We start from the raw sequence: 285,002 nt of genomic DNA on the forward strand, positions 1-285,002 counted from the left end.
GGAAAAATGGTGGAACAGCTTAATTAATCTGAAAAACTGAACACAAGAGTACATTTTATGTGCATCACAGTGTATAATCTCTTTCTAGCTGTAAAATACAACCGCTCTTAAACATAAATAACACATCTCTGTGCTGAAACAAGGACTGAAGTTTGGTCTGGTACCTTGAGTTGGGAACAATCCTCGGAAACAAACTGTTCAAAGCTGGATCCATGACAGTGGGAGGTTTGCCTTGCAGCACCCAATAACAAGCTAGTCCTTCAGTCTAGTCGAGGATTCATTTAAATTACATTAAAATACACATCTGTAAACAAAGGTCGCGTGATTGGATTCACATGTGTCCTTGATGTGTTATGGGTGAATTCACACCTGTATTTAACCTATACACACTTGGGTGCCGGTGTAAGGGAGGCCATGCTATATCAATACCATGTGTGAAAACAGTTGTATCGCAAATATAAAACTTAAAAGAAGCTGCACAAAGCAACTATAAAAGGTTTTTACAAACAGCATGGTTCAGGTTATACGGGACTTTGAAGACTGACACTCAGTGCGTCTGCATGTAAAGTGCTGACAACATGTCATTTAATGCCAGAACAGCATTTTGTTCTCCTTAATGGAAAACTATGGTTTAGTATCTCGGTTTTATCTTAGCTCAGGCCTCTCAGAGGGCAGCAGCAGCTGCTACCAACATCACGGATTTGCTCACTTTTAATTTATTCATTTATTGTTTTGTTTTGTTTTGTTTTTGGAATGTTAGCCTCTCTCTGACACTTGACAGTGTAGAGGCAGACAGGAAGTGAGGGTAAAGGGGATTTACATGAACCAAAGGCACCTGGCCAGATTCGCACTGATTTGTGGTTATATGGTATGTGCCTTAAATATCTGGGCACCCACAGCTGTGCTTACTTTTGGTTTACTTCCAAATGAAGTGGTTTTGAAATTTGACTAAACAGTTTGTTATGAAAAGAAACTATTGGCTATAAAAATGATTGTATTAAACTATGCTTTTCCTTTATTTTCTATCATTTGCACAACAAACATCAATCCTGCAAAAATCCAAGTTTGCTGAAGTCAGATTCAGAAACCAAGGTACAAGGAATTTGGGATCTTGAAGGCTGACACAGATCTTTTGGGGCTTGGCTTTTAATTTTATTATATCATGATATAGATAGATATATTCTATTGATCCCCTAAGGGAAATTATTAACAGAGTAACCACCCAAACAGGGACTTGAACCCTGGACCCTCAGATTAAAAGTCTGATGCTCTACCGACTGAGCTATCCGGGCTCTGTAGTTCAGGTTGACTTTTCGTAACATCACTCGGATTAAATTGAAGTTAAAGCTGAATTAATCCTTCTTTTTTTTTTTTTTTGGCCACTTAAGGATAGATTTTACGTCCTCACAAATCTGAAATGGCTAATACTTTTTTTTACGCTTTCAGCAGGCAAAGCAAAATTAATGATTACTTGGAGCCAGTATTCTCTGTCATTCTAGCTCTGTTCTGGCCTCCATCAACTCTTAAGAAAAATAGCTCCTAAACACTCACTGCTCACTCTGGCCATTCAGACTGTGGTGTTTGTCTTTTCTATGCTGCAATGAGGTAGGTCCATGAGGAAGGACATTTTGTTTCCCTGTGTATATGTGAAGTATTTGTATGGAAATGACAATAAACCTTTTTTTTTTTTGCCCTATTTTTTCCATGTCCAGATGAGATGAAATTGTATTGAAAAGAAAGCATTGCCATTCGTTGCTCATTGCCAAACAAGGTGGCTGTGTGGGAAGGAGAGATGAGAGGTGACAGATGCTCACAGAGGAGGATCACTTCAGAAACTCATTAAAATGAATGAAGGACAATAGATTGAGTCAAATGTCTTTATGCGTATCCAGTTGGAATTTCAAATTGAACATGCTCACAGAACAGGAGCTTCAAATGAAAATTATTGGCATTCTGTGATTCTGATAGACACCTCACTTCTGACTTTGCTGACAATAGAAATTCCATTTTCATTCATAGATATTAGGCTCTTTGTTGCTTATTCTTGAAATGAAAAACCGAAAGGGCAGAATTCAATCATGCTCCAGCTGAACACATCGATTTAGGCATGGACGGATAATGAGACAGTGGGCATCTGGGCACCAGACATTTAACAGGCTTCCCTCCAGGAGCAAGACCCACGGACTGAGACACACTCTTTGGAGCTGTTTTGTGTCTGTTTGTGGTCGTTTAGCATCTTCTTGTGTTTTGTTGTTAAATTTTACTTGTTTTTATGTTGCATGTCTTTGTAGGCATTTTGTGTACACCCATTTTGTACACTCATACACTCGTTTTGTGTCTTTTTCAGAACTTTTGCATCTTTTTGTGCATGTTTTGTATCTCTTTCAGTTGTTGAGGGCAGGAGAAAAGACACGTGATGGTGATTCATAAAAAACTAGCACCTCCTTTTTTTCCCTTTTGTCTCTACCTGTCAAGTTCTGACACACAGCTTCAACTCATGTCCTCATAAGATTTATAACTGCTCTCAATCATTCCCATTAAATATGACTAATGGAAGACAACTTAAGGTAATCATTCATCTGTCCATTAAACCACCTATACTTCCATCAGTCACATTCCGTGATTGCATTTGTTACCATGGCATTAACCTTCAATGTGCATATCAAATCCTAACAGTCTTCTTTTCAGATTTACTCAGAACCTACATTGCAAATATAGCGATATAGTTTGAAATCCACATGCTATATACAGCACTCAACAAAGAAAAACATACCTGAAAAGAATTGTTGTGATGTGGGGGGTTGATCTGTTCATTAACATTGCAAATGAAAGTGAATTTTGTCTAAATATAGTAAGGTAGATATTTTTTTTTTTCCAAATTTAGGTTACTGGGACACAGGAAACTGTCTTGTCTTTAGCTGTAGTCCCTGAGGGTTTGTATTCTCTACATCAAAGCATTGCTACTTGGAGCTTCAGAAGAGAACGCACAGTTTTCTTAAACACAGACTTGGTTTTTGGCTTCATTTCCAGGCTAGCTATATCCAGCAGGCAATTATAATTCAAAGAAAACATGGATGTTAGTATGTAATGTGTGCATTAGCCACTAAGATTCCAAAAGATGTGTTGATGGTTTAGATTTATATATATTTGCATGCAATATGTGATTTGACAGTGTCAAATATCAAAGATCAAAAGTCAAACAGTAAAATAGTAAAAAAAAACAAAAAACAAGAATCACATAAAATACATAATGCTGTTCTCTATTGCTCTCAATCATATAATTATACAGAACATAACATTCCTCATCACTGATGTGGGTATATTTATGCTCTCCAGATTTACAAAACCAGTGTTATGCGCAGTCAAAGAGGTTTTCTTGTACTATGACAACTGGATTACTCAGCGAGATCAGATGGTGTAAGACGACCTCCTGCAAAGTCCATCAAAACACAGAAAAACAAAAGTGTCATTGTCATGGAGACAGTGTCAGACTGGGGAATTAGGTCAGACTTTCAGAATGATAAATCCATCTAGGTTTGTTTGTCCTGTATTCAGTCTTTCAGCAGGTAATACGATGCTCGAGCTTCTCATCTGCTTGGTCAGAGTTGCCTGATACACTCACCACAGCAGCTCTGTTCTTATTCAGCACTTAGATAGTGTGATTCAAATGTGATCACTACATAGTCTAACCACCAACCACAGCTCATATTTGCAGAGTCGTTCGTGCTTTTTCCAACTGAGACTGTGAACACTAAAACTTTTCTCTGTAAAGACCAACTGAATAAATGCCTTTGTCTAAAAATATATTTGCATGTCATAAACTTGTAAGGAGTGCATGACATGTTTCTCCCAGACCTTAAAGCAAAGAAAATTTATGTCTTCCAACTTTTCCAGCTTTTGTTTTTTCCCCCAAGGCTGCACAGCGCTCCAAATTTCTTCAAAATCTCAGAAAACATTTCTTGGTTGATCACACTCAAGTGATTTTTTTCTCTCTGTGTTTTGTCTGTAAAATTGAAACTTTGGTGAATATCTAAACTTCAATGGCATTAATTCATGTTGGCATGTGCTGTATTTCATTTTCAGGTTGTGAAAACATAAGACAGTCAGTCTTCAGCTGGTTGACTACGGAGATGTTGATTATGAACAACAAGGTCACAGGTTCAACTTGAGTGTCACTTGTTCACTTTATCCCTTGACTTCTGCTGCTGTCAACAGGATGTTAGAGGCACAAGGAGCTGCTAAAATAATTCACCATTTTCCAAACCTGCTATGACACTGATCATCGTAGCAAAAATTCATCTTGGTTAAGTTTTCAGGTAAGTGGTTAATTTACTCTCTATGACTTCAATGCAGCTCTTTGCATTTTCCTGTTTCAGAACTTCCCTGAGGCCAACTGAAGGTCCTCCTCCAGAGCCTCCACGAACTCGTCCACCCAGGTTTTTGTATCTGTGACTGCCACAGCCATAGCCCTTCTGACCTGCCAGTACCCATCTGTATGACCAACTGGCTCAAGAGGCCTCCTTCTCCAGCTTGATGGCCTCCCTCACCCCTGGTGTCCATTAGCGGGTTCTCAGGTTGCCACCATAACAGGCAACTACAACCTTCTTACCACTTCCACCTGAATTCCAACAGGGACATGTGAGTGGATGACCTTGAGAGTTGAAGACCTTGCTGACAGGGTTCACCCTCATGTTTACATGTTGGGATGTTTATATGTTTACCAGGTCCATCCAGCACCCTATCCTATCCCTGTAGGTGGCAGGCCCACAGGGTGGTGGCCCCATGAAATTTTGGAAATAGGTGAGAAGTTAAAGGATCACCGGGTTACTACAATTCATCCTGAGGGGAACACAGGCCAACCTCATCATGACGCTACAGGAAAAGTTAGGGGAACACCAAAGTCAGCAGGATTCATCCTCTGATTATTCAAATTAGTATTCTGATTTGTAATTTCCACCTCTAGGCCACACCTTACAGAATTTGACAACCATTTACAGGAACCATTAACAGTGCAGCAATTACAACCTGACACTTCTCGCTACAGCGCTGACACACTCATGCTAATTGGATCTCCACCTTATTAGATCTAATCTTCATGTATGTGTTTGTTAATTAGTTTTCCCCAGCAGAAACCTTATACAGTTTGTGTTTCAGGGGTTTTACATATGACCACATGGTGCACCATGACACACATCACCCCTCTGGTCCTGTAACCATGGAGTAGCCATATTATTTCTGTCAACAAATGACTTAACTCTAAGCATTCATAAAAGCAAGAAGCACTTGTTAATAGAATTGTTGATGTACCACTGGTAATAATTACTTCAGGTTTTTTTGTGTTACCAGAGAAGCCCCCCTGTTTAAACCCCACGGTACTGTTTCCTTGTCTACCTAATGTCTGTCTCTGTGCCAGATGGTTTTCTCATTCACTGCGCCCACCTGCCTGAGAGTGCAAAAAGAAGACTTCACCCATCAAGCCAGAGCGGAAAGCCCAAGGAAGGAGTGGGCTACTGAGGCCCTGGGGAGGCCATCGTCCTCAGGTTACCAGGCAGAACATAACTCTCAGTTTGGACACAGAGAGGCTGATTGAAGCCAGAGACAGAGGAAGCTGTTTTGGTTCACTGTAGCTCTCCACAACGGGAGCTAAACGACATGGAACCTAGAGCCTCCCATAAGCTGAACTGTGAAGAATCTGTAAGGCTTTGGTTTTAGGTTTTTCCTTGTGTTTTACAGCCAACTTTGATACATCACTGCAATGGCAACACGCTTCAGATATACACCATTAAAAAGCTGACACTGGTCAATCAAATGTCATAATTTTTATGGACTGTTTAGTAGGTAAGTGCACTGGTGGGATAATTATTATGGGAAAAGCATTAAAGCATCAATAGATGGAAATTTTCCAGGGATGCACTCCCAAATTCTGCATAGGACAGTGGAAAAACAGGCAATACCCATGACAGTTGCTACATGTTAAGTTACAGATCATTATGTTTCCATAGTGGAGAAGACACATGGTATCTCATTACTCTCATCAGCCTGGTTTCCAGCAGCAGCAGACAGCTATATTCAGCAAGAAAAGGTCTGATAAACCCACTGTCCAACACGACACACAAAGTTAGAGAGAAGCTGGTGAACATAGTGGAGAATTCAGCAGCTAGTGAGCCAAATGATTCCTTCTATTAACATTTAATCAAAAGAACGATCTTTCCCTAACCTGATGTTACAGAGACTGTATTATATGAATGATACAACCTGTAAAAGAGTCTTTTCCACTGACAAACTGAGAGCAAGCTGGGGTTTTGTCTGGCCAGCTCTGCATGGTGCCTCATAGAACAGAAACTTGCTGATCCAGTCCTTGTCATTTCTTCTCCGTCTGTCTCAGCTCTCCCTCTGAGTAGATGACGGCATGTTTTTTTTTCTGCAGGGTGTCTAGAGAAAATATAAAGGAGGTTTCCATTCTGAGTTTGTAATCCTTGACCTCTGTCTCAGGAGACCAGGCGTTTTACGACTTGCGTCTCACCTGGCCTCACTATTCATCTAACATGTGACTGTAACTAATTTGTGACCTCAGCCTTTCCAAATTGAAAGAGGATGTAGAGGATGTACTTGTGCCTCAAAGAACTTAGTGTTTTTCTATTGTGTGATAAATGACAGGAGTTGTGTGTAACATCTGGCATGAGGACAAGAAACTGGGGGAGACCTGGAGGAACTGGGTCAAATAGTAGCTGCAAATCATTGTGTTTGTTTTAATCTGGGTTCACCGCCAGATGGTTGGGCTTTACTTCAGCTCAGACAGTGGTAGGTAAGTTTTCAGTCAGAGAACAGCACACTAAAGAGACATGCCTCTTATTACACACATTCCCTGCACTTATACTATGTTACACATGGCCTGAAATCCCTAAAAAGTATGACTTGGCTGAATAAAACGTCAATCAAATTACCACAATAGACCGAGTGGATACTGTTTTCTACTGGAAACTGATTAAATATTTCCTATTTTCTACTCAGTCATGATGGTCTAACATCTGTTTGGTGTAACTGTATAATACCCATTCACCTGGTCTCTATACATATTGGATGTGTGGGTTATTTAGTTTCATGTAGAAGATTCAGGTCCCAGTCTATAGTATTTATAACAACAGCAGTTCAGATCTGTAAAGGCTGCCTTCTACTCCACAGCTCTGAGGTATGGCTCTGAGCTGCAGTTACACAAGAGTGAAATGCGAGACACTGGTGTAGACAGCTATATTGATTAAAACGGATACATATGTGACGTACGGCTGAGAAATCCTGCTGAAACATGTCCGGTGAAGACAGGAAGGAAGACAGAGGGACACGGGGCAACGATCTGTGCTGTGTGGGGGCTGGTCATGGGGGTGGGTCAGTATGTGAAGGACACATGTTCAAACTAAAACAAGATGGTTAGTATCCTTCAAAGTTTAGTTTGAAGGGTAAACTTTTGATTGATTGTATTGATGTTTACCCTTGACATAGCATTTAAACTTCCCTGCCTGCATGTTTTTTGGAGATCATTTTCCTCAAATACACATTCCTGTTATAAATCAAATATTATAGATACCCATTCACCTCCAGTAGCAAAATCCCAGTTATATTTTAAATATATATAAACCCAGCAGCCTTGGCTTTCCATATATGAGTAACGTGAATATCATAGGACCATTTTTATTTCTCCTGGATTTGATTCACTAGCCTATAATCACACATGTTTCACTGAAGTAGAAGAACTGCTTATTCTGCAAAGCTGCATCAGAGGCACATGGGCACATAGGATGTCCCTTGGGAGAGCAATTTGAGTTTCCACTCTAGAGAAAAAAATGGCAAACTTCAACATAAATGTCTTTCCATACATCCTGTATGCCTTAAATAGTATTTTAAACAACTAGTACTGCTAGTCAAATCCATACCTCACCTCCGAGTCATTTATGTAACAACAAAGTCAGTCAAAGGCACGTCTTTTTTGTCTTTTCCCCCCATTAAGTTTTTCCATCCATGTTCCTCTGGTGTCAGTGTTTTTATATAATAGTCTTTATGAGACTACGGTGATATCCACATTTGCAGATACTGTATCCCTGCTCTCAAAACGTCTGATTCGTGAAAGTCATCTAATCCTTCAGATCGGTGAATTTCAAAGCTTTGTCATTCAGCTAAGCTTTCATTTAGCATTCTGATACACTTGTGAAGGGATGGATTAGCATAACCCGATTACTGACTTGTCCTGCATCTCTGAGAAAGCTATTTATAATGTATACAAGGCAAAGTCTCTCACATTCTTTAGAGGTTACTATGCTGTTATTAACACCAAAGCAAATGTTAAAGCTCACATCTGTGATTATACTCTCACCAAAACATGGCTAAAATAAAGTAATGATCACATTATATGGTGAGGCAAAAGCCTTCTGAGTTGCTGTTATGCTCTCTTTGAAAGATGCAAACAAAACGTAATGTAAACATTGAATTTGCTGGTGTAAAGATTTATGGAATAAATTCACCTTCAATGTCTTAGAAAATTAGACCCAAAGCAGCAACAAAAAAACAAAAACAACCAAACGGTTAAAAGGTTATTAAGTGGGATGTGTGGATGTGGATATAACGTTATTGTGACTTTGGGTTGGTAGACTTTCATGTATGCAAAAAGAATTACACTGTTTTAAAAGAATGGTCAGATGTATTTGCGTTCTTACTCAGAATTAGATGAGAAGAAGAACCACTATTATGATTGTGCATGTAATGTGGAGCTAGAACCAGGACAGAATTAGTGTAGCTTAGCATAAATACTGGAAAAAGGGGAAACAGCTAGCCTGGATCTGTCATGAGAGTCATGATCACTATTGTTATTTTACTTTTGCTCAGAAAAGGTAAAAGGCCTATAACAAACCATACTAACAATAATTAAACGAATAAGAAATAGAAAATAATAATAATACACATTTTCTTCAGTGGACTACCATTAAAACAAAATCAGGTGCCAAAATGAACACTGGAGTTTAGTGTGGCAAGATACAGCAGTGCAGCGTAGCCTGTAATGCACAGAGCAAAAACTGAGTGCTCTGAGAAAATATCAGTATGCTATGACTTTTGGTGCCTGCAGAGCATGCTTGCCATGCTGAAATTCTTTATGAGGTTTCCATGAAAAATCTATAATAGCACAAGGTCAGCAAGTAAAGAGAGGGCCATGCACAGAATCGTTATGATGGAGGGATGGAGCAAAAGAAAGACAAATGTGCTGCCTCTCTCCTCACTCAAAGCTTGAGTCAAGAAAACTATATCACAGATGTGGTGAAAGACATAAACCATGTAAAGAATCAATGGGCATGTGTCACAAAAATTGACTAATTGAGCAAATGAAGACACACTTATGGAGAAAACATGGCTGTAGGCATCTAAACGTACTGGTCACTGCTCATTAAGCTGTACTGTTTATCGTGTGGGAGAAAACGGTTGATAACTCTACACAGTCAACTTCCTGGAATGGCTGAAAGAAAGAGACTGTTGCTATGGTGATCAGTGTGTAGCATCCAAAAGGAGCTGAAGTACTCAAACTGGAAGAAAAAAAAATCATAATAAATACAGCACAAAAGATTTTGTAATTTCCTTTGGGCTCTGACCTGTTAGGCAGTTGAACATTCTCCCAAAGAAAACTGCTGAGTAAAATATGACCCTTTAAACTGTCTCTGGTGTGCGCTCAGCGGGGACGCGCAAGAGAATTTCAATAGAGACGTGTCTTGTGTGGGTTTGCAGCGGTGGCATCAGGAAAGTAGGGGGCCGGCCCAGTTTTTGGCATTTTCTTCTAATCATCTATTGAACTTGCCTCGGGTAATGACCTAATTCTCATTGAGCTTCCCAGTGTGCCACTGTGCCTCCGTCTCCAGCCGCTGCCTCCTGCTTCCCTTCACTCATCGCTGCATTCATTGACTTCCAAAAAGATGCAAACATGTAAGCGAGCAGGAGGAGCCTTCAGCTCGATAATGGCATGAGAGGATTCACGTGAGAGAGGGGTCAGTTAAGTCCATCACGCCTGGCTTCATCATCATAGGTCTGCCCAGCTGTAAGGAATTCATTGTGAAAATCAAGTCCAAACGGGGGCAGGAGGCACGACCTTCAGCTAATGTAAGTTAGAGGACACCGTGTGATTGAGTGGGTTCTATCTCTGTGAGTACGTCTACACACACTCACACGTTATCATCGCATCTAATCCTGGCCTGTCATGCGCTGTAATATGAAGTGATTTAATGAAGAAAAAGACTTCATACAAGTGAAGTGTATGAGTGCCTTTAGTTGTTCGAAAGCCTCATCATTCCTCAGTCATATAGCAATGTTCATGATGAAGCACCCTGTTAATCTTGAGCTGAGGACTGGATGGGTAAAGAAATAAATTGTCCAGTCTGCAGGCGACCCCCTGCCTGTCCCACTGCCTGTCATTTGGACTAATCCCCTGTCATTGTCGGGAAAGTGTAATGGACGGCAATCCTCCGAAGCGTCCCACAAAGCAATACTCTCAGTGATGAGACTATCTTCAAAGAGAAGAAAAACTCTGACACCTCAAATCCCCTTACTTTTCTCCACATTAATCATATTATGTTCCGTATATTGTAGTTTAGATTTTTTTTTTTTTTCAGGGGAGCTGGGGAGGCACATCATCAACTGCTGCTGACAACGTGTGTGTCAAATTGATAAAGAATGAACGTAAAATGGCAGCGCTGGTGTACAAAGGGAGCAAGATCATCATAATCCTCTGATAGCTGGAATCCCATTAGCTATGGGTCTGTGACTTACAATAAAGAAGGGTCAAATTATTGCAGGATTCAGCACCATAAACTGTTGACACCACACCGCTGCAGATCTTGCTGCCCTCTGCTGCACCACCCGCACCGGTGTGGAAATCTGCGGCAGATTACGGCAGGTTCTGTGAGATTTATCAACGATGTGAGGGAGAAGAGCCATACGTTCTGATCAACGAGCACATAACTATCAACATTTATTATGTACCGGCAAGGACGGAGCATCACAGCTGGCTGATGAAAGGGGCCAACAACAATGAATACAGCTGACGTTATATATAGCAAACTTCCATCATGCATGACAGCACCACTGTATACCTCCTCATTAGAACAGTCCTTGAGAAACTAATGTTTAGTACACTAAGTAAACTAGTACACTAACGCTTGAGGTTGGCTTTTTTTGTCATTGACACTCCCTCTTTCGTTATAATGACACTTTAATTGAAAGGATGAATCATATTCACATTATCTTCTCCATGTTTAGAAAGTGATTATGCATGGGTTTGTTTTTACAGCAACAGCACCACAGAGCTCAGGAACACTCTCTCTCTCATTTCAGAGTCTCTCATTAGCACATGAATGTACCATATGTTAAAGAACTTGCAAATGATCTGCCAATGGTGGTGTGCGGTGTGCTGTAATCAATATTTTTACTCTAACAATGTACAGACAGGTGACAAATTAAAGGAGGAATCTGAATAAGTGAGTGGAGAAACATAACAAATGCAGGTGCTTCCACACAGGTGCACTGCGTGGTACAGTGAGGCAGTTAACATCCCATCATGCTCTGTGGCATCTATGAAAATGCTGATCAGGCCCAGTTGATTCTGATTTTGTTTCAGGATTGAAAGAGGAAAAGATCTCCATCACTTTGAAAGAGGGTTCATGTTGAACTGGCTGCTGTTTCAGTAGGAGCAATGACTAAAGGGACATCTGCATTTAGATCAATGGGACAGACGTCAGTCAACAGGGTCAGAAACTGAGCAGTCCGTCCACAGTTACACAGAGAGGCCTGTTATAGTGGTGTTACAGTGCATAAACCCCTCATTACAAAGATGAAAGGACATCTGAGAATTCAGTGGTGCAGAAACCACAGAGATGTGGTCAGATGAGTCATCCTTCACCATATTCTCCACAAGTGGATGAGTTCATGTGTCAAGAGAACAGTACAGGCCTGAATGGTGGACCCCTACAGTGAGGAGATCCAGTGGCTCTGTTGTGATGTGGGGAGCATTTTGCTGACATGGTTTGGGCCCACTTTAGGAGAGATTCACTGAAAATCATTACATAGTTGTTAGTGATCTGAGTGATCCCCTTTATGTCACAGCACCTTACTAAGATACTTAATGTTGGTTTTTCCTTTAATTTGTGACCCCACTGTATCAAATAAAAATGTGAAATCAGTGTGACAATGTGAAAGGGGTCAGTGTCAATCACAGTGATGAACCTTCAGAGAATTATCACCTGAATCTGCTGTTAGACAAAAAGTTCTAGCCTCTAAAGGTTCATTGCTTACTGCAGCAGCTGCAGCAGATAGCAGCAGATAGCAGCAAGACCAGAAGCTAAAGAGCTAAGGGGGGGTGGGGAGGTGGGGAGGCGGGGAGGCAATCCCAACACTGATACAAGAGGCAGATCACACCCTGGACAGGTCACCAGTCTATCACAGATCTATCTGTCTAAGCCAAAATAGCGGACAGATTGGAATTTGGACCTGATGATGACACTGGAGGATGAGTCTGTGGACCATGAATGTCACATGGAAATAAATAAAATCTAAATATATATACATATATAGAGAGAGAAAATTTCCACATGAGGGCTATAGCAGAATGCATGTTTGTTCTGTACAGCTGGACAATTACCTCTCTGAAATTACATTTCTAATTGTATAGTTGTACACACTTTTCCATCTGTGCAGGGCTGACTGTTGCCAGTTCTACGTCTGCAGGTACAAAGAATATAAATGTCTGTTCCATGTGGATTTACAATTCCCTTACATTCAGTACTCTTAGAAAAGGTCTTACGTAACAGTGGCGACTCCCTTGACAGCTGTCCCACACTTTTGCCTCTTCCGCAGCTCAGACATGCATGGAGGACTGCAAGTCTGGTAGCAGGAACTGGTCTCTGGAGGAGAAGCAGGGGAAACGATTTACAGCACTCTGTTCTCTCTGCCAGGATAATAACTGAACCAGACTTCTGGCAGGACAAAAGCCAACAATGTCTCGCTGGACCAAGAGTAGAGCCAGAGGGCTGGATGCTGAGGTGCACTAGTATACAGGATCAAGAACAGTTGGTTCACAGAAATAAATTATCGACTCATATCAGACTGGGACCAGTAAGATTTTATGGATCCAAGGACAGCACTATGTTAGAAAACTAAAAATGAAACCCAAAGTTTCATAAGGTAAAATAGAATGTTTTTGCAAATATGAGCTGTGGCTGACTTCCCTGATTCCTCCCACTCTCCCACTCTCTGCATTGTTTAAGCACCAGTCAAATTCAAGGTCCTGTCAGGTACAGAGCACACAGCAGATAACACATAGCAGAATAACTGTACTTTCCTGTAGTCCCATTAGAATACTACCAGGTTTCAGGTTTGGCCTCAGCCAAATAAGTGTGTGGTAATTCAATTAAACTAAGCACATCCCTGCAGCCAAGGGTGAGTAAAGGGAGACCCTTTACTCACCCTTGGCTGCAGGGATGTGCGTCTGAACGGAGCACAGGTACACTGCAGGGGACCTTTCCTCTTTATCCTGTACACCTCTGACTTTTACTACAACTCTGAGTCCTGTTATCTGCAGAAGGCTTCAGATGACTGTGCGTGGGGTGTGTTAGCAGTCGACAGGAGGCAGGGAAGAGAGACCTGGTGGACCACTTTGTGGTGTGGTGCTGTAGAACGTACCACCTGCTCTAGAATGCAGTAGAGATCAAGAAAATGGTTCAGGACCAGGACTGCTGCACAAACAGCTGAACATCATGGAGAACATCTCACATCACCTCCACCAAGCAAACCGTGGTCCAGTATGTAACATTTTGTGCACTAGGAACATTTAGATTTAGGAAGAACTCCTGTGTGCAACAGCTGATTTGTGAAGAAATGCACAAACTGAAACAGAGTCAGAACGTGTGTCACTGAGGTGTCAGGGTTCGCCTAACAAACAACACAGTATTAAAATGACCTAGAATCTCATTTAATCCCCAATAATGTAGACAACTGTGCAAATCCCTGCACAATACTCTTAAAGGAACACATGGAAATCTAGAAGTGGGCACCAGGCCGAAGAGAAGTGAGTCAGCTTCCTTTACTGCCACAGTCATTTTAAATGAGGATGATGAGTTTGTGGCAGATAGACCAAAGACTGAGACGGTCCAATCTCAGTAATCCTGTTCATACTAGCTGTGGGGAGTTGAGAGCAGGTCTGGGTACAGTGGCAAGGAGACAATAGTGGCACTGTGAGACAGACAGCTGGGTTTCCACCCCCCTCCTCCTCCTCCCCCGCCAGCCCCCACCAACGTGGCTTTGTTCCACAAGCTTAGACTGTGACAGACCCAGGGCTTCCCCAAACCCTCTGACATCACTGCCCAGCTGATAGGAAGCACAAAGGATCCTGCGAGAAAAGGATGCCTTCTATTTATAATCCATGAATGAGCACCGTGATTCAACTGCCTCAGTCAATTTGTGTTGGACCTTCGGGCCAAAGACTGTATTGCAAAACATAGAAAAGGAGCAAAAATTGGCAAAAAGAAAAAAAAAAAAAAAGCTTTGCTGATCCCTGAAGGGAATACTGTCTTATTGAAAACATCTGCAGCCTGAAGGGAAATTCTTAAATTGTAGAAGACACACATGTGGACCAGTGTGATGTCCAAAGACTGTTTAAGCATTTACTCATGTAGAGGTGCTTTTTTAAAGTATTTATCTTTGATATAGTCCAAGCAGGGCTGTAGTGGAGGGTGGTGCATGCAAATGATGTTTACACAGCCCAGGAGTCAGGTGAGGAGATTTTGTACCAATCTCAGTAGACAGGACAAGATTGGAACCTGCTCTAAAATGACTGACAGATACCTTAACACTGACTTTTCCTTAACACCACCACGTCACGGTTTTCTCTTAGCCAGACTTTAAATTTGGTACACAAGTTCAGGTTCCGGGTTACTACAACCTATGTACACTAGCCCCAAAAAGCTTTTTATTCCCCACTCACAATCATTAGAAAAGGAGCAACTATAAAATGGTGAATAGATGAATTAATTACGTTTTAGTACCAGAATTTGATTCATTTGATTCTATAACATTTGGAAAGTCAAGAAGAATCAAATGATTTATTTATTTTATCCCATTCATGTGTGCAAGCAGCCAACAGGAAGTCAGACGGCTCAGCCAGCCAAAGTCTTGGAAGCACATGCTCTCAGCTCTGAAGAAGGACTTGGAAGCATGAGGAAGCCCACAGAGACATTGTGGACGCTTTACAGAATAAGCGCCAAACGAGCTATGAACTTTGAAAGGAATGAATGCGGTACAATCTTCAAACGCAGTATCAAGTTCTTTTTACTACATCCATGGAGCTCTGAAGCTGCTGCTGCAGCACTGCTGATGTGCTGCTCATGCTACAACTCCTGAGAGATCACAGTGTTAGTCTTGTAACCAATTCATCCCTGCACTCAAGTAAACAGTAAACTAGATCTCTCTCAAGTAAGCGATTAGGATTTGGTGCCTGAGCTCTCCCTTGGAGAAAATAATGAATGAATTAATGAAAGGTGAAGTTAAGGCAAATTAAGTTTTATTAAAAACGCCAGATCTCCAGATACTCACTAATTACTTTCCTAAAAGTAGGACTAACTGTCTCTCAGCATAACAACACAGGTTTGCAGACTGGAATATTTCACAGCACTTTCAGACACTTTGAATGAGGTTGGATGGTTCAGTCCTGTGAGGTTAGACTCAGGGTTTTGTGGCGAGGCCAGATGACAATGAATTAACAAAACCAGCTGTAGGGTTGTGTGAGCTCCAGAGCCTGTATAAAAGGCTATGCCCGAAGATAGTCGTCTCTCTCCAAAATACAGCATGAGAGGGTTAAATCTAAGGCTGGTTGAAGAGAAAGTCCTGCTCATCAACAAGGGGTGAGGAGAAGTCTGATCGATAAATCTCATATCCTATTTCTTCGATGCACAGCGAGTGGGTCCTCTAATGATCTATCCTGGGATTTCCACCCACTTCATCCTCAGTCAGTAGTCATCCACATCCATTTTTATATTGACAGATGCAATATCCTGTCAAGCCCAGCAGACGTATTTGATGAAGCCTGGCGGTCACACATGACTGTTTAATTCAAGTGCTCGCCATCTAAATATTGACATCTATAAATGACGGCAGCACAAGGAATAATTATGAATCTGAGAACATGCGGCAGTGATTGTGCTTAAACATCATCTCTTTCGGAACAACCGGTGTGACTGCTCCACTATCCTCAAGACTAATTAGAGTAATTTCTCTAAGGCAGGAATGGGAAATGAGATCAGGGATAACTTGTCATTTCCACGTGAACTTCCGAATGATCCAATAATCTACGCTTGGAGAGAGAAAATGGTCCCTTGAGTCATTAAAAACCAGACCTGATCTGGTCTGATCTTTAATGACCAAAAGAAAACTTTTATCACCATTATTACCATCATTAGTTCAAACTAAATGTTGTGGGCTTATGTGAAGTGAGCTCACCTTAAAAAGATGATCATTAGGTAGGATGATCATTCAGTTGTAGCTGGGAGTACATGCTGGTATGTAGTAAGTTCCATATTACTGTCATGTACAAATACATTAAAATGTAAATGCCATTCAAATATTTTGCCATCAATAGACTGTTTAAACAAGCCCTGCGATTGACTGGCGACCGGTCCAGGGTGGACCCCGCCTCTCGCCCGCAGTCAGCTGGGATAGGCTCCAGCTCCCCCACGACCCTGACGGATCAAGCGGTATAGAAAACGGATGGACTGTTTAAACAGGCCAACATTTTGGAACAAACTCTTGTTGGTACGTTCTCTGAGTCTACAGCTATGTTAGAGGCTGTACTTTGGCACAGTGCACTAAGCATTATCATTATGGGCATGTTGGCATGCTGGTGTGAGAACTTAGCTCAAGTACAGGCCCACATAGGTGTAGCCTGGAAAGCAAAGGTGGAAGTAGCATGATATTGTTTCAGAGTCACAGAAAGTCTTTGGGATGATGTTGGCATGAATGCTAAGAAATATACCTCATTATTCACAGGGAATTATGTCCAGCTCACAATCACAATGTGTTATCACAGCAATGATGCAGTTTGTTATTAACACACAAAACCAGCTCATTTTAAAGAGTAGAGTTGGTCTAGAGTTGATAGTCAAACAGCTGATTGACAAAAAATTAATCTGCAGCTACTTGGACAATAGATTAATAATAAAAAAGCCAAATTTGCTAGTTCCAATAGTTTTAGTTACTTAGACTTAACCAGCCCATTATAACAGATCAGAAAACAGTTGTATGGGTCGTTCTGGGAGGTACTGACAAAGGACAGTTTTGGCATTTAGGTATGAGGATTTGTGGGACTATGTATGTCAGCAGATAGATTACGTTAGATTTCATAATTCAGCATTGGTTCTGCTACATAGGATCATGGCCCTGCCTCTGATATGCAACAGGAGTCTAAGACAACCAGCAACATACACACAACTTCTTCCAGTTTGCCACAAAACATCTCAAAACTTCATGGGTTCCAGACTTAAACAAATTCACTCACTAGAAGTTGGCTATAGATTTATTTCTATTTCACAATGCTTTGAATCTCAGTTTTAGATGTGGGGAGACAGAAGGGCCATGAGGTTGGATTGCAGACCCAGACAGGACATCCAGTCGTTCAGCGGTGCAGGGGGGGAGATTTAATTTTGATTAATGATGGCAATTAAACAGATGAAAAAAAGCAGATGCCTAATGAATCTATCAGCACTTTAGGAGTATGGGGGGGGGGGGGGGGGTGGAACCAGTCCCATTCTCTGACAGTCCTAATTTGATAACATAAATCACTGCAAAGGCTTAAGTTAGGATTTAGTCCTGTTAAAGCCAATTCAACACTAATGGCCAACAGAGAATGCCATCAGACCTGCCCAATTATCCTGACCAATGGGAAATACTAATCGGTAATAACTGCCATATGTTGCCTTAATTGAGCCTGATGAGAAATTAATTAGTCTGCAAAGAAAAATCTATTTAATAGCTGACAGTAAAGGTGATATCATGGGGAAAATACACAGTGGTTTCAGTGTATAACTGAATGTCACTGGCAATGACTCAGTGGCTCTTTGAACTGAAAAGTAGCGGAAACAGAGAAAACCAGAGTCGTATCAATCATCAGAGAGGATTAACCCTTCCTCCAGGGATCCTCCACGCTGTGGGAAAATATCCCTACGTTAAGACGACCAGATACAAATCAGTCATCATGTTGCTCTGTGTGTCTGCTTTTACTGCATGCGATTTCCTCCCCCCCACACAGACTCCAGGCCGAGTTACAGGTCACCACAGACGGCCTTAGCTGGAGGAAACAAGATGCCAGAAGTTACCTCAGCTCCTTCTGAATCAGCCTCCCAGAAGCACTTCATCACCAGGGTCATCAGCGTAGCTAAACAGAGATGTCAGCTGAACAGCTACCAAAGTTTACACTGGTCAGATACGTCATTTTGTTCCACAGAAGGTCCAGACTACTCAAATAATCAAATCAGCTTCATTTTCATGTGTTTCTTTTGTCAGAAATGTTGACTTTAATGCACCAAACTGTCTTTCAATTACAATTAGTTTCAAATATTTTACAATTTTTGAATTTTTGAATTTAAAGAATTTTAAAGAAGTCAAACTTAGAAATTGTCACAAGTCATTGCAAATTTTTTAACAGACTATGTACAATTAAAATATTTCAAACCAGCCACCAAAGCAGTTTATTGCGAACTATAAAATCATAAAATGCCTCTAACTCATCACGTTGGACTCCTTCATCTGTATGACTTTATACAGGCTGCTCCTGAGGAAAGACACAGGTGAAATAAATTCAGATTCTGCTGTCGCCACTGTGTCTGTGCATATTATCTGCCTCCTGCACTGTGGAGTGGTCTGCAGTAAAGTACATCACTATAATCTTTGTCATTTGAGGCCTTGTCAAGAAGTCTGTCATAGCAAAAGCTATTAGAGAGTTTCTGTTCTGAGGCACACAGCGGTCGCTCACTGTTACTATCTCAGCATCTCAGCAACCTGGATGTTGATAGTGTACAACATGTTCTACTATATTCATCACTGCACTTGAAATATCATTTGCCCCCTCCCTGGCATCGCCTTCTTAGTTTGTGAACTGTGAACAGTATAAATACACATTAAGTTTTCGCTTGTAGAAAAATAAACTAATTTCTGCTTGTGAGTATGAACTATGATTCTGTGGGTCAAAACTGACTGCCCCCTCTTTGTCTTTGTCCTCCATGTCTTTATGGCACTCTTGATTGGTTGCTGTCTTGTCAGCCCCACATGTTTAGTTTGTATGTATTCCTCAGCTTGGCTCACCAAGTTTGGCTTTACAGCTGTCTCATATGCTTCACACCGATCGCACCCACTGTTTCTATGGGCATGAAAGCTTAGGTTCAACTCTGTGTCAGATATGAATCAGTGATAAGATGCTCTCACAGGTGTATTTCCATCCTGACTCCAGTGTAAAATCTTACACTGAGTCAGATCAAATATGTGGACGATGATTCCTAAGACAACAGCAACAACATTTCCACTCTCACTGCCCGTAAGTCTGTAGAGATCATACATCCTTGAAACTCTGAGGGTTGACTCAGTGTTTCAAGGATGTATGATGATGATGATAATGATGCTCTTTCTGTTCTGGCACAACAGTAATGTGACTCAACTACAGGAAAAGAACTGATATGTGCTTTAACTTGCTCTTTCTGATTTACAGCTATGTATTTTTTTTTTACATGCTTCCCCTTGGTTTTGGTCTACAAGAAGCTTAGAGACTCACTTTTTCACCCTCTCTGCTCTTTCTTTGTGGTTCATCATAGGTTTGTCTTTCGTTTGTCCCGCAGTCTGTAGTCATGGTTACATAGTCATATTTCCTGTGTTGACTCAGCTGGTAGAACTGTGTAAAGCATTTCTGCTTTCAGCTGGGGTTACTTTCTGTCAGCATATGTATTTACATGACGTGGTACGGTTCTTCAAAGCTCACATTTGCTTGGCTGGAACCATTTGATTTGCAGAGTTGATATATTAAAAATATATAGTGGTTCCTCATTTTAACAGGCATTTCAACCATTTACTCAAACAGAATTGAAAGAAAATCATTTCAGCTTTCATTAAAAGTTCATCAGAAGTTTGATGGATGGAATTAATGTTAGCTGATGTTGATATTGACGTAATCAAAGAACCACTGTGCTGAGTAAAGATTTTGTAGTAATGACAATGACAATGATACAACTCAGAAAAAAAAAAAAACACCTGTGATCTCACTGGTGAGTGTCGCCATGCTTAGTGTGAGAAAAGGCATGTGTGGCATGAGATCTGTCAGTTGTGAGAGTCTTAAGCTCAATGCGTGAGATTTGGCAGCTCTGGCTAAGACAATAATCAGTCTAAAAAAAAAAAGCAGCTGATTGGTAGCGTGCAGTTACTAATTATCTTTTATTTTACAAAGCAATACGGGGGGAGGTGGTTGGGATGGATGGAGGACATACAAAGGACGTGACTGTCACAGCAGGGAAAGGGGTTCACATCCAGATTTTTTTCACTGGTTTAGGAAACAAAAGCTCTTTGGTTAGTGAAAGATGGTGGTTTTGGTTAAATAAGCAGATTATATTATACTACAAGTGGATGTTGTTCTGCAAGATCAGACATTTTAATGGGAAATAAAATGTCTGTGAACATTTTACTTGTACGTTAGTATCAACACAGTTGCGACTTGCTAAACACATTAATTGATAGCATGTCCTCATTATGTTAATAAAAACCATTGTTAGGTCCTACAGAACAGTATTTGCTGCTGTGGTTTAGTTGTATAGATACCTCATGTTTTTGGACACAGGGTTAACACAACTTTCCACTACAGCCACACTTCTTCTTCTCCTGATCAAGGAGCATCTACAGCAGAGCGTTTGAGGGTCAGGTTACATACTGAAGTGCACCTCACCACAAGTTGTTGAGGAGAGGGAAAATGTTAGTCACTTCCCCCACCCAGTCCAATGACTCGCCTATGCAAACCCCCCATCTGCTTGTTCATGCCTTCCCACTGGACTGCATGCTTCTTCTTGGACAGTTTATTATCATGACTGCCTCCCACGCTTTATTTGTAGCACTCGCCCTCGAGTTTTGCCCTCTAGATCTCAAAAGAGCCATTTTGTCAGGAAGGTAATACATCCCTGAGGAGAGTTTGCTCGGTATTATGTGGTTTAAAGGTTCAATTACCAAACGTGACGTGTAGAAAGCTAAGGCCCCAAGCCGGGGCCAAACCAGAGGGTCCCTGAGCATCCAGCAGTCGGAGTGTTGGGCCTGTGGAGGTCATTCTTGGTTGACAGGATAGAAGATGTGAGAGAACAGAGAGCCTTTGTGCTCAAGCCACAGCGCTGAACTGCTGGTTCTGTGGTGAGCCACAGAAATGAAGGAAATCACGTAGCATTAACATGAGGTGAGTTCAGCCCCGCTGCCACTCACTGTATGTTTATGGAAAGCAATGTGCCATGTCACCGCTTGTTAGTTCCATTTAAAACCATAAATCATGGATCTGTGGGTGCTTCTCTCATCTCTGGCGCTGTGTACATTAAAGCTGATAACACCACTATTGGACTCATGCTGTGAATATTAGTCATTTTCTGCCAACAACTTATTGTTTTTCTATTTACACTCCACAACACCTGATGTATTCCTTGTTTTTACCCAGTTATCTTTTGACAAGAGTGGAAAACTTCTTTCCATTAAAAAACTAATTCACTTCTTTCGTGTGGAGCAGAGCCTCCTCTGAGCTAGCTGTTTTAACTTGTTTACCTTTGCTTTAATTAAACCTGTTATAATCAGTACTTTTATATGAACAATGAATTAAACCACTGTGTGTAGTGTGAAAGGAATCGTTTCCTACTGATGAACCCGCTGAGTATTATCACCCAACTCTGCAGTTGTTTCTTAAAGTCTGATCTTTGATCTGAAATGATTTACTAGAGCAAATGTACACAGGAAGAGAATTAGTCTTCTAATTTCCATTAAAAAATTGTCTTATTTAACTATCCATCTTTCTCACTTTTAACTGCTTTTCTACAAATTTATTTAAGAGCATGCATCATCCCAAAAATATAAATTCTAAGTAATAATTTTTTTTTAAATTAACAAACTTTAACCCAAGATCCTGAAATAACACAGCTATTGTGTTGAGGTTTCTGTCATTTCAGCTTATGTTGATCTTTAGTGGTGCATGCAGTATTACCAAGAAAAATTTTAATACATTTAAAATTTTAAAAATCTAATTTCTACAAGCAAATTTCCATGACGTGAAGCTGGTGTCTTTGGGCCTGAAGGGTCTGGGGCCCTTGTCTGGTTAGTTATGCAGCTTTGCTGTTATGTCCCTCTGCTGTCACTGCTGTGTGTGCTGTTTCTCCTCCCCACCACCAGCATCAAGGCCCCATCTGAGGCTCCCCTGGGGATCTCAAGAATGACTGCAATTTATGGGGTCTCACCCCTGTAAATTGATTTCACCGATGGGGTCAATGTCAAAGATGTTTTAATTACTGAAATAAACATCTGTGGTGTCACCGACTGAAATATGTTCCTCTGCACTGGTTACACAGGTAAAAGCAGCAGCAATACAGCAGCAATAAAAAGCATCCGGACGGGCCTCAATTACAAAACTGCCAAACACTTAGAGGAGAAAAACAACTTAGTCCGAGTTGAGATTTTAGCTTGGTTAGTTCACTGAATCTCTACCAGTATCTATACCATCTTTTGATACATGCGCACTGAGAAAGGTCAGCCACAATACAAGGTTTTACAGTATAAAGGCAAAAGAAAAAAACAGGCTGAGCTCCTAAGTTTGTGTAAATAGCCGTAGATTTAAAGGTCATATGTAACATCAACAGTCTGATGTATGGCTGAAATTTCTTTGATAACTAAAATGCATTGTAAATAAACAGCTTATACATCTTTACACCTTCTTCTTAATCTCTTGGTGAATCCTCTCCACCATTTCTGTTCCTGCAACCTAATGGTCATGTTCAGATGTCCCATTCCACGTTAACACCCACCTTTCAAACAGCAGTAAATGGAAATAATAACTGTTATTATCATTTCTGCCACACAGTTTCACCTTATAAACCATGAGGAAGATCCAGGTGCTTGCAGAGCCCCAGTCTTTGAACGTGAACGATCAAAGCCTGTGGGGAGGGCTTGAAGTGCACAAACACTGTCCTTTATATTGTAAGCAGCACCAGAGAAGACTGCACATTTGGCCCTGTGCATCATTGAAAACAGTACCTGTGACACTGAGAGGTAAAAGTTAGCTGGTGGCACGTCTAATGAATGGCTACTTAAAGCTAGCTGTAAGGCCACAGTTTATGCAGGCATCTTTAGAAAAGCTGTTAGCATCATGACAGTGATTTAGAGGCAGGGTGCTGAAAGTGAACCCGCCTTTTCAAATTTATAGCTTTTCACTCTATCATTCACCTTCTTCCACTACGTATCCCAGCATGCTACCTGTCTCCAAGCTTTTGTCTGGAGAACCCGCCTGTGTCAAGAATCCTTTCATAAAGGTCAACGCTCTCCTTCTAAGGACCTGTCATGGACAGGAAGAAAATGCTTGTCATTTTTTCCACAATCCGGTCACTGCCCACATCTTAACAGAAGGCAGAGTAAATACACTGAAATGTGCCATTTTAAGTAAGGCTGTGAGATAATCCAAGGTGGACTAGAAATCGAGAGAAACTAAGAGTCTCTGTCCAAAGGTAACAAAGTCTGCCCACCAGCACCTCTGAAGCTCAGCAGTGGCATCATGGGTAAAGTCAAAAAACGATGGTCAAACGGTGGTTACATTTCCCTCTACTCAGACAAACTCACAAGGGATTTCCATGGCTTGTTGACTCACACTAAGACACACACTCTGACTAAGGAGCAGGTCATCCACTTATCGCAGGTCGGTGGTTTGACTGATTCTCAATCCTGCTGTCTTTTCAGGAGAACAATAAGCGCAGATACAACTTCTACTGGAAAAATGGAAGCTGCAACTGCCTTTTCCAGCAGGAAGTACCAGTAAGATACAGCAGTGTGTGTGTAGTCTAAGAGACGAAAGCCAGGAGTCCAAAAAAAGGACTCACACTGCTGCTTGTTCAACTCAGCTGAACTGTTACCAAAACACTACAGCTACTTTTATAATTTAATTCTGGACAGATATCAAGCTGCAGCATTTTTCATTTAGTAATTATTGGTTTGAAACAGAGAGTAGCAGGAGTGAATGCACAGTTGTGTTAGATATATTATGGAATTTTCAATTTTACCTCTGCTGATGTGCACAGTGTGGACTGTTGTGAAAATTATTACTCCATCAAGCAGACATGAATGTTTAATGTTGGGATGCACAATTTAACATTTAAATTAAATAGATTTAATTGTATTAGATATATGAAATAAATTTGATATTGTTATTATATATTTTTAAAGGGAAACATGGGGATCATCAAAAAAGGCAGTTGCAGCCTGAACAGGAGCAAAAGAAGACGTGGAGACAGGGTGGAACAGTTTGTGACCTATTTTCCTGCTTCAATGGAGACATGTATCTTAATTTTTAAAATGGGTTACACACATCTGCAGGATATTAAACTCACAGCCGTGCCACTGGAGGGCCACAGTTAGAAGGCTAAACCTAAATTAGATGACTTGAGCCGAACATGATTTACATCCCTCTACGTTAAATACAATAGGCATTCATTTCATAAAACAGAAACATCTGTGCAGCAGTCCGTTCGGCGCTAAGCTGGGCTCATAAATTGAAGGTTCAGCGCAGAAGGTGTGATAATGAGAACCATACAGGGGTTTTCTTCTTCGATAAGGGATTTTTTTGTTTTGCTCCACAAATGTCACTCAGTGGGGAAACTCTTCCCCTCATGCTACGGCAACTCCAGCCACCGGCAAGGAAAACTTAACCCCGGTGAGAGGCCCCCAGTGCCGCAGAGGATACCGCTTCCAGCAATGAAATAAAACCTCCCGCAAGTCCAGACCATCTAGAGACAGACAAACAGACCAGAGCCTCCTGGAAGCCAAGGAAATCTGAAAGGGATGAATGTTCTGATGGTTATAAAACCGTCCAAAGAATAGAGACTTTGTAAGAACATCAGTGCCAGTGCACCACCAGCACGCTGAGAATGCACATCATGGGTTTAAAAACATAACTGTGGAACAGTAGAGGGGTTCAGAAGGAATAAAAATGTTCCTGCAGGCACACGGCCAGTACCAGGGCAAACGCAGCTTAAATGAAATTTTCAGTGTTTTCCTACTCTGAGGATTCACTGAAGTCAGCACATAGAGGTTCCCACTCATTTCAAGACATCATTTTCCAGGACATTCTCTATGGCACAAGGCTGGTGTGTCAGCTAGGGATCACTGCCCAGACTAACAAGTTCCTCTCTGTGGAAGTCTCCTTTAAAATCTGCGTGTTAAGCCATGGCTCTGTAATTAGAGGACAACAACAGCTATAACTCTAACCTGAAGCTTCTTCCTTCTAAGCCACACTGACCTTTCTGTTACTGTGGCAGCTGCAGAGGGCTGATCTCTGAAAACACAAACAGTGCAGACAAACTTGATGCTGATGTTAACTTCTGATATGCAGCTTCAGATTTAGCAGTTAAGGGTAAGGTAATGGAAAATGTAATCATATTAAAAACAATGAATCTAACTGACAGGCTGTTAGACATTTTACACTATAAATATTCTTTGGTATAAATACCAGTTACAGGCTGTTAATCTGTGATTCATTACAAAGAGAGAACATTCTGCTTTTCTTTTGCACTGTAAAACCTCACAATTAGTTATATTACATAAACATTTCTGTGTGATCAGATAAGTTTGTCAGCTTCAAGTTTTAATTGTTTAACTGTCACTTTCAGGGCTAATAATCATGATTTCAGCTGATGGATTGTTTAAGGTAATTTATGTAAGAGTGTGTCCATTTTCACACAGTATGGATTCAGAGATTAAGCCACAAGAAATACTATGAAAACTACATCTTATTTAAAAGGAGAAAAAGATGCTCAAACCCACACAGCTCCCATTCTTGAAGGTCCACCTCTCAGTAACAATACACAACACACAGTTCAAATCGCAAACCTCACACTTAGTAACATCCTATCCAAATGCAAAATGTTAGCTAGCAAAGCACTTAATACTATTAATATGTTGTTGTATAGGACAAACTATAGCTGTGAAAATGAAAATTGTGCAAGTGGTAGAGTGTTGAATTATAAATTATAAGCTCATTACCAGCCACGTTACCAATGTTTGCACTGAAGGGTTAATTCTCTCTGATTTCTTTATTGTCTGGCCACATTTCATTGGTGATTCAATCCAACTTTTTTATTTATTTATTTATTTTTAATTCAGAAAGTGCACACTTTCTTCACTAAATCTGATGTGAGTCAGGCTGCAGGACTTTTCAAAACATGACCCAAGAGCAGCCTATATACTGTCATATACTCTCACCTCTGCTAAGTCTAACTTCACCTGGTCACTGAACACAGTCCTAATTTCAGATGCCAGCTGTTGCAGAAATCTGAAATCATCAGACGTAAAAGATAGAAATGTTAAAGTTGTTACAGAATCATTACAGAAAAGAAAAGAACATTTCTATTTTCTATTTCGCTAAGGAACATTTGTTTTCTTTATCTAAGACCAGTTCCCATTTTAAAGATCTCCTTAACTAATCTCTTCTTTTAATTCATCCTTCTCCTGATGTATAAAAAAAGTTGATATTTTCAGATCTCATGATCTCAAAGCCGCCTGTGTAAATGTAATATTTGAGGAATATAATTGCATTTCTAACAAAATACTCTAAGTTTCAAGCCATCAGTGCCAACTCTGTGGAGAACGTTCCTTGTTATAAATGAAAAATTGCTTCCACTGAGTGTCTTCAGACAGCTGCTTTATCATCTCAGTTCCCCAGAGATGCCATGTCTGTATCCAACTCTAACCAATTCCCATTTCTGAAACTCCTCCGTTCACCATCACAGCGTTGCCCGAAACAATCCAGCCTACAGAAACAATGACTTGTGGAAAGCTGTGATACCACTCAGGGTTTCTTACTCATGCTTCTGTGCAGTAAAATGTGATAGTTGTGTTCTTTGGGCAGTCACCAGGCCCTGGCAGAGATATTTCACAGTTTCTCCCTGTCCATGGAGGTGAACCCTAACATGACCCTAACTCTCCACCATATGCTTCAACAAGCCCGCCACATGCTTCCATCCTGAGGTGATCACATGCTGACTTTGCACGAAGCAGGCCATTGACATCTGAAGTTTTGGTAGATGGATTTATCTAAATTTTTTTTTTTTTTTTTGCATCAGGGTGGCCCAGACAGGAAATTCTGTAGTGCTACAGTGATGCCATACCACAATGAGGCACACAAGACCACATGAACATCCAGGACCGAGAGGGAAAGAAGTCATGGAAACATGAGGAAAACCTAAATAAATAAAGAACAGCACCCCCCACCTCAGCTGCAGGAGCTGTTCAGCCATGGGCCTCATGTTAATGATGGGTTAAAGAGTGCTGACAGATGATACATGAACATGGCAAACCAGCTTCTGTTCATTTCACTGAACGTCTGAAAAAAACGAATTCTGTTACTGCAGATAAGTGCGAGGCGAGGATCATTAGTGAGAAAATTTTCTCTGCCACTTCATCTGAAAGATGAAAATGTCAGGGTGCAGAGGCTGACCCCACTGTACATGAAGGTCCGCTTCAAAGTAAGAGCCAATGGGGGGGGGGGGGGGAGTGTTCAGAAGCAGCCCTGCCGCTCAGTAGGCAACTCTTTACCGTAATGATGAACAGCACAGCAGGTAGAAGCCCTGAGAGCCCAGAGGCATCTCCTGAATGCCATTCACTGTTTCCACTGAGGAGTAAAACAGCTGCTGGCCCACAGACAAATAGACCAGAGAACACACAGTGTGGTGTATTTTCTCAAGGGCCCATATAAGCAATAACAATAAGTGATTGTTTGGTGCAGAGTGATCTAAGACAAACATAAGGACCGAGTATAGTCCAGTATTTCTCTGCCAAGACAGATACCAAGGGCGACGAGATAGTAAAACTAAATATATGTAGCCTCTAAAAGAAAATAAGAACTTCTGTCCCAAAAAACTTAATACTACAACTTTTCAAAGAGGTAATAGAAAAACTCTCGCGGCACATAAAGAGATCAAATTTATTGATACTTTTCAGAGCAGGTATATTTATCATTACTGCTGGTTCCAGGATAGAGCTGTTCTCTACTGAGAGTGCTACTATTCTTTCCCCTGGGGACCTCAGCCTATTGATTTGTTTCCTGAGAATGAGAAGGTAAATTTCAAGGAAAGAAAGAGTAACAAAATATCACGCTTTAAAAAGTGCAATGGACTGCTTTTTTTGTTTTTTGGGGGGATTTTTTTTGGTATCAAAATCAATACAGCTGAGCCAGAGATATCATCTGTTCTATTCAACACATTTTTCTTCCTTGTCAAAAGTCAGCACTTCATTTAGTCCTCAGGCCCAACCAGCGCTGACTCAAGTGACATCACTTGAGTCCATTTATTATATTTCCCACAGCTCGCGTGATGTGAATGAGCTTCTAACTTTAAGAGTAAATGTAACTGAAATTTCCAGCACAACTGTTTTCTTTAACTTCTGCATGTGGGGATTCTGGTTATAAAATGAGGATTTTAGCAGCAGCAGCTTGGAAATGTCTCGAAGTGTCTGCTGGTCAACATGGATCTGAATGAGCCACGTTTCAGTCTCTGTTTCTTACTTGTTCCGTAAGATCGTCAGAAACATGTCATTGAGAACAGCTTTACATTTACATTTGAGCATCTAACAGTTAGTTAACCCAACTTTTTTTTCTCATGCATGTGAGGTTTTGATTTAAATCCTACCTATGATTGACACATCATGATATTTATGGCAAGCCTTCAAAATGTATACTCTCTAACCGATGAAATAGAATACTTGAATAAAAATTGCTTATGCAAAAGCAACGTTAAATTGAGAATAAGGTAGAAGTATGCAGTAACAGGAGTTGCAGTGCCATTCACTAGTGGCCGTATTTCTTCCCTGCACAGAGGATACCATCACATCCCTGTGCCGCAGTGTAAATGAACTCAGCAGGGAGATTCCTCAGACCACCCACTGTTTACTTTGAGACTGGATCTTGTGTGTCTAACAGAGGAAACACAAAAGTTCTCCATGTCGACATCCTCACCAGCAATGGGCTCTGACCATGGTTTGGAAATTACACACGATGCGAGGGGAAGTGGTTAAAATGATATCATCGAGGGGAAAAAGGATGAAGGCTGCTACCCAACAATGCCTTTTCATGATGGGGTATGGTGATCATGCTGAGGAGGTGACTGGAGGGAGGGCAGGAGAGGAGGATGGATAGATGGATAGATGGATGTATGGGAGAAAATGTGTGTCAGACAACATTAATCATTCCCTTCACCTGTCAGCAGTCCACTGGGTTATCTCTCCCCTCTATAGCTCAGACAATACACACACAGGGGGATTGTGAATCACATATTTAGATAGTGAGTGTTTCAACCAGTAAAAATACCCTGGAACAACAACAGCTCTGTTGATCATACACGAGGTAGGATGGTGGTTTACAGGATTAAAAAAAAAAAAAGACACAAGAAAATAAACTATATTAAGTTCACTCATATTTGTGTTGGTTTTGGCAAAAATTGAGACAAGCCTGCCCTCTACTGAGCAACAAAGTGCAGAGACATGCTGTACAAAATGTATTCAGGAGTTAAAGACTGAAAACCTTTTATCCATTAATTAACAGCTATGTTCATTATCTTGTCTTTCGTCTGAGTTAGGATAGATATTTTGAGGAAATAGTCTTTTGAAACTCTCACCACTGGAGCAGAGCAGTTTGCTCAAAGTGTATGTCTGTGTTCTGGTGCCATGCCTGGTGAAAATAAACACATAACAACTAAACCATCTCCATTCAGAAACAGCAAGATCCCCCGTGTACTGAGAGATGAGAATCACACAGCTGCAGTGAGTCTGCACTACTGTCCTGATTCTGATCAGATTTTCAGAGGATACAGTGCATGTGCTGGTAATGTAAACACCATAACCTGGTTTCAGAAACATGGATATGCTAGCTGCAAGACTCCAAATATAAACTGTGATACTGTGGCTACTGTGTAAAAAACGTATCTAGGTTTTCGATTATTGTCATCAGCTACCTGTCAGTGAAACAATAAATATGATGGTAAATAATGTAATATAATATAATGATGATTAAGAAAGCTTCATAAAAAAAAAAAAAAAAAAGCAATCTCAGGCAATCGATAGCATGAATTGTATTATTGCCAACAAATTCTCTAACCTAAACAATCATATAGGTTTGTCTGTTCTTACCCTTGAATACAAACAGCAGGCGGACTTTACCTTCATTGTCATGGTTACAATAATAAACATGGAACAGAGAGGTTTGGTTCAGTCAGCACCTGATTCACTCAAATTATGGTATATCCCACAAATTTGCTTTAGACAACATGGTGGAGACCTCCCGACAGCAACACAATCTGTTGATTTTAGCAAACTAACGTTCTATATATTTGATATCTCGCCATTGATTTGTTGAGCCTCGTTATTACCTTCTTCACTTGCATGGTCACCTCTTTACTCCTCATTTTGACTCCACCTTCATTTAAACGACAGCTCTCAACTCTCCATCAGCTCTGAACCACGTATGAGCTCTTCTGTGTATGAATTAAAGTTGAAATGACAAACAGCTGCTAAAGAAACATTTAGAAGCTAAGTGTCCAATTGCATTTGAGCCCCTGCAATTTGGGTCCTATGTGTTAAAAGGGCTACATGTCCCACACAGTTCTTTCAACACTGATGAAAACCTGCTCTAATTAAAGCCAAGACTTAGAACTTTAATGTAGCATCCATTATTTTATTTCTGATTGAATGTACTGAAGCAGTTCTGTAAAAAATGTGAGACTGTCCAAATACTTAGGTCTGGACTGTATAGCCCAGAATTACACTGAATCCACATTTCAGCAACTGGCAATTCATTCTTTCAATGCGGTCTGCACACTAGGAAAGTCATCCTCACTTCTCTGTCCAGCTTGTTTAGTTTAAGGCAGTGTACTAACCTGGATCAGTGGAGAACTGGAGGGCACGTCTCACAAAGATCTGCCTGTATGAACAACCACAGCCTCATTCATAGAAAGGGCAGGTAATGTTTCCCCATCCTTGAGACGAACTCACCGTACTCCTGAGGGCCTGTCACTGGTCATTTCCTCGATCCCAGTGGTGCCGGCTACTTCACATGATCTCTGTCTTTGAAGCTGTGCATTCAGCAGAGTTTCCAACCTGGCCAAGAAGAAACCCAAAAAAAAATGGTTCTTGAAGAAAAGCTTGAAGAACAAAATTATTTCTTATTTCTTAAAACAGTAAAACTTTAAAGTTTTTGATTCAACAGCAACAATAAGTTACTTTTCACTTTTAATGTAAGGAGAAGATCCACATATATAAACCATTCAGCATATTCATTGTTAATGGATGTCGTTTCCATTCATGCTCACTGCCACAGGATCTGATTTACAGCCTGATCTTCAATCATACACACAGGAGGAAGTCTGTCAGTGGGACACAGGGAGATCTTTACCAGATGTGTGTGTGTAAGACATTAACATGCTGGAGATCCAGGGGACTGTCTAAAAACCACAGCTAGCAGGATGACATAATAAGGTCTCAGGGATGCAGAGCCATTACTACTGACTGACTGATGTTAGTCCTCAAACATCTTGGATGAGACCTAGAGGAGCTTCTCTGTATGAGGATTAGGTTGTGTTACCATTTTGGTATTCTCCTTGAGAAGGCAGCAAAATTAACATGGACTTAGACACACAGTGAGTGACCCCCCCTACTGTGTCCTTATAAAATACATTAGTTGAACAATATGAATCTTTTCTTGACATTTGTTATAAAAATTCAATCTTTTTATTCCTGAATGTGAGATGTCCCTTAATGTCACCAAGCACAGCCCAGTGTTACTAACACAACCATCCACAATGAGCTGTGGATGGTACTGTACTAAACATCCAGCAGTACACGAGAGTAAAGACAACACAAGTATAGTCCACTGTTTCTACTTCTGTAGGATGGTAAGTTCTTTTACAGTATGTGTGAAACAGTACGATTATACACTACACAGGAAAGGGTTTGAACCATAGCAACAGTGAGAAAGAAAAGAGAACTGAATAAAATAAAATGAAAAATTGATCAGTTAATTAATTGCGCTGAAAAGAAGCAAATAAAATAAAATTACAATAAAGACAAAAAGAAAGAAAGAGAGAAAACGTCAAATACCCCTGCCCGTAAAAAGAAGGGATAACGTTGGTGTAAGTGTAATGTGATGTTGGAGTCATGCGTCCTTCTCTTAGTTTGTATGTGTGGTGGCTGCTGCCTTTATCTGTATTTATGAAGATGAAGAACACGTTGGAAGACAAAATGGGAATTTGAGAAGTACAGTCATTTATATTATTTTCATTTACAACTACAGAAAAATCACTGAAACCCAATATACACACATCCATATACACACACCAGGGGAGATGGATAATAGTAACCAAAAGCAGTTCATCTTAACCACACAGTGAGGACACAAAGCGTCAGTACACATCATCTACATGTGAAAGTATTAATAGGATTTAAAATAAATCTGTGTATGAATACAAACTCTATCTAATCCACATTCTGCAGAAAAGATCTCACATCTTTCTCTGTGCGGTCCTCTCATCTGGCTGACATTTATCACAGAAACAAGGACAACATTCACGTCACATGACCTTAGAGTAACCTGAATTAACCTTAATCTTTCCTGCCAATGATAGAGGAAGATGAGACTTGATCTCTGCAGATCCTGTTTGTTTTTGGTCATCTAGTCACAATAATTACATAGTTTTTTTCTGTTGTACTGAAACAAAGCAGTGTGCCTGTAGTTTTTCTGAGGGGGAATCTGTTCCTTCACTTGTAGACAGTAGTTTTCTCCCTGTGCATCAAGAACACAGCTATTACATCAGAGCTGTGCTTCCTCACTTGTATTTAATGGCCTATTTTAAAGTTTAAGTTTTAACAAACCTACGATATTGTTGTGTGTTTTCCTCGTGCCCTTGACTAAACGTTTTCCCCTGTGGTCAGGATTCCCTGTCCCCTCGTCTGCCCACACCACTTCAGCCTGCCAGTCCGCTCCCTCATCTATCTCCCTGCCTGCCCTGTGCTTCAGCCAGCTCACTCCATCATCTGCCTGCCTGTCCTTTACCATCATAACCAGTTCCCTAAATTCCATAATAAATCCACCATCCTCTTGTGTCCGCATTTGGGTCCAGATTCTAACAAGCTGCAAAGGTAACAAACAGTTTCCTTTATTTTCCTTTTGAGAAAAGAAAATCGATGTTAGTCGTATAGAATCTGTATCATAAGTAAACAGAAAAGGTTGGGGATCAGTCTCCCATTTCAAATTACCCTTGTTGTGTAGGTCTCGGCTTCTACTTCACTCCTGCAGGCAGTGTCTCTGTCAAAAAGCAGAGTGATGCAGAGGCATGGATTAAGGGTCTTTGGAGACAAGACACCCAATTATGGAAGTCAGAAATATGACTTGTTAGTCAAACATGACAACAAAGCCCCAGAAGCTGGTCAGTAGTGAAGGAAACAGGTGTATATGAGCAGGTATCATGCTCCCATGCTATAAAAACTTCAGGTCCATCTGCTGTCACACACTACAGCTTTCCTCCACAGTATTCATCAAACGTCTGAGTTACATACATATGCTACACATGCTCTCAATAGGCAGCTTAGAAATAAAAATGTTCTCTCTTGGAATGTGAAGAGAGAACCGTATTTGCACCGTATAAATACTTTACCTAAGACAAAATTTTCACTTCTAGCAGCTGGATGAATATGGACCACGACCTGAAAAGACCAGGTAAAAATGGAAGTTGTGTGATAGGACACTCTTCTTTTCCACTCAGGTGTTAACGAGGCTATAACTGCTCCATTCATAATGCTGAACTGCTCCATTAATGTTTCCTTTAGGCCTTTTTCACAACAGAAATCCAGCAGATAAACCTACAAAACTGAGGAACTCTGTCATGTTTCCTTTAGATCCACTAATCAATCAACCAACAACTGTTTCTGCTCAAACTGATAAATAGAATTCAGCCGTCACTCATTTTATCACACATGGAAAAATATTCTCCATGTGAAAGCCCTCTCCTCTGAAAAGACAACACTGAGATGCTGCTGCTCTGTGTATGTGTTTGCATTTTGTGCCCCCATGTGGTAAAACCAAGTTACACAGAGCTCCAGTCTGCTGAAGTTACAGCAGATGGTGCATAAACATTGAACTTCTTTGCATAGAGGGAATATTTAAACTTATATTAATAAAAGACAACTAAATGCAAATATGGAATACATTTCGGGAAGTACAAAGAGTTCAGCACATGTGAGTCCATACCACGTGAACAAAGAGAACAGCAAATAGGACTGCTGTTTGATGTCACTGCGGCAGAAATGACATCAGTAAAACAAATCAAACATAAAACTTCTGATGTGGAGAATGACATAATCACAGCTCCAAGCAAAAGTCTGGGCATATCTGGGAAAACTCCATATTATGGTGAAAAATAATAAATGCAACATACAGATATGAAAAATTACATTTACAGCACCCTTCTTCTTGTAAAACACTCAGGCTTTCATTAACTCGTCAGGCCTTAATTAAATCATTAGGCTTTATAAGGCAGGTTATCAGCTGATGATAAACTGACTGACTCTCCAACTGACTCAGCAACTATGGGCTCCTCTAAGAAATTGACCGAGGATTTGAAAGTGAAGCTAACTGATGTCTACAGGGCAGGACAGGCTGTAGAGAGACTACAACATGACTGTGAAGGAGCTGCAGGAAAAATATACACATGCTTTTTCAGACTTCTTTAAGAGTTTAATTTAAAGTTTAATTTAAAGCAACAAATGATTCCAGTGAAAATCAAGATTAATCTTCTCATTCAAAGGTCAGTTCCACCTCAAGATTTGCAAGTCACGTGATCTTGTGACGTATTGTTTTGCACATGTTGTACCCTGATCAGCTGAAAGGAAAACCTGCTGCACAAGAACACAGAGAAGACGAGTCAAGGAAAATAAAAAAACCTGATTTGTCTCATCCAGGCCCACCTAAAGCCAGATAAGTCACCGTTAAACTCCTGAATGATCTGTTAAATCACTTCAGACACAGCACATTTAAATTAAATAATAACTCAGCTTAGATCTGTTTCAGTAGCTGTTCCTCATTGTGTGCGGTCTTTTGGTGAACCAGGCCAAAGACTAACATTGCTGTGTCTAACAGGCTAATGATGTTGCATAGTTGGTGTGTGCAATGTAATAAATGTGTGCCAATCAGGTTTAAATGGAAGGTAAGATAACTTTACTGCAGTGCCACCTGCTTTTTCCACAGGGAGCTGCAGGCTGTCATGGCACCACTGACTAACATCACATTAATATTAATAATGTTGTTGATGTTCTGTTCTCTTGAAAGGAAGTGAGAGAGTGGTAGTGGCAGTTTTTCTGTTGTGCTTAAAGTAACTACTGAGTGAGCTTCTCATCTTCTCTGTGTAAAAGATAAGTAAATGTTGATACTGTCACTGGTTATGGATAAAGCTGTAGACCACTAAGGAGCATTAATAAGGATGGTAGTATCGATAAAACACCACTGTTAGTATAAATGAGTCTATTACAGTACCATCACTTCTTCAAAGACATGGTTAAGAAAAGTCCTCAGTGTTAATCATGGCAGAAGTTTAAAGGATTAGTTCCCAGTTTTTCAAACTCTCTCTGTGATCACAAATTTTAAATGCCAACAAACCTGATCAGCAAAAGGGGTAAAAGCTGAGAGAGGTTAAAAAAAAAACCTGACCTTCACATCCCACAATTATGGTTTGGTTTTTAAAATGTTTTTTTTTTTTATTTGAAATAAAAAGAAACAGGGCATTACCATTTGAAGAAAGGCTTGTTTTAATGTCTGTTTGCTGCAGGGGTTGTGTTTACTTCTTCTCACTTCAAAAATCAACAAAATATGGAATTTGCCAATGGCTACTCAAACTTTTGCATACAACTGTACATCACATTCACATCTTGTTTATTCTGTTGCAATAATAGCGAGGCACAGAGTGGAATTTCCTACAAGTCAATATCACTGATACAGCAATCAATCAACTCAAATGTGACACTGTTCCCCAGCTGGAGTCTGGACAAGGTTTCCGTCCACGAAACAGTTCAAGCTACAAGGGGAGAAAAACAGACAAATGTGTACGTTTGTCTGTGTGTGACACTTAACACATGGTAATGAACTGTGAGGCTCTTTTGTTACGTTCACCAGCAATGAATACATCTGAAATCCCAGCACACGTCACATTTTACAAGAAACATTAAAGAGAACCATCAGCACAGTGCTGCCAGGCTGCGTCTACAGGCATAAATCAGCACATAGGCCTGAACTAATGTGGCAGCTTTTTTATTTGAGGCCACAGTCATACATTGTAGTCTGTGTAATGTGCAACCATAACAACATATCCTAAAGGGAAAAAAATTAAGATTTATGTTTCTGTAGTAATGAGAAAATAAAAATCACCAACATAAGCCGCAACCTAAAGAGATCAGGCTGCAGATGCATCTCGTCCTTCTTCCTCCCAAACGAACCAACACATGCTTTTAAACTCTCATCTCTCATCATACAGTAGAACTCCTTCTCTTCAATAAATTGAATGTATATATGTATATGTTTAACTTCCTCACAGCAGAAACCAAAATGATCTCACGCACACTCACTCATATGCTGTGTATATTGATCATGAAATCATACAAATAAAATAAACTAGCACTTGGTTTTGTACTGAAACATCTCATGCACAGAGAGGCTTCAGTGTATGTTGAGAGCTTTCTAAACACGCTGGATATGTTTGGGTAAAGATGCCAAAAGCTTTGCGTTGATATACAGACCTCATTTCGTGTATGATTCAACAAACTAATGCTGTAACATTCACAAGTTTCATGTATGAAAAGGGACAATGGAAACATTCTTAGTCACTTAGATTTTATCACATCAAAGGGTCCAGTAAAGAGGGTGGGAGGCTTCACACAGGACAACAATTAAAAATAAATAAATAAATAAAAAAAGAGAGAGAGAAATGAAGAACATCAAAACATTCGCATTTTGGTAGGTGGAAAGTCGCAGGAAAGCACATTCACATCTCTGTGGGCTCAAAAAAGTAACAAAAAAAAAAGGTACAGGCACTTCTTTTTCTGTAAAAAGTAGGTCACTTCAAAGCTGTAAGGAGAGCCAAAAATAAAGGCAAATATTACAATAACATCAACCATTTCCTCTTTTAGTAGCTTCCATCCTCAGGCCTTTACATCTCAGCTTCAGCCTCCACATGTCTGTGCGTCTAAGCTCTACCAAAGGCTACACCCAGATGGAAATATAACTCAGTGTCCTCACAAAGTGTTCCACAACCCTGATTTTCTGCATTGCATATGGTTAGTCTTGGTTAGATATTCACACACAGGCAACAAATTCTATTTAAGGTTGTGAAGTAACGTGGATGGAGGTGTGTGTGACTCAGGACGTCTCCAAATATAATGACTTGAACATGATTATAGAGAAAAAACACATCTGTGATGGACACATGTTATCTGACTGACAGATATCAGCACCTGTCACAACAGAAACACGACCTATGGAAAGTGGCTCACAGTTCAATTGTAAGATGAGGTAAAGGTTAAAAGAAGTGAGGAACATACTGGATAAATGTGACTAGACTCTAATTTAAAGCTCTGATTCCTGACAATAATAAACAGCACATTGTTAACAGTTACACTGTTTACTCAGTTTAATAAAGGAATGCCAAATAAATATTCTAATATGAAATATTCTATACCAATAAATAACTGCTTGTAACTGCAAACAGCCTATCGTCATGGAACAGGCTATGATACAATGGGCCCCTAGGACCAAGACACTCAAAATGAAAGACACAAAACGACTACACACAATGCAGCTACATCGTTTGTAGTCATTTTGTGTGTCTTTGTGGTTGTCTTGAGTCTCTTTGCAGTTGTCTTGCATCTCTTAGTAGTCATTACACTACACTTAACTTATACTGATGAGCCACATATATGTAGATATACAGATTCCCTCCCTGTGGCTGTGAGTTTGTTGGCTCTTCTTTGCACAAAGCCTGTGAAAAATCATCTCATCAAACCTGTACATCTCTCAGCTTATCCTAACATGTTAGGCATTTCTGAACATTTTTGGATAGATTTCCTGTTCTTTGGAAATCGATAAATACGGCCCCAAATGTGTCAAAGAGCACTGCTCACAGGGATTTTTTATAGCCCAATGCTTTTACTATGTGCTGTTTGCATTCTGTTTTGTACAAACAAGTCTGGGAAACTAAATTTAGGCAACACCAAAAAACTGTAAAAATTAAAATACTTTGTGAGGACACTGCAGTGGACATATTTGTGATATGTCTCTCATGTTGCATAATCATATTATAATATTTTATTATATTCAATATTCAATTTTGGCCATTTCAATATTTGTACATATGCATGTTATTGAATATTCTAAATTGCTAAAATGAAACTGGTAAGGTGGAAAAATAAACTGTAAATATGCAGACAACAAATATTGAAAAAAAGCCAAAGTTCATATCAAAGGTTATTTATTAAATTTATTAGAACTCGTATGCAAAGATATGTTTCATTTGTAATAAAATATGTCATATTTCCATTTGGGTAAATCAGCTTGATCACCATCGCTGCTGAGGTTTCTTAGACAAACAACCCAGAAACTGTTGTAAGCTACAGTGTATCTTCCACAGATCCAACACGAAACTAAAACTGCAAACCACAGCAAAGGGATGAGACAGTACACACACACATACACACACACACAAACACACACACACACACATGCACGCACACGCCAACAACATTCACACCTGAAATACTGCACTCAGAATTCATGGAATTCAAACAATGTCCACCACCACAAATGATTACCAATGAATACAGGACGTGAGAGTTAGAGGCATAGATGTTAGGAAACCATAAACAAGTTCAAAAATTCCAACTGCACTACAAACTGTGTGCAAAGCTGAGCGACACTCTGAAGGCTACATGGGCGTCACACTGGAACTCCACATCTCTAAATGCCAAAAAAAAAGCAATTAACAAAAATAATCAGTTAATCAAATGTCAGGCAGTACACACCAACCGCGAGCACAACCGCCTAGACCTGCTTGATCTATCGCTGCGCTCGTTGGCCGTTTGATCTACATATTATTTTCATGGCTCAGTATTTTCAGTTTTTAATTAAAAAAATAATAATAATGGAAATGTATTGGTGTTTGAAATTTCCAAACTTTAAAAATACAAAAATACAATTAAAGCTGCAAGCAGCGATGACGGGCCCTCGCACCCCTTGCGACCCGCGGGAGTCGCAGCCGGTGCAGCCAAGAGTACCAGAGTCCTCCTATGTCCTCTCCTCTTCTCCCCAGTACACGTCATAGTACAAACAGGTTATTTCCTGTTACCAGCAGGGGGCGCCACGAGTAAGGCGGGAGTTTGACATATGGAGGCGTTCAGGGCAGAGCCCTCATCATGCTCATGAAGTTTGACGATGTTTGGATAAAGTATGTGGATGTGAGAGCCATTCAAAATGTCATGGCAAATTCACCAAACGCCATCGAACTTTGGCGAGCCACAGAGGCCACGCCCTTTAACTTAGAGAAAAGTCTCTTATAACTTTTGATCATCATGGTCTTGAGGTGAGGTCCACCAGATATGAAATCGATCGGGTGAAATCCCTAGCACGAGTTCATCCGCATACCAATGGTGGAAAGCACTCAAATTTGGCCGCCAAAAACAAAATGGCTGACTTCCTGCTGGGTTGAGGTCATGGTGTCAAGAGACTTTTTTGTGCGTCCCGAAGTGTTCTTTATGTGTACCGATTTTCATCTTTGTATTCCAAAAAAACCCATATGGAGAGGGGTATTTTAAATCTTCAAGGGGGCGCCGTTGAGCCATTTTGCCCCGCCCAATTACAAAAACCCCATCAGAGTCTAGGACCAGCCCCCAAGAACGTGTGTATGAATTTTTAGGATCATAGGAGGTGGTTAAGGTCATTACAAATCCAAACGTAATTTCACGGCGAGGGATCGTCAGTTGCCGCGCCGCCACACAGATGCCATTGCACCCAGCTTCACGGCCTTTATAATGTAGCTTCACCAAGTAGTTGGGAAGGTTGTAGAGCAGAAACCAAGCCGATGGTGTCAACTATTAAGGAGCAGTACACTTCAGAGTAAAAATAGGTCATTTCCTGTTACCAGCAGGGGACGCCACGAGCAAGGCGGGAGTTTGACATATGGAGGCGTTCAGGGCAGAGCCCTGATCATGCTCATAAAGTTTGAAGATGTTTGGATAAAGTATGTGGACGTGAGAGCCATTCAAAATGTCATGGCAAATTCACCAAACGCCAGCAAACTTTGGCGGGCCACAGAGGCCACGCCCTTTAACTTAGAGAAAACTCTGTGATAACTTTTGATCATCATGGTCTTGAGGTGAGGTCCACCAAATATGAAGTGGATCGGGTGAAATCCCTAGCACGAGTTCGTCCGCATACCAATGGTGTAATTCGCCAAAATCGCCAACTTCCGACCACAATGGCGGACTTCCTGTTGGGTTGAGGTCATGGTGTCAAGAGACTTTTTGGTGTGTCTCGGTATGATCAACATGTGTACCAATTTTCATGCACCTATGACAAACTAAGCCCAATGGGAGGGGGGTTTTGAAAATTTCAAGGGGGCGCTGCAGAGCCATTTTGCCCCCCCCATTTACAACGACCACAAAATATCAAATTTTTCACCAGACCTGATGAGTGTGCAAAATTTCAGGCGTTTTAGAGCATGGGAAGGGGTTGAAAAATGCAGTTGTTTGGGAGGACAAATAATAATAATAATAATAAACATTAGAATTACAATAGGGCCTTCGCACCACTCGGTGCTCGGGCCCTAATAATAATAAACATTACAAAAACAATAGGGCCTTCGCACCACTCGGTGCTCGGGCCCTAATAATTAAAGCTGCAAGCAGCGATGACGGGCCCTCGCACCCCTTGCGACCCGCGGGAGTCGCAGCCGGCGCAGCCAAGAGTACCAGAGTCCTCCTATGTCCTCTCCTCTTCTCCCCAGTACACGTCATAGTACAAACAGGTTATTTCCTGTTACCAGCAGGGGGCGCCACGAGTAAGGCGGGAGTTTGACATATGGAGCCGTTCAGGGCAGAGCCCTCATCATGCTCATGAAGTTTGAAGATGTTTGGATAAAGTATGTGGACGTGAGAGCCATTCAAAATGTCATGGCAAATTCACCAAACGCCACCGAACTTTGGCGAGCCACAGAGGCCACGCCCTTTAACTTAGAGAAAAGCCTTTGATAACTTTTGATCATCATGGTCTTGAGGTGAGGTCCACCAGATATGAAGTTGATCGGGTGAAATCCCTAGCACGAGTTCGTCCGCATACCAATGGTGGAAAGCACTGAAATTTGGCCGCCAAAAACAAAATGGCCGACTTCCTGCTAGGTTGAGGTCATGGTGTCAAGAGACTTTTTTGTGCGTCAGGAAGTGTTCTTTATGTGTACCGATTTTCATCTTCGTACTCCAAAAAAACCCATATGGAGAGGGGTATTTTAAATCTTCAAGGGGGCGCCGTTGAGCCATTTTGCCCCGCCCAATTACAAAAACCCCATCAGAGTCTAGGACCAGCCCCCAAGAACGTGTGTATGAATTTTTAGGATCATAGGAGGTGGTTAAGGTCATTACAAATCCAAACGTAATTTCACGGCGAGGGATCGTCAGTTGCCGCGCCGCCACACAGATGCCATTGCACCCAGCTTCACGGCCTTTATAATGTAGCTTCACCAAGTAGTTGGGAAGGTTGTAGAGCAGAAACGAAGCCGATGGTGTCAACTATTAAGGAGCAGTACACTTCAGAGTAAAAATAGGTCATTTCCTGTTACCAGCAGGGGACGCCACGAGTAAGGCGGGAGTTTGACATATGGAGGCGTTCAGGGCAGAGCCCTGATCATGCTCATGAAGTTTGAAGATGTTTGGATAAAGTATGTGGACGTGAGAGCCATTCAAAATGTCATGGCAAATTCACCAAACGCCACCAAACTTTGGCGGGCCACAGAGGCCACGCCCTTTAACTTAGAGAAAACTCTGTGATAACTTTTGATCATCATGGTCTTGAGGTGAGGTCCACCAAATATGAAGTGGATCGGGTGAAATCCCTAGCACGAGTTCGTCCGCATACCAATGGTGTAATTCGCCAAAATCGCCAACTTCCGACCACAATGGCGGTCTTCCTGTTGGGTTGAGGTCATGGTGTCAAGAGACTTTTTGGTGTGTCTCGGTATGATCAACATGTGTACCAATTTTCATGCACCTATGACAAACTAAGCCCAATGGGAGGGGGGTTTTGAAAATTTCAAGGGGGCGCTGCGGAGCCATTTTGCCCCCCCCATTTACAAGGACCACAAAATATCAAATTTTTCACCAGACCTGATGAGTGTGCAAAATTTCAGGCGTTTTAGAGCATGGGAAGGGGTTGAAAAATGCAGTTGTTTGGGAGGAAAAATAATAATAATAATAATAATAATTAAAGCTGCAAGCAGCGATGACGGGCCCTCGCACCCCTTGCGACCCGCGGGAGTCGCAGCCGGCGCAGCCAAGAGTACCAGAGTCCCCCTATGTCCTCTCCTCTTCTCCCCAGTACACGTCATAGTACAAACACGTTATTTCCTGTTACCAGCAGGGGGCGCCACGAGTAAGGCGGGAGTTTGACATATGGAGCCGTTCAGGGCAGAGCCCTCATCATGCTCATGAAGTTTGAAGATGTTTGGATAAAGTATGTGGACGTGAGAGCCATTCAAAATGTCATGGCAAATTCACCAAACGCCACCGAACTTTGGCGAGCCACAGAGGCCACGCCCTTTAACTTAGAGAAAAGCCTTTGATAACTTTTGATCATCATGGTCTTGAGGTGAGGTCCACCAGATATGAAGTTGATCGGGTGAAATCCCTAGCACGAGTTCGTCCGCATACCAATGGTGGAAAGCACTGAAATTTTGCCGCCAAAAACAAAATGGCCGACTTCCTGCTAGGTTGAGGTCATGGTGTCAAGAGACTTTTTTGTGCGTCAGGAAGTGTTCTTTATGTGTACCGATTTTCATCTTCGTACTCCAAAAAAACCCATATGGAGAGGGGTATTTTAAATCTTCAAGGGGGCGCCGTTGAGCCATTTTGCCCCGCCCAATTACAAAAACCCCATCAGAGTCTAGGACCAGCCCCCAAGAACGTGTGTATGAATTTTTAGGATCATAGGAGGTGGTTAAGGTCATTACAAATCCAAACGTAATTTCACGGCGAGGGATCGTCAGTTGCCGCGCCGCCACACAGATGCCATTGCACCCAGCTTCACGGCCTTTATAATGTAGCTTCACCAAGTAGTTGGGAAGGTTGTAGAGCAGAAAACAAGCCGATGGTGTCAACTATTAAGGAGCAGTACACTTCAGAGTAAAAATAGGTCATTTCCTGTTACCAGCAGGGGACGCCACGAGTAAGGCGGGAGTTTGACATATGGAGGCGTTCAGGGCAGAGCCCTGATCAAGCTCATGAAGTTTGAAGATGTTTGGATAAAGTATGTGGACGTGAGAGCCATTCAAAATGTCATGGCAAATTCACCAAACGCCACCAAACTTTGGCGGGCCACAGAGGCCACGCCCTTTAACTTAGAGAAAAGCCTTTGATAACTTTTGATCATCATGGTCTTGAGATGAGGTCCACCAAGTATGAAGTGGATCAGGTGAAATCCCTAGCACGAGTTCGTCCGCATACCAATGGTGTATTTCGCCAAAATCGCCAACTTCCGACCACAATGGCGGACTTCCTGTTGGGTTGAGGTCATGGTGTCAAGAGACTTTTTGGTGTGTCTCGGTATGATCAACATGTGTACCAATTTTCATGCACCTATGACAAACTAAGCCCAATGGGAGGGGGGTTTTGAAAATTTCAAGGGGGCGCTGCGGAGCCATTTGGCCCCCCCCATTTACAACGACCACAAAATATCAAATTTTTCACCAGACCTGATGAGTGTGCAAAATTTCAGGCGTTTTAGAGCATGGGAAGGGGTTGAAAAATGCAGTTGTTTGGGAGGAATAATAATAATAATAATAATAATAATAAACATTAGAAAAACAATAGGGCCTTCGCACCACTCGGTGCTCGGGCCCTAATAAACATTAGAATTACAATAGGGCCTTCGCACCACTCGGTGCTCGGGCCCTAATTAAAAAAACCCAGGTGAAAACTGGATAACAGAAAAACAACTTGCATCACAGGCAATATGCAGTTTGACAGATGTTTTTTTTTTTTTTTTTTTAAAGCTGCACTATCAGTATTCTTATAGTAACAATAGGCCAAAAAACTACATGTTCCGCTCACGTTTGTGTTTTGATCTGTGTTTTGATCTGATCAACACACCACAGGAGTTGGTGGAGACCAAAACAGAGCTAACCAGGAGAGTGAATATTAGATTTTGTTGTGATTTCTGTGGCTGCCAGAGACGGAACTCGGTGTTGGCCATATCAGCTTTTCAGTGCCATAGTTGTCAAATGTAATTTTTAGCTTGGTGTGGAGTTCAGCTCCAAGCCACCAGCTTTAATTATTTTATGTGACTCAGGATACGGTAGTTATGCTCGCTACTAGTTAAAGCTCAGTTATTTTGGGCCTTAACTTGAAACTAGCAGCAATAAATGACTTTCATCACAGGAGAATCTTATTTACTTGCAGCAAGAAACAACATTTAAATGTGAAGGGACATAAAATTCTTGCAAAATCAGTTAAACCTCTCAGTTTAAACCTAAAAAAAAAAATAATAAGTGATCTTTCTGTGTAAAACTGAACATGGTGAGCCTCGTCTATGGTATAAGAAGCCATAGGATTACCACTATTAGATTAGAGACAATGGCACTGTTTTCTAGTTATTTCACTAATATAATATTCTACCTATGCTTGTCTTGGAATGCTTCTATCTGTTCAAATGCTGTGTGTCTTCTGCAGGGTGGGAGACACCTGTCACCAGCCACATGTGAGTATATATATGTATATATATACTGTATTGTATAAACTCCAGTGTAGGTAATCGTTGTTTTTAACAAATGAAAACTCTGTTTTCTTGGTAAAACAGTTGCAATGCTCTCGCATATTGCCGCCAACGATCCATACTAAAACTAAAGGAACCAGACAGACCCCGAAGAGAAATGCCAGTTACTGGTGATACAAAAGCCTGTTCATTTGAAAAGGGTACTAGCAACAAAAGGCAGGGTTGGATTTATGCCCTCATCTTTTGCCTAGAGTCCAGTGAGGTCTACAATGGCCTTGATGAAGATGGTGTCGTCGCGTATGTAAGAGTTTTTAGAGTCCAGTTTGGAAAGTGAACAGAAGAGCGGACAGCCGCTGGCGATGTTCATGTCACTGACGGGCCTCTGGAAGGACGAGGAGGAGATGTCGGGCCGGAAGGCATCGATTATGTGCTCCCTGTTGTTCTGGTCGAGCAGCATTAGGGTGACCTGGGTACAGATGTTACGAGTCTAACCTTACATCTGCTCTGACAGAAACACTGGAGCTGACCCAATAATGCAGGTCCAGTTTTAGCATGGTGACACACTTAAAGGGGCGGGTTATGATGTGAAAAACAACGTTTTCAAAATTAATCATGAAACGTGGAAAAAGTAAATAAAATGAATAAATAAATATTGGTTTAACAATCCACTAAAAAGCTAAATCTGAATCCAAACACAAAAATAACATCAAAGCAAGACAACATGGTGTTTGTGGATGTAAAGCCACTTAAAAAGTACCAATGAAAGTACCAACAGGCCAAAAAAAAAAAAAAGCAAATGTCTGAAGTGTCCATAAATTACTGTGCATGTTATTCATTTATTTGCTTTCTTCTAGAGAATTAGATGAGATGAGAAGATAACAATCTCACAATTTCTTTGCATTAAAGTTGGAAGCTGGAACCAGAATGTGGTTAGCCTAGCCTAGCTCAGCCCAAAAATATAATTTTAAGTATCTTTAAATAAGTAATTGGGCTTTTTTTTTGAGGGAAAACCATTTCAGACACAAGTTATTATTCAGAGTAGAGTATTTGTATTTGTCTTAAGGTCCCTGAAAACATGGTTTCAAATTTTTCACATTTCTCTGTAGTATCAAACACTTGTAAATTGAGCAACGACTCGCAACGAAGTTAAGGTTTGGGGGGAAAAAAACATCCTTGGGTTTTATTTCATGAGAGTTTAACACTCAAACTCAGCTAATCTGCCTAAGGTTGTCGGTGTTGTTTAACAGTGGCCTGGCAACAAACAAGCCCAGATGTCCTCGGATTTTCATTCAAATGCCACTAAATCCTACTGGTGCACAGAAACCATGACTTCACATTTTTCAGACTATGTCCGTTCCAATTCAAACCACTGAGTAGAGCTTGGACAAAAATAAAAGACACCGAAAATCTGTCTAATTCAATCACGGAAAGTGTTTGAACTTTGGCAGAAAATAGTGTATTTATCAGAGATCATTGAAGAATGAGTTTTTAGGGCTTTTAAAACATGTGGAGGAAGTATTCAAACATTTTTTAATTACATTAAACTATTCTGAATAATAAACCTTTTGGTTTTCCCACATTAGTTTTATTACCGTACCCATTTCAAAATAAGTGCACTCGTACAGTAACATTATCTTAGTCTGATTCTAATGAGTTACCTTCTGATTAAAAGGCCACTTGAGGAGTGCGTCGCTGTGTCCTCTCATCACCACAAAGAACAGAGACAAGTGGGTGCCGCGGCCCGTCCCATCACCATTCAGGTAGATCCGCAAGCACATCTTGTAGCCGTATTTACTGGTATAAAAGGCTGGAAAACAAAATGCAGCAATTAAGTGTGATCGTGTCAGTTATTCGGTGCTAAGCAAACAGATGCCTCGTCATTGCCTGGACAGATGTTAGTCATCATACGAAGTTGTTACCAGGTGAGAACATAGCAGGGGCACGGCCGGCCACAGCGTCCTGCCTCTTCTTGGTGAAATCTGAGATCTTCCAGACAAAGATGCCGTCATACGTGGCTGCAGACATCTCCCTCATTTTCCCCTCCATCTCCACGATGGACAGGTCTCTGAGACTCACAGTCCTCTCCAGCTGACGAACCTGCAGCACAGCAACACATGAACAGGAACACTTCATTTAACTCAAAGTCTCTAGGGTTACTGGCTATTTTATTTCTGATGTCGTAACAATATGCAGCTCATGGATTCAGTTAAGGTACTTTAAGTTGTAAAATGAGCCCAGGAGCACCACAGCTTGGACCTACAGGAGCTAAACCAATGCACTGGCAGTTTGGTAAAGCATTCCCAGCTCCAGTGTGTGATGTGTTTGTAGAGGAACACAAACACAGTCAGTTTTGTCTGAGTTGGTCCCACAGTGTCAGTCCTGCTGTGATTTTCATTATATCAAAGGGTTTTCAGAGGTCGTGTGTCGTTTTGTCACCTTGTTGTTGAGAATCTCAATCTTGTCCTGGTCCAGTCGGTGTTGGCGGTTGTAGGCCTCCATGGTGGTGCAGGAGCGCTCCATCTCTCGGTTGAGGACACAGACGATGTTCTCGAACGTGCTCACTTTGAGCTCCAGCTCCTGGCAGCGCCGACTCAGCTCCGCCACCTTGGTCTTTTCGCTCTGGAGCTGCAGTTCCAGGGCAGCACCCACAGCGCTGGGCAGCGGGGTGAAGGAGGTGGCCAGGGTCGGTGCGCACGCACCCTGTACGGGAGCTGCGGCACCACCCCCACCCAGCTGGCTCATCTTCTGCTCCAGGTCCCTGAGGGACTGGTGGAGCTCCTGCAGCTTGTGGCTGGCCACCTCCAGGCTCTGGGGCTGCAGGCTCTCCAGGCTCACCTTGATGCCCATGATGAAATGCAGGAGCAAGTTGAGGTGTTCATAGGAACACTGCCGCTCATGGTCATGAATCTTCTCTTTCTCCACCTTGGATCAAAGAAAGATACAAGCAGCAACACATAAGGATACAGAACACAGAAATAACAGTACACAACCATCACATACATACATACAGCAGAAATGATATTTTAATGATGTGTGTGAAACTGTGCTGCAGCAGAAGGAAACAGTAAAAACCCACAGCAAAGAAATAATGAAACTAATAACAGATAATTACTCATTACAAATTATTCATCACTGCAGTTTTCATGCTTTACTGTTTAACCACACTGATACAGAAAAATGACTTCATATCAAAGTGAAAATAGATGTCACAAATTAAGTACAAATATAAACCATAAGCATTCAAACACTTTACTGTGACATGTTTTAGAAAATCCCAAATCAAATTCAACTGAGGCTGTTCCCAAATATACAATATAATACCTATACAATTCAACAGAGCATTAAAGCTCATTCCTGACTTTGGAAAGAGTAATTTGATGAAAAGAAAGGGAAAGAAAACCTCAAGGTCCAATTAAAAGCTTCTTCTGGGGCTTTTAACCACATCTAATGGTTTCCCCATGTTTTATTGTTATCAACTAGACAGTCTGAGCAGTTTCAGAAAGAAGACAAGAGGGAAAGTAGCAGATGTTTGAAGCTGGTACAGACCTATTTACATCAGTCTTAAAGGGGAACATCATCAATTTTTCACATCAAAGTCTGTCTCCAGGTGTTGGGTAATGCTACTGCATGTGAAAAAAGTTGTATAAAGCCTCTTGTGTCTGAGTGAAATCTGATAAACTGCCTCAAGGGATGTCACTTGAGTCAGCGTCAGTTCAGTCTGAAGACTAAAGGTTTGAAAAGTAACACAATCTGGGGTGTGGCGTTAGAAGGAAGTGAGCTAACCAGACCTCTGCAGCCTGCTGCTCATCTCTGCTGCAGGCTGCAGAGGTCCAGGCAACATTAACCGCTACTAACGACACACAACCAGAACTCTGACCAAAACTGCAGACTGTCAGATTTAGGTTTCATATTTGTACTCAAGTTTTCACAAACTGATCTAAATTGTTTTCACTTTTTTTGTTCATCAGTGTCAAAAAGCTTGAACACACTCATGTCAAGTGTTATTGTAACACACAGGCATTGTGTCTATATACACAAACATGAATTTCATACTGAACAACACAAGAGCCATGTATTTACGTGGCAACCAATTCTACAAAAGCTGTTGAATAATATAATATACCATGCCAATGATCCTCTAAATGTTTCAAAAAGAAAAAAAAATAATTTATATAAATTTATGTTATGTGTACATTTTTCCTTTTTAGTTAAAATATCAGTCTGAGAATTTAATTGCTGTATGATCCAGTAGTTATTACATTAACCAGTGTTACATACATAACAAATGATGACAAAAATGTCTACTTACAGACGTATCGCAGCCAACAACATGAAATCTGCATGGAGCTTTAAATTTACTGCAGAACTTAATATGGTCCACATACTGCAAAACAAAAAAAAAAAATACAGAAGGAAGCTACTGATCTACAGAACACGTTGTAGTATTTGATCCTTGAGATCAATCTAACAGAACAAGAACATTCACTTGAAATGAATATTTGGGATACCTTCTCTCTGGGGATCTTTTTCTTGGCACAACCTTCACAAATCATCGGGTACTTTGGACAAATTTCATCATGAGCCTAAAAAAAAAAAATAAAAAATAGAAAAGTAAACAAAGTTAGTTCACAATAAAAACTGTATCTTCTCTACTCAGCCTCCTTCACTGTTACAGCTTTTTTTCTTGTGCTACAAACAAATTCAGTTCTAAATATAAAAAGCTGTTTTAAGACATCAGAGGAAGCTGTCTGTATGAGAACATTTTTCCCAAACACACGCTGAGCTATAAAGTTTTCAGCAAGGTTTTGCTTACATGAAATCATGTTTCAAAGTCTGAGAACTACAGTTTAAAGGCAGACCGATACATTGGCCAGTTTAAGTTTATTGCAGATAAATTGGCAGCAATGTTTTTAACAACAGACATAAAAAGAAATTAAAATTATGGACAGCCAAAGATGGGGGACTGAGCTCTTTTATTACCAGAGTGACTATTGTATAATCTGTCCATTAGAGAGCACTGTGACTCCACTGTTGGCAGCATGGCAACACAACAGCGGAGTTCCTGTAAATCAACTACAGTTCTCACATGTCAGTACAGTTTTTGACTTGTTTCTGCAGTGTTTACTCTCTGTATCAGTTTCCTGTATCATTAAAAATGATACAGTTTTAAACCACAACATAAATAATGACTGGAAAAATAACATTGTTCTATATTTTGTTATATGATTTTTAAAAAAAGCTCAAATATCTATACTGGCATCTACCTTAAAAGTCCTCTCTTATCACAAACCAGTTAGCTCACCCTAAAGACAGACAGTGTTTGATTACAGTAAAGCAGAGAAGTCTGACCTTGATGTTCTTCAACAAGAAGGGCTCTTTGCAGTATTTGCAGTTGAGTGTCCTTTCTGGACACTCTCTCTCGTTGTGGCGTTCCTGTTCATTGGCTCTCATCAGCTCTTTACAGGAAGGACACAGGATGATCATGAAGTCACAGTTGCCCTCATGGCTAGCCTTCAGATGACCGACAAAAAAACATTTTCAGCATTTTTTTCCGATGTTCACTTATTGTTTGGTGAACTTGGATGTACCCTTGACTGGATGATGTCCCTGACTGCAGACTGCCACCAGGTGGCGTATGTACATATCAGGATGTGTGTGACATTTGGGGTTAAACGTTCCTTAAAAACAGTGTGTGTTGCGTGCTCTTGGCTGGCTGATGTGGCAAACGTCAGCCACAGGCACATGTACATTCAGGACTCACCTCTTTTTTTAGACTTGGAGTAACTGAGTATTTAGTAAAGTGATGTTTTTTTTTCAGTGAGTAATGTGTAATGAGTAATCGATTGCATTTTTCAATTTACTGTTCACCTGATGATCTTTATGCAAATTTATAAAGACTTAATATCAAAAACATTTATAAGAACACTTGCTCAAAAAGATAGACTCGTTCTTCCCATATACTATCAAAATGAGATCACTGGCACAGACATTATTTGTGATGGGAGCGGGTGTTAATTTCCCAGCCTGCTTTGCATTAGTATGCACCTCAAATTCTTTGATAGTCCCCGTCCACGTGCATCCCTCGTTGGGACAGACGGCTGCCAGAGCCTCAACTTCTCTCCGAGCTGCATTGTCTGGGAAAGCCTGGATGGAAAAGCAGAGGTTGTTGTCAGTGTTGTCTAGTTTGTGTCTTCAGTTACAGTCTGAAGGGTTGTGTTACCAACACTCTGTGTCAGTTTACTGAGGGTCAGGATACTTGGAGCTCACTTTTCCCTCCTGGCTCTAATTTCTTCAGCGCATATGGTCTTTCTAGGGACACAGGACTACAGTCGCTCCATCTATTGTCTGTGCTGCCAAGACTTACAGAGCAGTCACAAAGTTTCAGTGCTGGGACAGTTTTTGTTGTGTCAGCTCTGTACTCCAGCACAGTGGATCTGAAAACAAACAATAACTGTGACGTTGCAGTGCTGACTCTCAGGATTATTTTAAGGGACTCGAAGTCCAGAAAAACTTTGGCTTCCATTATGTGCAACCCAAAAACACCAAACCTGGCTGAATTCTGCTTCCAATCACAGACACTTTGTTATGCTAATGAACGAGGGAACATCAGCGCATACCAATGCTGAGTTTAATGTAACCTCTGAAAACACAAAAAGCAATGTAAGGCAGAGATATACTTACACCACCCTGCTTGAGAACAGAGGTGGGTTCCTCAAATAAGTCTTCTTTGATGCAAGCACTGCAATTCTGTGGTCCAGAACTTGAAAGGAGGAAAAAACAAATCAGACAATACACATACTACATACTAACATCACTATTATCCAAACACTGTTAAAGGTCACTAAGGTCACTCTTGGCCCTGTGATCAGTGAGTATGACAATATAAACTCAACTCAAGGAATTGTCTCAGCTTTCATCCACATCTCATGGTCTTCAAGTGAATGAAAGACCAAAACCGGTCAGAGCTCCATTTTCTGATGAAGACCTTGTGATACGGTTAAAAGCTCCATTAAAGCTGGTAAGTAGACTTTAAATTGAGAGCACACATACAGAGCTGAAACAATTCACGGATTAAGTGATTAACTGATCAATTAAACAACAGTTACTCTGGTTAACTATTAATCAGTTTAATAATTTGTCCAGTAAAAATGTCAGATGTATTTGTGCTTCTAAAATGTAAAGATTTAGAGAACTGAATTTCTCTGGGTTTTGCACTGTTGGTGGAATAAAACTAGTCATGTGAATATGTAAGTTTCAGATGATGAAACAGTGAGTAAATTAATAAAGTGTGATGCTTAACTCACAAAGTTTCTTCTACACTGGTGAGTAATCAGCTGTTGTGTTTACATGATGTTTAGATGTTTTTAGAAACTTTTGCAAATGTATTAAAAGTCAAAAACTGAAATCTCTCACTGACAAATGTTTTCAGAGCTTTAATTCACTCTTTTGTAGAAGCCTCTTTGAATCTTCTCGGTTAAGTCTCTACAAGCTCTGCACACCTGGATAAACTGTCCAGTTTATCTCATTCTTCCTGTCAGATCCTCACAGGCTCCATCAGACTGAACGGGAAGTGTCTGTGAAATGTCGTCTTCAGGTCTCTCCACATGTTCTGTGGGCTTTAGCCTGGACTTTATCTGGGCCACTAAAGGACAGTCCTGGAGTCACTCCAGCCTTACATTTGCTGTTTGCTTCAGGTCATTGTTGTGCTGAAAGGTGAACCATCGATCCTGTCTCAGGTCATGTGAATTCTGTTTTTCTTCAAAGATCTCTCTGTATTTGGCTGCATTCATCCATAACTCAACTCTGACCAGTCTCTCTGTCCCTGCTAAAGAGAACCCCCCCACAGCATGATGCTGCCATCACCATGCTTCACCATAAGTACAGTATTATCAGCAGGTTGTCACATTTCTGCAGAGGACTTAAGTGACTGTTGGGTTTTGGTCATCTTACTGACCAAGGTCCCTCATGCCCAGTTATGTGCCCTGCTCTCTGGCTTGTCTTGCATGTAGTGTGAATTGCAGTACCTTGCAGTAAATACACAGCTGTATATTTTTGCTGAACTATGTCACATTAGTTCACTCTAGCAAAGGTGGACTCCAGTCAAGATCTAGGCACATTTCAATGATTCAGTGAATTAAAGCAAAGAGGATGCACCTGACCACAGCGGGGCTTTTTGCATAAGGGTGTTTAAAGGTTTAACCTTTGATTTTTTTTTTTTTTAATTCAAGTGTCCATCGACCGTATATAACATACGGTCTATGGTCCATCACACACATGCGCACTGTAAGAAAGAAAAAAAAAAAATCAATGATCTCATTCCAAGCTTGTCTTTTCACTGGGCCGTCAGTGCAGACACAAAAAAAATAATCATGTGTGGGATTTTTTTATGTGTTCGTTTCTGCATTATGACAAAAAAAATGAAATAGGTCCGTCATATTAATATGTCATATCATTTTAATATAGAAATACTATCAAAAGTTAAATGTAGTCAATGAATCGACTGTTTATTTCCAGCTCATGTCCTCTCACACACGGATCTAAAAGTCATCCTAAACTTCCATCAAAAAATGCTCGATTTAATGTTTACTCGCTCACCGACAAAGAAGCCAACTGAGTGGGATTTTATTGTAAACACTTTCACAGCTATCGGTCACTGTAGTGAAACTGCACACATACCGATCTGTTATTATCTTAATACAACACAGTGTCATGTTGAACTTCTGAAAATTTACCCTGCCTGCTCCGGTCAGTTTCAACAGAGGTTAGCGGAACTCGTCTGAGCACACAGCTGGCTAACCATCACACAAGTTGAGATTTTACTGGGATAAAGTGGTGGTCGGTGGATTAAACATACGCCGAATTATGCAGCGGGTCTGTGGGATATATATCCTGTTACTTGTCTTTTTAGTTGTACATAGCCTCGCCTATGACAATAAGCAGGGTACCATTAAATTGGGAGATATTTGAAGGATGGCTGGTAACAAGCTCTGATTGCTCATATGGGCTACACACCTAGCTAGCTGGCTAGCAACCATGACACTACTCACCTTACAATTTTGTTGAAACAGAAGGAACAAAAGCGGTGACCACATTGGGCTTGCAGGGGCCTTCTCAGGATTTTCTGGCATGAATTGCACAGATGCTTGTCTTCGAGGTTGTTGGCCAAAATTTTCTTTGGGAAGCCCGGTTTGTTACCTTCCAGGGAAGATGGTGGAGACGGTTCCTGTGCAGCCATTATTTCCCCTGAACAATATCGGGGTACTCAGTGGGGTGTGTTCAGGATAGCAAACAGTGCTCACTGTGATTTTAGAATTAATCGCCGGCAGCGACTCATCGCATTTTTTTTTTTATTGCTCAGTTTATGAGGGTATTCAGGCTTATGTCAAGACCTCATAACGATATTTGATGTTCATATGCACAGACAACAAAGACCAGGCGTTTGTGTGTGATGTGATATTAGTGACAGCTGAGGATGCTATGTTCGGCTGTAACTTACTATGTCTACCACCAGGCGGCGCATGTCCGGCAGAGGACCGTCTGCTGATTTCCTGTTGCCTGTGGATTTTGGAGACACCGGCGGTTGATTGTTGCACAACTTTTAGTGTTGATAAATGTTTTTTCCTTTTGATTTAATTTCTTTTAATCATTTCTTATTCTTGCTAGTCATTATACAACATACATACGTGTTGACAGAGTTGATTTAATATAAAAAAAAATACACTACACAAAATACACAGCTTAATATGTTTCGGAGGATAATGACTCATATTGTGTCATTTCCACTGCACGCTGTCATATCATGTTAGTGTGACCTGCACTCTTGGTCTGAGAGGAGCACAATACCCAATACTGGACAACTGAAAATGCAGTATGCATTCAGAGGTCTGCACCCGGAAAATACCGAGCGACACTCGAACATCCCCGCACTGCTAATTTAAACTGGTCAATTTGTGTGTAGTTTCATTATGCAAACACTGAGGCAGACTGACAGGATCATCCCATTCAAAGCACGTGTGATACAAGTGTGACACTACGAGGCCTCATTAGGGATGGTCACGTGATTTTTCGTGGAGTGAACACAAGTTTTAAAAAGGAAGGATTACAATTTTATTTACTGCTCAGCAGTCAGATAGGTTTTCAGAGACCACCGAACTGATACGGTTTATGTACATTTGTATTATTATATTTGATGCGGGTTTATTTTTATTTCTATACTAATTAGGCCTGAGTGGAGGAAACCTTTGTGTAGCTCTGGGATGATGTAACTGACTTGTTCACTTTTTGCAGGAGCCTCTGTACCTACAGGAACATCATGTCGTCTCATCGCGCCTCATGCCGCCTGCCATAGCTCCTCCTACAGAGGCAGACCCAACTCTAACTTATCAATACTTACAAAAATACACACTAACAATTATTTTTTCTGTCTTTGTCAATAAATAGACTGATAGGAACAGATGTGTTCTTAATGAATGTATAAAACAACTGTAATTTCACCAGTGTCTTAGCACAACAACAGGGTAAGGCAAGGAAGGTTTATTTGGATAGAGCTGTTCAGCATGAATTCAATACAGGGGGCCGCAGCTTTGCTGCTTTATTTAGCCTCATCGGATCACTTGTTGTGCTCATTTGATTGTCTGACAACAGAAACTGAAAAATAATTAAATGAGAGCAGTTAAGCAGTGTGTGTGTGTGTGCATTGAAACACTGGTGATGGAGATCAGGAGGGGACTGAACGGAGGCTTAACCACCAGCTGCTCAACATGTTGGCTGTCATCAACAGGTTATTGATGTGTGAACTAAGGACGGGCATGAATAGATATAGCCATTTCCACTGCGTTTCAGTGGGGACGAAGTTCTTTACCAAAATAGTGTTAAACACTAAACACCGTTTCCAGATTTAGCTGGTTTAGTGAGGATGTACCTACAGTCTGTGGAATATAGCCAACAAGCTAGCAAACCGGCTAACAGCCACTACAGAGAACTACAGACCTTCAGGAGGTCTGATGTCAGCAGTAAGGTTTTAATGAATCAATGACTGAAATTCAATGTCTTCAATTTCAACTTTCAGGAAGTACTACAGCCCAAACACTAACCCCGTCAGAGGTCTCACTTCCCAGACTTCCTTGCAGGATACGACTGACCAATAGGAGATCAGTACAGAGAATTCCCCTCCCCTGTACGTTTCACCATTTACCGTAATGACCAAACTCTTAAAAACAAAGAAGCGCATAAATAATTTGAGAAGCGCAAATGAAAAACTACGACCTGTAAATCAAAAATAAGACACGCCAGCCCAAACACAGGCAATACAAGCTAGGACTCTAGATGCAAATCACATGTCTTTGCATTTCACATTTCAGCGCTTTGTTATATTTTTTGAATGATAGTAATTTTGGGCTGCAATTTGTGTTGGATGGTAATTTCACATTTTTTTTATTTTTATTAACAGTCAAATTTAACCTGATATGTATCATCAAGAAGCAGGCTACGTTGGATAGGACAACATGACTGGACCACTAGAGCTGCGGCAAGTTAGCTACATTAGTCAGTATAATCTAGGAATTGTTGTGATTTTGCTTTCAAAATAAAAGCTAAATATTGGTACAGTGGTGGAAAAAAGTTTTCGGACACCCTTCAAATTTTACACAATCTCAAATATTATCATGAAATATTTGCAGAAAAATCTTTTTTGTATTTCACAAGGTGTGGCTGCATCAGACAAACAAAACAAATTATTTCTTTTGTTTATTGTTATCAAGAAAAAAATAGCAAAACTAAATTCTTGATGGTGTCAGCATGTCAGTTCTCAACATTGTCGGTATCAAAGCTAACAAATAGCAAAGAATGTGAAACCATCACATAACAAAATGAATATTTAGTACTCCTGCCATTAGCACGCAGTAGCGCTTTAATCCTGGCTGGCATGTTCTCCATGAGCCTTCCACACTGTTGAGGGGTAATCTTTTCCCATTCTTCTTGAATTACTGTTTTTAATTCTTCCAAATTCTTTGGTTTCCGCATTGAAACAGACTTTTTGATAATCCACCAAAGATTTTCAATGGGGCTCATGTCCAGGGATTTAGCTGGCCACTCTAAGACCTGGATATTGTGCTCCTGCAGTCAAGGTCTACTTGACCTGGATGCGTATCAAGGGGCATTATCTTGCTTAAACATCCAGTTTGGACATGCATGTGCAGAAGGGTGCGTGTGGGTTTCGAGAATAGCACAATACTTAGCAGAGTTCAATGTGCCATCACAGACAGTGATATGCAGAACATAAAGAAGAAATTCATTTTGCGCTCATGGTCATTCTAAAGATGTCTGAAATTCCTTAGAGCAGTTTCATTTGATTGTAAACATTAGCAAATCTTTTGGCAGTAAACTTGAGCAGATGTGAGGCCCTTAAGCAAGCTTAGATGTAGCAGTAGGGGTACTCAGTGTCAAACAGTAGACTATGTTAGAATTTGACAGCTCCCACTAAATTACAAAAACATGTTTTGGCACCAGTACTATGGATGGTGCAGTATTATGTGCCCAGGTTTTCAGTTATCTCCCTAATATCTCTGGGATTATTGCTGCCTTTCACAAAATCTTCACACTGATGTCTGGATAACATGGACATTGCTTTCTTGGAAAATGTTGTATGTTGCTGCTGAATTACTCAAAAGTAGAAGAAATAATCACACCACAATGTTCAGTCAGAAGCAGTTCTGAAGCTTTTAAATATATTAATATATTCGCCTCACCAGCAGATGGAGATCCAGCTATAGTTTTTTTTTTTTTTACTTTTATGATTTCTCATCCATGTTAGCTCGACAGCTGAGGTTAAAGGTTAATTCTTGTGGCATGTCTTTGTCTGACCGGAGAAGAGTGCTGCTGGCGTTGGGATGAACTCGGTAGCGCTGAAACATACTTTTTATTTTGAAAGTTTTAACGGAAGTCGACTGTTTTGTGTGACGCCTCACTCTGGGTCGGTCGCTGCTTCTTTTTGCAAAGGAATGTCGCTGCTTTATCTCTGTTGGGATGGAGGTCTGACAGATGTTTTGAGAAAAAGATGTCGGGACTGCAGTTTCTTATGTCATTAAATAACCGTGAGTATTTGTAGCTGGTGCCACCTGGAAGAAGACATCCAGTCTAGCTGCCGTTTAATGCCACTGAGCGTAGAGAGGGACAAGCTAGGCTACTATCGGATGGATAGCTAGCTAAAACAGAGGAAAAGGATAACGTTACCTTTTAAACAGGGTAGGTAGCAAAGCGGGCTGCCTCATCCCTGTTAGAAGCCTGTGTTGACCTTGACAGTTGTGGGCTTTAACATTTTTAGCCAATATTGCTTCAAAAAATTCGACAAAGCTCTGTCTTAACAGGCGCTCATAGCCTGTGAAGCTAATGCTAACTGGACAACGTTAAAGGGAAAAATCACTGTTATCATTGTAATATTGCACAGCTCGGGTTTGAATTTTAGCTGGTTGCTCCTTCAGCTGAACACAGACACACTCTGTACTGATTATGTTAACTGGTGACAAATCCGGCAGCTGATCTTAATAGTGAATAATGTAACACCTCCTGGGACACTGTGACAGCTCCCAGTGAGGGTTTTACAGGGACATGGAAACGGCTCTGATATACAGCTCTTAGCCCATCTTTCATGTGTCACTACTATGTCTCTAATATTTCACTTATAAATATATGAACCAGTTACTAATTCGCTTGTTAGTGGATCTACTGCATAAAGTGTCACCTGACCACATCATCAAGTGTAGTCCCAGTGTGTGCCTCTCATGTTGCATGTTGCCATTACAGTTCAATGTAGGGCTCCATCTACCAGTTATTTTTATTACCAGTTAATCTGCAGATTATTTTATTGATTAATGTCTTAGTCTGTGAATTGTTGGAAAATAGCAAATATCATCATCTATCACCATTTCCCAGAGCCAGTGGTGATCTCTCCTGATGCCTTGTTTTGTTGGACCAATGTTCCAAATCCAAATATACTTTTTTCATTATGAGTTTTTTTTTTTTTTTTTGTGCAGAAGAGAGAATATAGTTTCAACACTGTGGCTCGAAGTGTCTTTGAGGTATCTGGAAATATATTCAGAATCAGGAACAGCAGGAGAAATAACCTTCTGGGTTTTTTAGTGATCATCAGGTAATTATTTTGCAGAAAAATAGTTTCTTAACTCTGTGACTCAAAACACGAGTGGCACAACCTGGGGCTACATGAAATCAAGTCTTATTGGTGTGGTTTCCATCTGATGGAAACAGTTTGTGTTTCTTGATATTCATCAGTTGAAATAACCAGCATATTTTGTGTATGGCTGTATTTCCTTTGGCATTACCAGATCTGAAAGTACAGTTCTGTCTGGCTTTGTGATGAAGATGTGATATTGAATTGGCTTATGTGTTTTAGACTAACCTGTGTTTTTATCATTCCTTCACTCTGGGCAGGAGTGACAGTTAATTCTCAACCTTAATTTCTGTATTTCTCTGGTTTTTCACAGATGATGCTCAAAAACAACATGGTAGTTACCTCCACCACTGACTGGCGAGCAAGAACATTCAGTCAGATTTAAGACAACAGCTGCTCAATTCAAAGTCAGTATTTGGTACTTTGGCATCATATTTGCTTCTAAGCATGGAGCCTTAAATTCCTCATCCATAGGGATACACTATTACTCTTTACCTCCAGTTGTTGTGTGACGAATTGTCAGGGGAGATCCACTGTACTACCGCTTGTTTCTATACAAACTCACGAAGCCTCGTCAAGATGTTTTCAGCGCTGAAGAAGCTGGTGGGATCTGAGCCAGGGCAGCTCAGGGATAAGAATATTCCAGCTGGCCTGCAGTCCATGAACCAAAGTTTGCAGAGACGCTTCGCCAAAGGGGTTCAGTATAATAGTAAGTAATCCAGCCAATCAGGTGAACAGGCCAAACATGTCTGTCCCCTTCATAAATTTCAGATGTTGCTTCTAAGTGAAATTGTTAAGCTGTTTTCTGACTAAATTAATGTACCATATCTTTCCCTCTGTAGTGAAAATAGTCATCCGGGGAGACAGAAACACTGGAAAGAGTACTTTATGGCATCGACTGCAGGGCAAGAAGTTTGTGGAGGAGTACATACCCACTCAGGAGATCCAAGCCACAAGTATCCATTGGAATTACAAAAGTGAGTTATAACACATTCAGCATGTTGGCTTGTTTTCTCTTGTCACCACTGCTTTGGTCATGTTTCTATTCTGGTTTGTATTTGACATCTGCTGTTTGTGCCTTCATGGTTTATTTCAGTGGCTCCATATCAAGGTAAAAACAGACAGCGCATTTGGATTTAGCTTCAGCTAACCGATGTGTAGCGTAGGTGTCCTGTATTTGTGTTAGTGCTGCCATACCAAGCAAACCAAACCAGATCCATATTAGAGTCACGTAACAGCCTCTGCATTTTAATTCATTTTACTCTGTGGCCCGAGAACATGAATAATGAAAACACCCGTTCTGTTTTCTCTCAGCTACTGACGATGTGGTCAAGGTAGAGGTTTGGGACGTGGTAGACAAAGGTGAGTGTTGACACACATGCCAGTCACAGACTCTCGACCGAGGCTGTCCTCGCCCTGAGAAGTTCCACCTTTTTCTTGTCGATCTGTTAAAGTATTTCATGACATCAAATAGATGCATGGTTGCTTGTTTGTTTTTCTGTCCTCAGTGTTGATGTTGTCTTTTTTGCACCTCTCTCGCAATCATCTCAGGCCAAAAATATCCTCTTCCTGAAGGTGTAGGTGAGCGCCACTATAGTGTGTAGACATTAAACTGGATGGTGTGCCGTGGGTTTGCCCTGCCTCATTCCACTCTTATCTGAATGTCAATATTTATAAGGTTTGGCACTTTCCAGGTTTGCTGTGTGGCTACGTGTCACTGTTTGAGTTTTTTTTGTTTTGTTGTGTTTTGGGTTTTTTTGCGCTGTTTACAGGCAGAGCCTGAGTGTTTGCAGTGTGAGCCATGACTTAATGCCAGCAGCGAGTATCCAAAGGATAAAGTGTGTTAAAATTAATCTGCAATATGCTTTTCCATAAGAGGAGCACCTGTGCTGCGCTGCTTGCTTTACTCATCATAAAGTAACAAAACTAAGCTGCTGATCGTGATGTGTTTTTGTTCTTTCGGCTCATTTAAATTTTACATTTCTGATTTCTTGTTCTTTCAGGCAAAGGCAAAAGGCGTGGAGACAATTTGAAACTGGAGAATGAGCCCCAAGAGGTGACTATCACATGACTGTCATGTGCTGAGAGAAAAAAAGGCCTGCTTATAGTATGTGGGTCAATAATAGAAAAAAACCACAAAGGTTTTATAGTGTGTATATAATTAGAATTATAAAACAAATTATAGTTTTAAAACCATAAAACTCATAATAAAAGGATAGTGTTTGTGTTTTTAAATATTGTTTGATTAATCCAGTTGTTTAATGAGAATGTGTGTGTGTGTTGTAGTCAGATGAGGTGGCCCTGGATGCAGAGTTCCTGGATGTGTACAAGAACTGCAATGGAGTCATCATGATGTTTGACATTACCAAACAGTGGTAAGACTCCTCTGTCTACACTGTTGTCCTCGCACTGTCTCATCAGTGAACTCGAATGCTACAATATGCATGGACAGATTAGGTTTCAGTCAGTCTGCGTGTGGCTGTGAGGCTGAGAGCTTCCAGTGGTGGATTTTGTTCAGGTTCAAAGGCAAAATACTTAAAAGACATTTCAGATTTCTATTTTGAGCACCCTGAGCAAGCGGGTCGAGATTTTTAAAAAAAAATATTAGCATGTCTTGCCACAAGGGGAATGCATCAATAGCTATTTAAATGTACTGGTGTCAATTTCAGTGCATATTCATGCCAATCTCTCAGACGTACATTAGATACATTTTTCTAGTTCAGCAAGTCCATGAAATATTTGCTGCTTTTAACACTTTAAGCATTAAAATATACTACAAGTCGAAAGTTTCAGAACAGCTTATTTTTCCAGTTTTGATTGAAATTTCAGTTCAGGTCCGGTGAATAATCTGAAGCTACTAAAAACTTTTAGGTCACCAAAAGTTGAAAAATCAAGTAAATTTTAGAGTTGGAACGTTCTCAGGGTTCAAGTGAAGGTTAATAACCTACTGCTCCTCTGCTGCAGTGGAAGTCAGTGAAACCTTGAAAATGGATGTAGAGTTGGTGACTTGCAAACCTTCTGTCTGTACAAAGGCAATGATGGAACAAACTGTGTTACTACACCTCTGATGCTTTATCATCAGACGACACTGTGCTGCAGGAAGTAGATCTGTATCTTGCTGAATCAGCATGGAGAGAAAAAGTAACAGAGGAAGTCAGACTGGTTGGTCAGAGCTTCATCCTACAGCAAGATAATGACCCAAAACATTAGAAGAACAGAACCAGACAGAGGCTTCACTCGATGAAGACCAGAAAAGTCTGTAGACCTAAACCACATGGAGCTGGTTTGGGATGAACTGGACTGAAGGTGAAAGCAAAGCAACCGGCAAGTCTTTTTATTTCTTCACCAGATCCCACAAAAAGGCTCAAATCAGCTGTCAGTTAATCTTACTATCACACACTGTGTGTATCAAAGCCTGATCCATCTTATTCCTGTGTGCCGCAGAGCTCCACTGTTAAAACACGTCAGTGAGTCTCACTAGTGCACTGGGTGACATGTTCCTTCATTACCATGAACACACTCATTGTAGTTTATTTTGATTTAATCCCACATGCACCGTCCTGCCGCCGCTGCTGCTGCTGGAAATATCCATTAAAGCACCAAACGTAGATTAATCTGCAGTTAAAAATAGAGCAGATCAAATGCACTGTTTCCTCCAGTTTGAGTAATGTTTGTTAAAAACTACAGTGTACAGCTGATTCAGGAAATTATTCAGTCTTATTTAAAAATGAAAGAATACTTCATTTTTAGCCGTTTTAAAACATTTAGGTCTTCGGTTGGAACCAGTGAGAGCCACAGGCAGGGTAGCGAAGTCAGACAGCACTGAAAGACACATAGCCAGCCTTATACTGTAAATGTTGTAATTACAGACCTTTGTGTCTTACAGGCTCTGATGTGAAACTTGGCACTGATATGTACAGACCACTGATATGTACCAGTAAAACCAGTATAGTCTGCCTTCACTTACTTTAAGGTCCCAGCATTCAGAAACAAGATCATGTGCTGTCATTTTTTTTTTTTTTTTGCTCAAAATTCTGCACAAAATGTGAAACTGCTCAGACTGGCTTGTAATCTCTCAGAGAACTCGGCGCACTACTAAACCTTTTCTCTTTTACTCGGCTGAGGTGTGCCTGATGTTCTCTGTTCTGAGCTGATTTGTCCAAGGGTTTCTTCACCCACTCACAGATCCGTTTTGTGATTTTTGTCACTTGCAGGACATTTAACTACATCCTGAGGGAACTGCCCAAAGTACCCACCCATGTGCCGGTGTGTGTGTTGGGAAACCACAGGGACATGGGCGAGCACCGCGTCATCCTCCCTGATGATATAAGAGACCTGATTGCTGGACTGAACAGGTAGAGATCAGCACTCAGCTAAGCATCACTGTGGTGGTTAGCACGGGTGTTGTGTTAATAAGTCACTTCTCAGACCTGGTTCAGAGGCGGAACTTGATTTTAAGATGGGCTATGAATTTGAAAGTGATCATGGTGAAGTACAGTTCCCTTTTTATATGTCATACATAGCAGTTCTGGTATTGACAGGCAGAGATGGTAGAAACCAAAATCTAACAAGTATGAGAAATGGAAAAGTAACAGTTTGAAACAATGAGCTTTTGCGGAAAAACAGAAACAGCTTTCATTCTGTGACACTGGTTTAGGTGTCCTCTACTCATCTAAATTATTCAAATGAATAGGTTGATCATTTCCAGGTTTTTGTCCTTATCCACTCAGCATTCCTTCTGATACAGATCCTTTGTACCACAAATCAGTATTGTGTTTCAGAGCGTATGGTTCACTCCCTCAGATGAATAATTTGTTTCCTCAAATTAGTAGAAAAATAAATTTAAAAATGTCTCACCCGAAAGTGACAAACCAACAGAGATTTATCATCCAAGTACAACCGCACATGTCAAGGCCTTTGACTGTGAACAGTGCTTCTGTAACCAACATGTTGGACGCAGGAGAAATGGGCAGGTTTAAAGACCTGAGCCACTTTGATAAGGGCCAAATCATTATGGCCTGTTGACTGAATCAAAGCATCTCTGAAACAGCGAGGCTTGTGAGGTGAGCCTGGTCAACGGTGAAGAGTAACTACACACAGAGGTCTGAGCATTAGCGTCTGTGCAAGGGCAATGAAGGTTGTCCCCTCTGGTCCAAAACTACAGACAGGTCACAGAGTGATGCTGATTGGAGGACCGTGTCGCAGCACAGTGCGTCACACCCTCCTGCCTATGAGGCTGCAGACTGGTCATAATGTTTAGGTTCTGGTCATAATGTGTAGTTTCTCTCAGCTTCACGGAGCCATTTAGCTTCTTTTAGCTCACTGCTTTGTGATCTGTTACAACTTAAGGTGGTACAATGTCAGGTGATGTTTTAAAGCATGCTCTGCTTCCCCCAAGTGGCCAGAAAAAGGTAATGCAGCTTTAAGATGTTCACTGTCACGACATTTATGCAACATATTGTACAAATATACTGCACATGGTAGAAACTGTCCAGGGGGAAATCACACTTAGTTTTCAAAGCTCTGTGAACTTTGACCTTGAGTTTACTAGTGTTACTTGTTTTCACAGACCAATGGGATCATCTTACATCCACTATGCTGAGTCCTCCATGAAGAACGGCTTTGGTTTGAAATATCTGCACAGATTTTTCAACATCCCCTTCTTGCAGCTACAGGTTATTTTTTATCTCCTTGTATCATGATCATTTTGTTTTTATCTTTTTTTTCTCCAGGCTTTGCTGATTTAAATGGATGATTGATATACCTATGTGTTCAGGACTGTCTATATTCTTTAACCTGCTTCGCGTACAGTGGGAATATGAAGGCTTTCTCTCAACCCTGTGATCAGTTATTCATGTCAGGTGTGTGTGTGTGTATGTGTGTGCAGAGAGAGACTCTCCTGAGGCAGCTGGAGACCAACCAGCTGGACATGGACGCCACCCTGGAGGAGCTCTGTGTCCAGCAGGAGACTGAAGATCAGAACTATGAAATGTACTGTGTTTAGCTTTATCTTTCACATGTTTCTGCTGCTCACCAGATAGTAAATCGTGTGCCCCTGGTTCTTTATGGTGAGCGCCTTTGCACATGTCCACTGGGGGGCTCCATAATGCAGGGAACACATTATAGACTAACTTGTATCTGGATTCTAAACGTTTTTATGTTTCTTAAGAATCCGTTATTGTTGTGCAGTTATTGTTCCTGACTCTCAGCTAATTTTGACTCAAGTCAGACATGTAAAGGCTGGAAGTGGATATAGTTACTGTCAGCATTTTAAAAAAGGACACATCCACATTTGTCTGGGCAGTCAATGCTGAGTCTGCGAAATAATTTAACCAAAAAAGACAACTGCCATTACAAGTTATTTGCAAATTTCTTGCAAAGGCAAAGTTCCTCTAGTCAGACGGGACATTTGTGAAGTTGTATTCCACGTGCTGTGTATTTTTTGAGGGATTAACTAGCTTTGTAGCACAGGACAGTGTCAAAACATCATCAGGACAATTGAAATATTCATGTTTACTGTATCAGAACTGAATCAGGAGTGACAGTTACACTCTACAGTGGTGCCCTGTATCCTAGCCTCAGATATTACTGCAGGTGAATCATAGTTTATTAACCAGTCCCGTTCTGATTTCCGCAGTTTCCTTGAGAACTTGGAGTCTCGCAGTAAGAGCTACGGCTCTCCTGGTCCAGCCAACGGTCAGAGCTCCTCCTCAGGCTCCCAGTCCCCCATCGTCCCTCCCAGTGGGGCCTCCACGGGCAGCTCCAGCCCCAGCACTCCTCAGCCCCCCATCCCACAGTCACCATCTGTGTCTGCGTCCTCCCCTCCACCTCCCACGGCAACGGTTAGCGGGGCAGCTTCACCTATTGCTGAGTCAAAGCCACCTGCCCAGTCTCCCGAACACAGTCAGTCCTCAGCAGCATCTGGAGCGTTAGCCACTCAAAAACGCAGCTTCATCTCCCGCTGGTTTGGTTCATCACCTGCTGCTGATGCTCCTGTTCCTGCACCAGGTGAGTCTCCTCTTTACATTACTTAAGCAGTAATTTGTTGACCAGCCAACTAAGCAGAGAACCCAAGGAGACTTGTGCTGCTATTTAAATACTTAAGAAATGCCATTAGTTCCTCTTTTGTACCATCACATTCCTGAGCATGTGGAACACAGGTATATATATTCTTTTGTCAGATCTCAGAAAAAATGGCTGCTGCTGACTGAAGTTTTAAGATGAAAGTCTACAAATCTGCAAAGTGGTTCTGTTATAGTGTCCACCAGAGACAATGGGTCTAAAAAGAAGATTATTGGGAGACATATTATTACATGAAATATAGGATATGGAACTTGCTTGTTGTTCTTGTTACCCTGTTACAGTCTAATGCATGTTGAACCATGTTGTGTATCTCTGACTTGTATGTCAGTGCAGTGTCGTCTTTGAGGAGACTGTAGGAGCTGTTACCGAGGTGTTTTATAGTTATCAGGGGGCAGCGTGGCTCCGGAGGTAGAGCAGTCCTCTGGTAATCAGAAGGTTCCGGTAACAAAGTTAGATATGCAAAGAAATTAGATACATGTCTTATACGCATGATTACGGTCACTGGTACCTCCCACATGGGCCTTCATTTCCTGTGCTCAAAGAAAATAAAGTCAGTTCAGTAACTGATGAAAATCAAAGAGCTAATTTTGCTGGAGATATCTACTCATGACAGATGAGTCATAAAAGTCCCTTCATGAAAATAAATACACTTTAACAAATAAAATAACCAAATTAGGAGGCATCCAGAAAAGGAAAGATTTAGGTTTGGTTAAAGATTCGTACAGTGTGTAAAGAGACTTTAGTCATCCCCAACTGCTGTGGTGAAAATGAATGGCAGTCTCTCTGATCTTATAGTTGTATTTGCACAACAAGGATGGAGGAGGAGGACCCTCTTTAACTTTTTTTGCCCCAAGTGAAGGAAGTAAATAAATAAGAAAATAATAAAAATGACTGCACATAGTAATGATATTAAATTCACAATAAATGCATAGAAAATCTTCAAATACCAATGCAACTGTCCACGCTGCTGTTTGTAATTAATATTTAATATTAATTCACTATTAAAAATAAACATTTCTGAAAATGAGGAGCTGTGATAGGAGCTCTTTAACTGTTAAAGCTTAGATTTGAATTAAGTGGAGTTGTTTGATTATTACACTTGTGCATTTGGCTCTGTGTTCTCCTCAGAGGACCCTGCAGCACCAGTGTGTCCTGCTAAGGTCCAGAGCGTGGATGATTTTGTGCCAGATGAGAGACTGGACAAGAGTTTCCTGGAGGACAGCCTGCCCTCAAAGACCAAGGTGCCTCAGCCTGCACCTGCTCCAGCTGTGGACAGTGACAGGTGAGATGTGTGTGAGGTTTTTTGAGATAGTCTGTTAATCTTAAGGAAGCAAGTTGTTCTATTTGTTTGTCATGTTTGTTATATAAACCTTGAAATTAGATTCAAATGCAGATTGCAGATTCAACAGCTGAAACTTCAGTGTTGTATTTGCAGTTAATTCCACATTTATCAGAGTTTTGAACATTTAGAAAGGTGCACTTTTGCTTTGGATGATGTCTTGGAGGTTCTAGCTTCAGCTACAGTGTACAGTGGGCCACAACAGTAAATCCTGTCTATATGATTAAAAGTAAAACAGTAGTTTTTCTTTTCTTTCTCTGGTCCAGTGATGGTGAAGACAGAGGAAACCCCATGGTGTCTGGTTTCCAGGATGAGCTCGATCCCGATGACACTGAGCCCAGTCTTCCCCAAACTAAGACCCTGCAACCCAGTAAAGACATCACTCTAACCAGTGACGAGGAGGAGGGAGTACCAGTGGCCCACACCATCACACAGGACCAAGACCTGGACAGTGAACCTGAGCTGAAAGCGTAAGTCTTTTCTCAGAACAATTTGAAACCACCAGAACTTAGAAGTTCATGGAATCTAATGGAAGTGATTTCCATGTTGGAACCTGGCAGGGGTTTAGATCAGGTTTGTCACGGGGAGCGAGAGTCAAAGTTAACAAAGAGCACCCAGGAGGTTACTGACATCTGGAACGTGTTGTGTCAACAGATTTTGTTGCTTTCCTTTGAAATTCACTCCTTCTTCATTCTGTCTCAGTTTACTGTAAAACTGAGCTGATCTGTGAATCATCTAGATCTGTTGTGACCAGAGGATTTACGTAATTGCACTGTAAAGGCCAATGTAACCATGATGGCTGCTGAGTTCCAGTGGTTTCTGTGGTTTCTTTTTTTTTTGATAAGAAGCTTGAATGTACACTACTGCTGCAAGAGTGTATGGATAAGAATCAGAAATTTGAAGTGGAAGTTAACAAGTGAGGAACGTTAATACATAAATGAAAGAACTGTAAATGTGTATACAATCTATACTGCATGAAATACTTCTATATTTTATTACTATATTATTGTCACCCTGTTTCAGGCCTGTGATTCACATCACAAAACCAAACGTGGCATCTAAAGCACCAGAGCCCAGAGGCCAGAGCGCAGCGCCCATCTCCCTCACTTTAATTCCAGCAGCAGAACAGCCGGCCCGACACCAAGCCAAGAAGAAGGGAAACACACCCAAGGCTGAGGACTCTGATACCGACCCCGAGGCCCCTGTAGCCCAGCAACTGCTCTCTTTTGTCATGGATGACCCCGACTTTGAGTCTGAAGCATCAGACACACCAAAAATAGCGAAGGTAAAGTAGAACCAATTCACCATGACAGCAGATTGGCTCAGAGAGTGAACTCACTTCAGCTCTTGTTACTGCTGAAAGCCTCAGCTGTGTGTTGCCATCTGACTGGTACAAGTAAAGAGATTTTAATTGCATTTTATTTAGTTTTATTTATTCATTTATTTAGTATTTCTTCTTGTGACAGTTTATTTTTTGGCTGCCCAATTTCTTCCCAGGATGCATTTCCAGTCAGGGACGAGCTTCTGTCCGATCTCTCTGACGATGACATGCAGTTAGCCAAAGTGCCAGAACCTCTGAAGCCCACTGTGATCTCCTTCAAACAAAAGGACGATACCGACCTGTTTGGCCTCGGCATCCAGGAAGAGGCTCCCGCAGCCAAGGACAGCAGCGAGGAGCAGGAAGGCAAGTCATGAAAGATCTCTCTGTGATTTTCAAGCTCAGTTCACACTTTGGTCAGGATTCATACCAATATCTGCTTGTTGCTGTTGCTATTAGTTTGTTAGTTAATTCTATGTATGAGTGGGAATCATTGGTAAACACAGGATTTGGTGTGATTCTAGCTCTTGGTGTCATCGCTCTTGATTCAGAACTGATTCTTTGTGGGCAGTATTTTTAGGTAATTGGTCTTGAGCGTCTGAAACAGGAAAAGAGCAGAGGAAAGTATGTAGGAGAACAGCTTTCTATTTACAGAAGGGTGTAAAGAATAAAGTGTGACGTACTGACCGTCACCACTGCTTCAATGACTTTTGTAGAAACTCAAGTTGTTGGTTTAGATGTTCTGTGGTAGCGCTCTGTCCACTGCGTTGTTAACTTTCTGGCTCTAACAGAGCAGTGAAACTATCACTATCTTCCACAATGTACAGATCTGCTGATCAGAGTTGGCTGGAAGCTTGTTCATTAGTGATGGAGCTCAGTGCTTCTCTGGGTGATGGCTCGCACAGCTGCTTTAAAATCTGTAGGATGATTCAGTAGTTGATAAGAGTTGTCATATATGAATCGTGAATAGTTTTTTTTGTTTGCATCATATACAGTCACTCTGTACTGCTCACTGACTCCAGTCCCAGTCTCTGGTCTCAGTGATTATGCCTTTAGGTCATACACACATCAGGAGGTCATCCAGAATTAACTGAACTACAGTTACGTTTCTCTTTCAGAGAAAGAAAGCAAACACTCCTCTAAAGAAAAGAAGAAAAAGAAGAAGAAAAGCAAAGAGGTAAAGCAGTAGTTGTTCATATTCCATACTATAAGTAGTAATGCGTGTACAGGTTGTTAATGTCAGTGCACTAAACTCTGTCCTTTCAGGAGGATGACAAAAGCAAGAAGAAACACAAACACAAGAAAAAGGAAAAAGACGACGCTGCTGCGGGTGACGACAAGGAAAAAAAGAAAAAGAAATCCCGGACCAAGAAAACGGAAGTGGATGAACTGGAGGACTTTCTGGGCGGGGGAGCAGGGTCGATCAAAAGAGATGACGGCGACTATGAAGAACTATAAAAGCTCCCGTTTTATTTGGAAGTGGAGCCACCGAACAGCAGCGAGGCACATGCTCCTTCAAAAACTTCTGGTTCCTTGACTTGTATGTGCATAAAGCAGCATCTCCAAGCCATACGCAATACGCAAGGCTACCGACAACACCCAGGTAAAATAACCAAGGACTCTGGTACCCGTATGTTCCTTCTGATTGATTTCCCCATCTGCACTACTGCTGTCACTTCCATTTCAAGCGGTAAGAAAAGGCAAGGACACCCACATGTACTGTAGTGAGCTAGGACAGAAAATTTGGTGGCTGTTGTAGCCGCAGATTGGCTCTTTGTACTTTGACACGATTGAATATGTTGGCTTAGTGTTTTCTTTGATTTGATACACACTCTGCAAGTGGTCCACTCTAAATCAGCTGCTGTAAATAGGGTAATCATTTTGTCTGAATGTTTGTGTGGTTGGTGTAATAATCGAGAGCATGCTCAAAGTGACGACTGACTCTTTAGAGACTCCACAGTGTTCTTTTCTTCTTTTTTTTTCCCTCTTTCTTTTGCGTTGGCTAAAATGGGTTAAAGCAGATCTTTGTCCAGATTTATTCTTGTGTGTCTAATCATGAGCAATGAAGAAGATATTCAGAGCGAGTTGATTTAAGAACTAAATTTAAGAAACTCACCAACAAAGGAAATGACTTCCCCTCGTCTCACTCTTGGAGCATGTCCACACTAAGCCAGCTAATTCTTTAAAATGCATCGTTTTTCTGTCTTTTGTCCCTTTGTCCTCACTAAGCCTGCGTTGTTTTAATCTAAGAAAAGCTTTTTGAAAACACTCTCTGAGTCTGATAAACCTTTAAGCATCTGAGCTTTTGAAAAACTGTGTTTTAAGCCTAATAGGTGGCTCCAGCTATGTTAGTGATCATTTTTTTGAACTGATATAGCCACACAACGCAGGGGTTGTAATGAGCCTGTATTTATGCTGGTTTTGGTCTGACCTTCTCATGCAGAGCAGGAAGTACCATTCTGTAGTTTTTACAAATTATGATCAAATCACTTTGGCATTATCATAGATATCCTGTCTGGATGTGGTAATGCAGATGCACAGAATTCAGTTGTAGTTGTACCGGCCACACTGCACCTGGAGGTGGTCGGGCTGGGATTGCTTCTGGGTCTCAGCCCGTCATAAATAACCTCTGTGCAGTGTGACCACATTCTGCTGAAAGAAAATCACCCAGGAAGTTCAGAAATCTCCCGACTCTGGCTCTTCCTGCAGTAGCCAGAAAGTCTTCCCTTGGAGGAAGTGGTTTAAAAAGTGACTGTGTCTGTTGACCTGGGACGCTCCCTGTTTGCTGGCAGAGCCGCAAAACACGTTGAACTAATTTTCAGGTGAGCTAGCTAACATTATGTGTTTGGATTGGATGCCATTCTTGCTTTGTGAGAGGTTTGAATGTGTGTTCAGACTCACCGCTGAGTATCACAGATAAACTCCTATCCATTTACTGACGACACTGGAGTTTTTAGTTAAGGGAAACTTACATGACAGTGCTTTGCAGCACTTGTTGTGAAAGGGTGTTTGAAACCCACCTTCTGATCTGTGAAATCTCTAGATCTCTGGAGTCTACATGTTGATCACATCAACACAGCAGCCTTGTGTCACAGTAAAATGTCCTGGAAAATGATGTGTTGAAATGAGTGGGATGCTTTCTTACTTTAGTGACGCTGGTATCGCTTGAATCCCACCCACACACAGACTGTGGAAGAGAAGAGACAGCCTGCCCTCACTGCTCCGTGACCATGTCTCGTTCCAGGTTCATTTTTCAAACCTAAAGCCGTGTTTACATCGTGTAAACATTTGTTGTTGGTTCTGTCCGGTGGGAAAGCGCAGCCGCTCCCTGGCACCTCCCTGATGTAAAATAATACTGTAGATCATACTCTGCCGTGTCTTTTGGCCGAGTCACAGGAAGAATCCGTTGTGTGATTGTGTAACCGTTTGAAAGACAAAAATGTTGTGTAATCTCTTCCCAGCGTTACCTGTTTTCCTGGCGCTTCAGTGTGGATGGAGATCTCTATGAAAACTCTAACATGGATGCGTGTTTGTTTCTCAGCACGTTAGAAGTGAGCTGGCTTAGTGTGGATGTTGTCGTGGTGTGAAACTAACAGCTCGCCCAGCGTTGGCTTTCATCAGCCGGTGAAGCGGCGTTGGCAGGGAACAAATCATCCCCTTTGATTTTAGAATTTCATTCACTGGTACAAATGATGTCCCTGCTCCGTGCGCTCAAACAATTTAAAGACTCTCTCCTGCCCCTCCCCCACCACATCCTACAGGCTACATGCAAGTTCTCTTCATGTTTTCTGCAATTGCCTTAATGGAGGTTTCAACAAGGGAATCATGTGCCGCTGTCCTCATGAACCATCATTAAGTGTTCTTAATGTAAACCGTTTGTTAGCTCAGTAGGGTTAAAGAATGTCGTCCTAGCCTTTTATTGGTGAAACAGAATCTGTCATCCTCGAAGCCCATTGTAAGATTGCAGTGAACCAATACATTTGTTTGTCTGCTGTTTTTTTTTTTGTTTGATTCTCATTGGACAGAAAAACACCTTTAAAAAAAAAAAAAAAGGAGTATTATGGAATTGTGTTTCTCTGTAAGTGCAACATATCCAAAAATGTCTCATTGTTTTATTCTTGTGTTATTTATTTGTCATTTGCTTTTTTTCTGTTTTGTTTTGTTCCTAAATGTCAGAGTTCTGTTTGTGTGATTTGTGCTGAAACTGTCCTCATCAGTCCAACACATCATGCAGCTTTTTACGGCTTATTGTTGTTCACGTTCACATGAACTCTCTCCTGTAAAATGGTTTATTTCCACCGCTTTTAAGCGAAATGTACGTGGTGACTTATGTGCTGCTCCACTTTTCTCTTGTTCTTTCTTTTGTCCAAATGCCTCAAATTGCCTGCTCATGATAGACGGAGATGACACTCAGTATCTTCCATCACCAAAATGTTTCAGACGAGCGATGCATCTCAGATAATGTGTATTTTTAGACATGTTTTGACAAGTTACAGGTTTCATACATTTTCCATCTCCCACACACGGTTACACTGTTTGGTTTACAAAGAAATTATGTTTGATATTCCAAAGTTGAAACTATGCAGCATTGATCCTGAATACTGTATGCTGTTTTGTTTTTTTTTTTGTTTTTGTTTTTGTCTTTTGTCATGTGATTGAGGATAAATGCTGAAAGCAGTTTCAAGCAAAAGCATGAGACTTAAATGTACAGTAAAAAGAGAATGTATAAAGTATACAAATAAATATATATATTTGAGGAGCTTTGTTCCAAAATGACATATACACCATGTGGAAACACTGTCACTGAAGTCCTATGAAATGATCTTAACAGGGAGGCGTTTCTGTGAACGGCTATGCATTTATATCATACACTCAGCCGGCAGTTTATTAGGTTCACCTGGTTAAAGCTAATGTCCTGCGGTACAGCCTAACTTCATGTTCAGAGGTGCTGATCCAGGTGCTGGATCATTCTGGAAGCTGCAGTTTGTGGCGCTGTTGAACTGTTTTACGTTATGTTGACAGGTGTTTCTGTTATTTTGTCCTCCCCATTCAAATGAGGCTCAATAACAGAAACACATCTTTGTATAACATAATACACTTGAACATAATAGAGTTCACCATCATCACAGGCTACAGCCTGATGATCCTACGCCTGAGTCAGCACCTCTGAACAGTATAACCCTCATGAAGGTAGGATGAACTGCATGTAGGCCTAATCAGTTTTATCTAGGTGTTCCTAATAAACTGAGAGCTGAGAGCATATAAGAAATACTTTATGTGTGATGTTTTTTTTCTACATGGATGTATGACATTTTGGAATGAAACCCTTCATTTATTTTTCACCCCATGACATGTTCCATCTTTACACTGTGTGTGAGTTTGCCTACATTTGGTTTGTCCAATAAAATGCAAACTTATTTCTTCATAAAGGGCATTTCAGGTGTTACTTTTTGAGAGAATTTCACCCTCAGAACATTATTCAGCAGAACAACAGTGAGGTAAGTCAGACCTGGACCTCCGTGCTGCAGGAACGAGGCCAGGAAAACACTGAATATGACACACAGCATCTGAACGTTTCCCTCACTGTTCCAGCTCACAGGAAGACGCTACATTCTCATACTGTAGATCAGTCAGAGTTCTGCTCACAGCAATATCACCATGTGGCTCCTCTGCTTTCTGAAGAAAGAAAAGAAAAATATGTCACGCCAGTTAGTCCTCAAGCAGTCCATGATGTTTGAATTCTGTTTTAAATTTAAAAACTTTGAATGGTTTCATAGCATGGAGAGTGTTTTACCTTACAACTGTGTTTTGTTGTTTCTGTGAAAGAAGAATTAGAGAGTTTAGTTCATGCTTTAATCCTGTGAACTGGTCATTTATACCATAATCTACTACATTAAAGTTAAATTGTGTCAGTTTAATATTTGACAGCCTTTATTTTTTCCTCCTCCAGTATTTTAGTTATCCAAACACTACTCACTGCCTCTTTTGTGTTTGCTTTGATCACTGTGCTCCTAGCTGCTGGCCGTCTATAATTTTTTTCCCTTCTGACTGCCTGAAATAAAATGTAAATGTCGGTCTTTGTGGAGCAGCACAGTGACTTACGTCTGATGGAAACACTGGTGAATATGGTCACTATGGGAAGCACAGCAAGCAGAATCCAGCGGATGTAACTCCAGAAATAGGCAATGGAGGCTGCAGGGGAGTGAAAAAAAAAAAAACTGTAATATTTCAACAGGCTAAAATCTACTATTTGCAGGTTATTAAAGCTGCACTGATCAATATTTTCACAGTTACAGTGGATTAAATTACTAAACGTGTCATTCACAGTGATGAATCCACAAATAATTATCTCCCAACCTAGACCTGCTCTATATGAAAGGGATAACTTTATATATGCAAGAAAAAGTATGTGAACCTTTTGGAATTTCATGATTTTCTGCATTTATTTGCCATAAAATGTGATCTGATCTTCATCTAAGTCAAGAGTATTGGCAAATATAATGTGCCTAAAATAATAACACCAAAAAAAATTCTGATCTTGCATGCAAAAACCTCATAGTGCTAGTGGAACACTACTTAATGCTCCACTATGTTTGTTGTATAACTAGCATTCGGTGAAGGGCAGTCCATGATGTTTGAATTCTGATTAAAGTTTAAAACCTTCTGATGGTTTCATAGCATGAAGAGTGTTTTACCTTACAGATAGCATATAGCAGTTTGTCAGAGCATTTGCAAATGGAAATGAAGAAAAACAAAACACAAAGTGCTAACCACAGGGAAAAAAAAACAAACTCCAGAGCAGAAAGGCCAGATTAGACTCTGTCAGTGAACATCTGAAAAAGCCTTCTCAGTTCTGGAGCAGGAGTCTTTGAACAGATGAGACCAAGATGAACTTGTACCACAATAATGGGAAGAGAAGAGTATGGAGAAGGAAAGGGCTCATGGTCCAAAGCACATGGCTGCCAGTGGAAGTGGGTCACTGGTGTTTTGTATTGATGAATTCTGTGTACAGGACTGATCTACTCCAAAACTGATAGGGGAGTACAGTTACAGTACAGATAATAATCCAAAACATACTGCGAAAGCAACCCAAGAGCTTCTCAAGGCATAGAAATGGAATATTCTCCAAAGGCCAAGTCAGTCGCCTGACCTCGACCCAGTTGAGGATGCTTGCACACACAACCTATGGTCTGATTTCGACTCTTTTTCTTAAACTTCAAAATATTTTCTTCTACTTACAGCTGTAAATGTAGCTTTCAGCCAGCTTGATGAGGGTGTCATTTCTGTTGAGCACACCACACCAGTACACTCCCTCTCCCTGGCTTGGCTCCATCACTGCCACCGTGAAGACGTTCAAGTCCTGGGTCACCCTCAGTTTACCTCCATCCACTAAGTGGTCACTCTGGCTGAAGATGAGGCCAGTGCAGCACTCAGTGGTGCTGTGCCTGCACCAAACCCTCCTCAGGCTCTTATGCTCTGGTTCATATGGACATGTCAGCTTCTGCCAATACACTGCTTCACAGGCACCTACACACAGCCATGTAGTGGTAAATAAAACAGTTGGTAGATTTTATAACTTTCCAGCAAAAAAAAAATGCAAAAGTAACCTAATCATCCTGAGAACTTTTGGCATCTTTAAAGCTGCAATCTGATTACCTTGTTCCACACACTCATTTAATACCAGCAGCGACTGCATGGCTGGTGTTTCGTGAATATGTTTGAATTGGTGAATGTGGTTTTGTCGTGATAAGCACTTTGAGTGGTCAACAAAAGCTCTTTACAAATACAATCTATGCATTGTGAATCTCTGTGAGTGTGTGTGTGTGTGTGTGTGTGGACAGAGTTTGGTACCACAATAGCATCACAACTGTGCAAGATGCTGTCACAAAACTTTACAGGTGTGCAGCTGAGATCAAACTGAATTCAAAGATGGGTGCGGGTGCATCACAGCTGGTGTGATCCCATCGCTAAAATGGCTCTAGTATAACTGTGTGACCGTATCTCAAGTATCAGGTGATGTGGTAATAAATATTCTACCACAAAAATACCTCAGGTCAGAGACTACAACATAAATCACATGATGGTAGCTGACATTTACTGTACCTTTAACGGATACTTGTATTTTCAGAAAACAATTTCACCCTTCCTGCCAAATGGCTTTGTTTTAATATAAATCCATTTCTGCTCTGGATGTCAGACACCTGCAACCCATTTCAAATCAGTTTCAGCTGGTGGTACTAATCAGGTTTTTAAACCCTGTAAGAAAAGCTCAGAATCTAGTCTAGTTTAATATTCTTTACCATGGTAAAGGTGTGTACTTACCTAAAGCCAAAAGCAATACCAGGGTTATCAGATGCATGATTCCAGTACCGAAACAGGCTATGGTCAGATTGTAAAGTAAAGATGAAGAGAAGCTAGGACAGGAAATGAACTTCAGGAAATGTCTACCCACACTGATGATGCTATCTGTCCTCTTACTGGTGACAGAAACATATTATCCTATCAAGTAAAGAACTGGTTTAATCACGTGAAATAGTCTTAAATGAACTGTTCTTAATAATAACCTGTTGGAAACATAGATTTATTTATTTTTGTTTATTACATAAACAATTTCTGTTGCCAGTCTGAAGCCTGGACTGTTCAGCACTGATGGTAAACACGGATTTTTTTGTGCAAAGTCCACGAAGCTCGGGCTTTTATTTTGAAACGCTCTGCAGTCAGCATCGAGCTCTCTCATTTGCTGCTCTGTTAGCGAATGACAGAAACCGTTATAGGCATGTCTTCCTGTTCACGTGTGAGTGGTGCTTGCTTGCCAACTGCTAGCTAAAGAGAAAAAATCATGGTAAGTTAAAACTGATTTTAAAAATTTATAGTAAAGTCTGTTTAAAAGCTTAGTGTGAAATCTACCGTGGCGAAGAGCGATGTTTCGTTAGCAGCTAGCTAACGCTACTTTTACTAACGTAAATTCATGTTTGCCTGAGATCTACATTGATGCTAACATCACATTGCAGCCCACAACTTGTGTATGGTCATTGTTGTTGGATTGTGTGTTATTTATTTACACCACAAATCCAGCTGGTCATTATGTCTGTCGTGTAAAACAACTGTTCGTTTTGTGATTGGCACAGAACAAATGTTAATAACATTTAATCGAATGTCTTGAAACTCAGTGTAGATTGAGTTCAGCTTTCTGACAATGCCACCTAATCTATTATATTCTTAAAAATATAATATAGATGTATGGATACTTTATTGATCCCTCGGGAAATTTCGTCATCCAGGAAGCTCAGTGCGACAAACATTAAAAAATCAGCCTGTATAAAGTAACGGCTCTAAACATAGAAATAAGATGTCAAAAATCTGTAGGACCACACGGTCCTACAGATGAGTCTGTTGATGCAGTAGGTAAATAGTTTCGCAGTGCAAACAGTGACTGTCACTGTCAGTTTGCACAGGGTCCCCCTCTCTTCCTGACCAGCTTGTCCTACCCCATCGTGTCCCTCTTCTTATTGCTGAGAACTTGCTTGAGATAATTTGGTGCAATGGTCTTGATGTATCGTTAACAGCTTCGTCGGGAGGTGAGACTGAGGAGGGAGTACCTGTACAGGAAGGCACAAGAGGACAGGCTCCGAACAATAGAGGAGAAAAAACAGAAGCTGAAGGGAGCACTTGATGGTAGGATGGCATGTTCTTTAGATTCTGTTTTGCCTCCTGCATTTTGCCCGACAAGCTGTCCACAGTCTAAACAATCCCACTCACATCCTTGTACAACGAAAGCTGTTTTTTTTCTGTCCAGAAAATGTTCTTCTTCCAACTGAGGTTCGCAAAGAAGCTCTGCAGCTACAGAAACTACTGGAGTATGACGATGAAGGGGCAGAAGGTTGGTTTTATTATTTCTTGCTGTTATCAACAGTATCCTACCTGATGTATTAGCCAGTTTATCAGTGTTCATCCCTTTTTATTTAATCATTGTTATATTATTTTGTCTGTGCAGGTGTCAGCTCTCACATGGATGATGAGTATAAATGGGCTGGAGTGGAAGATCCTAAAGTCATGGTCACTACCTCCAGGGACCCTAGCTCCAGACTCAAGATGTTTGCCAAGGTCAGGCCAGTTTCTCTGTAGTGAATTACTCAGTTAGGACAGCAGACTGAGGCTGGCCGATTACAGGAAATTGCAAGTGTGATGCATGGACGGATGTAAACAAGCTTCTTAATGCTCAATGTATCACTCAGTGCTCATTGTTGAAGTGTCTCTGAGTGGGGTACTGAAACTTGTGGACAACTTTTCACTCTGATCCCCATGATGCCATGTGGTTGGATATCTAGAGGAGCTGTGATGAAGGTTGAATATTGACTATAGCACTTTGTGCTTCACAGTGAACATCAGACATCTTTTTCCTCTTTTTTATAACCCCATTCTTCTGAGTTTTACTGAGTTCATAAATTCCCCTGATCTACATGCCACAGAAAAAAAGCCACATACACCTGCTTTTTAAATTTTCCTTATTTAACAATCAATCCTTGTAGAGAAACAGGAAAAGTTTGTAAAGAGAGTGGAGAATAATGTGATGTGCTGTGTGGATCTTGCTACAGGAGGTAAAGCTGATGTTCCCTGGAGCCCAGCGCATGAACAGAGGAAACCATGAGATTAATGCTCTTGTGCGAGCCTGCAAAGCCAACAACGTTACAGACCTCGTCATCGTGCATGAAACAAGAGGACAGCCGGGTACGTTTCTTTACTACAATCTAAAACAACAATCAGTAACACTACAGCTGTGCCCCATGGAAGTTTATACCTACACTACCAGCCTCATGATTTTGTAATGCTTCTCACACAACAGAAATCAGAACAGTTGGATGGATGAAAACTGGACAGGCACATTTGCTCTTATTAGGTTTGCACCAGATGTACTTCCAGCTCATTTTTAGCCTCACTAGCAGCTTTAGGGATGATTTCTTTGATCTTTTTATCCCCCACTTTGGCCTGACTGAAATATCTTAAAAACAGTGGATGGTTTACCATGACATTTTATACAGACACTGATCCACAGGATGTTTCCTAATGACTTTAATGATCCTCGACTTTTCCTCTAGCTCTGCTGTGAGGTTTACAGTTTTGGCGTAGAGTGAAAGTTGTTGACAGTCGTTGGATTGCCCATGAAATTTGGTACAGTGATGTTTCTAACTAGTAAACTAGGGTTGGGCCAATGGCTGACAGTCATCATGGGTTTATGCTACCACCACTGTGGCTATGTGAAGTCTCACAAGGCTGCTAATGTGGCTGCCAGTCGACTCTTGCTTTAATGAGAATTATAAAACCACTCAAGGAACGAAAGACAATAAATCAGTGAATTCATAGCAGTCACTCCAGCATCCAGTAATCAGAGTAGTAATGTGAAGGTAAACTACAGTCAGGAAAGAATAACTGCACTTGGAGTTTCTCATCTTTTTTTTTTTCTTTTGGTTTTTGTTCCTCTATATCTACAGATGGCCTGGTGGTGTGCCACTTGCCATTTGGGCCCACAGCTTATTTCACACTGTACAACGTGGTAATGAGGCACGATGTTCCAGACATAGGCACCATGTCTGAGGCCTACCCCCACCTCATTTTTCACAACTTCACCTCACAGCTCGGGAAGAGGGTGAGTGAGTGCTGGACCATGCACTGTACACATTCCATTGATATTTTCTTTCACCAGTTCTTTGTGCGTACAACTAATTAATTCTGCTTGCACAGGTATCGAATATCCTCAAGTATCTTTTTCCAGTGCCCAAGGAGGACAGTAGGCGTGTAATCACATTTGCCAACCAAGAGGACTTCATCTCCTTCAGGTCCGTGAGAACGCACTCTTCACTGGAAATGCCATACAGAGCTCACATTACCAGAACAGCAGTGATAGTAATCATGCTTTTTTTGCTTACAGACATCACACCTACAAGAAAACAGACCACAAGAACATTGAGCTGACAGAAGTAGGACCCAGGTTTGAAATGAAGTGTAAGTATGGAGAGATAAAAAGAAATTTTTCATCTGCTAGATTCATCCAGGGCAGAAAGAGGTCCAGTACCGGTACTGGTTTGGTTAGAATAAGACCAGAAAACATCCCTGTATGTTGGTGCAGGTACTGGTATTACCATGCAGTATGGTTTTGGAAGGGGAGACTGAGTAATACATCTTTGTATTTGAAGGCTCATGAGAATATGAAACATCGCTCAGCAGTTAACACTATGAGACAGGATGTTGCACCTCGAAGGAAGTGGTGACAACAAAAATGACAAGATCTCTCATTTCGACTACAGCAGGAATTCCAAGATGCACATTATAAAGTAATCTTCGGTGTGTGTTTGGATGTTTGATTGGCCAGTACAACACAGTGCTGGGTGATGTGACATTGCGTCAGAAGAAAAGTTGTGCCAGGTTTTTTGCCAGACCACCCTGCATTTTTTTTTTTAAACCCAGAATTCTCTACTTAGTTTTTTTCTAGAACCTGAAAATATCAGGAATTTAGGAATAAGAAAGAAAAAGAACCAGTGTGGAATGAGGATTTCTGTTTCCAGGAAATAGTATTTTTGGAGTATTTTCCTGTTTCAGTCAAATTCCTCTGTTCCCCTCCTCTTGTTTTGGGATGTGTAAAATGTTTACATGTATTCTTTTGTTCAGTGTACATGATCAAACTCGGCACCCTGGAGAATGAGAGCACCGCAGATGTCGAGTGGCGTCACCATGCGTATACACACACATCAAAGAAAAGGAGATTTCTCAGTGTGCAATAAGGAGTCAATAAAGGATCTAAGAAAGCATAATTGCATTGATGTCAAAAGCTGTTCTTTTTGGACTAATAAAAGTCTTAAAATGCAGAGTTTATAAAATAACAAGTGAGGTTTTGTTAGAGTAACCTAACAAATATGACTATAAGTTCTAATCAATTGTTTTCTGTTATGTATATGAGTGTATGATAACTGTTATGCTTTTTTGTAATAAACGTTGTTTCTAATTACCTGTATTGGCTCAGTGGTATTTTGTATTATCCATAGAGGAAAAAAGTTCATACTTTTCCATATGTAAAAATATATAATATATAATGTGTATATATATGCAAATATATCCTTAAGTGTATAAGTAACAACCAAGTTCGCTTCAAATTTATTTATTTACTTATCTGTATTGGTTCATTTTTGCTCCCAAATGTATAGTGTAGTTCATGTACGTTACCGACTTATACTCTGAACTCCTACCCGTTACACGTACAGCTGGTGTTGTCAAATGAAAGAACGGCAGCTACAGGATTTAACCAATGAAGACGCAGCATTTCAGAGGTTTTCCGCTTTCCCCGAAGTTCTTGACAGATCCGACTTCAGATTGAGAGAATTCAAGATGGCTGCTACAGGTAAGAGTGTATTTTGTATCCAAACTGTAATAAAACATTTTGACGGAAAGTGGTTTAGCCGTTATCCCGACAAATGTAGAGCGACAATTGTGTCGTGCTGTTTTATGCATGTCAATTAAATACGGTTGTGTATTTTGGGAGGACACTAGAAGTAGCCAGCAAACTGACGCGGTAGTAAACCCCCCAAGCTGGCTAACGTTAGCTGGCTAGAAGTAACGTTAGCATCAAAGCTGCACACAGTAACAGTTAAAGTAAGCTAGCCGCTGAGTTAGCTAGATAATCTCTCCCACTCCCGTCAGCGCTTAGCTAGCGAGCTAGCACAGTTTCAAGGCGAGCAGAGAGGAATTCACTAAAGCTTTGCTAACTTTGCATCGTTAACATTATATCGCCACCATGCCATTTCTTGCATATTTACTACCACTTTTAAAAGTAGTTGGCTAGTTAGCTAAAGTCATATAACTGGGGCTCCAAGAGAAACGTGGCCTCCCAAAACTCGAAATGTCATATTGCATAGCAGTCAAACCTTATGCTAAGCTAAGTGGCTAACGTCAGCTAGCATTTGCATCATGCGAGTAGTTTGCGGCTTTGCAACTTTGACTGCCAGCACTTCATGTCAATATTAATTTAACGCTCGGCCTTTTAAGGTGGTTGGTTACATCAGGGAAACTTGATGTTTGCTGTGAGGAGTATCTGGGCTGTGATCATCTTTGACGTTTGTGCTGCTAAATTACACAGATGTAACGTTAATGCCCGGTAACGTTACGTGTTATTCGCTCTTGTAAAACTCGGATTATTACGTTACATGCTTTCTTCTTCTGCGACAAAGGTTATGTTATATATGTTATGTATGTTATGTTATCTATATGAGAATCACTAATAACCCTTCACGACTCGTTCGGGGTTCTCTGGTGTATCCTGGATAATGTATATATCAAGCAGACACAGTCATTTCGATAACTTTAAAAGTCAAGCTTTTAAAGCGTTTGTTCTGATTTTTGTTATCTGAGACATGCACCTGTAGCGTTTGGCATCATCGTCTCTCCATACAACTAAGGCAGTGTTGAGAGAATAGAGTTGCATAAACCCCTCCCCAGCCCCCCTTCTTTCACTCTGTGCTAATTTGATGTATTTTTAGTTCAGTAGCCACAAACAACTAATTACAAATAGCTGTTTGTGGCTTAGCCTGTTGTAATTTTCCAATTTTCATCATATTCTTTTTTATCTGTTTATTTATATTATTTTTATGCGTAAACTGGCATTTGCACGTTATTTAATTGAAATGGTTTGTCCTGATTAACGCCCAGTTCTGATATGGATGCTTATTTGTATTGTGTAGCTGTCTGCCCTTCAAACATGTTTTCCCCCATGTAGTGTTTTTTTAATCATGTACATTGTTAAAGGTGTTTAGAACAGCCTTTGTGCACTATGTTGGATTTTTACATGTTATTATATTGTGTCCAAACTGAAATATGTCCATGTTGTTACAGGTTCTAAGTAAAGAGCTAACGCCTCTGGACCCCACTGTGCATGAAGCAGTCCTGAGGTTGCAGTGTTGCAGTGCAAAAACTACATCCCCCATCTCCTCTTGCCTCTCATCATGTCCTCCGCCTCTTCCTCCTACTCCTCCTCGGGGGAGACTAGTCCAGAGGATGTACCCCGAGGTGGGGGCACCATCCGAGTCTACCTCCCCAACAAACAGAGGACAGTGGTGAGTCGAATGGCTCTGTACCTCTCTTTGTTAATCATGTAGTGTCATGCAGTACAAAGTCAAAGTCAAAGTCAAAGTCAACTTTATTGTCAAAACCATATGTACAGGTCATACACAGGTTTTGAAATTGCAGTGCTCCCTAGGCCCGCAGTGTTACGGTAAAAAAATAAAATTAAAAAACAGTATAAACATAAATAAACATAAGCAGTATAAACAGTATAAACATATCTCAGTTGAGAAGAGAGTTGTATATAATACAAAAAACAGTGACACAAAAGAATTTGTGTGTAATTTTTAGCTCAAATTATGTAATTTAAGCAGTAACAGGGTTATATTGCAGCAGCTGAATGTAGGTGTCGGTGCAAGTTTGTTGCACCGACACCTACATTCAGTAAATGAAAATATGACTGTGCTGTAACTGGATCAGTGAGTGATAGCTGGCAGTTACCAACTCTGTGAAAGAATTATGCCAGCACTGTTGGTAGTACGTGTAATTACTCACACAAAATTTTGCATCTTTCACAGCATGTTAATGAGTAAGTTAGTGGGAAGTTGGTGTAAGGTTTCACAGATGGTGCCTGCCACCATCTTTTGCTTATTTGACCAACAATTCCTATTAGACACAGATTTCATGTTTTATTATTCTGAAAAATAGCTGTTAAATTGTCCTGTCATGTTGGCAGTGTGCTAAATTGTAATGTTAGGGATAATGGTGATTGTGCATGGAGCTTAAAGTGGTGTGGAGGACAGTATATTCTTCATGTTATCCATAACTCCCTGTAAGTCAGCAAGGCTCGTGTCCAAGCTTTTACAGTGCAGAGCAACAGTAAACCACAGTGAGGCTAGCATACTCTTTTCACTTTTCATGCCTTTAAGTCAATTTTTTGCTACATTTGCTGGAATGTTGCAGACAACCCATTGCTCAAAAATGTTGCAAAATGGACGTGTAGATATATGCATTAGCTCATTTAGTCTTCTCATCCATCACAGACAGAAACAGTAATGCAATTGCATTTTTCCTACATAATGATTTTAGAAGCCAGAGGAACCTCACTGGCTGAATGAAATCCTGCCAAAGCAAAATTTGGCTGAGCTGCTCCTGTTTTCCTGCTTGGCTTTTTATATAAAATTAACAGACAAACAGCACTAAGTACCAGGTCTGTTTTGTAGCACTATGTTGAAAATGAACATTTAAGATAAGATTATATTTATATAGCCTCATATCACAAATCACAAATTTGACTCCTTAACAATGTGTACATTAGAACACCCTGTGTCTTCAGACACTCGAATCTGACAAGGAAAAACTCTCCCAACAAAACCTTTAATGGGAAAAAATATGGAAGAAACCTCGGGAGGAGCAGCAGAGGAGGTATCCCTCTTCCAGAATGAATGTGCAATTGATATCCTGTATACAAAATAGGTAAACATAGTATATTTGCAGTACGGACAATCAGGATGACAGGAATATTGATTATAAACATTACTGAAGAAAATGACCTGAAGGATGCTAAGCAACTTCCAGGTGCACCCAACAGTTAGGGCCTGTGTCACACAACCTCCTTTCCACCACGAAGACATGGAAAGAGGACAGACCACACATACACATGGAAAAACAAAGCACATCATTCACACGTGTAGGAGAAGGAAACAAACACTAAATGTTTATAGTAAACTTGTCAGCAGGACTGCATGGACTATACTGTATAGCTGTGAAATATCTGGTGTGGTAATATCACCATGGGACCAGCAGCAGTGGTTGACATCCCACAGTGTCGTCCATAAGAGCTTTGTTGTGGTCAAAACATCAATGTAACATTGTTTGGGGTAAAAAAGGATCTGTACGCTGTACTGAAGTTCCAGTCTGATGGAAGTTCCCTGTCACAACATGGATAATTTGTAGTGTCAGCATTAACTGTGTAAATAATTTTGCCATATCAGTACTTTGAGTATACCCCAATATATTTACCTGTGTGAATGTCTTTCCAAAGTCACACTTGTTCAAATACGGTGTCCTGTTTTCAGGTGAATGTTCGCCAAGGACAGACTGTGCACGAGAGTCTGGACAAAGCGCTCAAAGTGAGAGGCCTAACCCAAGAGTGCTGTGCTGTATTCCGCCTTCTAGAAGGGTAAGATAGTGGGTCGGTGAAGGTTCAGGAAGTCAAAGCGCTGCAGTGAAATAAGATTTTAGCCATTTGAAAAAGTTAAAAAAAAAAAAAAACAAGAAAGTGAATGGGTTGTGGTCAATGTTGACATTGTGGCAGGCTACCACAAATAAATCATTGTATGGTAAACACTGTATATTGGATTAATCAAATAAAAAAAATCGCAATTAATTTGTTATATTCATGTGGCTCTATAGCAATATTCAGTGCTGGGAATAAAGTTCTTGAAATTGCCCAACTTGAAATTGACAATTGAGAATTTGACAGAGTGAAACAATGTCAGAAGAAAGAAATTCAAAAAGATGGTTCCTATGGAAATGATTTTCTTCCACAGTCAGATCCCCAGGTTAGTCATATTTAAAGAGAACAGTAAGATTATTACCCAAACCATTTGTAATTGTTGTAAATTTCCTGTTTATGGGCAGTTCTCTAATTCAGCTTTGACTTACTTTGCTTATGGTTGTGTGCACACTGTTGAGTTTAGGTGGGATTCACTTTAAGTTCTACCCACAAATTAACTGGTTTAGATCACAACATAAACTGTTTTGATCTGCAGACCCTAGGCATTCTAGCTGTCATTATCCTGTTGTAGGATGAAACTGGCCCCAATCAAGTGCTGTCCATAGGGTATGGCATGGCGTTGCAAAATCTTGTGGTAGCCTTCCTTCTTCAAGGTCCCTTCCTCTCTGTACAAATCTCCTCTTTTACCACCTCCAAATCACCCCCAGACCATCACGCTGCCTCCAACATGCTTGACTGATGTATTAAGCACTGTTCTTGCATCTTTTCATTTGTTCTGCGTCTCACAAATGTTCTTCTGTTTGATCCGAAGACCTCAAATTTGGACTCATCTGTCCACAACACCTTCTAGTCTTCCAGTGTCCAATGTCTTTGCTCCTTTGCCCATCTCAGTCTTTTTTTTTATTGGCCAGTCTGAGATATGGCTTTTTCTTGGCAATTCTACCATGAAGTCCAGCATCCTCAAGTCACCTCTTCATTGTTGATGCTGACACTGGTGTTTGACGGGTACTATTTACTGCAGCTGCCAGTTGAGGACCTGTGAGGTGTCTTTGTTTTCAACTACACACTCTCAGATATTTGTCTTCTTGCACAGTTGTGCATCGGGGCCTCCCACTACGTTTTCTGTCATTGTTAGAGCCAGTTTGTGTTGCTCTCTGAAGGGAGTAGTTAACAGCATGGTAAGAGATTTTAAATTTCCTTTCAATTTCTCGCATTGAATAGCCTTCCCTTTTAAGCACAACAATAGACTGATGGGTCTCTAAAGAAAGTTCTTTCTTTCTGGCCATTTTGAGCCTGTAAACAAACAAACAAACTGCTGATGCTTCAGATACTAAACTAACCTAAAAAATACCATGCTCCCTTTATTTGCTTTAAAAAGTGATTGTTTTTCTTTGGAAAACCATGAAATTTGCAAGTGATCCCAAACTTTTGAACCATAGTGTATATAACGGTGTATTTATAGAAAGGTGTACATAGCCATGTGACATCTAGAAGTGTATGGTTTTCAAAACTGATAGTGTGTATAATCTTTGTTTTGTCATTTAAGTTTTTTCCTTTTTCGTGTCTTTGCTTTTCCAGTCGTAAGAGACTGACAGAGTGGGACACAGACATCACTCCTCTGGTTGGAGAAGAACTTTTAGTCGAGGTCCTGGATGATATTCCCCTCACCATGCACAACTTTGTAAGCACCTGACAAATGCACATACCCTGATTTTATTCTTATTTTATTCTTTCTTAGAAATTACAGCTTATTATTGGTTCTTAAATATTTCTGCCTAAACATTTTTTGCCTTTAAACATTGCTGCTGTACGAGTGAATACTGTGGCCTCTTTGTCTGTGCAGGTACGGAAAACCTTCTTCAAGCTAGCTTACTGTGATTTTTGCCACAAGTTTCTTTTCAATGGCTTTAGATGTCAGACATGTGGCTACAAATTTCACCAGCACTGTAGCAGCAAGGTCCCTACTGTGTGTGTGGACATGGATACCGTGACCAAACGGTGAGTTGGAGAAGTGCTCATTGTCATGAAGTGATTCTGTTTAGTTTGTCAGTGGGTGTACATACACTACACACAGTCATATGGTGGCAATGAGAGCAAGCGTTGTTTTCCAATCAACTGATCTCAGTCTTCAGACAGTTGATTGGTCAAACCGTGTGCTCTTCATTGGTTGGAACAAAAACCTGCAGCTACACGGCCCTTTGTGGAACAGTTTGGACACCCCTGGTGTAGATAGAGTAGTGCTACTAGCTGATTATCACATCAGCTCCTCTTTTATATCACCAGGTATAGATACAGATTTTGCCTGCTTGTTTTTCATCTGTGATTTTATGAGATTTAATAACAGTTTCTGTGTGTAAGTGTTAATTTTGTAACATCTGGATCCCATTAGTCGTCAAAACTTGTTGATAAATATATTTTAGCTCAACCACTGGATTGCTCAGTTTGTGTGATTATCATCATGGTTTCTGTTGTCTTTGTCTGACCCTGGGTTTCATTATATCTCATTAGTCTTGTCCCATCACTTTTCCCCTGTGTTTTGTCCAGGATTGAGCATAATCCTTGCACAGATGAGTACCCACAGATACTATTGCCAGACAGTTCCCCATCAAAGAGCAACCTAGCCATAACCCCAGATCCTGCTAGGTAAGCTCCCATACTAAACAAATGATATTCAAATTAAAAGGACAGCTTAGTCTCAGTCCGTTAAACTGATATTCAAATAGAAATTGTTGACTATTTCAATTCATTACACAGTATGGACCTCTTGTCCCCAACCTCGGCCTTTAACTTCCCCATGCCTGGTGGAGACGGCCAGTCTCTACAGAGGCATCGCTCCACCTCCACTCCCAATGTTCATATGGTCAGCACAGTGGGCCCTGTTGATGCCAGCGCCATAGAGGTAAGTGATCGCCTATTTTTCTTGGATTGGTTTCTATTCTTACAAGAGGATCCAATCATATCTACTATCTCTAGTCAATGGTTACAGTTTACAAGGAAATCACAATCACACTTGGTGGGAAATGATAAAGCCGAGCAAACTCACTGCTGTTCACTCATAATGTTCAGCCATGATCTGCTCCTCTTAGCTGATAGGAATTTTGGTAAAATATTAAACACAATACCACTATTTAATCAACTAACCTAATAGGTTGTTTTCTTACCTAGTAGGATAGAAACTGTTTTAAAACCCCGGATAGCTTCCCCATTAATTGGGTCAGTTTGGCAGTTACAGAAAACAGAAACTGGACAATGTCCAGAGACTAAAAAGAGAATGTTGATGCAGCTGAACTACAGGAAACACGGTGGGTAAAATATGCTGTGAATAATTATGTTGTTCCACACTTGTTCCACCACCATGGATGACAGTCAAGTTTTAATACATAGTGCACTGTGTACACTGAAGCCAAACTAACCAAGGGGAAATGAAAGGCATGAAAAAAACCTTGATATTAACACCTTTATTAACCTGTATTATTAAGTATGAAGTTGTCAAATGTGAATTAACTATTCTGTGTTTCTCCGCCTTTTAGGACGCGCTAAAATTCAACAACACAATGGGTGCGGTTTTGATTGTTTTATTCCTCTTTGCCTATTTCAATATTTGTCAGCATCTTATAATCTTATACGTTTTGTTATTCTGCTATTGACTTGTCTCTCCTTGCACTCTCTCTCAATTAAGTAGGTCCTGAGCCCTCACCGAAGCTCTCCACCAGCCCACCCTCATCTCTTGGCTCTCCAGGTAGGAGACCACCAAAGTCCCCTTCAGAGCACAAGGAGCGCAAGTCCTCCTCATCTGACGACAAAAAGAAAGTGGTAGGCCGTCTTTACCTTATTCACAAGTCATTGCTTGTCTTCAAACAAGTCTCTGTGTGAGTCTGTAGTTCAGATCATTCAGCCCATGTTTTGTTTCAGCACCGAGGGGGCTGCAGGGACTCAAGTTACTACTGGGAGGTCCACTCTCGAGAAGTCACCATTCAGAAGAGAATAGGTGCTGGCTCCTTTGGAACGGTGTTTAAGGGCAAGTGGCACGGAGACGTGGCAATCAAGATCCTTAAAGTCACCGAGCCAACACCTGAGCAGTTACAGGCCTTCAAAAATGAAATGCAGGTCTTACGGTCAGTATTAGCTGTCACTCTGTTAACACCTGTTAATGGAGTTAACAGGTAACATCCGTATATTTTGTCATTGCACTTTGATCTAACTCAGTTATAACAATTCAACACCTGCCATCTTAATCACAACTGAATGAAACAGTGGAATTTCTAACACTATTACCATTTCTGTTCTCTACAGGAAGACCCGCCACGTCAACATCCTGCTGTTCATGGGCTATATGACTAAGCCCAACTTTGCCATCATCACACAGTGGTGTGAAGGCAGCAGCCTGTACCGCCATCTGCATGTCACAGAAACCAAGTTTGACACTATGCGGCGCATTGATGTGGCCAGACAGACAGCACAGGGCATGGAGTAAGACCTGCTGCTAAATTACATTTCACCATTACTCAACTACTGACACCCTTTTTGATGTACTTGAAGCATCAGCTGCCAACTGAGGTAGTGTTTTTCGCAGTGTAATAACAGATAGTCACTTCATGAACTCAGAACTCTCCAAACTCGTTTATATCTGTTAAAGTCGTGTTTAACTTGTTTCACCTAAGACACCTTGACAGTCTGACAGTGCAGGAGGCACATTTGCTGTAATGATAAAAGTAAAAAGTGTTCATCCTGTGCGAGAGCCTGTGAGAGCTGATGACTTAACACATTGCTTTATTAGCATTGTGCAGGATGCAGTAAGTGGATTTGGCTCTTTTCGAAATCCAATGCTCTGTCTGTTCCCTCAGGCAGATGAAATCAGTGATGTGGATTTTTTTTTCTCCCTCTCTTTCAGTTATCTTCATGCGAAGAACATAATTCATCGAGATCTGAAGTCAAACAGTATCCTTTATTGTTCGGTGGTGGCTTTTTAAATCCTATATAAGAACTGTGTGAGACACAGATCTGTGTACGTGTTTGAGCTTTGACCACTTTAGACTCAGTCAGTAACTACAGTGGCAGTTTTGAACACTGTGCAGTATTTAGGAAATGTTAAACCACAAACATGAATCATAACTGTTTAATAGACAGATACATATAGAAGAGTCAAAGTATTTGGACAGTAAGCTGTTCATTACTTTGTCCCTGTAAAATGAAACGATTACTGTTAGGGTAAACTGTTTACTTCATCCTTATTAGCATAGGTCTTTTCATGTAGTCCCTCAATTTGAATACATAATCAAATCAAAATGTACATTTGGTTAGTTTTTGTTCAAAAAATGAATGCTGACAAGTTCTTAATCAAAAATGTTACAATTGTTCCCGTTCTGTTCTATGGGTATTTTCCTTTCTACACCTCTTCATTCTCATATTTTCTTGCTTGTTAAAGGTTTTTGTAATAACTAATACCATGAATATATACACCAGATTTCTGTTGTAATGTTTCCTGAGCTCTGCTGCTAGATATTTTTCTCCATGAGGGCTGGACTGTTAAGATTGGTGACTTTGGCTTGGCCACAGTGAAGTCTCGCTGGAGCGGCTCTCAACAGGTGGAGCAGCCCAGTGGATCCATTCTCTGGATGGTAAGTGTGTTGCTTACTATATATGATGACTCTGATTCTACAGAGACATCCTTTATTTGACAAGCTGTGAATGGATTGTGACTTTAAGGAATACCTGAGATTGCAATTGTAGAACATTACTGGTTAGTGTAACCAGTAATGTTTAATCTACTGTGAAATAAATGGCAGTTCATTACATAAATTGTTTTTTTCCTCTTTATTTTTTTTCCTAAGGCTCCTGAAGTAATCAGAATGCAGGACAGCAACCCATATACGTTCCAGTCTGATGTGTACGGCTATGGAGTAGTGCTGTTTGAGTTGATGTCAGGGACCTTGCCTTACTCCAATATCAACAACAGAGACCAGGTTACATCACACTACTTTGTCAACACACAACACTAACTCAGTCTAAAGCAAAGTATTTTTCAGATTTTTTTTCCAGCATGATGATTGAAGACACTCCCTCTCAGAGCATGAGGAACAGCTTGCTATTAAATATCAGCGTCATCTAACACTCATGAACACTAATGTTATGTTGTTAGCTTCAGTGTATTGCATTTACATGCTTGCTTCAATCAACCTACACCACATACCACATGCATGTAGCCACTCTATAGACTTTTAGTATGTGGTGCAGTTTGCCACGAGGCTGTCATGTTTTATTACACATCCTAAAAGAATTGATTTGAAAGATGAGAAACGGAGTGATGACCGCACAGACAACAAAGGAGCAGCCACAACAGTGAGCTGGGTTTATGTACTGATAGGGCTTCTACTTTGTTTGTTTGTTTTTTAACTGTAGTTTATGTTATAGTGACACTGGCACTTTCCCCCTGCATGGACTGTCAGAATTCAGTAACTGTCTGCTTTTTGTTTTCTTTCGTAGATAATCTTTATGGTTGGACGTGGTTACTTGTCTCCAGACCTCACTAAGCTGTATAGTACCTCACCCAAGTCAATGAAAAGGCTAATCATTGACTGCCTGAAGTTCAAACGTGATGAGAGGCCCCTGTTTCCACAGGTGAGTGGTGTATAGGTAACTGTTGTGGTACTGTTGTCATTTTTCTCATTGGTGTAATCCCAGCTGGTGTTTCAGCTGCTACTGGTTGTCAGTGCTCACTGATTTTCCATCTGTCATGTCTTTTTTAAAAGTTGTGGAAATACAGGGATACATGTTCCATACAGATGTATGTCTAAAAAGTTTTCTTATTTCAGTGATGGTTATTATGGCATTGTGCACATGCTCAGTTGTTTATGAAATCCAGACTGGAGAATGACAACCATATGTATATGAACACCATACTTAAATTTTATAGTGCCAATTTTACATTTGTTTTTCCTTCATTAGATCCTGGTGGCCATTGAGCAAGTGCAAGACCTGCTTCCAAAAATCGAGCGGAGTCGTTCAGAGCCATCACTCCATCGGGCCGTCCACGCTGAGGACCTGAATCCCCTTCTGTTCCACACCACCAGGCTGATGCCCCTCTAGGCTCCATGCAGCACTGGGCAGAGAGGCTGCCACCCTGCCCCAAAACCATAGCATTCCTATGCCTCAAGAGAGGCCACAGCTGGCTGTCCTGACAGACCACGACCCCCAACTCACTATCTGCCCCTGCAGAGCCCTGGAGCTGCACCACTCAACGCAAAACTCAGTAACAAACTGCAGAAATAACCTTAACACGTTGCTTAGTGGAATAGTGAATGTTCTTTTCCTTTATACAAGTGACAGAGATCTGCTCATCAAGAGAAAGAATGGTGGTCTGCTTTATCCAGAAGTATGTTAAAATGCCTCTGATCAATTCGTCAAACAGGTTGACTTCCATTAGATACTCTGACCTACTGAGAGGTATGTTGAGTTCTTTTGACATAAATGTAAGAACATCATGTTTTACACGTGCACTGCAAAACTGCGCTGCCCATTTTCAGTAGAAAAATAGTCTTACTCAGATCTTTGAGGAGCACTGTGATCATAATCAAACATTTTAATCCATTCAACTCAGCCATGATGCTGGGGCTGTTGGTTCAGGTCACCTGATTAGCTTACATACTTCTAATACTCCGTCATCATGCGCCCCTTTGAGTGTAATGCAATGCAAATGAGGCTGGAGATCTGAGATGTGAATCTAGTGGTTTGAAAGAAGACCGAGTGCCTGTTTGAGAGTGTTTTTTTTTTTATAAAGGACAGGACATTTTGTCTCATTGGGAACCTCCACTGTTAACTGCTTTTGTAGATATTTCACTGTTAAAATACATTAGTGCACACGCAGTATATTTAACACCAGCCAGAGGAGGCAAAGGAAGATAACTCAGACCTTTAGAAGCTGTTAGAAGATTGGCAAAACGTCATAGACTGAGCTATGCAGTAAAAAATGCCTTAGTGTCTCTCTCTGTATATACAAGTGTAGCAGTGAAAGGCCTGAGAGGAGTGGTGGATCTTTACAAGTCAAAATGACCTTGTCTTTCAACACTGAAGAATATCTTATATAGATGGATGTCCTCAAGCAGGCACTCCATTGTCTTGCAAATCACCAAGCTCGTTTGAGTTTCCATTAATGGACTAATAAAAAGTCAATCTCCAAAAGTGCATTCGACCTGTGGTAGCTGAACAGGTCGTGGCACCTGTCAGTGCGTTCAGAGTTCTGAGCCATGAGTACTCAGAACTCTGAACAGGATTTGAACCAGTTGTTAGGACCAGTATTCTTGCAGTGTATACAGAAGGATCCTTCTGATATTCCACAATTCCAAGTCAAAATATTGCAAGTTTTCAAAGTGTCCCCACACATTTAATTTCATTTTATTTAAAGATTTCAGAACATCAGTAGGGTATTAAAGCGTTGATAGGATTATTAAGAAAGTTCAGATTAGGGCATCTCAGTAAACCACGACCTTGGTGTTGATTGATTCTCTAACTGCAAACCCCAACATTTCAGACATGGCTGACCCTGACAGTTGTTATGCGATCGTGTATAAAATCCGTTCTGATTGCTGGTCTACCACCAACGCAATGATGGACACACATTCACAGCTCTCATTAGAGAACCGTGTTAAATGAAAGAAACTCTCAAGGAACATGGAACCCTAAAGGTTTTTTATCCCACAGGCTCCTTTTCATGAGTTTAAAATCAGAATGTCATGAATGACTTGGGTTGTTTCCTAAATGATTGTCATTTTTAGCCTAAAGCGGAATTGACAGATGTTTCTAAGAAGCAGTCTTAATGTAAATTAGTTGTATTGCTGCTACATTTAGCAAGTTTGCAAGTTTTCAGTTCAGTTTTTTTTTTTTTTTTTTTGCTGCACCTAGAAGACGAGACACACGTGGACTGGAGTCCACTGCCATAGCACACAGCTTCAACAAGTCTTTTGCAGTCCTGTTCTCCCATACGTTGCACCATGTATTAGCTACTATATTTCACGCATATGTGCCCCCCTCACATACGCTTAGTACTGTGGTTGTTGGGGATGCATTAACACTGTGACTAACATGATAATTGGTTGCTTTGGTTTGGATGTGAGAAGTGTAAATATCGATTTGCAGACACTAAAGGGCTCGGTAAGCTTCAGATGAACTATAGATGTGTTTTTACCTCTTTCAAATGGCCACACTCAGAGGCAGAGTGAAAAACCTGCCCTCACAGTGTTCTCTCAGCAGCATCCCACTGCCTCCCTAAGCTCTCTCGTCGTCCTGATAGTCTCAACAGTTTTTTTTTTACACACTATAGAGAATTGGGCAAGCACTCTGGTCACAGAATAATGAGGCCTTCCAATTTCAACAAGCAATCCTGCTGTTCACGTTCACTCGAGTCGTAGTACCTGGCTCTTGTAGTGATGAGCCTTAACTCCAAAGACTCAGTGGTCAGTGGCTGGTCGTCATCTTTCAGACAACAATTTTAGATGACTAGGAAACTTGAGGTGGCTGTCACTGTCATTGTCAGAATCTTTTTTTTTTTTTTTTTTTTTTTTTTTTTTTTTTTTTTTTGGTGTTCCAGGAAGAGCTGTTGCTGTGAAATTAGATTTGTAGAGAAACTAGGAAGCATGGAAATCTGTTAATAGCCAGGATGGCACAGTGATTCAGTGTGGCTTTTGGAAGATTCATAAAAACATGAGGATCTTGCATATTTTTTTGTTTGTTTGTTTTTTTAATGCTTGTATACTTAGAGTAATGAATGTGTAGAGGCAGTGCTCGTGGACCTGTTGTGTCACAGTGATGGAGTGGCAGTCTAGAGGATTTCCCTGCCTTCTGTGAGTGTTTCACGGCCAAGCGTGTCCATCCATGCCCTGTACACCTTCTCCTGCTCTCACGTCTGGAAAACAGTGACTTGTTTTTCATGTTGCTCACAGTGTTATCTCTGGGTTAGGCCTGTAACGAGTTGCCCTTGTCTTTTGACCTACACGATTCCATTTGACCGCTTAGACAATGCTCAGGTGTGTAGCTGCTTCGTGATGCAATAACTTTCCAATAAGTGTGGGTGTATAATAACATTAGCTGACATAACTGATACAAGCTGCCTTACATAACTATGAGACGAGGACAAAATTAGGCCTACAGCTACATAAAGACCTTCCATGACGGGGGAACTGTAATGGTGTGTGGGGCCTTGTGGTGCAGTTGTATTTTAGAGGTCAGTGTCTCTGCTGCATTGTGAGCGTGGGTTGACAATGAGAGGGTGTCAGGATTCAGCTAACATCACTGTGCTCCTCCAGTTGTTGGATGCGACTACCTGTGCCTTGTTGATGGGGGGGGGGGGCGGGTGTAGACTTTTGTGAAACACTGCTCCCATTAAGAGCAAAATGCATCATGGGATTTATGTTATCACAGGGGATAATTAGTAGTGTGGGACTGTCGGATCCCTCTCATGGCTTTATGATGCTAATCCCATGCAAAAAGCACTTTACAGCGATGTGGAACCATCAGAAGTGTCAACGTAGGCGAGACTTTGTGCTGGACCATGTCTGGAGCTGCTTCTTCTCTCTGTTTCTTTGGTCTGTTACACGAGAGGGGAGCACTGTATTTCTGGAAGGCTTTTTGCTTGTTAGCGCCTGTACTACCACTGTTAAGGATTCCAGCTGGGTTTCAACAGATTATCACCTGGCATCTGCTTTATGTTCTCAGATATGCTTTCAGTAGAAACAAATATAAGCCATTACTGTTCAGTTATGTGATTTTTGCAAAATGAGACACAGAACCTTTAGCCTCTCCTTCAGCAGTCAGTTGACAGTGTGCTGTCAGTACTCGAGGCTGAGTAGGGCCTCGAGGCTGAGTAAAGGGTCTTGTCTCCAGATTCATACCTGATATCCAGTCATTACAGTCTCACTCCTGTGGACCAGGAGCTGATTCCACATGCTCAAGGACACATTGGTAGTACTCAGCATAGTCAGGGTTCCATCTATGTATTCTAAGGTTTAGGTTTGAATGGAAATGTTTAAATTTGGAAAAGCAAACAGTAGATTTGGAAAATTTGGATAATGATAATAGTTTCTGTGGCTTATGTTCAGATTTCCATTTTGTCTGAGCTCTTTAAAGCCCTCTCATGCATGTTGGCTTAAATGTGGAGGCTCACAGTTGATTCTTGACCTTAGAAACAGCAGTACTGAAAAAAAAAATCTCCCTTCAGGGGTCCCTTATGTTGCTCTTTTGAAGCCTGGAAACTCTGTTTTATATCGTAGATTGTGTGGTATGATCGAAAGTCCCAAAAACAACCTCTTGTTGAGACTGTTTTCTCAACAAATAAAGTGTCTGTTTCTGTTCATAGCAGTTGGAAATTGCTTGTCCAGTTTTGGCTGAAATGAATGTCAGTTTCTTCCCGTGGAATCCACTGAAACTCCAGGTATCCCATTTAGTAGACGTGTTGTTGTAGGCTGTAGCACAGCTAACAGTGCCTCTGTTTTTGGCTGGATAGTTGGTTGGAAATATACTGAGTGAAGGAAGAGCAACACCTTCCTTCAGAATGTCTCAACTCTTTCAGGATTTTCAGCCAGAGCCCTTACACAGACTTTTCTTTCCTACATGTTACATGCACTCTCCTGGATTTACAAGTAACAAGTGAGGTAATTTAAAAAAAAAAAGAAAGAAAGAAAAAGCAGCCAGTCTTCTTGCTGCTTATTTCCTTGGAATTGGAAGTATTACCTTCACGATACTAATGAGTCATGGTTTTTAGCATTACGCTCGATCGTAAATGGACGAGCAGCAGCTGTGAGGTCTCTGGTGGTGTCAGGTCTTCTGTGAACTGTCCTCCTCTGAGTGCTGTATGTGATGTGACTGAGCCTGAAGTAGAGCAGATCTTAATGAACTGACAGCAGCTCAGATGTTTGAACCTTGAAATTTTCATGTTGTGAAACTAGGGGCTGGGAACCCTAAATGTTCTTACTCATTCCAGTTATATTGGTGGATCGGGGATTAGGGGGACATTGGTCTTAGTGGTGGGGGTTGGACTTTGTGAAGCAGGGTTGGGAAAGACTTTTGCTCCCGTCTTTCTCTTATTTATTGATGTCTTTGCAGATATTCTCATCTGCGACGGCGGCTCTTTGAGGTGGATTCAGTGTTCAGAGACATCACTCTCTGGAACGCCGCAGGCTCTCTCCAACATGAATGTTCTTTTAGGCACGGTACTGTCTGTTCCTTCAAATGACTTTTACTCCGGTACCGTTTACTGCAGGGGCATTTGTAATGGCTGTTCTTGTAAAGGTGCTACATGTAAGTTTTTGCTATCACTCCATAGCCAATGTTAGGATTAGCAGCTGTTTACTTCCTAGTCTAGAAGAAGCTTTGAGAGCTCAGCATCAAGCTTCATCCCTTTACTCCCCGAGAGCTGTCTCATAGTGGTGGAAAGCAACACCAGTGTTAACTCTTGTTTCGCTTCTGTTTCTATTGCTTCTTTTCTTGTATTGAAGTTAGCATGCTAACCAGCTAGCCCTGGCCCACCCTGCCTGCTACTACCACCTTGCAATAGTGAGTTACTGTGGCATCCAGTCTGCCCTCAGGCCAACGTCAGAGGGTGAAGTAGTGCTGCCCAGAGGGTGCAGTCTAACCTCTTGTCTATCTCTTGGCTAGCATTTATCCCCAGCACCACCTGCTCCTGGAAGGAGACCACATTCAGCAGCAGAGAAAACTTACATATAGCACCTTTCAACATCTTGAGCACAAACTAGTTATCAAACTTTTTTTTAGCAACATTTTGTTCATAGGGTTTCACTACGATAGCATTTGTTAATGGCAACACTTCGTAAATACTGTAAAAGTACCTTGTTCTTTTGGTGAGTGGTGAGTTAAACTTGAGCCTGTCCTGTGATATTTAAGTGTAGCTTATGAGTATTTGAACGGCCTCAGGCTGCTGAATGGAACAAACCCATCCTTTCTATACGAGCTGCTTCATATAACCTTTGGGCAATAGCAAGGACAGAATGTCCTTTTTTTTTTAAAAAAAAATCCACGTCGCAGGATCAGGAATGCTTTACAATAATGTCAGACCAGGTTTCCTCTGAATCAATGACAAAAGTGCATCGCCATTCAGAGGGACTTCCTGTAGCGGAGGACTCTTTATTTGCCTGTTCAGAAAGGATATGGAATCATTGTGGCTCAGTTTGTTGTTAGAGTGGACTGTGAAAGACTGTCAAAGAGGACTGTGTTCATCTGGTATCTAAAGGAGGAAGGGACCAAGTGCCACAGTTACTGGAAATCCCTGTTAAAATGGACCTGAAAGGCTTCATGACACATACAAGATACTGTGCTGCCTCTGGAGACTCGCAGGGACACAGGAGAGGGAAAACCAGTCTTAACACAACTGTTTGTCTCAGAAGAGAAGAAGATGAGAGAGCTGTATCAGAGTAGTTTTTTTTTTTTGTCTTTTCATATCTGTAGGTGAATTACAATACTTGTGTTTATAGTTTCTGAGGTGTCAGGGTTGTTCAGTTTGCAATAAATGGTATATTCTGCTGTGTACAGTTACATTTTTTAATTACAAAAATTGTATTTGTTTCTATTTTTTGTGTGATGGTTTCAAAAAAGAACAAAATTATTTTGATTTTAAGTGTAAAGGAAATCTTAGTATTTTTTTAGTTGTTTGTCTTAAAATATTGATGCAGGATTTATTCTTTAAATAAATAAATTCTTCTGTGTTACTGGCTTGTTTTCAGCTTTTTCTGCTTGCCTCATACTGAGTGGGTTTTTTGGTGAGACGGGTAAAATGTTCAGAGTTCGTGTCAGTTTCTTGACGGAACTTGTTTCCAAAGTTCCTCAAAAATTGGGAGGCTCAAACGTGCATGTCAGGGGGGTAACTGAACACTGAACACTGAGCTGCCTCGTAAATAATGACATTTAGAGAAACACAACTGTCAGACTGAGGAACCAGCTGATGGTGGAACATGGTCAAAAGAGGAAGTGGTTACATTTGTGGCTCCACCAAAGATCAGTGAACTGCAAGCTAAAGACAGGAAATGCTGATCTGAGATCATGAACACAGTCAAAATGGTGGATACAGTGGGGTTTAATACTTTAAACAATACTTTATTGGTATATAACAAGATTTGTAAAAGTTGTCAGTGAAAGGTTTGTAGAAGAACATCTAGATCTGTATGTTTTACAGAAACAATTCCTTTTCATAATTATTCCCTTTGATATATAGTGTAGATCTGTCAAGAGAAATGTGGAAACAAGCGAGTCATACAGCCCTGCCTTCATTTCACACAGCTTTATCTCACCAGAGCAGATGGCCAGAGCCACCTATGAAATATTTTTAGTTTCATTTGCCAGTTCATGAAAAGGTTTAAGTTAAAAATGAAACGAATGAAACAAAATGTGAAAAAGACAGAACTGCTGCAATTAACTCTAAAATACAAAGATAAAAGATATATTGTTGAGTGAATATGGTCTATAACTGGTCATCAATCAGGTTTAACTGCTCAACTGTTTTTTTTCAGTGTTTTTTTTTTTTTTTTTGTGTGTGTGTGTGTGTTTTGGCAGTTGTATTTTATTTCTATTAAGAATTAACCATGCAACAACGTACAACCAGCTTGTGTTCCTGTAAAGCACATTTAGAAAATCCCCCCAAAAATCACTCATTTACATAAATATATTTAAGAGACTTCAAATGTAATTGATGAGTTTCCCAAACTCAGTACAGCAGATAAACAAAACTGCTGCTCTTACTGTTGCCTTAGAAAATCAGCACACTCTTATTTACATTGTTACCCTCAGTAGAAAAAAAATAAAACAAAATAAAATAAAATAGGCAAACATTTTTTGTTCAGCTCTCAGTGGGCAACAAATCGTTTTGGTTGAGTGTAACATGGCCCACTGCTGCGCTGCTATTTGCCTGACACTGGTCTATAACTTGTAGCCCAGCCCAGATCTACTGATGTGGCAGAAGAGCGTCATGGCGAAACACATTCCCAAAACCTGTCAGAAACAAGAAGAAGAAAAAAAAATGAATTGTAAAATACGACAGGTAAACTTATTGCCTGATGGTTCTGCATGCACATGTTCTTATAGTTTTGTGGCCCTTCGTTCCAAATTGCAAAGTTTGTCAAAAATTGTCAATCAGTCAGAATACAGAATGAAAGCTGTAAGGTCCATGTGTGTAACTGTTGCTCTGGAGATAAAGATTACTGACTAAAGAGTTTAAAACTCAGCAAGAAAACCCCTGAACACTAGTTTCTGCTAAAACTCCCACAATGCAGTGCATTTTAACAATGCAAAAACACAATAATGTAACACAACTAAAAAATGATCATAATATATATCCAAAATCAAAATGTATGGCACACCATAATATGAACTATTGCTTCTGTAATATAGGTAGGAGTGTATTGATGAACGAGGGATTTCAGACACTTCCAAGGCTAAAGCATTAGCAAACATTTGCCCATGTACACATCCAGCAGACTCGGAGCAGAGTCTTGTTTCTGGCCACCTGATCAAGGTAAGTCCCAAAGTTAGTCTGCTCTCAGCTGTGGCTGGGGCTCCACCAGTTACTTAGGGAAAATTAGTCTTCTGTGGCATATTGTGTAGCCTGCTATGGACTCGCATATCGAAGTGAGTACTCTGCGGAGCCACTGTTTCCACACAGGGCGCCAAAGCTCCATTCATGTGCTTAGATTTTGAATGGAGAAGTTAGCAAAAACTACTTTCTTAGCAGTCTGGTGGTTACATTTAAGTGATGCTTTAACCCTGTGAGCCCGTACGTATCATATATGATACCCACATTTCTGGGACTCATTGCATCACCATCAAGCATAAACTTTGCATTTAACCCTTTTAGATGAACTCTTATGCTCGTATACTGACTCCTGGTGGACCCCCCTCACTTTTCCAAATGTTTTGACATGTGTGATACAAACAAAAAATATACTTAGAATTTTTTTTTTTTTATTTTTTTTTTTTACATTTTGTCAAAGGGACAAATAAAGAGTTCATATTTGAAAAATTAGAATTTTCTGACCATTCTTTCATAGTTCAGGTCTCACAGGGTTAATGCCTCCACCATCAGTTTACCTCGATAATGCAGAGAACAATGACAGAGATTCCAGTGGTTAGGAAGTTTTCTTCAAACAAGGCCTTCAGTTTTCCCAAACAACCCTGCAAACAGAACAGAAATGTGAGATGAACTGCAACCAACAGACCAATGTAATAACAAGACTATGACTCTGACCTCTGACCTTTACAATATGTTAATATGAGCATAAAATTTCATGGGGGTTACACTGTGTCTACCTTCTCCCTGTAGTTTCTCTTAATGGGGTCACAAGAACCCTGGCAGCATGATTGAGGCACTGTGTCTCCCCAGTCTGATGCATTATAGACTCCACAGCAGTCCAGCTGAAACAAATCATCCAGAGAAAAATAAATATCCCACAACAACACACTGAGATCACATGGCTCACCAAAGTCATCTGCGTCACCACAGCGTGTGCGCTGCCAGCATACACACTGCGCTGACACACTCACCTGCGTCTGAACCAGATCCCACTCAGTCGTTGCATTGGTAGCCTTTCCTTTGGCTTTTTCCAAACCCTTGATGAGATCCTCTTCCACCATGCGAGCTATCTAAACAGTGAGGAGAGATCTGCAGATTACACACAGTCTATGTGCGTTTACTTTGCGAGCACAACATATGATGTGAGTACTGGTGGATGTAGCCCTACCTCTGTTTCGTACATGAGTAGCAAGCATGCTGCGGTCAGCTCCACCAGCATCAGACAGAACAGCAGCAGGAAAAACTGTCAACAGAGTACATTTGAAAAGTTATTTTTACTCTTTCACTTACGTTAAACTAAATGACAGCACCACTTTTACCAAGTTAACTGAGATGAAGGAACCTATTGACTTGATGCAGCACTGTGCACGATCCCATGTTTTAGGTTCCTGTTACTTAAAATGTTGCAGTTTAACTGAGCTATAGAAATTTAGCTTGTTCACATCGATCTAACTTTTTGTCACAGCAGCAAACAGGTAAAGGCAGAATGTGACAAAGCTCAGTTTTTGATCACATTCATCCTTTACAGGACACCAGTGGTTTGCTTCTCAAAGCAGTGTAGCTGTCACTGTATGATGCATGTCAAAACACACACGCCTGTTGTTTTCTGTGTAAAGTTTTACACACCAGAGGCGTCCTCTCTCATGTTAATTCTCCAGAAAAAGCAGCTCTTTATTACCTTTGTTTTCTGGATCGGTCACATCTCGGCAACTGTGCCATGACAACATCTACTCGCTAATTAGTGTTAAGTCCACGTGAATTGTTGCAACAAATTTCGTGGTAATCCGTTCAGTAGTCGTCGAGACATTTCACTGAAAACCCCCCCAAAAATGTCAACTTCATGGTGGCACCAGACAAAAAGTCAGGGATCATTAAGTCAGTAGGATTCATCCTCTGGGAACTATGAATCTGTACAAAACGTCATGGTCATCACAGAGTAGCATATGAGGTCAGAGGAGGACTAAGTTTCCCTGTGCAATGAGCAGATATTATTGGATAAAGTGGTTTAGATCCTCTGGCTAAACTGGTGACTTGTTTACAAAATGTCTGATCATCTGACTGTTCCTGTTCCTATTTCCCTGTTGGACTCTGGTGTTGTGATGCTGCCATGTTTCCCCAGACTACAATGAGACCTTAACTGATAGTAAGAAAAAAAAAACAAACCCTAAATCATCCTTTAACAAACAAATGCTGTTTTATTAGTAATACAGAATATGTGAAGTAGATATGAAACAGAAACATGTTTGACAAAGTGTCAAACGTTTCTCCCACTTTGACTTTGACACGTGGGGGGATTTTTTTTTTTAAACTCCATGACTCATCGGTGGTAAAAAGTATTTGTGGTTACCACCAACGTGTAAGAAATGACAAATGTTTACGAACAAGCTTTATAGATCGTGTTAACCCGGGTTACAGAGTATCAGCATCAAGCCCTGCAGAAACGTTTTGGTTGTGAAATATCTGCCTCCCAATGTAAATGAGATGAAATGGCAGTTTGTTCACAACACCGAAAAATAACACAAATGGCATTCAGAACAATCATGTCTTAATATGTCTTTTCAGAGACTGTGTTGCAGTTACTCTGGATAATCCACAGAGCACATGGTCAACAGTTGTAAATGGGACTACTTTCAACCACATATAAAGTCTATATAAATCCCATCAGTTTGTCCCACTGAGCTGTGTCAGCTAGAAATGCTTGAACAATGATCAAAGATCACACAACTAGAACAACAAGGCAACCAGCTGGAGCACCCAGGGGTGCTGTGTTTGTGTGTGTGTGTGTGTCGTACCGTCAGGAGGAGACAGCGGTTCTCCTTCAGGGCGCCCAGGAATCCCAGGAAGGACACGCAGGTGATGACGATGCCACTGATCAGTAGCATGTTTGCAATGTTGAAGCTGGCCAAGGTCGGGATGAGAGCGGCCATCTGGAAATTCACCATCATGTACACGCCAAGGCCCAGTACCGCCACACCACACATCTGACAGGAGGAAACACACGCCACAGTCAGGTGCTTACGTCTTAGTTACCTGATTACATGTTAGCACCACTGAGTGGTTCACTGCTTTGCTACAGGGCATTTTAATCCAGTGGTGGAGTGTAGTACAGTCACTCAGGTACTTCACCATGTTTCAGAGAGAAATTTTTACTCCATGACATTTATTTAATAGCCGTATTTACTTTGCAGAGGAAGTTACTAACAAAACAAATCGGTGTATAAAATACAACACATTGCTACACGTTCATCTACACAACAGTGTTGTATTTCAGTTAAAGTTAACTCCAACTCAACCAGCTGCTCCTTATGTGTCATATCATAAATATAATCCAGTTATAAAATATGTGGACAATAATCGAACACTGACAGGATCAATAGTTCTTCATAATGACTGTTACTTCTGATACTCTAGGTCCATTTTACTGATGATTCTTTAACTTAGATAAAGGATGTAAATACTCCACCACTGACTTTTTCCCTCTGTCAGTAGGTTTGGCTATGTTTGAATTTGTTCCATCACTTCAAGAGGCAGAATCTGGACATTTAAACAATGTATCCAGTCCTTTTACATATTTATTTAGTTTTCAGACATTTAACAAAGGCAGGTGGTGTTCACAGCTTACAAATGTTCTGATATTATCATGTCCTAATTCCCTTTATTCCTTATTAGCTGAGCTATACCACAATCTTTCCACAATTTTAAGAAAACCCCTGGTTGATAAAACTAGATTCTGAACCATGTACTGTGATGATCTCTGAATATGAAGCTGCGGGATGGAGACATACGTACGAAACATAAGAAGTTGGCGACACACATGGTGTACTTTAAACACTTGAGGCAGCCTTGAGCCATGGTGCGACACCTCTGATCAGACCTGCAGCAACAAACAAACACAAAAACAATCACATTCTCATATTTCATCGAATATGAACAGAAGAAGTGAATGTGATCCACACTCTGAAGCAGCAAGTTATTTAGGCCGTTAGTTTCTGTGTGTGTGTGTGTGTGTGTGTGTGTGTGTGTGTGTGTGTGTGTGTGTGTGTGTGTGTGTGTGTGTCCATATTAATATCGACAAAACGTGACGGTCACTCTGGAGGGAAGAGATTCTGACTCATCTCACTTCCTGTGTTTCCTTTCAGGTTACAGAGTACATTTCAAATACCTTTTAAACACAACATGAATAAATTGAAGTTGCGATGTTCAGGGTGACATCACAGGGTTTTGCGGAAATACCGCAACTTCCCCAAAATACAAAATGATTTTTTTCAAGGTAATTACCTTTAACTAATTATCAAAGCATATATATTTAAAACATTAAATGTGCTTAAATTGATCTATTCATAATTTGTCTTTGCTGTGAGAAAGCTGAATAAATGATGTCAGAAATAAGTAGAATTATGGTCATATTCATTATTTTTAAAGTGTTACTAGAGTTAGTTAAGTTACTAAACTACAGCTCATTTTTCAATTAAGTAGTTTTATATGTTGATACTTCAACATAGATGACTGACCATGTTGGATTCATTTTAATTGTTTTTGTTTTTAAGCTTCTTTTTCAGGTGAATTTATTTTTTTTTCGACGGAGACATGTCAGTGTCAACATGTTTTTATACAATAAAGACGAATCTAAGACAAATCAAGGACAAAAAGAGACAAATAAAGGTCAAGAAATAAAGTTTAGGTCTTACCTGCTTGGAAGAATAATCTCTTTGTTGCTGTTTTCAGACTTGTGCTTGTCAAACTTTGCTGCTTACACTTCCCCTTCTCACAGTGCTATGGACTATGGCGTTCTTCTTGGGGCTTTCAGAAGCCCTGCTCACTTCCTCTTTCGCTATATTAGTAACACGGAAAATCTATGACTGAGAAAGTGCAGTGTGGGACAAACAAAAATAAAAGTAGAAGAGACAGACGACGTATGTCTGTGACACACTGCTTATATTTAGACAAGATTCAGAATTTACAGAAACAAACTAAAACTAAAACGGGCCAGCAGCTGTTGGCAGCTGTAATGTTGAAAAACCTTATTAATATGAGATTTATTCAAAAGCAAAATGTTTGTTTGTTCATCATATAACCTCAAATTAGTAGAAAGAACAGTTGAAAATAACATTTGAAATAGAAATCCATCCAAACCTCATGGAGCGTGACTGGATGTTTAAGATTGTGCTTTGTCTGAGGGTCAGTAGTGAAATATTTGTGTGGGGTATAGAGCAGAGAGGCCTGTGGACTGTATGTTCTAAAATCTGTTTTAAAATGTGTGTATAAATGTATTTGTGTATACTGAAGTAAGTAGTAGTAGTAAGTTGTGTATATTGAAGTCAGAGGGGAAAGACAGTAATTTTAAGTATATTTATCTGACTTCTAAAGTTACTATTTACTCTGCAGTTAAAGAAGTTGTGTTCAGTCACTGCTGCTCAAATGTTTTATTCAAGTAAAAGTACTAAAATCAAGTACTCCTTTACAAGTAAAAGTCCGGCATTTAAAATCCTTCTTAAGTCAAAGTACAGAAGGGGAAGGCGCATCTCCTTCACCACCACCCATATCCAAGGGATCAAACCAGCAACCCTCCAATCTCACCCTCCGGTCTGGAAACTGTGGAGGCCACTGAAGTTCACTGAACTCACTCTCATGTTCATGAAACCAGTGAGTGAGTCTGAGACGACTTTATCTTTGTGACATGGAGCATTATCCTGCTGGAAGTAGCCATTAGAAGATGGTGAACTGTGGCCATGAAGGGATGAACATGGTCAGCAACAATACTCAGACACACTGTGACATTCAGACCATGACTGATTGGTATTAAGGCCCAAAGTGAACCAAGAAAACATTCCCCACACCATCACACCACCACCACCACCACCACCAGCAGCAGCCTGGACTGTTGACACAAGGCAGGTTGGGTCCATGGATTTTTTGTGCCCTTGAACAAGGAGAATAGTAGCAGGAGAAGGATGAAGAGAAGACACAGACTTCACCTTCACTGTATTGACTTACATTTTTAAACAGTGCAAACCAGACATATATGTCCCCAAGCTTGGACACACTCAGTGTCACTTTCAGTCTGTGCAGACAATGCTCTGTAGTCGTGAACACACATATAGGTGCATGCAGTCTTTGCTTCTCCACTGCCGTTGTTGTGAACTTATGCAGACACACCCTGACCACAGGTGGCAACCCGACACATGAATGCAGTGATGGCTGAACTGAAGAGGAGCATCATGTGGAGCTATTATACAGCTGTAAACGAAAACATTGTGAACTGTGATGTCTGTAAGAAGGCTACTCACTGCTGTTGCAACACCAATTTACAACATTTACAAAGTCACAAAAAGGAGAACTCTGAGCTGAAACATAAAAAGAGGGAGGAGGAGGGAAATGACTGTCAGACTATTTTTTTTTTAAAATTTAATCTTTATTTAACCAGGAAAATCCCAGTGAGGTTAAGAACCTCTTTTTCGAGGGAGTCCTGGCCAAAAAAGGCAGCAACAAATACAAAACACAGTTACACAAGCAAATACAAAATAACAGGAAAGAGGCTAAATTTACAAACAGATGTTGTGCATGTTGAGTTTGACACAGGGACAGAGAACACAGAGTCTCTTCAGAGCCAAGGAAGATCCAGGTACATTAGTGAAATTCACATCAGCTGTTACTTTAGCAGACCGATTAAAAATATATACGATATTCAGACATTCAGATCATATCTTCAGCCCACTGAAATGTGATATTTAATTACTTATTTGACACACAGCTGAACAAAATGACCTTTTTGTGTAACTCTGAATGGTAGGCTATAGCATTTGTCCTGGAAACCTGTAGTTTTGCTGGACAACACAGTGATGACTACGTTTGCCCAGAAGTAAAAAGACTCAGAGAGGAAAGGGACAGAACTGAAAGTTCAGGCTTCAGTCACTAACACGGTTACTGCAGTGCACAAAGCAGGTTGGGCTTATTCTCCAGTGGTAAAAGACTCAGTCAAGTCACTTAGTCACTCTTCCTGATTTACCTCACATCCAGGAGGAGGAGGAGTCTTCTTGGAAAGAGCTCACTGTGAGGAAGTGAGGAAGATGGTCAGTCTCTGTGAACCTTTGAAGAAGCAACAAGAAAGGTGTGAGCTGAGAAACACGTTTCATGCTTCTGTCATGTGTCGCTGCTTCTTAGAGAAACGCTGCTGAGCTGTGAGCGCAGTGCCAACACCGTTTCAAAGGTACTGAAACTGTTTATGGTCTCGCTGTCAGCACCGTCCTGGACCAAACATTCAAAAACCTTCGGCTCTGCGACATAGCAAATGTTAAACACTTGAAAGGGCGACTCGTCAATGAAATGCAGTCAGTGAATGAGACCTAAGCTACTTCAGTGTCGGCTGCTGAACCTACCTCACACTCTCCCTGCAGCCAGGTTCCAAACATTAGTGGAAATCCTGAAACCAGACGTGTGGAGACTTTATAGCAGATCTGGGACCAGTTACAATTCCAGTTACAAGGATTTAATGCAGTTTCTCTGTACAGGAATCAATAAGTGAAACTCTGTACATTACAGATTATTTCATTATGATTTTCTATTGTTTCAGTCTTTTTGCAGGCTTTGTCAGAAAATACACAACCTCTCAGTGTGCAGCGTCAAATTTGGATCCAAGAATAATCTAGAAATGTTAACGTTGAACAAAACTGACATGCTTCAGGCTCTTATTTTTAGCCATCCTAGCAGCAGGGCTCCAGGGATGGAAATGTCAGTCTGCTGGTCCACCACTGTGTTGAGCCTGAATCTTGACAACTGTTAGATAGATGAACTTTTGTGGACCATGAATCCCACTGACCTCAGTGATCCCCTGACTTATTTTTTATTATTTTTATTATTATTGTTAATACTTTTCATTAATCTCCAAATACAGAAGATGTAATTGATACAGGGCCTCTGGCTTAAACCCATTTGCAGCTCCCGTCCCTGGTTAGGCTTTTAAACTGATTTTGAAACATCCAAATTAATAACACGATAAAACAGAATCAGCATAAGAAGAACAGGACAGAAAAAACAATGTGTATAGGGCAGTCTCCTTAAAGCTTTCCAGTAGATTATTTATTTATAAGCAGAAGAGCAAAGGGGCCCACACCCAGTTTCTTTTGATTAAGTGGCAATGTCACACAGTTAATTTTAACATACTTCGTAAAGCTTGTTGAGAGAAATTAAAATGTTTCGGTTTATTTGTAAGGACTTCATGGTTCCCAGTATCAAATGCTTTTTTTTCTACAACTTTACCTCAATTCAAACTACTTTTTTTGGTTTCTGTAAAACTGTATGTGGCCAAAGTTAAAATACAGAACAAAACAAGCTTCTCTGTTATTCATCATATTTACCAAGTCTCTGAGTCAGTGGATTCATCAGAGTCAGAATATAAACAGGCTTTTAAGTACAAGTTGGGAACAAAAACTGACGTCATTTCCAGATGATATTTTAACATACTGAGGTCAACCCACACAATCTTTATTTGAGCTGATGTCGTGCTTCCAAGAAAATGGCTCAAAGTCTGGCTACAAACTCAATGTATCTAAGATATGAGTCCTTGGTTTTAGAGCATGAGAGAAAACATCATCCTGAGTCTTCACCTGGGGAAATGAGTCACAGGTAAAAGGCTCTCACACTAATTACCTCCTCTCCCAGTATACTCTGCCCCTCATCACCTTTTTGTCTCAGAGGTGAAGAGGGCTTCTGAAAATGTGGAATTTGTTTGTGGAACAAGTATCTGATATTTTAAACAGTTGATGTCATGTTTTAGGAACAGTAACTCTAAATAATATTTAGAAATAGTTTTGTCTTTTTGTTTTCTTTTTCTTTCTTTCTTTTTTTTTTTTTTAATTCAAGCTGAGCTAACATGTCGTGCAGATAAGCCAACAACAACATAAACATCACCAACTGCCACTGATGTTACAATAAGTTAAAGCTGCTTTTGGCACAGAGGCAGTTACAGAGGTAACTAAACACTGAAGCTATTTTGCAACAGGTTTACTTTATATTTTTGGCAGAGGCCCTGAAACAGTTTCTGCTCATAGTTCCTGTCAGTGTGGGAGCAGATAAACAAGCCAAGACACACAACAGCCCGTCTGTATAAATACATTAAGAGGTCAATTTCTGTAACTAGTAAAAAAAAAAAAAAAAAAAAAAAAAAACCTTTCAGCGGCAGGCAAAGCACAACACATTATCAGACTGAGTCGGCCTCTGCAGAGAATGGTCTAAGTTTGCTAGGCAGATTACAAACTGCAAGAGCAGGCACCAGACAGCCTCAGGTCCTCATCAAGAGTCCTGGTGATAAATGATGGCAGGAGTGTGTATCAGAGGGTCAGTCAGAATATCTTTTAACTGTTCAATTTCTTTTACTTGCCATTTAAAATTAGGAAAGGTTTAGAAGAATTAGCAAAAAAAACACACCTTATTCTCAGGTGCATCACTGAGCACATAGGGTACTGAGCTGAATCCCACTGAGTGCTATCTGAAAAATATTACTTGTGAAAGACAGCACATCTTCTACAGGAAGACACAGTGCCCACACACACTGTAACACATGTCAGTAATCAGTAGCTGCCACATCGGACTTTTAGCCGCGCTGCAAATCTGCTGCGCTGATATTACATCATGTGTTATTATTATCAACAGTCACTGCATGTGCCTTAAAATGAAAGTGTTGCAGTTTAATAACAGTTGTAGGCCCTCACTGTGAAAGAGGAATTGTTGACATGTCAGTGGAGGGTTCCTCATGTTAATAATACTGATTGCTCTGTGGAGACAATGGACAGCTAAGGAAGACAGGCAGTTTCACTCTGTTTCATTTCACCTCTTTGCATCTCTACACCACAACAACACATCACCTGTGCTCATTTTGTCTCTCAAACCAAACCCAGACCACCTCTGCCAGACTATTTTGGGCTGCATAGTTTTTCATCAGTTTCTAAATGTTTGCCAGTGATGAGACAGCGATCAGTAACATGGCTGATCGGTGTATGTACACCAAGCTACAGAAACCCCACATTGTTTTTTCTCTTAAATAACTCTGCCAACCTTCTACACTGTGTTATTCACTGCTGTTAAGGCTGACGGAGACAAACTGTAGCGGTGATTATCACTACCCCATTTTATCACTGCACCTGAAAAGAGGAAACACCGTACAGTACTTTATGGCTGTGAATGATTTTTGCTTTTCTCTGTTTAGCTCATTTGATTTGAAGATAGATGTAAACTGGCCAGCAGACAGTAAGAGTTTGCTCTCTGCAGCTGTCACTAACTTGATGTGAGCGCCATCTTTGGACCAATTTGGGCTATTTCAGGTCTCCCCTCAGTCAGTCCAGGGAGGAGGAGGAACCACACGGAGACTGAAAAGTATATAAATACATACATCTGAGTGTGAGGTCTTTAACTTCATATTGAGATGTTTTCCCACTGTAGTGAGTCTAAAGTAGAAATTTCAAGTAGAAATTTTGCTGATTTCTACTCTTTATTACAGCACAATCCCAGTATTTATGGAGAATTTACTGAACTGATACCTAAAGACTCAACTGTGTTAGTGGGTTAGGGTTAGTCACCCTGTTTTAACTTTACATTACATACACTTTACTATACATTTACCATAAGGTCCTTTAAAGAGGCCTGTGATATTTAATTAAAACTGACACAAAGGCCAAAAATTCTATAATATACAGAAAGACATACAAATTATTTTAGGATATAATGATGAAAATTAGATGCATTCTACATCACACAGCCTACATCTCTCATGGGAAAATGCCAGTTCAGATTTTTGGCATTAAAAAAAATCATGCTGCAGGATCATCAGCAGTGTGTGGAGATCTTTTCTATCGTTTTTGTATTAAAAGCAACTTTGTTCATAGATTTGCATGACTTTTAATATGAAATGTTATCTCTAAGCCCAACTAAATTTAAATTCCGAAAAAGCTGTAAAAACCTTTAAGACTTTTATTATAATTATTGTTGAACTGTATAGAGGCGACAGCTGGACCCAAGATTACACTGCAATGTTCTGTGAAACCAGTTAATAACACTGACATTATTAATATAATTATTGATACAATTATATATTATGGATACAGTTGTTTTGTTAATTTTGAATACGATATTGTCACAATTATTCCATTTAATGCACATCATCTTTATAAATAATTGTTATCACCGCCGTCAATTTTTTTTCATTTGATTAATTATATTCATTTGCCTACCTTCTGACTGCAGTTAAATACTTAGAGTAGCGTTAGTAATTGCAGCAGCAGTAGTATGGGCACTGAAGGAATCTCTGAACTCTGCAAAGAGCAGGTGCCACCATGTCCTATCTCTACGGGGTGCCTGTATGTGGATCTTTGAGTTACACCAATAATAAGCTAATTTAATGTATTTACATTGTGAAATACAGTGGAACATATTTACAGTGGTTCTTGTTTCTCCTGTTTATAGTGATATAATAAAATGGCCACCACAATGTGTATACATATTGATTTTAAATTACTATAAATTATTAAGGATAAGGACATAGACGATATAGATGAAGCGTTACATTTCCATCATCTGGAATGTGCTGTCACGGTCATTCATATATGTTTGTGATTGTATTGAATACAAAACTTGAAGAGAATTAACACAAAGTAATCTCCATTATAGTGAACCATGAAGAGGGTGCCGACGCTGACTGCCCGCTCGTTCATGACGTAGACGCTGGTTGGTCATGTGACCTTGCGTCACTACTCCCCAGCCTTGGGAACTGTCCGCTGGGCTGACTTACATGTGAGTTTTGTTGATAGTGCTTAGTTGTGTGTATGTTCAGTATTAAACAAACATTAGTTTGACTTAAGAGTTTTCATTCACCTACAGAATAACTGTTCACTCTCTGAAGGGTCTGCTGTTGTCAGTTTGCGTTGCGTGAGACTGCACTGACTTAATTATAGCTTGCTAGCTAGCTACCAAACAAATTTAGTTAGCTCAGTTAGCCTAGGGAAAGTTAGCTAAACAGTATTACTTGAGGAATAACGTACTTCCTGTAGACTTATCAGAGTTGTTTTTCTTTTGAGTCTGCAATTGAGACGTGTTCATTTTGCTTTTAGCCACTGCACCAGCAGGGTAATGTTATGCAGAGCGGGCGGTCATGGCTTGGAAGTCGAGGACCCGCAGCCTACAAGTGTTTGACACGGAGCAGAGTGCTGACACGGTGGAGTGGTGTCCTGTTTCACCGAGCCACAACATCCTGGCCTGCGGGACATATCAGCTACAGAAGGGGGTGAGATTACATACGAACAGTGCCAACTGTCCCGGTACATCCAGTACCTGTCAAGTGGACAGAGCCTTGTACTAATTAACACCAGTGTAGTTATTTTACATTCATATTGCAGTTAAAATGCATGTTTAGTTGCCCTTATTATCAGTCTTCAAACTTTTTAAGAAATCGTTAATATCCGCAGGAAAACTTAAATTCACTGTGCAGTACAATTGTTTTGGTTTTATTTGGAGCACACTGTATTTGTAACGATAACTACGGTGCTTTAGTGCGTACCTCATTTTTAGGTAGTAGAATACTACTTTACCAACAGGTGAAGTGAACAGTGACCCCAGGGCCTTGAAAACTTTGGGTGCACTCTGTCTTGGTTGGTTTGTGGAAGCTTGACAATCTCTTACTTTGGGCTAATATACCATTAAAGTACAACTAGTCGATTCATCAATCAGCCCTGTAATTCAGTAAAATGTTAAAGTTTTAGTTGGTTTATACCGTTCACCCAGCCTGTACAGTGAGTGTGGTAGACAGCTGTCTGTGGGAGTAAGAGCTGAATATTTCTAAATGTTTAAATTGTTCTGAATTGTGATGTTCATTGCAAACAAGAAGTTATCTTACATTTTAATAGTGCAGCCTAAGTTTTTGTGACTTTAATTTATGCAGCAATAAAAGGTACAGTTATTCATGCTCCTGCTGGTGTCCTACTGCTGACTGATGTACGCCACTTTTGCATTTTTCCTGTAGGCAGGGGTAGAGGATGTCACCCCAAGCCGGACTGGTCGTTTGTACCTTTTTAACTTTGAGCGAGGGGGATCGATGAGTCCTCCTCTCACTGAGCTGCAGCGCTTGGACACAGCGGCCATTTTAGATATGAAATGGTAAGAAATCAGGTTTCACCAGCGTGGCCGTTGTTGTCGCTGTTTGTTTCCTTCTTATTGGCTCTTTTGCATGTTCTCAGGTGCCATGTGCTGGTGTCAGAGAAGGCAGTGCTGGGAACAGCAGCTGCTACAGGGGAGCTGCAGCTGTACACGCTGTCAGACAGTCAGGTGAGAAATGTGACATCAGAAGAATCACACCCACTGATGCCTTTTCAGCATTTAGCTGATGTTTGTTCACAGAGTCAGCATGTACAATCTTTCTCTCATGGTCACTGCGTACATGCATCAGCCACTAAGATCAAAACTGGGATTTATAAGTTGAAAGCAGCCTTTGCTGCCACTATAAGTCCAGATGTGCCATTGTCTTATAAGTAGAGAATCTTGAATAAGCAGCCTTTTTGGCTTTGCCTCTATAGTATATTTAGAAAATTATATATATTGTATATAGTATATATAGAAATGGCTTAACACAACAGACCTGCAATGAATAAAATAATAAATGCAAATAAATACAGCATATACTGTATCACTGAGTGTGTTTCGCCTCTCAGAGAGGTGCTGATTGGATAAATGTTAGTCGTTTTGCAGGCTGGAGTTTGTGGTTTGTACTCAACTACATTACATTATAGGCACTGAGAAGTTGTTTTAAAGGGACAAACACCCTCTAACATAATTCTGTCCTATTAGACTTTAATCAGCTCCTCTCTGACACAGTTTCTAGATGGTAAGTCAGTAATAAGATTCATAGACTTAGGATTTAATGCAGAGCTGTTGTATTAACTTACTTTAAATAAATGATCGGTGGCCTGGTAGCTTAAAGTGATGAGGTTTGGCTGTGGATTTTAAAGTGTACTTGGTGTGACTGTTGTGGTGGTCTGCACTCATGAATGTGTGTATCCAGTAGGAAGGCAGCTGCAGTCTGCAGCCTCTGAGCAGTTTGGAGGTGGGAGCAGAGCGGCTGGCTCTGTCATTAGATTGGTCCACAGGTAGAATGGACAGGTGAGATACTCTGCATGGTCCAGAATCAGAACAACTACTGCTCTATTTTTCCATTTAACAGTATTAAATTGTGTGCAGAGGTCTCTGTGGTCATGTCGGTTACCCCCTGTGTGTGTCAGCAGCAGTGATGTGCGGGTGGTGTGCAGCGACTCTGCAGGCTGTGTCAGTGTGCTCTCTCTGGCTGAAAGCTCTCTGACAACTCTGTCACAGTGGAAAGCCCATGACTTTGAGGCCTGGATCTCAGCTTTCTCATACTGGGATACACAGCTGGTTTACTCTGGTAACACCCATTAAAATCATAGGCTCTCACCTCCCCCACCTCTTTTCTTCATGTGCCTGTGAGTGTATTAGATTTACTCACTGTATGTCGTGTGTATATCTATTGTATGGTCAGCCAAAAGTAATAGTGGAATAAAACAGGGAAACTGGGAAACTGGGTAATTAGTATAAGCAGTGACAGCCACCTTGACTGAATACAAAAATAATATAACAACAGTGAGCACTCACATCAGAAATGGAAACAAATCAAAAGCAGTCTAGTTTATATTAACTTAATACGACTTAACTTAAAACTTTTATACATTAACTTCAATTAACCACCTTGAACCCTGTATTCATATCATTGTCTTCATGCAGTATTTATGTTGGAGTGACAAATAAATAAACAGTTTCTTCATTTTTCATAACTAGTTTGTGAGCTCATGTCGATCAGCATATAAATTGTCTCTCCTTAACAGGTGGTGATGACTGCAAACTTAAAGGCTGGGATCTCAGGGTGGGCCCATCCTGTCCCACTTGGACCAGTAAAAGGTGAGTACTGATGCGATTCATTTGGACTGTCCATTTAGGCAAAGGACAGTGACAATTTCTGATCTGTTCTCTTGAAGGCACTCAATGGGTGTGTGCAGTATTCAGAGCAACCCACATCGAGAACACATCCTGGCTACAGGCAGGTGAATATCCCAATGAACTATATGTGGCATTGTGTGAGAATTGTATGATTGTGACTGCTGTTTACTACCGTTGCCTCTGCTGTTCTCGGCCTGCTGTAATTATCTGTAAGTCATTTGTTATTGCTTTTCTTTCTGCAGCTATGATGAGCAGGTTTTGCTGTGGGACGGCAGAAACATGCGGCAGCCTCTCAGTGAGAGCGCGATGGGTGGTGGAGTGTGGAGGCTGAAGTGGCATCCAACCCATCAGCACCTGCTGCTGGCAGCCTGCATGCACAATGACTTCCATATCCTTCACTGCCAGCAGGCCCTAGGTCAGTATGAAAGAGATGATTTTAGCAAACTAACATTTAGTGTCCAGGCCAACACACATTGCATTTGAACCCCTGCAATTTGGGCCCTATGTGCTAAAAGGGTTACATGTCCCACACAGATCTTTCAATATTGATGTAAAGTTGTGCAAATTAAAGCTGAGAGTTTAATGAGCACTCATCCATTATTTTATTTTAGCTTGAATGTGCTGAAGCTCAGAGTCTGAAAAACTAAAAATGTGCAAATGTCCAAATACCCATGGTCTGGACTGTAATGTTCTGCTGAAACAGTTATCATGGAGTTTCTCTGTAACCATGATGTTTTCCTCTCATTGTCCAGAGGGCAGTGGGGGAGCTTGTCCCATTGTCGCCTCCTACATCCTCCACAACTCCCTTGCGTATGGAGCTGACTGGTCCCGGCTGTCCCTGGAGAAACCTGCTCCTTGCTCCCCTCCTGCTGCAGAACCAAAGGAAAGCCTCACAGAAAGCAGAGGACACTTAAGGATTCAGTATGAATCTCCCACTGCCAGCTTTGACACTTCCCTGGAGGATGATGCTGGACGATACATCCCAGAGGGTGTTGCGGCGCCGTCTACCAACCCTACTGCAGGCCCCGTCCTCAGCCCTGACCACGATGCCCCCTCATTGTCCTGTCTGCTCGCAAGCTGCTCATTCTATGACCATATGCTCCATGTGTGGCGCTGGGACTGGAATCCAGATGAGGCTCAACAGGAATCACAGCAGTGTTGACCAGATGACACTATAGAAACATGTTCTATCAAATATGAACCAAAGTACAGCAGAATATACAGCCCAGCTATGACGTGCGCGTGACACACTGTTATTAAGTCCCCTTCACTTTGGAATACCATATCACAGAATGTGCAGTTAACAAAACCCTATATTTTCATAACTACACTGATTTTTATAAACTTATATTTACACATGAAGATCAGTATAACCGTTCATCCACGATCCTTCCCTTTGTTATAGCTTTTTTAAGCATTTTGTGATTTTGTTAAAGAAACACAGTAACACCTCGTTTGAAGACCAGCATCAGCTTTTAACACATGAAGCAGGGACCCATACTGTCTGTGTGAATGTTTCTGAAGATTTTATTGAGCACCAAAGGACATTCTCTTCATTTGTAAGCCTCTGGCCTTCTAGGAACTTAGTGCTCCTGGATTCAGTGAAGTGTGAATGACATTTTGACAGGATTTATGCTTGATGATGTGATTTTAGTCCAAACAGGCAGGGTGAAGGCTGCTATTAAGGCTCCCTTGTAGTGAACCTCCTCTGGAGAACCCCCTTTTTTATTTGTCAAGTGTGATGCCAGCCTCTGTGCTGCTACCCAGAAATCTGAGGTGGTGACCTTCACCATATGATGATTTTGTAAACTTCACCACAGAACGTCCATGACATTTTCTGACCAATAAAATTACATTGACAACTTCTACTTTCACTGTTAATATCTTTACTTGAACACAAAAAAAGCAAAAAAAAAAAAAAAAAAAAGGACTATCAGCCTCAGAACATTCATCTCTGTGTCATAATTTATTGTTAACCCACATGGGAACTCCTGGTTTAGTAATAGTTTTGACATGTAAATGATGATCAGCTCAAACTGTCCGACTAATGTTTACAATAATCAATGAACAATCCTGCCACATGGATCATGGACCTTCAGGTATATTTTGTCTGATCACTAGGTAACAGAAAAGTCAGCCACTTGTAGAAAATTGATTTTCTAAACATAAAATACAATCCTGTGTGTGATGATTCTCCTCAGTGCGTCATGTCAGTTGGTCTGTAGCTTTCAGCCTCCAATTAATCAGCAGTCTGTATCTTTCCCTGTAAATACACTACACCGTGAGTGTGTCTTTAACGCACATAGTTCTTGGGATACAGTTTGAAGAGCTTCCCTGCCTGTGTGGGTTCATATCCATACTTCTCCAGCTGTTCTTTGCTGAAAGTGCCGTCTTCAATGTCCTTCTTGATCTGAGGGGCCACCAGCTCCTCAAACAAACTCTGTGCTGTGAGTGGAGGCTCTGTTCCTCTAGGAGAGCGATAGGAGACGTAGGGTTTGAGTTTGAATCCCTCCAGGTGAGGCACCACAAACTCAGGAATCATGGCCCTTAAGGACACAAACTTTCTGCTTGCGAGCCTCAGTCCGGTGGGCCTTGCACCCCTGCCTTTATTATGAGTCCTTGATCCACGCTTGCTGGTGAACTCAGACATCCGGTCCGCTCCTCTCACCAGACCCCTCATCAGAGTGGATAACACACCCATGGTGCCACAGCGTTTCCTCCTTCCAGAACAGAGAAAACCTGCGGAGAAGGTAAATAAAACAGAGTTTTACTCATGTTCCCTAATGAAAACTGCATCAAGTACAACCCCTGAGAGTAGAGACTTTTCCGCCAGCCTGACAGCCTGTGTCTAGTCGCCTCGTTTCTCTTAACTAATGACATGTCAACCCGGACATTAAAGGAGTCCTAAGAAGAAACCACCATCTTCAACGAGAGTTAAAGGAGACGATTGTTACCGTTTACTGAATTGATTAATGGTTATTTATTACCACACTGTTCCCCAAGAAGAGGAAATGACAAAGTAATGAAAACCTTAGAAAACCTGAGCTGTGCTGCCTATGGTATACGCTTATCTCACGTACTAGCTAGCTAACGATAACTTACTAACCGATTAATACTAATGAAACATGCGCCGACGGGCTAAATACAGATTTACACTAAAATGACACACACCGTTTAAAGTTTATCATTTAAAATTGCCCTTAAGTTTCTAATTTATTACAAAAATTCGACTCATCTCACCTTGAGCACACTGTTGGTCCGCTGCAAGAAATGTGTCTAACTGTCCAATGAACTGTTCTGTGATTGGCCGAAACAGACCACGGCCCACCAATTAAAATCAAAGATACTTGCACTTGCCTGTCTGTGATTGGGGCGTGTCAAGTTTGCCAGCGTTACCCAGAAAACAGACGAATTGCCCTTCAAAATAAATGCCTGGCGAAGCAAAAACGTATCAAGTTCTTTAAAAATGTTCCCCTTAAAAGTTTAAATACCTTGCATCACTAAGCAAGCAATTGAATTTCCTCCTATATTCTCTTAAAATACAAGCTATACTTACATCCTATCGCTATCGCCCCTGCATTTTCATCGTTAGGGGGTTTACTTTGATGAATAACCGGACATTCACATTGAATTCATCGGACAGCCTTTACGCTATTATACGGCAATGTGTACACAAAAACTTTGACACAAGAAAGGTACGTGGGAAAAACAGTTTGGCCAGTTTAATCGGACACGGTTAGCTGAAGGTGTGTTTGTCGGTTCGTGTTTCTTGCAGACTCAGTCAGTGCAGACTCGTCCGCGGAGGCTTCGTCTTGCATGTGATTGTCCTTTTGTTGTGTAGCGGATCGAAGCCACAGAAGCGGAGTCCGCGCATAGATTCAGTGAGAACTGCATCTAACAATATGAAGTGTAATGTTCGCCGATTTTGACATTAAATTTACCACGTACTCTTTAAGTGTCAGGTATAGATAAATATGAGACTGTACAACTGCGAGTTGCATTTAAATCTGGCCAGCACTCGCTGTGCTCTTTGTTATTGTCAAAGTCTTTTTAAATATCTGTCATTTCATTTACCGTCTGTGCGTGGAGCCAGCTTGGAGAGTAGCAGCGTTGCAGGGCAGAGTGTCTGGTTACAAACACTGAGCTTGTGACCTCCTGAGTAGAGTATGTGGTCTTTAACCCAGATTTCAGAAACCTTTTGCTCTGCGACCTGTTCTCCAGCTCTGCAAGCAAGGCATGACAGCTCGGGTCGAGAGTTCGAGTCCCGAGCTGTTATTAATGTATCACCACACAGGCTTCATCAGTGCACAGTCCCATTTTACCACTGATTTTTTTAGGGTTTAAATACCATATGACTTGTCACTGTTCTTTGTTTAATAAGTGCTGATTACATTTTCTTTACACTGTCAGAGGCTGCCTTTGTTTTTTAGTGCTGCATTATCATTGTAAACAGGTATGGAGGACAGCGATGAAGAGGAGAGCTGCAGTATATATCCAGTATGTCATTCCTCAGCATTGCTTTTCATTGTCTGAAAGTAAAGTTCCACATCCATAACCCAAATGTGTATTTCTCCATGAAAATGCATGACAAATGCATTACAAATATCCTGCTATGCTTAATGGGTTTAATTTCACATTATTATTAGTTAAACATATATGGTAATTTTATCTTTTTGAAATGCTAAAGAAAGATCAAGTTGTTTTGTCATATGATCTGCACTGCTGTCCCAGTCCTTGTTCTGCTCTGATTGCTCGTACACTCATTAATACAGGGTAACACGTGTCGAGTTGATGCCACTCCCTCAGTGCTGTTTCTCTGCTCAATGTTTCAGAGCCTGGTTCCTCTGGGCAGTGAGATCAAGGCCAGGATGCAGCAGTTTGTGGAAGAAAGGACAGAAGTCAATGTGGTAACTGCCCACTGTCAGTCTCTGACTAATCATTTGACTGGGACATGCAATGGCTGTTTTTGTTGTAAGGAATGTAGTTAGTAAAAAAAAAGAAGACAGCTGAGTATCAGGTGGAAGATTAGAATAAAAGAGAGGGTTCTGGTGTCAGGTATGGGTCAACTTTTTTAGTTAAAGAACTGTTCTGTTTACCTCTAATTCAGATGTTTTGAGTATTTTGTCTGGTTTTCTTGCAGTGGACGGCTGTGCTGATTGGAGCTGTGACAGCGATATCAGTCGTTGGAGTTGTCGTGTTCCTTCTTTACAGAAAATACAAGCTGTCAAGTCAGTGCCCTGCACCACTGTACATCCTGTTCCGTTTCAGAGGCCATTAATGTCTAAAAATACACCCAAATACACTGTTTATACATCACAAGGGATTTTAAGTGATGGTTGTGCATGAATTTTGTTATTCTCAGAAATGAAAATCTCCTGAAACGGAGGGGTGATTTAATCAGAGCAGATTTACAGCGTGAGTCTGAGAATCAAGGACTGATTCATGCAGTAGATTGGAAATGCTCTTATGGAGGATAACTGGTGTGTTTCAGGGGAGGAGGCTGGTGTTCCTCATTATCGCTTCAGGAAGAGAGACAAGGTGATGTTTTACGGCCGGAAGATCATGAGAAAGGTCAGTGTCTTCTGAAACATCCCGCTCTGTGTTTGTGTCAGTGTCTCTACACATACTACACATTTTACAAAGGACCCCTGTTTAACTCATGGATTTTTAAAATAAATATGGATATTAAGTCTTAAAGGAGTCAGAAAGTACCTTCAAAACACCAAAGGATCAGTGGCTTTTTACTGATGCTCAGCTCTGTGACTCTTCACGTAGTAGATCAGAGCATGGTGCTGACAGAGCACCTGCACCATACCTGTTTACACTGTAAGTTTAAGACCATATGCAAATATCATACGGCGATTGTTTAGCTCCTCCTTCTGTATCACACAGTGTAAATGTCCAATAATAACTTTACAGGGAGTGACAGACAGTGCTGAGCACTGAGTTAGGCTTACTTAGTGCTCACTTTAAAGTAACTTTAGGCCTGTTGTACAGTGTCTGACCACTGTGTCCACCTCGGAACAGGATGTTACCATCACACAAACTCTGAATTGATAAGTAATGTTACATACACTTACTTTTTCTGGACCACACACACTGAACTGACATTAGGCAAATGTAGGAAGGCTGAAAACAGCAGACAGAGAAGAGAGGGATCCTAAATAAATCTTCTCTTTAAGGCCCTGAGAAGCTCTGGTAGGACCATGATCCTCTTTACACTGACTGGAAACAAGAGTGAAGACTGAATTCAGCTCTGTCAGACACAGACCTGCTGCTCCCATCACTCACTTTGTTACTGCACCTCCTTTCATTCTCCCCTGGACCCGTGCATATTCTCTTTTTCATTGCATTTTCATACATTGTGATTCATGTTAAGGTGCCTCTGGTCTAAAAGTTATATCAGGAGGAGAACCATCAGGCGGCAGCGTGAGTCCAACCAGATTAACTGTTCCTTTCATGGCTATCTGCCTTTGCTATTTATGATGAGGCAGAGGAACTTTGGCCTGATGTTGGTGCTAGAGGGAGTAATTTTATAGAGCACCTTTAACAGCAAAAAACACAAGGCAAAATAACAGACACACAGTAAGAAGGATTTGAAATAATTACATAATTAATTAGAGATCATCCTCATGGGATCATTAATATTCACACCAGGTTTCATGGCAGAACTGGCCAGTTGTTATTATGGTACCTGTTGCTTGCGGGGCACAAATACCTTCAGTACATTCAAATGTCTGATATTAGTGGAATTAGTATTTTTTATTATTATCAGAAACATTTTGTTTTCCTTACGTAAATCATCACTTAAATACAAACATGCCAAATCACCAGACTTTTTATTTTCTTGCTGTTGCAGGTTCAGACATTGTCCTCAGCTCCTGCCTCTAACTCAAACACAGCCTCCCGCCAGAGAGTGAGGAAACGGACCAAAGTCCTGTCTATAGCTCGCAAGTGAGTCCCTGTTTTTTTAAGTCTGTGGTTTGTTGACCAAAGATAAGCTTTGAGTGTTAACACTTCGCTCTCCACTTTGAGAACTTTGTTGGACGTTGAATTGAGATTATTTTGTCAAAGAAGATAAACTGGTATTTGAACATGTGAGGAAGCCAAACCACGACTCTATGATGGATCTAAATGATGAATGATGCAGAAACAGCTCCAGTTTAGATGAACTCAAAGTGCTTTTTCAACAGAGTAATTGTCAGATTTTTTTACATCATAATCTAAACATTATTCCCTGAGGAACTGAGGAAAATGTAAAAATGTGAAAATGCCCCGTCCCTCCACCAGGTTTGGTGCTAATCAGTGCAGTTCTTTTTGCGTAATCCTGCTTATAAATAAACAAACCAACCAACAAACTGACACAGATGAAGACACAACCTCCTTGACAGAGGTAAAAAATTAACAGAAACAAAATTTCCTATAAATGTACTATTTTTTCAGAGGACAGAGAACAGAAGGTCGGTGGTTCAGTCCCCTGCTCCTTCAGTCTTTGGGCAAGATACTGAACCCTAAATCGTCCCTGATGTGCCCACTGGGGTGTTAGTGAAAAGTGCAGTATGCTTCAGTAATCTGTGTGAATGTGACTGGGTGAATGTGGTCAAAAAGACTAGAAAAGTGCTATATAAGTGCAGTCCATTTACCATTTTACCATTTAGAAGTATAGTGGGCAGAAAAGAAGTAAATTCCTCTCTAACATTAGAGAAACTTTGTTTGCTGTGTTGAAAAAAACAACAAATAAAATGAGCCCAGAGGATTGTTCCACTGTTTATAGTAATAAAGTAACGGAAGTGTGTGTGTGTGTGTGTGTTGTGTCAGGATCCTGCGTATCCGCAGGGAGCCTCCCACCCTGCAGCCTAAGGAGCCCCCTCCCTGTCTGCTGGAGGCTGACCTGACTGAGTTTGATGTGCAGAATTCCCATCTCCCCTCTGAAGTGCTGTACATGTTGAAAAATGTCAGGTAAGTAAAACCTACCTGCTCCTCATGAGCAGGAACATTGTTCCTAAGCAGTCATTCGGTAACACATGGATTTAGTAGAAAATGAATGAGTCCGTGTATTAGAATGTGATTTCTAGAGCTGAAACAATTAGTCGATCATTCAAAGTCATGTGAAAGATGATTTAATGGCTAACTATGATAGTGCTGTTAGCTGGACAAAACAAGCAATTTGAAAATACCACCCAGGACTTTATGAAATTGAACATTTTCCATTATTTTCTGACATTTTATTGACCAGATGTTTGAAGTTTGAAGTTGCAGCTTTCATGATTTCAGCTTGAGACAAATATAATTATAACGGATTGACTGAAAACTGTTCAAACACATTCAGGCAAAAGACAGAGTTTGACTGTCAGTTTGATATTTCAATGTTGGACAACATAAGCAGCAGCTTTGAATAATAATCTTATCACACTGAGCATGATTCGGTCATTTCCATGAAAAACAGACATGAGGAAAAACATAAATTTGTAGTTTTCATTGTTACTAGTGGAACCTGAGCTTCCTTCTTAAAATTCCAGTTGCATACCCACCCAGAATGGGTTGACAGGAGATTATGGCTGGATAAACCGGGAAGACAAGAGCTGATCCTGTTTATGTATATCACATAAATAAATTTTTAGTAATTGTCATTAGTAGTGATGGAACTACGGCACATGTACACGTGTTGTGACCAGGGTGCTCGGCCACTTCGAGAAGCCTCTCTTCCTCGAGCTGTGTCGTCACATGGTGCTGATTCCCCTGCACCAGGGAGAGGGACTCTTCCGACCAGGAGACACAGACGACAGCATTTACGTGGTTCAAGATGGCCGCCTGGAGCTGTGCATCCACGAGAGTGTAAGAGCACAGGGCTGAAACTCCTACAGCACCACACAACCCTGAGGACGGTCCACGCTCAGTGGTGGATTAGCACTCATCTGTTTGTGTAATAAATGTCGCCTGTGCTCTGATTGTTGTTCTGCAGGATGGTACAGATGCAGTGGTGAAGGAGGTTTTACCTGGAGACAGTGTTCACAGTTTGCTCAGTATCCTGGACATCATTACTGTATGTCTGTTCAGTTTTGTATCATTATGATGTTTTTTTTTTTTTGTTTGGTTATTTAGTATTACTATTTTTAATTCACATTGATTTCAGTTTTGTGAAAGATTTGACTGCTAACGCTGTATTATGTGTATCTCAGGGCTATCCTGCACCTTACAAGACAGTGTCAGCCAGAGCTGCCGTTCCCGCCACTGTCCTGCGTCTTCCAGCTGCAGCCTTCCAGTCAGTCTTTGAGAAATATCCTGAAACTCTGGTTCGAGTCATTCAGGTAAAGTGTCCACTGATAAAGAAAAGTAAGTTGCAGACATTGCCAGTATCATCTCAGCCAGTGACCAGCATGAAATAAAACCACAGATGTTTTCGGGATGTGTCTATCCATCCTCTGTGCTGTCCTGTGTCTCTCCTGTCCTCTGCAGATAATCATGGTGCGTCTTCAGAGAGTGACCTTCCTTGCTTTACACAACTACCTTGGCCTGACCACTGAACTCTTCAACCCGGTACTGTTCTTTCACTTGTTCTCCAGACTGTGTGATCTGACTTACTGTGCTGTACTGTTTTTTGTTTTTTTTTTTATATATTGATTGATGTGTGTGTTTCAGGAGAGCCAGGCCATCTCCTTGGTGTCAGTGGCCCATGTTCTGGGTGAGGCTCATTCACACAAAGGCCTCCGCAGGCAGCCATCCCATACTGATGATCTGGGCTCTGAGAAAGCTGATGCAGGTCAGACACAACAGCCTTCTCTCAACCTTTTCTTACTGTCAACCTGCAGGAGTGTGTGTGTGTTTGGTAATGATTGTCTAAAGTTATCTGTTTTCTTGATACACAGAAAAGTCCAGCTTCTCTGACATACCCTCAAAATATAAGAAATCTCGCTCTCTCTCCAGCCCGATGGCTGTTACAGGTATACACACATACACACATATACACTTATATACACACACCATGTAGGGAGATGATTGCCCATCTGCCCATAGTAATTGGTGTAGTGTCAGTGAATATTGTTGCTAATACTGAGCCCTAATGATCAAGATAATGTGTGTGTGTGTGTGTGTGTGTTTTTGTGTCATGCAGGTGAAATGTCAGTCGACCTCCACAGAGTTTATGAGCGAACTGCAGTTGCCAAAGAAGAGACTGTGAAGGTCTGGGATTTCTGAGAACCACTGTCCTTTTCCCTTGTTTAATCAGCAGACACACTGCATAGTACTTGGGAGGTTCAGTTCTTTACTCAAGGGAAATGAAGCAGTTATCTATGATTGAATAGAATATGTCTCTTTCTTTTCCTGCTATCGTTTAAGTGGGTGTAAGGATGTGAACTGGCAGGTAGTTGATGCATTCACACAACAGAGCAAATTACTGCCATTTCAGATGTTTCTTGAGGCTTACAGGGTGAGATAGGTGTATTTAAGAAGTTTCCTGAGTGATGTTTACACAGTTGATTTAGTGGGTTATTTTTGTATACTGCATATGTATGCACATGGTGGTGTTACTCAGAATGAGTGTCCAGGTTGTGGTTTTCCTTGTGGTCATTATGTTTTTCTGTCTCTCTCTGTCTCCTCAGTCTATTCTAAAGAAGAGCGTCACGATGCAGCCCACTCCATCCGCTGTTTACCAGTACAGTGATGCTGGAGGAGGACATGTCCACCATAATAAAGTCAATGCCATTTTCCAGGCTGCCAAAAAGGATCTGCTGCAGGTCATCCAAATACAGGTAACTTCCAGTACAGACTACATCCAGACCTAAACCCAAAGGGAAAATCTTACTTCAAGACAAAACCACAACTTCATCATAAAAAAACAATTAAATATTATGAATATGTGGTTACTATATATTTAGGTGACTTGCTGACAGTCTTGTAATTATGAATTTGTGTGTGGTAAGGCAGTTATCACAGGACACCTCTGAGAGGAGAACAGTCATCTCTCTGTGAATTTAACTTGTCATTTGATCTCATCAGGACCACAGTCTGCTGGAGGGGAGGGTGAATCTTCGCCAGGTCAAAGCTGGCACTGTTGTGGCCCGTCAGGGAGACCAGGTCAGTCTGCTGGGCCCACACTGACCGAAACTCACTCTCAATGTGTTGCTTTTTGTGGGACAGTCAGGTTATTAAAGCACAGGGCGCATGTGTATCTGTGAACAAATAATGGCCAACCTTTCCACGCTGTGATGCAGGTACATTCAAATTCCCAAGTTACTGAGAAGTTAGTTATTAAATTACGAGTGTTTAATCATTTACCGCTAAATTACGTTTTTTTTAGTTCTTCTTGAATCAGTCATTGAGATGATGATAAATCTAGCTGTAATGCAGTGTTTCCAGGGGCGGGCTGGCCATCGGAAGGTTCGGCCGGTGGTCGGAACGTTTTTTTTACCCTATAAAATGCAGTATCAGTGTACCGCAGCAGCGTGTCCTTGCAGCCGCAGGTGGCACAGAGTGGAACGTAACCAAGGCAAGAGTTGTAGGTTTCAGCAGTGAGGATCACTTCCGCGTTCGTGTTTCTCGGCTGCCGCTAGGGGCTGGCTCCAAAAGTGAGCAATTATCCATTTACCCCCATGTTAAAATAGCCAACATTACAGCCTGAAAAAACATGTAATTTACACGCTGTTACATTTTTGTGTTTTTGAGATCTATTGATCAGGGGCGGATTGTTTATTTTAGTAAGACCTCAGAATGTCATAAAAAACCTCATAGTATACGTAGGTGTAAAAATATGCCAAAAAAATTCATAATTTAGTAAGACCTCAAAATGTCATAAAAAATGTCATACGCCCGCAAGGCGTCAAAATATGCCAAAAAAAAGTCATATGTTAGTAAGACCTCAAAATGTCATAAAAAACGTCTTATCATAGTAAGGCTTCAAAATAGGCCAAAAAATGTCAAAATAAAGTATGACCTCAAAATATGCCAAAAAACGTCATAGTATAGTAAGTCTTCAAAATAGGCCAAAAAAAGTCATACTTTAGTATGACCTCAAAATATCATAAAAAACTCCATAGTATAGTAAGGCTTCAAAATAGGCCAAAAAAAGTCATACTTTAGTATGACCTCAAAATATGCCAAAAAATATCATAGTATGGTAAGGCTTCAAAATAGGCCAAAAAAAGTCATACTTTAGTATGACCTCAAAATATCATAAAAAACATCATAGTATAGTAAGGTTTCAAAATAGGCCAAAAAAAGTCATGCTTTAGTATGACCTCAAAATATGCAGAAAAACGTCATAGTGTAGTAAGGCTTCAAAATAGACCAAAAACAGTCATACTTTAGTATGACCTCAAAATATGCCAAAAAACATCATAGTATAGTAAGGCTTCAAAATAGGCCAAAAAAAGTTATCCTTTAGTATGGCCTCAAAATATGCCAAAAAACGTCATAGTATAGTAAGGCTTCAAAATAGGCCAAAAAAAGTCATACTTTAGTATGGCCTCAAAATATCATAAAAAACGTCATAGTATAGTAAGGCTTCAAAATAGGCCAAAAAAAGTCATACTTCAGTATGACCTCAAAATATGCCAAAAAACGTCATAGTATAGTAAGGCTTAAAAATAGGCCATAAAAAGTCATACTTTAGTATGACCTCAAAATATCATAAAAAACGTCATAGTATAGTAAGGCTTCAAAATAGGCCAAAAAAGTCATACTTTAGTATGACTTCAAAATATGCCAAAAAACGTCATAGTATAGTAAGGCTTCAAAATAGGCCAAAAAAAGTCATACTTTAGTATGACCTCAAAATATGCCAAAAAACGTCATAGTATAGTAAGTCTTCAAAATAGGCCAAAAAAAGTCATACTTTAGTATGACCTCAAAATATCATAAAAAACTCCATAGTATAGTAAGGCTTCAAAATAGGCCAAAAAAAGTCATACTTTACTATGACCTCAAAATATCATAAAAAACATCATAGTATAGTAAGGCTTCAAAATATGCCAAAAAAAAAGTCATACTTTAGTATGACCTCAAAATATCATAAAAAACGTCATAGTATAGTAAGGCTTCAAAATAGGCCAAAAAAAAGTCATACTTTAGTATGACCTCAAAATATGCCAAAAAACGTCATAGTATAGTAAGGCTTCAAAACAGGCCAAAAAAAGTCATACTTTAGTATGACCTCAAAATATGACAAAAACGTCATAGTATAGTAAGGCTTCAAAATAGGCCAAAAAAAGTCATACTTTAGTATGACCTCAAAATATGCCAAAAAATATCATAGTATGGTAAGGCTTCAAAATAGGCCAAAAAAAGTCATACTTTAGTATGACCTCAAAATATCATAAAAAACATCATAGTATAGTAAGGTTTCAAAATAGGCCAAAAAAAGTCATGCTTTAGTATGACCTCAAAATATGCCAAAAAACGTCATAGTGTAGTAAGGCTTCAAAATAGACCAAAAACAGTCATACTTTAGTATGACCTCAAAATATGCCAAAAAACATCATAGTATAGTAAGGCTTCAAAATAGGCCAAAAAAAGTTATCCTTTAGTATGGCCTCAAAATATGCCAAAAAACGTCATAGAATAGTAAGGCTTCAAAATAGGCCAAAAAAAGTCATACTTTAGTATGGCCTCAAAATATTATAAAAAACGTCATAGTATAGTAAGGCTTCAAAATAGGCCAAAAAAAGTCATACTTTAGTATGACATCAAAATATGCCAAAAAATGTCATAGTATAGTAAGGCTTCAAAATAGGCCAAAAAAAGTCATACTTTAGTATGACATTAAAATATGCCAAAAAATGTCATAGTATAGTAAGGCTTCAAAATAGGCCAAAAAATGTCAAACTAAAGTATGACCTCAAAATATGCCAAAAAACGTCATAGTATAGTAAGGCTTTAAAATAGGCCAAAAAAAGTCATACTTTAGTATGACCTCAAAATATCATAAAAAACGTCATAGTATAGTAAGGCTTCAAAATAGGCCAAAAAAAGTCATACTTTAGTATGAACTCAAAATATGCCAAAAAATGTCATAGTATAGTAAGGCTTCAAAATAGGCCAAAAAAAGTCATACTTTAGTATGACCTCAAAATATGCCAAAAAATATCATAGTATAGTAAGGCTTCAAAATAGGCCAAAAAATGTCATACTTTAGTATGACCTCAAAATATGCCAAAAAATGTCATAGTATAGTAAGGCTTCAAAATAGGCCAAAAAAAGTCATACCTTAGTATGACCTCAAAATATCATAAAAAACGTCATAGTATAGTAAGGCTTCAAAATAGGCCAAAAAAAGTCATACCTTAGTATGACCTCAAAATATCATAAAAAACGTCATAGTATAGTAAGGCTTCAAAATAGGCCAAAAAAAGTCATACTTTAGTATGACCTCAAAATATGCCAAAAAAACGTCATAGTATAGTAAGGCTTCAAAATAGGCCAAAAAAAGTCATACTTTAGTATGACCTCAAAATATGCCAAAAAACTTCATAGTATAGTAAGGCTTCAAAATAGGCCCAAAAAAGTCATACTTCATTATGACCTCAAAATATCATAAAAAACGTCATAGTATAGTAAGGCTTCAAAATAGGCCAAAAAAAGTCATACTTTAGTATGACCTCAAACTATGCCAAAAAATGTCATAGTATAGTAAGGCTTCAAAATAGGCCAAAAAAAGTCATAGTATAGTAAGGCTTCAAAATAGGCCAAAAAATGTCATACTTTAGTATGACCTCAAAATATCATAAAAAACGTCATAGTATAGTAAGGCTTCAAAATAGGCCAAAAAAAGTCATACTTTAGTATGACCTCAAAAAATGCCAAAAAAACTTCATAGTATAGTAAGGCTTCAAAATAGGCCAAAAAAAGTCATACTTTGGTATGACCTCAAATTATCATAAAAAAAGTCATACTTTAGTATGACCTCAAAATATGCCAAAAAACGTCATAGTATAGTAAGGCTTCAAAATAGGCCAAAAAAAGTCATACTTTAGTATGACCTCAAAATATCATTAAAAACGTCATAGTATAGTAAGGCTTCAAAATAGGCCAAAAAAAGTCATACTTTATTATGACCTCAAAATATGCCAAAAAACGTCATAGTATAGTAAGGCTTCAAAATAGGCCAAAAAAAGTCATACCTTAGTATGACCTCAAAATATCATAAAAAACGTCATAGTATAGTAAGGCTTCAAAATAGGCCAAAAAAAGTCATACTTTAGTATGACCTCAAAATATGCCAAAAAAACGTCATAGTATAGTAAGGCTTCAAAATAGGCCAAAAAAAGTCATACTTTAGTATGACCTCAAAATATGCCAAAAAACTTCATAGTATAGTAAGGCTTCAAAATAGGCCCAAAAAAGTCATACTTCATTATGACCTCAAAATATCATAAAAAACGTCATAGTATAGTAAGGCTTCAAAATAGGCCAAAAAAAGTCATACTTTAGTATGACCTCAAACTATGCCAAAAAATGTCATAGTATAGTAAGGCTTCAAAATAGGCCAAAAAAAGTCATAGTATAGTAAGGCTTCAAAATAGGCCAAAAAATGTCATACTTTAGTATGACCTCAAAATATCATAAAAAACGTCATAGTATAGTAAGGCTTCAAAATAGGCCAAAAAAAGTCATACTTTAGTATGACCTCAAAAAATGCCAAAAAAACTTCATAGTATAGTAAGGCTTCAAAATAGGCCAAAAAAAGTCATACTTTGGTATGACCTCAAATTATCATAAAAAAAGTCATACTTTAGTATGACCTCAAAATATGCCAAAAAACGTCATAGTATAGTAAGGCTTCAAAATAGGCCAAAAAAAGTCATACTTTAGTATGACCTCAAAATATCATTAAAAACGTCATAGTATAGTAAGGCTTCAAAATAGGCCAAAAAAAGTCATACTTTATTATGACCTCAAAATATGCCAAAAAACGTCATAGTATAGTAAGGCTTCAAAATAGGCCAAAAAAAGTCATACCTTAGTATGACCTCAAAATATCATAAAAAACGTCATAGTATAGTAAGGCTTCAAAATAGGCCAAAAAAAGTCATACTTTAGTATGACCTCAAAATATGCCAAAAAAACGTCATAGTATAGTAAGGCTTCAAAATAGGCCAAAAAAAGTCATACTTTAGTATGACCTCAAAATATGCCAAAAAACTTCATTGTATAGTAAGGCTTCAAAATAGGCCCAAAAAAGTCATACTTCATTATGACCTCAAAATATCATAAAAAACGTCATAGTATAGTAAGGCTTCAAAATAGGCCAAAAAAAGTCATGGTATAGTAAGGCTTCAAAATAGGCCAAAAAAAGTCATACTTTACTATGACCTCAAAATATGCCAAAAAACTTCATAGTATAGTAAGGCTTCAAAATAGGCCAAAAAAAGTCATACTTTAGTATGTCCTCAAAATATGCCAAAAAACGTCATAGTATAGTAAGGCTTCAAAATAGGCCAAAAAAAGTCATATCTTAGTATGACCTCAAAATATCATAAAAAACGTCATAGTATAGTAAGGCTTCAAAATAGGCCAAAAAAAGTCATACCTTAGTATGACCTCAAAATATCATAAAAAACGTCATAGTATAGTAAGGCTTCAAAATAGGCCAAAAAATGTCATACTTTAGTATGACCTCAAAATATGCCAAAAAATATCATTGTATAGTAAGGCTTCAAAATAGGCCAAAAAAAGTCATACTTTAGTATGACCTCAAAATATGCCAAAAAACGTCATAGTATAGTAAGGCTTCAGAATAGGCCAAAAAAAGTCATACCTTAGTATGACCTCAAACTATGCCAAAAAATGTCATAGTATAGTAAGGCTTCAAAATAGGCCAAAAAAAGTCATAGTATAGTAAGGCTTCAAAATAGGCCAAAAAAAGTCATACTTTAGTATGACCTCAAAATATGCCAAAAAACATCATAGTATAGTAAGGCTTCAAAATAGCCCAAAAAAGTCATAGTTTAGTATGACCTCAAAATATTATAAAAAACGTCATAGTATAGTAAGGCTTCAAAATAGGCCAAAAAAAGTCATACTTTAGTATGACATCAAAATATGCCAAAAAATGTCATAGTATAGTAAGGCTTCAAAATAGGCCAAAAAAAGTCATACTTTAGTATGACATCAAAATATGCCAAAAAATGTCATAGTATAGTAAGGCTTCAAAATAGGCCAAAAAATGTCAAACTAAAGTATGACCTCAAAATATGCCAAAAAACGTCATAGTATAGTAAGGCTTTAAAATAGGTCAAAAAAAGTCATACTTTAGTATGACCTCAAAATATCATAAAAAACGTCATAGTATAGTAAGGCTTCAAAATAGGCCAAAAAAAGTCATACTTTAGTATGAACTCAAAATATGCCAAAAAATGTCATAGTATAGTAAGGCTTCAAAATAGGCCAAAAAAAGTCATACTTTAGTATGACCTCAAAATATGCCAAAAAATATCATAGTATAGTAAGGCTTCAAAATAGGCCAAAAAATGTCATACTTTAGTATGACCTCAAAATATGCCAAAAAATGTCATAGTATAGTAAGGCTTCAAAATAGGCCAAAAAAAGTCATACCTTAGTATGACCTCAAAATATCATAAAAAACGTCATAGTATAGTAAGGTTTCAAAATAGGCCAAAAAAAGTCATACTTAATTATGACCTCAAAATATCATAAAAAACGTCATAGTATAGTAAGGCTTAAAAATAGGCCAAAAAAAGTCATACCTTAGTATGACCTCAAAATATCATAAAAAACGTCATAGTATAGTAAGGCTTCAAAATAGGCCAAAAAAAGTCATACTTTAGTATGACCTCAAAATATGCCAAAAAAACGTCATAGTATAGTAAGGCTTCAAAATAGGCCAAAAAAAGTCATACTTTAGTATGACCTCAAAATATGCCAAAAAACTTCATAGTATAGTAAGGCTTCAAAATAGGCCCAAAAAAGTCATACTTCATTATGACCTCAAAATATCATAAAAAACGTCATAGTATAGTAAGGCTTCAAAATAGGCCAAAAAAAGTCATACTTTAGTAAGGCTTCAAAATAGGCCAAAAAATGTCATACTTTAGTATGACCTCAAAATATCATAAAAAACGTCATAGTTTAGTAAGGCTTCAAAATAGGCCAAAAAAAGTCATACTTTAGTATGACCTCAAAACATGCCAAAAAAAGTCATACTTTAGTATGACCTCAAAACATGCCAAAAAAACTTCATAGTATAGTAAGGCTTCAAAATAGGCCAAAAAAAGTCATACTTTGGTATGACCTCAAATTATCATAAAAAAAGTCATACTTTAGTATGACCTCAAAATATGCCAAAAAACGTCATAGTATAGTAAGGCTTCAAAATAGGCCAAAAAAAGTCATACTTTAGTATGACCTCAAAATATCATAAAAAACGTCATAGTATAGTAAGGCTTCAAAATAGGCCAAAAAAGTCATACTTTAGTATGACCTTAAAATATCATTAAAAATGTCATAGTATAGTAAGGCTTCAAAATAGGCCAAAAAAGGTCATACTTTATTATGACCTCAAAATATCATAAAAAACGTCATAGTATAGTAAGGCTTCAAAATAGGCCAAAAAAAGTCATACCTTAGTATGACCTCAAAATATGCCAAAAAACGTCATAGTATAGTAAGGCTTCAAAATAGGCCAAAAAATGTCATATTTTAGTATGACCTCAAAATATGCCAAAAAACGTCATAGTATAGTAAGGCTTCAAAATAGGCCAAAAAAAGTCATACTTTAGTATGACCTCAAAATATCATAAAAAACGTCATAGTATAGTAAGGCTTCAAAATAGGCCAAAAAAAGTCATACTTTAGTATGACCTCAAAATATGCCAAAAAACGTCATAGTATAGTAAGGCTTCAAAATAGGCCAAAAAAAGTCATACCTTAGTATGACCTCAAAATATGCCAAAAAACGTCATAGTATAGTAAGGCTTCAAAATAGGCCAAAAAAAGTCATACCTTAGTATGACCTCAAAATATGCCAAAAAACGTCATAGTATAGTAAGGCTTCAAAATAGGCCAAAAAAAGTCATAGTTTAGTATGACCTCAAAATATGCCAAAAAATGTCATAGTATAGTAATGCTTCAAAATAGGCCAAAAAAAGTCATACCTTAGTATGACCTCAAAATATCATAAAAAACGTCATAGTATAGTAAGGCTTCAAAATAGGCCAAAAAAAGTCATACTTTAGTATGACCTCAAAATATGCCAAAAAACGTCATAGTATAGTAAGGCTTCAAAATAGGCCAAAAAAAGTCATACCTTAGTATGACCTCAAACTATTCCAAAAAATGTCATAGTATAGTAAGGCTTCAAAATAGGCCAAAAAAAGTCATAGTATAGTAAGGCTTCAAAATAGGCCAAAAAAAGTCATACTTTAGTATGACCTCAAAATATCATAAAAAATGTCATAGTATAGTAAGGCTTCAAAATAGGCCAAAAAAAGTCATACCTTAGTATGACCTCAAAATATCATAAAAAACGTCATAGTATAGTAAGGCTTCAAAATAGGCCAAAAAAAAGTCATACTTTAGTATGACCTCAAAATATGCCAAAAAACGTCATAGTATAGTAAGGCTTCAAAATAGGCCATAAAAAGTCATACTTTAGTATGACCTCAAAATATGCCAAAAAACGTCATAGTATAGTAAGGCTTCAAAATAGGCCAAAAAAAGTCATACTTCATTATGACCTCAAAATATCATAAAAAACGTCATAGTATAGTAAGGCTTCAAAATAGGCCAAAAAAAGTCATAGTATAGTAAGGCTTCAAAATAGGCCAAAAAAAGTCATACTTTAGTATGACCTCAAAATATGCCAAAAAATATCATGGTATAGTAAGGCTTCAAAATAGGCCAAAAAAAGTCAAACTTTAGTATGACCTCAAAATATGCCAAAAAACGTCATAGTATAGTAAGGCTTCAAAATAGGCCAAAAAAAGTCATACTTTAGTATGACCTCAAAATATCATAAAAAACATCATAGTATAGTAAGGCTTCAAAATAGGCCAAAAAAAGTCATACTTTAGTATGACCTCAAAATATCATAAAAAATGTCATAGTATAGTAAGGCTTCAAAATAGGCCAAAAAAGGTCATACTTTATTATGACCTCAAAATATCATAAAAAACGTCATAGTATAGTAAGGCTTCAAAATAGGCCAAAAAAAGTCATACCTTAGTATGACCTCAAAATATCATAAAAAACGTCATAGTATAGTAAGGCTTCAAAATAGGCCAAAAAAAGTCATACTTTAGTATGACCTCAAAATATGCCAAAACATGTCATAGTATAGTATGACCTCAAAATATGCCAAAACATGTCATAGTATAGTAAGGCTTCAAAATAGGCCAAAAAAAGTCATAGTATAGTAAGGCTTCAAAATAGGCCAAAAAATGTCATACTTTAGTATGACCTCAAAATATCATAAAAAACATCATAGTATAGTAAGGCTTCAAAATAGGCCAAAAAAAGTCATACTTTAGTATGACCTCAAAATATGCCAAAAAACTTCATAGAAAAGTAAGGCTTCAAAATAGGCCAAAAAAAGTCATACTTTAGTATGTCCTCAAAATATGCCAAAAAACGTCATAGTATAGTAAGGCTTCAAAATAGGCCAAAAAAAGTCATATCTTAGTATGACCTCAAAATATCATAAAAAACGTCATAGTATCGTAAGGCTTCAAAATAGGCCAAAAAAAGTCATACCTTAGTATGACCTCAAAATATCATAAAAAACGTCATAGTATAGTAAGGCTTCAAAATAGGCCAAAAAAAGTCATACTTTAGTATGACCTCAAAATATGCCAAAAAACGTCATAGTATAGTAAGGCTTCAGAATAGGCCAAAAAATGTCATAGTATAGTAAGGCTTCAAAATAGGCCAAAAAAAGTCATACTTTAGTATGACCTCAAAATATGCCAAAAAATATCATAGTATAGTAAGGCTTCAAAATAGGCCAAAAAAAGTCATACTTTAGTATGACCTCAAAATATCATAAAAAATGTCATAGTATAGTAAGGCTTCAAAATAGGCCAAAAAAAGTCATACTTTAGTATGACCTCAAAATATGCCAAAAAACGTCATAGTATAGTAAGGCTTCAAAATAGGCCAAAAAAAGTCATACTTTAGTATGACCTCAAAATATGCCAAAAAAACGTCATAGTATAGTAAGGCTTCAAAATAGGCCAAAAAAAGTCATACTTTAGTATGACCTCAAAATATGCCAAAAAACTTCATAGTATAGTAAGGCTTCAAAATAGGCCCAAAAAAGTCATACTTCATTATGACCTCAAAATATCATAAAAAACGTCATAGTATAGTAAGGCTTCAAAATAGGCCAAAAAAAGTCATACTTTAGTATGACATCAAAATATGCCAAAAAATGTCATAGTATAGTAAGGCTTCAAAATAGGCCAAAAAAAGTCATACTTTAGTATGACATCAAAATATGCCAAAAAATGTCATAGTATAGTAAGGCTTCAAAATAGGCCAAAAAATGTCAAACTAAAGTATGACCTCAAAATATGCCAAAAAACGTCATAGTATAGTAAGGCTTTAAAATAGGTCAAAAAAAGTCATACTTTAGTATGACCTCAAAATATCATAAAAAACGTCATAGTATAGTAAGGCTTCAAAATAGGCCAAAAAAAGTCATACTTTAGTATGAACTCAAAATATGCCAAAAAATGTCATAGTATAGTAAGGCTTCAAAATAGGCCAAAAAAAGTCATACTTTAGTATGACCTCAAAATATCATAAAAAACGTCATACTTTAGTATGACCTCAAAATATCATAAAAAACGTCATAGTATAGTAAGGCTTCAAAATAGGCCAAAAAAAGTCATAGTATAGTAAGGCTTCAAAATAGGCCAAAAAATGTCATACTTTAGTATGACCTCAAAATATCATAAAAAACGTCATAGTATAGTAAGGCTTCAAAATAGGCCAAAAAAAGTCATACTTTAGTATGACCTCAAAATATGCCAAAAAACTTCATAGTATAGTCAGGCTTCAAAATAGGCCAAAAAAAGTCATACTTTAGTATGTCCTCAAAATATGCCAAAAAACGTCATAGTATAGTAAGGCTTCAAAATAGGCCAAAAAAAGTCATATCTTAGTATGACCTCAAAATATCATAAAAAACGTCATAGTATAGTAAGGCTTCAAAATAGGCCAAAAAAAGTCATACCTTAGTATGACCTCAAAATATGCCAAAAAACGTCATAGTATAGTAAGGCTTCAAAATAGGCCAAAAAAAGTCATAGTATAATAAGGCTTCAAAATAGGCCAAAAAAAGTCATACTTTAGTATGACCTCAAAATATCATAAAAAATGTCATAGTATAGTAAGGCTTCAAAATAGGCCAAAAAAAGTCATACTTTAGTATGACCTCAAAATATCATAAAAAACGTCATAGTATAGTAAGGCTTCAAAATAGGCCAAAAAAAGTCATAGTATAGTAAGGCTTCAAAATAGGCCAAAAAATGTCATACTTTAGTATGACCTCAAAATATCATAAAAAACGTCATAGTATAGTAAGGCTTCAAAATAGGCCAAAAAAAGTCATACTTTAGTATGACCTCAAAATATGCCAAAAAACTTCATACTATAGTAAGGCTTCAAAATAGGCCAAAAAAAGTCATACTTTAGTATGTCCTCAAAATATGCCAAAAAACGTCATAGTATAGTAAGGCTTCAAAATAGGCCAAAAAAAGTCATATCTTAGTATGACCTCAAAATATCATAAAAAACGTCATAGTATAGTAAGGCTTCAAAATAGGCCAAAAAAAGTCATACTTTAGTATGACCTCAAAATATCATAAAAAATGTCATAGTATAGTAAGGCTTCAAAATAGGCCAAAAAAAGTCATACTTTAGTATGACCTCAAAATATGCCAAAAAATATCATAGTATAGTAAGGCTTCAAAATAGGCCAAAAAAAGTCATACTTTAGTATGACCTCAAAATATGCCAAAAAACGTCATAGTATAGTAAGGCTTCAAAATAGGCCAAAAAAAGTCATACTTTAGTATGACCTCAAAATATCATAAAAAACGTCATAGTATAGTAAGGCTTCAAAATAGGCCAAAAAAAGTCATACTTTAGTATGACCTCAAAATATCATAAAAAACGTCATAGTATAGTAAGGCTTCAAAATAGGCCAAAAAAAGTCATACTTTATTATGACCTCAAAATATCATAAAAAACGTCATAGTATAGTAAGGCTTCAAAATAGGCCAAAAAAAGTCATACTTTAGTATGACCTCAAAATATCATAAAAAATGTCATAGTATAGTAAGGCTTCAAAATAGGCCAAAAAAAGTCATACTTTATTATGACCTCAAAATATCATAAAAAACGTCATAGTATAGTAAGGCTTCAAAATAGGCCAAAAAAAGTCATACCTTAGTATGACCTCAAAATATCATAAAAAACGTCATAGTATAGTAAGGCTTCAAAATAGGCCAAAAAAAGTCATACTTTAGTATGACCTCAAAATATGCCAAAAAACGTCATAGTATAGTAAGGCTTCAAAATAGGCCAAAAAAAGTCATATCTTAGTATGACCTCAAAATATCATAAAAAACGTCATAGTATAGTAAGGCTTCAAAATAGGCCAAAAAAAGTCATACCTTAGTATGACCTCAAAATATCATAAAAAACGTCATAGTATAGTAAGGCTTCAAAATAGGCCAAAAAATGTCATACTTTAGTATGACCTCAAAATATGCCAAAAAAAGTCATACTTTAGTATGACCTCAAACTATGCCAAAAAATGTCATAGTATAGTAAGGCTTCAAAATAGGCCAAAAAAAGTCATAGTATAGTAAGGCTTCAAAATAGGCCAAAAAATGTCATACTTTAGTATGACCTCAAAATATGCCAAAAAACGTCATAGTCTAGTAAGGCTTCAAAATAGGCCATAAAAAGTCATACTTTAGTATGACCTCAAAATATGCCAAAAAACGTCATAGTATAGTAAGGCTTCAAAATAGGCCAAAGAAAGTCATACTTTAGTATGACCTCAAAATATGCCAAAAAATGTCTTAGTATAGTAAGGCTTCAAAATAGGCCAAAAAATGTCATACTTTAGTATGACCTCAAAATATGCCAAAAAATGTCATAGTATAGTAAGGCTTCAAAATAGGCCAAAAAAAGTCATACCTTAGTATGACCTCAAAATATCATAAAAAACGTCATAGTATAGTAAGGCTTCAAAATAGGCCAAAAAAAGTCATACTTTAGTATGACCTCAAAATATGCCAAAAAACGTCATAGTATAGTAAGGCTTCAAAATAGGCCAAATAAAGTCATACTTTAGTATGACCTCAAAATATCATAAAAAACGTCATACTTTAGTATGACCTCAAAATATCATAAAAAACGTCATAGTATAGTAAGGCTTCAAAATAGGCCAAAAAAAGTCATACTTTAGTATGAACTCAAAATATGCCAAAAAACATCATAGTATAGTAAGGCTTCAAAATAGGCCAAAAAAAGTCATACCTTAGTATGACCTCAAAATATGCCAAAAAACGTCATAGTATAGTAAGGCTTCAAAATAGGCCAAAAAAAGTCATACTTTAGTATGAACTCAAAATATGCCAAAAAATGTCATAGTATAGTAAGGCTTCAAAATAGGCCAAAAAAAGTCATACTTTAGTATGACCTCAAAATATCATAAAAAATGTCATAGTATAGTAAGGCTTCAAAATAGGCCAAAAAAAGTCATACTTTAGTATGACCTCAAAATATGCCAAAAAACGTCATAGTATAGTAAGGCTTCAAAATAGGCCAAAAAAAGTCATACTTTAGTATGACCTCAAAATATCATAAAAAACGTCATACTTTAGTATGACCTCAAAATATCATAAAAAACGTCATAGTATAGTAAGGCTTCAAAATAGGCCAAAAAAAGTCATACCTTAGTATGACCTCAAAATATCATAAAAAACGTCATAGTATAGTAAGGCTTCAAAATAGGCCAAAAAAAGTCATACTTTAGTATGACCTCAAACTGTGCCAAAAAATGTCATAGTATAGTAAGGCTTCAAAATAGGCCAAAAAAAGTCATAGTATAGTAAGGCTTCAAAATAGGCCAAAAAATGTCATACTTTAGTATGACCTCAAAATATCATAAAAAACGTCATAGTATAGTAAGGCTTCAAAATAGGCCAAAAAAAGTCATACTTTAGTATGACCTCAAAATATGCCAAAAAACTTCATAGTATAGTCAGGCTTCAAAATAGGCCAAAAAAAGTCATACTTTAGTATGTCCTCAAAATATGCCAAAAAACGTCATAGTATAGTAAGGCTTCAAAATAGGCCAAAAAAAGTCATATCTTAGTATGACCTCAAAATATCATAAAAAACGTCATAGTATAGTAAGGCTTCAAAATAGGCCAAAAAAAGTCATACCTTAGTATGACCTCAAAATATGCCAAAAAACGTCATAGTATAGTAAGGCTTCAAAATAGGCCCAAAAAAGTCATACTTTAGTATGACCTCAAAATATCATGAAAAACGTCATAGTATAGAAAGGCTTCAAAATAGGCCAAAAAAAGTCATACTTTAGTATGACCTCAAAATATGCCAAAAAACGTCATAATATAGTAAGGCTTCAAAATAGGCCTAAAAAAGTCATACTTTAGTATGACCTCAAAATATCATAAAAAACGTCATAGTATAGTAAGGCTTCAAAATAGGCCAAAAAAAGTCATACTTTAGTATGACCTCAAAATATGATAAAAAACGTCATACTTTAGTATGACCTCAAAATATCATAAAAAACGTCATAGTATAATAAGGCTTCAAAATAGGCCAAAAAAAGTCATACTTTAGTATGACCTCAAAATATGCCAAAAAACGTCATAGTATAGTAAGGCTTCAAAATAGGCCAAAAAAAGTCATACTTTATTATGACCTCAAAATATGCCAAAAAACGTCATAGTATATTAAGGCTTCAAAATAGGCCAAAAAAAGTCATACCTTAGTATGACCTCAAAATATCATAAAAAACGTCATAGTATAGTAAGGCTTCAAAATAGGCCAAAAAAAGTCATAGTATAGTAAGGCTTCAAAATAGGCCAAAAAATGTCATACTTTAGTATGACCTCAAAATATGCCAAAAAATGTCATAGTATAGTAAGGCTTCAAAATTGGCCAAAAAAAGTCATACTTTAGTATGACCTCAAAATATGCCAAAAAACGTTACAGTATAGTAAGGCTTCAAAATAGGCCAAAAAAAGTCATACTTTAGTATGACCTCAAAATATGCCAAAAAATGCCATACTTTAGTCTGACCTCAAAATGTGCCAAAAAATGTCATAGTATAGTAAGGCTTCAAAATAGGCCAAAAAAAGTCATACTTTAGTATGACCTCAAAATATGCCAAAAAACGTCACAGTATAGTAAGGCTTCAAAATAGGCCAAAAAAAGTCATACTTTAGTATGACCTCAAAATATCATAAAAAATGTCATAGTATAGTAAGGCTTCAAAATAGGCCAAAAAAAGTCATACTTTAGTATGACCTCAAAATATGCCAAAAAACGTCATAGTATAGTAAGGCTTAAAAATAGGCCAAAAAAAGTCATACCTTAGTATGCCCTCAAAATATCATAAAAAACTTCATAGTATAGTAAGGCTTCAAAATAGGCCAAAAAAAGTCATACTTCATTATGACTTCAAAATATCATAAAAAACGTCATAGTATAGTAAGGCTTCAAAATAGGCCAAAAAAAGTCATACCTTATTATGACCTCAAAATATCATAAAAAACGTCATAGTATAGTATGACCTCAAAATATGCCAAAAAATGTCATAGTATAGTAAGGCTTCAAAATAGGCCAAAAAAAGTCATACCTTAGTATGACCTCAAAATATCATAAAAAACTTCATAGTATAGTAAGGCTTCAAAATAGGCCAAAAAAAGTCATACTTTAGTATGAACTCAAAATATGCCAAAAAACATCATAGTATAGTAAGGCTTCAAAATAGGCCAAAAAAAGTCATACCTTAGTATGACCTCAAAATATGCCAAAAAACGTCATAGTATAGTAAGGCTTCAAAATAGGCCAAAAAAAGTCATACCTTAGTATGCCCTCAAAATATCATAAAAAACTTCATAGTATAGTAAGGCTTCAAAATAGGCCAAAAAAAGTCATACTTCATTATGACTTCAAAATATCATAAAAAACGTCATAGTATAGTAAGGCTTCAAAATAGGCCAAAAAAAGTCATACCTTATTATGACCTCAAAATATCATAAAAAACGTCATAGTATAGTATGACCTCAAAATATGCCAAAAAATGTCATAGTATAGTAAGGCTTCAAAATAGGCCAAAAAAAGTCATACCTTAGTATGACCTCAAAATATCATAAAAAACTTCATAGTATAGTAAGGCTTCAAAATAGGCCAAAAAAAGTCATACTTTAGTATGAACTCAAAATATGCCAAAAAACATCATAGTATAGTAAGGCTTCAAAATAGGCCAAAAAAAGTCATACCTTAGTATGACCTCAAAATATGCCAAAAAACGTCATAGTATAGTAAGGCTTCAAAATAGGCCAAAAAAAGTCATAGTTTAGTATGACCTCAAAATATGCCAAAAAACGTCATAGTATAGTAAGGCTTCAAAATAGGCCCAAAAAAGTCATACTTTAGTATGACCTCAAAATATCATGAAAAACGTCATAGTATAGAAAGGCTTCAAAATAGGCCAAAAAAAGTCATACTTTAGTATGACCTCAAAATATGCCAAAAAACGTCATAGTATAGTAAGGCTTCAAAATAGGCCCAAAAAAGTCATAGTTTAGTATGACCTCAAAATATCATAAAAAACGTCATAGTATAGTAAGGCTTCAAAATAGGCCAAAAAAAGTCATACTTTAGTATGACCTCAAAATATGCCAAAAAATGTCATAGTATAGTAAGGCTTCAAAATAGGCCAAAAAAAGTCATACTTTAGTATGACCTCAAAATATGCCAAAAAACGTCACAGTATGGTAAGGCTTCAAAATAGGCCAAAAAAAGTCATACTTTAGTATGACCTCAAAATATGCCAAAAAATGCCATAGTATAGTAAGGCTTCAAAATAGGCCAAAAAAAGTCATACTTTAGTATGACCTCAAAATATCATAAAAAATGTCATAGTATAGTAAGGCTTCAAAATAGGCCAAAAAAAGTCATACTTTAGTATGAACTCAAAATATGCCAAAAAACGTCATAGTATAGTAAGGCTTCAAAATAGGCCAAAAAAAGTCATATCTTAGTATGACCTCAAAATATCATAAAAAACGTCATAGTATAGTAAGGCTTCAAAATAGGCCAAAAAAAGTCATACCTTAGTATGACCTCAAAATATCATAAAAAACGTCATAGTATAGTAAGGCTTCAAAATAGGCCAAAAAAAGTCATACTTTAGTATGACCTCAAAATATGCCAAAAAACGTCATAGTATAGTAAGGCTTCAGAATAGGCCAAAAAATGTCATAGTATAGTAAGGCTTCAAAATAGGCCAAAAAAAGTCATACTTTAGTATGACCTCAAAATATGCCAAAAAATATCATAGTATAGTAAGGCTTCAAAATAGGCCAAAAAAAGTCATACTTTAGTATGACCTCAAAATATCATAAAAAACGTCATAGTATAGTAAGGCTTCAAAATAGGCCAAAAAATGTCATACTTTAGTATGACCTCAAAATATGCCAAAAAATGTCATACTATAGTAAGGCTTCAAAATAGGCCAAAAAAAGTCATACTTTATTATGACCTCAAAATATGCCAAAAAATGTCATAGTATAGTAAGGCTTCAAAATAGGCCAAAAAAAGTCATACTTTAGTATGACCTCAAAGTATCATAAAAAATGTCATAGTATAGTAAGGCTTCAAAATAGGCCAAAAAAAGTCATACTTTAGTATGACCTCAAAATATCATAAAAAACGTCATACTTTAGTATGACCTCAAAATATCATAAAAAACGTCATAGTATAGTAAGGCTTCAAAATAGGCCAAAAAATGTCATACTTTACTATGACCTCAAAATATGCCAAAAAACTTCATAGTATAGTAAGGCTTCAAAATAGGCCAAAAAAAGTCATACCTTAGTATGACCTCAAAATATCATAAAAAACGTCATAGTATAGTAAGGCTTCAAAATAGGCCAAAAAAAGTCATACTTTAGTATGACCTCAAAATATCATAAAAAACGTCATACTTTAGTATGACCTCAAAATATCATAAAAAACGTCATACTTTAGTATGACCTCAAAATATCATAAAAAACGTCATAGTATAGTAAGGCTTCAAAATAGGCCAAAAAAAGTCATACTTTAGTATGACCTCAAAATATCATAAAAAACGTCATAGTATAGTAAGGCTTCAAAATAGGCCAAAAAAAGTCATACTTTAGTATGAACTCAAAATATGCCAAAAAATGTCATAGTATAGTAAGGCTTCAAAATAGGCCAAAAAAAGTCATACTTTAGTATGACCTCAAAATATGCCAAAAAATATCATAGTATAGTAAGGCTTCAAAATAGGCCAAAAAAAGTCATACTTTAGTATGACCTCAAAATATGCCAAAAAACGTCATAGTATAGTAAGGCTTCAAAATAGGCCAAAAAAAGTCATACTTTAGTATGACCTCAAAATATCATAAAAAACGTCATAGTATAGTAAGGCTTCAAAATAGGCCAAAAAAAGTCATACTTTAGTATGACCTCAAAATATGCCAAAACATGTCATAGTATAGTAAGGCTTCAAAATAGGCCATAAAAAGTCATACTTTAGTATGACCTCAAAATATGCCAAAAAACGTCATAGTATAGTAAGGCTTCAAAATAGGCCAAAAAAAGTCATACTTTAGTATGACCTCAAAATATGACAAAAAAACGTCATTGTATTATAAGGCTTCAAAATAGGCCAAAAAGTCATACTAAAGTATGATCTCAAAATATGCCAAAAAATGTTATAGTATAATAAGGCTTCAAAATAGGCCATAAAAAGTCATACTTTAGTATGACCTTAAAATACCATAAACAACGTCATAGTATAGTAAGGCTTCAAAATAGGCCAAAGAAAGTCATACTTCAAAGAATTCAAAGGTTTTTTATTGTCAATTTCACCATATGTCAGCCATACAGGGGAATCGAAATGTTGTTTCTCTCTCTCTGCAGTGTGCATTTTACAATAATAAATAAAATAAACAATCTAAACAAAACCAGCTAAATAAAGTATTTCTACAATATAATTATATAATGTGTAAAGAAATATATATGTATATATATATATTTAGATATTTAGATAGATATATATATATGAAAAATTGCAAATTGGTTTACAGACTGACAAAGCAGCAGTAGTACTGTGTGAACGGTTGTAAACATTAGTTACTGTGCAGTAGTTAGCAAGAGTCGTGCAAATGGTTGTGTTGTGCAAGTTGGCCAAAAGATTGTCTTTGTTAGAGTCCTGGGGGGGGGGGTCAGCAGAGTTGGGGTACAGTGTGGGTAGTATACAGAGTTCTGCATCCTTACAGCCTGGTGGATAAAGCTGTTGGACAGTCTTGTGGAGTGGGCCCGGAAGCAACGGAACCGTCTCCCTGAAGGCAGGAGGCTGAAGTGGGGGTGTGAGGGGTGTGAGTTGTCCTCCACAATGCTGATGGCTCTTCGGGTGAGCTGTGTGTTATAAATGTCTGTGAGGGGCAACACAGGGACACCAATGATCTTGCTGGCTGCATTCACTATGCGTTGCAGTGTCTTTCGGCAGGAGGCAGTGCAGCCTCTGTACCACACAGTGATGCAGCCAGTGATGATGCTCTCAATGGTGCCCCGGTAGAAAGAGCACATGATGTGAGGTGGGACATGGGCTCTTACCAGTTAGGGGAGGAAGTAGAGGCTTTTTTGAGCTTTCTTGGCCAGCTGTGTTTGTTGACCAGGAGAAGTCCTCAGAGATGTGCACCCCCAGGAACTTGGTGATGTTCACCCTCTCCACTGCAGCGCCGTCGATGGTCAGTGGGGGATGCTGTGAAGGCCTCGATAACCATCTCTTTGGTCTTCCCCACTTCCCTCTTTGGTCTTCTTTTAGTATGACCTCAAAATATGCCAAAAAACGTCATAGTATAGTAAGGCTTCAAAATAGGCCAAAAAATGTCATACTTTAGTATGACCTCAAAATATGCCAAAAAATGTCATAGTATAGTAAGGCTTCAAAATAGGCCAAAAAAAGTCATACTTTAGTATGACCTCAAAATATGCCAAAAAATGTCATAGTATAGTAAGGCTTCAAAATAGGCCAAAAAAAGTCATATCTTAGTATGACCTCAAAATATCATAAAAAACGTCATAGTATAGTAAGGCTTCAAAATAGGCCAAAAAAAGTCATACTTTAGTATGACCTCAAAATATCATAAAAAATGTCATAGTATAGTAAGGCTTCAAAATAGGCCAAAAAAAATCATACTTTAGTATGACCTCAAAATATGCCAAAAAATATCATGGTATAGTAAGGCTTCAAAATAGGCCAAAAAAAGTCATACTTTAGTATGACCTCAAAATATGCCAAAAAACGTCATAGTATAGTAAGGCTTCAAAATAGGCCAAAAAAAGTCATACCTTAGTATGACCTCAAAATATCATAAAAAACGTCATACTATAGTAAGGCTTCAAAATAGGCCAAAAAAAGTCATACTTTAGTATGACCTCAAAATATGCCAAAAAACGTCATAGTATGGTAAGGCTTCAAAATAGGCCAAAAAAAGTCATATCTTAGTATGACCTCAAAATATCATAAAAAACGTCATAGTATAGTAAGGCTTCAAAATAGGCCAAAAAAAGTCATACCTTAGTATGACCTCAAAATATCATAAAAAACGTCATAGTATAGTAAGGCTTCAAAATAGGCCAAAAAATGTCATACTTTAGTATGACCTCAAAATATGCCAAAAAATGTCATAGTATAGTAAGGCTTCAAAATAGGCCAAAAAATGTCATACTTTACTATGACCTCAAAATATGCCAAAAAATGTCATAGTATAGTAAGGCTTCAAAATAGGCCAAAAAAAGTCATACTTTATTATGACCTCAAAATATGCCAAAAAACGTCATAGTATAGTAAGGCTTCAAAATAGGCCAAAAAAAGTCATACCTTAGTATGACCTCAAAATATCATAAAAAACGTCATAGTATAGTAAGGCTTCAAAATAGGCCAAAAAAAGTCATAGTATAGTAAGGCTTCAAAATAGGCCAAAAAAAGTCATACTTTAGTATGACCTCAAAATATCATAAAAAATGTCATAGTATAGTAAGGCTTCAAAATAGGCCAAAAAAAGTCATACTTTAGTAAGGCTTCAAAATATGCCAAAAAATATCATGGTATAGTAAGGCTTCAAAATAGGCCAAAAAAAGTCAAACTTTAGTATGACCTCAAAATATGCCAAAAAACGTCATAGTATAGTAAGGCTTCAAAATAGGCCAAAAAAAGTCATACTTTAGTATGACCTCAAAATATCATAAAAAACGTCATAGTATAGTAAGGCTTCAAAATAGGCCAAAAAAGTCATACTTTAGTATGACCTCAAAATATCATAAAAAATGTCATAGTATAGTAAGGCTTCAAAATAGGCCAAAAAAGGTCATACTTTATTATGACCTCAAAATATCATAAAAAACGTCATAGTATAGTAAGGCTTCAAAATAGGCCAAAAAAAGTCATACCTTAGTATGACCTCAAAATATGCCAAAAAACGTCATAGTATAGTAAGGCTTCAAAATAGGCCAAAAAATGTCATATTTTAGTATGACCTCAAAATATGCCAAAAAACGTCATAGTATAGTAAGGCTTCAAAATAGGCCAAAAAAAGTCATACTTTAGTATGACCTCAAAATATCATAAAAAACGTCATAGTATAGTAAGGCTTCAAAATAGGCCAAAAAAAGTCATACTTTAGTATGACCTCAAAATATGCCAAAAAACGTCATAGTATAGTAAGGCTTCAAAATAGGCCAAAAAAAGTCATACCTTAGTATGACCTCAAAATATGCCAAAAAACGTCATAGTATAGTAAGGCTTCAAAATAGGCCAAAAAAAGTCATAGTTTAGTATGACCTCAAAATATGCCAAAAAACGTCATAGTATAGTAAGGCTTCAAAATAGGCCAAAAAAAGTCATACCTTAGTATGACCTCAAAATATCATAAAAAACGTCATAGTATAGTAAGGCTTCAAAATAGGCCAAAAAAAGTCATACTTTAGTATGACCTCAAAATATGCCAAAAAACGTCATAGTATAGTAAGGCTTCAAAATAGGCCAAAAAAAGTCATACCTTAGTATGACCTCAAACTATTCCAAAAAATGTCATAGTATAGTAAGGCTTCAAAATAGGCCAAAAAAAGTCATACTTTAGTATGACCTCAAAATATCATAAAAAATGTCATAGTATAGTAAGGCTTCAAAATAGGCCAAAAAAAGTCATACCTTAGTATGACCTCAAAATATCATAAAAAACGTCATAGTATAGTAAGGCTTCAAAATAGGCCAAAAAAAAGTCATACTTTAGTATGACCTCAAAATATGCCAAAAAACGTCATAGTATAGTAAGGCTTCAAAATAGGCCATAAAAAGTCATACTTTAGTATGACCTCAAAATATGCCAAAAAACGTCATAGTATAGTAAGGCTTCAAAATAGGCCAAAAAAAGTCATACTTCATTATGACCTCAAAATATCATAAAAAACGTCATAGTATAGTAAGGCTTCAAAATAGGCCAAAAAAAGTCATAGTATAGTAAGGCTTCAAAATAGGCCAAAAAAAGTCATACTTTAGTATGACCTCAAAATATCATAAAAAATGTCATAGTATAGTAAGGCTTCAAAATAGGCCAAAAAAAGTCATACTTTAGTATGACCTCAAAATATGCCAAAAAATATCATGGTATAGTAAGGCTTCAAAATAGGCCAAAAAAAGTCAAACTTTAGTATGACCTCAAAATATGCCAAAAAACGTCATAGTATAGTAAGGCTTCAAAATAGGCCAAAAAAAGTCATACTTTAGTATGACCTCAAAATATCATAAAAAACATCATAGTATAGTAAGGCTTCAAAATAGGCCAAAAAAAGTCATACTTTAGTATGACCTCAAAATATCATAAAAAATGTCATAGTATAGTAAGGCTTCAAAATAGGCCAAAAAAGGTCATGCTTTATTATGACCTCAAAATATCATAAAAAACGTCATAGTATAGTAAGGCTTCAAAATAGGCCAAAAAAAGTCATACCTTAGTATGACCTCAAAATATCATAAAAAACGTCATAGTATAGTAAGGCTTCAAAATAGGCCAAAAAAAGTCATACTTTAGTATGACCTCAAAATATGCCAAAAAACGTCATAGTATAGTAAGGCTTCAAAATAGGCCAAAAAAAGTCATATCTTAGTATGACCTCAAAATATCATAAAAAACGTCATAGTATAGTAAGGCTTCAAAATAGGCCAAAAAAAGTCATACTTTAGTATGACCTCAAAATATGCCAAAACATGTCATAGTATAGTATGACCTCAAAATATGCCAAAACATGTCATAGTATAGTAAGGCTTCAAAATAGGCCAAAAAAAGTCATAGTATAGTAAGGCTTCAAAATAGGCCAAAAAATGTCATACTTTAGTATGACCTCAAAATATCATAAAAAACATCATAGTATAGTAAGGCTTCAAAATATGCCAAAAAAAGTCATACTTTAGTATGACCTCAAAATATGCCAAAAAACTTCATAGAAAAGTAAGGCTTCAAAATAGGCCAAAAAAAGTCATACTTTAGTATGTCCTCAAAATATGCCAAAAAACGTCATAGTATAGTAAGGCTTCAAAATAGGCCAAAAAAAGTCATATCTTAGTATGACCTCAAAATATCATAAAAAACGTCATAGTATAGTAAGGCTTCAAAATAGGCCAAAAAAAGTCATACCTTAGTATGACCTCAAAATATCATAAAAAACGTCATAGTATAGTAAGGCTTCAAAATAGGCCAAAAAAAGTCATACTTTAGTATGACCTCAAAATATGCCAAAAAACGTCATAGTATAGTAAGGCTTCAGAATAGGCCAAAAAATGTCATAGTATAGTAAGGCTTCAAAATAGGCCAAAAAAAGTCATACTTTAGTATGACCTCAAAATATGCCAAAAAATATCATAGTATAGTAAGGCTTCAAAATAGGCCAAAAAAAGTCATACTTTAGTATGACCTCAAAATATCATAAAAAATGTCATAGTATAGTAAGGCTTCAAAATAGGCCAAAAAAAGTCATACTTTAGTATGACCTCAAAATATGCCAAAAAACGTCATAGTATAGTAAGGCTTCAAAATAGGCCAAAAAAAGTCATACTTTAGTATGACCTCAAAATATCATAAAAAACGTCATACTTTAGTATGACCTCAAAATATCATAAAAAACGTCATAGTATAGTAAGGCTTCAAAATAGGCCAAAAAAAGTCATACCTTAGTATGACCTCAAAATATCATAAAAAACGTCATAGTATAGTAAGGCTTCAAAATAGGCCAAAAAAAGTCATACTTTAGTATGACCTCAAAATATGCCAAAAAATATCATAGTATAGTAAGGCTTCAAAATAGGCCAAAAAAAGTCATACTTTAGTATGACCTCAAAATATCATAAAAAATGTCATAGTATAGTAAGGCTTCAAAATAGGCCAAAAAAAGTCATACTTTAGTATGACCTCAAAATATGCCAAAAAACGTCATAGTATAGTAAGGCTTCAAAATAGGCCAAAAAAAGTCATACTTTAGTATGACCTCAAAATATCATAAAAAACGTCATACTTTAGTATGACCTCAAAATATCATAAAAAACGTCATAGTATAGTAAGGCTTCAAAATAGGCCAAAAAATGTCATAGTATAGTAAGGCTTCAAAATAGGCCAAAAAAAGTCATACTTTAGTATGACCTCAAAATATGCCAAAAAATATCATAGTATAGTAAGGCTTCAAAATAGGCCAAAAAAAGTCATACTTTAGTATGACCTCAAAATATCATAAAAAATGTCATAGTATAGTAAGGCTTCAAAATAGGCCAAAAAAAGTCATACTTTAGTATGACCTCAAAATATGCCAAAAAACGTCATAGTATAGTAAGGCTTCAAAATAGGCCAAAAAAAGTCATACTTTAGTATGACCTCAAAATATCATAAAAAACGTCATACTTTAGTATGACCTCAAAATATCATAAAAAACGTCATAGTATAGTAAGGCTTCAAAATAGGCCAAAAAAAGTCATACCTTAGTATGACCTCAAAATATCATAAAAAACGTCATAGTATAGTAAGGCTTCAAAATAGGCCAAAAAAAGTCATACTTTAGTATGACCTCAAAATATGCCAAAAAACGTCATAGTATAGTAAGGCTTCAAAATAGGCCAAAAAAAGTCATACCTTAGTATGACCTCAAACTGTGCCAAAAAATGTCATAGTATAGTAAGGCTTCAAAATAGGCCAAAAAAAGTCATAGTATAGTAAGGCTTCAAAATAGGCCAAAAAATGTCATACTTTAGTATGACCTCAAAATATCATAAAAAACGTCATAGTATAGTAAGGCTTCAAAATAGGCCAAAAAAAGTCATACTTTAGTATGACCTCAAAATATGCCAAAAAACTTCATAGTATAGTCAGGCTTCAAAATAGGCCAAAAAAAGTCATACTTTAGTATGTCCTCAAAATATGCCAAAAAACGTCATAGTATAGTAAGGCTTCAAAATAGGCCAAAAAAAGTCATATCTTAGTATGACCTCAAAATATCATAAAAAACGTCATAGTATAGTAAGGCTTCAAAATAGGCCAAAAAAAGTCATACCTTAGTATGACCTCAAAATATGCCAAAAAACGTCATAGTATAGTAAGGCTTCAAAATAGGCCAAAAAAAGTCATAGTATAATAAGGCTTCAAAATAGGCCAAAAAAAGTCATACTTTAGTATGACCTCAAAATATCATAAAAAATGTCATAGTATAGTAAGGCTTCAAAATAGGCCAAAAAAAGTCATACTTTAGTATGACCTCAAAATATGCCAAAAAATATCATAGTATAGTAACGCTTCAAAATAGGCCAAAAAAAGTCATACTTTAGTATGACCTCAAAATATGCCAAAAAACGTCATAGTATAGTAAGGCTTCAAAATAGGCCAAAAAAAGTCATACTTTAGTATGACCTCAAAATATCATAAAAAACGTCATAGTATAGTAAGGCTTCAAAATAGGCCAAAAAAAGTCATAGTATAGTAAGGCTTCAAAATAGGCCAAAAAATGTCATACTTTAGTATGACCTCAAAATATGCCAAAAAATGTCATACTATAGTAAGGCTTCAAAATAGGCCAAAAAAAGTCATACTTTATTATGACCTCAAAATATGCCAAAAAACGTCATAGTATAGTAAGGCTTCAAAATAGGCCAAAAAAAGTCATACCTTAGTATGACCTCAAAATATCATAAAAAACGTCATAGTATAGTAAGGCTTAAAAATAGGCCAAAAAAAGTCATACCTTAGTATGACCTCAAAATATCATAAAAAACGTCATAGTATAGTAAGGCTTAAAAATAGGCCAAAAAAAGTCATAGTATAGTAAGGCTTCAAAATAGGCCAAAAAATGTCATACTTTAGTATGACCTCAAAATATGCCAAAAAATGTCACAGTATAGTAAGGCTTCAAAATAGGCCAAAAAAAGTCATACTTTAGTATGACCTCAAAATATGCCAAAAAATGTCACAGTATAGTAAGGCTTCAAAATAGGCCAAAAAAAAGTCATACTTTAGTATGACCTCAAAATATGCCAAAAAATGCCATAGTATAGTAAGGCTTCAAAATAGGCCAAAAAATGTCATACTTTAGTATGACCTCAAAATATGCCAAAAAATGTCATAGTATAGTAAGGCTTCAAAATAGGCCAAAAAAAGTCATACCTTAGTATGACCTCAAAATATCATAAAAAACGTCATAGTATAGTAAGGCTTCAAAATAGGCCAAAAAAAGTCATACTTCATTATGACCTCAAAATATCATAAAAAACGTCATAGTATAGTAAGGCTTCAAAATAGGCCAAAAAAAGTCATACCTTAGTATGACCTCAAAATATCATAAAAAACGTCATAGTATAGTAAGGCTTCAAAATAGGCCAAAAAAAGTCATACTTTAGTATGACCTCAAACTATGCCAAAAAATGTCATAGTATAGTAAGGCTTCAAAATAGGCCAAAAAAAGTCATAGTATAGTAAGGCTTCAGAATAGGCCAAAAAAAGTCATACTTTAGCATGACCTCAAAATATGCCAAAAAATATCATAGTATAGTAAGGCTTCAAAATAGGCCAAAAAAAGTCATACTTTAGTATGACCTCAAAATATGCCAAAAAACGTCATAGTATAGTAAGGCTTCAAAATAGGCCAAAAAAAGTCATACTTTAGTATGACCTCAAAGTATGCCAAAAAATGTCATAGTATAGTAAGGCTTCAAAATAGGCCAAAAAAAGTCATACTTTATTATGACCTCAAAATATGCCAAAAAACATCATAGTATAGTAAGGCTTCAAAATAGGCCAAAAAAAGTCATACCTTATTATGACCTCAAAATATCATAAAAAATGTCATAGTATAGTAAGGCTTCAAAATAGGCCAAAAAAAGTCAAACTTTAGTATGACCTCAAAATATGCCAAAAAATGTCATAGTATAGTAAGGCTTCAAAATAGGCCAAAAAAAGTCATACTTTAGTATGACCTCAAAATATGCCAAAAAATGTCATAGTATAGTAAGGCTTCAAAATAAGCCAAAAAAAGTCATACTTTAGTATGACCTCAAAATATGCCAAAAACGTCATAGTATAGTAAGGCTTCAAAATAGGCCAAAAAAAGTCATACTTTAGTATGACCTCAAAATATGACAAAAAAACGTCATTGTATAGTAAGGCTTCAAAATAGGCCAAAAAGTCATACTAAAGTATGATCTCAAAATATGCCAAAAAATGTTATAGTATAATAAGGCTTCAAAATAGGCCATAAAAAGTCATACTTTAGTATGACCTTAAAATACCATAAACAACGTCATAGTATAGTAAGGCTTCAAAATAGGCCAAAGAAAGTCATACTTCAAAGAATTCAAAGGTTTTTTATTGTCAATTTCACCATATGTCAGCCATACAGGGGAATCGAAATGTTGTTTCTCTCTCTCTGCAGTGTGCATTTTACAATAATAAATAAAATAAACAATCTAAACAAAACCAGCTAAATAAAGTATTTCTACAATATAATTATATAATGTGTAAAGAAATATATATGTATATATATATATTTAGATATTTAGATAGATATATATATATGAAAAATTGCAAATTGGTTTACAGACTGACAAAGCAGCAGTAGTACTGTGTGAACGGTTGTAAACATTAGTTACTGTGCAGTAGTTAGCAAGAGTCGTGCAAATGGTTGTGTTGTGCAAGTTGGCCAAAAGATTGTCTTTGTTAGAGTCCTGGGGGGGGGGGGGTCAGCAGAGTTGGGGTACAGTGTGGGTAGTATACAGAGTTCTGCATCCTTACAGCCTGGTGGATAAAGCTGTTGGACAGTCTTGTGGAGTGGGCCCGGAAGCAACGGAACCGTCTCCCTGAAGGCAGGAGGCTGAAGTGGGGGTGTGAGGGGTGTGAGTTGTCCTCCACAATGCTGATGGCTCTTCGGGTGAGCTGTGTGTTATAAATGTCTGTGAGGGGCAACACAGGGACACCAATGATCTTGCTGGCTGCATTCACTATGCGTTGCAGTGTCTTTCGGCAGGAGGCAGTGCAGCCTCTGTACCACACAGTGATGCAGCCAGTGATGATGCTCTCAATGGTGCCCCGGTAGAAAGAGCACATGATGTGAGGTGGGACATGGGCTCTTACCAGTTAGGGGAGGAAGTAGAGGCTTTTTTGAGCTTTCTTGGCCAGCTGTGTTTGTTGACCAGGAGAAGTCCTCAGAGATGTGCACCCCCAGGAACTTGGTGATGTTCACCCTCTCCACTGCAGCGCCGTCGATGGTCAGTGGGGGATGCTGTGAAGGCCTCGATAACCATCTCTTTGGTCTTCCCCACTTCCCTCTTTGGTCTTCTTTTCGTATGACCTCAAAATATGCCAAAAAACGTCATAGTATAGTAAGGCTTCAAAATAGGCCAAAAAATGTCATACTTTAGTATGACCTCAAAATATGCCAAAAAATGTCATAGTATAGTAAGGCTTCAAAATAGGCCAAAAAAAGTCATACTTTAGTATGACCTCAAAATATGCCAAAAAATGTCATAGTATAGTAAGACTTCAAAATAGGCCAAAAAATGTCATACTTTAGTATGACCTCAAAATATGCCAAAAAATGTCATAGTATAGTAAGGCTTCAAAATAGGCCAAAAAAAGTCATACTTTAGTATGACCTCAAAATATGCCAAAAAATGTCATAGTATAGTAAGGCTTCAAAATAGGCCAAAAAATGTCATAGTATAGTAAGGCTTCAAAATAGGCCAAAAAATGTCATACTTTAGTATGACCTCAAAATATGCCAAAAAACGTCATAGTATAGTAAGGCTTCAAAATAGGCCAAAAAATGTCATACTTTAGTATGACCTCAAAATATGCCAAAAAATGTCATAGTATAGTAAGGCTTCAAAATAGGCCAAAAAAAGTCATACTTTAGTATGACCTCAAAATATGCCAAAAAACGTCATAGTATAGTAAGGCTTCAAAATAGGCCAAAAAAAGTTATACCTTAGTATGACCTCAAAATATCATAAAAAACGTCATAGTATAGTAAGGCTTCAAAATAGGCCAAAAAATGTCATACTTTAGTATGACCTCAAAATATGCCAAAAAATGTCATAGTATAGTAAGGCTTCAAAATAGGCCAAAAAAAGTCATACTTTAGTATGACCTCAAAATATGCCAAAAAATGTCATAGTATAGTAAGGCTTCAAAATAGGCCAAAAAATGTCATACTTTAGTATGACCTCAAAATATGCCAAAAAATGTCATAGTATAGTAAGGCTTCAAAATAGGCCAAAAAAAGTCATACTTTAGTATGACCTCAAAATATGCCAAAAAATGTCATAGTATAGTAAGGCTTCAAAATAGGCCAAAAAATGTCATAGTATAGTAAGGCTTCAAAATAGGCCAAAAAATGTCATACTTTAGTATGACCTCAAAATATGCCAAAAAATGTCATAGTATAGTAAGGCTTCAAAATAGGCCAAAAAATGTCATACTTTAGTATGACCTCAAAATATGCCAAAAAATGTCATAGTATAGTAAGGCTTCAAAATAGGCCAAAAAAAGTCATAGTATAGTAAGGCTTCAAAATAGGCCAAAAAATGTCATACTTTAGTATGACCTCAAAATATGCCAAAAAATGTCATAGTATAGTAAGGCTTCAAAATAGGCCAAAAAAAGTCATACTTTAGTATGACCTCAAAATATGCCAAAAAATATCATAGTATAGTAAGGCTTCAAAATAGGCCAAAAAAAGTCATACCTTAGTATGACCTCAAAATATCATAAAAAACGTCATAGTATAGTAAGGCTTCAAAATAGGCCAAAAAAAGTCATAGTATAGTAAGGCTTCAAAATAGGCCAAAAAATGTCATACTTTAGTATGACCTCAAAATATGCCAAAAAATGTCATAGTATAGTAAGGCTTCAAAATAGGCCAAAAAATGTCATAGTATAGTAAGGCTTCAAAATAGGCCAAAAAATGTCATAGTATAGTAAGGCTTCAAAATAGGCCAAAAAATGTCATACTTTAGTATGACCTCAAAATATGCCAAAAAATGTCATAGTATAGTAAGGCTTCAAAATAGGCCAAAAAATGTCATACTTTAGTATGACCTCAAAATATGCCAAAAAATGTCATAGTATAGTAAGGCTTCAAAATAGGCCAAAAAAAGTCATACTTTAGTATGACCTCAAAATATGCCAAAAAACGTCATAGTATAGTAAGGCTTCAAAATAGGCCAAAAAAAGTTATACCTTAGTATGACCTCAAAATATCATAAAAAACGTCATAGTATAGTAAGGCTTCAAAATAGGCCAAAAAAAGTCATAGTATAGTAAGGCTTCAAAATAGGCCAAAAAATGTCATACTTTAGTATGACCTCAAAATATGCCAAAAAATGTCATAGTATAGTAAGGCTTCAAAATAGGCCAAAAAAAGTCATAGTATAGTAAGGCTTCAAAATAGGCCAAAAAATGTCATACTTTAGTATGACCTCAAAATATGCCAAAAAATGTCATAGTATAGTAAGGCTTCAAAATAGGCCAAAAAAAGTCATACTTTAGTATGACCTCAAAATATGCCAAAAAATATCATAGTATAGTAAGGCTTCAAAATAGGCCAAAAAAAGTCATACCTTAGTATGACCTCAAAATATCATAAAAAACGTCATAGTATAGTAAGGCTTCAAAATAGGCCAAAAAAAGTCATAGTATAGTAAGGCTTCAAAATAGGCCAAAAAATGTCATACTTTAGTATGACCTCAAAATATGCCAAAAAATGTCATAGTATAGTAAGGCTTCAAAATAGGCCAAAAAAAAAAGTCATACTTTAGTATGACCTCAAAATATGCAAAAAAACGTCATAGTATAGTAAGGCTTCAAAATAGGCCAAAAAAGTCATACTTTAGTATGACCTCAAAATATCATGAAAAACGTCATAGTATAGTAAGGCTTCAAAATAGGCCAAAAAAAGTCATAGTATAGTAAGGCTTCAAAATAGGCCAAAAAATGTCATACTTTAGTATGACCTCAAAATATGCCAAAAAATGTCATAGTATAGTAAGGCTTCAGAATAGGCCCAAAAAAGTCATACTTTAGTATGACCTCAAAATATCATGAAAAACGTCATAGTATAGTAAGGCTTCAAAATAGGCCAAAAAAAGTCATACTTTAGTATGACCTCAAAATATCATAAAAAACGTCATAGTATAGTAAGGCTTCAAAATAGGCCAAAAAAAAAGTCATACTTTAGTATGACCTCAAAATATGCCAAAAAACGTCATAGTATAGTAAGGCTTCAAAATAGGCCAAAAAAAGTCATACCTTAGTATGACCTCAAAATATGCCAAAAAATGTCATAGTATAGTAAGGCTTCAAAATAGGCCAAAAAAAGTCATACTTTAGTATGACCTCAAAATATGCCAAAAAACGTCATAGTATAGTAAGGCTTCAAAATAGGCCAAAAAAAGTCATACTTTAGTATGACCTCAAAATATGCCAAAAAACGTCATAGTATTGTAAGGCTTCAAAATAGGCCCAAAAAAGTCATAATTTAGTATGACCTCAAAATATCATAAAAAACGTCATAGTATAGTAAGGCTTCAAAATAGGCCAAAAAAAGTCATACTTTAGTATGAACTCAAAATAGGCCAAAAAAGTCATAGTATAGTAAGGCTTCAAAATAGGCCAAAAAATGTCATACTTTAGTATGACCTCAAAATATGCCAAAAAATGTCATAGTATAGTAAGGCTTCAAAATAGGCCAAAAAAAGTCATACTTTAGTATGACCTCAAAATATGCCAAAAAACGTCATAGTATAGTAAGGCTTCAAAATAGGCCAAAAAAAGTCATACTTTAGTATGACCTCAAAATATGCCAAAAAACGTCATAGTATAGTAAGGCTTCAAAATAGACCCAAAAAAGTCATACTTCAGTATGACCTCAAAATATCATGAAAAACGTCATAGTATAGTAAGGCTTCAAAATAGGCCAAAAAAAGTCATTCTTTAGTATGACCTCAAAATATCATAAAAAACGTCATAGTATAGTAAGGCTTCAAAATAGGCCAAAAAAAGTCATACCTTAGTATGACCTCAAAATATCATAAAAAACGTCATAGTATAGTAAGGCTTCAAAATAGGCCAAAAAAAAAGTCATACTTTAGTATGACCTCAAAATATGCCAAAAAATGTCATAGTATAGTAAGGCTTCAAAATAGGCCAAAAAAAGTCATACCTTAGTATGACCTCAAAATATCATAAAAAACGTCATAGTATAGTAAGGCTTCAAAATAGGCCATAAAAAGTCATACTTTAGTATGACCTGAAAATATGCCAAAAAATGTCATAGTATAGTAAGGCTTCAAAATAGGCCAAAAAAAGTCATACTTTAGTATGACCTCAAAATATGCCAAAAAACGTCATAGTATAGTAAGGCTTCAAAATAGGCCAAAAAAAGTCATACTTTAGTATGACCTCAAAATATGCCAAAAAATATCATAGTATAGTAAGGCTTCAAAATAGGCCAAAAAAAGTCATAGTATAGTAAGGCTTCAAAATATGCCAAAAAATGTCATACTTTAGTATGACCTCAAAATATGCCAAAAAATGTCATAGTATAGTAAGGCTTCAAAATAGGCCCAAAAAAGTCATACTTTAGTATGACCTCAAAATATCATGAAAAACGTCATAGTATAGTAAGGCTTCAAAATAGGCCAAAAAAAGTCATAATTTAGCATGACCTCAAAATATCATAAAAAACGTCATAGTATAGTAAGGCTTCAAAATAGGCCAAGAAAAGTCATACTTTAGTATGACCTCAAAATATGCCAAAAAACGTCATAGTATAGTAAGGCTTCAAAATAGGCCAAAAAAAGTCATACTTTAGTATGACCTCAAAATATCATAAAAAACGTCATAGTATAGTAAGGCTTCAAAATAGGCCCAAAAAAGTCATACTTTAGTATGACCTCAAAATATGCCAAAAAATGTCATAGTATAGTAAGGCTTCAAAATAGGCCAAAAAAAGTCATACTTTAGTATGACCTCAAAATATCATAATAAACATCATAGTATAGTAAGGCTTCAAAATAGGCCAAAAAAAGTCATACTTTAGTATGACCTCAAAATATGCCAAAAAACGTCATAGTATAGTAAGGCTTCAAAATAGACCCAAAAAAGTCATACTTCAGTATGACCTCAAAATATCATGAAAAACGTCATAGTATAGTAAGGCTTCAAAATAGGCCAAAAAAAGTCATTCTTTAGTATGACCTCAAAATATCATAAAAAACGTCATAGTATAGTAAGGCTTCAAAATAGGCCAAAAAAAGTCATACCTTAGTATGACCTCAAAATATCATAAAAAACGTCATAGTATAGTAAGGCTTCAAAATAGGCCAAAAAAAGTCATACTTTAGTATGACCTCAAAATATGCCAAAAAATGTCATAGTATAGTAAGGCTTCAAAATAGGCCAAAAAAAGTCATACTTTAGTATGACCTCAAAATATGCCAAAAAACATCATAGTATAGTAAGGCTTCAAAATAGGCCAAAAAAAGTCATACTTTAGTATGACCTCACAATATCATAATAAACATCATAGTATAGTAAGGCTTCAAAATAGGCCAAAAAAAGTCATACTTTAGTATGACCTCAAAATATGCCAAAAAACGTCATAGTATAGTAAGGCTTCAAAATAGGCCAAAAAAAGTCATACTTTAGTATGACCTCAAAATATACCAAAAAATGTCATAGTATAGTAAGGCTTCAAAATAGGCCATAAAAAGTCATACTTTAGTATGACCTGAAAATATGCCAAAAAACGTCATAGTATAGTAAGGCTTCAAAATAGGCCAAAAAAAGTCATACTTTAGTATGACCTCAAAATATGCCAAAAAACGTCATAGTATAGTAAGGCTTCAAAATAGGCCAAAAAAAGTCATACTTTAGTATGACCTCAAAATATGCCAAAAAACGTCATAGTAAGGCTTCAAAATAGGCCAAAAAAAGTCATACTTTAGTATGACCTCAAAATATGCCAAAAAACGTCATAGTATAGTAAGGCTTCAAAATAGGCCCAAAAAAGTCATACTTTAGTATGACCTCAAAATATCATAAAAAACGTCATAGTCTAGTAAGGCTTCAAAATAGGCCAAAAAAAGTCATACTTTAGTATGACCTCAAAATATCATAAAAAACGTCATAGTATAGTAAGGCTTCAAAATAGGCCAAAAAAAAGTCATACCTTAGTATGATCTCAAAATATCATAAAAAACGTCATAGTATAGTAAGGCTTCCAAATAGGCCAAAAAAAGTCATACTTTAGTATGACCTCAAAATATGCCAAAATACGTCATAGTATAGTAAGGCTTCAAAATAGGCCAAAAAAAGTCATACTTTAGTATGACCTTAAAATATCATAAAAAACGTCATAGTATAGTAAGGCTTCAAAATAGGCCAAAAAAAGTCATACTTTAGTATGACCTCAAAATATGCCAAAAAATGTCATAGTATAGTAAGGCTTCAAAATAGGCCAAAAAAAGTCATACTTTAGTATGACCTCAAAATATGCCAAAAAACATCATAGTATAGTAAGGCTTCAAAATAGGCCAAAAAAAGTCATACTTTAGTATGACCTCAAAATATGCCAAAAAACGTCATAGTATAGTAAGGCTTCAAAATAGGCCAAAAAAAGTCATACCTTAGTATGACCTCAAAATATCATAAAAAACGTCATAGTATAGTAAGGCTTCAAAATAGGCCAAAAAAAAAGTCATACTTTAGTATGACCTCAAAATATGCCAAAAAACATCATAGTATAGTAAGGCTTCAAAATAGGCCAAAAAAAGTCATACTTTAGTATGACCTCAAAATATGCCAAAAAACGTCATAGTATAGTAAGGCTTCAAAATAGGCCAAAAAAAGTCATACCTTAGTATGACCTCAAAATATCATAAAAAACGTCATAGTATAGTAAGGCTTCAAAATAGGCCAAAAAAAAAGTCATACTTTAGTATGACCTCAAAATATGCCAAAAAACGTCATAGTATAGTAAGGCTTCAAAATAGGCCAAAAAAAGTCATACTTTAGTATGATCTCAAGATATGCCAAAAAATGTCATAGTATAGTAAGGCTTCAAAATAGGCCAAAAAAAGTCATACCTTAGTATGACCTCAAAATATCATAAAAAACGTCATAGTATAGTAAGGCTTCAAAATAGGCCAAAAAAAGTCATACTTTAGTATGACCTCAAAATATGCCAAAAAACGTCATAGTATAGTAAGGCTTCAAAATAGACCCAAAAAAGTCATACTTCAGTATGACCTCAAAATATCATGAAAAACGTCATAGTATAGTAAGGCTTCAAAATAGGCCAAAAAAAGTCATTCTTTAGTATGACCTCACAATATGCCAAAAAACGTCATAGTATAGTAAGGCTTCAAAATAGGCCAAAAAAAGTCATACTTTAGTATGACCTCAAAATATCATAATAAACATCATAGTATAGTAAGGCTTCAAAATAGGCCAAAAAAAGTCATACTTTAGTATGACCTCAAAATATCATAAAAAACGTCATAGTATAGTAAGGCTTCAAAATAGGCCAAAAAAAGTCATACTTTAGTATGACCTCAAAATATGCCAAAAAACGTCATAGTATAGTAAGGCTTCAAAATAGACCCAAAAAAGTCATACTTCAGTATGACCTCAAAATATCATGAAAAACGTCATAGTATAGTAAGGCTTCAAAATAGGCCAAAAAAAGTCATTCTTTAGTATGACCTCAAAATATCATAAAAAACGTCATAGTATAGTAAGTTTTCAAAATAGGCCAAAAAAAGTCATACCTTAGTATGACCTCAAAATATCATAAAAAACGTCATAGTATAGTAAGGCTTCAAAATAGGCCAAAAAAAAAGTCATACTTTAGTATGACCTCAAAATATGCCAAAAAACGTCATAGTATAGTAAGGCTTCAAAATAGGCCAAAAAAAGTCATACTTTAGTATGACCTCAAAATATGCCAAAAAATGTCATAGTATAGTAAGGCTTCAAAATAGGCCAAAAAAAGTCATACCTTAGTATGACCTCAAAATATCATAAAAAACGTCATAGTATAGTAAGGCTTCAAAATAGGCCAAAAAAAGTCATACTTTAGTATGACCTCAAAATATGCCAAAAAATGTCATAGTATAGTAAGGCTTCAAAATAGGCCAAAAAAAGTCATACTTTAGTATGACCTCAAAATATGCCAAAAAACGTCATAGTATAGTAAGGCTTCAAAATAGGCCAAAAAAAGTCATTCTTTAGTATGACCTCAAAATATGCCAAAAAACGTCATAGTATAGTAAGGCTTCAAAATAGGCCAAAAAATGTCATACTTTAGTATGACCTCAAAATATGCCAAAAAACGTCATAGTATAGTAAGGCTTCAAAATAGGCCAAAAAAAGTCATACTTTAGTATGACCTCAAAATATGCCAAAAAATATCATAGTATAGTAAGGCTTCAAAATAGGCCAAAAAAAGTCATAGTATAGTAAGGCTTCAAAATATGCCAAAAAATGTCATACTTTAGTATGACCTCAAAATATGCCAAAAAATGTCATAGTATAGTAAGGCTTCAAAATAGACCCAAAAAAGTCATACTTTAGTATGACCTCAAAATATCATGAAAAACGTCATAGTATAGTAAGGCTTCAAAATAGGCCAAAAAAAGTCATTCTTTAGTATGACCTCAAAATATCATAAAAAACGTCATAGTATAGTAAGGCTTCAAAATAGGCCAAAAAAAAAGTCATACTTTAGTATGACCTCAAAATATGCCAAAAAACGTCATAGTATAGTAAGGCTTCAAAATAGACCCAAAAAAGTCATACTTTAGTATGACCTCAAAATATCATGAAAAACGTCATAGTATAGTAAGGCTTCAAAATAGGCCACAAAAAGTCATTCTTTAGTATGACCTCAAAATATCATAAAAAACGTCATAGTATAGTAAGGCTTCAAAATAGGCCAAAAAAAAAGTCATACTTTAGTATGACCTCAAAATATGCCAAAAAACGTCATAGTATAGTAAGGCTTCAAAATAGGCCAAAAAAAGTCATAGTATAGTAAGGCTTCAAAATAGGCCAAAAAAAGTCATACCTTAGTATGACCTCAAAATATGCCAAAAAATGTCATAGTATAGTAAGGCTTCAAAATAGGCCAAAAAAAGTCATACTTTAGTATGACCTCAAAATATACCAAAAAATGTCATAGTATAGTAAGGCTTCAAAATAGGCCATAAAAAGTCATACTTTAGTATGACCTGAAAATATGCCAAAAAACGTCATAGTATAGTAAGGCTTCAAAATAGGCCAAAAAAAGTCATACTTTAGTATGACCTCAAAATATGCCAAAAAACGTCATAGTATAGTAAGGCTTCAAAATAGGCCAAAAAAAGTCATACTTTAGTATGACCTCAAAATATGCCAAAAAACGTCATAGTAAGGCTTCAAAATAGGCCAAAAAAAGTCATACTTTAGTATGACCTCAAAATATGCCAAAAAACGTCATAGTATAGTAAGGCTTCAAAATAGGCCAAAAAAAGTCATACTTTAGTATGACCTCAAAATATCATAAAAAACGTCATAGTCTAGTAAGGCTTCAAAATAGGCCAAAAAAAGTCATACTTTAGTATGACCTCAAAATATCATAAAAAACGTCATAGTATAGTAAGGCTTCAAAATAGGCCAAAAAAAAGTCATACCTTAGTATGATCTCAAAATATCATAAAAAACGTCATAGTATAGTAAGGCTTCCAAATAGGCCAAAAAAAGTCATACTTTAGTATGACCTCAAAATATGCCAAAATACGTCATAGTATAGTAAGGCTTCAAAATAGGCCAAAAAAAGTCATACTTTAGTATGACCTTAAAATATCATAAAAAACGTCATAGTATAGTAAGGCTTCAAAATAGGCCCAAAAAAGTCATACTTTAGTATGACCTCAAAATATACCAAAAAATGTCATAGTATAGTAAGGCTTCAAAATAGGCCATAAAAAGTCATACTTTAGTATGACCTGAAAATATGCCAAAAAACGTCATAGTATAGTAAGGCTTCAAAATAGGCCAAAAAAAGTCATACTTTAGTATGACCTCAAAATATGCCAAAAAACGTCATAGTATAGTAAGGCTTCAAAATAGGCCAAAAAAAGTCATACTTTAGTATGACCTCAAAATATGCCAAAAAACGTCATAGTAAGGCTTCAAAATAGGCCAAAAAAAGTCATACTTTAGTATGACCTCAAAATATGCCAAAAAACGTCATAGTTAAGTAAGGCTTCAAAATAGGCCAAAAAAAGTCATACTTTAGTATGACCTCAAAATATCATAAAAAACGTCATAGTCTAGTAAGGCTTCAAAATAGGCCAAAAAAAGTCATACTTTAGTATGACCTCAAAATATCATAAAAAACGTCATAGTATAGTAAGGCTTCAAAATAGGCCAAAAAAAAGTCATACCTTAGTATGATCTCAAAATATCATAAAAAACGTCATAGTATAGTAAGGCTTCCAAATAGGCCAAAAAAAGTCATACTTTAGTATGACCTCAAAATATGCCAAAATACGTCATAGTATAGTAAGGCTTCAAAATAGGCCAAAAAAAGTCATACTTTAGTATGACCTTAAAATATCATAAAAAACGTCATAGTATAGTAAGGCTTCAAAATAGGCCCAAAAAAGTCATACTTTAGTATGACCTCAAAATATGCCAAAAAATGTCATAGTATAGTAAGGCTTCAAAATAGGCCAAAAAAAAGTCATACTTTAGTATGACCTCAAAATATCATAATAAACATCATATTATAGTAAGGCTTCAAAATAGGCCAAAAAAAGTCATACTTTAGTATGACCTCAAAATATCATAAAAAACGTCATAGTATAGTAAGGCTTCAAAATAGGCCAAAAAAAGTCATACTTTAGTATGACCTCAAAATATGCCAAAAAATATCATAGTATAGTAAGGCTTCAAAATAGGCCAAAAAAAGTCATAGTATAGTAAGGCTTCAAAATATGCCAAAAAATGTCATACTTTAGTATGACCTCAAAATATGCCAAAAAATGTCATAGTATAGTAAGGCTTCAAAATAGACCCAAAAAAGTCATACTTTAGTATGACCTCAAAATATCATGAAAAACGTCATAGTATAGTAAGGCTTCAAAATAGGCCAAAAAAAGTCATTCTTTAGTATGACCTCAAAATATCATAAAAAACGTCATAGTATAGTAAGGCTTCAAAATAGGCCAAAAAAAGTCATACCTTAGTATGACCTCAAAATATAAAAAACGTCATAGTATAGTAAGGCTTCAAAATAGGCCAAAAAAAAAGTCATACTTTAGTATGACCTCAAAATATGCCAAAAAACGTCATAGTATAGTAAGGCTTCAAAATAGGCCAAAAAAAGTCATACTTTAGTATGACCTCAAAATATGCCAAAAAATGTCATAGTATAGTAAGGCTTCAAAATAGGCCAAAAAAAGTCATTCTTTAGTATGACCTCAAAATATCATGAAAAACGTCATAGTATAGTAAGGCTTCAAAATAGGCCAAAAAATGTCATACTTTAGTATGACCTCAAAATATGCCAAAAAACGTCATAGTATAGTAAGGCTTCAAAATAGGCCAAAAAAAGTCATACTTTAGTATGACCTCAAAATATGCCAAAAAATATCATAGTATAGTAAGGCTTCAAAATAGGCCAAAAAAAGTCATAGTATAGTAAGGCTTCAAAATATGCCAAAAAATGTCATACTTTAGTATGACCTCAAAATATGCCAAAAAACGTCATAGTATAGTAAGGCTTCAAAATAGGCCAAAAAAAGTCATACTTTAGTATGACCTCAAAATATGCCAAAAAACGTCATAGTGTAGTAAGGCTTCAAAATAGGCCAAAAAAAGTCATACTTTAGTATGACCTCAAAATATCATAAAAAACGTCATAGTCTAGTAAGGCTTCAAAATAGGCCAAAAAAAGTCATACTTTAGTATGACCTCAAAATATCATAAAAAACGTCATAGTATAGTAAGGCTTCAAAATAGGCCAAAAAAAAGTCATACCTTAGTATGATCTCAAAATATCATAAAAAACGTCATAGTATAGTAAGGCTTCAAAATAGGCCAAAAAAAGTCATACTTTAGTATGACCTCAAAATATGCCAAAAAACGTCATAGTATAGTAAGGCTTCAAAATAGGCCAAAAAATGTCATACTTTAGTATGACCTCAAAATATGCCAAAAAACGTCATAGTATAGTAAGGCTTCAAAATAGGCCAAAAAAAGTCATACTTTAGTATGACCTCAAAATATGCCAAAAAATATCATAGTATAGTAAGGCTTCAAAATAGGCCAAAAAAAGTCATAGTATAGTAAGGCTTCAAAATATGCCAAAAAATGTCATACTTTAGTATGACCTCAAAATATGCCAAAAAATGTCATAGTATAGTAAGGCTTCAAAATAGACCCAAAAAAGTCATACTTTAGTATGACCTCAAAATATCATGAAAAACGTCATAGTATAGTAAGGCTTCAAAATAGGCCAAAAAAAGTCATTCTTTAGTATGACCTCAAAATATCATAAAAAACGTCATAGTATAGTAAGGCTTCAAAATAGGCCAAAAAAAAAGTCATACTTTAGTATGACCTCAAAATATGCCAAAAAACGTCATAGTATAGTAAGGCTTCAAAATAGGCCAAAAAAAGTCATACTTTAGTATGACCTCAAAATATGCCAAAAAATGTCATAGTATAGTAAGGCTTCAAAATAGGCCAAAAAAAGTCATACCTTAGTATGACCTCAAAATATCATAAAAAACGTCATAGTATAGTAAGGCTTCAAAATAGGCCAAAAAAAGTCATACTTTAGTATGACCTCAAAATATGCCAAAAAATGTCATAGTATAGTAAGGCTTCAAAATAGGCCAAAAAAAGTCATACTTTAGTATGACCTCAAAATATGCCAAAAAACGTCATAGTATAGTAAGGCTTCAAAATAGGCCAAAAAAAGTCATACTTTAGTATGACCTCAAAATATGCCAAAAAATGTCATAGTATAGTAAGGCTTCAAAATAGGCCAAAAAAAGTCATACCTTAGTATGACCTCAAAATCTCATAAAAAACGTCATAGTATAGTAAGGCTTCAAAATAGGCCAAAAAAAGTCATACTTTAGTATGACCTCAAAATATGCCAAAAAATGTCATAGTATAGTAAGGCTTCAAAATAGGCCAAAAAAAGTCATACTTTAGTATGACCTCAAAATATGCCAAAAAACATCATAGTATAGTAAGGCTTCAAAATAGGCCAAAAAAAGTCATACTTTAGTATGACCTCAAAATATGCCAAAAAACGTCATAGTATAGTAAGGCTTCAAAATAGGCCAAAAAAAGTCATACCTTAGTATGACCTCAAAATATCATAAAAAACGTCATAGTATAGTAAGGCTTCAAAATAGGCCAAAAAAAAAGTCATACTTTAGTATGACCTCAAAATATGCCAAAAAACGTCATAGTATAGTAAGGCTTCAAAATAGGCCAAAAAAAGTCATACTTTAGTATGACCTCAAAATATGCCAAAAAATGTCATAGTATAGTAAGGCTCCAAAATAGGCCAAAAAAAGTCATACTTTAGTATGACCTCAAAATATCATAAAAAACGTCATAGTATAGTAAGGCTTTAAAATAGGCCAAAAAAAGTCATACTTTAGGATTACCTCATAATATGCCAAAAAACGTCATAGTATAGTTTACAGAGTGTTTCCCATACATAGGCTCTACTTTGGTGGCCCGCCAAGGTAGATTAAGACCCACTGGCCATATTTCACTCTCAAACGATCTCATTTTTGTCCACACACCTGTCTGAGCTGTGTGTGACGCGAGGCTTCTCTGTGTGTAGCCACGCAGCCAGCGTCTGTCAATAGCCTGCATTTTAGGCCTTTATGGAACACTGGTAAATTTTAGCCTCTACCAATAAACTTTATATGAGGCGTTTAGGGTACAGAAAATAACCTTTGTTACACTCTCCCCCTAGTTGCCCGGTTATCTCAGTTGGTAGAGCACGAGACTCAATCTGGGTTTGAGCCCCATTCCGGGTGGCACCACCTCACATGGGCCCATTACCTGTGTGAGGTGCTGTAGGACTTCGGGGTATTGTGAACTGGGCAGCAGTCGCCCCTGGGCCACCTGGGCTCAGATAAGATAAGTGGCAGATGATGACATGACATGACATCCCCCTTTAAACATGCCACACACTGTGCCTCCCACCACCACAAGTAAATTCTCAACCCATGGGAAACACAGTTGTGTCTGGCAATTTCAAATAAGGGTGGAAACATTAGCAGGATGCTGAAACATCACATTGGTATCAATAAAATCTGACTAATTCTTCCCACAACTGTTTTACAGATGAATGGATGTGTAATCTTGAATTTTTTTTTTTACCTTCTCCACATCTCTCATTTTTCTTCTCCACATCACTCACAGGATGTGAGCATGGCGTTTGTCATCTCAGGTTTGCTCCACGTTTACCAGCGTATGATTGACCGCGAGGAGGAGACCCTGCTGTTTGTCACCCACCCCGGGGAGATGGTGGGTCACCTGTCTGTTCTCACGGGGGAGCCCCTCATCTTCACTGTCCGAGCTCAGAGAGACTGCACCTTCCTCTCCATATCCAAGGCTCACTTCTACGAGTAGGATCAAGCTCACACACAAAACATCCAGTCATTTCTTTGGTGCTCGGACACATGCAAAACACATCTGCGTTTTCGGCTTCGCAGGATTATGCGTGAGGAGCCCAGGGTGGTGCTGAATGTAGCTCACACTGTGGTGAAGAGGGTGTCGCCATTTGTCAGACAGATCGACTTCGCCCTGGACTGGATGGCAGTGGAGGCCGGCCGTGCTGTCTACAGGTATCTACTGGTGATGATGATTCTTATTAAAACAGTTAATCCATCACTAATATAAACAGTAATGACATTTAATTTAATGAACCTTGATGGAAACTCGAGGGAAACAGTTGTTTAGTTGTTCCTGATAACCAATGTCCACCTCCTGCTGTGTTTTAGAGACAGAAATATTACATGAATAAAATCATACTGGTCTGTGGGTGGAGCAGTATTGGATTTTTCTGTTTTCCTGATTGTTTTTAGACAAGGAGACAAGTCAGACAGCACCTTCATCGTCCTCAGCGGCCGACTGCGCTCCGTCATTGCAAAGGATGATGGGAAGAAGGAGCTGGCTGGAGAGTATGGTCGCGGGGACTTGATTGGTGTGGTGAGTGGTCAGAGACTGGGAAGTGGGGGCCCTGTGTGGGTTTCTAGAATAAAGGAAAGTAAATGGAAAGACAGCACTAATTTCTTTTTTTTTTTTTTGAATAAATATAAAGACACTTTCTAGGGGAAACACATTTTAGTCACTACAATCCGCAGTTGAACACCTGTTGTGTGGATTGACCAGGTTGAGGCCCTGACACACATGAACCGAGCCACCACAGTCCACGCTGTCAGAGACTCTGAGCTGGCCAAGCTACCTAAAGGAGCTCTGAACTCCATCAAGAGGAGGTATCCTCAAGTCGTCACCAGGCTGATTCATCTGCTGGGACAGAAGATCCTGGGCAACATGCAGCAGACCGGGCCTCTAGCCGGTACTCATATACTATTTTTGTTAGTGTATGTTACCAACAATAGGTACATGACTAGTGATCATCAGTGAAAACCACAAAAACATGTTGTGAAAATGTTATGAATTGCTGTTAAGCAGTTACTGTGTGCAAGACAGGGTAACTGGTGCATTAATATGTTCTATATGTGTTTTACTGTCTTAAATACCCAATAAATGAAACGCTCCTCTGCCCTGCAGCTCGTAGTCTGGCTCTCAACACGCCCACCAGCAAGTGGGACGCAGGGAATCCAGTGTCCAACCTGTCCACTGTGGCCATCCTGCCTGTGTCTGAGGAGGTTCCTCTCACCTCCTTCACTCTGGAGCTGCAGCATGCACTCAGTGGCATTGGTACAAACACACACACATACACACACACACCAAACTGTGGTCACCAAACTGTATGAACAAATATTGAAAGAATAATTACAGACACCTACTGCAAATCAAAAGGACATTATCTCTTTGGGGTTTGGAAGATCTTCACTGTGATACATCATACCTCACTTTAATTCACAGGAATCTCACAGGTCATATTTAAAAACAACCCGTTTGATGTGTTTCTGTTTCCTGAAGGTCCCACTCAGCTCCTGACCAGTGACATCATCAAACAGCGACTGGGCTCTGCTGCTCTGGACAGGTAGACATTTAATTAAGAGATTAAACTGTAAATAGTTAAGTAAAGTCAAATGAGATCAAGTCCAGATTTTTCACAGAAGTTTTCACAGAAATACAACTTTTACTACATTTCAAAACTTAATGACACTCAAATTTTACACATACGTAGAGTAATAGGTGGCTGATGTTTGTATCTCCCCTCTGAAGTGTTCATGAGTACCGTCTGTCCAGTTGGCTCGGGCAGCAGGAGGACATCCATCGCATCGTCCTCTACCAGTCTGACGCTGGCCTCACGCCTTGGACCCAGCGCTGCATCCGCCAAGCTGACTGCATCATCATTGTGGGACTGGGTGAGCAGGAGCCCACTGTGGGCGAGGTCAGTGCAAATACACCTACACCTCTACAGCTGCTCAGCTTCTCTTTAGCAGTAAGCACAGAAAATGTTGCTGCTACCTCTGCAGCAAAATGAGGCATGTCCTCAGCCTCTGTGCAGCAGTTGTTTTTTTTTTTCTTATTATATTTGACCAGTAGGTCATCCTGGCTGCCTAATGACCTCTGAAGCCTTGACCTGACACACATCCATTGAGTGTCATGCCTGATTCTTCACTTACAGATAATTAAAGGTGTGATTATCTATTTATGCCTTTGCTTCATTTTAATTATGGGAAATTTAAATTTCACTCCTGGGGCAGTCTGAGATTGGCTGCTGTTTATAGGGCTCTGTTCCTGTGCATCTCCTTAATCGATGGCATCAATGCCAGAGTCTTCATGTTAATTGGTGTCTTTCCTGATTAAACTACTGTTAAACTACAGTCACAGTATTTTTATTTCTCTCTTTTACTCGGTTGTTCTTTCTGCATTTTGACGTCATTTGTGAACATTTGTGTGTCATTCTTCAGGGATTACTCTGCTTCTTCTTTCTCTTCTCCACCTGTAGCTGGAGCGAATGTTGGAGGGCAGTGCAGTTCGGGCTCAGAAGCAGCTGGTGTTGCTGCACAGGGAGGACGGCCCTCCGCCCAAAGGGACGGCCGAGTGGCTGAATATGCGGAGCTGGATCTCCAGACACCACCACCTGTCCTGCCCCCGCAGGGTGTTCTCCAGGAGGAGTTTACCTAAGCTGGTATTAACCATCAACTCACTGAGTCTTTTGTGGGTGGTTCTAGTGCAGTTTGCAAATACGTAATTTCTCTTTGTGTGTGTGTGTGTGATTTTCAGAGAGAGTTGTACCAGCGTGTGTTTGAAAAATGTCCAGATCGTCATTCTGACTTTTCCCGCCTGGCCAGGATCCTGACAGGAAACAGCATCGCCCTCGTACTTGGTGGTGGGGGTGCCAGGTACTGCTGCTTTATATGCAAACACATTTAACACACTAGCACTGTAAGATTTAGTCTCACAGAGCAGTCATACACATACAACAGTCACAGCATGAATCACTAACACTATTTGGGGAATTTGGTACATAACATATCAGCTATAATTTTGTCCCCCAAAGTCCAATTGTTTTGTGTTGATACTTGTGCACAAGTACACAAGTAAATGCATAATATGCATAACATATAGCTTCCAATGAGCAGGTGTATTCTGATTGTCTCTGCTCTGATTGATGTGTTTCTTTTTCTCACTGCTCTGGCTTGTCCTGGAGCTCTGACAAGGTAGGGACTGTATTCCTGTCAGCTATGACCTGAGACAGCTGGTAGACATATGACTAGATAATGCTTCCACATATGCCTGTTTGTATGAAGGCTAGGACTGTACATTTAGCTGATATATTTCGTCCTAGCCTCCATCATGTGAGTGGGTTTGTGTGGTTAGTGCCACCTATCTGTGCACCTGTTGCTTTGTAAACCACTTTGCTAATAATTGATATCAATTTTAACAAGTCAAGAAAAGATTAAACTTGTCCAAATAACATTTTCTTATTGGAGTGATTTGATGCATTATATCTTAACATAATCGCAAAAGCATCAAACTCCACTGGAGTTGTTTTATCTTATCTTATCTTATCTTTAAGAAAAACCAGGCTGTCATTAAGAGACTGGTGGACTTGCTAAAATTGATTGTGATGGTAGTATTTTGAACAAAATGTGATGTCAGGTATCATGTGTACTGTTATTTGATGGATCTCCTTTCAGGGGCTGCTCTCAGGTGGGCATCCTGCGGGCACTGAATGAGGCGGGGATCCCCATCGACCTGGTGGGAGGCACCTCCATCGGCTCCTTTATGGGAGCTCTGTATGCAGAGGAGAAGAGCAACAGTCGGATGAGGGTCAGAGCTCGTGAATGGGCCATGGTGTGTTGACATTAATTAATTTAACATTAATGGAAAAACTTCATTGTTTGCCCCAAATCCTACTGCCAGTAAAGAATTTTCACCAAAGAATTTTATCAGTACACACTTGACTTTTCTTCCCTTTGTACCTTCCTTCCTTCCTTCCTCAGGATATGACCTCTTACTTTAAGAAGATATTGGATCTGACCTACCCAGTCACCTCCATGTTTTCTGGTGCTTCCTTCAACTCCAGCGTTAGTTCTGTCTTCAAGGGCAAACAGATCGAGGTAAGATGTTTCACGTAAACAACAAACACTTGGAGCTAAGCACTGAGGCAGAGGGGGACATTTACAAATGACTGGTATTGATCCAAACCACTGAGCAAACTTGACAAATGGGATTCAGTGAAAATGATCAGATTATAAATTACATAAGTTTGCAAATATGATCACAAATGCTGCTTTTTCTGCTTTCACTGTTCTGCCAGGACCTGTGGCTTCCATACTTCAACGTCACAACAGATATCACAGCTTCCTGCATGAGAGTTCACACTGACGGTGTGTGTCTAACTTCAACAAAAGAAGAACACCTACGCTTCATATCTTTGTGTGATCCCTAATGAACCCAGGGAGACTGGGCACTTGCCAGCAGTTTCCCCAAAACGAAATGCTCACTGCATTGAGTTCAATATACATGAGTCACTGACAGAGACACAGTGACGAAATCCTTGCTGCAGTGAAAACTGTGACAGCTTTGGAACAAATCAGCTGAAGACTGCAAATAATAAATAAGCAGAGTTTTTGGAATCTCCTCTAAAAACACCTGTTAACCACACACTGCCTCTCTAATCTTCAGGTTCGTTGTGGCGATACGTCAGGGCCAGTATGTCACTGTCTGGTTACCTGCCCCCTCTCTGTGACCCTAAAGATGGACATTTACTCATGGATGGAGGCTACATCAACAACCTGCCTGGTGAGGAGCGCTGAGCAGAGGAGTGGGATCAAATGTTTTAGAGATTAATTTTTTTGTTTGTCTATGCTATATTTAGCTAAAAGGTCCAGTCCATTTAGCTTTTGATCTTTAGGAATTAAATCAGTTAGAAAATGTACAAATGCATTTGTCCTGTTGTGGTATCTAGCTGACGTGGCTCGCTCCATGGGGGCCAAGGTTGTGATTGCAATTGATGTTGGAAGCCGGGATGAAACCGACCTGACCAACTATGGCGACTCCCTGAATGGCTGGTGGCTGCTGTGGAAACGATTCAACCCACTGGCTGAGAGAATCAAGGTACACTGTCCTTTGCAGACACTGACATGTCCTCTGTATTTGTCAGTTTACTTTAAAAAACCTAGCAATACTGAATATCAGTAATTGCATTAATTGAATTCTGTTAATTTCCCTTCCAGGTCCTGAACATGGCAGAGATCCAGACCCGACTTGCTTACGTCTGCTGCGTGCGGCAGCTGGAGCTGGTCAAAGACAGTGAATACTGTGAATACATTCGACCGCCCATCGATCACTACGGCACCCTAGATTTTGGCAAGTTCGACGAGATCGCGGTGAGTTTCCCCTCTGGTCCTCAGTGCCACTCTCCCATGTCCCCTCCATCTGCTGGGTTTGTGACCCTGTTTCACTGTGGCTGCAGGAGGTAGGATACCAGCACGGGAAGACACTGTTCGATGTGTGGCAGCGCAGCGGGGTGGTGGACAGCATGCTTAAGGACAGACATCAGGAAGAGTTCCACAAGACCAGAACTGGCCATGTGAGTGCAGTCTACAGACACCACTGACCCGGGGTGGATTTTAAAGCCATCATTATGTGTTTATAAATGAACTGAAACTGAGGCTGATGTAAAGTCTTCGTTGGAGTGATGCAGTGTGTCTTTCAGGTGGTCACCTGTCCGAATGCCTCCTTCACTGACCTGGCAGAGATTGTGTCGAGGATAGAACCTGTGAAGAACGCTTTAGTCAAGGGTTAGTTATCAATAACATATTAAAATAATAAACCGAACAATTTCATATCTACATAGAAAAAATTCTTGTTATAAAGGCCTGCTTTTGATTTGCAGTGTGCAGGTGTGGGCACAGTTTGTTGGTATTTTAGAAAATCTGTAATACAGTTATAGGAATCATAAACGTCTCTGGACGTGATCTGCAGTGTCAGCTACATGTCTGACATTATAACCACAAAACAAATAACCTTGTCTTCAGTCTGAAATGCTCTGGGTGCACACGTTGTCTCCTCTTGTCTGCCCTCAGAGGAGCTGTCTGATGAATACCAGACAGACTATGACGAGGAGGCGGTAGAGAGCGCTCTGTCCGACTTTGAGGCGTTCGCCCCTGGCAGTGAGCTGACAGAGGAAGAGGAGACAGTGGACACTGCTGAAACAGTACATATAAAAACAAGACATTATTTAATTGTTTTAGATTTGTGTGATAAACAAAGTCTGCGTGAAAGTAAAGTTTCGTCTTATCATAATCTGAAACCAAACAAATAAAAGCCAGCCAATGTCTGATTCTCCGTCATTTTCACAGGATGAAGAAATTCAAACCCGGCCGAGGAATTCTCCACGTCATCCTGCACCGTGACGTCCATCACAGCTACGACCACCTGTCAGGGCGACTCACCGCGCTGCACAACACACACACATGTTAATGCACTATTTCTGGTAACTTTTGAGAGTTTGCATTACAGACGTGTCCCTGATTCACTAACCCAATGAACAGTGAGGTAGCGTGCTCAGTGACTTGCTCAGGGGCACCTCAGCAGAACACAAACCTGTTGATGGATGCAGTAAAATGAGAGAAGTATCAGACCTGCCAGTAAAAGGAGATTTAGTTTTACTGATTTAGTGATTTAAAATAGTTACAGTAACAACTTACCATGGGTTTCCATCAGGTCTCTGGGGGAAGTCAGGGAACAGCAGGGAGTTTTATAAATGGGCTAACCCCACAGTAGAACAGTAGTGTGTAATAGTTTTAGCTTGTTTAAATTTTCATTAAATTGTATGGTAGTCAAAATGTATGAAGTTGTGCCACAGTAGGAGCCTTGGAAAATTTAAATTAAGTTTAAAAAAAATGTATAACTTCACAGGAGCTCATCATGTAGAAATGGTTTTAAATATAGCTGCTTCCTACCATAATAAGCTCAGATTCATGAAGCACTACAGTGCGCTTCATAAAGTTTACATGTAAGAACAGTGAGTATATGTTCTATGTGCCTACAGTTCACTTCAAGTACAGTGTTACCCTCATTTCTGTGTGATGAAGAAAGGATTTCTCGTCTTCCAGAGCAGGACGATCTGCACACTATAGGTGTGATAGATGTAATGTGAACAGCGACTAATAAACGTTTTCTCACACACAGTGCACATCAGATGTATATCATGAATGTATTTATCACTTAGAGCCTGACTATTTAAAAAAAAACAAACATGAGATTTTCATTTTCACTGCACTGGTTTTGCATGTTGGTATTTTTGTCAGCCTGAGCTTGTTCCCCTCAGATGTTCACAGCAAGCACAGCACTGCACAAGAGGCAAACTGAAACCAACCAAAACAAACCAGAGGTCATAAGACAACAATAAGGAAAAAGACACAAAGACACAGATGTACCACCAGGGTTAAGGTGTGGAAGACTGTGCTTTTTAGATTGAAAGATGTTCCCACAGTACAGCTATTCCTCATACAGATAATGCAAAAGGTCTTATCGGACCTAATGTCTTTCTCAGTGATTTTAAAGGTTGTGCTCAAGGGACCATTTATGGGAGACAGAATCCGAATCAGAAAAACTATTGATTTCCACAGGGAAAATGCACAAGCAGTTAGGAAAGAGGAAGAGGAGGAGGGAGGAAGAACCAGGGGTCAGAAGCAGCAGCAGACAAAGCAGCACCATTCAAGACTGACAGAAGAGGTTGGCTGAGTAAAGTCAGAGAGAGCTCAAGTAAAGTCACACAGGAAATGTGTTTGTAGAGACAGATGGATTAATAGTCTTTTTTTTCTTTTCACAGCATGCCTATTTTTTTTCATTAGAGCCAATATGCCCATCTCTGAATGTTGGAAGGATTTCTTTAACCACTTTTGTATGTTAGAACTTGTGTGACTCTGTGAACAGTAGGTTTCCCAGGCTCTTTATCTCTCTCTGCCCTGGGAGAGATGAAGTGTATCTTGTCTTATCTGGGAGGAGCTCTGTGTTCAAGGCTGAAATGTAGAAACTGCTAACGTCTTTGTGTCTGTGTGTGTGTGTGTATTCCTTCTAGTGTACAATACAGTTTAACTAAAACACAACACTGTGCATTATTTTTGTATGGACAGGGCACTTTTCATGCAGAGCAGGTCTAGACTGGTTCCACATAAGGATGTTTGATAACAATAAGATGATAATAGGACTGAGAATAAGACTAACAGTAATAATAATAAAACTGATAATGATAAGACTAATAGCAATACTTAATGAGACTAATAATGGGGCAGTAGGTGGCAGTATGGAAGCAGATGAACCTGCAGAGGGCGACAGGAGAAGAGGAGAGAACAAAACTACAGGAGAGAGTAGAAGCAGAGTTAGTAACAAACATTAACGGGATATGAATACATACAGGTGGAGAGGAAGAGAGAGAAGAGCTTGGTGCATCATGGGAAGTTCACAAGCAGTCTAGGCTTATAGCAGCACTACTACGAAATGGTTCAAGGCAATCCTAATCTCCTTTCCTAGTTCCTGTCTAAGTGTAATTCTAGATGAAGATACTGGTGTCATATATTATACACAAATACACAACATGTTGAAGAGTCAGAGAAATAAGGAATACCAACTAATGAACTGTGGTGATAAAAGGAAATTGACATTATTTACATCACTGGTATGAATCACTCAGTAAAACTTTGAAGGTTTTAAAAACTTGGGTTTCTAAACACAACATAAAACTAGTATATCAGAGAAAGAGGAGAAATCAGAGCTGAAAGACCTCTGCCCCTGCAGTACCCTGGGCCCCCAAAGCATTTATCTACATTGCCTTAGCCAGAAATCCCTGAAACTGCACAGAAGGCTACTTCTATGCAAACATGAAGTCTCTACACTTATTGGCTGGTTGCACTCGTACATCATATGTCCACTGGATGTCACTGTGTTGCAGACAGAATGAATCACAGCCCCATCAGGTGGACACTGGGGCTTATGCAGCACGTGTGTTAATAACTGATGAATGTTTTCAGCATGTTGTCATTGAGTGTGATCCTGTATCCACTGGCTGAACCTGTGGGAGTACTTAGCTGGTCTAATCGTGGAAAAGGCCCTGCCTGGGTAGCGGAGGTGTTTCCACAGGTTCTCCAGTCTTTTCTTCCAGTTGTAGACAGTGAAAATGTCTATAATTCCCACAAAGTAGCGTCGGTCTGGCCCGTCGATCACATGAATGGCGTTTTTGCAGTTGGGCAGCAGCCTGTGATGATGCTTGTGGAATTCCTGCAGTAATTCAGTGCTGGTTTCTTTCGCAGGGCAGTTTATCTCCTGGAGGGGGATTTCTTCACTAGTGCCCCCAGCTGCTGCCTGTGGCTGGCCTGACCCACAATCTGTAGTATCTGGCCCCATGGTATCCTCCAGTAATGGAATGGTGGGGGGGTCTGACCCTGTGGGGCTGACATCCAAGTCCAAAGACCTATAAGAGAGGCAAAAATAAAAAAAAACACAGAACATAGTGTGTCATAAAAGATGCTCAGTAAAGCAGAACTTAATGTGAAAACCACAGTGATTAACAAAACAAACCATGGTGCACCAGTCCATCCACAGAGGTATCTCCACTACTTCTCAGTTCTTCAGTGTCGGTTCATCTTCATAACCCTCTGACAGGGAAGCTGCATAGAACTGTATTTTCATATATTCAAGCTGTTTAACCACACTGAAACCTTCTTTCTGTTGTTCAAAAAAGGTGAAAAGGGTTTGCCTGTTGGAAACTACCCAAAATGTGTTGTGATTGTTTTAGTCATTTCTTTCATCTTTTTTTTAGCGCCTCCTGGTGGTGGTGTTGGGCCTCAACTAGTGTACTTTCTGAGGCTGCTGCTGCTGTATCCCTGAATAAGCTGCATTTTTTTCAAAAGAGAAATCACAGGCTGAGGTACGTCCTTTTCAAGCTCAGGGGTATAGAGAGACGGGTCCATGTCCAAGAGAGAATATGTTGTGTGAGGAAACTCCTGGGCCAGTACTGGATTTGAAAGTGGAGCCCCCACTGATAATCCCTCCATTTTCCAATAAGAATATAAGAAATAGCTGCCATCTTGTTTTTCCTTTGTTTCTTTGTTTCATCTGCCATCTGTCCTCTGTCCTCCCTATTCTCCCTCTGCCACTGAGTCACTGAACCTAAAATGGATTGTGGTTTGTAGGTGGTTTGAATGATGGTGCAAACCAGGAACAAATCACTAAGTACAGTGTGCAAGTGCACCAGGCAGGTAAATCCTGGCTTTCAAAGTGTATATATGACAAAGTGTATACACTCCTATTTTAATCCATCTGTCCATACAGGCCGTGTAACAGCTAGCCCTTTATTTGCATTGCCTCCATTTTACATGAATGACTACATGGACCATTTCCAAAATGTTTGCTCAGTTGGTGAGCATCAGTGCTGTTGGTAGGCTAGCTGTCTCTCCCACACAACAGTGGGTCAAAGGATGTATGAAACCTACTTTGTTGCTCGAATAACGAGGTTTGCCAAAGAGTGTTTTCCTTCGAGCTCGTCTCGGTGCAGAGGTTGATGGGCCAGCAGCACACTGTAGTCCAGCACATTGAGTTCTTGAAGAAAAGCAGCATCCGCTTTCACTTGATTGGTGAACCAGGATTTTTCTGGACCTACAGAAACCACACAGACAGTTCCATTCAGTGTGCCTTCACACTTATCAAACACATGTGACTTTTGTTTTTTTGTTGTTGTTTGTTTTTTGCAGTTAGTTTTGTGTAGCATTATTCACATGGCTAAGGAAAGTGCAGAGGTGAGGACACTCACCTAATGCAATGCACTGTCCTTCGAAGTTCCTGTCCTTCAGCACCTTTATTATTTGTTTCCCACCTGTGTCGGGGTTAGTCCACCTCCCCACCGCACAACCTTTAATGTCGTATCTGTGCAACAAAAACACACATCACTTTATACACACAAAATATATCTGAAATCTACACAACAAAACATGGGGAAAACATAGATACTGTACCTAATGTTGATCCTCTCATCAGGGTAAAACACACTCTGCATCACAACGAAGTATTTCTGGAGCAGACAGACAGCACTGCATTGTAAGTACTGCTACTGTAATGATATAAAGGATGTAATAACTTACTGCTTATTGTGATGATGAAATACCTTTATCTGATTTGGAACAACAATCCTGTGAACACCTTGAAAATGGAAAGACCACAATCAGCAACAGCTTTTTAACCTCTGCTTCAAACATGTGGCCACAGCAACAAGTAACAGAGCCAGGGTGCATTACATGACTCTTATGACAAAGGACAAAGCCCTCCTTTGAGGCCTTGGTAGAAGTCTAAGAGCTGAGCCAACCACAACTGAGTCTCAGCTCCCATGTACCAGTTAGAAGTTAGGGCCAAAAACACAAGCACAGCTTTTGATTGAACCCAGGGTGAAAAGTACTGGAAGAAGATCATAATGCAGTTTGATCAGTTTGTGCTCCTTTGATTGTGCAGTGAGGTTTTCCTCTGCACACATTCCAGCAAATGTGTTTGGATGTTTTTATGTGGGTATATGTTGGGAGATGGAGCTTCACAGCCAAAGTATTGGAAACACTGAATTAAGGTACAACAAGCACCAGTTTCTTTTCATGTTTCATGTTTATTGTAAATATCTCAACTGTAGATACTGTAGATACTGTATATCCTGCACTTGCTGCTTTTGCACTTCTGGTTAGATGCTAAACTGCATTTCATTACCCTGTCCTTGTACATGACAATAAAGTTGAACCTAATCTAATAATCTTTTGATTGGATAAGCACAGTATCTTGGACTACTGAGGACCTCTCGTGCTGAACAGTTAAATGAATCTACTCTTACCTAGAAATCTCACCATCAGTGAATGAGGGTATTTCTCCAAGTGGTCCATGTATGCCTGTAGATTGGACAGAAGAAACCTGACCTCACGTCTGCTCTGGGTCTTTAGGAAGAACCTCTTGTCATTCCTAAAACCAAGCACACACAAGAACATCAGTACTGGAGCATTCTGCCAAACCCCAAAATATGTTAGATGATTAGTTTTTTCATGTTCAGTGTCAGTGTTTGTAAAACTCTCGGTTTCTATTCATGGAAACTGTGGTATATTTAACGTGAAAACCATGGATGCCGTTATTATATTTTTAAAAAATAAAGTCTGTAACTCGTCTGTGCTGGGAAAGTCAGTTGCTGGCATGAATACTGGCCTCCAGTGACACTAGATACAGTCCTGCAAAGTAAATGATCTAAATAATGAATCTAAACTCAATGGCTCTGTTAAACATGTGAATGAGTCCATTTGCAAGATCTCAGTTTTGAAATAGCAATTAAATATCAGAACAAACTAATATGAATAAGATTTGGATGAAATAAGGTAAACGTTTAATCAATGAAAGGCTTCTGTGTGTGGCAGAGGATTATACTCACGTGACAAAGAAATCTGCCTTGCTTTTGGAGTTGCTGACAAACTGGAGGTAGCAGCCGCCTAAGCAGAGAGAGTTCATGTATTCCTCCTCTGTGATGTCCAGTGAACGCCTCAGCTTAGCAAACACTGGTGCTGCATACGTCTGCATCTCAAACCCCTGGAAGATCAAAAAGTGTTTGCTTTAGGACGTTTGAATATATGATCAGAATTAAAAACAGTATCCAGGTCTGAAAACAAGTCAAAGCTTTAAAACTTCTGTTGTTAAAAGAACAGAAAAATGCGTTTTTCGGGTGGAAATGACCACTCACATCATGGGTCTGAGCTTCCTCTGCCTTGAAATGTTCAGCTGTGAGTGTGTCCTGTGCAAAAAGTAAAGTGTTTATGAGCAAAGTTATGTCTGCAGTGTTTCACATTTACAATCCAAGCATTGACTTTGAATGAGAAGATTGTTCACCTGGCCTGGGGTGTCCATAGTGCCCTGAATGACAGCATGCATGCCTTCTTTTATCATGGATGTCAGATGGTAGAACTCGTGGTCTGGGGTGATCTCAAACACCCCTAGCATCCTCCACCTCCGTCTCAGTTGCCACCAGAATCTTTGTCTGGCAGCTCTGGAGGAGCCAGCAGCTTTTCTCTGGGCCATCTCTGACACCAGGCAGGCACACGTCAGTTTCACAATAAAAGCACATAGAGCAAAGTCACACATGATCACACATGAAATGAACAAAGATGAACCAAACCAACATCCATGTTGATTAAGGTGAAGTATAGTGAGGTGAATTAATTACATTGAGTTTTATATGAGTCTTGGAAATCAGTCTACTTTAGTTGCTACAGCTAAGCTATATGTTGGACATTAATGTCTCACAAATGTTTGTAATACATGTATATACTGTACGGAGACCATTATAATGGTTCTCATGTAGCACGTGTGACATTTCTGCCATGAGTTAGAATTTAATGTTTGTTCAAACAACCAAAGCATAAACCAAAGACGATATTTTAGATTTTAAACAGCTCTAACCCCTCAGACGTACAGGATACTGTATCATCTCAGAAAGCAGGCTCGTATGCTCAAAAGACATGATTAGTCTTGTTTCCAGATGATCCTGAAAAGCTAAATCACACATAACTATAATTTCAGGGAGCTCTTACCTGGAGTTCTTGCTTGGACTACACCGGAAAACACAGCAAATGATTGATGCAGTGTGTCTGAAATGACTCTTGTCTTTGTGTATATAAAGTCTCCTCCCACTCGAAATAGAACCACATTCCTTGCAGGTTAGACAAGCTCTGCAGGGTGTGCCACATGCGAAAGCAAAGGTGTGTGTGGCATAGGAGCTTCTTCACGGTACTATGAAGAGGAAACCCCTGAGGAGAACAACAGCACAAATTAAAGGTGTACAAGTCAAACAAAAATAATGAAGCTTCTGAACAGCTGTGTTTTAACTCAAGTACATATGTTTTAAAACTTAGTCACACACCTCTCAAAATGTAAACAAACATGAACATGACAGTCTGGAGTTAATTACCTCACTCCTGTTAGTGTTTCTGTGGTTTTGAAATGTTCAAACTCTCCTTTCATGGTTTCACATTATTATTTTTTTTTTTTTTTTCAGAGATTCAGATCTGCTCTGTCTCTTCTGTGTTCTGGGATTTCTGACCTTGTCTTAACAGGTTCCAAGGCTCAGGAGCAGTCCCGTCATGTCACATGACCAACCAGTGCAAACATCATGACCACAGTCAGTCTGCATTGAGCTTGGGATGCAGCTCTTCTCTTGATTTCTGTGTCCAAGTTTTCTTCCATCTCTCTCTCCTCATCAGCGTTAAAATTATATCCAGTCGTGATCAAAGAACCTTCTCTGTGATACAGATTATTATATATTATATTATAATTTTAAAGCTCTATTGTCTGATGTTTTTTACGAGTCTTGTTTTTATTTACTTTTTAATTCCTTGTTGATTGTTTTTGTGCAGTCTTCCTTATATTTTTGTATGTGTGTCATGTGACTGCTTCATTATGAATCTTTCTTGTTCAGGTCTTTGTTGAAAAAGAGATCTCAGTCTCAACAAGACTCCCCCATTAAGATCAAATCAACGAAGGTTTAAATGCACAGTATAGTGACAGTAACTATTATCTGTACAGTGTAAACAAACAGTCTTGTCCTGATGTTATCATAAAGACTAAAATTTGACCTTTTTCCATCCATTCAATCTCCAGGCTTTTTATGTCTGATAAAACTGTCTCTTCTGTCAGAGAAAAGCAATGTAACCATGCAGAAGCATTAAAGCATGGTTTGATATGTGAGTAGAAACTGATCATTATCTTCCTGTAGCTTTGATTTTTTATTTTGAAGCAAAATTACTTATAATGCATAAGCTATTATTCATAATATTCATGAGAAACAAAGACTATTTGATCATGTAAATATGAAATATTTATGAAATACTGACTAAAAAATGTGCTTCTCCCCACATTTGATTTGACAAAGTGTTGATTCTCATAAAGCATTCTGAGCCCTGTGCCCTACAGGCACAGACATAAAGATGTATTTGTAATCTGTGAGGGTTCATTGCTGGGCTAAAGCTGGACATTGTCCACAGCTGGTCTGTGTCAGTTTCACATCCCCTTTCTTCGCAAATCTCAAGGCTTCACTGAAAATATTAAAGAGGGAACACACACAGACACAGCATGGCCTAAGCACCAGTCCAAGCAGAGCATGCCTCCACAAGTACAACACCTTAATATACTATAATGACATGCTGAGAATAAAGATGTAAATAAAGGCATAAATTACCGTCTTTGGATTCTTGACTGTACAGGTGAATCAGAGGCTCATTTCTCTGAAAAGGCCAGTGTTTCATCTGAGAGGAAGTAATCTTGTAAAATTACCTGCACAAGGAAAGAAAGCACGAGCTGTTACTTTTGAAGAAACTGACTTTTTCTTATATGCAAAGCCCTGGCACTTTAATTTCACTTGTGGCCACTGTGGAGACCATTTAGCAGAAGTTGGAGGTTAGACGTTAGGCTGGTTTTACAGTGTGATACTGACCCGAGGTACGGGGGCATTCAGCTCACACCCGTGCCCATTTCACTACTGTGGGAGCCCACATCTCATTTCCCGTAATTGCAACCGGATTTCTCCCACTTGCATCTTTTTCTTGCATCTCTACCTCTGCCTCTGAAGACAGGAGGAGTAAAAACACGTAAACATGTTTTTAAAGAACATGTTTACCTCCAGTAACACAGCAGTCAGGTGACTTTTACAGTCCTGTGCTGACTGTTCTTGGTTTGTAGTTTGTATTTACCCTGTTTGACAACCATTTACTATAAATCTGTTGCCTGTACAAAAACTGTGCTCAGATCAGTCGAACCACAGTGAGTAAATGTACTTCACTGCTCAGAATGCACATGAAACATGTTTCTACTGGCAACAAGAGCAAGTTTTTTAAAGTTCATAATGATTTGCATCTACATTTACATCAGTAACCCAGGTTATAGTTATTATAATGTTTTGTTATCAGCACAAATGCTTCAGATAAACCATATTTCTGCCGGACACACAGGGACATACAGCTTCATTAATAACTGAATGGAGAAATAAACCTAATTAAAATGTGTTTCTTGCTGAAAGACTCTCTCTGATTATACTATTATTAATGATACAGATTAAAAGGAGAAATAAGACATTTTTTTCTTGAATGAAGAAAGGAAGGCACGGTGGTACAGTGGTTAGCACTGTCACCTCACAGCAAGAACCCCGGTCTGGGCTCTTCTGTGTGGAGTTTGCATGTTGTCCCTGTGTCTGCGTGGGTGTTCTCCGAATTCCTCCCACAATCCCCAAAACATGCAAATTAGGTTAACTGGCTACTCTAAATTGCCCCTTTGGTGTGAGTGTGTGCGTGAGCAGTTGGTTGTCTTTGTGTGTCAGCCCTGCGATTGAATGGCGACCAGTCCAGGGTGTACCCCGCCTCTCGACCACGGTCAGCTGGGATAGGATCCAGCTCCCCTGCAACCCTGATGGATCAAGCGGTATAGAAGATGAATGAATAAAGTTGTTCATGGTTCTTTTGTTAATAAATAAAATCAACATCTTGGTATCGTTATTCTTGCATTGGTTGTGTTGTTTGTCCACTTCTGTTAAACTGCTGTGATTTTTGTGATGCAGTTTCAGATCAGTCTGATCAGCTGATTTGACCAATCACCAACATGTTTCCCAAAAAAGCTGTGTCCCTGTGTCCTTGTTCATGGCTCCTTGAGTCCAAAAACAAACCTTTTAAAACATTTCAGCAGTTTGTTGTTCTGATATGTAATTTACACAATGTTGGTCAAACAATCCGCATTTACAAAACTAAAGTTTTGTATCTGCATTGTGACCTTCACAGAAACTGGGGGGATAATTGTTTCTGCGACTGAACCAGGAGGCCCCAGCTGCACATCGGATGTTTCATATAGTAAACAGACAGTTTACTTGGTTAGCCAGTGTTGTATTTAGTCAATAACACAGCAGGGTGAGATCATTCAAGGTGGCGACTGCTTCAAACTGGGAAACAGAGATAGACTGTTGGTTGGTAACTGGTCACAGAGCAGCTGATAAAATGGGACTGCACTGACACCACATCAGGCCCAAGTGCCACATTAAAGTGCAGAGCCCCTAAAAGAACATCAGCAAACATCAGAAAAAACAGCTACTGTTTGCCAATTTCTCCCTCACCTCATGGAGAAACTGCCAATGTTCATAAATCTCTTTTGTTTTTTTTTGTTGCAAAGACAATATTGAAATGAAACTCTTTTTGATTTGACTTCTATTAGTGCAGTGTTTTAACAAACATGTCTGGTGTAATATAAATGTACTGTAATGAGACTTTCAGCAGTCAGTATTTAAGCATTTACAAGAAAGCAGGATTACAGGATTATTGACAGAGGGTGCTGCATCAGCAGACATTTAATCCACACGTGTCCATATTTACCATGCACTGTTTCGAAAGTCATGTCTGGTTTGAGGAATTTCCCTCAGACCGCAGGCAGCAAATTCAGACTGTGAAACTGAAACAACCGTGATTGATTTGGTTAAATATTTAAGGGGGATTTATTGTAATATATCCCCTGAGTAGGCTTTTTTTTTTTATTTCATTTCCCTTAGACTTGTTTTGAAACCTGCTACAATAATGTCTGCAATATCTGAAACTACTATTTATATATTTAATTTAGATATAAATATATCATTTATTTCTTTTGATATGTAGAATACTACCTGGTTCATAATATGATCCTGTCTTTGTAGTGTCATGCTGATGTTCTTTGTCTTTAAAGGAGGATTAAACAGCTTTATATGGCTGTTAATTTTTTTTTTAATAATAACTTTTGTTACTTGCGAGTTTGTTGTGTTGTATGTTGTTAAAGCTGTGTCATGAGACAGTGTTGAAGTAAATGTCTAACTTTTTTTTGTCCATTTTTGCAATTTATCAAACAATTAGAGTCTCTTAATTGTCCCCAGTGTGTCCACTTATTTTTGGTCTGGACATTAAACTTCAGGTTTAATTAAAAGGCCACTACCAGAGGACCTGAGGGTTCTGGAGGGTTCACAGGGTAAAAGCAAATTGGATAAATAGGTCGGACCAAGGCAATTACACACCAGATAAGAAGTGCCTCTGATTCTGAGAAACAGCTTTGCTAGAAGAAAAAGGAAGAGACAGTGAAAGTGGGTAGGTTTCCTGAAAGTGAAACTGTTGTCCTGTTGCACCACACAGCTTTGTGTGGGTGTTGTCCAGCGTATAAAAGAGTGAGACCCATGCGCTGTATGCCATCAGAAGTCCACACTGAAGAGAGACACTGCACTGGGAGCCAGAACCTGTCTACAGCCACAACTATGAATTCAGCTGTCACTGCCTTCCTCGCCTGCCTGCTGGTCCTCTGTGCACAAGGTACTGTGAAGAGTTTAGTATCCTGTGATTCGCTCACCATCATGGTCTGTTTTGTCTCAGGCTTGGTTGTGAGTGGCTATTGACTTGTATGTTTGAGTCATTGTTTTGGTTTTACAGTGCACAGCTTCTCTGGTTTGGTTCAGTCAGCGCTCTCAGCAGCTTCAGTACCAGCAGCTGTATTTCAGTGAAAAAGCTGTGAGCTTTTTGTCAAATGTCAAAATGACTGTAATTCTAGTTTTAAAAATTTATAAATTGTGTCTTATCAGAAAGTGGTACTGATATTTTTCTCAGGAGTTGGTGGAGACAAAAATCAGAGCTTAAAGGACAGGGAATACTGGACTCATCAGGTGGACACAAACACGACTCTAATTTATAAATGAAATGTTGCTTCTGTGTCTGCTGGGTGTATAAATAGGTAACTGTTTGCCACTGCAATTTGAAAATAACGGTCACGGAGAGAAGAAAAAACTCTTAACTTTGTTGCAGTGCCTCGAATTCCCCAAATTCCTCCCAGCTCACTGCTGAGATATCCTTCCTACTCACCTGTGTGGGACATTATAACAACATCGCTGAGAGTCGGATAATGAGATAATGTTAGTCTTACTGAACTCCAGAAGAGCTGATGATGCCAGCTCTGCCTCTGACAAACACTGATACATGATGACTCTGATGTCTGCTGACTGACTGACTGACTGACTGAAAAGATGATCAGCAGGTAACAAGGCTGTGCTTTTTCTTCCCACAGGGCAGCTAGACAACGGATTTAGCAACTGCAAGTGTTCAAAGAGTTATGTGGGCAGGATCAACTCGCAGCTCATCCAGTCAGGGCCAGTCGTACACAACCCAAGTGTCTTCTGTCCACATATTGAGATCATGTGAGTAAATTAGCAGAGCTAAAGACACATTTACTGACCTGTCACTCCTCTGCAATCTCCAGGTCCTCTCTAACACCCACTCTTTCTTCTCTCCCAGTATTACCTTAAAAGGAAATAAGGAAAGATGCGTGGATCCACAGTCGCCACTCGGAAAGCTCATCCTGAAAAACAAACACAAGTAAGATCAGCTTGACTGCACTAACGTCAGACACCGCGCCACACTGTTGATGCTCAAGGTCTTCAATATGAAAAACCATTGTCAGTGTTTCAGATTTCCTTTTAACTTACGGTGGGTGTCCTTTGCTTTGACTCAGGCACGACAAGAAAACAGCTGTGACCGTGACAGCGGCTTCTGGGCAAACAAATACTCAGAGCTCACCATCAGCACACACCTCATCCAGGCTCTAGGACTCTGCACTGAAGACGGATCAGGGCAAACACTGTTAGTATAGAAGAAGCTGTTCACCGCCACTGCCTCTGTCATTCATACAAGGAGAGTTCAAAACATTACCAATGGCCAGTCATCTATTTTTTCTCTGTTCCTAAGTTGTCTTGTCATGTATATATGTAATAAATGATCTATATGTATATAAACTTTAATAATATGAAAAATAAAACACACGTGATGGGACTTTCTGTTCTCTGTGTGCTGTTTCACCTCATACATGTGGACATGAAAAATCTTGCCTTATTTATATGTTCCAAACTGTGCATGGCCAAAAGTATGTGGACAACCAAGCCTAACAGTGGGGATTTTCTCCCATTCAAACACAAGAGCATTAGCGAGGTCCAACACTGGTGAATGGAGAAAAGTTATTTATGTTACCATACTAAACATACTAACCTTATCTGTACAAACATGCAAAACTCAGGAACAATCAGGAAACACATCATCAACATTTTCTATTCACATTGTTTTTTTTTTTTTATTCAGCAGTTAATACTAAACATTATATAAAACAGCAAATCATGTTGTCAGCAAAACAGGATCTGTATTAAGCTGATATCGGAATTCTTAATGTTTTCAGTGAGACGTGATTAAAAACTGTTAATTAAAAATATTCAGAACAAACACAGGAGTCAGAAATACTGTCAGAGCTTATGATCCAGTACATCAAGCAACAGGTTTACCTCAGCCTGCCAAGCTTATGCTCTTTGTCCGGGCACACTGATGTCCCTTCAAAATAAAATACTGACTGTACTGTTGCTGCTTTGTGATGTCTGTGTGTCATACTGCTTGGCATTACAGATCGACTTGAAGGCGAGTAGGCAATTTTAAGACTGAAGTTGAACGTAGCTTAAAAAAAAAAAATCAACTTCTCTCATTGAACACTACAAACCATCCACTGCAGCACAGAATCAGAGACTTTGGAGGCATTTCACTGAGTCTTAAAGGCACAGCTGAGCTTTTCTGGGAGAAATCACCTTGAATGAAGCACACAGACGAAGTTGGTGCGACTCCAACCACACTGCAGAAACTCAGTTAGTGAGACTTAGTTGCATTTTTTTTTTTTAGTACAATCCAAACACTGCATTTAATACTGATAATGCTTAGAGAACATATGTTTGAGATGTGGAGGATGAGAGCTTAAGTTTGACCAAAAAAAAACATACAAACACAGAGCTTAAAAAATGTAACAGACTGGTAATAACAGCGTGGAGTTAAAAAGGAGGCAAGCTTTTATGGCACAGAGAAAATGGAAGCAAAGAAAAAAACTCAAATGATTTAAAAACTTACAGGCAAATGAGCCTATCTGTGGAATCACTACTGAATTCTGAAATTAAACTAGCACCTGTTAAAACCATCTGCACTTATGTGATTTGAATTGACCTGACTTTCGTTAAACCTCTCCTCCAAACTGAGACTGTGCCCCATCATAGCTCAGCAACCACATCCACACTGCAGGCCTGTCGAGCTTTGGATTACTCCTCATGTTGAAGCAGTGTGTTTGGAGGAGGGTGTGTTTTCAGAGCAAAGTGTATGAAATGGATTAAAAATTGAAAAATAAATAAATTCCAGTAATCTTGATGGTAAATCTGCCACCGTGGTCACTGCAGACTGCACATGTCGCTTTGTCTTTCACATGACCGAAGAAAGAAAAGTTCCACTGAGCGACTGAAAACTCGGGACACTTGATCTTTCTGTCTGAATTTGTTGAGCTGGAAAAAAACTTGAAAACTTCAAATTTCAGAGAGCAGAATTCAAACCACACATATTCAGAGACGGTTTTCAAAGTAAAATATTTCAGTGCTATAACTTCATTGTGAATTTTCATTAAATCTCACAATTCAGTGTTTAGTTGTTTATAAAGTTCAAATCATTATGGCCTTTCTTTGCTTCGCCACCATTCAGACTTTCATGTTATAATCAAACATCTGTGTCAATAAAAGGTCACGTTTTCCCATCAGAGTCAAACGGGAACAGAAACATAGATGAAATGTTTGTGTTAATTACAAACACACAGAGCCCTTATTACAGTCAATACCATATTAGACAATACTGAGGTTGACACCAGGACATCATATCCTTAACAAGACACACACACACACACGTACAATTGATATGATGCTCACACTAAGCATATTGTTACACAACATTTAATCGAATGATCACAAACCAACACAGCAAACCTGGGACAGGTAGAATCCCACTGTAGGCCTGCTGGCTGTTTACTGGGCTGGGGGAACAGTAGCTGCTGCCCCACTAACAGGGTAATGTGGCCCTGCATCATCCATCAGACCTCTTCAAGTGACCTGGTCTAAACACACTTGAATCTTTTACTCCAAAGCAGTGACATTCTGCTGTGTTCATGTGTTTTGTTAGCATCAGATGAACTTTGGCAGACTGCAGGCTCAGATATACTGAGCCAGGCAGCAGCTTGGCAAAGTGGTGCCTGGGCAGCAGACGTCTTCTTCTCCCTCACTGCTGTGGTGCATCTTGGGAAGAGGAGTCCTCAGTAGCTTGTGCGGTTCCTGTCGCGGCGTCTTGAGATAACAGCTGCTCCGGTGGACGCAGGAACACCAGCATCACTGTTATGTTATCGCTAGAACCCGCGGCCTTAGCATGACTCACCAGCTGTTGAGCGACTCTCAGTCCAGTCATCTCCTCAGGCTGTTTCAGTGGAGTGTCTCCTCCTTCTTCAGGGTCACCAGAATGCTGGAGGGCTTCCAAGACCAGGTGTGGGACCATCGAAGGTTTGACTGCATCAAAGAAGCCGTCACACGCCAGTAACACGTAGTCCTCGTCTCCACACAGCTGGGTTGTTGTGCAGTCGGCATCTCCGGACACGTAGGGCTTCTGGTCAAAGTCGCCTGGAGGAGGGTGTGGGTGTGCGGTTAGCAGCTGCAGTTAGATACAGCAGGACCTCATCAGACCGACAAAGCCCTGAAGCACTGCTAGTTTGTTTAACTAGAGATGTCTGATGACAACAAGCATGGTCAGCTGTGCTGAGTTGACAGAGGAGTGAAGCGTTGAATTTCTCTAACTCTGATTTGTTAAACAACTACTTGTGACACTTTTTACATGTATGACACTGTGAACGTCTTCCTGCAGAGACTGTCTGAAAATATGCTGTTGTCCCTGTTTCTACTGTCCATATAAAATCTGTTGCCATAAGGTGAAGAATTCATACCATGAATACGGCATTAAAAACACAACAAACTAACAACCCCGACCATAAATACCTGCAGCTTCTGGAAACTTCCTGCTGTTTTGCAGCAAAAATAAAGTTGCACACATTTGACAGCAGTGTACAAAATTGTGTCAGGGCAGGAATAACAGCAAAAATAGCTAGTTTTTCATTTAGATAGACAGCATAGCAACACGTAAAAATAGTTTCCACGCTGAATGTATGCCAATAAAATGTTTCCTATAACTGTTGATCTGAAAAAAACCTTTGTTGAGTTGACCTACTTGCGCCACTACAGTCCAGAGGAACCAGGACAGAGCCCCTGTTTGTATCAAACTAATGGCCCTAATTCTCATTCATCATTCTGGTTGTGACTGACTCACCTATAGCTCTGGATACAGCATAGGTCCCATTAACACGCCAGCAGCCCATGAAGGTGATGCAGCCACCAAGATCCTCAATCCTCTGTTTCTCATCCTGGACAGTGGAAGACAAAAGAGACAGAGTTTACCACCTGATCACCCTCCCAACATTCATTTTAATTTCGTTTATTCAGTTTAGTTTATTCATTTTTCTCGATCAGCAGTTGCAATAACTCAAAATAGTAATACAAAAAAATGACATGAAATAAAATATATTCCAAAATAAATATGCAAAATACAGTGATTCATGACCAAAAATTAATAAACCTTCCTCACCAACAGGAAGAACAAAAGAAAGAAAAAATGACACAAACAAAAAGAACAGGAAAAAAAAGAAGAAAAGTGAGATCGAGAAGGAGCAGTGGGAAGCACAATGCTTATTCAAACTGCCCCTTTGTACCATTATCTCTGTAGAGCAAAGATAGAGTCTACAACAACATGAACTCAATGACAATTATACAATACGATATCCCATGTGATATGCCTCTGTGCACATACACACCACACATACCGTTACTTGCATTGTAATATGCAGTGTAATCAGTTTGTGTTTGTACAGTATATCTACATACATCCACATCCATACCACCTACACCTACCTAAAGTGCATATACACACCTATACATGCCCGCCTGTACACAGCCCTAAAAATAAAATAATTAAATAAATAAAGAACAAAACACAAAACACTATACTTCGACTAATGTAGTCTTGTACTACAGAAACACCGCACATGTACCTATGAAAGTTGCACCCCCTCATCCCTGTACCTATTGAGGATCATCTGTTTATATTTATTTTTAAACTGTCTGAGGTTTGCACCTTGTTTAAGCTCCACATCCAGTTTGTTCCACAGTTTTACTCCACTGCTTGATATGGTAAATTTTTTCATAGTTTTAATCAGCTAATCCGGTGATTTGTTTTTTTGATCATCTCAAATGCAAACCTCTGCATCTATAAAGGCAGAGCCTACACTCTCAGACTTTGAGACTGCACTGTGTGTGTGTGACAGAGAGAGAGAGAGAGATATCCTTACTTCTCTCTCTGGTTTATGGGGGTCCCATGAGGGTTACAGCTTGTCCCTGTCTGACCAGCACTGCTTGAGAGTCTCCCAGCCAGGCCACAGTCAGCTCCTGATCCTGGATCAGCGCCACCACACCCGTAGAGCCGCTCCGCAGACGCTGAGAACACACACACACACACACACACACACACACACACACACACACACACACACACACACACACACACACACACACACACACACACACACACACACACACACATTACTTATCAGCCTGAGTTCCTCTGCAGCAATGCATGCTGGGATGACCAGAAAACACCATGTGGGTTGGCCTTGATTTTGCTACACTGCTTATATGTCTTTAAATTAAAGACTGTGTTCAAATTACAGCAAAAACAAAATGAAAACTGTAAATGTTGAAGCGGGACATTTTTCCACATTGAGACTTATAATGCATGGTTTACATGTTGTTGTAGTTGATTTTTAAAAACACTGTAAATGTCTGGTCAGCTGTGTTCAGGATGTTGGCCCAGTGCTGCTTCCATACCTCTCTCTTGGCTTTGTCTCTGAACATGTCATCAGTGTGTTTGAAGGCGGTTTTAAAGGCTGTGGCTGCGTCGCTCTGCAGCGTTTCCTGTTTACTCAGAGCGACGTGGAGGTGAGTGGCAGCGTAGGTGGCAGCGTCTACCCCTCCATGGCCGTCGAACACAGCGTAGTACGCGCGTTCCACGCCGTCCTGGACCGCGGTAGAGAGAAAGAAAGACATCAAATATGTGTTCGATGTATTTTATTAAAAGACAAGAAAAGGGGTAACAAGCTATGTTTGTCGTTTCAGCCAAAGTCTTGTACCTGGATTCCAAAGAGCTGGTTGAACTCAGCTAGAACCAAGTGTTTGTCCTCCATCTTCCTCCTCGTGTTCTTGATGGCATGAACGGAGCACTGGCGGATCCGGGAAGGGGAGGGGGGAGGCTTGAAGTTCTGATGCCATGCGAGCGATACATCTATCAGCTTATTGAGGAAGAGGCGCTGGACTGGCTCTGACTGCAGTACTGATGCAAAGATTTAAAAAAAGAAATAAACAAGAGATAAATCACAGCCTTTCAGTTACTTACTATTTTTTGACATTGGTATGTACAATATAACACGCCACAGAGGACAGAGAATGAAACTGAAGAAGACAGACTGTTCATGACAGACTTTTCATGGTTTCAGGCTTCAGATGTCTGTGTAGTTCTCAGCTCTATGGAGCTTTTTAGTTGCTTTTAACTCACTGGTTTGGTTTCATATCACATTTGTTGTTTTGGTTCACTCTCACCTTCTTCCCAGCAGCCGCAGCCGCAGGAGCAGCAGAAAACTGTTTTCAGTGAGTGAAAAGCTCTGATAAACCCACTGCCCCATTACCTGCTCAGCACCAAACAGCAGACATACAGAGCTGGAGACTGGGTGGAGAAGGTAGTGGAGCATTTAGCAGCTAATGAGTCAGATATTTGTTTCAGGAGTTAATGGAGACCAAAGCAGAGTTACAAGGAGTTAATATTTCACTTATATTCATCAGGCAGACAGAAACATAACCCAAATGAATGTTGCTCTGTTGCTTAGCAACAAACCTTCACATGTTGTATCAGTAAGCGTAGACTAAATATTACATACACTCCTCAGCATTACACAGCACAGAAAACTACAGCCTACACTTACAGACTACACTCTGTTCTTCTTCTTGTGTTGCCTCAGCTTCCTGTGGGCAGTGGAAAGGTGAAAGGTCATTCTGCAGTAGCTGGGACAGCGCTGCCTGGCACAGGAGGGCACTGAGGACTGAAGGAGCACCCCTGAACCAACAAACACAAGCACAAATACAGAAATACATAGTGTGTTTTCAGTCATGATCTGAATATGATTCATTTTTTTTGAACCAGACTTTGCAACCACGTGATACACAACTGAAACTTAAACAAGTTCAAACTAGCAAACACAAATGGGGAAAATATGACTGGGTCAGGAAGCTGCTGGAGAGTGAAGCTGGTAAACGCACAACTAACAGTGAGATTAACTCTGCCATTTCTTTCACAGAGTTACATTTCTGTTGCAGAGACAAGGCTCACAGGAGAAGGAAGTGGGGAGAACAATGGTGTCAGTAGAGCAGAGAGCAGAGACCAGTAATGTAAAGGCTGCCACAGGACTGACTAATATTAAATTCTCACGGTTAGATGTAAAAAAAAAAGGCAAAGAAAAAAGAAAAGAAAAACACAAACAAACAAAACTCTTGTACAACACTCTCTCCCTGTATATTCAAGTTTCATTTCTGCAAACTGCAGGAATGAACCACAACACTTCAGTGTGTCTGTGCTTTATCAAACAGGAAGTAGAATTCTCTAATAAATGTTGGAACAGATGAGAAAATGTATAAAGTGCGAGCACCCCATGCATTCATATGGTTATTACTTAAGGCTTTAACGTGTTACTCATGCAGTGAATACGATAGCATAACACTTATCTTCCATGATATCCTGAATGTGGTACATTAAAAGGATATAAAACAGAGACAATAACCAACAGAAGTCTGGCATTCTGATTAAAAATTGGCAGTGCTGTCACAGCTAAAGCCTCCTACAGCTCTCTTCCTTTGTACCTTCGGGGTTCACATTGATACAGTGTGTCAGAGACTATTATTCTGTCCATCCTGCCAGCCACGCTCACTGAACGAGCAGGGCAAGAGCAGAGCTGTCAGGAATGTGAGGAATGTAGCCACACATGCACGAGTGCACACACACACGCACGCACTAGATGGGTGGAGAGTGCAAACAGCACCATGTACTTCAGCACTATAGATCTGTGTGTCATATATTAATACTATGCCACTGATACTACGATGTGAAAACAAACAAACAAACAAACAAAAACCTTACTAACTGTGCAGCCATTCAGCCAGTGATTTAAAAACTGGACTGCGAAGGGAAACAGCAAATTAAAGACACACTAAACACAACATGGTTTCCTCTACATTCAAAAGTCCATTTCAGATATGGATTACTGGCTTTATCTGTTAAAGTTTTATCAGTTGTTTCTCTCATTCAGACACAGAGTAGGTGTCTTTTGTATGAATGTTGCTTCTTTATTCTACTTTATCTGGACATGACAGGACAGTTTCAGAAGAAGCTACAATGCTTGTGCAGTATTTGTGTACAAGAGGAGCTGGGTCATAATGATCTGAAGAGAAAAGAGTGTTCTCAGAATCTGCAGCACTGACAGGTTTTAAAAACTGAATTTAGTGGTGAAGAACCGATGAGAAAAAGGGATGTCCGCCACCCCTTTCACAATGAGTCTCGCAACATATTTTCTCATGAACAGTATTTATTAAAGAATTCAGCTGCCTGTTTCTTCTTTCTTTTGTCTTATTTGTGTTTGCAGTGTTTTTCCATCAATGAAAACTGAAACATACAGGGAGTTAGACTATTAGTCTTATGATTATTTCAATTCTACCCTCTTCATTTGGCTGATCCCCTGAACAATGTAACATCAGCTCATTCACACAGTGTGTGCACATGCACTTAAGAGGGTTACGCAGAGAAACCAGGAGAAGCTGCAACAGCTTCTGTCCATCCTGCAGGCCTCCAAAATATCTAAAGTACATTTTGTGTGCTTCTCCATCCCAGTCTTACCTGGTAGCCAGCAGCCTCAGGCCCAGCTCCAGGCTCTCTCCATGCAGCTCCTCCAGGCAGACTTTGCGGCTCAGAGGGCTGACGGGCAACGGACTGCCTTCCTCCAGAGGAGCCGGGAACTCATCCGTAAACCTCCTCAGAAAGGACCTGGCCTCCTCCTCGTCCATCCCGCTGACTCTGGCTGCAGTAAGCTCTCAGGCAAACAGGGCGTCAGGGCTCAAAGGTCACGAGTCGAGACTTAAAGGGGAGAGAAGGCAGATTTCATTTTTCACTCTGACACTAACGGAAGATCAATGCACTATAGTGAACAATTCACAGAAGGAAATCTGAATGACCAGCTGTAAACACCTTTGTGACTTACACTAGCAATTCAATCAATATTATTACATTATTATTATTATTATTACAATACCTAACCTTTAATATAATCCAAACACTGATGTATTAAAGGCTGGGTACTGAACCTCTATCATCTTTTGGTACTACCCAAAATGTTAAATTGTACTGTTTTAACCTGTCCTAACAGCTGTCTACAAATACAAATACAATTTTAACTTAGAAGTGATTGTTTTCTTTTCTTGGCAGCTATAACCCGTTCAGAGATCGTTTCATTCAGCCTGATAAGGGGGACCTGATTTGTGGTTTGCCTGTTGTGTGCCGCAGACAGTTCACCACAGCACGCCAGGCAAAACAGAACTCAGCATCCGGCCGGATATTGCAAAGCTGGGAGTTGCCCCCTCTAACTCAGAGTAAGATATGTGTGTGTGCTGCACTGTGGTGGGCAGCAGATTCACGCGTTAATACTGCAAAACGAAATATCCTGAGGAAAAAAACACGTAGGAAGGCTTCAACAAACTAGAAGCTGTTCTCCATGTCTCTACATTAAAAAGCGAGTATATACACGAACTGTGCCATATTATTTTCATGAAACGAACTTGCTTTGACTGTATCTATCAAATACGTACTGTAACCCTCAGCACTGGACTTTCAAAATAAGTGTTTGTGTTGTTTTGTATCTTGCAGCTGTCCGTGCTGTTTTAAAGGCACACAGCGTGCTCACGTTATCTGCCGTAGTTCCCCCGGTTGAACCATCAACACCACACTTTAATACATGCATGTCTATAACATATATAATTAGCGTGGCAGCTAGCTTGGTATTTTTAAATATATATATAGTTTTCCGGAGGAGCAGGAGGCCGTTTTGTCTTACCTGGGGCTAGCTATGTTAGAGCAGTCCGTTGGCATGGTACGCCCTCACAACCCACACACACACACAGAGGGAAACACAAAGAGTACAAGAGATGAACTGACAGAGGAGCTCACACACATTCACACACACTCACACAGAGAGACACACACACATACAAACCTGCGCTTTAAGTCCGGATGGTAAAAAGACTGATGGTAATAAAATTAGACCGATCACTGCCAACAATGTTCACAGGTCTGCAGTATGTTAATCACCCCATTGGACAGCTTTCCTGTACGTCATCAGACTTCCGTTTTCCTTCCGCTGTGGATTTAAAGGGCCATACCACCCTCAATATTCATATGGCTTCACACTGGTCAAATAGAAACAGGACATTAAGACAGAAAACGGTAGATGAAATATTATTTTTACCGACTACAAAAGATCATCACGCCATTAATAAATGTTACAAGAAACAGCTGGGATAGGGCTGCAGCTCCTTTTAATTACTGACTAATCTGTCTCAAAAACGTTAGAATATTATGTGAAGTTTAGTAGGATGACCATGAACCAACCATTTGTATCTAGGCTTTTGTAAATTTAACTCTGTGACAGCATGGGATGGAGGGGCAGGTTGTTTTTGGTGGGTGGCAGGGGCCCTTTTCTAATGTTTTAAAATCTATGGAAAGACCTATGTAAGTAATGTTAGAATTTACAGTATTTTGAAGTTTACAATATGTGTATGAGCTTGTTTTTAATAATGATGAACAAACCTGTTTACAGCAAACATGTTTAATGTATGTTTGACTTCACTGTGATTAAGCACAGTGTAAAGACAGAGATCCAAACTAACATACACGTTCATACTATGTGTCAAGCAAATAACAGGACGCACCGTACACAGACCCTATACAAAGTAAGCTGCCAATGCAGCCATTTTGTCTTTAGGTTTTTTAGGATTGCCACGGCGTCCCCTGCCTCGTCCCCGTCCTCCTCGTCTTGCACCCCCACCCCGGTGCATGAAGTGCCTCATGGTGGCATGTTTAAGCTCCACCAGATCCTGGAAAACTGGATCACAGAAAACACAGCCAGTGTGTTGGGTCTCGTCGGCTGGAAGTGGAGTACGAGTCTTGTTGAAGTCAACCGCGACCAGAGAGGCGTCACAGGCATCGCAGCTCTCCTGAGCCACCTGAGGGACAGAATAAAAATGTCTGTTCCTATTTTTAAAAAATAAACATACAGTATATCTGTCAGTGTTACAACCACTCAATCATAGTCCATCACAAAAGAATAAAATCAATTGATTGACACATCCCCATTTGCTCACGTGGTCACAACCAAAGTCATGTGAGCATCTGGAAGGATCCTCAGAGTGTGAACTCACTGCACATCTTATATTCAGCTACTTGGACAGAGCTTGAGGGTGACAGGGCGGCTCTTTAAATAACTGAAAAGTCATCATATGTTGCATAACTTGCATATGACACTCACATTTTTTCCACAAGCAGGTTCATCAGTACACAAACAAGGACAGTCAGAAAGAGGAGTTTCCTGTCTACGACTTGGTCGCGATGAACATGAGAAGACTTTCATGCAGTTATTAGGATTCACCATCGTCTTCTGTGAGTTTAGAACAGAACATCTTCGGAGTGTTATGTGTGTTTTGCCTCCAGTCCTTGTCCCGTGCTTATGTTCCTCTGGTAATTTGGGTTAGGGTGTTGTTTGGAATCATAACAATGAGCAGAGAACTGAAGATTGTATCAACAGATTGGTTATCTACAATTGCAGGGTGGGTTTTCTGTCTTTACAGGATCCAGTTTGGAGTAACAATTAGACTGAGAGCCACAGGCAGAGTAGGAAAGTCAAACAGTACTGAGAGACGGACTAACATATTATTGGATTGAGTCTTTTCTTTGTACTTGTACTGAAAACCTGCAGACTTCTGGGTATTTAGATCACTCTGTGTGTTTGCCTTTCTGAGCGCATAAAGCCTATTTAGACACTTAAACATGAATATGTTGACAAGCTGACAGTTGTCTTACCTGCACTCTGTGTGCGTGTTCAAAGAAGTGGACCACAACATTGCATTTATTACAGGCCATCCTCCATTTTGGTCCTGAGGTGGGATCCAGCACCAAAACCCCACTATCACACTCCACACACTGTCCAATGCCCAAAGAGTTGAGAGAGTGCTGACAGGATGGATGGGTACATTCATTGCATCCCATACCTGGGAAAAGCAGATAGTAAAAAAGAGGTCAGACTGTCAGAAGGCTCTAAAAGCCCAAGACTAGGGGCCAGAATTACAAGGAAAATGGTGTGGAAATTTTTGTCCTACCTTTTTTCATGTCCCTGAAAGGCGGGTTGCTAAAACAGTATGGGCAGAGGGGGTAGCTCTTGCCCCGAGCTCCAGAGGTCCACAGCACAAGCTCAAAGTCGTCCAGCGGACAGCGGAGCTCCTTGTACAGCTTGATGGCTCCATTCTGTGGAAGGCTGTAGGTCTCGTCGCAGTGGGAGCAGTGGAGCCTGCTGGGCTTGGCCTGCAGCATTATACGAACATGTGAAATTGGTTAGATAAGAGAATCAAACACCTTGATCAAAAACTAAACAATTCTAATTAGATTCTTATACCAGAACAGAACTTGTTTCTCCCTTAATAACAGAAAAAAAAACATTATTCAGTCCAGCAAGAAATTTCCACTTTGAACATGGAGATATTTCATTTCTAATGTACACTTTGATGACTAACGCTGGCAAAGTTCCTTGAAACTGTAATGAGTCAGATCTGGCCAGACGCACATCCTCAGTGCACGTGAACCAATCAAAACACGTGTTACTCGTCTTACTTTAGCTCCCACAGAACATCATACAAGGGGTTACCTTGTGGTTTCCACCAGAACAGCCACTTAACAGTCACATGCAGCCCAGTTACCCTCAGCTACAATGGCAATGACGAAAATATCTGCAGCCTCATGATTCATTCATGAACTGAAAAGTGGTTCTTCCATCAGGTGGAAATGGTCATAAAGCATGTCAGCTAAACTTTGAAGGCCAGACCTCAACGGCCAGACATCATTAGGTTAGGCTCACAGAGGCCTTCGACAGCATCTCCCCACATTATGGGTAAGTTGGACAAGTCAAATCCACAATGTGATATCAGTGTTTAGGCTGCTATAAGCCAAAGTGGCGTAATCTTCAATAGCCTGTTATAATCGTTTAAAATTTACAGGAATGTCAGACTGAAAATTTCAGAATTGCTGCTTTCTGTTTGTAAACATCACAGGCACCTGTGCAGACAGCATGCAGTCATAAATAACCTGGATACTAGTGTTTATTGTGCACACAAGGATATGCATAACCAGTTTTCTCTGGGCTCCAGTTAAACGTTGTATCCTAAATATGATCAAAACTGGGATTATCCTCATTTCCACGATACTCATGTCCTGCAAGGGGCTGTGGTGTCCTGGTGATCAAATGTGCAAGACGCTTTCTTCAGTAGTTCTGACTGTTCTGCTGACCTGGATGTACTTCATGAAGCGGTGGCACTTGCCACAGCGGGACAGGGGCTTTCCAGTGGCAGCGATGGGGGAAAAGGAGACCTCCATCAGCTCATCCATGTCTATAAAACACAACAGACACAAACAGTGGGCTGGACTTGCATAAGAATTCATCAAATGGTACCATATGCCTATATATTTTCCTTGATTTATTTAGCTCTATAACTGTGCTATAAATTCCTCTAAAACTTCAGTCATGTTAGTCATGGCTGGGCAGGTAGATCATCCTCTGAGGTGAGTACAAGCTGAACGATTAATTCAGTTATTGCAGTTGTAATCAAATTCTTATTATGAACTTGAAAAGCCCACTGTAAACAGGATTTACACAACATAGCCCTTTTTGCAGACCTGTGACACTGTGCTCCGGTGCCTGCAGTGAACTTACTGGTGATGGAATCTACAAAGAAGTGAAACTTCCTCTTGAAGATATCCAGTGCATGCTGCAGGACCTGCTGGTAGTTGGCTTTACCCTGTGCAATAAGGTTCAGTTGCTTCTCTACAGCGCTGCGTATGGTGGGCAGAACCAGCTCTGCATCTGCAAAACACACACACACAGCTAATTACTGGTGTGTAAACACCACAATCACAAAATTCAATTCTCACTAATAATGTGGCTCATGTATATTAATAAATTTGACTATTCTATATGGTCTCGTGTTCAGCCTTCATCAGCTGACATAGTTTCCAAAGATGATTCAGTCATGCTCATGAAACCTGCAATCAATGCACAGTTACTAATCCATTGTACATGTATGAGGACGTACAATAATAAAAGGCAAATGACCTATCTTGTAGTAGCCATGTACCAGGACAATGCCCAGGTTGGTTGGCTTCAACTTGCGTCCACTCTCTATTGTAACATAGTTCCTCTGGCAGATGTTGTTGATGTGTACAGGGATGCTGGCATCAGTACCTGGAGGGGGGAGGACAAAAGCCAACATCTGTGAAACTGTTCTATGTTATTATTATCACCATCACCCCTCTGTGGATTAATGCTCTCATGCAAAAACTCTTTAAAATGCAATGATAGACCTAATGAACATGAATGATGAGAGGGGCTCTGAGGGACAGTCATAACAGCGGCCTGCTGCCAGAAATGAGGTTGGTGAAATTTTTTTTTTTTTAATCTCATTGCTTTGGATTTCTGGTCACAGATCCCACTCTCATCACCCTGGTTTCCAGCAGCAGCAGCTGTAGTTTGATATATCAGAGCTAAAAGTAAAGTGAGAATATGACTTACATATGTCAAGTGGACACAAACACTACTTCCACTAGTTCCAACAGTGACAGTGCTGCTCCTGTGACTGCTGTAAACAGTGAAGTTCTTGCTAAGATTTTAATAAGATGCTAAGTTCTTATAACAACTTTACTAGGGGGTAATATGTTAAATGTTTTTATCTTGTTGTACAGGTCCTCTGCCCCCTAGTAGCCAAAAGAAAAAAAAAAATCAATTAATGTTTAATTTTAAAATCCCTCTCTTAAGTATCCCCATGTATTTCACGTTAGCAATCTGTACATTTTCCCACTGAAGTGTACCTGCTGATTTCACCTGATGTTCTGATCTCCTCACGTTTAAACCCCAGATTCAAACATTTATCTAACACGTACATTCAGTTACAAGATATAAATAGCAATTAAATCCAACAGGCAGTGCTTAAGTATACCAATGCCATGTTTCTCCATGAGGGTGATGAGCTCAGCCTCGGTCAGGTAGTCAGGGGGGCTGGTCTGCTTTTCCACCAGCTTGATCTCATCTACTGTGAAAGTGTCTCCACGCTCACAGTCTGGCATGGCCTCTTCCAGAGGGATGCCCTGCCAAGGCATCACTGAAGTGTACCCTAGGGATAGAATATACACTTAGTGAGGATCAAGCTGAACCAGTAATTTGTAAATCCATTACCAAGTTTGTGCAAAGTTCTTCCAAATATTGCTTTACCATGTGGGATAAAGCAATATTTATCTTCTCCATCCCCTTACTATAGGTCAAGTAGGTTAAGTTTTACTAAGTTTTACTTAGGTCACAGTAACTAAACTGTTGTTTTCAAACTACTCCAAAGTCCTTGTAGGAATCTGGAGCTACAAATACTGTGAAGTGCCAGCTGCAGCTTGGTTTTCAAAAAGCAAGCTGAATGTGTGACCACATGACTGTACCTGGTGATATCAGGGTTTTGCCACTACATGAGAAGGCCTCTGTGCCAATGCTGAAGTCTATGGTGGTCTGTAGGTACTTGCAGTCCTGACTGACGGTGGCAATGAAATGCCGTGTGATGTAATCGTATAGCCGCCAGCCATCGGTGCCTGTGGAACAGCAGAAGAAGAAGAACACGGGTTAGAGGTTAGAGAACATGAACTGGTCCATGGTAGAACCTAAAAGTGCAGGTGTGTCACTGTCCAACCATGTCGGAAGGCTAAGTTGTTGTGGTAATAGTTGTTCCAAACATTGTTCAACTTGAACATGGAGAGGCAGTCTTTCCTGAAAGACTAAAAATATCAATAATAAACAACAATAGATGAAATATTGATTATCATTGATAATGTCTAGTCTAATGTATATCATTAAGGCAGCAGGAAATGCGTTATATTTTTAAGCCATAATTATAGGGGTATTGCTGTGTATAGTAACCTGTGTATAGCTCATACAACCCAGGCTCACTTAGCCAGGCTGCAAACCACTCCACTCACAATATAGCTGTACTGTCTGCTGACCATCAGGTGACAGAAACATGCTGTGATTTTAATTTTGACATAATTGACCCACATTGCTGGGTGATAGTGGTTGCAATGTTGATGTTTTGCTTGTTGTTTACAGAAGTAGCACTGCTAAGCTTTTGTACCACAAAGTGAGATTAGTAGGTTGTTCAGCTCTTTGGGCTTACTTTCCAGTATCATGAAGCTGGCTCAGTTTTAACTGAGGCAGATCACCATGGTAACCAGTGCTGCACGGATAACCACAAATCTCAAAACCTGAACAAATAAAACTGTGTGTGGCTAAAAAGTCAGAAAAACACAACATTATTCAGTAACAATAAGTCAGGTTATGATTATCACCTCTCAGAGGTGATAATCATAACCTATTATCCATTATCTAATTAGTTGCATGACCCACCCAGTTCCCCTTCTGAGGCAGCACGCATGGGAGTGATAGGTGGATGGTCTCCAGCATCGGTTCCTTTCCTGGGTCGGTTTAATCCAGTTGAAAGCAGAGCCTTAACCTGATGGAGAGGAGAAACATCTTTATAGAAACATAACTTGAAGCATATCCACAGTCAAGCTTTATATTCTAACCCCCTGCCTATATGCATAAATACAATGAGTCTGCTTCTGTATGCATAAACGGCTGGCCTTGAGTGTATCAGGGAATGAATCCTTTTATGTATCCTTGACCCCCACAGTGGCCCTCACCTCTTCCCCCCACATGAGACTGTTGCTCTGCTGCTTCAGTGTTCCTTTCAGATCAAAGTTCTCTGGGTAGTGGGTTGTCTCAGTACGGGGGTAGCTGATGTAGCCCTGTGTATACAGGCGCTCTGCAATCTGCATGGTGTGCTGGGGACCCATGCCTAAGACATAACAAAAAAAAAATCAGGATTTTTTTTTTTCTCTCTGTCAGAACATTACATTCAGGACTCTACATTAGGACAGGTTTTATCTTACAGAGGCTGAGCTGAATCTTTCCAAATATTTTAGGAAGTCACATCCATCCCTACAGATACAGACAGCTGTATCCTACGCTAAAATCTAGAATTATTTAAAAGTGGATTTTCCTTTAACAGTACGTAATACATGATGAAAAGTTTTTAATGCGCAATTTGTCCATTATATCCAACAAATGAAACTGCATCTTCTATATTTTAAATTATAGTAAACAGAAAATCTGGATTTTTATTTTTATTTTTTTAAGGATAAGGTCGGTAATAATCTATGTTTTCTTACTGTCAACACCCAAACGGCTGAGGGTCACAGACTGGATATGGAAGTCAAACTACTGAGACCAGAGCATTGTTGGTTAGGGTCTTTTCATGTCATTATAGAATAATATAGAATAGAAAATATAGAATAATGCCACACCAGCCTTTTCCTTTAAACCCTTACAAAGTGATTCTAAAAATCATTCACAAATGATCCAAAACATATTTTACTACAGCTGAAAAACATGATATTCATTCCTTAGGTCCAGCTTCTGAATGGTGAGAATTTTCTTCTTTGCCTACCTAAGGCAGAACTGGCCACTCTCAGCATCTCCACTGTGTTCAAGGCCTGAGGCCTCTGCTTGGCCTTCTCTTTCTTACTCACTGACTCCACCTGTGTTAAGAGAGGTGACAGTTTATGCCAATGGTCAAGCTACTTCACCTCCATCAGGCAGATGAACATGACTTTTGTAACACACAAAAAAGGAAGCATACACAGGTATCATCAAAAACATAAAAATAGGGTCAAGTGTATTTAAAATCCACTCAGACATTCTATGTCTACAGTCTATATAATCAGTCTTCACTAAATGTTGGTCAGGATTATAGCCCAACCTGTAATAGACTTCTTCAGGTTATTCATGACGTAAAGATTGACTACGTTGCCAGTTGGTTGCCAGTTGGCTACAAGTCATTCGGTTCATAACTTGTTATAGGAATTTAAAAAATCTGAATTACTGATATTATTATCAGCCTCAAAAGTGTAGACAGTCATGCTGTACATTTCCCTAACTTCAACATGCTGTAAACTCTTACTGCAAACTCAATCACTACATTCAAAGAGTAAATATACTGACGTCATTGTACCACAGTTGTAATAATGTGATTAATAATGGCCATGTATGCACAGAGTACACTTGGTATAGTTAGGGTTTGCTCTTACCTTGGCCTCCTTGGATGTCTTGGCCAGGTTGACAAACATCTGAGCCACTTCCCTGTCAAAGACCCTCACCCTGTTCCAGTCCAGTGTCAGTGGGCTGTCCTTCCCTTTGAACACCTGACCAAACACACCATGTCTGTCAATACAGCACAGACGGAGGAGATCACTGATCCGGGGTCAGGGGGAATGAAATCTGAGATTTACCTTTGCCTGTAGGATCCAGTAAGCCTCTGGTTTAAAGGACTGGATCTTGTCATGGCGTTCCACACAGAAGCCCAGTGTGGGGGTCTGACAAGGTCCAAACGAGATCAAGGAGGAGTCTAGATTGCCGTATTTGCCCTGAAAATACTTGGTCTGGAACCTGAAAAATATTTGACCCACAAAAGTCAGACTTTCATTTTTAGATGACTTGATTACTTTAGAGCAGCTGTAAGCAGAGTCATGGAGCACGATATCCATCATGTGTAACTCTGAAAGAATATCATGAAAATCTGATTATTATTTTTATTTATAAGAAGCTGAGTGCACAGATAGGAGGAGAGAGCAAAAAGTGGAAGGTTCATTCAAATGAGGGAGTGCATAGCCAGTTATTTATTTTGGTGGAAAATGTGCTTTGGACTTTTAGGCTGATAAGTAACCCTGTACAATTCCTGACATGTAATTCAGAAACAGCAGTGAAGGGGAGCTGTGGACGTCAAGATAAGATCTGGAAGACCCAAAAAACACTGAGATTATGTCTACATTTATATATGGAAGAAACACAATTCCAAATCATGTTTCCTATACCATTAATTTGTACACAATTTGGTGGTGTCTCTCTCGGCCAAAAGATTTTCTTTTGTCATATTTCTGCTTTGATCTATCGAGTAAAGCCAAATTGGCAAAAACCTTTGGAAAACATAAAGACCACAACTGTCTAATATGTAGCCAACAGGATTTGGGCCTCACCACAACTTCAAAAGAAGCTGATCAAATGAAAATTTTAGTTATAAATTCTGAGAATAATATATATTTGTTCTTATTTTTTTTAATTCAGAATAAATGCCGGGTACCGGGTGAAAGCACAGCCAATGCGCAGATCCAGCTCCTGTCGTGCATCCACTGACAGAGCTTCATTGCGGTTGGGTTCTCCTAGGGAGTTCATGGCATTCCAGATGTCAGTGTCAGTGATGGAGCTGAATTTGGCACGGTAAACACTCCGCTCCCTGACACTCCCCTTGTTCATTACTGGCTGGATGGCATCCAACACCTAGGAGGCAAGAGAAATAGTGACTGAGCAGCAGATCAAGATCAAAATATTAATAACAATGTTAGCTGGCACATTAAGCGCTTTCCATGTGATCCAAGATCTTTAACACTCTTAAAGGGACATTTATATTTTGGGGGTAATACTTTTGTACTTTTACTTAAGAAGACTTTTAAAGGCAAAGACCTAAGGACTGGATGTGAATATCCAGATAACATATCCAGATACAGATCACATGTTGATGCCAGGTGTAAATGGGGCCTGAATTACCTCAAAACAGATGTTCTCGCCTTCTTTATCACAGTCCAACCATAAAACCACGTAGTCACAGCCTCTGGCTTCAACCTGACACGACACCAGAAACATGGGGTGAGCACCAAAGACATAAAGCATGACATATTGACCTCAAAGATGGTAACACAGAATGCAGTAAGAATCAGCATTTTGTGAAAACCAACTACTGGGTCAACCTCTAAAACCTACCTGGAGGAACTTGACCATGTTGAGTTTGGGTGTGGCCTCCTTCTTTTCTGTGGGAGCTTTGCTAAAGAGCTCTGCAGGGTCCACCTTGTCCCAGTTGTTGTACTTCCCTTGAAAAAGAATGACCAAGCTGTTTACAATTTTAGTGAGAAATTTCCAGAAATACAAATCACAGGTTTGGATTGCTGAAGGGACTGAAACCCAAATAAATCCAAATCAGATTGAAATGTAGAACTGAAATGTCTTATTTACAAAAGTGAGTAAGCTTTGAAGTTCTGTAAGGAATTCAAACAGAATTTCTTCTTTGTATTTTGAGGTCATGTTTTATTGAACTGCATAATGCAGAGGTGTCCAAACTGTTCCACAAAGGGCCGTGTGGCTGCAGGTTTTTATTCCAACCAATGAAGAGGACACAGTTTGACCAATCAACTGTCTGAAGACTGAGATCAGTTAATTAAATGTAAAGTGAAGTCTGGTGTGCTGCTGCTTGGTTGGAACAAAAACCTGCAGCCATACGGCCCTTTGTGGAACAGTTTGGACACCTCTGGCATAACGATTTCATTTTTTTTCTTCCTCCATATATGAAAATGAGGTGGACAAAAAAAAAAAAAAACCTGAAACATTTTTAAGGAACTCCATCAGTGAAGGTTAAGTAGTGAGCAGGATTGACTGATACCCACCAATGAAATCCAGGCTCATCACATGTCCACAAACTGAGGTCATCTTAAAGCGTACAGTCTGGCCCTGGAAGCTGCCTGTGTATTCGTGCACTGAGCATGCTCCATTCAGCCCCTTGCGACTTGCACAATTTCCTAAGGGCCAAGGAGAGCAGGTGACACAGCAATCAGTCAGTACAGTCATTTAAAGTCATTTACAAGTCACGTCAAAATGAATGTTTAAAGTGCACAAAGTAGGAACATTGGTAAATCGGTGTGCACTGATCTATAAATGAATATGACTCTACTTATACTAAATCTACAGCCTCTGACTGGAGAAGTGTCACACCACAGCAAAGTGCCATTACACACACACATACAGTAGAATTAAAACTGAAATTGCGTCACAAACGGCTTCATAAATATCTTTTTATTGTTGAGCTCTATCATAACTCAAAGTGAATAAAACCCCACACCACCTGCCTCTGGCTGCAGATCTGTGGTGTGAGGTGACTGGCTGAGAGTGTGTTTATTAGACTCCACACCCTCCACCCCACCCTATCCATATTCATATTCAACCAGCTCCTTTGTGCTTTCTGCTGCTGCACCTGAACGTGAACCACAATTGTTGGTACGGCCAAGATCTACCCCCCTTACTGTTGCACTTGCAAAATTAAAATAGGGCCTACTTATTATATCTGGACTTCGACACAAAGACCTTTGTAAGCTGAGATGAGGACAGTATGTCAGTCTGGAAGAAGAAATGTGCCTTTGTTCGATGTACTAGCTCAGTGATGTGGAAAGCTAGCCTGATTTTGTTTTCCATTTACCTTTCACTGGAAACCATGCAATACTTTGTTCCGCAAAATAAAAAATTAAATACAAAACATTTAAGATAACCAGTGAGTGGGCGACAACCTGGGAGACCATGAAAAAAGCTCTTATACATGAAATAGGCTCTTGTCTAGTAATGTTTCAAGAGAATTGACTTCCATCTGAGTGAAATGCAGCTTGAATGAATGCAGGCTTAGCTTTTATACTTGACATCACAAAAATTAAAATGTGTACTTTTTGATGAACTTTTCAATTGCACTCAAAAACTCTGCATACAATGGCAATGAGTCAGATGTGGAATTTAACAAGAGGTCAGAGTGGTGGAGGCAGGGACAGGAGACCTCTGATAGCAACGTCCATTTCCCGGTAAGTGAGGGGCGTCTCTTGGTTACCCTGCCTCAAAGCTACATGCTGATGTCCTCTCTGAATAAAATGATTCTCTCAAGGCTGAATGCTAATGACAGGAACATGGACACAAACTATTATAATGGGAACCATTTGACCCCCAGACATACACATACACGCACAAAAAATATCACAACCTCTCTGACGTGGACAACCTAATCGCCAGTACCTCTACCAATCGAGAGACATGCACAGGATGGTAGCAACACCATCAAGAACAGGCCACATAAATAGAGGCCGGTCCACATACAGGTTGCACTCCAAGCCAAAGGACGCACTGAGGAGCCAAGACAAAAAAAAAATAACAACGCAACCCAGCATCCATCAACATCCCCAAGACAAAAAAAAAAACAGAAGCTCCATCAGGCCAATCTCCTGTCCTACACTTCAAACATGGAACAGCTGCAGGTAAGAAACCCGCCTTTACGTTGATGCTGATGATGACCACATGGATTACGCTCAGGTTTTAAAGGACAGGTTCATATTTTTCTAAGTCTAACTTAATGCAAACTCGTACACTGAAATCATTATTGGTAGCTGTAATCATTCTTTCTGTCCACACTTACAGTAAAAGTGATAAAACTTAGCAAATGGAGATCATATCCCTTCATGTTTTAGTCCAGTATTGCTTTACAACACAGCCCCTGAACTCGCATAAGATAGACGTAATATCTTCTGCACTCAAATTATTGTCTTCTTCATACAATATTTGGCTCTTTGAACAAGATAATAATTTGAGTGCACAAGCAAAAATAATGATTTAAATCAGGAACAACCTGATCAAGGAATAAGTAAATAAGACCAACATTATTCTGAAGTTTAACGTCAGATTACCGTATCTGACAACTTTTGAAACTCGGTGGAATGGCACCAATAATACTCGGGTTCAAAACGTGGCAAAGTCAAAACTGTCCATTATTAAATACCTGCCAGTCATGATATAAGGGAATGACGAATCATAACAGACAGATCCTTTCTAGACTTAAGTGTCCGTCAGTGTCTCTTCTATTTCACACGTTTAAATATGGACAGCTCTGTGAGAGGACAAACAGACAAGCACTAGAGATCTCCTGGTAACAGACAGTCCACACTAACACAGTCTTGGTTATTCTCTGTGTCCAGCTGCTGCGTGTCTTTCTGCTGTGCCTGCTGGCCCTCCACCAGTGTCCAGCCATCCCACTGGGCAGTCAGTGTGTTGATGAATCCTTCTGCACATACAGCCTGCAGGACTACTACAGCCAGCTGGTCAACCTGCCCAGCCACATCAACGAGCGCAGCATTGCAACCTGGAGCTATGTGTGAGTTTACATGTATCATCTGTAATCAAGCTGCAACACAGATTTTAAACTTTTTCATTTCTGTCCTGTTTTGTGCTGCAGTACAGATGAATCATTGAATCAAATAATTGTTAGCTGCTGCCCTGCATGAGATTGGATTCAGATATTACTTAAACACTTAACTGTCAAACTTGTATTAAGGTAGATGACAGATTTTCTGTCAGCTTACTCATTTATTATTGACTTTTCATTTCAGCACTAGACATTTACATGGCTTTGCATGAATCTGCTGTGTTGTAATACAGATGTAAAGGTATATGACACAAAAATATACACCACGTGACATGAAGGAGATGACATTCAACACAACTTAACAATCTTTACATTGCTTGAATGTGTAAACAAAGACAAAAAAAAATGAAATACGGTTTCTGTGTTAGTTCTATTGTTTTTAAGGTCTTTCATGGGGAATGAGTCTTTACTGTCCTACAGCTACACAGTATATACGAGTGCTCGCTCATCCTAAGTGAGTTTCACTAAATGTCTCTGACCTCTCCTGCTCCTCATCTTTCCTCAGGGAGAACATCGACTTGAACAGGGTGCCTCAGGTTATCCATGAGGCCAGCTGCCACACCAGCCACTCATGCAGGGGCCTCGACACTACATTTGGTCTGGAGACCATCCCTGTGACCCTGCGCATGCCCGTCCTCAAGAAAAACCCCAGCTGCTTCCCCACGGCCAGCTACTCTCTGGAGTTTGAGCTCATCACCATAGCTTGTATATGTGCTATCTCCAGACACAGCTGAACAGGACTGACTGCTCCAATGTGAACTTAGGACATCAGTGAACATCAGCATTGTGTGTTTGTTCAGACAGAGCATGGTAAACACAGTAGTATCTGACAAATTGTCCATTTCACCCACTGTTACTGTTTCTCAGCCGACACTGAAAAAATCATTCAATCCACCATTAAAGATATTTTACATTAACTGGTATCATGGTGTCCATATGGAGTATTTCGGTTGTGACGACATTTTCCTGAATAACATGTCTAAGTGTGAGTATTTGCTGCAGATAAAAAAAACGACTATATTAACGTAGACGAGTTTGGTGTATGGTCACACAGCCTGGGTTTGTCCTTATGTGTTAAATTAATATCTCCTCTGTATGACACCTGACATGGATATGAATTCGTACCCACCTTTTGAGAGGATTTTGGAAATCGACTGAGCCAACGATGGTTTCTCTGCCACCATCAAAACAGTTCTCATTTTGAAACGATACCGGTTCTTCCAACTCCAGTTAGTCAGCTCACAGAAACAGCGTTAGTGATAATAAGTTGTAGCATTAACCTCTGCTATGAAGAAAAGCGCCAATTTTGCAAACAACTGCTTGCTAACAGGCTATTTTGTGTACGACGCGGGCGGCCATGACAGTTTGTTTAAACTCGATTTGCTTCCGGTGTCATGCGACTGCGCAACAGCACTTTTTTTTTTCATTTCAACTTTATTAACACCACAGAACAAGACAAAGAACAGTGCTGGGAGTGTATGGGAAAACGTGAGGACAAAAAAGTGAAAGATGAATACATGAGAAATTGAAAGTGAAAAAGGAATAAATTAAACTTAAATCAAACAGGTCACTAAGCAAAATTCCATGCATACACTTTTAGATTTTTAGATCACTGCCTGTAAAAGGGACCAATACCGTTAAACTCTCCCAGCTCAATAAGGGAATTTGAGTCAAAAAGTTAATCGAATGAGTTCAAAAATAAAACACAAGAAATGGACTCAGCCTTCTTTTACATTAAGGGGGAAATTTGTCATTGATGTGAAAAATTGATTAGAGCCACCTTTCATGTTACTAGTAACATCTGTGATTTCATCTGTGAAGTCAAACTGTCTACTGTGAAAAGGGGCTATGTTTGGTGGATCTATAGAGGTGGGTAGAATTTTTTTACACCTGTTTTTTTAGAGTTAGGAGCATTAGATTAAGTTTTGTTTTGAGTTGAAAAGAATCAAATAGAATAGAAGAATGGAATAGACTTCGTTGTCATTACATAGCCATGTGAAACGAAATTAGGGATCATTTTAGGTTGGTTAAATTAGTTCCATTTTGTTGATTGAGCTCCATGTGGTGGCAGCATTCACTGACTCTGGTGCAAATGCTGACATCATGGACAAAGGGACTGGCGTTTCAGTGGGGGCTGGACTTGGAGCTTCTGCCCAAACCTGTCAAAGTGAGGGCCCACAGGGGACATCTCCTATGCAAAATCTCCCATAGCACGGCTCCCTGCATTTGAGCATGTTAGGTACATGAGACCAGTAACATTCATATCATTGACTTTCCACAGTTACCACTCATTATGGGTTATCCCTGACTCTGCAGACATAACCAACATGTTGACTGGACCACAGCTCTTGGATGATCTTACATATGGTTCATTGTAATTCTTGGAAACATGGCTACCCTTGCACAAAAAGACAGTTCCACAGTTTCAGTACATTCAATTTCAGTTAATTTCATTTAAACATCAACATCATATGTCAGTACCACGTTGAGCACATTACACTGTATGAACTTATTTCAAAACTTTATTGAGATTTCACCACTGTAAAATACAGGCTGACATATGAAGAACCTTTTGAAGTTTTGTGTTCTCTCCTTGAATTTCAAACCAACTATTGTGGGTCAGAAATGCTCCAAGTGAGGACGGTTGTCTGCTCGCAGATACTGTTCTGTGAATTCTTATCACGTGCATGCACCTGGTTTTTATGTGCACGGTTTTGAGAATAATTAAAAACCATAGCAGACGATCCATGTTGGTTGATTAAATGATTTAATGATGAAACACACATTAAGAAATAAAAGATACAGAAAAAAGAAAAAAAAGAAGATCTGGTGATGGACAATAATGTTTTTCCTCAGGCCCTTCAGTGTGTCAGTGGAGCTCAATCAGTTTCGCCTGCTGTAAGAGAAACAGTGAGGAACAGGACTGTAAGACCAATAAGTTCATGGAACAGCATCTAACACCACCTCCCTCATTAACACAGCGAGAAAGGGACCAGCTGCAACATAGTCGTAGATCTAAAAGCACAGTGAGCATAAACAAGGAGAGGTTTCTATTCATAATTGTGTGCTGTACCTGACGAGGTGTAGTTTGATGGAGCCTTTCTTCACACTGACAGGTTTGGTGGGGCCGGGAAGCTGGTCACTCAGCTCAACAGTGGGCTGATTCTGAGAGGGAGGGAACAGACAGTGAGATAAGCCACAACATGTGAGTATCTTTACTAGTACTAAGTCTCTTAGCAAGACTTTGTTCATCTAACTGCAAGCTGAGAAGTTTAATAATGTATGTTAACAGGACACCTCCCACAACATACCAGGTCATATCTGGGTTTCTTAGTCGGCGTCTCAAGCTCAGGAGTGCCAGGTCTCTTTTTACTTGGAGACGGACTCTTACTGAGCGAGACGCCTGACTCGTCATGGCAGGTTGGTTTTGTCTCCTCGTGTGGTTCAGGGTCAGGTTTGATCCTCTTGGATGTTGACTCATCTGAACACGGAGAACGAGGTCTTTTTGTGGCCTGTGGAGTCACGGAGGAGGGAGTGGCTGTGGACACAGACGCCGATTCCTGTAGAGAACAAGGAAAATTTGGTTTTTATGGTAACATTCTCACAAAAAGCTCAGTTACTGCATTTAGTTTTGACCAGTATCTTAACACAAGTCTTAGAAAATGTTTCAAGGATTAGTTTTGAAAAATATGCTTATTGACTTTCTTGCTAAGACTTAGATAAGAAGATTGATGCCACTCTTACATCTGTATGTTAAATACAGAAAACATTAGCCAACAGCCAGCCTGGCTCTGTCTGAGGGTTATCGCTACAAAAATGCTTTAACCTGCAAATATTAGGAATAAGTGATTTTATCTTCAACAAAGCATGGAATGCTTCTGCAAACCTTGTCGGTCTTCATCTTCTTAGCTGGCATCTCAGATTGAGGCCAGCCCTTTCTCTTTGCGCCTGGGTGACACGCGCTGTCAGGTGCTGTATGACTTGCTGGCGCAGAGATCTGGTGGCTCACTTCAGGCTGTGGTTTTGGGCTGAAAACCTTTTTCCGTGAGCCATCAGGCATCTGCCAGCAAAGGTTCTCCCTCTGCATGTACATGGCTGATACTGTCATTCCCTCTTCATACAGTTCACTGGTCTTTGCCTGGGTGTAGACTGCAACAGCACAAAATAAAAATACGCTTTATCATTTTTCACAACATTGCTCCATTTCAACTACACCTGAAAAGAATGGAAAAAAAACATACTGGCATCAGTGAAAGAGAGGAGGTCAGAGGTCAGGTCTATTTTCTGGTTTTTGGACCCGTCTGAATTTAAGAGGAGCCCAATTAGCCAAGATGTGCTCACTCCCTCTCTGAAACAGACAGAAACACAGGACAATGAGCTGACAGTACAACACCTACATACCAAAATAATAAGCGTGCTTTAAAGCTCTCTCTCTGCTGCAATTACATCCTTAAAATCACATCCTTACATGTTGTTCTTCCTGGGTCCAGGGAACATCTGTAGATTAATGTGAGCCAGGGAAATGTTCACATTCCTCTCCAGAATTCCCACCAGGAGTCGGATTTTCGACTCCACCAGGCTCGTCCTGACAGAGGGAACAAAGCATAATGTTCAGAAAAAGCAAAGCACTCAAGTATCTGGACAGAAAATATGAAAACTCTTTTCTCTCTCAGAGAGAAGTTCAGACATGAATAAGAAGCCGTTTCACCCAAAGATGTCTTTGTTCTCTGTACTCACCAGCCAATGTGCTGCTTGTCTGTAGTGGACGTTGCTTTGAGCAGTACATAATGCCTTTAAACATAAGAAACAGAACGATGGCAACACATGTCACAGCATTGAGCCTTTGTACACAGGCTGGGATCTCACTACAGGAATAATCATTTCTATTTTACCAACACAGAGAGCTGTGAGTTCATTTCTGATCAAGGTCAAGTCACTGTACAGCACAATGAGTAACATCATTATACAAAGATGGATCCCAGTCTTCACTGGATCCATTATCCACAAATCGGACTGTTTTAAAGGATAAAAGCTGTGTTGTTTTAAAACGTGAGTGATCGGTGCTTGTGTATTTAATGCCAAAACTCAACAATGCAACTTTTAAAAATTCATATCAAAAGCTGAACACAACTGCTAATAATATAATCACAAGCTATATCAAGGATTTTCTGCCTGTTCTGATCTTTCTGTCACCAAATGATTGTAAGAGATCATGAAGAGTTTCAGTCAAACTTCCTCAAAGTAAAAAAGTGAGATCAGAACACACGGCAGATTTATTCAAACAGAGACATTATATTAACTGCAACAGAAAAGAGAATAATAAGACCTGGTTTGCAAAGAAATCAGAACAATCAGCATTCAAGCTTCAAGACCAAGTGTACATTTAAGTCTGCAGCAGCATATTAAGAGCTTAGAGATGCCATTTAACATAAATCCACAGGGAAACAAACAGGTGATCCACCTCCTCTAAAATGACTTGAACAGAGCTCAGTCAACACTTTGAATGAATAACAGCAAACAGCAAAAAACTGTCAGCACGTTCATTCAAAACAACAACAACAACATATCAGTTTCATTATGTTACACTCAGTGAACCTGCCCTGAGCAGCTTCCTGTGAGGAAACACATCACAAAATAATCTTCAATTCAATGTCACACCCTAAAATGCACAATGTGCAAACACACATTCATTTAACACAATGCCGTATAAAACATATGATACAGAACACAACACAAAATCATTTGAAACAAACCAGAGTATAGACATTTTCTTTTTTCACTATGTACATAAATATCTTCATTTAAAAAATGACAAGAACCATCAACTATAAAGCTCTGGCTGCTTTGAAGGCACAGCTACATGGCTCCAGGTTTATCAGAAAGAAGTATAGAAGGTATATATTAAAAATATCTAAATGATAAACAATGATAAACAATGTTGGAAGAAATGTCCATATTTTAGAAAGCAGCGAACATGTGAGTCCTTATTTTGATCTTTAGGCAGCTCAGTACATACTGGTATTTCTCGAAAAACTCTGGAGTCTCAAAGAGCTTGGACCAGGTGGCTTTTCCCTGCTGGATCTCCTGAGCGATGGCGTGGCCTGTGAATACAGAAGAGAAAGCTTGTTTAAGTCAAAGTAAAAACTAAATCAGCTTTGTCACAGTTAAGGGTTAATTGGCCCACAGTGCAGTGAGCAATTGGCTGTTGTCAGCTAAGTGACTACATACCCCGTTTGATCTCCTCCATTATAATTGTGAAGGTGGAGGGAGACACGTTGTAGGACGTGTTCTGCTGTGGGTATGCCGGGGTAATGATGGGCATTATGTGGCAGCGGTCACTTGGATTCACCTGCAAATGTAGAAGGACACAGATTTTCAGCTTCCCTGAGTTTAAAATGTGATAATTCAGTAGCTGACGTGATCCTATGATTGTAGCCTGAACTCTCAGTAAAAATGCTTTAGCTGAGGCCTTACCCTGGGGTCCCAGAAAGGAAGGTTGTAGCGGCAGTCTTTTACCTCCCTCAAGCAAACTGGGACGGACCACACCCTGACAGAAAACACAAGATTTTCAAATCCACTCTTCCTCGTCTACAACTTTTTACAAAACATTAACATGCAGCTACATTTCCACAAATGAAAAAGCACCACCAGAAATGCTGGGACAACTCACCACATTGAGTAGATCTTAAAAAATTTGGTCACCAGGGTGGAAGCAGTGGCATTTGGAAATAACTGACAAACCCTGGCGACCAGTATGGCCCACGATACACCGCCCAGGAAGCCCAGCTTGTTGGAGTAAATGTTATGACCTGAAGGGAGATGAGAGGAGAAAATGAAGGAAACATCTAATTATCATGTAAGGGGACATGTCCACCTATTGACAGTCTCCTAAGTGACTAACAACATGAACTAGTCCTGTGTAGTTCAACTCACGTTTGGCCCAAAGCTTGATGGTTCTCAAAGCCAGCCTGAAGTTATACACATTAGGCACAAGGCTGAGGATCTCCTCTGTCACTCTGTAGCCTATAAAAACAGAATGAAAACAAAGATTCATATATAAACAGATGCAGTGAAAATGGGCAAATCACAAACTGGTACACAGTCATACACAAAAGGAAAATGACTACAGCTGTCAGGTAATACTGCATTTTAATCTGATGCTTACCATTGAGACTCCTGACGCAGAGTTTATCCAGGTTCTTCAATAGCTCGTCGTTGCAAACCTTGAGATTATCTGGAACGGACCTCTGCAGCAGGCGGGCAAAGACTAAGTCCACCTAGAAAATGATGAAAACACAAAAACAATGATTAAGGCACATGCAAACAAAAATGTAATTGAGGAAACAGCAGACAGAAGAGTTTTTAGTTATTTCTCTACACAAGTTACCTCAGTCCCGTCATAGCACAGCTTGATGACAGGGACAAACGCCTCTTCAACGGCCTGAGGACAAAAGAAACTGTCAGTCGCTTGTACTAGAGTGAGAAATATCCTTTGACGTGCAAACAACAAATCACTTGTACATCAAACCTGTATCTCTGTGACCTCCTTCTGGGCTTTCAGCTTCTCGTAGAAGGAAGTGAAGAAGTCTTTTCTCTCCAGAAATCCAGGTCCGACACAAAGGGCATCAATATCAGCACCTGTCAAAGAAACACACACCCATATGAGAGGAAAGTCTGTATTTAAATAGACCATTATCTTTACCATATACTCTCAGAGGCAGTAGCCCACCACTCAAAGAACCTGTGCTGCATGTGTCTGAATCTCTTACTTACCTTTGGTGTGAGCTCCCAGGTGAAAGGAGCCAAAAGGAAAGATCTTACCTCCAACATGGTCAGTAACAACCTCAGGTAAGTTCTAAAAGCAAAAAGCAAAACAATGAAAGTGTCTTGTCTGTGCAATCAAATGTTTTCAGTATCACATTCCAAGATCCTTTTGAAATAACAGCACAGAAGATTTCACCAACAATTTCTTACCATTTCTTCACACATGTCTTTAAGCCAGTCTTTGTAGACTGACTCCAGCCGCTTGACAACGTTCTCTCTGCAAATAAAACAGAAAAAGCATTTTCAAATATTGAGCTAAAGCATGTGATGGTCCTCTTTCACTTGTGCTCTACCAATGGCATTAACTTCAGTCACAGAGGAGCTTGTTGTTTAACTGATTATTTATACTGATCTTTTCACAGTAAAAACCAACCCAGAGGTCTCTGAGTCACAACAAAAGCACAAACACTGTCCATTAAACAAAGTGAGAGTAATGACAAAAAAAAGATGTGTCCTACCGGTGTCGCAGCTGCAAGTCGTCCTCAAATATATCATAGGCCTTAAGACTTTCACTCAGCTTTCTGCTCTGGATCAGGTCCTCCTCCTCCGGCAGATCCTCGCTGATGGGACCGGTGATACCATAGGTCTTGGGTATCTCGGGGAATAATGGATCTTGGCTATTCCTTGGTCTGAAAAGGGATATTTACACGTTGGTACACTCTTCATCAAACAGTAATGAAACAAAAAGCACACAAACCTTAGTAGGAAGGAAAAGGTGTGTTGTGTTAAATAGAAGGTGACTGGAGCCTCCTATTGTGCTGAGAAATCTCAAATAACTGCATCAACTACGTATATTACTCCCATCATAAGGCAGCTCTCAACACCAACCCAAAACATTTCCAAAATCACAAGTTAAGCTGCTGCAAACTCAGTACCAAGTGTGAACAGCAGGTGCCCTGCGCTGCTCATTTACCTGTTTAACCTTCCTGAATCTTTAAATAAACAAGAAAAAACAAGACAGCGGTGCTCACCCAGACATTGTTGTAACAATGAAGTCTTTCTTTGCTCGTGTCGACTCTCAATTCTTCTGTTTTCACTTTGTAAAACGAAGCCAAATCGATAAAGCGCGTGCGTACTCTGGTTGCAGAGATGCTCACTGAAGTTCAGGGCGAACGCCTTCACTGTCACGTCAGTTCTCGAATCCGAATCAAAGGCGACGAGTCGTTACAGAGAAAAATAACACGTGAGCCCAAACTGCGTTCAAAATGATATAGCCTCAGATTATTGGAATAAAATTCAAATTTATTACCCAGTCAAATGTTTTTTTTTTTATCTGAATATTAATTATTATGATTATCAATGTTATATATTTGTAAAATATACGAATAAACATAAGTCCAGAAGCACGTTTATACCTGTGGTTTAGTCTCAACTCAGTTGCTGTATAAATGAACTGCCAGATGTTTTAAAGTTGAAGCTAAACTTTCTGCACACATGATGCAAAAACACGACATAACTGTAATTCCAGTTTCCAAGACATTTTGAATAACAAAGAAACTGACTCCTTACCTCAAGAAAACAGATTATTATCATTTCTTTTAGTAATTCAGCCATTATCAAATAGTTGATATCAGATAGTCAGAAACCTCATTTGTGTGATGTGACACCTGATGCAAAAAAAGTGATCCTAGACATTATAACATTGTATGTAGTGAAACTACTTCACCATTTTCTCTATGGTGAACACAGAAGTGGATTTTTAAAGAAAAGGAAAATACTGGATGTCAACATCATCATGCGGCCTTCCTCTGGATCAGCTGCACTGGGTGGATTTTAAAGAACTGCTCTGATCAATATTTGGATATGAACAACTGATCAGATGACTTTGTGTAATGTGAAAGGCATGGCTTGTGATGAACCTATAGAAAATGATCACCTCAATCTGTAGTTCCCCTCAACTCTTCAAAGAGTTTTAGCATCTTCCAGTTCATTATTTTGCTTTGACAGTGCATCTTCACTGCTTTGGTTCACTCTCACTCTTTCCTTTACCAAAGCCTTCAGGAGGCTATGAACAGGAATGCTTTGCAGATCTGACTTTTCATATTTTTAGTTCTCTGTCTCAGACTCTGTCTGGGGTACACTGTCCTGACTCCAGGATTCAATTTCAATTTATTTCGGTTTCATACATCTTATAAAATAAACCAAAATCACTTCACACAAATGTCACAGTCAATAACCGAAAAAGGAATAGGCTGAAGCGCAAAGCTTATTATTGCCTATCCTATACCATCCAAGGAATAACCCAGAATATCAACAGCAAAACAAAGAAAAGAAAAAAGAAAGAAAAAAAAAATAAAAGAACTACATTACACCTACCACATTACACCTAAATTTTAATCCTTAACTGTTTTGCATTTTATTGACTCACATTATAGGAATTAATTACTTTGCATTTTAAAGTTTTCTTAAACCTCAACAGGGAACTATATAATTTCAATTCATCTTTAAGTCCATTCCACAATTTGACACCCAAAACTGAAACACATCTATATTTTATATTTCAAACATAAACAATTCTCTTAAATGATAATTTCCTTCTCTTAATTTAAATAAAATCTGAATGGAAATAGGAACACTATTTTTCACCACCCGAAAAAGCACTTCAAGTGTCTGTAAATACACTATATCCATAAATTTCAAAATAGAGGATCCTATAAACAATTGATTAGTTGGTTTTTGGTATCCAACTTTGTTTATTATTCTAATGGCTCTTTTCTGGAGTTTAATAATTGGGTCTATATTTGTTTTATATGAATTTCCCCATACTAAAGCACAATATGACATGTACGGCAGAACAAGTGAAGAATACAGTACATGCAGACATTTATTTAACAAATTTCTTACTTTATAAAGAACAGCAACTGATTTAGATAATTTACGTTTGATATAATCTATATGTGGCTTCCAACACAGTTTATGATCTATAATCACTCCCAGAAACTTAGTTTCATTTACCCTTTCAATTTCAACACCATTTAAATTCAGTTTTATGTCACAGTTGGCCTTAATTCCACCAAACACCATAAATTTGGTTTTATTTTCATTTAGTGATAGCTTATTAAAATCAAACCATTTTTTCAACATGCTCAATTCCCTTTCTATAGTTTTTAATAACTGAGTCATGTTCTCCCCAGAACAAAATAAATTAGTATCATCAGCAAACATAACAAATTTTAATATATTTGAAACTCTACAGATATTATTTATATAAAGTATAAATAACTTAGGTCCCAATACTAAACCTTGTGGAACACTACATGTTATTCTTTTCATCTGTGATTCAATATTATTAATTTTTACATATTGAAACCTGTTGCTTAAATAACATTTTAACCAACATTGTGCAACACCTCTTATACCATATTGTTCCCATTTCTGCAGAAGTAGGGAGTGATCGATAGTATCAAATGCTTTGCTTAAATCAATAAACACACCCACAGCATGCTCTTTCTTATCTATTGCTGTAGATATATGTTCTACAAATTCCATCAATGCTAGAGATGTAGATCGGTTACTGCTAAAACCGTACTGATGGTCATTTAGTAACTGATATTTGTCAATAAAGACATCAAGTCTTTCAACAAAGAGTTTTTCCAGTATTTTAGAAAATTGAGGTAGCAATGAAACTGGTCTGTAATTTGATACAGTGTGCTCATCACCATTTTTATAAATTGGAATCACATTAACTATTTTCATTTTTTCAGGGAAAGTACCTCTTAAAAAGGATTTGTTACATATAAACTCATCAACAATCTCCTCTTTATTCTCAACAACTAAATTGTCATTTTTAATAATGTATGTTGGAAAATCCTTATTGTAACTGTTTTTAATCAACTCGTTAAGAACACTCCAGGTAGCCTTTATATTTTTTTTATGTCTTTGCAGCAACTGACCAAAATATTCTTTTTTTGGCATCTTATAATAGATGTCAATCTATTTTTATATTGCTTATACTTGTTCTCCTTTTCCCTTGTTTGATATTTCATAAATTCCCTATATAGCCTATTTTTCTTTTTACAAGCTTTTTCCAAACTCTTTGTTAGCCATGGTTTCCCCTTTTTCATGGAATTTTGTCCTATTTCTTTAAGGGGACAGTGTTGATCATAGAATGTCAAAAATGTATCTAAAAATGCATTATATGAGTCATTTGTGTCATTTGTGATGATTTATAAGTTCTTCTTTAAAAGCTTTAATTGCTTCTGGCGATTTTAATCTAACTAAATTACAAATCTTCCTTTTCGTTCTTGTCTTTAGCTTATTCATTTCTAATACTGCAAAAACTGGTAAATGATCACTTACATCAGTCACAAAGAGTCCACTTTTTATCTTCCCATTAGTTATATTTACAAAAATATTATCAATTAATGTTGCACTGTCCGTGGTTATTCTGCTAGGCTTTAAAATGAATGGATAGAAACTCTGAACGTAGTATTAACAAATTCTGCAGTTTTCATATGATCACTTGATTTCAACAAGTCAGTATTAAAGTCACCACAAACCAAAATCACTTTGTCATTATGTTTTTCGTATAACTCAGAAATCTTCTTATTAAATTGATCGATACAGGATCCAGGAGTTCTATAAATACAACTAATTAATATATTCTTAAATCTTTCCATCTTAATTTCAATGGTTAGACATTCCATCAAATTGTCAATAACAGCTGTCATATTACCAATAACCTTACATTTAAAATCAGACATCACAAACAGGGCAACACCCCCTCCCCTTTTGTTGGCCCTGTTTTGTACAAACATTTCATAGCCCTCTAATCCATTCTGCAATTCTTTATCATCACTCAGCCAAGTCTCTGAAACTGCTACTACACACAATTTTTGCTGAAGCTGCTGAAGATAATCTTTTATTTTGAAGAAGTTACTATAAAGACTCCTACTATTAAAGTGGATCAGTGAAAAACCCTTAAATTCAAAACTAAACTTATCTTCAGAATAATACTCACAGTTCATATTTATATTCTGGTAGAAGTGGGTCTCTGGATCAATGTCATTTTCTAACTCATATGATTTGCGTTCTTGAAAATCAAAAGCAGAAAATTCTGTGTATTCACACATTCTCTTATAATAAAATTATCACCTACTGAAAATATTTGTTCTCATTTATCTCAACAACAAAAAACAACAATAACAGAAAAGACATTTCCCACTACTCCCCTTCTTCACCATAATCTCATTTATACTGATCAAGATCTATCATGTCTCCAATGACTATAACTTTGGCCTGTTCTGGTGTACCATTCAGTCTTATTATTACTTTACAGTTTCTTGTCCAAGTGTCTTGAATTTGCCTCTTCTTCTTCAGAATTATTGCTTGTCGTGCAATTTCAGCATTTCTCCTTGTGAGATGTTCATTTACATATACTCCTGTACCCTTCAGTTTTTTTGCAAGCTTTAGCACTTCAATTTTATGTTTTCACAAAGTGAATGACAATGTTTGGTCTTTTGCTTTGGTTTTTTGATATGGTGTAACAGCCAGCTATATTTTTACTTGCTAAAGGGATGTCTTTGTTGTTAAAAAACTGGATAACTTGCTGTTCAAGTGAGTGCAGTTCACCTCTTGGTGCATCCTCCCCCTCTTTGTCACCTGCTATGATCCGTGCATAAGTAGGATGGGTCGTCTCAAGGCCAGATATCACCAAAATCATCCATCCTTGTGTATTGTTCCAAATCTTCCACTCTTCTTTCCAGCTCTTCAATCTTCTTGTCTTTTTCTTTGATCACAGCGTTCAGTTGTCGCACTGCCTCAATTAAATCCCATCTGTTGTTTCACCACCTTGCTTAGTTCCTCTGACATAAAGCTCAGAGACTTTTTCACTTCCTCCATATCTTCTGCCAGTTCCTCAGTTGCCATTTCTTTAAATAATTATAGAAAAATGAGGGAAAGAAAAAAAGAAAAGAAAAAAAATTTATCTTGCTGAGATTCCAGGTAATCCAGTAATGCTGGTTGCCAAGCACATGTCATGAAAAGTGCTCAAAACTTCAAAATAGCAGAAAATGCTACTTCAAGTTTAAACTTCACTTTCTTGTAAAGTTAAAAAACTTCACAGAGAGCTTAGATGTCAAACTCTTTTCATGATATTTGAGGGATTGTTCAAGCTGACCAGCACAGTGTGTCTAACCAGCAGCCATCTTTGTGAAGGCCTTTATGAGGCCTTCACAAAAAAGGCCTCATGGAGACGTCCACTGGGGACTGTTTTCTGTTTTATTTAATTGCTTAATAAATAAGGACAGTATCTTGTGCACCTGCATGTATCTGTGAGCGATCTGCTCAGAGGGAAAATGTTACATGTGCATCTGCAGCAGTGTTGGAAGAAATATTCAGATGCTTTTCCCAAGTACAAGTAGTCAAATCTTAGAGCATCTACACACACATAGTCCCCTCTACATACTGTACTTGACTGACACCTCTCTCACCCTTCTTTGGATTCTGGTGCACCTTCAGGGGTGGGGAAACTTACACTCCATCAATCTTAGTCCATGAGTTTGGTTGAATGCAGAGTCTTTCATTTGCACAGAACCCAGTAAATAGAGTTGTCATATGTTTGCAATGGAGTAAGAAGTACAGCATTTCAACATCACTGAATATAATGAGAACAATGAGAACTTTATAAATACAGATTCACTTTCATGTTTCAGCTGTGTGGTAGGAAGGTTTGTATACTTTCCCTGTACAACTTTTTCCGTCACGACTATGTGTCAGAAAAGTATGATGCTCCATGTCTCAGACGACTGCTGGAAATCAGATGGATAAGCCATTATGATGTCACAAAGAGCATTGTTGGGAATAAAGATGGTCTTCTCACTATCCTGTCAGAGATCTCTGAGGATGACAATGCCACAGTTGATTTGTCCACTGGTGCATCAGGCCTGCTGAAAAATTAAAAAGCATCATTTCTTTGAGATCGGCAAATTCCTGGTGCATGTACTTGGTGTGTTAAAACCAGTGAATGCAATTCTACAGTCTCACACTGTGGACATGTGCACTGCTTGCGATGTTGTTGGTGCAACACTTGAGTCTTTAAAGAACATCCATTAAGACTATTGCTGCACAGAGCTCACACAGACACCTGCTGAGGATGAGAAACATCCTCCAAAAAGAAGGAGAACACTGAGTCAGTGGCTTGGTGAAAGTGTTGTTCTCTCATCTGTGGGTCATACAGACTCAGATGAGTCCATGTTCACCACCTCTCAGTCTCTGAAAAGATCCCTGATCAACATCCTTGACAGGCAGTTTCAGACATGGACATCGAGGGGAATGTAGACCTAATGACAGCCATATCAAGTCTCATTCCCAAATCTAGTGCATTTCTAGATTTTAAATTGTTGCGTGCTCTGCATGTGCTTGCTGGCACTGTGACAGGTGATTCGAGTCTGCAGAATGAAATCCTGGTGGCAAAACCAATGTTGGTCAAAAAATTTCCAGAGGAGACTGACCTATCCACTGTGTGCAAACACCTACAGGAGTATTAGGAAGCTTTTCCTGAGATACAGAAATTCTGGTGATTGGTGTCTCTTCAGCATCCTGTGAGAGTTCCTAACACAAATGCAAAAGCGTTTGTATTTGTGTTGTGGCTTTTGTGTTTGTGTTGTGGCTTTTGAGTTTGTGTTGTGGCTTAGCATTTGTGCTGTGGCTTTTGTGTTGCGACATTTGCATTTGTGTGGCCTTTCTCGGCCACCGTAGTTTTGCCATTATATCATTATGCCATCAAACTATCGGGTGGAAAGAGAATGTTCCCAGTTTTGGTCACTAGATGGCAGAAGATGACATGAAATGACACAGTGCTGGTCCATTCAGTCATCTGTCTCAACAGCAGAGGGGAAACCTTCTTGGCAGACCACAGGTTTGGTTTTCAATCTCCTCTTTTTCTGTTCTCAGTTGTAAAGATGTTTAGCAATCTTTGAACCATCTGCACCTCAATTATGATGGGCTGAGAGCAAAGACAGGGGAATATGCTGCAATAATGCTTGCAAGATCTGTGAAATGTGAGCTGTGATTCACCATTTACAGCAACTGAAATCACATCTGTGAGAACATTCATTCATCTACTCCTGTTGCTCTCTGGGCCTGGGTTAGGTCACTGAGGGCAAGAGGGTGAGAGCTGGAGAAGATGGAGATGGCTGTGTGTGAGGCTGGGAGGGGTGTGGGTGGGGGGGCGTGTCTTTTCCTTACTTGTCTTTTCTTTTGGGGTGGTGATGGGATGTGGACCCCCGGGCAGATGGTTTGATGAGAGAACTGAGCGTGTGTGTGGCTGTGTGTGCGCATGTGGTTTCATCCATCCCCTCCTCCACACTTCGAAGTGGATAATCAATTAAATGCATCCTAACCACCACCATCCCCCCTCCCTCCTGCCCCTCCATGCCGTCCATCGAGTCAGCAGATCCCTCTGAGCAGATGCAGGCCTATGGATATGACTCAGTGTGGATGTTTTGCATAACCTGGGGAGGAGGGACTTGAGCTTTGGGGGGAGGTGGAAATAGATTAGCCTCAGGGTCTCAGTACACACAGTGTGAATATATTTACACACCACACTGAACAACTTTATAATGTTTGGGAAAAACCTCCAAAATTGCATAAACTGTCATGTGACACTGAACTGGTCCTTGGCACAGATGTCGTTGCGACACCTTCCATTCTGTCACCGGATCCATTCACATTCATTGATGATGACCAACATGTGCTCAGCGCTGCGGCAGAAAGTCTCAGCGGGTTAAACTTCCGCTCAGGCCTGACCTAATCTCCACCATCGCCTGCTCTGGCTCTTAATGTATATACACACACAAACTGATCATTTGCGCTCATTCAATTAGTTTTGGATTTCTATTTTCAGGCAACCGAATTAATGTAAACAGGGGTTTGATCGTGGCCAATAAAGTTAAATAAAGCAGGAAAGCTGCAGCACTTGCTGTTGATAGTTACAATATAAATAAACTTACCTTGCCTTACTCCTTTACTGTTGTGCTAAGACACTGGTGAAATCAGGCAGTTGTTCTGTACATTCAATAAAAACACATCTGTTCCTATCAGTCAGACAGGAACAAATTAGCTGGAGACATATTTACTATTCAATGCCTCCCTCTTTTCATGAGTGGGTCAAGAGCAGAGTTCTTACTGCATGTGGGTCATTAAGACGTGAATGTGAGACATCAGAGCTCACCTGAGAGCAGTATAGCTAATAAGTAACATGTAGCATTAAATACTGTTTTCAGATTTAGATGGTTAAGTGAGGATGTAACTAACATGTTAACTAACATGTTAACAAACAAGTTAACTATCATTTACTCACAACAAATTCCACAAATACCACAGAGGTCCTAACCTGCTTTGCAGAAGGTTTCCCATCAGTAGTAATGACAGGGTTCTTACAGCTTAAGGCAACTTCGATTTTAGACTTTTTCAGACCTTTATCATTTTGATTTGCATTTTTGTATGACTGGTGTTATGTCACTGTGTTCAGACACCACAGTACATGTGCTCTCAGTGTAGACACACAACTGAATGTTGTCGGGAGATCTGTTGCTGCTTGCCCTGGTGGTGGTGGTGGTGGTGGGGTGGGCAGTTTTGTGTTTCTCATTCTGAATGTGGCATACCACTGCCTTGATTCCCATTGTGATCAGTTTGAAATAGTTCCGTACGCCGTGCCATGTAGATATTGCAGAGAAAAATGTTGTGGTTGAACAGCCAGTTTTCATCGAATAGGAAATAAATAATCAGTCAGAGTACAGGCTTGTCATATGAGAGGTGGACCACAGCTTAGCAGAAAATGTTAAGCTGAGGAGTGTAAGGCAGGTGTAATGCTAATAAATGCACGTTATTTGGTCTGTGTGTGTGTGTGTGTGTGTGTGTGTGTGTGTGTGTGTGTGTGTGTGTGTGTGTGTGTGTGTGTGTGTGTGTGTGTGTGTGTATCCCAAAGTGAAATCCAGCCTCTCTCAACTGACCACTACATGTTAACATCAATTTCAGACATAGTCAGTGAGGGAGTGAGGAGAAAAGATAGATAAGGAAAAGGTTGGAGGTCAGGACAGTAACAATGGTGAGGGACAGATTCAAATGAGACGGCACAACACAGAACACCACAGAGGGGAGAGACATCCATTGGTTTATATGGATGTACATAAGAAGCTGCCTGAAAAACCCAGATAGAACAGGAGGTTAACCTGCAATCCCTCTGGATGCTGGTGATATTTTACATTTTTTCTTTCTGTCAACAAATCCCATGAGCAAATCCAAACCCAATAATGACTTGATCCTACCATAAAAGACTGTATGTATATCACAGTCTGATGTATCTAATTCCTCTGAGCCACAGCTCAGTCCAAAAACTATTATAAACACATCAGTGAACCTCACTGTTGCACTGGGTAACATGTTTCCCTCATTTCATGAACACACACACCACAGTTTATTTTGACTTCATCCCACACACACATTCCTGGTGCCAGAAATACTCACTAGAGCCCTGGATGTGTATTAATCCGCCACTGAAAATAGTCCCCCAACAAATTTACAGCCTTTTCATGGAAAATGACTTGTGCAGTTCACAGCCCTGATACCAGATGCAGCTCACAGGTAACTGATACTTAATAGCACAATCATAAATGCTATGTTTATGATGTTATTTTGTTTCAGTTTTAAGTGAAAATCGACAAATGATTTTTCACATTAGTTACTGAAAGTCCAACTTTACACCCTACAACCCCTTTAATGCTACACAGAAGCCTGACTAAAGCCATAAGTCACAACCCTAACACTGACCAAAATCCTTTCTGTAGGATATGAGAAGAAAAGAGTTTATTTGTCAGATAAATAGATACATAAATAAGATTAGGGGTCTATGATAGCCTGATAGTTTAAATAGCTTCTCTACCAGGCTGCTATTTTCTGTTGCAGCAATATGCCTTCTGACCATCAACTGTGTGAATCATGTGGCCCAGGACATTTGTTACATGTTACATCGGGTGAGCCTGTCCTCCATTGTGTCCTGTATGTCTCTAAAAATGGACGATAATCTGGAAAAATCATGAGGTAATCTCTGACCTGTCTGAGCATCTGATACAGTAGTGACAACATCAGCAAAACGTTTTTCCTCCTCAGCACCTGGTCGTGTAGTCTCTGTCAGTCATCAGCACTGACTAACAAACTCTGCTGACAATAAGCATTTGATGCCATGGAACATGAAACATCGTACTTATTGCCTCTGATTTCTGCCCCTCACTGACCCTGCCTCTGATCCTGTTCCTGCTGGACCTTTTCGTGATATTCACTGCTGACAACCACCGAAAGCTGCTTCTTCCACACACACACCTTCACTGCCAACTGAAGCTGAGCGAGCCCAACAGACTGAATGTACATTCGTCTGCACCACTCCCCTCTTCCTATACCATGTGAAGGCTGCGACAGGAGGTGTTGCTATGGCAACGGACTCCCATTTTCCTCCATGATGCCAGATCCATTCGGAATGGAGCTCAGGTTGCAAGCTCAGATCCGGTAGCTGCGGGAGAATGGGAGTATTATGGTATGGACCCATGCAGACAGAGGCGGGGAGATTTTCAGTGATAGTGCAGTGCAGGCAGGCAAGCATCGATTTCTATGCAACATGCGTATACACGCAAGATCACACACACACACACACGAGACTCTTCACAGCAGCATGTAGGGCAAAATGTGCATAAGAGAAATCAATCAGAAGGCATCAGTGTGTGTGTGTGTGCACACGACAAAGGTTTGCACTGATGAGGGACTTACAGCCCTTTTCCATTGTGTTTTATTCGATTTTTGTAGTTTTAGTTTTTTCAGTAATAACAACATCATACTCACTAACAAACCCTCGGGTCAGTCAGACTTCTTTGGAAGAGAAAGCAAAAGCAAACTAAAATAATTACACAGAATGTCTTTTTCTCTCAGAGTTTACAGACTGGTCTGTCACACACATGTTGGACATGTAGACAGTTTTCCTGATGGGTTATTCTAAATATTTATTTTTATGTCAGGTGTTCTCACTTTCAGTTTTACCTAAATGTAAATGTAAATGTAAATGGTTTGGATAATCTGATTATATGGGTGCTCAGGAGGTCGGACACCCACAGGTAACTGTGAGCACCCACTGTGAAATCAAATCATGTATTGCAACAAAAATAAATAATAAATAAAGGATTAGACATGGTGTCTAAGCATTAAGTTTTATTTTACTGTGAACTAAGCTTCTTTCATTTTTTTTTTTATATTGAAAGCTGCTCTTAGAAATTGTTCTGCCTGAACAATGGATCAACTGTGTGTAGTATGAAGGGAGAGATGAACCCACCCTGCACTTCTCTGGAGCCTCTCAGCATCTTTCAGTCTTTGGTTTCATGACCTGCAGCTTCACCTCAACCTCATGTCCAGCAGCAGCAGCAACAGTTAAACTCCACTGAGTTCATGTGTGAGTTGCTCTTTCACACGTGCAGCACACAACAGGAGGTCGATCATGTGTGACAGGTTCTCACCCACTTCCTGCAAAGGAAATCATATTGATATTAAAAGTCAGTAATCAGTAATCATTTTAAAAATAGAAGTGTCATTGGTATATCATTTATTGTGAATATTAACAGCAGCCATCATACCAGTATTTGTAGGCCTCTCTAAGACTCAGCAGCTCTTCTGTTTAATTTTGCGGGTTGTGTGAGACAAACTGTTTCCAGACATGATGGTGGTTCTCCTCTTTGCAGGTACAGGTCACCACAGCAGCAACAGTCTGACAGTTGTGCCTGGATGAAACGTGACTGTGAAGAGAGCTGAGCACAACAACAAGGAGAGAAAACACCTCCATCCTTCTCTGTTTTACCCACGTCATGTTCACAGAGAATCTCCAGCCTGTTTTCTCAGTTAATCGACTGTGGAACTGAAGAAAACCTGTAAATCAGACAAAACACTCACGTTAAAAAAAAAAAAAAAAAAAAAAAAAAAAAAAAAAAAAAACCAGCAGCACTTTTTTCTTTCTTTGATTCGTTTGCAACATATTTCTACAGATAGAACAAAGTTTAAACCTAATTCTATGAAATTATTCACTCATCATTTATTTGTTTAGCCTTTCATTGAGGAAGGTTTAAACACTCTTAAACTTAATGAGTAGGTCTCATCTTTTTAAATTGTTTTATTAATAGTAAATAAATCATTTACTTCTGTTTGACTAAGAAATCTTATCATCATTCAACCTCATCTCATGTGTGAATGTAATTTGCCTTGGGAATAACTACAGACTTTTACTATGTTTATTTAAAATCATAATAATTGAGCATTTTTGTAATCTATTTTCATTTCTTTAAATACTTGCCTGTGTATGCATTGCATTTAAATAATGCTTTAAAAACAAAACTCAAGGTAAAAAAAAAAAGAAAATTGATTACTCTGCCAACTAATAATTATATTTAGGTGTCTGAATAATGAATTAAATGATAAGATGAAACTTTATTAATCTCCACAGGGGAAATTCACGTGTTACAGCAGCTGAAATGAAGAAAAAAGATAGAGTGACTGATTCAAAACCATGTACACTATATTCATTTATCACATTATAATTCAATTTTAAAATACAACCTCACATTTTATTTAAACAAATCATTTTAACCATGCATTTTTGGGGATTTCATTAAGTAATGTGTCTGCCCGTCATCTTCTGATACAAAATTCATCTCATACTTTATTTGTTTCCAACTTTAGCAGCTTGTTTAGCAACTATAAATGTTACTAAAGGTTTACATTTCTCACTCAACAACAAAAATTAGTCACTATACTGCCTATCTAAATGTTAATAAATCGTTCATTAAAGGTCATTAAATGACAGTCCATCATGTTGCAGTTGTTTATATCAGTAAGTTTTTATTGGATTGGAGTTTGGTCCAGATCCTCTGCAGCTCCTTTGCTCAGTCTGAGGAACAACAGGAAAAGCTGAGTGAAAGGAGGATAAACAGTGGCTGATGTGAGAGAAAGTGTTCACTCAGCAGGGAAACTCACCTGGTGCTGTGGTATCATGTTAGTCTGACAGTAAGTTAGCATCAAGAAACCTCTTCATCCTTTTTATTATTAAATGTATCAGGAAAACACAATATTATCTGATATCATAATATGCTGCTGTATACTGTGAAAAACAAGTTTTCAAGCAAACCAAGCAGGTGGAGGAACAGGAGAGGACTCAGGGCGTATGAGGGAACTCCATCAGGTGTTTAAGATTTAAAGAATGGTAACAGTCAAAGCACCAGAGGGTGAGACAGCTGGACTTTCAGTCCTTAGTGGGTTCAAGCTCCAAAAACACTGGATCCATGTGCGTCAGACTGCACACCCTGAGTTTGTGATGTGTAAAATAAGAGGAGTGTCCTTCAGCAGAATAGGATTAATGATAGACCGAGTGTAGTTCTGAGGTATGCTTTGAAGGGTTAATGGCTCATAGACAGTCTATGAAGCATTTACAGCTTCTTCATTAACCATTTATAACTGTAAAGCTTTTATACGAGCGTGTGTAGATTAATAAAATCTGAAACATGTTAAACCCCTTTCATACTTTAGAAAACTTGTGTTTAACTGCTACAAACCTTTTTTTTTCAGCCATCAGGTGAAGGGGATTGAAGTAAGAGCTGAAAGTAAGGTTTTCCCTTTAATGAGGAAGTTCATTAAAGCCTGTGTGGAGGTGAGTGAAGAACAGGAGCTGCTGCAGCTCTCATTTTCCTCCTCACACTGACTTTCTGAGACTTTTATCTGCGGATTTTTTTTTTTTTTAAATTTCTCAGTGATGCAGGTTTCACCTTTTGTCTCGTGCAGATGTGCTTCTTTTGCATCCTCGCACATTCCTCCATCAGTTTCTATAATCACTGGGACTTTACCGTTTCAGGGATTCTGCTGATTTTATCTGTCTCCATTTCGTTTACAGTATCTATCTGAAAAGTGGACTTCATTTGTTTGAAGAAGGTGGAAATAGCTTTTAGAAAAGCAGGTAATATGATGAAGGTGGAGTAAAGCCAGCAGATGAGGAGGAATCCCCTCAGCTGAATCTCCTGGATCGTCCTGAGGGACACGGTGGTGATGGGAAGTCGAGGGGTCCCACAGTCACAGGTCTGAAAGACAAACTGACAGAAACACAGACACTGAAAAGATGTTCCTCACTGAACTTTAGAAAAAAAAAAAATTATTTCAATAACCGCCTGACCGTGAGCAATGAATCAGCCAATATCAGGACTCCCTGTGTCAGAGGTACATCACATCAGTCATCACAGCTTCATGCCACCCTGACAGGACTGGGCTACCCATCATTCATTGCACTCAGTGTTATCATGCTGGAATATGTGGAAGCCTCAGAAGATATATATTTGCCCTACAGTCAAAGAAGGAAACCACCACAATCATTATCACCACGAGTCATTACTATGTTTTCGTATTTATTATTATGAGTATCATTAAGAAAGAATAACACTAATGCGTGTGGGCATGTGATTGGATTCCTGCTGAATGGTGGTATGAAGGTGATGATGAGTTTTCCATGACATGTGGGGTCAGACCGCGTCCCTTTTTATGAAGACATCATTTCTCCTGTGAGAGGCGGGTCGACCCTCTGTCACACAGTCAGCTGCTCTTTTCTTATTGGACGTTGGTCATTTGATATTTTTACACAGTTATTTTAGACAGTGCTTCAAAGAGAGGCTACATAACATTCACCAGAAAAGCTCTGATCCTCCTGTATTTGATTTTTTTTTTTACTTAGTAATGTTTTAAAACAGACTTTGTTTATAGATATTGAGTTTTTAGGTCTTATTTTTTAAGTTTGTTGTTTATCTGTCAGTCACCAACCCTTAAAGACCACTATAAAAAAATGATATTTTTATTTTCTGTATTTAAACTAATCAGATGTGTATAGTATGGTGAAGGTATTTACGACATCAGATTTGAATAAGTAACCTAATGTAACATGAAGGCTGAGGCAGCAGAGAGCAGCTCCATCCCTCTCACTCACTGAAGTATTGATGAAGCTTTGGGATGATGACAGGAAGTGTGAGTGAGAGTGTGTGTGTGTGTTACATGTGTGCATGCTGTGTGTGTTTCAGCTCACCTCTTTGTATCGCTGTGCTCTGGCTCCTCTCTCCTCCCCTGCTTCCCTCCCCCCCTCCTCCCTCCTCCCAACCTGGAATCCCAGGGTTGTTTTTAACTGGATTCTCCCTCCATGTCAACAGACGCCCTCTGACCCTTTGGCCCAGGATGAGAGGGGTTCAGCGCTGGAACTCTGCTCTGCCTAAAAACCAAGGACTTGGACAGGTAGACGTGTTATGTATCTGAAAATGAAATATAGATTTGACTTGAATTTGACTGAATATAGGTTGGTCTTCTCACAGTCACACACAGTGTCATAAAGCTCCGCTGCTCTATGTTCTATATGTGTACATTTAATTAAGCAGACTATCTATGAGCTATAGTTATGTCCTAATTAATAATTCTATTTTACATTTGAAAGATACAATAACGAGAGGAGATACTTAAATGAGCTCCATCTCCACCAGCCATAACATTAAAATAATGGATCAGTAATGATAATAATACATTATAATACGCTGTACATAACTCTGGCAGGAGCCATTCTGCCAGCAAAATAAGTATTTTAATTTGGATTTTATTTTAATATTGGATTTTATTATTACTTTTATTTCTAATTGCGATGGGATCTCGGCATTTCTTCCACCGCTGGCTCTGTGTTGTGGCACAGATGTGGATAATAACAGAACATAACTGCCTTGTTGATATATTACATTGGGGTTTTTCCATTTTGTGCAACTTAATACTTTTACTCCGTGACATTGACCTGATAGATGCAGTAACTGTGACTTCTTAAATAAAGGTTTCGCATGAAAAACACATCATGAGCACACAAATCTGTCCAACATGCAGTTAACCACTGACACACTGCTGTTTACACGTTACTGTACCAGTAAATTATACCTAAATTAACTCTCTGAAAGGGAATTGGTTCTTTTCCTTTTGACTGCTGATTAGAATTAAAGCTAAAATACATTTTTAAATTGTCATTGCAGGACTTTTGAATTGAGCAAAACAGACTGAGGGGCATGTGACAAACTTATTCCTTTTATCTACTCCTGTGAACTGTTTCCTTGTTCTCTTAGCAGTGTTTAATATTTTACATATATTATTATTATTATACATTGTTTTAGCAATACAAATTCATTGTTCCAACAGATTGTGTGAGTGATTTAATAGAAGAAACTGTTTTTATTAAAAGCAACAGCCGAGTTATTTTTTTTATCCATTCACTAAAAACATATATATAAATGAAGTTTTATGGATATGTTGACATTGATAGGAGGCTCAGAGGAATGTGATCACATATCAGAATGATTCACCTGATAAAATCCACTGAAGCATAACAACAGAGTTCAGGCTAATGGTCGCCTGGTTTTAACCTTCCTCACTTGTAGTGGCATGGAGAAGTGTGTGTGTAGTACGTTTCCAAATAAATGAGATCTTCAGGGCACAGCTCCACACTGTCATGGCTGCTGAATAATTAACAGGATGTCACCATTGCAGTAATTCATTTCCCACCTTTCTCTCTTTTTTTGTTCTTGTATAAATTTAACCACAGTAATTTATGGAAAAGCTCATTTGAGATTCATTTGCCTTTTTTTTTTTCTATTGTATGATACAGACTGCACTTATAGTAATGGGCCTATTGATTCATTTTCATAAATTTACTAAATGTTCTCATTTTTCAAAATATGAAAACTATCAGTAACATATCTGTCATCAGGAAAAAATAACAATTTGAATGTTGTAGGCCTGTAATAAAATGTGTTAAACACACAGGCCTGTGTAGGATTGTTTTCATAAAACAATTATTAAAAAGACAAACAAACAAATAACAAAAATAACAGAACAAAAACATCTTTATTACACAGTGTTAACCGTTTTGAATAAATTGGATTATGGCATAAATACAGCTGTCACAGGAGAATCCAAAACAGAAACAGCCCTTTAGTCTTTCATCCATTCACCCACAGAGGTTAGAAACAGTAGGCCTAAACTGACTAAATTATCCAAACCATTTGGAGCAGGATCTCGGCGTTTTGAAATTCGTTAAAAATAATTCAGTCGGACATTTTGTCACTAAAAACCCCCGCCGTGGGGAGTGTAAAGAAATTATTTTTGACCTTTCATAGTTTTATTCACGGCGTTAATCCTGTCAAGTCCATTAGTTTGGCCTGTCTCGGGCTAAATGAAGCTCTGGTTGATCCAAACTGGTTTGGTCAGTGCTCAGCTCCTTCCAACATGTGTGGTCCAGGAGCTTCCCGGTTTAACCCTTTCACCGGCGGCCTGCAGCCCACTGCGGCCCCCACAGGAAGGCTCTTATAGGTCTGTCACTCACGGACACAAACGGGGCTAAAACTCTTCCTCTCAGGCAGTTAAATTACTACTAAGTTAAATATGGCAGCGCCAGCTGTGCAGTTTACCACAGTCACCCACAGTGGGCGTTTCTTTGGTTTGTGACTTCGCAGAGAAATATAGTCCCTCGGAGGTACAGAGTTTGCGTATTTTGGCATATTGCTATGGTTACGAGCTCTTATACGTCTGTAACTGAGCGGCAATGTATACAACGCGGACTGATATGTTTTTGTGGTTAGGTCTTCATAGGTTAATGTTGCATTCACGTACAACGGGATTAACCCCGGAAACTTTGAAATGAAGACTTATGAAGAATAGATGTTGTTGTCACAACATGGTGAAAGCCGAGTGTAAGTTCAGCGGTCAGGTAATAGGATATATATTTCAGGCTGTGGTTTAGAGCAAAAGAATCGAGCTGACCTCAACCACAAAACACAAATGAATGACTATGTCACATGAAGAGCCATTTTATCATGAAACCAAATATTTTGTTATTTGTTAGGAAACATGTCCTTTTAACCAGGCCTGTCATCCTCTGCACTGTCCCCCTCTACTGAATATGAATGTGTAACCAAATAACTAAATCAAAGCTGAGTGGAAAGTATTTTCTTGTCGTGGACCTATTTTATTCATCAACATGGAAACTGTTTTCTCTTATACCACTGACCTATTACAGCTAAATCTATCAGGAGAATGTAAGCTACTGATGGAAACTGAAATGAGGGCTACTGTCTCTTATCACATGGATATCCTATCTTTCCTATGGCACATGAATGCAGCACAGGGCTCCAATATGAGGCCTCTCCCTCTGGAATGCCAGAAGGCTGAACCCCGCCCCTCTGCAGGAGCACCATTCAAAAACACACTGATATGTGGCAGGGAGGGGAGCACAGGCCCGGGGGGATAAAGTAAAAACCATGGTGAAAACCTGCATCGACTGTGACAGCAGGAAGCCTACAGCTCGTCCTATAGGAAACTAAAATTGCACATATTATTTTACACTCACATTTAGATGTAAGTCAATTTTAACCTACAACAGGTGATCATTAGGAGATCAACAACCATATAAAAACATATCTTAAAAGAAATAAATCTGAATTAAAGGGGGAATGTGTTTGTGTTTCATTTTAAAACATTCAAAAATAAACTAACATTAATCAACAGACTGTGAAGAAACCACAGTTCTGAAATTATGACAAAGACGTCCGTGTTGTGTTGCAGATACATCCACTGAAGTTAGCATGCTAACCAGCTAGCCCCAGCCAGGCCCATCTTGTAATACCACTTTGCACCTCAAGAGGTAACAGTGAGTCAGTCAAAACACACTGTAGGAGAAATCACCAAAAATAGTAATTAAACAGCGCATAAGGATTATGAGACAAAGTTAGAAAACTTTACAAACCAATTACTACCCTTCCAAATTTAGATCGTTTGTACACCTGAATATTCAAGGGTTGTGTGAAAACCAGTTCATAAAGAACTGACAGAAATTATTATGGTGTGTACAATAGAAAAATAAATGGCACTGGAACTTTTAATTTCTCCTGGATCACACAGATCACACTGGGTGACTGTTCTCTTCTTGAATCTGCAGAAGAATATCTGATCACACCTGTGCAAAGATCTTTGACTAAATCATGTGAATTAAGTTCAGAAGTTGCAGTCATTTTGGCTTAAAGAGGTGGACTATGATCTCTATCACAGTTAGACAGGATGTGATGTGATGTTTGTTTCAGTGTGTTTGAAATAAACACCTGAGTCTCTTTGAACTTTCTCAGATGAGAAACACTAAAATAACAGTAACTGTAAAGTTACTGTCACAGGCTGAGAGACGAGATGAGAAAAAAAATGTTGCTAAATTATTCACGTCTGAGTTTTCTCTTAATTTTCAGTCTTTCAACTGAGACAAATATAAGACAAAGAAGCAAACAAACACAAAACCCATAAACCATAACCATAGGTGATAAGAAGTCACAATAGACATGGTTTCGTCTTAAAGGGTAACAAAGGCAAAACATCTGGGCACCACTGTGTTAAAATAACAATGTTTAACTTTGCATACAGATGTTTACACACTGATGCATCAGGATTAATAATTATACATATAATTTCATACATAACCAGTCACAGGCGCCACTCTTCCTCAACTTTTCCTTTGATGCTTTCAGTACATTGTAACTTGTGCTAGTAACATCTGCCGTCATGTCTGTGTTCATGTGTGTTTTGCTGCCAAGAAATTGTGACAATGGTGGAGACAGATCTGTGCTCACACAAAGAACTGAAGAGTCACAGAGGATGAGATCAGTTAGACTCAGCCAGTCACTGTAAGAGCAGGCTGCGAGAGGAAGTGATGACTAGCATGATCCTGTGGTTCTGGCTTGTGTGGTCATCATGTGGTCAAACTGAATAAACCAGAAAAATCCAAAAATTCAGTGCTGACAAATGATAAACTACTCGATTGATCAAATAGGTTCCATTCTGGCACTTCTTCTTCTGTGGTTATGGTGATCATGGCTAAATGAAGAAATACTTGGTTTAGATTAGAAACCAGTGTTGACTAGAAGATGGACACTGCTGTGGAGTCCTTCTCAGCCACCCCCCCCCCCCCCCCCCGCCCCCCCCCCCCTATCCCGAGGCACCAGGCGCCAATTCCCCCATTCTGACATCTGGCTTCTCTGTGGCTGCTGACCCCCTGAGGTCACAGGTCAGATGGTGTGGGAGGGACAGGGGGTGGGGGGAGGTGACTGCTCGTAGTTTCCTTCTCAGTGCCAGTGAGAGGCGTCTTAAAAGGGGAAGAGGGATTCGTGAAAGGGGAGAAGCTCATGTTCTCTGACAGAAGATGATAATGTTAATAATTAATTGATTTATTTTACTTTATCTAAATCGATACTTTCAGGCCACAGGAATACAGGGAGCACTAACAGAAGTGGGAGTTAAATAGCCTCATATGCATCATTATCCTAACAAAGTATTAAGCTGTGGGCTACACAAAGCTGATAAATCAGGAAATCAAGTGTTTTTGCTCCACTTGCTGATGGTGGTGTGTGCACTTTCACAGTAAATAAACAAAGCTCTTCCAGCTGGTACGCATGCTGTACCATGAAACAGAAATAAACATGAACCCAGAGACAATAAACGCATTCAAACCGTTACACAGTGCTATTACAAATGCTACTGCTTGTAGCAGTTTGTTTGTTTCTTTGTTTGTTTCTTTTTATAATGTGCACAGAGCAGGACTTAGCGTTAGCAGCATTTTAGGGCCCTGACATACCAAAACAAACAGTGAACTAAAAATACTAATGATGAGCATTGTGTCCTATAGGATAATGGATATTTCAAACCTAACCATGATATGTAAGCCTTGGATAACAGGTTACAAAACACACAATGTGAGTAACATCAATAAAATGCACCTGTTACTCACTGCTCATTACTTGATACTTGTTTCTTAATCTGCCACAACAAGAGGGAGAGATACACCGTGGGTAACAGTTAGTAAAGAATATTTTATTAAATTAGGTTATTTATTCACAACATGGGGGTGTGGAAACCAGTAAAGTCAGTGGTGTGTGGCTTGCACCAGTGAAGGATGTGTGTGTGTTGTAAGGGAGACAAAATGTAAAGATGAACTAAGTCAACAAAACCAGTCCAGGATGTGGGAGGCCTGTGGAGGGGAGCAGAGGGAGGCTGGTTAGACTGCAGCCAGGACTTATGTAACGTAGGCTTAGTCTTCTTTTTTTTTTTTTTTTCCTTAGGATGGTTCCTAACTGAGTGACGTGACCTGGAACTATCTAAGTGGCAGCTACGTTAAGAGCTGCTCAGGTTCTGTAAATGCTAAGGAAAGGTGCTCCAGCAGACCATCCTTTATGAAAAGAAAGGAGATAATGCCATCCCACAATTCCTTGTGGCAGCAACATTTAAAGCTACCCACGCCAGTAACATTGCATAATTAGGCAGCCGAGTGTAAATGCATTCAGATTCTCTTCTCACCATGTTTGTCTTTTTTTTTTTTTTTTGAGTCTTCGTGAATCAGTGGTACTGAGGAAATTACAGACAGATGTGAGAAGATACCAGACATTAGAAGAACTCCAAAGATTCATCTGACACTGGAGTCACTCATGATGTGTCCAACACAACCCAGCAAACTGATGAATGAAACAGACTGAGATAAACAGGCCCATGTTTAGGCATTGAGAAAAGATTCTTTGATCCAAAAGCAAACAGAAGCACGTCTCTGCTGTAGGAAAGTTAAACACGGATTTAGACTTAATCAAAAGAGTCCAATAACAAGTATAATAAAAATAATTACAATATTGAGAGTGATACCAGACTTTGTACTGATGTTTGTGATCTCTGCAAGATACTCTACCCTGCAGTGAAACACACACACAGGTGTTTTTTTTTTTTTTTAACTTATCCTACCTGAGCAGATTTCTTCTCAGGACTATGTCAGCATTCACACACTGAGTGTGACTGACATTTTACTCACTCTCCTGGTCTGATAGTGTTATGTTTATATGTTTTTATTTTTCTATAGCTATTTTTCTAGTTTGTCTAGTGTAACACTGTGGACCTAGGGAGCATTGCAATTTCAAAGCCTGTGTATGACCAGTACATATAGTTTTGACAGTAAAGCTGACTTTGACTTTGACTTTATTGCCCCTGGAAGGTCCAGACGAGGCCTTCACGCAGTGACGGGACATAATCATACAGATACTTTTACTCAGGTTGAAATAATCTTTATATTTCTTCTACATTATGGATTAATGCAGTGGCACATGGCATATTTTGTTTTTTATCAACACAGAAAATGTTTTTAAAGGTGTTATTTGTTTTTGTTTCTCTTTTTTAATTTAAACAATTCATTGCTATGGATAAAAAAAACTATTCTAAATCAATTTTCCTATAACTTCAGAGTATAAATATATAAAGTCTAATATTCACTGAACATTTCTGAAAAACATTTAATTAAAAAAAACCCATTGTATTTAATTTGTTTTTCCTACAATACTATATATAATATCTGCCAATAGCAAGTGAAACCATCAGACTTATTTATGGTGATGTTTGGACACTCACAGTCTTTGGTTAAGGTTAGAAACTGATTTTACCACTAAACAAGTATGGAAATTAAAAGTGGTAAGAAGTAGTAAGTAAAATACATTTATTAATTTATTTTGGTTTTTATTTTGATTAATAACTGTCATTTATTTATTTGTTCATTTGATTATTTTTGGATGTATCCCTTTAAGGGTTTATTTGTTTATTTATTCTTCTATTATTAACAGAAATATGGTGGTTTTAAATACTGAAACAGTAAAGAAAAAGTTACTTAAAGCACAAGACAGTCCAACCTTAACCAAAGCTTTTTCGTTGTTTAAGCAGAACCAGTGTGAGACACAAACCCATGAGTCTATGATATAAATGAGCTCTAAGACTCTCAGCTTTCTCAGATTAATGAAACTCTTTTACAGTCTTTTACAGCCCTTAGTAACACACTGTTAGTTGAGTTCATGAAGTTGTATCATATCAAAGGTAGGTGTTACTGTCCACTTAATATGTGGTATTTAATAACATGTTATTTAATAACTCTGTAGTCTGTACCATTGTGTATTTATTCTACAGTTAGTACAGATCCTACAGTTTTTTTTTCACTGCTCAATTAACACAGAAACAGATTTCAGACTAATATGCATTTGTTTCTGTGAAAAGCTCAAACTGTTAGATTTAGTGTTTTTTTCCCTCCCTTTACACTGGTTTCCTACATCTAAATGTATCAAGTATTTAGAGTTTTGTAGTTCTCTGCATTTCACATCTTTCAAGCCACAGGACACAGTAACACAATATGTTGGTATTGAGTGGAAATAAAACTCTGTGCTTCGTTACTCTCCCAAAATATGAAGCAGCAGGCTGCATGAAGACGATAACTCATCAAACCAAGTGGTAATTTTTTTACAGTAAATAAACAAAACTCTATAACTTGTGTGTTGTATCATGACTGTACCAGAAATTTAAAAATAAAAACCTGTATACAAGTATTTAAATTAAAATGTAAAACAGTTATTATCATTTAAAGGCACTAAAGGTTGTGTAACTTAACTACAGCAGTGAGTCTCTCCAAAGTCCACAGGAGTAATATCCACAGGCTAACAGGCACTGAGTCCACTATCTGACCCAACGAATCCATGAACCCTGAATCTCCCGAACACTCTCTTCAGCTTTCCTCTGCTGCAGTTGCATGTAAGCATGTAATGAAAGTATGAAGGGCAGCGAGTCTGTACATGAGCTGGTATCAGCATTTGCCGAGTCCAGTCCAGTAAGACAGGTGTGTAAGAGTTTGGGCTGAACGGTCTCAGCAGCGAGCACATACAACTACAGCAAACCCTGAGGGGGAAACGTGTCAGTCAGTCACCACCTGCACTGCTTCAAGCTAAACTTTGTCTCACACTATTCAAGAGAGTTTGTAACACTAACTCACTTGGCTGTGACATTTTCATTTATGACAGCTCATGGCTGAGAGTTGGACTTGAGGTGCAGGTATACGGCTATTTCCTGGAGGCGGTACGTACCAGTGTAAACTGGATTTGTATTGAATTCAGAAAAATACCAGTAAAAATAATATGTTCTATTTTGTCCAGCACCTGATGGATCCTCATCACTAACACCAGTTCTCTGTATCGCCAGTTGTGTTCATACAGTGCATTTGCTTCCTTTTTGCAGTTATGTTACTGTACACTTATAAAACATGATTGCTGTAGATTAAACTGCCCCATCGTTTATAATTTAGTTAAAATCAGCTCCTTATCAACAGCTACAGGAGTAAAAAGTTACTTCCTTATTTACACATATTATAATAATCATCCAGTGATATAACATTTAATAACATGACACTTACAGTCATTTTCTGCATGCTTTTCTTTTACTTTTGATACTTTATGCACAGTGTCCTTGGAATACTTTTGAACTTTTTCCTTCAGTAAAAATCTGAATGCAGGACTTCTACTGATGGAACAATTTTTTTCATTTTCTTTTTTCATTTCTCCATAAAGGTAGTAAAGTAAAACAGAAAATAATTAGTGCACCAAAAAAATGTTTCTAACTGAAAAGTCTAAAACATTTCAGTGAAAACAGAATTTTTTTTTTCTTATTTTGAAATGTTTAAATCCTCTCGTTTGTCCTTGTGTCTTTCAATGCATTCAAAATTGTTTATGCTTACAGACAGTGGACGCAACGACTGACTCTTGCTTCAATCTGAAGGAAACCACTGTTAACAGTAATACTAATGCTTACATTAACACACACTACACCACCAAGTACCAAATCTATGCCTAAACTATGCTTCTGCTAGTAACTTCTGTGTTGTCTTCTGACTTGTCCTCTCTGGCTTCAGTGTCTTGCTCAGAGACACTTCAGCAGCAGGAGGATTTTTTTGTGTTGGATCTCAGATCATCGTGTCACACCCAGTCTCAGGTGTCATGCTTAGCTATGACAAACTGAAACGAATGAATGTTTTAATCTGAGTGAAGGAGCTCAGTCTGATTGTCCTACAGCTGATCTTTATTTCTAGCTTCAACAACACAATTGTTTCCCATGTTAAGGTTGTAGAACAGAACCTCCAGCTGCAGCAGGCCCACTTTTTCAGCTGATAAACGCAAACATGGCCTAGATTGTTTTCCTGTGAGAACCAGAGGTGTGTCCTGCTTCTGCTGCTGCTGCTGACTGGTCACATGACCTGCACCAGGGGGGGCGGAGCCAAAACTAACACAAGCTGTCTGTCTGAATTCTTTCAACTGTGACTGGCTCAGAGTAACAATGTGACACATTGGTGCCTGACGGTCAACATTGTTGAGGTTTTTTTTTTTTTTTCTCCTTCTTTTAACTCCACAAAATACTCAGTGCGCTCAGCAGGGCAGTGGTTACTCTGAATGAAGGGGAAGCAGTTAAACTGCATTAAGGCGACACAGACAAATCTAAGAAGAGCAGATTTTTGAAATTTTGCACACATAAATACAGAGACTCAGGTTTGAACATCTGGGGCATATTACCACAAGACTCTGCTCTGTATCTGTTTTAGACTGAAGGTCATCAGCAACAATAATTAGACTGGTTAACTGCTTTAATGAAGACCACTGTAACTATACAGTATGTTTGTGGCTGAACTAAAAAGGAGCTGACTGAGCAAAACCTTCAAGCAGAAAAAGTTTTGTGACCGGAGGGATTTGATGTTTCCACAAATGTTTTATCAGAAAAATTCGATGGATGAACAGCATGAGGGGAAAAATAAATAAATGCACTTTCAACATGTTTTTACATCATTAACTGTTAATCCCAGTTTTTTTTGTGGGGTTACCATAATTTGTTTCCTAATCTAAATGCCATTAAAATATTTTTTTTTCCTTTAAGATTTGTTTAGTTTCTGGGGACAAACAAAATGTCAAATCAGTTTGTTTACAGATACACCAACAACAGCAAGCTAGAAACAAATTTGAGGACTTGATAGGTTTGTATCAGACTTGCATCTTTAACATTAGGTCCTAATTCTCATCAAATTTTGCATTACTACATATAAATAAATCCTCAGAAGTTGACGTGGTCCAGGGTGTTGTTGTCTGTGTGGTTTTCTGACTCATTTCTCACTTCACAGCACTGTCAACTGTTTTTCCAGTTGTCAGCCAGTGTCTTTGTTACATGTACACAAAAAAAACAAGTGCAGAAATTTGATTCTGTGTTTGTGCGAATGGCCTAACGCTCATCAGTCTGGCTAACATAACTTTTTGACTGGCTAATGCTTTTCGTCAAATACTTGCAGGTGTTTTCAGCGATGAAACAGACACACGCTTTTCCCTCTGCATCATTATGGTTATTTCAAACATGTGACCTTATCAACAGCTACACCTGCAGAGGTCTGTTTGGTCTTCTGAAGGGTCACAGCCTGAGATGGGGCGAAAACCTTCTGTCATTCTGTCCACAAATATTCAAACTATCCCTGAACAATCTGATCCATTAACACAGTAAACTCTCCCATTAGTTTCAGTGAAAACTTGTTTAATTTTGCACTCTTAAGTGTAGAGTGTTACAGTTCTATGTCTCTCAAAATGGTTGCTCCATTTTAACATCTGTGTTAAAATATTGGAAAAATCCAATGAACTCTGGCTGATGGACGCAGAACACGATGAGCAGCTACATGTGTGAAAGGTGAGCAGTTACAATGCTGCTACCCATGTTGACTCCTGCTCTGTGCAATCTGTTGCACAATTTTCAGTAAAGATTAACTTACTGAACCTACTGCTCTAGCCTGCACTGACAAACAAGCCTGGACCCTGGCCATGCAAGAAACAGCCTGTACTCACAGCGAAAAGCAGCATTTCTACACTGAGCTCACTTCATGTTGGAGATTTTTCTTTTTTTAAACTATTAACTTCAAAGCACACATGGTTAATTGTGCATTCTTTCTAGAAATACTCATTTCTGCACTGTTTTGTAGTAACAGGCAATAACACAAGCCAGGGTGCAATGCACGAAAGCAAATAAAACTCCACTAAAAGTTTGCAGAATACTCTTCTAAAGATTTGTTAGTTTATTTATTTAGTTTTCTGAGCTGGAGTAAAAGCCATAACACCAGCATCCAGATTTTCTTTTCACTTGTTTCTGTTGTGGATTAGTTGTGTTCACTGATAACACACACATTCTGCCATTTTTAATATACTTCATTTCATAACATATACAACAAAGTGGCAATAAAAAGGCCACATCTTAATTCTTTTTTTTTTCTTTTGTCCTGGCTATCTGATGTATGCTTAGAGCTGAAGACTCCACGACTGCACACAGACCTGCCTGATGTGGTTCAACCTTTTTAACCTGAAGAATCTAATTTTAAAAAATACCACTGTATAACCTTTTTCTACAGTGTGTAAAATTTCACATACAGTGTGTTCAGCAACAATACCTCAATGAAAGCAACTATTCTTAGATCAAGGTTAAAACCCCCTGTTTTTATCCAGTGGAAACTTTCTGCATGTCTGTTCATTATTTCATATTCCTCTAAAATTCATTGTGACATTTTAAATTTTTTGGAAACTTTAGGATCTGCATAAGAATCAGAAATTACACTGAGTGGCTGTGAATGTTAACTGACCATGTTACATGTTCATGTTTCTAAGGTAGTCTCCAGCAAGAATTTTATAGATACAAAGGTGTAATGTTTTCAGGAGAAATGATCCCAGTGAAAATGTTTATTTTTACACCACCAACAGATTTTCCAGATATGAAAAATCTTTTCACACATGTATTTCTGTATATACATCCACATGTGTTCCTGTCTGTAAAACTGCTTAAATGCATTTGTGACCTACTGGAGGTGTCCTATAAAAAAAATATATTTTAATGTTCCATACTGGGGCTCTATATTTTACTCCAGAGGATAAAACAAGAAAGTATTGTTTAAAACACTTTCCAGCTCAGCTGAAGTAACTTATCATCCAGAGCTGTGTGATCATGTTTAGGTAGGGTGTAAAAACATGTTGTCAGTTAGTTTCTTTGTATTAGTTAGATTAGATTCCTCTGGTTTTAAACGTGTTCTCGTGCATCGTCTGCGTGCCCTGTATTCACCTCATACGGCCACAAACAGTTCGCTTCAAAAAAAACAACAAACCCGAAGTGCAGAACTCAGATCTTTAGTGTGGGCAGCATGTCAACCTGATCATTCAACCGTCACGGCTAAATATGGGCATAGAGCTTCCTGCGGCCCCACATACTTCGCTCGGCAACTCGACTTTACGCACAAACTCGCGCGTGCGCGCACCACCACACACACACACACACACACACACACACACAGGGGCAGGGGCGAACGTGGGCGCGCATTCCTTACATAGCATCTAAAGCACGTCATGGCAGACAGGTTTCTGCTCAAAACTCGGTGGCAAAGTAAAGAAAGTAAAGGAGAGAGCTGCCTATAGCCTAATGAGAGGTGGCCCACGCTGAACCAGCCGATGCATGTCCTCAACGTGCTGCTGCCTAAATAGGTAATAGTAACAGAGGTTTTCATTATTCATCAATAATGCAAAGAGTTTGCTTCTTCTTGTTCGATTCCTTTAATGTTTTTTTTTTCCAGCCTATGTGAGTTAAGCTTAGGCTACTTGACAGTAAAATGTACTGCGCCCAGTTGAGCTGGGGGAGGGGGCAGAGAGGTGGAGTGGAGGCCTTTCTTTCCTCAGCTCAAATCCAGCAGGCTTTGTTGACATGAATGAGAAAAAAAGGGCACTGTTTCATATGCATCTCCGTGAGCTCCACTGGCTATTAAATATAGATACCCTGAGCCGCAAGCTGGAGGCTTAAGATCGAAGAAACTAAATTATTAGAAGTAGGTGAACGCGAGGTTTTATTGTGTATCTGGTCTTTGAACATGGGATACGCGGTCTTTGTACACATTCTGTCTCACCGGCACCAAACGCGCAGCCGTCAGTACCCCCCCAAAAAAAACCGGAGGACAGAGGAAGAGAGGGGTGGCTGGTGTAGGGGCGAGTCTTTCCCGCCGGACAATGCAATTATTTCAGCTCCATTGGTCAGGAATGCCAGATTTCACAGGCCGCTGCCCTCCTCCAAGCTCGACCGCAGCACCTCCAGCGAGCCTCGTCGCCTTTAACCTTTTCCCACCCTGGTCGTCCTGTGCCCGCGTTGCACCACCCAGACACTGGCTCTGCGACTCACGGACCGCGCTCTCTCCCTCAGAGGAACTTCCTCTGTTGTTCCTACATCAGAGTGTGGCTTCTGGATAAGCGGCGCATTGACACTGGGGGTTGCTCGAGTCTCTTTGTCCAACAAAGTTACTTGACTTTTCAGGGGCTATAGCTCACCTATAAACAACAGTAGATTGTATCCACATGTATTGTTTACACTCAGTGGTCTTCAGTGTGGACAGGATGGGCTTGTCCATCATCATATGCCATTTTCTGATTCACTGGCAGACTTCTGCAGCTGATAAAGATGCTGACTGTTGATTTTTTTTATTCGTTCCTTTGAAGCACAATAACGCGGTAGCACCTCAAAGGCGCGTAATGAGAAATTTGTGAATGGAAGAGGGAATTTGTGTTCATTGTTAAAATTAAACTATACAATGACGTCCCCTTGGTATGCGACCAATCCCGGAGGTGATGAGATAAATTTTCCACCAATGAGAGCGCAGACAAGCGCAGAAACGGACCAATGGCAGGCTGGCATGCAAATAAGGAATGTGTCTCTGCAAGAGCTGAATGTCAACTAGTCAAAGATGGAGTCCGGAGCTGGGAGGCCGTGAGGTTGCAAATGGACGAAATACCGTTTTTATAACCGAGGAGCCATTATGTCTCGCGAGCCGCCACTTCGGTTTGAAAAGGACGCGTGTGTCGGAGATAGATGGTATTCACCAGGACGTTTTCCCCGTTAAAGTGACAACTTGGCTCCATTGTGCTTCCTCTGTGCGCTGAACTGCACGGACTGGCCTGCCTCCGCCAGGTACCGCTCACCAGAACCTCTGCCCGCGCGAGGAGAGCGCTGCTGCCGCGGGGCGGAGATGGCGTGGAGCTCGCAGACAGACGTGGATGGCGGTGGGTCTGATTGGCCGCGGAGAGGTTCCGCGAGCTCTCGTAGCTTAAAACTGTATATCAGCTATTGTGTGTATGTGTGTGTGTGTATGTCTAAGAGAGAGAGAGAGAGAAACAGAAGTGGGGGCAGAACGAGCGCGCGTACACGTGAGGGCACGCGTGATAAAGGGTGTGATTGACAGGTGGGTGCCCATGCAAGTGATTATTCCTGGCTTCAAACTGAGATATCAAAACTAAGTAGGTTACTATGAACTAATCCACCAGTCCACCTCAGGGTCCTCCGGGGCTGCCAGAGGACCCCAGCTAAACCGCCAAAGAGTCAGTAATTACTCTGAAATATAAGAACCATAATAACCTGGTTATTAAGCCAATTAGTTCATGTTTAGATCTACAGTCCCGGGTGTTTCTTTACTGTTAGTGGAGAAGCCCTCCACACAGAAAACACATTTCTAATCAACAACAACTGCCCTCAGATCTTTCGATCAGTGTTTTTATTCTGTGTAAATGTTAAATCCCTGTGGCTACAGTGACCATACACAGGACTTAGCTATAGGGTGTTAAACATGTGGGGGGAAAAAACTATTTTCAAAATGCACAATTTCAAACGGCTTCACAAAGAACAGGACAGCTATGACAGCTCGGTAATATTTGTAAGAGCTGCGGCTGAATCTGTCCTCACCGTAGGAATGTGTGCTCGGAGTGGCTGCAGAGTTTTTGTTTTGGGGTTTTTGTTTTTAATTAACCTGATATTTTACATTGTGGTTTAAAAACAACACACGGGGGGAAAATAAATAAGCCTTTCGAAATTCAAACAATTGTGTGAATCTGCAGGGTTATTCTTTAAGGAAAGGCGACAGCGCATTTCTTCCACATTTAGCCTCTTTCTTTTTTTTTTTTTTTTTTTTTTCAAATTGAAATGATCAAAGTAAAAAAGGAAAGAGTGGTGTAATCCAGCTGCTGGGCTGGTTGTGTTTGCTCACTTTGAAACGCCATGGATCCGCGTGTTTGTGTGTTTATCGGAGTTGGGGCAGGAGGATGAGCACCTCGGCTGATTGTAAACTTCTCCCAACACTGGAAATAACAAAGCCCCCCACACAGGCCCCGACCCCTCGGCTTCCTAAACGAGGAGGGTTTCAGATTGCCACTTTGGCCAAAGGGACAGGAATAGTAGGTATTAAATGAAGGTTTCTGGTATTGTATCGCTGAACGTGCTCTTTGCCCTATATATGTTTTCTCCACCCTCGTTTCCTCCAGGCGAGGTTCTGTACACTGCCAGTTTTCAGTGAGGCCACAGCCCATGTAGCAGTAGCTTTGCTTTTGATTTTAGTAAATACCCCCCCTTAAAAAAATCCCTACAGTATTATATATATAGAGGGGCGGTTATTAAACCTCTGTCAACGGACATTAGTCTATATTTTTAAATGTAATCGAGAAGTTACGTGTTAAATAGCGTAACATTTCCTCTCCAAACTGCACCGATCACAGGCTTTTCTATTTCTGCATTTTACGCCATATAGGCTGCATTGTATCGTAAAACCTAATAAGCCTATTCGGTTGTTTCACGGCTGCTGGTTTGCTTCCCAACATGTTAATAGCTGTCTGGTGGTAGGCTCACATATATAGCCCCATACTGTCTACATAGTTTAGTAACGTTGGAGCTGACGGCTCGCACGCTGGGTTTTGAATAGGAATTGAACGGATTTGAGGAGCAGCCGTGTTGTCCAAGGCCCTTTTTCTGTTGTACTACTGTGAAATCAGATGAGCAGTGCAATATTAAAAGGGCATTGGCTGACAACCCCCTCCCCCCCCTCCCCTTCCCACTCCTCCCCCCCAACCCTCCACCCCCCCCCCCCCCCCCCCCCCCCCCCCCCCCAACACGCACATATACACACGCACACATACACTGAAACACACACATACACGCACACACACACATCCACACTGACCCCCCCCCCCTCCCTTCCCCCGCCCTCCTCCGTCTCCCATTTCCTCTTCTTTAAAATCTTATTTAAACGTGACCAGAACATATAGAATTGACTGTGTGTTGGATTTAAACGGATTGGACGCGTATCCAGCCGCGGTGCGCGGAGCTGCGACCGCGTCGTAGCTCCACTTTATTCCGACACTTCAGTTTGTCGTCGTGGTATGTGTCTGGTGTGGTGTATGTGTGAGGTATGGCTGCCGTAAAAAAAAAGCAGTGTGTGTGTGTGTGTGTGTGTGTGTGTGTGTGTGTGTGTGTGTGTGTGTGTGTGTGTGTGTGTGTGTGTGTGTGCGTGTGTCCCAGCGTGCAGAGGTCAGCTGCTTTGACGATGTTGCACTACTGTACCATCCGCTAAAGCAGTGCAATAGTATTGTCATAGCATTCGGCCTTCGCCCTATACTCCAGCAGCAGTACAGCGGAAGGACGAATGCTGCTAAATGGATAAGAACAGACGAGGGTATAGAAAGCATGGAGGAGCCTGTGTAGGTTTTCAGTGCAGGGCAGCGCCCTCCCCACCCCTTCCTCCAGATTCTCTCTCTCTCACACACACACACACACACGTTTCCAGCAACCATCATATGACTCAGGCCATAGGTTTAAAGTAGAGTGGAGCCATTTTTACCACAGCTGGTCTTTGCTGGCCAAGTGTAAGGTCACAGTAATACACTGCAAAAAATCCCTTAATACAATTCCAATTGTCAGTGAACATCAAAACCTGCCTCATGAATAGAAGGAATTTCTTCCAAGTGCAGTGGAAGCAATAACTGCTGACACAAGAGATTTTATTAAGTCAGTCTAATCAATAGTCTAACAGTTTAGGGGGAGAATTAACCCAGAGAGCTAAAATTGTTTTTGTAAGATGACTTCAAAATTTGAATTTCTTTAAAGGCTTTGTTTTATTATTATTATTATTATTTTTGCTCTATATTAAAATGAGATTGAAACTGTGTTGTAAATTATAATGAAATGACTTGAACACTGAGACTCATACAGTATAACAGGTTCTTGAACTTCTTCATTTCAAAGATCCACATAAACATAGTTTTAAAAAAAAATCTGTCTGAACCTCTGGCTAAGACAGCACATTTAAATTCACACTTTCACTGAGTGAAAACAAAAAAACTATCCTTCATTTTGGAAACTCCCTCAAGGACCGCTGGAGGTCCCCAGTCCACAGTTTGGGAACCAGTGACTAAGCCCAGATGTCCTTATGACAGGAAGAGTCTGTGGCTTTACTATTCAACCATGCTGCATTATTAGGCTGTATTTTACCCTGGGAGATATAGGCCTCCTGGACCACGCCTTCTAAAAAAAAAAAAAAAGAACATTTTGTTCACAGAACTTCAGAGGCTGTCTCGGTTTGCATTACAGACCACGTGTCAGATTAAGTAACATGCTTTGAGGTCAACTTTCTCAACTTTTTGTTCAACAGTATAATGTGTTGCTACATGCTTTCCCACAGTGTGAAATCATATATAGCAAATACTGGATCAAATTTACCTTAAATTATTCTCCTGCTGGACAAGACTTTTTTAAGTTGTCTGATTTTACCATGATCCTGATTTAATCACATGGCGCTCGTTTAATCCAGATCAGGGATGAAGTGGAACCACAACTTAACCCTAATACCTTTTTTTTGTAAAACTTATTTTTATTTTACAGTCTTAATGTAAATCTATCCTGTAAAATCAGTATGTGGAAGCCAGTCACATTTTAGGAAAGGAAAAGGAAAGGACTGCTCTGTAAAATATATATATATATTTTTTTGTTTTGTTTTTGTTTTGTGATTTTGGATTGCATGACTACAGTGACATTCAGCCCATTTTAATGTACAGTTTTACTACTGCCAGTTATTTATCGTAACATACAAAACAGGCCTTTAAAAAAAAGATCAATTAGCCTTTGAAAAAAAAAATCTGTTTTTATGTGTTTTAGTGTGTGAAAATGAAAAAAACAAAATCACTACCACCTACTAATAAATGTCCACATTGAAATACAGTTTAGGTGCAGATGTGTATGTATATATTAATGGTTTATAGCATATAAGCATTTTACTTAAGAACACGTGTTATTTTCTAGTTTTAAAAAAAGAGCAGTGTATGGGACTTCCCTGCAGAGGATCGTGTGAGCCTATAGGTTAACGCTGCAGTCATTTTGTCATGGCCGTGCAGTAGGCCTGTGTTTGTGTGGAGCACAGACCTCTTTTTTTCTCTCTCTCTCTCTCTCTTTCAGTCGGCTTTTGAAAGCATAATTTGAGTGTGCAGGCTTGAAGAAGTCACGGTGTGGGTGGGAAAAATGGGGTAAGTTTCCTATTTGGGGCAGGTCGTAGGGGGGATGGGGCTCCTTGTGAGGAATGTGGAGGGCAGGGCCGCTTTGTGTGTGTGAGTGTGTGTGTGTGTGCGCGCACGCCTTGGAGCACTGGAGCCTGTAGCGTCATATTTAGCCACTGTTTTGCAAGTGACTGTGGAATTTGCTGTTTGTAGTGTGTCTTTAGTGTTGTAGTGAGGGATGGAGTGGAGGGTACAACCAGCAGAAAGTCAGAGGGCTGTCTTCTTTTTCTTTTTTGTTTGCAGTAAAATGTTTAGATGCCTTTTTGAGGCTCACGTGCATCAAATCACGTAAAATGAAAATACAGCCATTCAAGGAGAAAAACATCAAGCTTTTGTCAAAAAAATTGTTTAACTGATTTAGTTTTTAATTGTACTGCTGGTTTGTCTCGTGATGATGGCATTGAAGGATTGGGTTTGACCATCTTTATGTGAATAAAAAGTTTAGTAATGTATTTGTAACAATATTTATCCATAAATCATAACAAACAGTATTAAACCTTTACATGAGAATAAGCATTTAAAATCTAAACTATATGAGAATGCTTTTTTGAGACCAGTATTTTTATTATTTTTTTTTTAGTATAGAGAAGAGATCACAGATCTTCTTCCTTTTTATTGAACATTATATTTGCATTAGTTCACCCACACACTGTGGATCCTGTTCTGGAATAGCAGGCCCTGTTATTTCAACCGCAGCTTCACATGTAAACAGTCAAAGCCTCCATCAGGTGATTTTGGCGTGTTGTCAAGTAAGAATGACAAAAAAATGCTTAAGTATGCAGTGGATGGGAGAGTTTGGATCATCAGCATGCAGAAGCTTGCCTTTTTTTTATTATTGTGCTGGCAGGCAAATACCAGAGCAGACTGGGTCTATATGAATTGCAGCCGACAGGGACGGTACATAGCTGTTGCAGCCCCATCAGGGTCAGCAGTACGTAGATCCAGGTGTAAACGCACCTGAACCACGTTTAAACAATGACGCTATTGTTCGAACTATACCTCCAGAGGCTGGGTGAGAAATCGTGTCCAGAGATCTGTCCAGTGTAAATGGACGGTGCTGAACAGGATGTCAGCTCTCAGAACATCATTCTCAGACCCTGTCACATATGTTGCTTTAATGATGGCCATAATAACGAGCTGTACACAACACCCTGGGTACATGTTATCTTCTCTTACATACATAGAACTCTATGCTGCATCTTCCTCCAGTTTGCTGCAAATATAAATAACAGTACAAATGATGAACTTACAGTGATGAACAAATAAAGCAGGAAAAGTTTTACTGGGCCAGTTTGCATTTACAGGAAAAAAATGGTTATATATTATTGTTGAGGAATTCATGGTAAAGGATTAAACATGATCTGTATTAGTTGATCAATTGATTGATCAAAAGAAAACTAGAATTACAAAGTATTTTTCTAATAGGATTAATTATTTAAGCAATTAAGTCAATTAATTATTAAAGCAAAAATTGTGTTCTAGCTTCTGAAATGTGAATATTTTTGGTCAGAAAATGGAAAATCCTTTGGTTCTTGACTGTTGATCAGACATTTGAAGGTGTCGGAGATGAGTGTTGGGACCTTGTGATGGACTTTTTTTTTAGTATTTGTTGAGATTCTGTTTTTGTTTTGTTTTTTACCAAACGATTAACAGAGAAAACATTTTTTGGCTGAAACACTGATGAAAATGATGATGGTTAGTTGCAGCCCTGGTCTGTACATTATTTTGATCCATGTACCATGATAATCCTAAATGTAATCAGGGTAAAACATCCACGGTGCATCATCCTCAGGCTTCCGTAGACCTTACACGAGCTAATAGCTGTAACACTGACACACAGAATATTAGAAAGTCACATTCTTGGTGCAGAATGTTGAGATGGGCATATTACAAGGTCAGGACTCTAAATTTCAAAATGCAAGAATTTCACAAATAAGAGAAAATCACGGTGATTCAGGTTTTCTCCACTGTAATGTGTGACGGCTATGATGATATAGGTTTGATATAATGACAGGGGCAGAGCTGGTATGTGTGTGCCTCTAATGTATGATTACATTGTTGACTGAAATTGTTTATGTTGCTATAGTTGGTACACAAAAACTAAAGTTGTGTAGGAGAAGTGCAGTGATTTGATACGACCTTGCTTGAAAGTTGAATTTACTGTTCAATGGACACGTTCAAGAAATTTTGATTTAGAGTTCTCCACTTTATTTTTCATGTTTTGTGAGTCTGCTTTTCACTCCTAAAGCGAGCCATTGGTGAGGTTACAGAGCAGATCAAAGACATGTGCTGGGCCCCTGACCATTTCTAAAAGAGCAAAAAGGAGGGAAAAAAGAAGAGTGGAATTTATCATGTCTGTTGTCTCCAAAGTATTTGGTTTTAATGAGGGTCATGGAGCAGCGTTTCCGTCACTGAAAATAATAGAGACTCCTCAGAAGCTCTTTCTGTTTAATATGACCCAACTGTTTCCTCAGTCCTGATAAATGGAAACACGGTGGACTTTTGGATAATGTCTGTGAAAGACAGACGGATAGAAATATCCTTGAAAGTATTTTCAGAATAGCAGTGGATGTTTTACATTAACATGAAATTTTAGCGAAAGATGTGACCTTTGCCCCCCCCCCCCCAAGAAAAAACACCTTAAACTGATCTGATTAGAAAATATAAACCCACTGATATGTGCTGATATGTAATTTGGTCCACTGTGATCAGAGCCTGTAGATTTCATGTAAAAACGCTGTACTGAGCTGGTTGGGAGTCAAATAGCTCTTCACTGAGAGTGAAGCGTATGATACATTGAACAAACTGATACTGCTGCTCAGCTGATCACACTGTTAATCACATGTACGCTCACAGCAGGAATAGCTGATCAGAAATCAGGATTTACCACACATACATCTGCTTCACTGACCAATAAATCCTGAGCTCTCTCTGAGCGGACATTTAAATTCTTCACTTTATTTGTATGAAATCTTTAATATCCTCAATAATCGTATACATGCCAAATTAACAAATAAGTGCTCATATAATACATTAAAAAAATATGAAAATAAAAAGGAGCAAAAGGAAAGAGAACTGAAGCAGGAAAGAAATTCTGCTGCTTTTAGATGAGGTATGAGAGGAATTATATAACAAGGAGAATTTACAATGATAATGTGCAGACAATGAAGATATATGAAAAGTGGCTGGAAACAAAATCAATTCCAGTTTTATTGTTAGGTGCAAAAAGAAAGAAAAAGAAAGAAAGAAAGAAAGAAAGAAAGAAAGAAAGAAAGAGTCTTGTATCACAATAAAATGTGTCCTGTTCATCAACACTGAAGTTGAAAATCTCACTCTGTGACTCAGTTAGACTCAGACATGGTAGGTCTAAATGCCCATCACAATTTCCCAAAGACCAAAGTGATGCTTTCAGATGACTTGTTTAGTCCAAACAGTGTCTGAAAATATTCAGTTTAATAGCAGAAGCTAAATAAGACAAATTAAAAACACTCTTTTGACGAGCTACAAGCTGCATGACACCATTCTTCCAATGTCAGTGTGAGGAGGAGGATGATAGCCACAGGTTTGTTCTCCTCCTTCAACTGTTTTTGTTTTGTTTTGGGTTTTTTTTTTTTTCAGTTTTCATTTTGTGTCCGTCCTCATCAGCAGCATGGCTCCACCAAGGTTTCCCAATTTGTTCCTGCTTTTTTTTTTGTTTATTTTTAAATCCCAATGAGACAGACGTCAAAATGACATATTTTACATTTGTCTCATTATTTTGCTAATATAATAAAATAGTATAGAGAGTAAGGCATAAGGGGTTTCTGATGATTTATGAATGTCTTTAATTGTGGCTACATGGGTTCGATGCTGTTACCAAATCTGTTTTGTTCACACACCAAACATGAATTCAGCCTGTAGCTGTTCTCCTGATTCTGATGTGCAAAATTGAAAAGGTGAATGTTTTTTTTTTTTTTTTTATGGCAGTAACATCTCTGATTGGGGGAAAGCTACTGGATCAAATTTGGACCCAAAAAAAAAAAAAAAAGGTTCTTAACAACATGAACATTAGAGCGATGTCGTCTGCAGAGGCACAGCACAGCTGTTTTAACAGTCTAGCAGCAGAACATCAGTTCAGCATAGACAATAACCGAACTCCCTCTGTGAAGAATGAAAGGACACCTTCACTCCCACACACTGATGTTACAGTCCTCACCTGGTGTCCATGGGTTTGTTGTTTGCCTCCTCCCTCTTCCGTCTCCCAACCCCCCCCCCACCCCACCCCCCCCGCCCCCCGTTCGCTGTGGCCTCAGACTGAGACTCTCCCTCTCTGAGAAGAAGTCCTCCTTGTCTACGTCACCTTGCAGACGAGACCCTATCAATATTGCCTCTGCTTTCGCTAGAGTTAACAGAGTAGTGCAATATTGCTTATAGGGTCTTGACTCTGAGGGATGATCTTCTTCATCTAGTGTGTTTTGCTGCATTTCTCTGCTCAGCTGGTGCTCGTGCTCGCTCCATCACATCGTACTGAGGTTCATGCTGCTGCTGCTGCTGGCTGCAGAGCTCGCTCATATTAAATATACAGTGTGACACGAGCTCTGTGAGCGTTTTCAAAACACTGTAGCTTTGCTGGTGGGTGAAACGCTGAGTCTCTGTCGTGTTCATCCAATAAAATCAGTGTTGTTGCTAAAGAAGTTTCTTGAAGCTTCTTAGGTTTTAAGAGCTGTTTTGCCTGCTGTACAATGAAACGACTACTTGTTTAACTTAGCGTGGTGCCTTTTTAAAACCTGTCATTCACTAACATAAGCCCTGAGCTTTCATTTCATCTACATGTGGTCCTTTCAAATGTTTGTTAGTCTAAATACACCTACAGCAGTGTTATAACATAGTTACTGTCAAACTGAGCGAATCTCTGATTCTATGTTAGAAATTATTCTAAAAATATGTCATTTTCAGGTTAATGGTACATTGATGACTGAGTTTACCTTTATAATTAAGAAACCAGTGCTGAGACTAGATTTGCTTAAATAATAAAATACTTAAAGGGTTGGTTCACTAAAATGATTAAAAACCATATTTTGTGGTCTGTATCTGTGGGTGAAGGGTTTGAGGCATCTCTCTGTTACATTTCTGCCTCCACCCAAAAACATTGGGAGGATAATGGAAGGTTTTGGTGCTCGCAGCATTGAAAAGACATTTAAACAATTCAACAGCAATGTCTCTGTTCCAGAAACAGTGACTTCTAACAGTGGATAATTCTATTTCTCCATAATCATCCACAGTATCAGGGACAGTGTTCCTGGAAAGAAATGTTGCTTTAGGTTTAGTCAGATGTTATTTTTCGATGCTTGGAGCACCAGTGAAACTGCTTCGCCTCTGTTGTGGTAGATATTCCAAAAGCTAGACAAATAAAACCACAACTGTCTGCAAAGCCACAACAGGTAGGTGAAAAATAAAAAATTAAAAAATGGGAGGGGGGGGGGGGGGGGGTCATTGAGTCGGACTGATCCTTTAATTACTGTTATGAGTTTAATATGTCCCTGTAGCTTTACTTTTATAGGGTTTAAAAAGCTTTTACTTTACTGTTCAGTGTTTCATTTCAGATGACCTAAGACTGAAACAGTTCACTTGTACACAGCCTGGCCTGACTGACAGGAGGAGGCCTGGTACAGTCTCTAAGGCTGGTTCCTACAGTAATCACTCCATGCAGCGACAAATAACAATTAGCTGTTTATTCAGGATTTGGTTCTCTTGCACTGACGTCACCAACACGAGGCCTTTACAAACAGAGTATAAAGGCTGGGAGCCAGTTGTTGTGAGCAGTGGTGTTAATCATTATACGGTAAATTAATTACTCAATTACGAACCTTTTCGACCTTCTCTTCCATCTAAAAGCCGTTTTCCTCTGATGCCTGTCATCATCCAGCTATTAGTGTGTTACAGCTGAGCTCAGTCTGCTCCTGTCGTGCAGTCACTACTCAACACAGTGCTGAAGAACTCAATGTTTGAATTAAACATCTGCATGAAAAACATGAAACCTCATTCCACTCTGTTCATGTCACAGTTGTTTCTAATGGATCAGTTGTTTCCCCCCCTTTAAACCTAAAATGAATCCAAATGTACCAACTGCACTATGCTCAGACTCACCCAACACTGAACTGAGTGGAAGGAGTGAAAAGCTCTGGTGACTCAGTCGAGAACATAAGAAGGACTTTTGCTCGCCTGGCAGGTTGAAGACAGCATCCCGCTCTTCCTCTGTCACCCGGGACGGCCGCTACGGGACGCTCTCTGCTTGACACTCTTTCCCTGTTGCACTACTGTGGGAGCTGCAGCAAGCAGTGCAATAATGAAAGGGCATCAGTCAGCTGGGCCTGGCCACGTCCCCCACGCCTTTCAACCTGCTCTGTCCTGCCTCTGAAGACCACACCACAGCCCGTTGGTAACTCGCACGTTCCACCTCCTCATGTCATCAGGATGAGTACTTCAATAAAGGCAATGCTAAATGAAAAAGTGGTCTGTGTGTTTTATTCTGGGCTTGGCTGTGATGATGATGATGGGAAGCTGGGGGCTTGATAAAGATGAATACGCCTCCTATAGGAGTGAGGCAGTACAGGGTTACTTCATGCACAGGCCAAAATGTTGACATTGTGGATGTGTTGGGTTCCTCTGGTTATATCACTGCAATAAAAGCCTTGATAAGATCATTCTTTTGATCCCTGTAAAAAAAAAAAAAAAAAAAAAAAAACATGGTTACAATGGCAAGTAAAAACGAGAGAAGAAAGTGTGAAGCTAAAGAGAAACATGCAACGTGACAATTTAGACAATCCTGAAATGTGGATGAAAAAAAAAAAGTGAGTTAAAACAAATGACAGCAGCAGGACCTATTAAAGGTACAGTTAATCCAAATTACACATTGTTCTTCTCCTGTGTGTAAAGGTTTTTAGCCGTGTCCATTGTTTTTAGTTTTTTTTAGTTTGTGGTTTAAAAATTCAAAAGCATCTTGTCTTTCCAGAATTAACGTTTCTGTAATGTGAACACAGATTCTGTAAATGTGATTTTTCTACATTATAATCACCACAAACAAGTTTCCATTGACCTCCATATGTTCATATCGAAGTGGAGGCAAAAATCTCAAACACAAAAGCTAGACAACTAACATCAGAATTAGCAACAACCAAATGAAAACGTATTTTGTAATTTTGGGTGAATAAGACAAAAACAAAGGTGTGTAGAAGACTTACAGTATTAAAATGTACAGAAAAGCTGTCAGATAATGTTACAGTTTCAGAAAGGTATGGCGGTTTTATTTTTAAAGAATGAGAAAATGATTACAAAATATAACATATAAAACAGGACAAGCCGTAGCATTGAAGTGTAAAATCTAAAATATTTTCCAGAGGGAAGCTGTGGAGCTGACTTCATCAGTTACAACACAGACGTGTCAAATATTGGTTTAAACAGCAGCGACTTCAGAGCAGACGCACAAACACACGCAACCAGTTAATATCTCATATCTTCATATAGGTTTTCCTGAGCAGACTGAAATGTTGTCGAGCAGATTCACAACAGAATCATTCACTGAATTTGTGAGGCCATTCGTTGAGTGTGGGGGGGGGGTCGCTGAAAACACGGAGCATACAGCTGGTGTAAGGCTGCATTTCAACCTCAATAATCTGCTGGTACCAACAAAAATATGTGTGTAGAGTGGGAGAATTAAAAACTGTCAAGTATGAGGCACGATGTCTTATCCTTTGATTAGGTCGTCATCAGTTTGATCCCTGTCTGATCCATTTTACTTAGGTTCTCGTTCCTGTTCAGCTGCTTTTGTTTAAACATTTAAATGTTTTGACTTCTTTTGTAAAATGAAAAGAAAATTTGCATGTTTATATGCCACAAAGTAAGAAAAAATATCATATCAATATCATAACTGATCTGATTTACTTTCATTAAACTGTCTGTGCTTATTCAAGGCTTTTTCATTTCTGTCTGACTTTAACATGACCTTAAACAGGCTGGAAAACACGATTCATTAGTAAATAAACTTTAAAATTTAGGCCTCAACATGAATACATCCTAAATCTTTTACCTGCATCACAAAAACAACTAAATCATAGAAAGCAGCTTAATAAGGACATGGGTTACATTCTAACTGACTTGGTTTCTGAGACTGGTTTTCTCTTTCTGGCCCTTTTCCATTTTTCCCTGCACTGTTTCATCTTCAGCCATAAAATGGCAAATAAAGAACAAACTGAATGGGCTGAAGCTGTGCAGGTCAGTCAGCAACAGCAGCAGTATGGATTAAACCTGCTTTCCTCAGTCTTTCCTAGTTGCTTTTAGTCTCTAGTGAACCAGTGAGATTGTGTGGAAACAGACCCAGGGCTGTAGAAACATTAGAAACATAGGCAACGTATTAGAACAACACAGGACTTCCTCCTCAGAGGTGGGTGGCCACATTTACATTTCCTCTGCTCTGCCTGCTGGGACACATGAGTGGAGAGCCTGGGAACCTCCCTCTGCACCCCCCACCCCCCCCACCCCTCTACTGCTAAAGCCCCATTAAAGGTCAGCAGCAGTGTACCTTTCACCGGAGGAAGGAGGAGACAAAAACACCAGCACAACACTTTGACTAATTTAGTAGCGTTTGACAATGCTGTGTGTGAATCTGCTAGTAGGAAAAAATCTTATCAAAGGGTTAAAATTATTCTACACACGGGGTCGTATGAGACTAAAAGAAGAGAAGAAAAAGAGAAGAAAAAAAAATTGTAATAACATCTCAGTCTGCACACCGCTCCTCAGATAAACTGAGAGTCTGTTAAAGAGCTGAATCGAAGACCTCAGCCGAGTCTTGCTGAGAGCTGAGAGTCTCACTGGTCTCAGAACATCTTCAGCTCTCAGGCTTTTTAAAGGCAGACTGTGGAGCATCATCAGCGCCGTAAGAATCAGACTCAATTATTTTACACCTTACTGTTTAATTACTGTCTGCACTTTTCACCCTGTATGAAAAGTTTCAGAGATGCTTCAGATTCATGTCTTAAATTAAGATTAAATAAATGCACTTATATTGTACAAGCTTTCCGTGTGATTATTATTCCTCAGGTTCAGCCTGGTCACAGGGCTTCTGGGTAAATAACGAGACGATGATGATAATTCATTGAATATACAGGATTTTTGAGCTCGTTATTGAACAACATGGAAGGTTCATTTAGTTTTTTTCTTTTATGTTCTACAAATTTAACATTCAAATAAATCAATAGAAAGCTTACATTAATTATCATGCATTATAAATTACATTAAAACATTATTTTGGCTTTTAAAATGATTGTTTCTGATCGAAAAAAAAAAAAAGACTAATAACTCCAAGTCCTACATCTGCCTGGGACATCGCCCGTAAATGGACCACAGCTTAAAGCTGTTGAGGCAGGTCTCAGTTATTAGTCACATTTCCTAGTCTGAGCTGACGCAGGATGAAGCAGCGGGCAGTCTGACACACAACACAGTAAGCAGCCCCTCAGCTTTCCTATACGACCCCACAGCTCCTGGAAAGCATCATTCAAAGCCATCACCGCTGTTTCCACACCGTCAGCGTGAGTCGGTGAAGCCGCTCTCTGAGCTCTCATATCCGCTCTATTCTTATACGCACCTTTGGGAGGCAGGAGACGCAGGATGCTGAGGAGAATAACGCTGCTGAGGATAACGGAGCTGATGAAGATGAAGGTAGGAAACGTCCTCCCTGATGATCCCCCGCCACGCCGCCTGGCTATTTATGGTAATTTGTCGCCACCTGGTGGATGAAAAGTGAACAGCAGCGACAGCATTAGCAGCAGCAGCCAGTAATTCAGCTTTCTACAGGTACAAAATAGGACAGATCTCATATAAAAATGTTAATCCTAGAGAGAGAGAGTGTTCAATCACTATATAAATAAAATTATTCCGTACACGTCTCATGGTCCACGTTTTAACTGTTTGACAAACAATTGTTTTTTCTTTTTATTTCACCAACACTTCCCAGAAACAAGGAAACGACTTACATTCTGCTATTTCAGCTTAAATTAAAAAATCAAAAATCAACACAGAAATATTTGAGTTTATTTTTCATGTGGCAGGCATCAACCTTAAAAAGACCTAGAAACATAAACACAGATGTCCCTCAGAGTGGTTTACAGGCAGGAGAGCAAAATAAAAAAACGGACCAACCGGTTTCTGCTTGTGGGTGGATCTCTGTGTCCCATGATCCCCGAGCTTGTCTTACAGCTTTGATGCTATCTAGACTAATGTAGTATATAAGTATAGAGAAGTATATGGGTAGGGGGCGGAGTAGGTACTGTACTGTGCTGTGGGCTCACTTTGTGTGTATATATGTGTGTGTGTATGTGTATACACACACACACATATACACTGTATATATATATAGGTTTTATTTGACAGGGCCTCTCAACACTTCAGATTTCAGGGTGGTAGTTTTAGTCAGTGAGTCCTGCCTTGATCTTCTCCTTTGTGTAATTCTCTGAGGAGGAAACTGAAGAAGAGCACAGATGGGTGACAAATGAACGGAAACACTAACATAAAGTGTCTCTGTACGGTGCTGTTCCACACTGAGCCTCCAAAACAGCTTCATTGTCGTAGATTCTTCAAGTCTCTGGACTCGACTGGAGGACGAACACCATCACACCCAAAGATATTCTCTCCTTTGGTGTTCTGATGGTGGTGGAGAGCGCTGTCTGACACATGAATCCAAAATCTCCCATAGGTGTGAAGGTCACTGAGTGAGGGGTTGGTGAAGCTTTGAGGCTTTCAAAGGAACCGTGTTGAAAGTGTTCACCTGGGACACTGTACAAATACGATCACTGTCTCCACCAACTGCAACATAACTTAGCTGAGAACATTTCAAATCAAAAACCTTCCACACTGGAGACAAGAAGAAAAACTCCATCTGAACACAGAGCTAACATACGGCTAATGTTCACCCTCCTTTGCTCCCTGTATGGAGGCATCTGCATTTATTATAATTTGCACTCATTTATTCAGTTTCCCTTTAATTTGTCACCCATCTGTATGTAGCCTATAGGGCTACACTACATACAGTGTCAATAACCAATAACCGTCTTCAAACTGTTAGGAAAATGACATTTTCCCCCCCTCGTCTCAGGAACACCCTGAGAGTTTCACATGTACAGAGACGAGTCGTCAGTCAAATATTCTACATCATTCACACACCACAACGTTTGGTCCAGTCGAGCTATAAAACCACCACAGCAACAGGAATCCGCAGACTGCGCACCACATCCAGTGCTTTGTGTGCCCCGGTGCTGACGTCAGAGCTCATCGTGGCGCACCAGCTCCTGGCTGGGCTGAATGAAGACGCCCTCCATGGCACGCCACCAGTTGTGCTGGTTGGAAGAGCTCATGCCGTGCACCTCCCGCTGGCCGCGGATGGGGTGGCCGTACTGCTCGCCTGTCACGCTCAGGAAGACGCTGGTGCCCAGGTGTTTGAAGCGCACGGCCTCGTCACGCTCCCAGTGGACGCTGTCGCACTGAACCGTCCACACGTCCAGGTCGTCACCCTCGCCGTTCTCTCCGAAGGCGCTGACCTCCTGTAGACGACACAGGCAGAAGAAAGGAAACAGATTTGTAGAGTGGTGATGGGCTTTGTGGCAGACAGAGATCTGCTGCTGTCAGTAATGTAAATCCCTGTGTGTGTATCCACAGCCTGATATATACCATTCCTCTGTGCCACAGAGCATCACTGTATTAAAAACACAGGTACCAGGTAGTGTGTGTGTGTGTGTCGCTGTCTGACCTGGTTATTAGACAGGGGTGAGCTGAAGTGGTGTGTGTGGAGGTTTCGGCCGGTCTTCATGTGTGTGATGCGGATGGCCTGACCGCACTTGATGGCTGCCCCACGCTGACACGGACGGTCGGGCTTCCCACGAATCTGCCAATAACTGTTGGCATCGTCTGCGTTCTCCACTCCAGTCACAGACTGCTGTCCACTGCCTACACACACACACACACAGGACACAAAAGGCATGACTGACAGACTCCACTGAGCTCAGACACAGACAGATGATTTAGCTAACTTTAGTTGTAGTTTCAGCTTAGTGATGAAAACATGAACAAACCCTGTGTGTAACCAGTAGAGCAAACTGTGCTTTACTGTGGGGTAAAGGTTGTGGCTGGCTTCACCTGCCAGGTGGCCCTGAAGCAAAAATGGCTGCGGTGGTTTGTGTTCTCTGGTGACGAGAGGTGAAGTCGGCGACAGGTGACTCATCATAACTAACACCAGCTGCCTGAACATATCAGGCTGAGTCATGTCAAACACAAACAGTAACAGCGGCTGAATTAGAGTATGGACCCTTCTACTGTATCTCTGATGAACCCGAGTATTACACTGTATGTGTGTCCTCGCTCTGCTCAGCTGAGACATCTAGCAGTGACAGTCCACAGCTGTGTGGGATGATCTATGATGAATAAACTAATGACAGCGTTGCAGGTGGTAACGGCTCTTACCACTTGCAATGCTGTCATTAGTTATTATTATAAAAAAGTTATTTAAATTTATCAAACTACTTGTTTCATTTGAGATATATATATATATATATATATATATATATATATATATATATATATATATATATATATATATATATAAACACACACAGAAAGCCTCCTCTCAAAAATATGTTCAGAGTCTGTTCAGGTGTTCACCTAACATGTGTGGTCCTCAGAGCAGGATTTGTGACATTACAATTAGTCTGGAAGCCAATTCTGGTCCAACAGGCAACACAAGTACAACATGGACACTTGAAACCTCCACTGAGAACAGTCCTTTGGAGATAGTGATATGAAACAAAAAACACATGTATGTTTATAAATTCACAAAGTTTCAATGTAAACCCCGGGGCAGGTATAAATGAAACCTCAAAGAATTACACTTTAGAGTAAATAAAGTTCTTGGCTAAAATGTCAAACTTACAGTGAAGAGTCAAAGTCACTTTTAAGAGTAACTTGCAAATGATCGCATGATTGATCACATGTACAGTGGGGCAAAAAAAGTATTTAGTCAGCCACCAACTGTGCAAGTTCTCCCGCTTAAAATAATGACAGAGGTCTGTCATTTTCATCATAGGTCCACTTCAACTGTGAGAGACAGAAAGTGGAAAAAAAATCCAGGAAATCACATTGTAGGATTTTTAAAGAATTCATTTATAAATTCCTGCGTAAAATAAGTATTTGGTCAATAACAAAAGTTCAACTCAATACTTTGTAATATAACCTTTGTTGACAATGACAGAGTTCAAACGTTTCCTGTAGGTCTTCACCAGGTTTGCACACACTGTAGCTGGTATTTTGGCCCATTCTTCCATGCAGATCTCCTCTAGAGCAGTGATGTTTTGGGGCTGTCGCTGGGCAACACGGGCTTTCAACTCCCTCCACAGATTTTCTATTGGGTTGAGGTCTGGAGACTGGCTAAATCACTCCAGGACCTTGAAATGCTTCTTACGGAGCCACTCCTTCGTTGCCCGGGCGGTGTGTTGGGATCATTATCATGCTGGAAGACACAGCCACGTCTCATCTTCAATGCTCTCGCTGATGGAAGGAGGTTTTTGCTCAAAATCTCTCGATACATGGCGCCATTCATTCTTTCCTTAACACGGATCAGTCGTCCTGTCCCCTTTGCAGAAAAACAGCCCCAAAGCATGATGTTTCCACCCCAATGCTTCACAGTGGGTATGGTGTTCTTGGGATGCAACTCTGCATTCTTCTTCCTCCAAACACGACGAGTTGAGTTATTACCAAAAATTTCTATTTTGGTCTCATCGGACCACATGACATTCTCCCAGTCCTCCTCTGGATCATCCACATGGTCACGGGCAAACTTTAGACGTGCCTGGACATGTGCTGGCTTCAGCAGGGGGACACGTCTGGCACTGCAGGATTTGATTCCCTGTCGGCGTAGTGTGTTACTGATGGTAACCTTTGTTGCTTTGGTCCCAGCTCTCTGCAGGTCATTCACCAGGTCCCCCCCGTGGAGTTCTGGGATTCTTGCTCACCGTTCTCATGATCAGTTTGACCCCACGGGATGAGATCTTGCGTGGAGCCCCAGATCGAGGGAGATCATCAATGACCTTGTATGTCTTCCATTTTCTAATAATTGCTCCCACAGTTGATTTATTCACTCCAAGCTTCTTGCCTATTGTAGATTCACTCTTCCCAGCCGTGTGCAGGTCTACAATTTTGTTACTGGTGTCCTGTGACAGCTCTTTGGTCTTGGCCATGGTGGAGTTTGGAGTCTGACTGTTTGAGGCTGTGGTCAGGTGTCTTTTATACAGATGACGAGTTCAAACAGGTGCCATTAATACAGGTAACGAGTGGAGGACGGAAGAGCTTCTTAAAGAAGTTACAGGTTTGTGAGAGCCAGAAATCTTGCTTGTTTGCAGGTGACCAAATTCTTATTTTACGCAGGAATTTATAAATCAATTCTTTAAAAATCCTACAATGTGATTTCCTGGATTTTTTTCCCACATTCTGTCTCTCACAGTTGAAGTGTACCTATGATGAAAATTACAGACCTCTGTCATCATTTTAAGCGGAAGAACTTGCACAATCGGTGGCTGACTAAATCCTTTTTTGCCCCACTGTAAGTTCAGAGCAGAAAGTCAGTCAGAGATACAGATTAACTCTACATGTCACTGTGTACATTCTTTTAAGAGATTCTTACACTTTATTCTCTAGAAGGTATATTTATAATTAGCATTTTTAAAAGTGTGAAATCTTTAAATCTAATATGTTTATAATGTATAACTATGTAAACAGACATGAAATAATGGGCAATTGGCTGAAATGCAAACAAAATGTTGAAGGTTGACAGATAAAGCACGTCAGTAAAATCCATATCATAAGGAGAATTTAGTGCCACAGTGAGACGTGCAGACACTGAAGATACTTAGAAAATGACTGCAAATAAAATCTGTGCCAGATTTTTTCACATTGTTTTGTTTTCCAGCCTGATTAAAAAAATAAAGAACAACAGAAAAATTAGCAGAGGAGTGTGCTACAGTATATCTAACTTATTACAACAATGGAATATGTGGATGACAGTTTTGTTTCCAAGTGCATTTGTGTTTGTCGTTAGTGTATGTAGACTGTTACTGTTACTGTCCAGTTTGAGTGGTTGAAGAGTGACAGCTCTCTCTCTCTCTCTCTCTCTCTCTCTCTCTCTCTTCCTGTGTGGCTCAGAGACTGTGGAGGCTGATTTACATTCAGACTCTTCCTGTATCACTTTCAGGCCTCTCTCTGAATAACTGTACACTTCTCTCATCACCATCTTCAGTTGGTGTTAGCAAGTGTAGAACAGATGTTCATGTGTGCCACTGACTGTCTACAGCTTTGCTGTTTAGACAGACCACTTCAGCACTTTGATCAACAACCACCCAGAAACAATGACACCTCCAGCACCTCTTCAGCTGCTGTGTTTAGACAGCCTGGCCCCTCCCAGGGCCGCCAGCAACTACAGGCCGGTAGCATTGACCTCACACATCATGAAGGGTGGAGGGTGTGTCAGAGTATCAGATGGTGGTGGATAGTTTCGGTGGGAGCTGAACCACCTGCAGTTCAACATCAGCAAAAATAGAAAAAAAGGAGCTGGTGGTGGACTTTATGAAATGACTCCTGCTAGTCCTCTTTCCATTAAGGGAGAGAGGGTGGAGATGGTCCAGGAGTACAAATACCTGGGTGTCTATTTTGACAGCAAACTGGACGGGACCAGGAACTCTGCGGCTCTCTACAGGAGGGGCCTGACAGTTTTCCTGTGGAGGCTCCAGTCCATCATGGACAACTTCTGCCACCATCTGGCACCATCTACAATCTACACCATCAATGTTCAGGTGAGCGTGAGGAGCAGGGTCAGCCAGAGACTCAGAATAACGAAGTGCTCCACTGAACACTGCAGGAGGTCCTTCCTTCCTCTGACCATCCACTTATACAATTCCTCCTGTTTCTGCACAAACTCCATCAGTGCTCTGCTGTTAAACTACTGTTCATTTGATGTTAACCCACATTAGACTTTTCATTCAGTCTTTGCACATCATGGTCAAATTACTGTTAAATTATTGTTAATCTACATTCAAGGTTTCCATTTTTCAATTTTTGTCCATATAGTGATTCTACTTCATACATTATACTTTTTGCACATTTTCTATTAATTTACTGTGTACTTATTTTTAATTTTTTCTTTTCTATTGATTAAATATTATTTTTAAATATTATTTGTTTTTACTTATTTTACTTTCCTCTTTATTTTACTTCCTCTTTCCTAACTGCGTGTTGAGCAACTCTAACAAAGCACTTTCTCTGCGGGGATCAATAAAGTTTTTCTGATTCTGACAAAGTAAAACCAATAAACCGCTGACCACAGTGGAATTACAGTATTAACATTATAATGGGCTTTACACTGAACTGCGTGTAGCTGAGACATCTGATTCCCTGGACTCAGTTTTTAACTGGTTACTTTGCTGACATCCTGTATGCTGCCATCACACATCAGGAAAACGCAGAGCCAAACTGCATTGACAGAAATGACAATTTCATGTTTTTCTGCCTGCAGGGCAAAAGTAAACCCCCTCAAGAGATAATTTTACATATTTCACACATGAATATAATATCTTCTTAGTTTCGGCAGAGAACAAACATGGTGAAGAAGACGTATTTCGATTCAATTTCCATTTATAGTTTTGTTCACCTGTTCACCTGTCATTATGACAGCGCTCTTCCATCACCATAGACCACGTTGGGCGGCGGTCGTAGTGTCATATATACAAGTTAATGTTGATCAGAAACAAAGGGCTCCTAGTTAAATCTTACATACCGAATCTATCACAGAGTCAAAACATAAAAGGCCCTATATTCTGTGTGTGTGGTGGTTTATGGATGCTCACAGATGCGCAAGGCAACTTTAAATTATCTGATTTTTTAACGGAATTTAAAACAGCATTGCCTTAAAAGAAAATCTACTCATCTAAATGTGTCTGAATGTAAGTATAGACACACGGGCTGTTCATGTGAAGTTACCTGAGCCATATTTGACATCGTGGGAATGCAGGCGGACGTTGTGTCTTGTGTTGAGCAGTTTGACCAGTGAGCCGCAGGTCACGTAGTTTTGCTCGGACTCTCGCCCCTCGCAGTGTGAGCACAGCAGCAGAAACAGCAGTGATCTGACAAAAACCTGGACAGCGTCAATTATCTCCATTTTCACGTCTCTGTTCTCATGACCGGCAGACACGGAGAGGATGAACAACACATACAGACACTTTCAAACCTTACTGCTGCCTTCAACCAATCACAGCTTGACAAGTCCTAACATGAGGAAGTAAATGTCAACGTGTGATTGGTCAAGCTGGATGTTAGTTCGCAGGGTTTGGGAGCAGTGACGTCGGCTAACATGTCTAACCAGCGCCCCCCTCAGGACCGCGAGAGCACCCCCGCGTCCATATCGCTGTCATGGCAGAGGCGTGGGCTCTGACGTTCCGGGTTTGGATCTGTTAAATACAAACGTTTCTATGGTGACAGAGACTTGAATCGTAGACATTGATGGGCAAATACAATGGTCGGGTACCACAGAAAATGAATGGGCTCTTAATTTACATCGCGTCTCGTCAGTGCAAACAGATCCAGTACATCTTCACCATTAGTCCCTCCACATATGATGCGACATGCAAGATGATTTATATGTTTTAATTACTTCTTAATGATTTGCTTCATCCAAATGACCTGTCAATCACTCCCGACCAGGGATGTAAATCAATCCAGCCACACCCCCAAATATACAATTCTTTGAGTTCTATGGTTTGAACCTGCTGCCAGGGCCTGTCTGTGTGGAGTTTCCCTTGTGTGCTCAGGTTTCCTCCCAGAATCAGATTAAATTGCTCATAGGTGTGACTGTGAGTGTGTCATCCTTGTGAGAGATTAGTAAATTGGTCAGGGTGTACCCTGCTTCTGCTCCAGTGTCAGACGGAGACTAGGTGGAGGAAAGAGGGAATTATGCCACTTTTTCATTTACGCATTTTTGTGTTCCCCTTCTGTATATTTGGTAGCACTATTTTAATGCAGTTTTTACTTATTTACTTCCTTTACTAAATGAGTGTTTGATCAGTTGTAACAAAACAATTTTGCTGCAGGGATCAGAAAGGTTTCTGACTCTGATTTTTCCTTCATTCTCTGCCTTACTGATGCTATATTTCTGTCTTGGGACAGTCTATCTCCTTTAACCCAGAGACTCTGATTCAGTAAAACATAAATGTGTTTTGGGCCAAACACCTTCCTGCCTTTCTTCCAAACTCGTGAATGTTGGCCTTCGTGACCCAGGTGAAAGTTTTGATGTGTACAGTGCAGACATCTCTGGTTCTGTACGAGAAGCCCTTACCTGCTATGATCACGGTTTACTCGAAGGTGAAATGAAAAATGATGCTGCTTTGTTGTCAGCTTGGACCAGCCACAGTCAGTCAGCTGAGGACCTTGAGGGTAGATGGCATAACCCAGGAGCACCACCAATCTCCCGTTTTTTTTTGGGGGGGGGGGGGGTTGGCAGCCAGGGCAGGCTGTGCAGCAGAAACGGGAATTTATTTATTTAATTCTTTAAAAAAAAAAAAAAGCCAGAAAAAGAGCAAAAAAATATGTCACAAAAACATGTAAAATATCTTTTTATAATCTGAAAAGGATCTAAAAGCATTTTTTGTCACAGTAGCAGCATCATGCCTCCATAATAGACAGTTGTAACTTATCAATAATTTTCTGTCTCACTTTTTGTTAGTTTTTAGCCAAAATCAGAAAGGGCTTTCTAAGTGGCCACATGGTGACGCTTCACCAGATCAGGCACATGCCTAAGAGGGATGTGTACAAAGGAAAGTTGTGTCTGCACCTCATGATTAGTGAATCATTAGCCAAAGTGCAAAGTGTTGTATGACTGGCCACGTGGTGGTGCTGTTGATGTTTGCAAATGTTGAGCAAACACCTATGGGACATGTAACAAGTATAATTTCTCTAGCACGCTTAGGATCTGAGCAACTTTTACAGATGCACAGTGGAGAGCATCCTGACGAACTCCATCACACTCTGGCATGGGAACTGCATAATTCAGGACAGGAAGGCACTCCAGCGTGTCATTAACACGGCACAGTTCATCTGTGGAACAGCCATCCCACCACTACAGGACATTTACAACACCGGGGTCACAAAGAGGGCACACAACATCGTCAAGGACCACACTCACCCACAGCACACACTGTTCACACTTCTGCCGTCTGGCAGATGCTACAGGAATGTGAAAGCAAAGACAGCCAGACTAAAAACCGTTTCTATTCAAAGGCCATCAGGCTTCTGAATGACTGTCTGCAATTTTGAACATGTAACACATACCATCTCACTGTCGCATCTGCACACATCAGTGACAATGAGACACTTGAACATATCTTGCATGTTTATACAACATAAACAATATTTTGCACAATGTCCTACCTATGACAGTAATTGCACCTTATATTCTGACAAAACTCCACCCTTTTGTACACAATACTCATAGTACTCCTTTTGTACATGTGCATAGTACTTGCATATTTTTATTTTTATTTTATTGTATTTATTTATGCTTAGAGTATATTTTTATTTCCTTTATTTTATTTTTAGTTATTTACTTTTTTCTGCTTGCATATTTTAGTTGTGTGACAGGAACTCGCAAAGTAAGAATTTCATTGCTCAGTGTAACCTGCTGTATACATGAATAAATAATAAATTCTTGAATCGTGTACAAAGTATGATTTCAACAGCAATATGCAACATGTCAACAGGCTGAATACAATGCAATGATCACCTCACTATGCTGAACATCTGATAATTAGAACCATGTTTGCAGCCAGTGACAGACTCAGGCAGTCTGAGGTGAAAAAATATCAGTTCAATGGGCCCCAATCAGCAGAGAGCAACTATGCATGTTTGGCCATGACTTTGTAAATGTTAATCCAGTAATCCTAATGGTCAACTGGAATGTCCCTCTCTGTGGACAGCAGGCGATCTGACAGTCTTTCCTGTCCATATCTGTTTCTAAGCTGGATATTCATCAGCTTCAGTTTGAAGAATGATGTGCACTGTAAAAAAGCTGAATAGAAAAGCTACAACAGCTACAAGTCCGCGAGTGCTTGGGGCTGATTATTATTATTATTATTATTATTATTATTATTATTATTATTATTATTATGAGCGAGGGATTGTTTTCAGCAATCGCACTAGACTAACACAAGTTAAATCATCCAATGGTCCCACAAGATTTGCATATTCAATTGGCGTATTGCTTCATATACTTGTAAATCTTGTTTTAAGAGTTTAAACCTGGGATGTCGGATGTGAGAGCAGGCCGTGAACGCACCGCGAGGCAGGTCAGACTGGACAGGTGAGTTTCACCACGGCGGGGATGTGGAATCTGTCAGAGGACAAAAGGAGGCAGAGTGACAGGGAGAAGCTGTCTGCTTCACCGAGAAAAAAACACACGGAGTATTATCAGCTGGTAAGTCATCGTCCAGATATTAAATTAGTTGTGTTATTTTTGCTTGAAATGACAGGAAACTCTTTTAACTCTTAAAGCCGAAGAACGAGACAGGTTGGTTGTGTTTTTCAATAAAAATTATAGTAGATTTTCAAGATGGACGACGGCGCAGGCTCAACCCAGGTGGCTTTCATTATATTTGATGATGTAGACAATATTGGATGTACTGTGTGTGTGTGTGTGTGTGTGTGTGTGTGTGTGTGTGTGTGTGTGTGTGTGTGTGTGTGTGTGGTCGCAGAAGAGCCTGCACCCTGTGACCAATACTGGACCTTCGCAGCTGTAACTCAGAAGTTAGCTGTCAGACATCCTTCTCATCATTAAAGGATAATTCTGGTATATTATAACTTCTTATAATAAACCAGAATTATTTTTGGCTCTTTATCGTTTCTATCAGCAGCAATAACCGAGTCACCAAAGTTAACTGTTCAGACCTGTGAACACTTTGAAATCACTAAAAAAAAAAAAAATGATGACAAAATGGAGTCGAACAGTAAAAACATTACCCAGACTGTCTAAATATCCGTCGGCATCATCACAGTTTACAGACCCAGTTCCTGCTTCAGCTTTGACCTGCTCTGTTTTCCTGTGAATGACGATTATTAGGAATATTTCAGGTGTGCTCACTTTCAGTTTCAGTCACAGATGATGATGTCAGGTTCATACTGTGTCCCCTGATCTCGGCAGAAACTGGTGGCTTGTTCAGAGCCTGTGTGATCCTCTGACTGCTGTTTGTTTGCACCATCAGACTTTGTTACTTTGATGAGTGCAAAGCTCTAGTTATCATAACAAGAGATAAAGGATAAAGGATCATTCTAGTTTTAATCAGGCTGTTTGTCCTTTGTGTTTCTCTTTTAAGTGAGCACAGTGTCCGAGTCCTGATGTCTTCAGGAGGAGCTGGTTCTGTCACCAGGTTCGACCGGGTGCGGGAGATCCCACACTATGACCAGGTCCCTGAGGACCTCTTTTGGCAGGACCAGGATTTCCCCCCTCCCCCGGCTCCCTTGCATGGGGCTGTCAGCTTAGATCCCCTTCCCCCTCCCCCTCTGCCCGAACAGCCAGCTGTTGGGCTTGACTCCCTCTACCCCCCCAGTGATGATGTCCCAGCGACGGACAACTATGATGACATGGACATTAAGCCAGTCCACCGCTTCATCCCCGACTCTGTCAAGAACTTCTTCCGTGGCAATAGTGGTAACCGTGGCAGCAAGGGTTCTACCATCCCACCACCTCTACCAGCCCCTCACTCGCCCGCCCCCTCATCCAGGAAGAGCACCAATGGCCACACCACGAAAGGGATCCCCTGCTCACCCCCTCACTCCGCCCCTCCATCTCCATCCCTTCCTGGCTCCTACTGGGACCGCTATACTCACAAGGAGCAAGATGGGCTGCTGCTGGGTGCTGAAGCCCTCAACTCTGTATCTGCAGTGCCCACCAATCTCTCTGCCCAGACCTATCAGGAGCGGGTGGAGGAGTATCACCTGCGCTATGCCTACATGAAGTCCTGGGCTGGCCTGCTGAGGATCCTGGGCTGCGTGGAGCTGCTTCTTGGAGCGGCTGTGTTTGCCTGCGTCTGTGCTTATATTCATAAGGACAACGAGTGGTTCAATATGTATGGATACTCTGGGCCACAGCTGTTTGGGGGCCTCGGTGGGGGCGCATATGGGGGCAGTTACTACACAGGCCCCAAGACTCCTTTTGTCCTGGTGGTGGCCGGCCTTGCGTGGATAGTGACTGTTATTCTGTTAGTTCTTGGGATGACCTTGTACTACAGAGCCATCCTTCTAGACTCTTCTTGGTGGCCACTTACAGAGTGTTCCATCAACCTGGTCTTGGCAGTGCTCTACATAGCAGCAGGGGTGGTGTATGTGAGGGACACCACCCGAGGGGGAATGTGCAACATGCCGGTCTTCAGCAATGGAGTCAACGGGGCGTTCTGTCGCACTGAGGCTGGCCAGACAGCAGCCATTGTCTTCATCTTCATCACCATGGTGCTCTACTTCATTGGTGCAGGAGTGTGTCTGAAGCTGTGGAGGCATGAAGCAGCCAGGATGAGGAAGGAGGGGCTGGCACTGGAGGTTTGACAGACAGACACACACACACACACGCACAAAGTATTTTGTCTGTGTGTGTTTTTCCATTGAATTGTTTCTGTTAACACTTTGAACACTGTGAACATGTAATGACTCACTTATCTCTTCTTCCCATCACAATAAACCTAGATGAAAACTAATGGATCATCAGTCCCTCTGTCTATAGTAAGTATCAAGGGTTGCTTTTTTAGGTTCTAGTAGCCTCTGCTTTACACACTGTGCACAGGAACTGATTCTGTGACTTTGTTCATCTACTGTAGCTGGGTCCAGGATCTAGGGCCTCAGAGCAGACTCCTCTCCCAACCTTCCACGCAGACAGCATGGATGCCCCGAGCAAGTCTGCAGCTGCTCCTCTGATGATGCTGGAGCCAGAGATCCTCCACGGTCACATACCAGCTGGACACATCCCCAAACCTGTCGTTATAGCCGACTATGTGGCGTGAGTATTACTTTCTTTGTCACATAAACTATAATCTGTGATGATTATCAGGCTGATTTAAGCTCTCATGCCTGTGACAGGAATAAAATTTGGGCCTCTGCAGTGAAATGATCTCACAACATTTTGTATATACACTTCAGTCTTAGAAACAGATTGTATCACAATTATTTAGAGTTATAAATGGTGATAAGTACTTTTCTGACTGTTGGAGATCTTTGCTATTTATTAAAATAGTCTACAGGTCAGATCCAAGGATCAGATCCAGATCCATATTTGCTGTCCTTGACAGACAGCAAATATCTGAAGCCTTACATGATCTGCAGATAAACTTTAGAAAGCATGGAAAGTGGACTATGGATTTTGTCCCCTGTCACCTACACTTGAAGCAAATCACGAAGGAATCTCTTAATGGCCAATGTGAATAGGAGAAATAATAATTACAGCAAATAAAAACTGTTTGAATATACACATTGGTGCCTGACTAATGTTTGAAGGCAGACTTGGAAAAACTCGGGAAACTCAAAAAAGCATGAATATCCACAGCAGATTTTGTGGTAATCAGGACAGTAGTTGTGTTACATGGAATGACTGACAGCTAGGAGACTGAGACACATGGAGCTGCAGTGTGAATGTAGCCAGCGGCCCAAGAAAATGTGTTGTCTTCTGTCCTGTTCCCACAGGAAATACCCCAGCATTCACTCAGAGGAGGAGAGGGACCAGTACAGGGCTGTGTTCAATGACCAATACGCTGAATACAAGGAGCTGCATGCTGAGGTTCAGGCAATGGCCGCAAAGTTTGAAGAGATGGATGAGATGATTCAGAACCTTTCCTCCCGGCCTTCCAGCCAAATGGTATAAATCTCACTCAGGTCCACACAAACAGTCAGTCTGGATACAGAATGTATACTGTGTCCAGTAACATGCATTTTTTAAAAAATGTATTTATTATTTTTTAGGAGAAGGAGCGGATCAGTAACATTTTAATGGAATATCAGAGGAAGAAGACTGTAAGTATACATCATAAAATTTATGATCCATTTACCCACTGAGTGGCTGTTTCTATGCCAGTGAGTTCATACTCATTGAAAATAGTTCTGGTTTATTTCAACCTGGCATCAATGTATTTCAGTGCAAACAGCATGATCCTCTAACAGCTTTCCAAATAAACCAGATTTTTACATGAATCATTTCAAACACTTGTCTCTGTCCCCGAAAAGAAGCACCTCATGTACAGAGTTTAGTGATCTGTACCTGGGGCAACTTGCTGGCTGACCTAATTATCCCTGATCCACACAAGCCAGTTTGTTCATGTGTGTGAGGTTTACTGTCACTGCAGTTATACTGTCTTCAAAGGAAATTCAAAAAGCTAAATACTATGGCAGGTCACCCCGTGGACAATCATGAGGACCGCTCATTTCACCTTGATGTGTGGTCTTATTTATCCAAACCGAAGTAAACAGATAAAGTTGCATCGAGGAGGAAGAGAAAGAAAGGCGGGATCGTCCTGAAAGATGATGTACTTCAGACACATAAGAGTAGAGCAGGGTGATCAGGTCAGCTAGCATGTTGCCCCTGATGCAGATCACCTTAAAGTTAGCGTAATGGTCAGTCCAGTCAGCTTCTTTAAGAGACAAGTGTTTGAAATCATCAGTGTCCAGATTGTTCAGCCTTGTTGCCCCCAGTTTGTTATACAGACTTTGTTAGAAATCTATCTTCAACAAGATAACCCTGTTTACCTCAGACTTTACAAAGCTCCTGCAGAGCCACAGAAAAAAAAAGAAACAATTATATACTGCTATAGTACTAAATAATTGTAAACCTGGATATACTGCTATCAGTATAAACAGGGATGTAACAGATGAAAAAAAGAAGCAGTCACAGATACAGTATAACTACATCATTTGGAGATCAACAGATTACAGAAAAGAACAGCTTCTGAATTTTTGCAGTAATATTAGTTGTAGTATTAGTATTTTTTCTTTGACATCTACGTTATATCACTTGCCACAAATGTCACACCTCCTCCTCCTGAGAGCCTGAACTCCGTCACTTGGTAGCAAAGAGGCATCAAACTGATAATTCAACAGTCATCAGTCGTTCTCTGATGTCCTATAAATCCATTAAAAAAAATCATTTGAGAAAAGTGCTTCTTAAAACTGAAAGATCTTGGCCCATAATCATTAAATTCAGACTTTTTCTTCAGTATCAAGATAACTAATCTCATTGTTGTCTGTACAGGAACCAGATCAGTTACCAGTGTCGCAAGCTTTCTCTCTCATATTTCTGTGTCATACTAACAATCCTAAAGATTTTCGAGTGAAAGTAGAGGCTCATCAGGTAATTCAGCCCAAGTTTTCATCAACCAAAACCAGGTTACACCAGTTGATCGTCTGAGTTAAGAAAGGAATTCTCCATGATGTTATCATGACCAGTGAGTCACACCTGGAGAATGCACACCGTGCTGTCATCAGCCTACAGAAACTAGTACAAGGCCTCTGGTTGTTTATTCCTCTTGGGCCTGATGTGCTTTGACTGACTGACTGTCCCTTGATATACAAGAGAGAAAGCAAAACATAAAATTTGTTTAATTTATTTGTGTTCTTCTTATCAGGACCCAACATACTTGGAAAAAAGGGAGAGATGTGAGTACCTGAAGAATAAGCTCTCTCATATCAAACAGAAGATTCAGGAGTACAACAAGGTTTCGGACCGGACGGACAACAACTGAACACTGCAGCTAAACAATGCCATTAACACACCTGGAGTCCACATGCAGTCTGCAACTGTATAAGAAGTCATGCTCTTTTGCACAGACAACAGAATAGTAGGACTGAGGTGAAAACGGACCTGAACTGAGCAAAGAATATGTCCCTACCAGGCAAAAACAGCTGCCCTGATTGTTGGTAAACCTCTAATAGATAGGCAATTATCACATTCAAATCACTGCTGTTAGTAATGTCATTGTGACGAACAGAAAAATTATTGTTGCAGGTAGAAACATCGTCAGTGGGTAGAGGTTTCCTTATAGAGATCACTGAAATGGGTCAGGTGTTACCTAAAGAAATGATTATTTTATGGTGTTAGATGGGCAGACAGCGTAACCTGGTGCAGATTGCATTTTAAAGGAACACTTAGGCAATTATGTTGTTTTTACATTTTACCTTGAGATAAGAGGATAAATATCAGTTCCATCACTCTCCCCCCCTGTCTGGTATGTGTTTAGCCAGCTCAGACTAGCTCCATCAAAACCGGCCAAAGCCCCTCTATGGGCTCCTCCTATGTGGAGGCTGATGTAAATAAGTCTGACTCAATGTTAATGAAGGCTGTATGATTAGAGTGACAGCTGCAACAGACAGAGGTGTCAGTAGAAGACTGCTGTAGCTTAGTTTACCTGTTTATTTTTGATGAGAGACAATATACCTCTCTGTGCTGTACAGTGTGTTACACAGTGGCGGTTTAGCTGCTTCCCATGATGCTTTCTGCGTATTGTTACTAGTTTTTACATTGAATTTCTTCTGTCCAGTAGCTTTCTCCTGAAATGTGAGACACGATGTGAACACTTACTAAAAGCTTTCCACAGTAGGATGTGTGAACTGTCTGTCACCATGTTACTGAATCATGAAGTGGAATATAGAAGCTTGGTGTTTTTTTGTTGTTGTTTTTTTTTTTATTAGTTCTGGTCACTCCATTTGTAAACTCTTATTTGTACATTGATATGTTTGATGTGTGTATGTCATTGTTTTGTGTCGTATTAGATATGTCCCAATTAAGCACCTTTTTTTAAAAATATGTTTTTAAACTTGTGCACTGTTTTTGTGACTTCTGTTACAACTAACATTCACCTTCTCAGTCCAGCTCAGTTAGTCTAGTCTAGTCTAGTTCCTGATCTACAGTAACTTTACACAGCAGCAAGAAAAAATCCCTCTCCATTTATAGACAGACAAACTGTCTATAAATGAGTAGTTCTGTGGCTACTCTCCCTAGAAGTGAGCGTCCAACTAAGATGTCAGCACAACACACAATGATTAATGAGGTAAGAAACAAACAACCCCAGAGTAACAGCTTAAGGTTTAAATGAATGAATTAATGGATGTTATTAACATGTCTGTCCATGAATCTACCAAACACAGAACATCACTGAGCTCCTGAAGTTTGCCAAAGTGCAGCTTAACACTCCACAACACTAGTGAGTAAATGTTTTGTGGATTGAAGAAAGTAAAGTTGAATTGTTTGTGAGGAACACGCAGCATCACATCAGGTGTAAAATGGGCACTACATACTAACATGAACTTTTTCCACCAGCACTGTGAATGTCAAGTCAAGGATTAGAACTGTTTGTGTGCTTTTATCTTAAGCACATTTTGTCAGTCTATACTTATGACTAACATGAAATAACACAATAAAGTAATACAGTATGTCTGTGGTGGACCATAGATTTTTTTTTTTTTTCGTGGAAAACCAGTGTTTTTAGTCTTGATTTCCTCACAATCAGTGGTCAAAATTTCTGCATTCAAATGTGGATGTAAAATATATTAAATTAATCACAATAATTACAACCACAGAGCAAAATGAACAGAACATCTGTATGAATGGGATACTTCATTATTATTAGC

The 285,002-nt window shown here is 39.4% G+C and overlaps 16 protein-coding genes and 1 non-coding gene across 25 annotated transcripts; 7 read left to right on the forward strand and 10 right to left on the reverse strand.

Moving 5' to 3' along the window:
* Nucleotides 1-1,219: 1,219 nt before the first annotated feature.
* Nucleotides 1,220-1,292, reverse strand: trnak-uuu. Its single transcript has one exon. It is a non-coding gene; the product is annotated as a tRNA-Lys (tRNA).
* A 44,273-nt stretch (nucleotides 1,293-45,565) lies between these two features.
* traf2a (Tnf receptor-associated factor 2a) lies at nucleotides 45,566-54,563 on the reverse strand. 2 transcript variants are annotated; one of them, XM_041042431.1, is made up of 11 exons: nucleotides 54,376-54,563; nucleotides 52,010-52,088; nucleotides 51,374-51,472; nucleotides 50,678-50,839; nucleotides 49,837-49,911; nucleotides 49,638-49,712; nucleotides 48,164-48,250; nucleotides 47,765-47,947; nucleotides 47,248-47,425; nucleotides 46,987-47,135; nucleotides 45,566-45,794 (listed from the first exon to the last, which is right to left on the reverse strand). In XM_041042431.1, the coding sequence occupies exons 1-11, from the start codon at nucleotides 54,561-54,563 to the stop codon at nucleotides 45,576-45,578; spliced, it is 1,494 nt and encodes a 497-aa protein (XP_040898365.1). In that variant the 3' UTR covers nucleotides 45,566-45,575. The 2 variants fall into 2 exon arrangements, with proteins under 2 accessions (XP_040898365.1, XP_040898364.1); XM_041042430.1 differs by having other exon boundaries at nucleotides 47,765-48,250.
* Nucleotides 54,564-58,288: 3,725 nt separating this feature from the next.
* On the forward strand, nucleotides 58,289-74,680 carry rabl6b (RAB, member RAS oncogene family-like 6b). Of its 3 annotated transcripts, XM_041042074.1 has the most exons (18): nucleotides 58,289-58,419; nucleotides 59,827-59,920; nucleotides 60,015-60,222; nucleotides 60,356-60,490; nucleotides 60,828-60,875; nucleotides 61,065-61,094; nucleotides 61,517-61,569; nucleotides 61,800-61,888; nucleotides 63,728-63,868; nucleotides 65,083-65,188; nucleotides 65,401-65,504; nucleotides 66,151-66,521; nucleotides 67,725-67,878; nucleotides 68,202-68,405; nucleotides 68,959-69,220; nucleotides 69,433-69,619; nucleotides 70,372-70,430; nucleotides 70,520-74,680. In XM_041042074.1, the coding sequence occupies exons 3-18, from the start codon at nucleotides 60,093-60,095 to the stop codon at nucleotides 70,709-70,711; spliced, it is 2,265 nt and encodes a 754-aa protein (XP_040898008.1). In that variant the 5' UTR covers nucleotides 58,289-58,419; nucleotides 59,827-59,920; nucleotides 60,015-60,092; the 3' UTR covers nucleotides 70,712-74,680. The 3 variants fall into 3 exon arrangements, with proteins under 3 accessions (XP_040898008.1, XP_040898007.1, XP_040898009.1); XM_041042073.1 differs by having other exon boundaries at nucleotides 59,827-60,222; XM_041042075.1 differs by lacking the exon at nucleotides 61,065-61,094 and having other exon boundaries at nucleotides 59,827-60,222.
* si:ch211-102c2.4 (uncharacterized protein LOC568178 homolog) lies at nucleotides 73,855-77,695 on the reverse strand. The gene is made up of 5 exons (XM_041042076.1): nucleotides 77,576-77,695; nucleotides 76,493-76,780; nucleotides 75,356-75,445; nucleotides 75,048-75,070; nucleotides 73,855-74,929 (listed from the first exon to the last, which is right to left on the reverse strand). Exons 1-5 carry the CDS (start codon nucleotides 77,610-77,612, stop codon nucleotides 74,834-74,836), a joined length of 534 nt encoding a protein of 177 aa, XP_040898010.1. The 5' UTR covers nucleotides 77,613-77,695; the 3' UTR covers nucleotides 73,855-74,833.
* Nucleotides 77,696-78,012: 317 nt separating this feature from the next.
* Nucleotides 78,013-82,247, forward strand: imp4 (IMP U3 small nucleolar ribonucleoprotein 4). The gene is made up of 9 exons (XM_041042842.1): nucleotides 78,013-78,095; nucleotides 78,820-78,928; nucleotides 79,050-79,133; nucleotides 79,248-79,357; nucleotides 79,849-79,981; nucleotides 80,743-80,897; nucleotides 80,993-81,087; nucleotides 81,180-81,253; nucleotides 81,917-82,247. The coding sequence occupies exons 1-9, from the start codon at nucleotides 78,093-78,095 to the stop codon at nucleotides 82,027-82,029; spliced, it is 876 nt and encodes a 291-aa protein (XP_040898776.1). The 5' UTR covers nucleotides 78,013-78,092; the 3' UTR covers nucleotides 82,030-82,247.
* A 345-nt stretch (nucleotides 82,248-82,592) lies between these two features.
* Nucleotides 82,593-100,249, forward strand: araf (A-Raf proto-oncogene, serine/threonine kinase). Of its 2 annotated transcripts, none has more exons than XM_041042840.1 (16): nucleotides 82,593-82,643; nucleotides 84,131-84,351; nucleotides 86,377-86,480; nucleotides 88,116-88,218; nucleotides 88,381-88,535; nucleotides 89,082-89,180; nucleotides 89,292-89,436; nucleotides 90,068-90,095; nucleotides 90,217-90,350; nucleotides 90,450-90,652; nucleotides 90,831-91,007; nucleotides 91,429-91,475; nucleotides 92,037-92,155; nucleotides 92,369-92,500; nucleotides 93,021-93,155; nucleotides 93,483-100,249. In XM_041042840.1, exons 2-16 carry the CDS (start codon nucleotides 84,241-84,243, stop codon nucleotides 93,621-93,623), a joined length of 1,833 nt encoding a protein of 610 aa, XP_040898774.1. In that variant the 5' UTR covers nucleotides 82,593-82,643; nucleotides 84,131-84,240; the 3' UTR covers nucleotides 93,624-100,249. The 2 variants fall into 2 exon arrangements, with proteins under 2 accessions (XP_040898774.1, XP_040898775.1); XM_041042841.1 differs by having other exon boundaries at nucleotides 90,220-90,350.
* A 364-nt stretch (nucleotides 100,250-100,613) lies between these two features.
* Nucleotides 100,614-106,938, reverse strand: LOC121184916 (leukocyte surface antigen CD53-like). 2 transcript variants are annotated; one of them, XM_041042843.1, is made up of 8 exons: nucleotides 106,791-106,938; nucleotides 105,892-105,976; nucleotides 104,895-105,083; nucleotides 103,271-103,345; nucleotides 103,074-103,172; nucleotides 102,840-102,944; nucleotides 102,621-102,704; nucleotides 100,614-101,525 (listed from the first exon to the last, which is right to left on the reverse strand). In XM_041042843.1, the coding sequence occupies exons 2-8, from the start codon at nucleotides 105,952-105,954 to the stop codon at nucleotides 101,454-101,456; spliced, it is 687 nt and encodes a 228-aa protein (XP_040898777.1). In that variant the 5' UTR covers nucleotides 105,955-105,976; nucleotides 106,791-106,938; the 3' UTR covers nucleotides 100,614-101,453. The 2 variants fall into 2 exon arrangements, with proteins under 2 accessions (XP_040898777.1, XP_040898779.1); XM_041042845.1 differs by having other exon boundaries at nucleotides 101,477-102,294; nucleotides 102,601-102,704.
* Nucleotides 106,939-113,824: 6,886 nt separating this feature from the next.
* On the forward strand, nucleotides 113,825-119,072 carry dph7 (diphthamide biosynthesis 7). 2 transcript variants are annotated; one of them, XM_041042875.1, is made up of 10 exons: nucleotides 113,825-113,883; nucleotides 114,201-114,373; nucleotides 115,109-115,242; nucleotides 115,323-115,410; nucleotides 116,147-116,241; nucleotides 116,361-116,521; nucleotides 116,979-117,051; nucleotides 117,129-117,194; nucleotides 117,333-117,505; nucleotides 117,843-119,072. In XM_041042875.1, the coding sequence occupies exons 2-10, from the start codon at nucleotides 114,242-114,244 to the stop codon at nucleotides 118,250-118,252; spliced, it is 1,332 nt and encodes a 443-aa protein (XP_040898809.1). In that variant the 5' UTR covers nucleotides 113,825-113,883; nucleotides 114,201-114,241; the 3' UTR covers nucleotides 118,253-119,072. The 2 variants fall into 2 exon arrangements, with proteins under 2 accessions (XP_040898809.1, XP_040898810.1); XM_041042876.1 differs by having other exon boundaries at nucleotides 116,364-116,521.
* mrpl41 (mitochondrial ribosomal protein L41) lies at nucleotides 118,968-120,384 on the reverse strand. The gene is made up of 2 exons (XM_041042877.1): nucleotides 120,331-120,384; nucleotides 118,968-119,829 (listed from the first exon to the last, which is right to left on the reverse strand). The coding sequence occupies exon 2, from the start codon at nucleotides 119,789-119,791 to the stop codon at nucleotides 119,384-119,386; it is 408 nt and encodes a 135-aa protein (XP_040898811.1). The 5' UTR covers nucleotides 119,792-119,829; nucleotides 120,331-120,384; the 3' UTR covers nucleotides 118,968-119,383.
* Nucleotides 120,385-120,731: 347 nt separating this feature from the next.
* Nucleotides 120,732-178,194, forward strand: pnpla7b (patatin-like phospholipase domain containing 7b). Of its 2 annotated transcripts, none has more exons than XM_041041869.1 (35): nucleotides 120,732-120,785; nucleotides 121,544-121,587; nucleotides 121,923-121,997; nucleotides 122,231-122,318; nucleotides 122,582-122,661; nucleotides 123,950-124,044; nucleotides 124,909-125,049; nucleotides 125,766-125,925; nucleotides 126,053-126,133; nucleotides 126,270-126,398; nucleotides 126,547-126,627; nucleotides 126,730-126,850; nucleotides 126,957-127,031; nucleotides 127,202-127,269; nucleotides 127,689-127,838; nucleotides 128,086-128,163; nucleotides 171,381-171,586; nucleotides 171,674-171,805; nucleotides 172,046-172,169; nucleotides 172,353-172,539; nucleotides 172,755-172,904; nucleotides 173,130-173,193; nucleotides 173,379-173,547; nucleotides 174,109-174,291; nucleotides 174,387-174,505; nucleotides 175,304-175,460; nucleotides 175,610-175,726; nucleotides 175,927-175,996; nucleotides 176,295-176,411; nucleotides 176,578-176,726; nucleotides 176,846-176,998; nucleotides 177,085-177,201; nucleotides 177,328-177,412; nucleotides 177,698-177,828; nucleotides 177,974-178,194. In XM_041041869.1, the coding sequence occupies exons 2-35, from the start codon at nucleotides 121,546-121,548 to the stop codon at nucleotides 178,025-178,027; spliced, it is 3,948 nt and encodes a 1,315-aa protein (XP_040897803.1). In that variant the 5' UTR covers nucleotides 120,732-120,785; nucleotides 121,544-121,545; the 3' UTR covers nucleotides 178,028-178,194. The 2 variants fall into 2 exon arrangements, with proteins under 2 accessions (XP_040897803.1, XP_040897802.1); XM_041041868.1 differs by lacking the exon at nucleotides 120,732-120,785 and adding an exon at nucleotides 120,799-120,971.
* A 1,583-nt stretch (nucleotides 178,195-179,777) lies between these two features.
* LOC121184282 (phosphatidylinositol 4-phosphate 5-kinase-like protein 1) lies at nucleotides 179,778-190,944 on the reverse strand. 2 transcript variants are annotated; one of them, XM_041041871.1, is made up of 12 exons: nucleotides 190,899-190,944; nucleotides 186,859-188,078; nucleotides 185,216-185,431; nucleotides 184,515-184,705; nucleotides 184,369-184,419; nucleotides 184,063-184,217; nucleotides 183,481-183,605; nucleotides 182,776-182,810; nucleotides 182,627-182,682; nucleotides 182,425-182,537; nucleotides 182,108-182,270; nucleotides 179,778-181,086 (listed from the first exon to the last, which is right to left on the reverse strand). In XM_041041871.1, exons 4-12 carry the CDS (start codon nucleotides 184,701-184,703, stop codon nucleotides 180,654-180,656), a joined length of 1,320 nt encoding a protein of 439 aa, XP_040897805.1. In that variant the 5' UTR covers nucleotides 184,704-184,705; nucleotides 185,216-185,431; nucleotides 186,859-188,078; nucleotides 190,899-190,944; the 3' UTR covers nucleotides 179,778-180,653. The 2 variants fall into 2 exon arrangements, with proteins under 2 accessions (XP_040897805.1, XP_040897806.1); XM_041041872.1 differs by lacking the exon at nucleotides 190,899-190,944 and having other exon boundaries at nucleotides 186,859-188,222.
* Nucleotides 189,839-191,491, forward strand: LOC121184283 (C-X-C motif chemokine 10-like). Its single transcript, XM_041041873.1, has 4 exons — nucleotides 189,839-189,985; nucleotides 190,731-190,860; nucleotides 190,958-191,038; nucleotides 191,175-191,491. The coding sequence occupies exons 1-4, from the start codon at nucleotides 189,853-189,855 to the stop codon at nucleotides 191,266-191,268; spliced, it is 438 nt and encodes a 145-aa protein (XP_040897807.1). The 5' UTR covers nucleotides 189,839-189,852; the 3' UTR covers nucleotides 191,269-191,491.
* Nucleotides 191,492-191,800: 309 nt separating this feature from the next.
* On the reverse strand, nucleotides 191,801-200,942 carry ppm1f (protein phosphatase, Mg2+/Mn2+ dependent, 1F). Its single transcript, XM_041043047.1, is given in 9 exon segments — nucleotides 191,801-194,172; nucleotides 194,873-194,966; nucleotides 195,948-195,971; nucleotides 195,973-196,092; nucleotides 196,483-196,671; nucleotides 196,785-196,984; nucleotides 197,631-197,761; nucleotides 199,592-199,828; nucleotides 200,802-200,942. Coding segments are annotated over 8 exon segments (1,317 nt in total). The 5' UTR covers nucleotides 199,759-199,828; nucleotides 200,802-200,942; the 3' UTR covers nucleotides 191,801-193,780.
* A 391-nt stretch (nucleotides 200,943-201,333) lies between these two features.
* On the reverse strand, nucleotides 201,334-215,514 carry top3b (DNA topoisomerase III beta). The gene is made up of 18 exons (XM_041043317.1): nucleotides 215,282-215,514; nucleotides 211,589-211,720; nucleotides 210,912-211,018; nucleotides 210,699-210,773; nucleotides 210,235-210,431; nucleotides 209,387-209,543; nucleotides 209,186-209,299; nucleotides 208,546-208,636; nucleotides 207,740-207,894; nucleotides 207,444-207,549; nucleotides 206,489-206,635; nucleotides 206,002-206,175; nucleotides 205,122-205,250; nucleotides 204,723-204,872; nucleotides 204,299-204,399; nucleotides 203,119-203,320; nucleotides 202,823-203,010; nucleotides 201,334-201,969 (listed from the first exon to the last, which is right to left on the reverse strand). Exons 1-18 carry the CDS (start codon nucleotides 215,349-215,351, stop codon nucleotides 201,688-201,690), a joined length of 2,577 nt encoding a protein of 858 aa, XP_040899251.1. The 5' UTR covers nucleotides 215,352-215,514; the 3' UTR covers nucleotides 201,334-201,687.
* A 1,521-nt stretch (nucleotides 215,515-217,035) lies between these two features.
* On the reverse strand, nucleotides 217,036-222,955 carry LOC121184952 (poly(A) polymerase type 3-like). The gene is made up of 19 exons (XM_041042884.1): nucleotides 222,948-222,955; nucleotides 222,435-222,605; nucleotides 222,127-222,193; nucleotides 221,926-222,007; nucleotides 221,681-221,790; nucleotides 221,540-221,593; nucleotides 221,318-221,429; nucleotides 221,086-221,175; nucleotides 220,823-220,961; nucleotides 220,627-220,699; nucleotides 220,381-220,501; nucleotides 220,169-220,253; nucleotides 218,890-218,943; nucleotides 218,621-218,737; nucleotides 218,394-218,500; nucleotides 218,039-218,301; nucleotides 217,464-217,712; nucleotides 217,226-217,317; nucleotides 217,036-217,048 (listed from the first exon to the last, which is right to left on the reverse strand). The coding sequence occupies exons 1-19, from the start codon at nucleotides 222,953-222,955 to the stop codon at nucleotides 217,036-217,038; spliced, it is 2,007 nt and encodes a 668-aa protein (XP_040898818.1).
* A 44,383-nt stretch (nucleotides 222,956-267,338) lies between these two features.
* sdf2l1 (stromal cell-derived factor 2-like 1) lies at nucleotides 267,339-274,590 on the reverse strand. The gene is made up of 3 exons (XM_041043160.1): nucleotides 274,338-274,590; nucleotides 269,068-269,264; nucleotides 267,339-268,861 (listed from the first exon to the last, which is right to left on the reverse strand). Exons 1-3 carry the CDS (start codon nucleotides 274,513-274,515, stop codon nucleotides 268,583-268,585), a joined length of 654 nt encoding a protein of 217 aa, XP_040899094.1. The 5' UTR covers nucleotides 274,516-274,590; the 3' UTR covers nucleotides 267,339-268,582.
* Nucleotides 274,591-277,714: 3,124 nt separating this feature from the next.
* On the forward strand, nucleotides 277,715-284,192 carry marveld2b (MARVEL domain containing 2b). The gene is made up of 7 exons (XM_041043001.1): nucleotides 277,715-277,821; nucleotides 278,717-279,935; nucleotides 280,080-280,115; nucleotides 280,211-280,389; nucleotides 281,070-281,241; nucleotides 281,346-281,396; nucleotides 283,001-284,192. Exons 2-7 carry the CDS (start codon nucleotides 278,739-278,741, stop codon nucleotides 283,115-283,117), a joined length of 1,752 nt encoding a protein of 583 aa, XP_040898935.1. The 5' UTR covers nucleotides 277,715-277,821; nucleotides 278,717-278,738; the 3' UTR covers nucleotides 283,118-284,192.
* The last annotated feature ends 810 nt before the right edge of the window (nucleotides 284,193-285,002 follow it).

The sequence above is a fragment of the Toxotes jaculatrix genome, chromosome 7, assembly GCF_017976425.1.
Source record: "Toxotes jaculatrix isolate fToxJac2 chromosome 7, fToxJac2.pri, whole genome shotgun sequence".
NCBI lineage: Eukaryota > Metazoa > Chordata > Actinopteri > Toxotidae > Toxotes > Toxotes jaculatrix.

Coding starts and splice junctions, on each gene's coding strand:
- traf2a (XM_041042430.1), bottom strand. CDS start 54,563: ATGGCTGCACAGGAACCGTCTCCACCATCTTCCCTGGAAGGTAACAAA. Junction 51,473..52,009: donor CTGTTCTCAAGCAGGGTGGT/GTAAGTATATCT, acceptor TTTTCCATCCAG/GCTTTCCCAGACAATGCAGC. Junction 47,426..47,764: donor TTGAGATTCTCAACAACAAG/GTGACAAAACGA, acceptor GCTGTGCTGCAG/GTTCGTCAGCTGGAGAGGAC.
- rabl6b (XM_041042073.1), top strand. CDS start 60,093: ATGTTTTCAGCGCTGAAGAAGCTGGTGGGATCTGAGCCAGGGCAGCTC. Junction 61,095..61,516: donor TCCTCTTCCTGAAGGTGTAG/GTGAGCGCCACT, acceptor TTGTTCTTTCAG/GCAAAGGCAAAAGGCGTGGA. Junction 61,889..63,727: donor TTTGACATTACCAAACAGTG/GTAAGACTCCTC, acceptor TGTCACTTGCAG/GACATTTAACTACATCCTGA.
- si:ch211-102c2.4 (XM_041042076.1), bottom strand. CDS start 77,612: ATGCATCTGATAACCCTGGTATTGCTTTTGGCTTTAG. Junction 75,446..76,492: donor TGAAAGCTACATTTACAGCT/GTAAGTAGAAGA, acceptor ACTCCCCTGCAG/CCTCCATTGCCTATTTCTGG. Junction 74,930..75,047: donor CAACAAAACACAGTTGTAAG/GTAAAACACTCT, acceptor TTCTTTCTTCAG/AAAGCAGAGGAGCCACATGG.
- imp4 (XM_041042842.1), top strand. Junction 79,358..79,848: donor GACTCAAGATGTTTGCCAAG/GTCAGGCCAGTT, acceptor ATCTTGCTACAG/GAGGTAAAGCTGATGTTCCC. Junction 79,982..80,742: donor TGAAACAAGAGGACAGCCGG/GTACGTTTCTTT, acceptor CTATATCTACAG/ATGGCCTGGTGGTGTGCCAC.
- araf (XM_041042840.1), top strand. CDS start 84,241: ATGTCCTCCGCCTCTTCCTCCTACTCCTCCTCGGGGGAGACTAGTCCA. Junction 88,536..89,081: donor ATGGATACCGTGACCAAACG/GTGAGTTGGAGA, acceptor TGTTTTGTCCAG/GATTGAGCATAATCCTTGCA. Junction 93,156..93,482: donor AGAGGCCCCTGTTTCCACAG/GTGAGTGGTGTA, acceptor TTCCTTCATTAG/ATCCTGGTGGCCATTGAGCA.
- LOC121184916 (XM_041042843.1), bottom strand. CDS start 105,954: ATGGCTCAAGGCTGCCTCAAGTGTTTAAAGTACACCATGTGTGTCGCC. Junction 103,173..103,270: donor TACTCATGTACGAAACAGAG/GTAGGGCTACAT, acceptor CTCACTGTTTAG/ATAGCTCGCATGGTGGAAGA. Junction 101,526..102,620: donor TTGTTCTCTGCATTATCGAG/GTAAACTGATGG, acceptor TGTTTCTGACAG/GTTTTGGGAATGTGTTTCGC.
- dph7 (XM_041042875.1), top strand. CDS start 114,242: ATGGCTTGGAAGTCGAGGACCCGCAGCCTACAAGTGTTTGACACGGAG. Junction 115,243..115,322: donor GCCATTTTAGATATGAAATG/GTAAGAAATCAG, acceptor GCATGTTCTCAG/GTGCCATGTGCTGGTGTCAG. Junction 117,052..117,128: donor CCCACTTGGACCAGTAAAAG/GTGAGTACTGAT, acceptor GTTCTCTTGAAG/GCACTCAATGGGTGTGTGCA.
- mrpl41 (XM_041042877.1), bottom strand. CDS start 119,791: ATGGGTGTGTTATCCACTCTGATGAGGGGTCTGGTGAGAGGAGCGGAC.
- pnpla7b (XM_041041869.1), top strand. CDS start 121,546: ATGGAGGACAGCGATGAAGAGGAGAGCTGCAGTATATATCCA. Junction 127,270..127,688: donor CCAAAGAAGAGACTGTGAAG/GTCTGGGATTTC, acceptor CTGTCTCCTCAG/TCTATTCTAAAGAAGAGCGT. Junction 176,727..176,845: donor CACTGGCTGAGAGAATCAAG/GTACACTGTCCT, acceptor TTTCCCTTCCAG/GTCCTGAACATGGCAGAGAT.
- LOC121184282 (XM_041041871.1), bottom strand. CDS start 184,703: ATGGCCCAGAGAAAAGCTGCTGGCTCCTCCAGAGCTGCCAGACAAAGA. Junction 183,606..184,062: donor AAGGCAGATTTCTTTGTCAC/GTGAGTATAATC, acceptor GCTTGGTTTTAG/GAATGACAAGAGGTTCTTCC. Junction 182,683..182,775: donor TTGTTCCAAATCAGATAAAG/GTATTTCATCAT, acceptor TGTCTGCTCCAG/AAATACTTCGTTGTGATGCA.
- LOC121184283 (XM_041041873.1), top strand. CDS start 189,853: ATGCGCTGTATGCCATCAGAAGTCCACACTGAAGAGAGACACTGCACT. Junction 190,861..190,957: donor TGTCCACATATTGAGATCAT/GTGAGTAAATTA, acceptor CTTCTCTCCCAG/TATTACCTTAAAAGGAAATA. Junction 191,039..191,174: donor ATCCTGAAAAACAAACACAA/GTAAGATCAGCT, acceptor GCTTTGACTCAG/GCACGACAAGAAAACAGCTG.
- top3b (XM_041043317.1), bottom strand. CDS start 215,351: ATGAGAACTGTTTTGATGGTGGCAGAGAAACCATCGTTGGCTCAGTCG. Junction 207,895..208,545: donor AGTGGCCAGTTCTGCCTTAG/GTAGGCAAAGAA, acceptor GTTATGTCTTAG/GCATGGGTCCCCAGCACACC. Junction 201,970..202,822: donor AACACGCACACAGAGTGCAG/GTAAGACAACTG, acceptor TCTGTCCCTCAG/GTGGCTCAGGAGAGCTGCGA.
- LOC121184952 (XM_041042884.1), bottom strand. Junction 218,738..218,889: donor GACAAGCAGCACATTGGCTG/GTGAGTACAGAG, acceptor TCCCTCTGTCAG/GACGAGCCTGGTGGAGTCGA. Junction 217,713..218,038: donor AGAAGATGAAGACCGACAAG/GTTTGCAGAAGC, acceptor TGTTCTCTACAG/GAATCGGCGTCTGTGTCCAC.
- sdf2l1 (XM_041043160.1), bottom strand. CDS start 274,515: ATGGAGATAATTGACGCTGTCCAGGTTTTTGTCAGATCACTGCTGTTT. Junction 269,265..274,337: donor CGATGTCAAATATGGCTCAG/GTAACTTCACAT, acceptor GTGTGTGTGTAG/GCAGTGGACAGCAGTCTGTG. Junction 268,862..269,067: donor CACCCCTGTCTAATAACCAG/GTCAGACAGCGA, acceptor TGTCGTCTACAG/GAGGTCAGCGCCTTCGGAGA.
- marveld2b (XM_041043001.1), top strand. CDS start 278,739: ATGTCTTCAGGAGGAGCTGGTTCTGTCACCAGGTTCGACCGGGTGCGG. Junction 281,242..281,345: donor CCCGGCCTTCCAGCCAAATG/GTATAAATCTCA, acceptor ATTATTTTTTAG/GAGAAGGAGCGGATCAGTAA. Junction 281,397..283,000: donor AATATCAGAGGAAGAAGACT/GTAAGTATACAT, acceptor TCTTCTTATCAG/GACCCAACATACTTGGAAAA.